Source organism: Triturus cristatus, chromosome 2_1, assembly GCF_964204655.1.
Source record: "Triturus cristatus chromosome 2_1, aTriCri1.1, whole genome shotgun sequence".
NCBI classification, from domain to species: domain Eukaryota; kingdom Metazoa; phylum Chordata; class Amphibia; order Caudata; family Salamandridae; genus Triturus; species Triturus cristatus.
Genome location: NC_140581.1, coordinates 1,140,469,565 through 1,140,757,922, shown reverse-complemented (window position 1 = coordinate 1,140,757,922; position 288,358 = coordinate 1,140,469,565).

Sequence of the window (288,358 nt, the reverse complement as noted above, 5' to 3'; positions counted from 1 at the left end):
GAGTATTATTATTTCAGAAAACAAGAGCAACCCATATGTCCTTGTGAACTGGGTAAGCACTATTGCTAAAGCAACAAATGTTCACAAGGAACTCATTCATTCATTATTGAAAAATATCTGCAAAATTCAAATTTTTTGCTTTGATTTAATCTTAATCAAACTAGAAAAAGGCCCATCACAATAATAATAGTCACCTATTACTTACTTCAGCCGAAGTAAGTGACATTTATTTAATTTTGTCAATTATACCACAAAAACATTTAATTATATATTAAACATAGAAACATTTTTTATATACATATTGTGAGTGATTTGTGAGTCCCAGTGAAATAACCATAACCAAGCTCAGTGAAAAATTAAAAAATAAAAAAGGGGGTGAAAATAGGTTATTGGGGGAATATTAGAAGGAGAGCTATCTACAATAACCAATGCATTATTTTAGGCTCTCTCTTCTTATAGTCGACGGCGTTTCGACCCACTCTTGATACGGGGTCTCTTCAGGACAACGATTCTAGGGACGGTACACCACAAGGCATCTATTTCATGTGGATTCTTGAAAATATAGGATATAGCGTGTTACTGGCAAGAGATCGACGGACAGGACAGTGTAATAGCTGTACTTTTATACGCTTCTATGAAGACCAGGAGCGTTATTGTTTTTGTGGTATAATTGACAAAAAGCAAAAAATTTGAATTTTGCAGATATTTTTCAATAATGAATGAATGAGTTCCTTGTGAACATTTGTCACTTGAAAGAGTGGCTCGCCCATGTACAGGAATTAGCCAGTGAACCGGTGAGCACATTAATTAAACTCCTGACGCTCCACACTGTAACTGCCTAGGGAAGCAAGGGCCTAAAAGCAAAGGTGGAGCTCACACAGTAGCACTATACGCGCCCTGTAACAAGAGGGCTGCACTCATACTGGACAGTGCCTCTCACGCTTTCCGTATCCTTCCCTGACCACCGCCTAAAGACTCCAGACACGTCAACGCGCCTCCAACATCACGTGCTTCGGAGTGCGCTAGAGAGCTTGGCAGTAAGATAGCCTCTGCCCAGCAGTGCTTTGCCAGTTGATGACATAATCCAACATAAATCTGGGGTACCAGCCTGGACAGATCCGAGGTCTCCCCAAATAATATGAATCAATGAAACGGAGAGGAAGCCAGCAGAGCTGGAATTTGGGCTATTTTGAGTGCAACAGCCATAAAAAAAACCCTCAGCTGATGTGGAGGCCTGAACTGCTACCTGCCACTTGGGTGGCTGTGCGGGGACCCTACATGTGTGGCTCCTGTCGGCCCACAGAGCTGAAGATGCCGAGGTGCGCCTGACAGTAGGCCGCCCCCCCCCACGAACCCTGGAGCCTTACTTAGCTAGCTGCTGGGTGTCCCCAAGGCACGGCTTATGTAGGGGTAGTGCAGAGAGGTGAGCCGGGCTTCCGGGTTAGGCACAGAGTACCTTGGACCATCTGGCGGCCAGCACCTAGCTGGGGGCGAAAGAGAGGCTCGAGCATCGCCCTTGCCATGGAGGAGAGGTTTACCGATAGACCTGCTGGCTGGTGTCACCTCTAAGCTCCCACACTCTCTGTGGTGGGCCTGCTCTCCAACAGCTGGGGCCTGGGATTGAAGCCTGCCTGAGGGCTGCGGGGAGTGCGGGGCTTGGCCTGCACCTCATTTGGGCACTCTGTGTCTCCCATGTGAACCACAGTCTGTTCCTGCGGTCGGGTGGCCACAGGCCACACACCACAAAGTGTGGTCCTTGCTGGTGTGGTGGGGTTGGCCCTGAATAGCCGTGGGTGACTGAGTGGATCCCGCTGTTCCAATTGTTTTTCACTGTGAACTTCTTGTGATCCATTGCCCCATTCTCAAGTGACTTTGGGCTGCTGGTGCCCCCTGTTTGGCCATAGTAGGTGGGGCTGAGAAGACCTACTGCACACCCTCACATTGCACTGCTGGACCCGGCCTGCCATCCTTGTATGTTGGGCACAGCGTGGATACCTGGGCTCGTTGCCTATTGGCCCCAACTCCATACCAGCCTGTGGCCTCCACCTCCTGGCTGCACCGGCCTCCTCGTGCTGCCCTCCGGATCTCGCCTACGGTGGAAGTGTGGCAGGGCCTGTGTGGGCTGCTTGGTTACTTTCGAGGGCCAGCTCTCTATCTCCATCTGCCTGAGGGGTGAGCAGTGGTTTCTGATGTCTTGATTGGGGTGCCCTGGTTGCCTGTGTGCCCCTAGTACCCTGCTCCTCCTCTGTGGGGGTGGCCCTGGTGGGGCACTGGATGTTGCTGTTCGTCTGCCTAGACAGCTGAGCCATGGGGAAGTCAGAGCCGCACCAGTCCAAATTGGACTTCGAGGGGAAACGATAGACCTACCACACCAAACCAAATAACGTTACTGAAGACCCCCTAGGCCACCCCCACAAGATCTATCTGAAAGATCCCGACCTCAAAGAGATTCTCATTGAAGTTAAAACCAGCCTGCGCACCATCGATGCCAAGACTGATCTCCTCACCCGCCACCTGGACCAGAAAAAGGAGAGAGCTGATAAACATGATGACTGCCTGGACCACCTCGAAGCATGCATCTGTAATGCAGATGATGCCAAAGCGGCAGAAGGATGGAAAAAGTTCTCAAAATCTTCAAAATAAAGGAGGAAGACTTTGAAGCACGGTCCCTGTGCAATAACTTCTGCATCATTGGGCAGGATCGACCTGTGCAGGTAAGAGCAGTGGGGCGGGATAGGGTGATTCGGTAGATGATGAGGGAAAACTAAATAAATAATTAATTTTCCCTTGTCATCGTCTGTCGAATCCCCCCCACGCCACCTTACCGCTTTTACCTGCTTGGGCTGCTCCTGTCACGGGTTCTAGAATCTACAGCGATTGATAGGATGGAAGACTATGCGGAGAAAATTTTGAAGTTTCTATTCCCGGACACCCTTTCACGAGTCGTTATAGTGAAACGAGCTCACAGATTGCTGGGACTGAGGCCCCCACCTGGCGTGCCGGCTAGACCCATTATCGCCAAACTGCTTAATTACTGTGACTGGGACATGGTACTACGACTTGCCCGTGAGCGCTTCCTCCTTTTAGAGCTATTATACATACTGCTTTCAGACTTGCAACAGGCATCGCACCTAGTACCATATCACATCCATTCTGAAAATAACTCAATTTATTTCCTGTCGAAGGGACGAGTAGTTTCAAGACTGGATGTATGATTCAACAAAACTATCTACAATGGCTTGCAGTGCTGCTTCTGGTAAAAAACTGCAACTCACATGAGGCAAGTGAATATAAGTAACATGGACTGAATGATCATCAGCATCGTTAACAACCCCCCAAAACAAGCATTGGAAAAGCCAATAGATCTTGTCTATATAAGAGCTATTGGCTTTGGCAGTGTGTTTTTACCATGTTGAACACCAGTGCGGTTGCTGTTCAGCATGCTAAAAGTTAATGCCGTGGAGTGTCGTAGAGTGGAGTAGGGGGAGTAGAGTGTCATAGAGTTGAGTAGAGTTTGAGGTGTAGTAGAGATCAGTTGTTCAGTTGCAGAGGGTGTTGTAGAGGGCAGTGTTATAGAGTGGATTAGCGTAGAGTGGATGGAATAGGGTGGAGTTGGTTGGAGTGGATTGAGGTAGTGGGTGGATTGGATTGGAGTACAGTGGAGTGGATTGAATTGGGATAGAGTGGTGTGGATTGAGTGGAGTGCGATGGATTGGAGTGAGTGGACTGGATGGGGTGTATTTGGTTGGACTGAAATGGGGTGAACGGGATTGGGCTGGGGTGGATTGTAGTGGGTAGATTGAAGTGGGGTGGATTAGATTAGATTGAAGTCAGTGGATTGAAGAGATAGGACTGGGGTAGGGTGGATTGGATAAGAGTGGGATGGGGGATTAGACTGGACTGGAGTAGGGTGTATTGGACTGGAGAGGAGGGTTGGATTGGGGGTAGAGTGACTGCATTGGAGTGGGGTGAATTGGAGTGGGGTGGGTGGGGTGAATTGGGTTGGGTTGGTTTGGGGTGGGGTGGTTTGGAGTGTGGTGGATTTGAGTGGAGTGATGTGGATTAGAGTGGGCTGGATTGAATTAAGTGGGGTGTGGTGTATTGGATTACGTTTGGGTGGATTTGATTGAGGTGGTTTGGAGTAAGGTGGATTGGATGGGATTGGGTTGAAATGGAGATGGGTGGATTGGATTGGAGTGGCGTGACTGCATTGGAGTGGGGTGGGGTGGGGTGGATTGGACTGGAGTGGGGTGGGTTAGGTTGGCCTGGAGTGATATGCATCAGAGTGAGGTGAATTGGTTTAGGGTGGGTGGATTAGAGTGAGGTGGATTTGAGCTGGTGACTGGAAGTGGGGTGGGTTGGATTGGGGTGGGGTAGGCAGGAATGGAGTTTGATAGGATTTGGATGAGGTGTATTTGAGTGAGGTAGATTGCTGTGAGGTACATTGGAGTGGGGTAGATTAGATTGAAGTCGGTGGATTGGCTTGAGGGGGTAGATTGAAGTGATGTGAAATACCAACCAATTTCAGCACTTAATGGTTCAGTGCCGTAGTGGAGAAATTGCTTCATGTCCTGTCATGAGACTGGGTGCCTAGCATTAAATGATAATCTACTAGTATAGAGAGTAAGTCACTTGGAAGTGAAAGAATGTGATTTTTACCAGTAACCTGGGCAGCTTTCATGTACTTTAACAATAGTACATCAGGTGTCTGTTTCCACAGATTATGCGAGCTGTAATCCCCTCATAAAGTGCAGCTAACACGGGTGACAGAACTTCAACTAATAAAACTTGTTACATCAGAGATTCAGTTAAAGCCCTTTGTCAGCAGACCACAGCACTGTAAACTAACAGATACATAAAGTGTGGAACCACAGGCAGCAGGTACCTGCTCTAGAAAGCCCTCTCTTAAGTAACAGCGGAAAGTTTCCGTGCAGCACTGCCATGCACAGCCATTTCGACAGACGCGGCCGCTGCAGGTAAGAACGGTGGGGCCGGCTGGGAAGAGGGGGATTTCGAGGGACGACCATAAAGGAAAATGAAATAAATATTTAATTGTCCCTCTTTGTCGTCTCTCGAAATCTCCCCCAGCCAGCCCCACCACCCCACTGCACTTACCTGCAGCGGCCGCGGCTGCATTTTGAGCTGGAGGTCTCAGCTCGTTACACAATACACTTAACACAACTGTGCATCTCTCGTTAGCACTATTGACAAGAACTGCTCACAGCTGTATTAGTTCCCTTGTATTACTTTCCTTAGGTACAGACGCCCAGCCACATTTGTGGCAGTGCTCATGTAATATAGACAGTTTAATGCCTGCTTCCATTGCTTGGGCATGGCACAGCAATCAATTATAAGGTAGAAACACAAACTAAACAGTAAACTAAAACAACGATTATATTAAAGAGATTGAAGCAACACAAAAATGAATTGGGGCAGTCACAAGGCAACAGAGTGTAGCTCCTCCACCATTATACACTGTTGATACTCACTGTGCACAAGCGCTGCTTTACACTATTAATTTAATTGCAACGTCAAGGCAGACCGGTCTCTGAGGACGAACAAGTAAACAAACACACTGCAAGATTTTAATCAACGTTACCACAGTGTGGTCCACAGTGTGTTCTAGGAGCATCCTCTTCAATAGGTTTAAAAACAAGCAGCGATGAGGGTGGGATAGGGGGGTGGGTCAAGCAGTGAGAGGATGTGGCCTAAGGGCTAGGGCGGTCGACCTAGATAATGAGGAACTGGCTTCGAGTCTCGGCAGGGATGCCCAACATCTTGTGATTCTAGGCAAATCCCTTAATCTCCCCATGCCTAACAAAAATTAATGTGTCCGTCTGTAACTCAACTGGAGCTCATGTAAAGCGCTCTGACACCTTCAAGTCTAGTTTGTGCTATATAAAACTCCACACCAAAAAAAGCAGTGAAGCACAGGGAGTTTGGGGGATGGGCAAACAACACCCAGGCACATCCTTAAAAAAGAATGAAGGCGACCATGTAAAGAGACTGTCAGGAGCCGCATTAACTGTACACCGCAAAGGGGTGGTATGCAGGCATTGCCCCTCCAACAGCGCCCATTGGGAACTGGGGATCATTTAGCATGGACAGCTAGAAAAACAGCATACATCATAAAAACCAAGGGAAGAGGACAAAGGGAGACCACAATGGAAGGAATGAAAATAAGGTTTTTTGTAATTGCAGGTAGTTATAACAGCACTACTGTACAATTGAAGTGTATGGTGACCATAACACACAAGTGGGCACTGGGCGTGCTAGTGACAAGTGATGACGCGGTGACACAAAGTGGAAAAACAGCGTGAACGGCAGGAAAATATAACAAATAGTGGTCAATAAAGAGACAAGTATGTACAAAATTGTTTGTAAATTGGGTAAAGTAAATTGACCACTACAGCGCCAAGGTTCTGTGCTGGGTAGTCGACGGCGTTTCAACCTGATTAATTTCAGGTCATCATCGGGACAAATGGTCACGTTATTTACAATGATAGTGCTGGAAGCCGCATGAAAGGCAACCAATTTAGGCGGCCAGAGGTCCAGTCAAGGGAGGGGGTCCATAAGGTAAGTCAGCGCAGAAATCAATCGCGGGACAACTGAGCGTTCAAAGGAGGGTGGGTGAATCCAGGAGCGTAATCAGGAGTGGCAATCTGTTTAAAGCCACGGAAGCTAGATTGTAGAAATGCGGTCCGCGTGTAGAAGCATCACGGGCCGGCCGGTAATTTGGGCATGAAACTGAGGCAATCCGGTGAATAATGCCGGTGGATGAGTGAAGCGTCCTGAACCAAAGGGGGACCGGCAGCTTCTACGAGCTTGTTTGTCTTTCATGAATGTACTCTTCCCAGTGCAGCCGGGATAGCACCTGCAATGGGAGACAGCGCAATTGTTGAAATGTGGTGCACTGTTCTGGTCTGATCCCACCATACCTAGGTAAAGGTGAGCCACAGTGCACAGTGGGGCAGTATGCCCTATATGTAATACGGTAACAGATAGCACATTGCTCTTTTGATTTCTGGTTATACTGCAATATCCAGATGTTGCAATGAGCAAATTTATTGATACTGGATGGGCAACATGAAAAACATCTGCACGGGAATCTCTTGCTTCTGCTGATCATTTACCACAAACATTTAATAAACCTGTATTTTTACAATTTACAATTTATTATCTTCCAACCAAGATAATTCTTAGAAATGTGCTTTCTGCCCTGACCATCAGGCACGCGAGCCACTCAGCGATGTCTTGATGTATACCAGTAATAATATGGATGAGATGGTTTTTAGAGTTAGAAGGCCACAGATTTATTATCAGTTTTTAATTTCCGCACTCGCAAGTGGGTCATCAATCATGCACAATGCAAATAGCCATCTATTTTATTCACAATAACCATCAATAACGTCGGCGACCGTTGTTGTTGTAATTACTTGATTTTGCTGACTATCCAGCCTTTTGTAGGATGGGTATGAGGAGGTGGTGTGACCATTTGCTGTGTTAAAAGCTTATCTTGCACCTTTGCAGCTGTCCTTTATTGGGCTTCTGCCTCACCTAGGCTGGTCACGAGTGTCATACCCGTAACCTCGGTCTCCCCAATTCTGGTATGTCATGTCCACCGGGTGGTCCTACATAGACATGCAAGGCCTGCCAGGAAAGGACAACTGCACCATTTGTTCATTGTTGCACCCCTGACCATAGCCTTTCGGGGCTGACTGACATTTTTACTGCTACACTGCTTTACCTTTGCTGCTCCCCGCCGTGCTGCTGCCACATATCACCCCTGCTCTTGATGGCTTCTTTGGGGTGGGTGGGAACTCTCCTCTTTTCGTTGGCTTTCCTATTGGTGCCCTTCTCTACAACCAACTGTCAAGGAGGGGTGAGTCACCATCACCTGAAGAGAGACTGGCTAGGCTCGTCCTCCATAAGTGCTCTAGCCCCTGTAAGCCCATGTTGCTGGTCTATGCCTTTACTCATCTGTTTACTCCATCGCAGATTTTTTTTCTGCAATAGATGAAGGTACATTTTTCAATGCCCTACGTTGGTAAATAAAATACCTCACAATTCTTTAATGTGTATAAGTAAATCTGTTGTAACCCAATGCTGGATGTGCCATCAGTGGCCACTAGGATTACTCTGCCTCTTCAATGGCACATACAAGCTAACAAGTCACCTATACAAGCAAAACCTTTCAAACTGGATCCACTTCGGACAAGGTCCAACTTAAGAGGGAAGGCAATTACAAATCCGTGGTTCCTGGTAACATTATGGGGCAAGTCTGTTCGCCTAGTTACAAGTTGATGTGTTGGATCCCATTGGGGTTGTGATCTTTTAAATATTTACACCCTGGGGAAAAGCAATGGAAAATCCACTGGTTAAATGGGGCAGTTTATGAACTAAATCAATTTCAAGATCCAGCTGGAATTAACTGGAAATTTCGCAAAACACTTCAGTAGATGTCCATTTCCTCCATGTCCGTCTCCTTCGTGGCAGTCCTTATGTATGTAAGGACTGGGATGAGGAAGGCCAGGACTCGGAGTAAAGAAGTTTACCAGTAAGTAACCGGAACAGAAACCACAGGCCAGCCTCCCCATTCAGCAGAAACCACCTGGATCAGTTCAATTGGAATTTCCAAAAGTGTGCTTGCCACCCCTGGCTCAAGCTACAGGTCCTGTTAATTTGTTGCCAACAAGAGTCTTTCCATGCTCTATCTTTAGTTATTTTCCCAGCCTACACTCTTCTCTGAAAGGCCAATCGCCCGGTAGGCACCTTTTAGCTGTTTTTATTGAAGTGATGCATTAGAAGTGAAACTTGAGCAAACAGGTGCAGCTTGGAACCTACGCGGCTTGCACGGTTCCTTCATGCCTTGTTCGCCTTAGTGAAAAATCACTTTCATTATTGCCATTCTCCGCTTGGACTCGCGCCTTTTTGTCCCTCGTCCGCGCCGAGCGCACTCTCGCGATAACCATCAGCCCCAGCCATTGTGTGCACAGCACAAGCGACGCAAGTGACAAATCTCCCAGCACAGGAAGGTAACAAGAGGCTGATCAGAGCCTGTAGTTATCTCCCCTTCGTGTTTATTGCAATCTGCCACCGTTATTTCAATGGCCCAGACATTGATCGACAGCTTCTATTAGGGCCTGGCCAAGGCAGCTGGATAGGACAGATACATTAAATAAAGCAGTTATTGCTTTTCATTGCCTGCCCGTAAAATATCACTGCTAAATAGCTTCTGCCATCAGATGCAGTTAGGTACATGGTTTTAATTTGAGAGACTGCTTTATAACACTGCGCAATTGACACCGGCCTTTGTTTCCTCTACAATAATGACTGTGTACATCCCAGAGAATTGATGGGCTGTCTCGAGCGGCGGGGAGCGGGAGGGAGAGCGCGCGCCGGAGAGAGATGGCTTACTGCTCCGTTGTCTCTTTTTACACACGGCATGCTTGTCAGTTCTCGCAGCCCAGGCAGCAATAATGTCAGCCTCTTATCTTGGTCTGTTGTAATGTAACCGCTGTAAGCTCTCGCCTGGAGGAAAGATAAGAGCAACCTTACAAGCATGGCGGGGAGTAATAGGGGGGAACCGACGGGGGAGGGCGTGGGGAGTTATTAAGACAACAATGGAGGAGCTGTCAGCCCTACATTACAGCTCTTTCTAGAAGGAGCAGGATATATGCGCACCGAGTGGAGAACAAGAAGCGTAACACGCAGGCCGCGAATACGCATCTAATAATGATGTATTCCTAACAGGATTGTTCTGCCCGGCCATGGCTTCCCTTTATCTCGGTGCTAAACGGTGGGGCAGCTGTGTGCCTTGGCATGGCGCAGCGGCCTTCCTTTTGTGGACTGCATATTAATCCTTTATTTAAGCAATTAAATGCTTGCTTAATGGAGGCAAGCTGACAGGATAAACGTACAATTGAATTAGCAGTTATGATTGGGAGCATGATACAAGATGAACTAAATGCAATTACTGTTGGCATTTCTACACGGCTTAATTGCAGGGTGCTGGTCGACTGTGCTCTTTGATCCTACCTTTTAACACATGGGGTCTATGATAGAAGGGGCCCAGGTGCGACTGCAGTATGTGTACTTTTTGGGCCCCTGATGCACTTTCACGTTATAGAATGGCAGCAGTCGCTTCCTCGGACCTTGCGTACTACACACAGAGGTGACACTATGGGGCTGAATAAGTCCGCCGCCACCCTAGCGGTGCAGGGACCGGCCGCCAGTGGTGCGGCGGTCCCGCACCTGGAATTAGGATGCCACCGCCACCATGGCATCCTCTATTCCCAGCATTGTGGCGGGTGGTGCTCACAGCACCGCCCACCACAATGCTGGGAATGCACTGTGTGCATTGTCATGCACAAGGTGACAGGCACCGCGAGGTGCCTGCCACCATGCCCATGACACTGCAGGGGGGGTACTATAGGTACCCCCCATGTGCACCCCCACCCCCCCAATACCCTGGGGGCCGGCAAAGGGCCCCCAAAAGCAGACTCCGCATGGCTTTCCATGGCGGGGTCTCCGCCATGGAAAGCCATGCACCGCTGCCCATGCTAATGTGGATGGCGGTGTCTAGCAACACCGCCACCATATATAGCCCCTTTTCCGCCCAGTCACCTGTGTGACCGGCAGAAAAACGGCAGACGGTCTTTTCGTCTGCCGGGGTCCCCCCGCCATACTAATATGGTGGGGGGAAATGGGTGGCGGGCGGAGAAAGATGTAGGCCGGATCGCCACCGCCATGCAGGCGGTGGCGATCTGCCCTATATCCTAATCGACCCCTAAATGTGTGCTACCCCCACCCCGAGGGGGCGTTCTCTCACTTGCATTAGTGTGGAGCAGCATGCAAATGAGGGGATCTTCTGCCTTTGCACCTGAACCATATTACAGACCTAGGTATGGAAAAAAAGAGGCAATCAGGACCTGCACTGAGTGAAGGCCACACAGAGGTAGTGTACAGCTAATGCACCCTCCGAGGCCGCACTGTGGGGAAAGGGGTCTTATGGACCTCCAGCCATCTGATCAAACTGCAAGTGGGTACAGCCACACACTGCACTGGCCTGCAGGACTCTCTGCTCCCCTTTCAAATGCAGGCCATGCTTCCCCATGATCAGTGAAAGGCAGACTGGAAGATTAAGCAGCACTAATATGCTAATCCCAGGACAGTGGTTGGTTCGCACCAGCACTGGAAACAGCCCATTTGCTGGGATATAAAGCTCTTGATCCAGAGCACACAGTTAAGAGTGTGCCATGGTGAACAGTGAGTTATGTCTGTAATATAGCCCCTAGTTGTTGCTTGACAGTGTCTATGTGGCACACAGAGTTAACTACTAAAAGGCACATGCACACTCACACACTTTTGAAATATCCAGGCAAACACTTAAGCTGACAGAAACAAGCAAAATGAGACCCACCAATGCAAAGGCAAAGACCCTGATTCTGAAGAGGGCACAACTAAGGGGATTGCTTACTGCACCCGGCACATACAGATTTCCTGGTCTGAGGAATTTGACAGATGCAAGAAAATACCCTTGACTCTGAGTTTTCCAGGCAAAAAAGAGGAATCACGTACGAAGTGGTACTTGCTACACCCTATTCTGCATGTATATGCGTCAGGTGTGGTAATATCCTGAGTGAAATGAAGCAGAAAAAAAGCATAGGTTCTGCAAAAATCACAAGCCCAAACAAGTATTCATGATGAAGACTCTGGATTCGAAATCCGTGTGAACTTCACAGAGTACAATGATAGTCTATTATTCAAGGAAACGTCCAGAGAGCTGTCACAATTTCTTCAAGGAGTATTTTACCTTTCTCATAATTCTTGGAACAGCATCTGCCTTGTGGCAAGATATCTCAGTTGACTAGCTGCATTTCAGTAGCGGCTGCTACTAGACACAGGTGGCGAGGCGTGGGTAGGGGGACAAAAAAAGAAAGCATAAAAAAGCACTTACCTGAAACGGCCACAACCGCTCCTTCATCCTCCGTCCCTCCGCCATCTTTCTGCACTCCCGGCCAGCAGCAGGAAGCACCAGTCCTCCCAGTCTCCCCATAGCCAATCACAACGCTGCAATGCAGTGTTGTGATTGGTCTGAGCGCCATGGGTACCATATACTAGGGACCTTTAAGTAAGTCAACTTATGTCAATTGGGGTAGCCAATTTAGCATTCATTTTGTAAGGGGTTAGAACACATGCACTTAGGTCTGGTTAGCATCCTTGGGGGTGATCATGCAAAAACATGAATTTCCCCACACTAACACTTTACAATGGTATAACATCTTTAACTAACCTTCTCAGTACAGGTTAATTGCATAGTTCCCTAGTCTGTAGATGGAATCACACGCTTAGATGACTGATGTTTTTTAGCCTTGTCTATTAATTGGGACACATTTATTATGGCCAGTGTAACCCAGTTCGGCCATTTCAATTTTTTATCATCATCTTTGATATAAAGATTGTACCAAAATAATGATGAACTTTTCATGTTGATTTTTTGACCATACATTTTTAGAAAATTTCCGAAGGGCATTTTTGTCAACTTAATGTTGACTTCATTTCTGTTTTATCCCTGTTATTTTTCACATTTGAATTCCCTGTAGATTGTTTCAATACCAGTAGAGTCAGAGCCTAATTGTATTCAGTTCTGCATTCCTTGTTCCATATTGGAATTTAACTTTTAAGGTTACTGGGAAAAAGTGGAAGATGAAGGATTTTGAAATTGTTTCATTGACATTTTCATCTTTTTATATCCTCACACAAAGTTAGTGAGGAGTTATCCAAGCCTTGCAATTATGCTTTATTGAAAGCTTCATGCATCTTGTACAGCACATTAACCTTTTTCCTCAACACAACCATTTCAGTTATGTTAAGATTCGCCCTACGGCCTTGAACCACACTGGACAATTTAACAAAGCCTACTTCAGTTGATATTACCTTAGATCGATGCCCAACTTTTTTTCATATATGGCATCCACCGGGTGCGAAACTTGGTTATTCCCTGTTCTGACAACAGAGTACGAAAAGCACATTGAGGCTGTCCTTGGTTTTACACGAGAGCAACAAAAAATGGGGTTCCAAGTCTCTGTTCTTTCATTGGTAGTGACCCACTGCCTTCCACTGATCTCTAAAGACTCCAAGGAGGGAGAGGAATGCAAATAGCACTGCTGCACTACGACCCACTGTTTCACCTTTCAGAACGGGTCTCTGCAGACCTACACTGAAAGGTAAATGGAGTTATCACCATAAAAGTGTGCTCTCAACAAAGACAGTTCCCTGGAGGCACAGTGGTTTTTTGCACCCACTTTCTGAATTACAAGTGGGGCCGCAGATGCTTGTGTGGCCCCTTATGTAATATAGATCACACTGGTGCACATACAAGGATGGCACAATTCTAAGGGGGGCTGTCTTTCATTAGAATGGGGGCATGACCCCATGCGATTGAGGGAAACACTTGACCTCTGCACCCACGCTGTATTATGAACCAATGCAGTGCAAAGAGGCCATCACAAGGGTGTAGGAAAGTGCCTCTTTTGGACATGGTTAGCCCCAACTTGGGTGCCGATTAGGATCCTGGTAAAAATTTCCCCATACGACTCGTATCCGGTCTTTTTACCGTACGAATCGTGTAAAGCAAAAGGTGCTGTGAAGCGTGCTGTATAACGCGCGTGATAAAAGAACATTCTTTTGGACTGACTTCACCGGAGAAGCCGATGGTATTTATACATGAAGCCAATTGTTTAAAAAAATAGTGCCGATATGCGCCCCTTAAAAAACAATAAAGCCTAAAAGTCCAAAAGAATGTTCTTTACACACCCTATTCCGTCTTTCAATGGCATGTTACAGACGCTTTATTGCATGTTTTTGCACAATTTGGCGCTCACATTCAGTTCGCGTTTTTTCTTTCAAAACGGCAGGTAGTGGGTTCACTTTCCTAATTTCAAATTCAATGTGTGATTTCATGGATTTAACACCACATAGAACTACCATTAATGAGATCATGCAGTGGAATCATTGCACAAACCAGACCTACGTTTTTCAATGACTTCTTGATCAACTGCATTGATATACTGTTTTCACTGGTCATTATTCCTACTAACCTATTTAGGTTTGTTGTACATAATGTTTTTTCGTTATGGCATGATCCCTCATTGTGACACTTAGCTATATAATTTTTGTTATTCAGATTCCACTGATGAAGGGCCCAGTGTGCCCGGAATGCATTGGGATCACTCTTAAAGAGCGGGGATCAAGTTTAAAAGCAATCTAATTGCATTTGGATTCTGCATACAATTTATGGAATGCTAATAAAGTTTTGTCAAAGAACTTTGAAAAAAAGATAACATCAATTTCATTGATTCAACTTTCATCAACATTTCAAATTCGCCATTGCGAAGACTCAACGTAGCGCCCAGAGGGATGTTATCTGATGGCAGACAGCGCATGAGGAATTCTTGATAACACACACTCCTTGGGTTCAGAGAGTGATACCTCTGTGGCACACGGCAGCAGCTCAACTTTTGGACACACAAGCGGTTAGTGCACGTCCCAAACCTCTATTGACATGTCCTTGTGTGCCATGCCCACAGACACTGCATGGGATATAGGCAAGACACCCCAATAGCAGACCTTATAGTCATAAGGAATCAATCAGTCAATATTTGTTATGTGCAACTACTCACCCGCGAGGGTCTCAAGGTGCTGAGGGGGTGGGGGGCAGCAGGTCCTAATGGGTGCTGAGGTCTTGAGATCCTTCCTGAATTAGTTCAGTGACGGGGATAGCCTGAGGTGGAGAGGATGGGTATTCTAGGTTTTGGCGGCGAGGTAGGAAAAGGATCTGCATCCGGTCCTGTTCTTGCAGATCCAAGGGTCGGTGGCAAGGGCCAGTTTGGGCGGAGCAGAGGTGTCTTGTGGGTACGTGGAATGAGAGGCGGTAGTTTAGGGATGCTGGTCGGGCATAGTGGAGGGCTTTGTAGGCGTGTGTGAGGAGCTTGAATGTCACTTTTCTGTTGACTGGGTCATTGCTCGGGGAAACGCCCTGCTACTTACCCCTGATTCTGTTCGCTGCTGCTGCTCCTCTCGCTGGTCTCCCCTCGCCGCTGCTGCACCATCGACACCAACGCGGCTGACGAGAGGGGGGGGCCACAGGCCCCAGGAGTCTTTGTGGCGCAAAGCCGACATCGGGATTTTCGCGCCAGGCGGCGCTTGAAATTGAGGAGAGTCCCGGCAGAGCGGGTGCTCTGGTCATTGCTCGGGGAAACGCCCTGCTACTTACCCCTGATTCTGTTCGCTGCTGCTGCTCCTCTCGCTGGTCTCCCCTCGCCGCTGCTGCACCATCGACACCAACGCGGCTGACGAGAGGGGGGGACCACAGGCCCCAGGAGTCTTTGCGGCGCAAAGCCGACATCGGGATTTTCGCGCCAGGCGGCGCTTGAAATTGAGGAGAGTCCCGGCAGAGCGGGTGCTCTGGTCACTGCTCGGGGAAACGCCCTGCTACTTACCCCTGATTCTGTTCGCTGCTGCTGCTCCTCTCGCTGGTCTCCCCTCGCCGCTGCTGCACCATCGACACCAACGCGGCTGACGAGAGGGGGGGACCACAGGCCCCAGGAGTCTTTGCGGCGCAAAGCCGACATCGGGATTTTCGTGCCAGGCGGCGCTTGAAATTGAGGAGAGTCCCCGCGTCGCGGGCACCGCCGGGCTAAGCCCGGGCAAAGGGCGGGCCGTCTGTGGCCGTCCGGGGCAGGTCGAGGCAGGGCAGGTCTTGGTTGTAGTACTGGACATAAGTAAATCTCTTATTCAGAGTGATCGTTAGGGATTGGTTCACTTGTTTTTATCGTTTTGTATATTTCTGTTTCTTTACGTATTATTATCCTAAGATATGGGAAAGCATACGTCTGTTCAAATTCATAATGATCCCAAATCTAAAACCACTGTCAATACTCCTCTTCCTAGTTTGACAGCAATCGATCGTATGCTACAAAAAACAATCGGGGTGGTTTCATCAGCTATCGAAAGTACTGAAAGGCGCCTCTCACTCCCAGTAGGTATGCTTCCCCCTCTTTCTGCCACCAATGCATCAATTCTTACAACCAACTTACAGGAGTCACTAATAGTTCCATCTTTTATTGGCCTTCCTGAAGTTCGATCACTACAAGTAACTGGGGACAATATAAATCCTCTTCAACAGGTACAATTAGATCATATTCCTATTGAATCTAGATTATCTTTGTCCCCTGTTATCTTTTCTAGTAACCAACTACCTGAGCACTCTCTGCATGAGAGTCCTATAGTTGAGGTGGGAGTAGCTCCACTTTTAAGTCCAATTATAATTTCTGGATCTGTACAAAATACCAATAATGACACTCCACGAATGACAACTAGAGGCCAGAAGGCGAAGTGTAAGCAAAACCATTGTAATAAGGAAGAGTCACACTTGATAAATGCTAAGGGAAAGGGACCTCATAAATCACGTAAAACTACCAGTAAACCTACTGTGGAAAAAGGGAAAAAGGTTAATAACAATTTATTAGTTACCCCTCCTAATACCAGTATGAGTGACCCGTCAATAGGGGAGGGTTTCTGGGAGAAAATGGAGAACCTGTTAATGGCTCTCGTGGAACCCATCATGGTAAAACTATCAAATATCGAAGCTAGGGTCACCAATATGGAAGCACAAGTCATGGGCAAATTACAGGTTACGCAGGGAAATGGTTTTGTACCACAAAAACCGCCGCCTGTGACGAAAGGCAATCTTAAAAAAGTACATCAGGTGACTGAAAGTATTGTGCAGGAGAAATCCACCAGGTCAAAAGGTACCAATTTGGTTGGCTTAGAAGTACCAGGACCTTCTAAAGCTGTCCAAAATAACTCTCCAACTGTCATAAGAACAGCTGTTGACGTTAGGGAGGTTATTCTCACACCCAGTTTACCTACCATAAACTTGCCCCCGGAGGCCTTACCATATACCGTGGTGTTAGCTAACGTTCCACCCCTTCCTCCAAATGTTCATGAACACTGGTCAACTCTGAGGAATAAATCCCTTCATTTCCTATCAGTTAAATTTGGGTCAAATAGTGCTTTATTTTCGAATTTTAAGATGGCTAGAAGAGTTGGTTGGATTGGTTCATCTCCTAAATCACTGAGAGGGGACTGCGTGATTCTCTCATTCCGGTCCCCTCCTTTGGTTAACGATATTCTTGAGAGATGTTATTCTGGCCAACTTCTTACAGACTATGTTAACATTGTTCCTCTTGACTTCTTTTATTCGTCCCCATGGCAGGAAAGGATGCGGGGCTATTGTCCTCAATTACCCACCTGGGGGCGTTTTGAGGGTGGGAGATTCGGTATTCCAACATCCAACCGATTTGACATTCTCAGTGGGTTAGACAACAATGATTGACCGCAAACCTATCCTCTCCAAAGCACTTTGACTACTGCTATGGATGCTATGTTGCCTTTTGACCCACTGGATAATATTAGTGGTGGAACAAGTGTAGTTAGTTCTCGATCTGAAATTGATGGTTACATGGGGGGGATGTGGTGGTGGCCGATGGAATAGAGGAGATGAGTGAGAGTGGATTATTGCCTCTGAAAGTAGGTCCTACCCTGGTTCCCTTTACTTGTCCTCCGTCTGGTACTCTGGCATGTAATATATGCTCATGGAACATTGCTGGAATTAAATCCAAAATTGGTAACCCTTTTTGGCAAGATTTTATCTACCAGCAAGATCTCATCTGCCTACAAGAAACATGGACTAGGGATCCAGTCCATATTAATGGGTTTAAAACGTTTCATACCCCAGCAGTGGACACTATACATGGAAGAGCCAAAGGAGGCCTGACAATTTATGTATCAAATAAATTACATTTATTAAAGATAATGGAGCCAGTTAAGGATTCTTACTTTCAACTTTTGATACTGGTTTTTAATTCAGCTACGCCGATTGCTTTGCTCAATCTATGTAATAATTTTCCCCTAGGGGAAGCTTCTATTACGCTCAATAAAATGGTTAAATCAGTGTCCCTACAAGAAAAATCCTTTGGGTATAATATGATGACTCTTCTCTTGGGAGACTTTAATTGTACTTTGTGCAATATGACGATTGACAAAAGATGTATTATAGGGCGAGAAGATGGAGTGAGTCGGTTACATTTTAATCACTCTCCCTTGGGAGAACATTTTAATGAATTATTGGGACAACTAGATTTGGGTTTTTTAAATGAAATTTGTACAAACCCTTTCTCTCTTCCTCCAACATTCAATGGTCGAGGTTGTTCTTCGACCATTGATTTTGCATTAATTACAATTAGACATGCTGAAAGCATTGTTAAATTTAATGTATCTGATATTGCTTTAAGTGATCATTTTCCATTATGTTTAGCTATTTTAATCTCAAAGACGTCTGCCCCCAAAAATACTATAGACAGAGACAAACTGTGGGAAAACCTGGCCATTGGAAGAACCAATGGCTATATGCTTAAATGGGATAAGGTGGACAAAATTAACGTACTAAATACCGTAACTAATAAATGTGCTTTGGAGTTTTTAACTTGTCTATCGGAGGAAGCTATTCCAGAAAAAATACTCGCATCATTTTCGATAATCTGTAATGAAATTAGAACCGCCTTAACGAGAAACTGCAAGAATAATATTGCACTGAAGGGTGGCTGGTTCAACTCTAGATGCACCAGAGCATATTCTTATTTAAAGAAAATATTGCATAATCATCCTAGGTGTGCGGAAGACGTACGTAGAGCTAGGAAAGAATATAAATTAGCCGTAAAAGATAGAAAAGATGAGCTAAGAAAAGAATCCTGGGAAGCGTTGCATCAGGCATCGGTTAGTAATGATTGCGCAAGGTTCTGGAAGATCATCAGAAATCCTCTTCTTAGTGAAGAAGTTTGTCCCTCCATAGAGATAGCTATTCCTGAGGATAAATGGATTGATCACTTTTCTAAAGTGTATGAGGGAGATAGTATGCTTTGTTCCTCTTGTAATCCTATGGATTACTCTTCCTTAGGAAATATGCAGTTTTCCATGAAAGAGGTTGAAAAGGCTATACTTGCGAGTAAGGGCGGGAAGGCCCCTGGCCCAGATGGTGTGCCTATAGATGTATTTAAGACAATCATGAATCTGTGGGCCCCCATTCTGGTCCAGGTGCTAAATGCCAGTTGTAAAACGGACTTATTGCCCACTTGGGTGGAGTCCATAATAGTTCCAATTTACAAAAAGGGAGATAGACATGACCCGGGTTGTTACAGACCCATCTCCCTTTTAGACTCTTATACTAAAATAGCTGGACGAGTTATCCTGGATCGTCTACTCTCGTGGGCTTAGAATAATTCTATTTTGTCTGACCTGCAATATGGTTTCCGCTCTGGATTAGGAACAGTGGAACAGGGCCTAAACTTTCTGATGTTGACCGGGAAGTACACCAGGGCTAAGAGGGAGAACTTGTTTGTGGCCTTTGTTGACCTCTCAGCCGCTTTCGACTGTGTGATTCACTCCAAACTATGGATATTATTTGAACAAATTGGGGTTGAAGCAAACATTATTTATTTTCTTAAATGTTTTTATAGTGATGCATCTGCTCGCATTCGTTATGGACGCAAGGGAGAATGCACGGGCAAAATTCCAATCAGGAGTCGGGTCAGGCAGGGTTGTGTCCTGGCCCCACTCCTTTTTAATTTGTATATAAACGGGTTGGAGAAAGCCCTGTGCAATAAGAGTTTTGATCCCCCATACGCAGCTGGTCGTCCAATTCCGCTTTTAATGTACGCGGATGATGCCGTACTAATGTCCCGTACTCAAGTGGGTCTACAGCGCGTGGTGGATTGTTTCGCCCTCTTTATGAAAGACCTGGGCTTACGAGTTAATATTGCAAAAACTTTCATCATGCACTGTGGTAGAAGGGTTAAAACTAAGGGGACTATCTTTATTGAGGGTCAGCAGTTAACCGATACCAAGCAATTCTCCTATCTGGGTATTTTGTTTACCTGGAAGGATGTATGGGGTGAGTTAATATTAGCAAAAAAACAAGTAATGAACCGTTCGATTGCTGCCCTCAGATCCTTCACGAGGAAGTTAGGCACCAGACCACCAACGGAACTAATTAAGATCTATAAGGCCAAATGTGTTTCTGGTGCAATGTATGGTAGTGGGATTTGGGGCTTTGCTGACACCACCCAGCTCCAGGTACTTGAGAACTCTTTCCTGAAATGTATCCTCGCAGTCCCTAAGAGTTCCTCTAACTACAATTGCCATGCAGAATTGGGACTCTCTTTTATATCAGACCTCATTAAGTTGGAACCTGTATTATTATGGCATAGGGTATGGACAAAAGATGAACCCAAACTTAATAGAGACATATTGCTAGAAGTTTTAAAACTGGATGGACACATGAGGATACCGTGGCTGAACTATGTACGAAAGTTTTTAACTGATATTGGTAAGTTGGATTATTTTTTAAATCCTCTTACTATCTCAGCAATTTCACGGAAAGAGCTCAAAAAAGAGGGTCTGATCTTTTTAGAATCATTAAGAAATGCTGCTGAGGCCTCAAAACCCACTGTTTTAAAACATCAATTAATCTTAACATCTTTTAATATTCAACCCTATTTGCTTCATGTTCCGGGTAACTATGATAGATTTTTATTAACCCGTTTTAGGTTTGGACTGTTTCATAGATTGGTCAGCTTTCCAACAGTTAATATTTGGTCTCATGTACTGTCTCCCTGTCCCTGTGATGAAATTTCCCCCCAAAGTACAATGCATGTTGTTCTATTTTGTAAATTTTATCATCAAATCAGGCGTGTTCTTTTTTTGCCGTTTTTAAGGGAGATTGGGCATCGGCAATGCCTCCCGACTATGTATGATATTCAACGCTTGGATAATCATCTCTGTGTTGCAACAATTACATTGTACTTGAAGAAAGTGATACTTATTAGAAATAGGATAACTGTATAAATGTATTTCTTTTAATCAACCTATGGAAATGATCTGTTATATGATATGATATTATTTAATGAATTGTAATGACTTTTTATATGTACACTTTTATGATTGTTCTTTTACAATCGAATAAAGTTTTTTCTGATTCTGATTCTGACTGGGAGCCAGAGGAGTTCTTGCAGGTGTTCAGAGATGTGGCTGTAGCGGGGGATGTTGAGAACCAGTCTGGCTGCGGCTTTCTGAAGTTTCCTGAGGGGTTTGAAGGTTACACCTGTGTAGACTTCGTTGCTATAGTCGAGTCTGCAGCTGATGAGTGCGTGGGGGACTGTCTTTCTGGCCTCAGTGGGGATCCATCTGAAGGTCTTTCGAAGTAGATGAAGAGTGTGGAAGCATGATGAGGAGACTGCATTGATCTAGAGGTTCATGGTGAGCAAGGAGTTCAGTATGATGCAGAGGTTTCATGCGTGGTCCGTGGGGCGGATTTCTTGCGCATTGTACCACCAGCAGTTTTCCCATGTGGAGGTGTTGGGTCCCAGGATGAAGACTTTGGTCTTATCTAGTTGAGCTTGAGGCAGCTATCTCTCATCCAGGTAGCAAAGGCCTTCATCCCATCGTGGACGTTGTTTCTAGCGATTGTGGGTTCATTGGTGAGGGAGCTAATCAGCTGGGTGTCATCGGCATAGGAGATGATGTTGAGTCCATGGTTTCTTTCTATGGCTGTTAGCGGGCCCATGTAGATGTTAAAGAGGGTGGGGCTCAGGGAGGAGCCCTGGGGGACTCTGCAGCCGATATCCATGGGTTCTGAGAGGAACGGTGGTAGTCTCACTCGCTTTTTTCTACTGGTGAGGAAGGAATGGATCCAGTCCAGGGCTTTGTCATGGATGCTGGTGTCGTGAAGTCTCGTGCTTAGGGTTCGGTGGGAGTCAAATGACGACTGAGAGGTCCAAAAGGTTGAGGGCCACTGTTTCTACCTGGTCGAGGAGGGAGCAGATGTCATCGGTGGCGGCGAGGAGGGCGGTCTCTGTGTTGTGGTTGCTTCAGAAGCTGGATTGAGAGTAGTCCAGGATGTGGTTGGCTTCGATGAACTCGGAGAGTTGGGTGTTGATGGCCTTCTCAACAACCTTAGCTGGGAAGGTGATCATGGAGAGGGGTCTGAAATTCTTGAGGTCTGTAGTGTCGGCGGACGGTTTCTTCAGAAGGGAGTTGATCTTGGTCTGTTTCCAGTCATCAGGGAAAGTGGCACTCTCAATAGAGCAGTTGATGGTGCGGCGTAATGGAGCGATGGGGGTGGCAGCTTACTGGAAGATGTGGTACGAGCAGGGATCCGAGGGTGCTCCGGAGTGAATGCTCTTCATGGTCTTGAGAGTGTTGTCCATGGAGAGAGGGGTCCAGTTGAGCAGGATATGTTGGGGGGCTTCATCATCGCATGTGATGGTGGCGTAAGTGATGGGCGGGTCTTGGGTATTGAAGCTGTCATAGATCTGCTTGATCTTTTGGTGGAAGTAGGTGGCGAGCTTGTTGCAGAGGTCTTGGGAGGGTGGGACTTCTATGGTCTCGCTATTGGGTGCACTGAAAGGTGCACTATATCTCTGGTAAGGACATATCTGCTTGAATATACATGTCAATTCTTGGATATTGTAAGTGAACAGGAAAGCCATAGAGAGTGCATGGGCTGGACACTCATCATTACGAATTCCCCAGCTCCATGATGACTTCACTGTGTTTTGGGATGTTTGGTACAGAGAGGATCCCTTAGAGAGGTCCCCTGAAACCTACCGAACCTTAGTGTGGTTACCAACTGGCCTAAGCCAGCCTGTCGCCACCAGGCAGAATTCTGACACCATGGGATGAGTGCCTGCACGCTCAGAAGTTGAAAACAATGCATGTCCTGGGTAGAGATTTTGACACCTCCCTTGATCAAGAAGAGCCATCTGTAGGGGGAAGCTTCAACAGCCTTGCTGCCATTTGAAACATGAATCCAGCCTTGCCTAATAGAAAGAGCAGGGGATCCCCTCCTGTCCTCACCCACTTTTAGCAGGAAGACAGGTGGGAAAATTAAGAAACAATAGGAGGTGTGCCCCCCTCTGCCAATTCCACCTGTCAGGTGCTGGAGGTGAGGTGAAGCACATTTTTCAGTGCCCACCATCTTGAACCAATCTAGGGTTAGGGCTATGTTCCCCTCCCACAGGAGGTGGGCATAATAGAAGGTGTAGACACCGAAGGTAAGGAGCCCATTGGCCACTGCTGGTCACTCACTGGAAATGCCCCTAAATGTAATATTTAGGTGGCATCCCCAGACTCTGAAGCTAGTATCCACACATACAGAAAGAAGACAAATGAAGAAACGCTGTTGGACTGAGATCTACAGACCTCATGGTGGACTTTGGGCGCAAACGCCTACCTGCCGCCACAGCGCTCAACAATCACTATCCTCCAGCTCGTCTCATCACTATGTGGCCTCCAAGAACCCCGGAGGGTCATCATCACTTTGAAAATCACCACAGAACTCCATTGAGATATAGAAGATATCTCCCTGCAGCCACAGGTCTCAAAAACAGCAAAGTCCGATCCATCATCGTTCAGCTTCCCAGCCCGACCAACGTTTCAGAGAGCCAGCCAAAAGTACACCTGCTCTGGAGGGTCAGTTCAACATCTGCACTAAGTCTTGAGTCCCCAGGACGTACCTGAGCTGAAAGACACGAATATCTGGGGTACCACGCACCCTGCTGCAAACACCTACAAAACCGAGTCCAGGCGGACTCCAACTTTACAGAGAGCCAGCTCCTGAAAAGGGACATCAGGACTCCAGAGACCCACTTCAGCAGTGGTCTAGGAGCACCAGGATTGTTGCTCCAAGGGGCCAGCCCCTGACCACCAGTTGCATCTTTGCGGGCCATTGCCCAGCTGTACATCTTCACTGCACCCAGGCAACCCAACCGGGGCAGCTTCAAACCAGCTGCGGACCCACAGTCCTAGAGCCCTTGTGACCTCGACTTTCCCTTGAGAGTCCTAGGACTTGCCTACAAGTCCCCCTTTGCAGTACTTTTACAGGTGGCCCCCTTCCTTCGTAGCACGCCAGCTACAAAGTCCCCTTTCTCTTTGCTTCCCGACAAACCCAGCAGCTCCCGAGAACTTGGCCGTGGGACTTTGGACCTTGGCCCCCGAACCTTTCGATTCCAAAAGGTGAACACCAAACGCTACCTATATTGAATTGATTTTCTGACTGCCTTTTTCCTACCATAGTAAATGTACTGTGAGTAATTGCGCTTTACTGTAAATATTACATTTACTGTGATTTTCTCATATTGCGAAAAGCATTTACCTTGTACTCGAAGGTCTAAATATTTATATAAAAAGAAGTCCTATTTTCCTAGTTCAGACTCGACTGCATTCATTGAGTGTGTGTATCATTTATTGCCTCTGTGAGTACAACAAATTCTTAGCACTACCCTCTGATAAACCTAACTGCTCGCCCACACTACCACAAAAATATAGCATTAGTATTATCTACTTTTACCTCTGTAAACCAATAAGGGTCTCCTTGACCTCTCTGCACAGTGTACCCCATTGTGTTGCACTATATAGGGAGGGGGGTGTCCAACAAAGGGGCACTGCCTGTTTGCCATACTCAAGGGGCAGACAGTCTGTGCATCCCCCAGGGCAACTCTGCACGGAAAAGCGGTCCATCAGACTCTCCCCAGACATGCCCCTGCAGCTTGGTGCAGTCACTCACTCCACCTGCCTGAAGGGCCATCTCTGTTCCTCTTTGCATAGCAGACTGGATGTCAGCTGAACTGTGGAAGACAGAGCGGATGCTTCAAAGAGCTGTTACACCCTTCACTAAAGTGGTAATCCCAAGGTATCTGCGAGTTTGCAGCTGTGCTGGGGGCAGTGCAATACCTTTATTTGGGATCACTGTCCCTGCTTACATCTGCCACAGCTAATTAAATGTGCTTCACAGTGCAAAGAGAGACAATGCATCCTTTATATAATATTGCCCCATGTAGTAGCTTTTTGTATGTGGAAAAAGGATGAGTGAAGTATATTACAGATGGTGAATGGGTAAGGTGCAGGATGCCAGGTATCTGTTTTGAAAAAAATCTGTTTCAGTGATGAATGTGTAATATTCAGTGCTGGATCAGGTCTTGAAAAATCATTATTTTAGACCTGCAGGTCTAGTAACTTATATACTCTATTTAACCTAACTGTAATTTACTTGACCAGTAAAATGGTCTCACATTGTGTGATCCTAGGCAAATTTTTTTTTTTACAGTGTTGCCTTTTTCTTCATTATCACATTTGAGAACACCTTCAAATATGTGAGTTCAGCACTTCAGATGTACAAATAAGAACTTATTGTTTGACTAAATAGACTAAACATTTGCTCCATGCATAATTAGGATCTAGCCCACATAGAGGGTACACATGATCCCTAACTTGACTCTTAGTTCACTAACATCATTACAATCAGGACAGGGGCAGGAGTGTTACTCAGTTCATGTTTAAAAACTCACTGTCAATAAATATGAGGCCATATGAAGTGAATTTAGGGATTGTGGTTTCCTAATTGCGATTCTTTGCAAATTGCAATTAGGAAATTGCAATTCCTGATGCACAAACACCTAGAAGTTGGAAATAGCGATTCATGATGTGGTCGCAATAGACCTACCTCATGAACATTAATAAGGTATGTTGCAGTTTGCAACCTATAATAAAAATTGCAGCCATCGCAGGGATAGTGGACTGCTGGGGTCAGCAGACCACCATGTCTGTGATTACTTTAATACAGCCAGCTTCTTTTTATGCAGCACATTTGTCTTAAAGGAAAACGGGAAAAAAATCTTTACGTTTTATTTTGTAAGAGCAGACAGTGGTCTGTGGGATCACTGCCTCCTCTTAAAAAATATTTTTATTAACATTCACAAAAGGGAAGGGTTCCATGGTTATCCCTTCCCGTATGCAATTGGTTACCATCACCCTTGAGGTGTCCTTAAATAATGAATGCTTTGCAACTGTAATTCGGTTGCAAAACATTCATACATACCAATGTGAATCGGTATTAGGTATGGCCACCCTAAACACGCCATGTCCAAATACCGATTCCCAAACCCAAATTGTGATTCGATAACAGGTTACCGAATTGCAATTTACCTTTTGTACATTTTGAAAGCCTTCTATGCGGTCGCAAATGACCAGCTTCTGCTAATTGGGCCATTTGCGACCTCATAAAAGATATTGTACATATGGCCCTAGATTACTAAAGCATGATGTGGTAGCACACTGGTATTTGCAGACAATAAATTTACCATCGAAATGGCTAAAACGTTTCCATTAACATGCAGTTTTACTGATAAAACTATATAGTGTATAAACAATAATTTGTGAAAACTGGGTTACAGCAAAACAAATGTATCTTTTGCACATCATCAAGTAAAGTGTTCTGATTTGTTTCCATACCATTAATATATTTTTTCATCTCATTAAATTACAAAACATGGGCTTTCTTAACTATTGAAATATATATATATATATATATTTTTTTAAGTTTCAGTTTATTGAAAAGATAAAGAAAGGAAAAGAGGGGGGAGGGAAAGGGGTAAAGACATTGTGATAAGCATGTACAAAGAATAAGCAGTTCAATAAAAACTCTCATTAAAAGCAAACATAACAAGCATGAAGTCTACAGAACCAAAATTCCGTATAGTAACAAAAAATACCAAACAATATAGTAGAACGCAATATCATATCAAAAAGGCAATAAAGAACAAGGAAATCGTGGTGGTTTACGCACCTCAACTGTGTCGGGGTCTGGAGGGACATGTGCTGGAGCAAAGGAGGAGAGATAAGATACCAAAGGAAGCCAAATCAGGTCGCGCTTAATTGCTAGGGAAATAGGGGATACGTAATTAGTATCCAGGCGATGATGGAAGCAGACTGCATTCCACCAAGATTGATAGGAGACATTTGCAGCCTGCTTCCAGTTAGAAGTAATGGTATGAAAAGCCACAGCAATTAAAAGGTCAAGTAATAAGTAATGGGAAGGAGATCGTGGGAGGGATGGTGATAGGGAACCTAGAAAAACTTGCGGAGGGGAAAAGGGGGATTTGAAATTGGAATATCTTTTGTATTTGCGTCCAAACTAGGTGCCAGAAGTTGGAGATATGAGGGCATTCAAACAACATGTGTTTAAGATCTGCAGTAGGACAAGAACAGGACCAACAAATAGGGGAAGGGTTTGATGAAAAACGGGATAAAGCAAGTGGAGTGCATAAAGTTCTATTATAAATGAAATATAAGGTTTGGGTAGTGTTAGCAGCTCTAGAGGTCTTGCGAAGCTTAGCCCATAATTTGTCCCAGAGGGGTATTGGCCAATCCCGAGAAAGATCCCGTTCCCAAGTACTCTCAATTTTAGATTTTGGTCTGTCGGGGGAGTGACGGAAAGAGTTATAAATGGCAGAAGCTGAGGGAGACACCTCCAATAATAAAGAAGTAGCTTTGCGGTCCGAAGGAATATCGGTAAGAGGCACTAAGGAATGAAGGTATGAGATGAGAACTGGGAGAAGAGCAAGATATTGCGGACGAGCAGAAGAGGGCAGTGAGAAACCGGATTGAAGTTTCTGGAAAGAAAGTGGGGTATCCTGGGAAAGTAATTGAGAGATCCAAGATAGTCCTCGAGAATGCCATGACTTCCAAAATATGGTGCGATTACGGATTTTGAGAAGGGAGTTGTGCCATATCGGTTGGTTGCGAATAGAAAGGAGAGAGGGGTAGGATGATGCTATGTAAGGAAGAAAAAGAGTACAGGAGTGAGAGATAACAGGAGTACGAAAGCGAACTAAAGAAGATGAGAAGGATAAGAACTCGCAGAAGGTAAAGGGGGATAAAAAGGAAGATTCCATATTTAACCAAACCGGTGGATAGCGCGGGAGGTCAGAAGAGAGCCAACGGGCCGATTGTTTTAAGGTGAAAGCCCGATGATATTCTCTGAAGTCTGGAAAACGCACACCAGATTGGGCCTTATCCCTACGCAATGAAACCAAAGCTATCCGAAATCGCCTGCCATACCATAAGAATTTCAGCAGCAAAGAATCAATCCTTTTAAAAAAAGAAACTGGAATGTGTACTGGAAGCATGGAAATGGTATACAGCAGAAGGGGAGATAACATCATTTTAATAGAATTGAGCCGACCCCACCAGGACAGAAAAAGCGGGTTCCAACGTTGAATAGACGTGTCCATTTTTTTGAAGACATAATCAAAATTTAATTTGAGCGTATCGGACAAGAGAGGAGCGAACCAAACACCCAGATATTTGACCTTTGATGGTTGCCGTGAGAAACCTGTTTGGGAAAAAAGGTGTTTTTGACAAATGGAATTGAAAGGTAGAATCTCACACTTATCCGCATTTAGGCGATAACCAGAGACCGCGGAGAAAGAAGATACCTGTTGGAGAAAAGAGGGAATAGAGGAGGCAGGATCAGAGCAATAAAGAAGAATATCATCAGCATAAACCGAGAGTTTAACCTGATGAGAACCAAATTTAAAACCAGAAATACTGTTATCCAGACGAATTTTGGTAAGAAAGGGTTCCAAGGCTAAAACAAAAAGTAGAGGGGAAAGGGGGCAGCCTTGTCGCACTCCTCTATGTAACGAGAAATAATCCAAGGCCATCCCGTTGACAAAAATGGAAGCCTGGGGGTTAGAATAGAGTAAAGAAATAATAGAGATAAATTTGGAAGAAAAGCCAATCCAACGCAAAGCTTGAAACATAAAATCCCACCCAATCCTGTCAAAGGCTTTCTCCGCGTCCAAAGAAATAGCCACGAAGGGAAGCGACATAGAGGAAGACCTACTAAGAATATTAAGAAAAACACGGGAATTGTCAGACGAGAGACGCCCCTTGATAAAACCCGATTGTTCAGGGCCAATAAGATCAGGTAAGAGGGGATCCATGCGTAATGCCAGAATTTTAGCCAAAATGTTATAATCCGTGTTGACCAGGGAAATTGGTCTGTAATTTTTGCATAACGAGTGGTCCTTATCTTAAACAAATTAAAGCTTGTTGGAAGGAACCACTTGAAGAACCCGCTGCAGAGAAGGATTGAAATAATAGCAATAGTTTAGGGAGGAGTAGAGAAGCAAAATGGCTATAAAACTCAATAGTGAAGCCATCAGGACCTGGAGATTTACCAAGACGCAATTTAGAAACAGCATGGGAGATCTCAGAAAGCGAAATGTCCCGTTCTAGAGTAGTAAAATCAACGTGAGAGGCCGGGGGGGGAGGGAAGCGCGTAAAAATATGAGAGGAGATCCGTAGCCTCCGGGACATGTTCGGGGGTATAAAGATTGTCATAGAATTTAACAACAAAGAATGTCTTTATCTTTAAAGCAAGAGATCCCAGTAGTAGTCTTAATGGATTCAATCTTTGTGCGCTCCTTCCTTATCTTTAAGTAGTTGGCCAAAAGTTTCCCCATCTTGTTCTTACCTCCATAGTACATAGAGTTACATTTTAGCAAAAGGTTAGAAGCTGCATCCGTTGTAAATTTATTAAAGGAAAGTTTCGCATCGATAAGTTTTTTAAGAGAAATCTCAGATTTAGAAGCATGATAATCAAGCTCTAGGGTCTTAATAGTAGCTAAAATGCGTTCGGACTCGGCTACTCGGAGTTTCTTCCGTCGGGCTACAAAATTAATAATAAAACCCCTCGAGGCTGCTTTAAAAGAATCCCAGACAGTGACAAAAGAGGAATCAGGGGTATTGTTAAGAAGGAAAAACTCAGTGGCAAAGGCATTAAATTCAGAACAGAAAATTGGTTCTAAAAGTAAAGCATTGTTGAAACGCCATCTGCCAGAGTGAGGGGAAAAAGGAAGGAGGTCCAGATCTACATGGATTGGAGCATGGTCTGAGATTAGGATGGAGCCAATATCAGAGCGAATGGCGTGTTGTGAAAGGGATTTGCTAAGAAAGATATGATTAATGCGGGATTGTGATTGATGGGGGGGGAATAAAAACTGTATTCTCTCAGAACAGGATTACATAATCTCCAAATATCTACCAAGGCATTGTTTTGAAAGGTGTTAACAAATTGGGAGTGCATCTTAGAGGGGACATATTTAACATTGGAATGACGGTCGAGGAAGGGATCAACAACTTGGTTACAATCTCCCCTGAGGAGAATGTAATCTCCAGAAAGGGAGGACAGCTTAGTTGAAATAGAGGGCCAAAATAATCTGTCAATTCCAGTTGGGGCATACACGTTAAAAAGAGTGATAGGAATATTATCTATAAGCAGTGTAACAATAACCCATCGGCCATCATCATCACATTCATAGGAAATTGAAGAAACATTCAACTTTTTATGCAATAAAATCACAACACCGTTTTTCTTGGAAACTGTGGGGGAACAGAAAACATGACCCACCCAACAACGCTTGAGTTTCAGAGCCTCCGTGTCCGAGAGATGAGTCTCCTGAAGGAGGGCCACATCGGATTTAGGTCTCGCTAAATGAGATAAAACCCTTTGCCTTTTAATGGGGTTGTTTAAACCCTTAACGTTCCACGATGTAACACGGAATGGAATAACCAAGAAAAACAACTATTAGCGACATGCTTATTATGTCATAAAACTAACTTGAGGAAACTAAGGAAATTGTAACAAATTGATGAAGGAGAGAGGGCAAAAGGAGAAAGAATAAAGAGGAAAAAAGGGAAAGGAAAAGAAGGGAGGAACCGCTATGGATATAATACTGAATCCAAGGAAAGGTAGGAGCAAGAGAAAGAAAGAGAATGTGAAAGAAAGTGAAAAAAGGTGGAAGAAGGGAGGAAAAGGCAAAGGGGAAGGGATCAGGTGTAGAAAGAAGGACAGAAACAAAAATCAACAAAGAGACAGTACACGTTCGAAACGAACGACTGAAGGACATACTTACAGAACGAAAGAACTCAAGAACGATGGGGTTGGGACGCCAGGAGACAACGACGACGACATCCAGAGTAGACATCAAACCTCAAATACCAGGGATCCAAAAACGCAGCAGAAAGAAAAAGTGGCAGATCACATCGGGATATGAGGGAGGGAGAAAATGTCTGTAAAGACAAAAGAGATTAACAATTAAAAGGGAAATATGTGCCACAAAGAAACAGAAAAATGAGAGTGAGACCTGTTGCCAAAAGAAAAGACAGCAGGAGATTCTCAGCAACAACTATAACGGAGAGAACAACAAAATCATAACACAACGAAATCCAGGAAGAAATAGTAAGTCTTGTCAACCAGGTCTGGATACATCTATGCCATCTGGGCCATGTCGTTGGAGAAACGCCTGCAGGGCTGCCGGGTCTTCATACGTAGTTGTTCTGTCTTTATAAGTGACCTTAAAGAGACAAGGATGTAGTAGACCATATCTAGCATTCAGGGCCCGTAGTTGGGGCCGCATGTCCAAGAACTTCTTCCTTCGATCCGCAGTGGCTTTGGAGATATCTTGTGAAAGAAAGAGGCGATGACCTTCCCACATAATTTGCTTCTTGAGCTTGGCAGCTGAAAGGACCTGTAGGAGGTCTGTGAATTGCAGGAATAACATAATGACACCTCTGGGTTTACTGGCAACCTTCGGGCCAAGACGATGGGCTCTTTGAATGTTAATAGAAGATAAGGCTGGAGCATCTAAGATCTTGGCAAGAAAGGATTGGAAGAAGACGGTGGGGTTTGACCCTTCTGTGAGTTGCGGAAGGCCATAAAGGCGAAGATTGTTCCTACGGTTCCTATTTTCCAAATCCTCTGTCTGACGTTTAAGTAGATGTATCTCCGCCTCCATTGACGGAATATGGGAGCAAGAGGATTGCAAAGAATCAGCGGAAATTTCCAAAGTCTGAACACGGGACTCCAAGGATGACCATTTTTCCTGCATAGCCTGCATGCTCTTTGTTGTAGCTTCCATAAAAGGTTTGAGCGCACGAATTTCCGCCAGAATGAGATCCATGGAAGCTGATGAGGAGTTACTTCCTGGAGAAGGAGGATCCTTTTTCAGGCGTTTAGAGGAGGCTGTAGAGGATGGTAGCTTCTCTTTGTTGCGTGCTTTTGGGATGGCTCCTCGTATTAAATCTGATTTTGGTGCCGTGGCATCCACCATGGCCTGACGAGAAGGATCCGAATCTGAGTCCACAGGCAATTGAGAGGAAGCAGCCAATCCTGAATTCCAGAGTTTCCCCATGAGGAGCCAGGAAACCGTTGGACGAAGCAATAGGACAATACGGAAAAATATAGGAGATCCGGAATCAGAGAGAACAGGCAAACGCAGAAGGTAGATTGAAGTCACTCTAAGGTGAAGCAATGCTAAGCCGAAGCAAAGCAAGCCTGGTCATGCAAAAATAGGCTAAATAATAAGAGGTGTGAGAGGGGACCCAGTTATAGCCCTGAAAGGGAAGTTCTCCTCACAAAGTGCCCGAATGTGAAAGCTCTCTCCAAAATGGTGGTTACGCCCTGCAAAAACGACACATTATTGTCTCGAGGGGCATCCAACTATGATTCTTGAGGGTGCGTGAAACCTCAGCGAAGTACAACCCCGATGATCTACATATCAAAAACAGCTCATAGACTCAAGCTCGTTACGGCAGCTCCAACTTCGGGAATGTCGCTCCGCCATACTCCTCGGATGCCAATAACGGCTTCTTAGTGCCACTAAAATAATGCTTCAAAAGTTACAGGCACACACATCAGCTTCTGCAAGACTCAACCATAGTTCATAATGACAATTCCTCAGTAAAGTGGAGAGTCAGGCAATATTCAAAAGTAATATTTGTTATGTTCGCCTTGTGTTGAAATAGTGCCTGATATAGATAGAAAAATTGAGAAGCAAAACAAACTGTTTCAAATAGGCTAAGAGAGGTTGAGGAGAATTCACGGCATGACAGGCAAGAAATAAGCACAGTTATTCACCAGAAGAGCAGTTGATTAATAAAATAATGTTCACAGTGCATAAATCCCAGAAGAAACCAAATATCCGCATGAAATTACTTCGTTTAAAGAGTGTTGGTGGCACATAAACCCTTGAAAGTCAGACAGTTCCTCACAAAAAGAAAATGCTGACAGGAAAACAAAATTTCCGTTTCAAAGCCAAAGCAATCAGGAAAGAGTAGTTCGTCACCCATTAGCTCCTATTTCAGACATCACGTGTATGTCAAGTGACTGCCGGTACGGATAAAGCATTTACCGGTGGTTTTCGGTTGCACGCCGAAATGCGTCAGGCGCGATGTAAGATGGCGGGTGCTGTTGTTGCAGAAGCGCGTTACAGCGCGACGAGAAGGCAGACGTTGTCATGGGGCACCACGGGCGATAAAAACTAGCTCCGGTGAAGCTACAATGGTTACGACTGCAGAACCGCTACTCTGGGAATCCAAATGCAGGCATTAGCTATGTCATGCTCGTCTTTCTCTCCGCCGTCTCGGGAGAGTCACGGTCGAGCCGCCATCTTCTCGGGCGCTAGCCACGCCCCCCCCACTGAAATATATTTTGAAATGGTTGTACTGTTCATTTGTTAGCTATTGCAATGTTGTGTGTTAAAAAAAAAACCCTGACACTCTAAAGCCTTTCATTTCACACTCTTTTTACAGCAGGCCAGACAATTTACTTTACAAAATACTTGAACTCTGTAGTCAGAGAAATAAATGTAATTATAAAAAGATGTAAACTGACTTCTGACCTTTGTTTCTGAACATAGATCAAACGTGACAAGATAAAAACAAGTTTCAATGGCATCTTTATTGCTTCTTCACTTTCTGAGTGAACAGACCAACTGTTCTTTATCAGCACGCCAGAACAGGCAAGCAGGCTCTAGATATATCTCACCCTGATAAAATATGACTTGCCACAGTAAGTGGGCCAGTAGATTTCTCAAGGTCTGTGATGTGTCTGGAAGCCAAGTTATATTTTAGATTTGGGTGGGTGAGGCTCGCGTAAAGTAGAGGATGTTGGTTTGGGTGGAATAATACCATGTATTTAATAATATTGGGGTGGGATGCTAATGCAAAGAGTGGTGGAGTGGGTGACATGACACGAGGCTGTCCATGGCTCCTCCATGGCTCTTTCACTCCTGCAGTGCCTGTCTGAGAAGGAGGAGAAGGTTGTGATTGAAGTAACACCTCAGATAACTCAATGTATGAACTCTCTAAGGGCCTGATTATGAGTCTGGTGATCACACAGTGGATGGTACATCTCGCAGTCCGCTGTGGGTCTGCCAAACTCGTTGTGGGACCGCCTGCCAGAATAGATGTCAAGTCCTGGTCTGGTGGGGGGTCCTGCAGCAGTCGGTTAGGCTCATTGATGAGCCTGACATGCAGACCGCCGCTCTCAGAGTACTGACTGCACCTTTCTGCATGGTGTGGTATACATGCCACACTGTGCAGGAACTGGGGTGCAAATACAGGTGGCACTACATGTGCCTCCCGCATGCACCCCCTGGGCCTAAAGGTGGCAGGAGGCCCTGTTATGGCACCCTTAGTTGCCTCACTGCCACCCTCTTCCTGGTGGGCTCACCGCCATGTCAAGACTGATGATGAGCCAACTCGTAATATGCTCGGCACTGCCGCAGTGGCACCAACTCCATATTGGGGCCTCAACCCGCACCGCCACTTGGGATCCTTAATCCTGGCGGTGCTAGCAGTCTTGCAGCAGTCTGAATGTCACAGTCAAATACTGTGGGCGGGCCTGCAGTGCAGCGGTGACCGGACTGCCACCTTGGGTTCGTTGCTCCTAGGGACCGCCAAACTTGTAATCTGACCCTAAGTGTTGACATGGAAAACCTCACAGTGACAAATACCCCTGTTGTTCACAGTCACCCATCTCTATTAATTCCACTTACCTTGGAAAGTTTTACCAAGACACTTAACATATGTATCCATCCATGTAATGTCATACATAGGAAAGTCATATTTGGTAATGCACTATTACGTTAGTGCCAATATGGACTTTTGTTGATGAATCCCACAGCCAGAGAAGACAGTAAATTGTGATATTGTAGGCTAGATTACCGAGAAGGTTGTTACAGGCTTAGCCCTCATCTGCAGCATGTAATCAGAAAATAACATGGCCTAACATTCACATCTGAAAAGAGAGATGCTGTTATATGCGGTGGGCTACTCCTTAGAACAGGTCAGATTAACCTTTTTTATTGAGAGCTACTTCTGATAGTTGAAAAGAGTCCTGTGCTATTAATGACTTTGACATATGTTGCAGCAGTGACCACATCAGAAACAATCACAATAGTGGTTACAACTTGCATAATTACTAGAAATAGCAATTCAGATGTATGCCACGGTAACAAAGTGGATTATAAATTTGATTGGATGGTAGTCCATAACAAGTAATAAACTCTCTACCCTATTAGGTACAGGCAATTGTTTCAGTAATTTAAACCTGAGCTCAACTTCTGGTAGGTATGGCACAGAAAAGACAGGCTTAACTTAAGCATTAAGTAGTGCCAAAACAGTTAAAAGGTAAAAAACACAATACAGTAAAAATCCCACTCCAATTTCTAAAAATAGGGAAATATATTTAATAAATAAATGACACCAAAGCAACAATAATCCAATAACATGAAATATGCATTTTGAAAGATTTAAGAATAAAAGCACCAAGAAACAGTAAGGTGCCAATGTAAATCACTATTCCCATGTGAACAGGACTTAGGCCTAATTTCAGGCTGACCACGATGGAGCTCTGATGAGATACACCAAGCAGGCTCATCCCAGTCAAATATTTTACTTTATGACTTAGAGCCTGATTTAGATCTTGGCAGATCTGGTCCTGACGTCACTTTTTGGTGGTTTCACCGCCCGCCTACTTGGCAGTCCGCCCACTCAATTTAGATGTTGGTGGGTCCATGCAAGAAAGACCATCTGTGGGCCGCTGACTCCCCCAGGATTTCCCTCCTACATCGACCGCACCATAGGCAAAAGCAGCTGTTGTAGCGAGTGAAGCCAGGATTCCTGCGGCCTAATCACGATGTGCCTTTCCATTGGAACAGCTGTGGCTGGGATACCTCCATACTTGAGTTGGCAGATTCAATGGAAATGAGGTAAAAACGTACCTTTTATACTGTTTCCCACTTCCTTTTCTATCTTGAACTCCATTGTCCAGGTCTGTCTTTGCTGCTACAACTTGACCACAACACTAATCAACTCCGTTGCTGCCAGGATCAAAAGTAAGCTTTTACACATCTTACTATGAATAGCGTGTTAACATTTCCTTTAGCCGCATGTATTTTTACATGCCCTTAACATGCAATTTTATTCTCATGTGTAATGAATTAGTGTGCATTTTACAACTTATCATTGTAAATTGAACATACCTTTATTGTTATGGTGGTTGTGGTGGTTGTAAGTGTTGTATTTATTGTAGTGCATGTAGGTGTACATTTAATAGCGTGTGTATGTTGTATGTGTGCTATATTATATGTAAAGAAAGGAGAATGACACATTACCTGCGTATATTATTAACCCAAACATAATTCATATGTGTAGTGACACATTATAAAAGTGGTACTTACGAGTCCTCCACTCCACCAGGGACTGTCAGGAAACCACCTCTAGGACAACGCCAGCACAACGGGGAAATTTAAATCGTCTTGGAGCAAACTTGCTGGCTTAATGGCGATGGAGTACTGTTAGCCAGCAATGGAGCCCACTGCTTCAATGGATGTGTACCACTTATGCAACTGTAAACAGTCTGTCGATGCAGATGGTGTTTCAGCCAGTACACATCCAAATACGGCGGGCGGTACTCCATCAGCTCAATGGAATACTTGTAACTGTAGTCACAGAGGATCTGAATTTTGCCCTTAGTCTTTAAAATGGAAGTCAAAATCCTGCTTGCAAGGTTGTAGACTGTATCCAAGGGAGTCCTCTCTAAGCTAGAGAGCCAAGGAACCAGTGAAACCACGGGAAACACTCTGAGGGGGAAAAGTATACATTTTGTGCAGAGATACGTTTTTGTGTGCTTTTGCCTTGTTAAAACATTTTCATTTGGAGTTAGTCTCTATTTTGGAGCTCTGAATTATGCAGTGTGCCAAGCCTGCAGGCTGTATCCGGTACAGTCACACTGAAGTCAAAGAGGCTTGCTGCAAGGGTTTGCTGAATATGTGTTTTAAGTAACAAAAAGCATAGAGCAGGACCCAATTTTTTCTTGCCCAAAGAGGGCATGCCTTGGGTGGATTGACTGTCGGTCCTAGTTCTCCAGAGGGTCTGGAAATCCAAATGTTTTCAAAGGAACAACTTTTGAGAGGCTGTTGGAAAAGTCCATCTGGACAAGAGCTAATAGCTCCAGGACCTCAGGGACAGCACTTAGGGGTCAGACCTTACTGCAGAAGAGGCAATTAGCAAGGTCAAGTCCAGATCCAGGTGCAACTAGTCAGAGGAGCACTTTAGGAAAAAGTCCTTTTGCAGCTTGTGCTGTCCATGAAGTCACACAGGAGGTCATCCAACTGTACCTTAGAGACCATCTATTTGTCCTGGGTGCAAGTGGGAGTAGGCCCAACCCTTCAGGTCTCCTCACAGGTCTAAAACAGCAGGTACAGTCCTTCTGTTCTTCAACATGTCCAGAAAGTGTTCTGAGGAGCTGTGAGTGAGGAGCCAGCTTTGTTGGTTTCACTAGCCAGGGGGTGAGGATGACTCGTGGGTACTCTCTAACCAATGAGAATAATCTGCCTCCACATTCCTACCCACTTTTAAAGCAAACCCCATTTTTTATAGCACACTGGCCCAGAGTGTACTATTCTTAAGGGAATCTAAGATGCCACAGGCTTTTTTCCCAAAGAGGGAGCTTGTGCTCCAGGAAGGTGTTTGTTTAGGAGGATGAGCAGCCCCTCCTCCTAAGCAACAACAAAATGGTTCTAAGACCAGCTCCTCCACCACCTGGGACCAGGGCCAAACTAGCTAACTTGATCCTAGAGAACAAAGACTTCTCCTTCTTCAGGTCTCCCCTTAAAATAAACTATGAAAAGGCAGCTTCCTCTCTGTCCTTTTCAAGTTAATGAGGTTTCTAGAACCTCCTCAATTGCCCTTCCTGAGCTGATAGGGATCGCCTTTCCCATACCTAGCTCATCCTGTCACTAGGCCTAAGTCATTGCCCTGCTCTGGGAGAACGTTTTTCTCCTCACTAAGGTCAAGCCCAGACAGGGCACCTTCTAGCAACCTAATGCAAATTAGCCTCCCGGAACTTAAAGTAGGCAAAAGGTAACTTTCTAAAAATGAGGTTTCCTAAAAATCTATTAAAATTAGGGCTCCTGGTTTTATGGTATACATTTTTTTTACGTTTCTGTCTGTATTTATCTATATTTATTTTTGGCTCATTTTATCTGCATTTATCCATATTTTTGGGGTGTTTTGTTGAAAAATGAAGCTGAAATTAGTATACTTCCACCTTACTTAACCGACAAATATGCACTCATGCTCAAGTCAAATGCTTTTGCATTTGACTCATGAGGGACACCTAATAACGGCTAGTGGAACTGCAGCTTCAAGAAAGGGTTTCAATGCTTTTGCATTTGACTTGTGAGGGACACCTAGTAACGACTAGCGGAACTGCAGCTTGATGTAATAATTTCAATGCTTTTGCATTTGACTCGTGAGGGACACCTAGTAACGACTAGTTGAACTGCTGCCCTTTGTAGAATTATTTTGATATTGGATACTATAATATTCACTGCCCACTGCTAATCTCGTCCCATAATGCTTTGCAGGGCCTTTGGTTGGGAGCGTATTTTTGCCCATAACTGTGCTTGGGGTGGTCCTAAGAGGATGGGACCACCACCAAATCGTTCAGTAAGATGTGCTCTTTGTTTTCAAGGCATCTGCTTGGTTCTCACCCCCCTAGGTTAGGGAGGATCCCAAAATCATCACCTCTCTCACTGCTTGCTAAATTTTCATTTTCACTTTTGTGAAATGACTATATGCATTTAAGCATGTATAGACAGAGATACTTGTTATTTTACCAAAAGTAAATGAGGTTTCTGTTTTATTAATTGGGCGTCCAACAGAATGAAGTTGCGGTATTCACGGCATTGTGTTTTGGTTCAACTTCGTGGAATTCCACGTAGTAGTACTCCGCCAATTACGCCCACCCTTAATGGTAATATTACATGTGTGCAAGTCCCACTTTTGAATACCATGAACCATGCCATGTAGCATACATAGGGGTGACTTATTAATGTTTAAATGTGAGCCTTGGCAGTCTGAAGCCATGTTTTCTTTGTCACACTATTGGATGGCACAATACATGCTGTAGGTCACAGGTGACATTTAACTTTCCATGCCATAGGTGAAGCTTTTGCACCGTATATTACGGACTTATAGTAGAATTAAAAATGCCGATAAGGAAAAAGCCAATTTTGATATGTTTTAGGGGTTAGAGCACATACACTGGTAACTGGAGAGCAGTGCTCCTGAATGCAGAGTCTAAAAACCATAAAAATGTCAGCAAAAAATGGAGGTTACCATGCAAAAAGAGACATTTTCTCATAGTCACATTATTGGGTGATATCACTTCATGATATTCCATTAGTCAATATTTTGGATTGTTCCCATGGGGAGTAGGGCCAAGACTAATTTGCATATGGCTGGGTCTAAACAGGAATGTCATGGTGTGCACACAAACAATGGATTTAGGCCCAGATCTCTGTACTGGGGTGAATGTTTGACATTGTTTCAGCATTCCATCCATCAATTGTTTTTTTCATTTGTCACCCAGACGTGGGTCCCATGCTCACCATGCCACTGGAGTGCAGCTAGCTTGGCTGGAGAGGGATGATATTCTGAAACCGGTCCCAGGATGCTTGTTTCTGGTCCAGGGAGGATCTGGCCTGGCAGTTCGGGCTGGACTGTTCCGATGGGGAGCAAGGTAAAGACTGATTTGCATATGGCTGATAAACTGGAATTGCATGGTGTGCAAAAAGACGATGGATTTAGGCCCAGATCTCTGTGCTGGGCCTAATGCCTATTTGACATTGTTTCAGCATTTTGTCTATCAATTGTTCTTTTTACTTTCTTGCATACTAGCCTCAGTTTCCTGTCAGGGGGCAGTGCTCTTTGCCACGGAGCACTTTTGAACCCCTTTCATTACATTTTGCCAGTGATAATCTCCCGCGGACTGCCGCCGGTGGGACCTTCCTTGCTGGACTACACGCCCTGGTGGGACTCGGTATCCCAGGGTACAACGCCAACAATCGCCTGCATCTGCGAGGGAGGAGGCGTGCCCATCGCACTACAAAGTGCTGCTTCGACCCCCGTGGTGCAGGACATGCTTGCATATAAGCCTCAGTTTCCTGTCAGGGGGCAGTGCTCTTTGCCACGGAGCACTTTTTAACCACTTTCAGTACATTTTGCCGGTGATAATCTCACGCGGACTGCCGCCGATGGGACCTTCCTTGCTGGACTACATGCCCTGGTGGGACTCGGTATCCCAGGGTACAACGCCGACAATCGCCTGCATCTGCGAGGGAGGAGGCATGTACATCACGCTACAAAGCGCAGCCTCGACCCCCGCGGTGCGGGACGCGCTTGCATACCAGCCTCAGTTTCCTGTCAGGGGGCAGTGCTCTTTGCCACGGAGAACTTTTGAACCACTTTCATTACATTTTGCCGGTGATAATCTCCCGCGGACTGCCGCCGGTGGGACGTTCCTTGCTGGACTACACGCCCTGGTGGGACTCGGTATCCCAGGGTACAACGCCGACAATCGCCTGCAGTTGCGAGGGAGGAGCCGTGCCCATCGCGCTACAAAGCGCAGCCTCGACCCCCACCGGTACGGGACGCGCGCAAGCAGCGCCCGGACGAAGCCTGGACCAAGGGCGGACCCGTCTCAGCCTGTCCGAGGCCGAACGATGCCATTCTCTTGGCCACAAGCTTTAGAAAAGCTGGCACTGTTTCATTTTCTATTTTTGCTTAAGGTATAATACCCTGGAAATTGGCAAGTGAGTAATCAGTGACCACAGAAAGAAATTATACTCAGAAAATATAACCCTAACGTGGTATTAGTTTCAGTCAATACTAAATGATTGAATTATGTTATTTTTAAGAACGTATTTTAATACTGACATTTTACCTCCCCATTTATGTTGTAAGTCTGATACTATTATTTTTGGTATTGTATGTGTAAGAGACTTTAAGGTAAGCTATAAATTTTAATATTGAACAATGGGGAAAAGAAAGGTGGTAACTGTACAACAGTCGGCTGCTAAGAAAAAGGTCACGTGTGATTCAAAACAAACGCTATTGAGTTATCTTACCGGGGCTATGGGGGCAATAGAGAAGCAGATTTTGTCAGTTGAGGAGACATTAGTATCGAGTATGCTGGGGTCGATTGTAGCCCCAACAAATGCACAAGCAGAAGCCCCTGGTTCTAGGGGAAGGGGGTCAAGGGAAAATGGGTGCATTCAAGATATGCCAGATCAATTATTAGTTAGGGACCCTGATTCTATCTTACAATTCCCACAGAAGAGACAGAAAAATCCCACTTACACACAGACAGATACAGACGAGTGGATTGAGGATACAGGGGTGGTTGGAGAACACTTAACGATTACAAAAGCCATTGTGTCAAACACTTCTAAAAATGCTAAACATAAGAAAAAAACTACTATAACAAAAAGAGGTATACAGAAAAAAACAGAAGACATTGCTAATGATACTAAACCAGACGGCAGAGAGTTAGGGAATCTGATTCAGGTAATTGAAAAGCTAGATTTCTTTCTGAGAGACTCATTAGACAAGATTGGAAAAAGAGTTCATCAGATAGAAATACGGTTGCCTAACTTTATAGTCGAGGAGGGAACTACTAAACAAGCAAAGAATGACCCGATAAAGGTGGTTAACGAAAGCTCTGATCCTTGTAAATGCTCCAATGTATGGAGCAAGCAGAGTCAGAATAGAGAAGATACAAGTTGTAGCTCAACTAAATTCAATCAAGCGGGACGTTCCCTTCCCCCACACTCTCTACTACATATTATCAATGGTCAATATTTAGGGGAGGTCTTGAAAGAAAGCACAAAGGGAACTGTTACACAAGAGCAGAATCTCATCAGGCGTTCTGTTAACCACTACAAAGCGCCCCCATTAACAAGGAAATCCCCGATTAAACCACACTACTTAGACTTACTGCCAGCAGTTACACCATACACGGTAATATTCGCTAATGTAGCTAAGCTGAAGAGCCAAGATAGTGAATCCTGGGAAACCCTACGAAATAAATCATTGCATTGGCTAGGCATGAAGATTGGGTGTATGGAACAACTATTCACGGAGTTTAAGATGGCCAGAAGGGTCGAGTGGCTTGGCAAAGAACAGAAAACGTTCCCAGGAGACTGCGTTGCACTTACATTCCAAACACCCCAGTTAGTGGAAAATATCCTATGGAAGGCAGGGAATAACAATACGATAGTGGGAGGTATTAACATCCTGCCCCTCGGCTACTTCTATTGTCCCCCATGTTTCTGGGACAGAGGGGTAAACAGTAGGGATTTAGAGGCGAGAGATAAATTTGTATATAATATACCAGTAGGAAATCGGTTTGCATCTCTCCATTCCCTAGAAGAGGTAGATTGACTGGCACAGCCATCCTTAACAGCACAAGATAAGCAGCCAGTCTATACCTTCCCTAGTCTAAATTCTATAGAATTGAGACCAAAGAAAGCCCTTTTAAGTGGGAACCGCTCGTCCAAGACTCAAGCTAGGACTTTGGATGATAGACTTCAAAATGCTAGATCCAAGCTTTCCCATAGCTCAGAGCTGATCAGGGAATAATAATGCCTTTGAGTTCATATGCTCCTTTACACAGTCCTATAGATCCTGTTATCCAAATAGACCAAACTGTCAAAGGGAAGAGTCTAACGGTTCTATACTGGAACATAGCAGGCCTACAGTCTAAATTAGCTAATCACTTCTGTTATGAATTTGTGGGGAAATTTGATATTTTCTGTCTCCAGGAGTCGTGGTCCGTGAGTGAAATCCACATTGAAGGTTATAAGACCTTCCACACACCTGCTATAGCATCCAGTCCGAAAGGAGGTCTGAGTTTGTACATCTCAAATTTGGTGACAATAAATAAAATTTCCTTCCAAATTTCTGAACCAAACTATCAAATTGTGACCTTGTATATGGATAAACAAAATTTGGTTGTCCTGATTAATTTTTATAATAATGTACCGATGGAACAACTGGCCGATTTATTAAAACAGTTTAGAAACACTTTACAAGAAATTCAGAATTGTGGTAAAGTGAGCATTTTAAGATAATTGTAACGTACCCCACTTTCCTCATTCCGCTTACAGGGATCTGTTAAATTAAATTTTATTTTCTTAGATCTGGTCTTCGCTAATGTTTTGTGTTCACCACCAGTCCCATTTTGCCAAACCTTTAATGGACGAGGATTGAGCACTATTATTGATTTTATAATAATTCCTAATCAATGTAGTTCTCATTTAAGGTCCTTTAAAACACACAAGAACACAATAAGTGATCATTTCCCACTGAGCGTGTCCATAGGCAATATGCAGCTCAAAGTTTGATTATCAATAAGATAAATGGCTATTCTTTGAAATGGGATAAGGTTGTACCACAGGATTTCATGAAGACAGTGGTCAAAAAAAGCCTTACACCAATTATGAAATGTCTGGATGAGTTATCATCACATGAGGAAGTATTAGAGTCCTATGTACAAATATTAGAAATAATTAGGAGCTCTCTGAAAGTTGGTTTAAAAAAGGGAATTGGGAAGAATAAGGGGAAGTTTAATAGTAAATGTACAAGAGCCTATACAGAACAAAAAATTGTGTTACATAAAAAAAACAGGGATACAAATGAAGTTAGGGTGTGTAGGAAGGCCTATAGTGAGGCCGTGAAAAAACGGAAAACAGAATTAAAAAATCAGATATGGAACTCTATACCAATGCAAGTGCGCGAGTATGTTATGGACGTATGGGAGAATACAAGTAGAGAGGGGGGTTAGACAGAGCTGTGTTCTGGCACCCTTCTTATTTACTTTATACACTAATGGCTTGGAGTAAGCTATGTTAGATGGGTGCCAGGACCCACCATTGCTGCAAAGACGGCCTATACCCGCCCTACTCTATGCATAGTCATGGCCCGCACACCAATAGGGCTACAACGGGCCCTTGACAGCTATAATAAGTTCATGGAAAACTTAGATTTAAAAATCAATATTACTAAAACTTTTATAATGAGCTGTGGGTCAGCTGGAAGAAAGCAAAAAGATATATCTATAGCTAATAAAAAGGTGGAATCAACTAAATAGTATCCCTATCTAGGAATCTTAATTGATAATAAGGGCTCATGGTGTCAGGCTGTAAAAGCAAGGAAATTACTCTTTATGAGATCTACTACGGCCTTAGTTAATTTCTGCCAAAAATTAGGAAAGAGGCCTCCGGCAGAGATGCTATAAATATACCAAGCAAAGTGTGTCACTGTAGCCACATATGGGGCTGGAATATGGGGGTATTGTGACGTAAAAGATATCCAGAAGGTGGAAAATGCATTTTTAAGGTATTTATTGGCAGTTCCACATTCTATGTCTACCTATGTTTGTCATAGCGAGTTTGGTTTGCCATACATTACTGACGTAATAAAAGCACAACCAATACTGTTATGGTATCGGATTTGGACTTCGTAAAAAACTACATTCAAACGTGAGTTCATCTACAGGAATCAGAAACATTTCCATTCCATCAACATGCAGGTGGTGTGCCAGGCAGATATGATCATCTCACACGTGTGTGCAAAATTTCTGTGCTCTGCCCATGACTCATACATCCTGCGTAACAGCATCGTGCCACAGCTGATGGCGAATCTTCTTTCGGAGTGTGCAAGGATTGTGGGTGAGTATGCAGAGTCAACTGGTGTGCTGTGTGTGTGACATGCTGTCCTCTGTCACAGTTGTTTTCAAGAGTAGGTCTGTGTATCTCACACCTAGGTGACTCTGCATATCCCAACCGTCCTTGGTTGCTGAGCCCACTGCACAATCCCCGGACACCGGCTGAAGTCCGCTACAATGATGCCCATGGGAGGACTCATCGTGTGGAGGAGCGTACTTTTGGTCTCCTGAAGTCACGTTTTCGCTGCCTGGACAAAACCGGAGGTGCCCTGATGTACTCGCCCAGGAAGGTGTGCCAGATTGTTGTTGCCTGCTGCATGCTCCACAACCTGGCCTTACGCAAGCAGATCCCACTGATTATGGATGATGATGAACAGCCGAGGCCCCGCCTGCAAACCAACCCATGTCCAGTGACGAGGGTAGTGGAGAGGAGGAAGGTGTTGACCTGCGTGGACAGCTCATCAACTGCTACTTCACATGAATGTGAGTGACAAGCTATAATGGGGTCGTTGTCTGCTGATGTTGTTGTTGGTGAAAAGGTCAATGTGACCTTTGTGACTGCAGCCTGTTATTGCCTCAGTGTTGGATGGCAATGTTTAGGGGACAAGGTAGTTATGCACAGATCTGGGAGGTCTATGCTGGTACTGTTGCTCATGGTAATGTGTGAAGTTTTGTGTACCTTGCTGACATCTGCTCTTTGTTGCCTGTGAGGCCTCCACCTGACTAGTGACTATTGTTCTGTTGGTTTTCCCTAGGTCCCTTCAGCCTCTCCTTGCCTAATGACAATCCGTGGTCCTGTGACATTGTAATCATGGTAAATTCTTTACATACTGTGAAAAACATGGAGCAGACACAACAACATTTGTGTATAAGAAGTGTTTATTTACAGGGGATAAATGTGACAAGGGAGTCAATATGTACAAATATGCGAATGGTGGAGCACTGAGTTCAGAGTGATGGAAGATGAGACAAGTCCAACAGTTGGATGCCATTAAAATGGCATTGTGGGAAAGGATAGTTGTGATAGTCAATGTCCGGGGGAAAAGGAGTGCCATCATGGGTGGCCGCGTGGGTTGTGTTTACCTGGACCCTTTCCGCGGGTTGGGCCCAGAGATTTTCTTGGCCGGCCCCTTTGTTTCTTGGCAGGGGGGGTGGACCTGCAGCACCAGTAGTGTCCGATGAATCGGCCCCCTCAGAGGCCACAGGGGAGGATGGACAACTGGCATCCTGCCATACACCGGAGGGAGGTGGAGGTGTTGGCTGGGCTGCAGGCCTTAGCCGAAGTTCAGCCACCAGCTGGCCCAGGAGGTCCACAATTTGGCCCATGCGATCGTCCATGGACCGAACCACCTGGGTGAGTTCACAAGTGTCCTGGTGGGCCAGGTCAGTTTGGCCCTGAACATGCTTGTAAGCTCCAATGACCCTGTTGATGTTGGCCAGGGCTTCAGTCCCATGGTGCTGGAGCCTCTGTGTCTCCCTGGCCCTCGCCCCTGCCCTGCTGACACGCATCTGTTGCCTCACCACTGTCTGCCCATCGGTACTTGGCCTGGCCGCAGTGGTTGTTGGGGTGGGGTGGACATCCTCAGAGGCAGGGCGGATGTTGCAGGCAGCACTGGTGGTGGTGGGCACAGGGGTCATTCCAGCAGGGCTTGGCGTAGGGTGGCTGGTGTTGCTGAGGGTGTGGTGGTGGCAGTGGTGTCCGGGGACCGGTTTGGCAGTGGCATGCCAGACGGGCCGGCTTCCTGGTCCAAGTCTGAGTCGGGGGAGTCTGCCCCAGAGAGTCCATTGCCCAACGGTGGAGGAGACTGGCTCTGCGGTTAGGTGTCCTGGTCCTCCGCGGTCAGGTCTTGGTCACCTGTGGTACAGAAGGGAGATGGTGATTGATGTGTACACCTCAAGCTTGCTGTTCACTGTCTCTAATTCAGAGGTTATGCATAGCGCAGTTGACTATTTCACACATTGTATGTCTGCACAGTGGTTAACATTTTGACATGATGTGGGGGTACATACAAATTGTTGGCCATGGGGTGACATATGGATGGATACTATTCCCCACATGCATATTTCAGTATTACAATGGAAGGTTGTCATCTAACAACTGGTGGATTCATCATTCTGTGGGGAGCATCTTTGCTGTTAGCTCTGCCTGGCAGCCGTTACATCTGGGCATGTACTGGTCATTGTCGTCTCATGCATTCCTTTGTGCTGTCCTGTGCTTTGACTTCATAGTTCAGAGGACCATGCTTACTTACTATTCCCATGGGCCTTCATGGTCAGCCCCCATGTAAGTTACAGTGCACAATCGTTTTTGTGCATGTTGTTGCCGTGATTAGCTTCGACATAGTATTTTGTGAGTCACGCTGCTGTTCCTGTGGACGTTGCATACGCTCTGTGTGTTCACACAGTATCTTGGGATAGTATCTGTGCCAATCCATGTGTGATGTAAGGCCTTGTGTTGTCATCTATGTCCATGCTTTTCTGTATCTATGATGGGGTGTTCACATGTCCTGTTGTCACATTGTTGTGGACTTTCGAGAACATGCTTCTGTGTGGGGTAGAGTGCTCCATCCTGTTCAGGGGTGGTACACGAGTGCCTGGTGGGTGTTGTAGTGCAGGACTCCCCCCGCACTCCCTGGGAAGATGGGTACCCAACTGTTAGTTTATTTGTTGTGATACAATGGCTGCCACATGCTGGAGGTGGGGGTGAGTGTTCCATCCTGCTCAGGGGTGGGACAGGAGGGCCTGGTGGGAGTTGTGGTGCAGGCCTCCCACACCCTCCTAGCCCTCCCTGGTGAGCTGGCTACCTACCTGTTAGGTGAGGGTGTACCATATGATGGCTGGGACATGCTTCTGTGTGGGGTGAAGGGCTCCATCCAGCTCAGTGGTGGTACAGGGGGACATGTTTGGAGTTGTGGTGCAGGCCTCCCACACTCTCCCAGCCCTGGTGGATGAAGGTGTCCCATACACTGGCTGACACATGCTGGGGGGGTGGGGGGTGTGTGCTCCATCCTGCTCAGGGGTGGTTCAGGGGAGCATGTTAGGAGTTGTAGTGCAGGCCTGCCACTCCCAGAGTTACCTCCCTGGTAAGATGGCTGCCTACCTGTTAGGTGAAGGTGGCCCATACACTGGCTGCCACATGCTGGGGGGTGAGTGCTCCATCTTGCTGGGCTTGAGTGCAGGGCTGCCTGGTGGGTGTTGTAGTGCAGCCTTCCCCCCACCCCCGCCCTCCCTAGGAAGATGTCTACCTACCTGTTAGGTGTCGATGAACACTGCAATGGCTGCCACATGCTGGTGGTGGGGTGAGTGCTCCATCTTGCTGGGCTTGAGTGCAGAGTTGCCTGGTGGGTGTTGGAGTGCAGCCTTCCCCCCACCCCCCACCCTCCCTGGTAAGATGTCTACCTACCTGTTAGGTGTTGATGAACACTGCAATGGCTTCCACATGCTGGTGGGGGGGTGAGTGCTCCATTTTGCTGGGCTTGAGTGCAGGGCTGCCTTGTAGGTGTTGTAGTGCAGCCTTCCCCCCACCCCCACCCTCCCTGGAGAGATGTCTACCTACCTGTTAGGTGTCGCTGCTACATGCTGGTGGGGGGGTGAGTGCTTCATCTTGCTGGGCTTGAGTGCAGAGCTGCCTGGTGGGTGTTGTACTGCAGCCTTCCCCCCTTCTCCCCTTCCCCTGCCCTCCCAGGGAAGATGGGTACCTACGTGTTAGTTTCTTTGTAGTGATACAATGCCTGCCACATGCTGGAGGTGGGGTGTAAGTGATCCATCCTGCTCAGGGGTGGGACAGGAGGGCCTGGTGGGAGTTGTGGTGCAGGCCTCCCACACACTCCCAGCCCTCCCTGGTGGATGAAGGTGTCCCATACACTGGCTGACACATGCTGGGGGGGTGGGGGGGGGGTGTGCTCCATCCTGCTCAGGGGTGGTTCAGGGGAGTATGTTAGGAGTTGTAGTGCAGGCCTGCCACTCCCAGAGTTACCTCCCTGGTAAGATGGCTGCCTACCTGTTAGGTGAAGGTGGCCCATACACTGGCTGCCACATGCTGGGGGGTGAGTGCTCCATCTTGCTGGGCTTGAGTGCAGGGCTGCCTGGTGGGTGTTGTAGTGCAGCCTTCCCCCCACCCCCGCCCTCCCTAGGAAGATGTCTACCTACCTGTTAGGTGTCGATGAACACTGCAATGGCTGCCACATGCTGGTGGTGGGGTGAGTGCTCCATCTTGCTGGGCTTGAGTGCAGAGTTGCCTGGTGGGTGTTGGAGTGCAGCCATCCCCCCACCCCCCACCCTCCCTGGTAAGATGTCTACCTACCTGTTAGGTGTCGATGAACACTGCAATGGCTTCCACATGCTGGTGGGGGGGTGAGTGCTCCATTTTGCTGGGCTTGAGTGCAGGGCTGCCTTGTAGGTGTTGTAGTGCAGCCTTCCCCCCACCCCCACCCTCCCTGGAGAGATGTCTACCTACCTGTTAGGTGTCACTGCCACATGCTGGTGGGGGGGTGAGTGCTTCATCTTGCTGGGCTTGAGTGCAGAGCTGCCTGGTGGGTGTTGTACTGCAGCCTTCCCCCCTTCTCCCCTTCCCCTGCCCTCCCAGGGAAGATGGGTACCTACGTGTTAGTTTCTTTGTAGTGATACAATGCCTGCCACATGCTGGAGGTGGGGTGTGAGTGATCCATCCTGCTCAGGGGTGGGACAGGAGGGCCTGGTGGGAGTTGTGGTGCAGGCCTCCCACACACTCCCAGCCCTCCCTGGTGGGTGAAGGTGTCCCATATACTGGCTGACACATGCTCGGGGGTGGGGTGTGTGTGCTCCATCCTGCTCAGGGGTGGTTCAGGGGAGCATGTTGGGAGTTGTAGTGCAGGCCTGCCACTCCCAGAGTTACCTCCCTGGTAAGATGGCTGCTTACCTGTTAGGTAAAGGTGTCCCATACACTGCCTGACACATGCTGGGGGGGTGAGTGCTCCATCCTGCTCAGGGGTGGGACAGGGGTGCCTGGTGGGAGTTGTGTTGCTGGTTGCCTATACACATGCCACGCTGTGAATGTTGTGTAGCTTTGGGGTGATTCGGATGGAGTGAATGTTCCATCTGTGAGATGTGTGTTGTGTGTTGTGTTGCTGGTGACTGGACTTGTGCCTAGGAGGTGTAATTTCGTAGTTGTGCAAGACAGTACATTGCCATGTGATGGGAAACATTTGATTGTACTTACCAGCCTGTACTCCCCCAGCTATTCCTGTGAGACTCTCTGGATGAAGGATGGAAAGCACCTTCTCCTCCCAATCGGTGAATCTTTTGGGTGGAAGTGGAGTGCCACCGCCAGTCCCCGTGACCAGCTCGCGGTTCTTGGCCCTCTTCTTCTTGACGAGTGTCTTGAGATCATGCCACGTCCTCATGATTTCCTGTTTGTTGCGCAGGGTGGTCTCCACTGCATTGACCTTCTCAACTATCCTTGCCCACATTTGTGATCTGGTGGCTGCTGGTGTCTGTTGGACCAGGGTGCCAAACAAATGTGGCTCAACCCTGATTATCTCATCTACCAATACCCTCAACTCAGTGTCCATGAATTTAGGCATTGTTGTGGTGCCATTGTGTGTGGTGTGCCAAGGGGTTAGAGGTGCAGGTGTGGAAGTTGTGGTTGTGGTGGTGATGTGTGTGGTGTTGTTATGTGCAAAGGTGTTAGAGGTGCAGGTGTGGTAGTGATGGTGGTGGTAGTGGTGATGTGTGTGTGCTGTATTCTTTTGCCTCTCCTCTCTGATCTGGTGTATGCTCTTCTCTTCTGGAGTGTTGCAAAGGATTGTGGTCAGGGAAGGGGCTGGTTTTATACTCAGCTATGTGGGTGTGTCAGTAGGGGTAATTTCTGTCAGGTGTGTTATGTGGGTTTTCATGGCAGTTCTAGTTTTTGGTTTTGGCATGGGTGTGTGTCTTTGGGTTGTGTTAGGTAGTTTCGGGAGCATTACTAGTTTGCTGGGTGCACTTGGTAGCCTTGGTGAGTGTTTTAAGGTCGGCCGCCATTTTTTTCATGGAGCGTCCGCGGCGGTGGCTATGCTCCAGCTCCTCCGCCGTATCTCCCATTCATCACTGTTTGCGACCACGGTGGACAGAACCACTGGAACGTACCTCTGTCGCATCGGGGGTATCCTAATTCTCCGGGCGGTGACGCCTCTGTACTGGCGGCGGGTTGGTGTGTTTCCGCCGCAAATCTGACCACTGCGGACGGATTTTCGACCGCGCCGTTCGCGTCCGGCGGTCTTTCGGTGGCTCTTACTGCCGCGGTCAGATTTTTTTGTCAGTTGATCCTAATGAGTCTGGAGGTGTTGCCGCTGTCCCGGCGGACGGTTGTTTTCCGCTATCATGGCGGTCGGGGTGGTTTTACGCCCTTCATCCTAATAGGCCCCTAACTCGGGTCCCTGAACATGTAACAGGACAATTACCTTCTACCCCAACTCTAATGTCTCATAGCCAGAACTAAAAGTTCTACTGCTCAAACACCACCCCCCTAAACTTTAGCAGAAATCAAAATTTTACAAGAATATACAGTCACACACAAAGATGAAGAATTAATTCTTTCTGACAACAACAGTCCTGAAAAAAGAATTTTCATCTTTGCCACCAACACCAACATTCAAAAGTTAAAAAAATGTGAAACATGGATGATGGATGGGACATTTAAAGTTTGCCCTAAGCCTTTTTATTAACTCTATTCCATCCATGGCGAATATGAAGAAACTACTCCAAAACAAATAAAATACTACCTACATAGAACTCCTTACATTAGTTAAACAACAAACAGAAAACTACTTCCCACCAAAAATAATAATAGATTTTGAGCAAGCAATGATTCAGGCAATTTTAAAAATATATCCACATACTGAAATACATTGTTGCTATTATCATTTCAACCAAAAGATCTGGAGACATCTTCAAAAATCTACCCTAAGTATAGATTATGCCACAAACAGCAACTTTGCTTACCAAATAAAAAAACTAATAGCCCTTTCCTATGTACCAACAACAGAAGTAGCCAACCACTATCACATACTTATTGAAAGTCCTTCCTACCAAGTAAACGAAGCAAAACTAACACTCTTGCTTGACTACTTTGAAGACACCTTGGTAGGAAAACTACAGAGGTAAGGGCACAATGACAACCCAAATTCCAAATCTCCTGGTGGAATGTCCATCAAAGCACCATAGCACAAAAAGCTAAAGCACATAACACAGTGTAAGGATGGCATAATGCCTTCCAAGCCACAATAGGAAAAGGACAATGAACTTTATACCAACTAATAGAAGCCATCAAAAAAAGAAAGCTATCAAGAATTAAGGCAAGAACATTCCATCACTAAAATAGGTCCTAAACTTAGTAAGCAAACAAAAACAATGTACGAATGCATGCTCTCATTGAAAGAGCAGGGTAGCAGTTCATTCCTGCATCCGGTGGCAGGCACCTCAAGGTGCCTGCCACTGGGTGCAGGGATCAACAGGAGGGGCACATTAGGTCCCCCCTAGGCCGCCACTTGGCGGCCTCGCACCCATGGGGGCCCTGCTGGGGGCCCCCAAAGCTGTTTCTCACTGCCTTTTTGTGCCAGAAAGACCGGCACAAAAAGGCAGTGGGAAACTGCCATCGTACTCCCTCGGCTGGAAAGAGCTGGCCGGGGGAGTACTGAAGGGTTTCCGGAGGGCGGACGGGCTCTCCAACCCTGTCGTAAGCCATCCGGAAAACCGAGTTGGATTCGGTCCGACCGAGCCTATCAGAGTGGCTCGGTCAAAAAGGAATCTGAACAGCACATTCCAATGCGGGCAGGAGGGTTCCTTCCTGCCTGCATCAGATTCGGCCTCTTTATTGTGAATAAAAATGTTAACAAAAAAATCACATACGTCTCGTTCTTAATTTTTTATTTCCGTATAAAGTCAGAGAAGATGCTATATAATAAACCATTACAGATTACTATTCCAACTCCAAACAAACTAAACTCAGGGAAAGTGCTGGATAATAAACAATACACGAATTACTATTCCAACTCCAAAACAACTAAACTGAATTGAAAGTGATGGATAATAAAATAGGAAAAATGACTATTCCAACTCCAAAACAACTAAACTCAGGGAAAGTGCTGGATAATAAAATTACAAAAAATAACTATTCCAAATCCAAAACAACTAAACTAGGGAAAGTGCTGGAAAATAAAATATTAAAAATTACTGTTCCAACTCCAAAAGAAGTAAAGTCAGGGAAAGTGCTGGATAATAAAATATAAAAAATAAACTACTCCAACTCCAAAACTACTAAACTCAGGGAAAATGAAGGATAATAACCCATAAAAATTACTATTTCAACTCCAAAACAACTAAACTCAGGGAAAGTGCTGGATAATAAAATATAAATAAATAACTATTCCAACTCAAGATCAACTAAACTCACGAAAAGTGCTGGATAATAAAATATAAAAACTTACTATTCCAACCCCAAAGCAACTAAACTCAGGGAAAGTGCTGGATAATAAAATATGAAAAAATGCTATTCCAAATCCAAACCAACTAAATTCAGGGAAAGTGAAGGATAATAACCCATAAAAATTACTATTTCAACTCCAAACCAACTAAACGTAGATAAAGTGCTGGATAATAAAGTATAAAACATTACTATTCCAACTCCAAAGCAACTCAACTCAGGGAAAATGCTGGATAAGAAACCAAATACATTTACTATTCCAACTCCAAACAAACTAAAATCAAGGAAAGTGCTGGACTAAACAAATTAAAATTACTATTCAAACTCCAAAACAACTAAATTCAGGGAAAGTGCAGGATAATAAACAAATGAAAATTACTATTCAAACTCCAAAACAAATAAACTCAAGGAATGTGCTAGGTAATGTAACATTCATAAAAAATATTAAAATTAATGATTTCCAAAAGTATGAGAACATTTTTGTTTTGAAAATATACAAAAATGTATAACATTTAGAAATGTAACACAAAAAATGTTCGTTTGTTTTTAATAACAGTAAAAAATAATCCAAATATTTATTAGAAAAAAATATATATTATAAATTAAAATCTTTCAGAATTTAAAACATTGGAAAAAAGTTTGTTTTTTCTTTTCTTTCCAAAATTAAAATAAATTAAAATTTTTAATTCTAAATTTCCGTAGTTGTTTTTGAAAATGTTAATTTAAATTTTCTTTCAATACAAAAAAACGTTATTAACATTATTTATAATAAAGTCATTTTTTAACATTTGTAAAACGAACTCAACAAAAAATAATATACAGACAAATTACCGTATAATTTTAATGATATATTTGTTGAATAATTAAAAAAATATTTAAATTGATTTAAATAGTTTTTATATTTTTTACATACAAATATTTATATTTAAAAAAAAAAAAACTTCAAAACGATTTTTACATTTTAAATTTAAAATTTTAAATGTATAATTTAGGAAATTATTCAAATTTTTCATTATTTTATTTAAAACAAAATCAGAAATTACTTTAAACAAACATGTTTAAATTACTCCCCACCCATAACCCCTATAAACTCAACATCCCTCTCCTAAAATAGTACATAAAATAAAAAATAATACTTTCAACAAATATTTTTAAATTACTCCCCACCCTTATCCCCTATAAACATAACATCCCACTACTAAAAAGTGAAAATACATTAAAAACTTAAATTTTAACATAAAAAAGTATTCATATAAAATAAATATTACTAAAATATTTTTTACAGATATAAAGATTGAACAAAAAAAGAAATAGTCAATATTATTTACAATTATATTGTTTACATCGATATTTTAAAAATTGATATTTCTAACTTACACAAAAACGATATTTTTAACAATGATAAAACTTACCTTGATATTTTACACCCTCGATATTCTTGACTCGATATTCATGCCACTCGATATTTCTCCATCGATATTCTGTCTGTTCACCCCTTTTTGCCAAATCCTGCAGCCACGTGAAAGGCAGATCAAGTCACAGAGCATAATTAAAGCTGCAGATAAACGAACAAAAATGAAACATTGCTTTTTTGTCTTCTGATCTTTTTTTATCTGTACAGTGACAAGCAGAAACAAGATATTTATGGCAACATACATATTGTTAGCCCTCCAGAGGTAATTATAGAAGAGTTAGAATCTTCTGCATGTTTCTAGACATTCTGATGGACTGTCACAGTGATTCTGCTGGTAAACAGAACTGTTTCTTGGGATGTCAGGATGTCAGAATGTAGGGACTGTGTCCCTCTACCACATCAGTACCTGGCAACCCAAACCTGGGTTAGTCCACAGTGCCTCACCTGAACTCCTAACCATCCCAGAGTCCAGGTGATTCTGGAAAACCTAGAACATGAACCTCTAGTCCCCAAGGGAACCAAGAAAACAGGTCATCATTTTTTGTATCTTACTCATGCATGCCCTTGTTAAACAAAGGAAAGACACAATGGAAGTTTACAAGATATTTATTGAAACAATTGTAGTCTATTATGAAGCAGGTGTGCTGTGATTAGCAGACAAATACAACTAAGCAAAGTAATCAACATTACTAGCAGACTGGATACAATAAACTACTCAGCCATAAAAAATTATCTATCTGTCTAGGCCTAATTTTACTGTGTAAGGAAAGGGATATATCAGTGATCTCTGGGATTAGCAATGGTCCCCATACTTGGCATGCATATGTTTCAGGACAGGTCTCTCTGCCAGAAGGAACTCAGCAACTAGCAAAATAATAAATGTCACAAGCTATGCAAATTCAGTGGAATGCTAAGTAGGAAAATAATCAAATATATAAGTATAATAGAGAATGACATTGAACGTTTCTAAAGGGCGCCCAAATTAGGTTGAGGTCAGGGCACCCAAGAGTTCTTCCACAAGATCAATGTTTAGCTAATCCAGAATGGATTCAGTCTCCACAGGCGATGATTTCTGGAGTGCCCCATTCAAAAGCTCTAAAGAGCAGACATGATCCTCATTATCAGCCGATAGCGAGGAAGTAGTCTTTAGACCTGCATCCATGTTATTAATGCTGAAGTCCGGAAATCCTGATGCTGAAGCTCCCATCTTCCCACTAGGGAGCAGCTCACATCATTCCTGAAACAGATGCATGTTCACGGAACAACTCAGAGAATGGGTTGTTATTGAACTCATCAACAGGCAAGGAACAGGCAACTGCAGTGCAAGGCAGACATCTAGTGCCCACTCAAAGGGACACCAGAGGCAATGAAACATGGGCTGTACTCGGGTAAACCAGGCAGGTCTGAATGACAATGACCAGCCAGTGCTCAGTTTCTGGAGCAGAGGGACTCCAAATAGTCTTATCATGCACTCACGGACACCTGGACCGGTGATAGCTCATTACCAGTGGGCTTCAAAATGGAACATCCATTGCGGAGTGACAAAAATAGAACCAAAATGCATCAAATGAGGAATAACAGCAAAGGTATGCCCCCACAAACACTGGAAAACAAAGAATGTAAAGGCCAGTATTACTCCCAAGATTTTCTGAAAGGTACTGACTAAGCCAGTTCCAATTGTTTTAAAAAACATGCGCAATACCGGCAGCGTTGGAACCATTAAAGATGTGATGCACAATCTCACCAAAATGCCGTGGGAAATTCATACTTAAAAGAAATTCACTGGACGTCCTTGCAACCTAAAGTTCAAAGGTTTCTCTGGTATATGTTAATGACACATCTTTTTTAAACAATTAGGCTTTGAGTCAGCTTAGCCTGTTAAAGCGTGCCTTCATAGATATAATTAAAGACCACACAAACTATCAGAAACCACATGCGTAGGTGGGAAAAGGACATTATTGTAGCAGGTCACTATCTGAAACACAGACAGGACAGGACATACGGGATCCCGGCCTTCATTGCACACCAGTCTTGATCGCTTAACATTAAATAACTTCCATTGGAAAGCATTGTGATAAATAGGAGAATGGAAGGGGCAGGTATTTGTTTTAGAAAACAGGCCAAATAAGCTACCAACGTGTTACGTGCCCAGTGAATTTTAACATCTTTGCAAACAAGTGAGTGGCCAACAGATGAGTCGCTCTACTTTCGATCAAGGAATGCCTCCCTGTCAGCTCGCTCACGTTGGTAGTCAAACGGGAGCATCCACAAGTTGGGAATAACAAGGTACAGATCTTGCTGCCTTAAACCCCGGTGTGGAATTAAAAAAACAAGCACAGCAACCATTTGTGTCCACTGGCCACAATAACCATCAATTTGAACTTGAAAGTGTGGCGTTAAATGTACCATTCTTCACCTATTGAGCTGTTCAATCCAACCGTATATAACAATTGTTGTTGGTGGTTTTTGTTAGTCCGTTTTCGCTTGGGAATCATTCATAGGTTATTAAGTTTTCCTGATCGGAACGATTGGTCTAAATCTCTATGCAAATGTCCATGTGATGATATATCGACTCAATCTACACTACATGTTGTATTTTTATGTAAATTCTACACCATTCCCAGAAAAAGATGGATTCTACCAGTCTTGAAATCCTTTGGTCTTAGGCGCTGTCGACCTGCACTTTTAGCCCTGCAAATGTTAGACTCAGCTTATGTCGTAGCTTCTGTTAACGCATTTTTAAAATTCATTTTTAAATCAAGGAATCAACTGTTAATGTAGCTATGTTCATTGTCTTCTTATGTATTGTGTATTTTTGCTTTTATGATTAATGATTTTAATCGAATAAAGCTGTATTGATTGATTGATTGATTGAGCTGTTCTACAATGTAATTTGTTAAAGGTTGACAATTAATAAATCGAGCAAAGGAAGGAAAGTTGAGAGAATTCATGTCTTTAATTTGAGTGAATCCTAGACAAGTGGTCTGTTGAACTGTGTCATTTAGAAAAAGCATTCATGTTGAAATTAAACAGGCTCACAATAACGTGCCTGTTCCCTGAACTTGCCAATGTTTGGTAGCTCAAATTGATTTCATGTCAATGGTATCCCTCCAATACTCATAACCTTGTAAGGATAACTGTATGACAAACTAATCTGTATATATTAACATAGTTTGTGTCAGCATGTATTTCTTTGCTGGTATAGGGACAAGTTTAAAATAAAAAGATCTTGGTCTAATGCTCCATGTCCAGAAAAATATGTGAATTTACCCCTTTATGACTTTGAGTTCCTGCATGCGGGGTATTCGGACAAAATATTGAGTACAAATTATTGAGATGCTGAAAAATGTAGTTTTTAATATCGTAATCCACAAATATCATGATGCAGGAATATCGTTTTTCTAAGGTAAGTAATATCGATGTCAAAAATATTTATGTTGTAAATATCATTTACTAAAATATTCATGTTCTTAATATTGATGTTACAAATATCTATGAGGCTCATTACGATGGCGGACGGACTTTAGTCTGTCCGCCATCCTCCCGGAGCTTGGGAACGTCCGCCTATATGGTGGTAGTCCCGCACATGGAATTAAAATGCGGCCGCCACTTTTGGTTGTTGCATTGTGCATGTTTAACATTGCAGAGGGTGCCGCTGGCTGCAGCACCCGCCGCAATGTTAAAAATGCATGTTGTGCATTTCACTGCACTATGTGCCTGCCACCTGGTGCAGGGAACTCCAAGTGCAAATCCAACGTGCGCCTGCACAAGGGGACCCTGCAAAGGCCCCCAAAGTACATTCCCGCCAGCCTTTCAATGGCGGGGAATGCAGCACCACAATCTGGCACCACCACCATTTTGTAGATGCGGAGTGGGTCTGCCAGGCAATTGTAACGATTGCCTGAGTCGGACCCATGGTGGACAGACTTTCCGTCCGCCAGCACACCTCCCACCATCGTAATCTGGCGGGCGGAAAAGTGCTTTGCGATGGCGGTGAATCCGCCACCGGCAGGCTGCGGTTGCGGGTTCACGGCCATCTTAATGACCCCCTATGTTTTTAATATTGTTTACAAAAATATAGTTGTTAATAATATTGTTTTTTTAAATAGTTTTATGTATTTTAGTATATGTTTTAATTTTATATGTTATAAATTGTTTGTATAATTATTGTTAATGTTTTTTAATATAGTTTCAAAATGTATAGTTGTTTTTAACCTCTTCTGTGCCCATGACGAGATAGTCTCGTCATGGAGCACGGTCGCGCTGTGCCCATGACGAAACTATCTCGTCATGAAACCCACCCGCGTGGGAGACGCCCGGCACAGGAGGGGGAAAGGGCGTGGCACCGAAGGGGTTAAATTGAATGTAATTGTTTATTGTAATTTCTGGTTTTGTAGCATGTTGTGGCATTTTTTGAGGTACAGGGTGTGAAGTAGATTCATGCTAATTTATTAATAATTATTATTTCATTATTATTAATTATTTAATTGATAATTCATTATGTAAATTGTGTAATTTATATATATTTTTAAGTTATATTTTACGTGCAGATTGTGGGGTTTGTAGGGGTATAGGGAGGGAAGTAAAATTATTATAATTAATTAATTATTAATTTTGAATGAATAATTATTTAATTGATAATTAACTATGCAAACATTGTCTTTTGTTCTTTAAGTTATGTTTTAGCTGCAGGTTGTGGTGTTTGTATGAGCAGAGGGTGGGAAGTAAATTACTTAATTATAAATAATTAATAATTCATTATTTTTATTGTCATTCTTTGCATTTTGTAAAGCGCATGGCTACCTACGAAAAGGTTTCTTAGCTCAGAGCTCAATACGGAAAATGGGATGAGCCAGAAGACTCTCAGAAACATTAAGACTATTAGGAGGGGTCAGAGGATGAGAACAACCATGTTCTTAGGAGGGTCAGAGGATGAGAACAACCACGTTCTTAGCAGTTTAAGAAACAGGGAGATTGAACTACATTCGCTCAGTGCCAGAGGCCGATCATTCCAAAGCTTTGGTCCCAAAAAGGAAAACGCTCGACCTCCCTGTTGAGATTTCCTAATTTGCAATTTTAAATTAATATTGATTATTTACTTGATAATCAAATATGTGAACTGCGTAATTAAGATATTTTTAAAATTATATTTCAGGCGTGGGTTTTTCAGGGTAGTAGGGGTAAAGTTTGGGAAATTGAAAAATTATTATTAATGAATTATTAGATATCTATTAATAATTGTTTAATTTGAAAATAATTATGTAAATTGTTTAATTATTATAATTTTTAATATATATTTTAGATGTGGGTTGGGTTTTTTAGGGTTACAGGGTGGGAAGTTAAATAAGATCTCATTTATTGATAATTAGTTATTACTTTTTTAATAATTATTTAATTGATAATTATGTTAATTGTGAAAGTATAATATTTGATAAGTTATATTTTATGTGTGTGTTGGTTACTTTGTAGAGGAACAGGGTGGGAAGTTATTGAAGAAATCATGAATTAAAAATATGTATTCATTCATTATTTGTTTGAATTATTTACTATGTTAATTGTGTTTTAGTTTGGTTATTTCCATTACATTTTAATTGTTGTCTGTTATGTTTGTGGAATATAGTGTGGTATTCTAATTATATTATTAATATTTGTTTTAATTGATAGATTTTTTAAACACTGTAATATTTCTGTTATATATCTATTTTTTGTTAAAATTGAGACATTAGGGGCCGATTTCGATGTTGGACAGAATTGCTTTCGCCCGATACCGACTCATAAATGGGACCGACCGACTGTTCAGTCGCTTTTCGACATTTCCCTATGGGACCATGCATTACTGCTGTAAACCGGCCGTAATACATGCTCCCATAGGGAAAAGGTAGGTGTTGTTCATCCCTGCACTTTGTGGCAGGCACCTCAAGGTGCCTGCCACGCTGTGCATGGATTAATAGGTGGCCCTAACTGGAGTTTGCACACTCAAGGGGGCCCTGCTGGGGCTTCACAAACATGCTTTCTGACATGGTTTACATGTCAGACAGGCCAGCATGGAAACCATGCCGGAAACCATGCATCGTAAACCCAAGGGTGGAAAGGCCCGTCCTTTGGGATTACGAGTCGGTTCCAAATGGCCAACAGGCTCCTTGGGCCCGTCGGAAGCCAGCTGGAATGATCGGCCGGTTTTAATTCCGATGAATCAGCCGGCCGGAATTACAAAATGACGATGGCGGTCGGAAAGCCTCCGACCGAGGGTCAGAAGCTTTCTCACCGTCCTCGTAATAGGTCCCTTAGTGGCTTATTACGATGTTGGTTGGAGTTGCCTCCGACCGACACCGTCTCAGACTTGGAACCGACCAAACTCAGGTCAGCGGTTCCGACTGCCTGATTACAATGTGACCGACACTGTTCAGGCACATACTCACTTTTCTCTATGGGAGCTTTGTTACGGCCATAAACCAGCCATTATACGGGCTCTTATAGAGAAATGGGGGGGGGGGTGTAAATCCATGCACACTGTGGCACGCACCCCATGGTGCTTGCCACACAGTGCAGGGTATTACGGGGGGGTATCCCAGGTACCCCCTTGACCACCAACCGTAGACCACAGGGTGATGGGGGCTCTGCTAGGGGTCCACAAAGTTGCCTTCTGACACCTTTTCTGTGTTAGAGAGGCTGGCATGGAAAGGCTGTGGGAAATCAACATCTTAATCCAAACGGCAGAAACGCAGTCCATAGAGTATTACGGTGCGGTTCCGACCGGCTGGAAGACTCCGAGAGGTGGTTGGAACCGAGTGGGAATGACCAATAGGTGTACGTTCCAACTGCCAACATCGTAATTGGGCAGTCAGACTGCAAACCGACCGTGTTGGTCGGAAAGCCTCCAACCGTGGTCTGAAAGCTTCTGACTAGTGGTCAGAGGCTTTCCGACTGACATCTTAATTGGCCCCTCAATTTGTATATTTAGAATTGTATATTATGGGTATTTAATAGAGTTGTTAAAATATGTTATTTGTTTGAAGTGATGTACTCTCTGTGTATTGTACTGTTAATGGAGTGGGAATACTACATTTTACCCCTCCTGACTCTAACGCTTTCCCTAGTGTTGCATAGTCTGGAGTTGGAATAGTAAATATAACCCCTCCAGAGTCCAACGCTTTCCCTACTGTTGCACAGACTGGAGCGGGAATAGTAAATTTAACCCCTCCTGAGTCCAACGTTTTCACTACTGTTGCACTGACTGGGATGGGTGGAAATAGTACATTTTGGCCCTCCTGAGTCCAATGTTTTCCATAATGTTGCAAAGACTGTAGTAGGATTTGGTAAATTTAAACCTTCCTACGTCCAACACTTTCCCTACTGTTGCACCTACTGGAGTGGGAATAGTACATTTTACCCTTCCTGATCCCAGCACTCTCCCTACTGTTGCACAGACTGGAGTGGCAATAGTACATTTTAAGACACACACACTAGCCCCAGTCTTACTGGGGATAGGAACTAGAGGCATGGGACCTAGGGACTAGCCAGCCTCCAATACGACATGTATACACAAAATGGGCTGCCTCTAGTTTGGGTTCCTACAGTTTCCTACAGACTTTTATTGAGGTGCATCACCTGTGGGGGCATCTCGCAAAAAGTGAATACTGGCCTCACACGCCGCCTGGTGTCAGGCTTCATCATTGGCTGTCCCCACCCTCTAAAACCTTCGTTTGATAGAGGGCAGGCATACACCTGGAGACAGGGATGCACTTCTAAAACTGGGTGGTGGCCCGTGAAGTAGTGAGAGGTGATCTAGAAACCATTACACTTGGCAATAAACTATTTTTATTCAAGAGGCCAGGGCATGGTATTAAAAGAAAGTGAACGGTGACATGGGACATTACTCTCCCTCCACCATGTTAAGTGTGGTCAACATGTTTCTGCCTTCGTGTCCCTGTAGGGTACGTGGCATTCGTCAGGACCTAAGGGTTTAAAAAAAAGTGGGCTCAGCCTCTTTGCACGTAGTGCTAAAAGGAACTGCCACTCAAGGGGTGGGGGTTGTAGGTATCTAAATCCCCGCTCTGTGTAGTACTGGAGAGAGTTAATCTGTAGGAAAAAAAGGAAACAAGAAAAACATAAGGTTAAGTAAATTTAAAAATGGCCCAGTGGCCTTTCATGCATCATCACACCTACTGCGCGCGTGGTGTGGTCTGTATGAGACACGTGACTGGCATACGTGTCATCACTCAACAGATGAAATGACAAGAGTTCATTTCTTACCCTAAATTCCTATCCTACTTGCTCCATAGGAGGTCGAGGGTGGAAGGGCCTACTGTGACTTTCTGAAATGGAGAGGTATACCATGGTCAAAGCCTGTGGATGTGACTACAGGGCTATGACTCAAAAAACATACTTGAATGCTGTTAAAAAGATTCATGCCAAGTGTAGGCAGCAAACATACACACTCAATAGAAGGTGTAATGCAGTTACACCTTCGCAAACATACGTGGCAGTCACGTACATTTTACCCATCCTGAGTCTAATTCTTTACCTACTGTTGCACTGACTGGAGTGGGTATAGTAAATTTTACGCCTCTGGTGTCTAATGCTTTCCCGTCTGTTGCATGCACTGGAGTGGGAATAGTAAATGTTACCCCTTTGGTGTCCTACACTTTCCCTACTGTAGTGGGAATAGTGAATTTATTATTATGAGAGTTTAGCAGTTTTTTTGTATTGTTTAAATATTATTATTAATATGTATTTTTGTATATAATTTGATATTTTCATGTATATGAATGTATGTGATTGTTATCATATTTTTGGGAAATCGTACTTTTATTTATTGTTTACTTTTTATGTTTAATTAAATTGTACATATTAAAAAAATGCAGTTTACTTGTTAAATTAAGGGGCCTATTAGCATTACATGGCAGGCGGATTGCCACCGCCTGACCAGCGGTGGTGATCCGCCCGCCAAAACACCCTGCCGGACGGCCATTCACCTCCGCCACATTAGCATGGCGGGGGGTACCGCAGCAGACGGAAAGACCATCCGCCTCTTTTCCACCGGTAGGCAATCATCACGATGTCTGCCGGGCGGAAAAGGCCCATAATATGGTGGCGGTACCTTGCAGGCAACGCCATCCATATCATGATGTGTGCAGTGGAATGCGTTTCCATGGCGGAGACTCTGCCATGGAAAGGCATGCAGAGTTTACTTTGGGGGCCGTTGCGGGCCACCGGGAGGGTGGGGGGCTGCACTTGGGTGTACCCATGGTACCCCCCTACATTGGCATTCACAAGGTGGCAGGCACTGCGTGGTGCCTGTCACGTTGTGCATGCCAATGCACAACATGTATTTTCAACATTGTGGCAGGTGCTGCTCACAGCACCGCCCGCCACAATGTTGAATATGCAGGATGTGACCACCAGGGTGGCAGTAGCATCCTTATTGGAAGTGCGGAACTGCCGCACCACTGGTGGCCGGTTCCAGCACCGCTCGGGTGGCGTGTGGACTGTAGTCCCCCTGCCAGCCTAATGGGGGCCTTAGTATTTATATATATTACCTACTGGCGGTCGCCAGTAGGTAGTTATAGTTAGGACCTAGTTCCATAGGAAAAGCGTTTGTTGTTTTCCTAATAACTTTGACGCCGGATGACGAATCTTCGCGAAAATTTCAAAACTTGTGAGGCGCTCCGGTCAACTCCTATCCTGAAAGTTTCGGGGTGATTCGATAAGCGGGGGCTGAGAAAAAAGGGGGGTCCCAAAACATGTTTTTTCCATGTTATTTTCTATAGGAAACTTTAGACACGGCTGCAGACCGAACTGCTGAACGGAATTACACCAAATTTGGCAAAAAGGTAGCCCTTGTTTGATAAAGAACTCTTTTTGTTAAATGGTGTAAACCGTTCAGTAGTTGCTGAGAAAATCAAAAAACGTAAAGTTCCGATATCTTTAGCCGCGGTGGATCTGCGGACCCTCCCGACCACGAGCTTTATTCCAGTTGGCTGTCAACACTCCAAACCAGGAAGTATTGGCAGCCATCTTGTGACTCGGTGGAACCGAGTCACAATAAAACAGAAAAACAAACGCATAAAACAAGAAAAGGGGGCAGGGTAGAAACACCCTAACCCCCAGGGTCAAAAAAAGCATTTAAAAAGAAAAAAAAGTCGGCAAAAGTCGTGGAGGATCCGCGGATCCTGCCGCGAAAGTAAAAAAAAGGAAGCGCGAGCTCCCGCGCTTTGTTATTATTTAGCCCCCGGATGGGCCAAGTCCTGGGGGCAATGTTTATATTGTGATTGGGGGGCCCAAGGGGGCCCGCCAGCCCTGGGGACCGCCACCCCTGGTGCTTTCTTTACGTATTTGCGTGGGGGCACATGGCCCTCCCGCAGCCCCTGGGCTTGTATTTAAAATGGGTGGGGGGCCTCCAAGGCCACCCCCAAGCCCCGGGACCGCCATCCCCAGGGCTTTTCTTAAATATTTGTGGGGGGACATGGCCACCCCGCAGCCCCGGGGACCGCCACTCCCCAGGGCTTGTTTTAAAAAAAATAAAGAACCTGTGTGGGGGGCTCGAGCCCCCCACACGCCCCAGGGACCGCCACCTCCCAGGGGCACTAACTATGTAAATTCAGGTTTCCGTTACGGACCCCCGAGCCCCGGGGACCACCACCTCCCCGGGGCTTTGCCAATGTTGGGAGGGGGCCGCGCGGCCCCCCTCCAGGAGCCCTTGATGGCCCTGGGGACCGCCACCCCCCAGGGCCGGCTCCTGCAGTGTCCTGGGGTGCCCACCCCCGGGACACTGCTGTTTGCAATGACAGGGCGGGAGCTGTGCGGCTCCCACCCTGTCATTGCAAACTGCTTTGCTTCAATGAAGCGAGAGCAGGGAAACCTGAAGCAAAGCAGATTGCTTTTCCACACGGGGAGCTGCATGTCAGCAGCTCCCCATGTGGAAAAGCAATGCCAGCTCCTACAGGCCGTGGGGAGCCGGCGGGACCGTGGGGGCATTGGGGCTCCCTCCACGGTTCCCAACAGATAGGGCCTGCCCCAGTGGATGGGGTCCCCGGGACCAAAAGTGGCCTGGTAGGGGGGCCACGCGCCCCCCTCCCCAAAATAAAAAATAATATTAATAAATAAATAAAGGCCGGCCCCGGGGGATGGGGTCCCCGGGGCCAATAGAGGCCTCAGGAGGGGGGCCAGGCAGCCCCCTCCATAAAAAAAAGAAAAATGTGGCCATGCCCCGGGGGATGGGGTCCCCAGGTCTGGAATGGCCACGGGAGGGGGGCCCACGCGGCCCCCTTCCAGTTCAGTTTTTTTTTAAAGGGCTCTGGGGATGGGGTCCCCAGGGCCCAAAACAAGGGAAAAGAAGGGGGGCCACACAGCCCCCCTTCTAGAAAAAAAAAAAAGACCGCGATCGTGCTGGAGGCCCCGCTCCCTCCCAGCAACACTCTGCAAACACACCCTGTGGCACGTTTTAAATTGGGGAATTAATTCCCCTTCAATACTGGGGGTCCCTGGGGGCCAACTAGCCCACCAGGTACCTCCAGTAAGCGCCACAGGGCTGCGTTGCAGAGAGGTGGTCCAGGTCACGCCCCTTTTTACACCTCTTTGCAACGCAGCTCTGTGGCACTTACTGGAGGTACCTGGTGGGCTAGTTGGACCCCAGGGACCCTCAGGATTCAAGGGGACTTAATCCCCGTACTCAAAACGTGCCGCGGGGCACGTTTGCACAGTGGTGAATGGAGGGGGCGGGGCCTGAGGTGACATATGTTCAAACACTCCCTGTGGCATGTTTTAAGTTAGGGAATTAATTCCCCTTCAATCCTGAGGGGCCCTGGGGGCCAACTAGACCACCAGGTACCTCCAGTAAGCGCCACAGTGCTGCGTTGCAGAGAGGTGGTCCAGTCCATGCCCCTTTTTACATCTCTCTGCAACGCAGTTCTGTGGCACTTACTGGAGGTACCTGGTGGGCTAGTTGGACCCCAGTGACCCTCAGGATTCAAGGGGACTTAATCCCCCAACTTAAAACGCACCACGGGCGCGTTTGCACAGTGGTGAAGGGAGGGGGCGGGCCTGAGGTGACATATGTGAAACATGCCCTGTGGCACGTTTTAAGTTAGGGAATTAATTCCCCTTCAATCCTAAGGGCCCCTGGGGGCCAACTAGCAAACCAGGTACCTCCAGTAAGTGCCACAGGGCTGCGTTGCAGAGAGGTGGTTCAGGCCATACCCCTTTTTACATCTCTCTGTAACGCAGCTCTGTGGTGCTTACTGGAGGTACCTGGTGGGCTAGTTGGACCCCAGGGACCCACAGGATTCAAGGGGACTTAATCCCCCAACTTAAAATGCACCACGGGGCGCGTTTGCACAGTGGTGAAGGGAGGGGGTGGGGCCTGAGGTCACATATGTGCAAACACACCCTGTGGCACGTTTTAAGTTAGGGAATTAATTCCCCTTCAGTCCTGAGGGCCCCTGGGGGCCACCTAGCCCACCGGGTGCCTCCAGTAAGCACCACAGGCCTGCGTTGCAGAGAGGTGGTCCAGGCCATGCCCCTTTTTGCACCTCTCTGCAATGGAGCTCTGTGGCGCTTACTGGAGGTACCTAGTGGGCTAGTTGGACCCCAGGGACCCTCAGGATTCAAGGGGACTTAATCCCCCAACTTTCAATGCGCCAGGGGGCGTGTTTGCAGAGTGGTGGAGAAAGGGGGCATGGCCTTTGTCTACCTCTCACCAATCCCACTGCATGGGGCTTACTGGAGGGAAAAGGTAGGCTAGTTGGCCCCTAAAGGCCCTCCAGCAGTGAAGGGGGCTTCATTCCCCATCCAAGAGTGTGCCAGGGAGCGCATTTGTAGAAGTGGTGGGCAAAGTGGGCGTGACCTGGTAGGAGTACTTACCAATGTTGGTGTGTGGGACTGACTGGAGGTAATAGTTTGGGAAGTTGGTCCCCAAGGATGTCCTTGGGGGCCAACTACCCCTCTTGTTACCTCCAGTAAGTCCCACACAGTGGGATTGCTACGACGTCTTCGGAGGCCATGACCCCCTTTCTCTACCACTCTGCAATCGTGCCTCCTGGCAGACTACGGGATGGGGGATGAAGTCCAATTTAGTCCTGAGGTAGTTTGGGGCCAAGAATCCCTGCTGGTACCTCCTGTAAGTCCGACACAGCAGAATTACTGAGCGTTGGTTGGATGCCCAGCACCCTTTCTCCACCTCTCTGCAAACGCGACTACTAGTTAAAGTAGCATATTTCTGCACCTCTGACTTAGAGGTGGTTTTAATCCCCCTGCCCTATTTTGTACTAGGGCCTTACAGAGGAGGTCGTGCTAATCACAGGGGTACCCCAACGCATAGTGTCCCCTAGTGTATGTAGGGGATTTCACTGTATTCTAAGTGTCTTTTAGCATAGGACTGGCTCTAGGCCTGGTTAGTCAGAGTCAGTTACCACCAGTACCCCTCTGAAGAAGTTGTGGGCACAGGATGATTTTGCAACAAGGCTTATTTCTGCTCCTCTGTTGGTTCTTTCTGCACATGTCTTGCTTCTTCCTGCACTTTTCTTCGCCTGTGTGGAATTCTGTTGCTTCTTTCTGCATTTCTTTTGCTTCTTTCTGTGCGTTTTTTCTTTTTTCTTCACATGTCCTACCTCTGTAGGCATAGTTAGAAACTAGCATTTAAAAAACCTTAGAAATTCACTTAAAAAACCATAGGTTTCAGGCATGTTATAGGTAGAAATTAGCATTTAAAAAACCTTTGAAATTCACTGAAAAAAACATAGGTTTCAGGCACGTTATAGTTAGAAATTAGCATTTAAAAAACCTTTGAAATTCACTGAAAAAAACATAGGTTTCAGGGGCGTTATAGTTAGTTGGACATTTCACTTGTACAAAACCATAGAAATTCCCCAGTTATAGTTAGGTCAGCTAACTATAACTCGCGGCCCCGCAATGTACTGCTGATGACATCACATATTACATCACTCATGACATGGTCAGTGACATCACTGATGACATCACTGATGACATCTCAAATGACGTCGTAGGTAGTTATAGTTAGGACCTAGTTACTATAGGAAAATGGCAACATTCGCAAAACTTTGGCAACGATTGAGGAATCTTCGTGAAATTTTCAAACCTAATTCTTTGTTGAGATCAACTCCTATGTTGAAAGTTTGGGGGTGATTCCTCAAGGGGGTTCCGAGAAAAAAGGGGGGTCCCAAAACATGTTTTTTCAATGTTAATTTCCATAGGAAATTTTAGACAAGGCTACAGGTCGAACGGGTGAACGGAATTGCCCCACATTTGGCAGGGAGAAGGATCTTGGTCTAGAAAGCACGCTTTTGTTTATTTGGTGTAAATCCGTTCAGTAGTTTTTGAGAAATATCGACATTTACAGATATCGATATTTGGGAATTCTGCCATCTGATTGGTTGAGGCGTTCGGAGCACGAGCTTGCTGCTATTTGGCTGCGAGCGCTGTGAGCGTTTGCAACTAGGAAGTGTTGGCCGCCCTTTTGTGATTCCGTTGAAGTGAATAAGGGGGAAAAAGGGGGGAAAATGTGGGAAAGAAGAGGGTAGGAGCACTGTAACCTCTGTGGGGTGTTTAGGGTGTGCTATAGAGGGGGTGCAAAGCGAACTACTCATACCTACCGGTCTGAAAGTACTGGGTATGGAAATTAAGTGAGGTATTGCGTAGTCTGATGCTGCTAAGGTGAGCTGCTGCGGGAGTAGGGGATGAAAGCGTGAGCCTAAACTGTGTGTCTTATGGTGTGAAGTCATGTGCCCTGGCCGCTGCAGCACACCTGTGGAAGTAGTGTCTGCATGTGTTTATATCTACTAGGACGAACTACTGACTCCTACTGATTTGCAAGCCCTTGGGTATGGAAAATATGTGAGGTATTGTCTAGAGTCTCATGGTGCTAAGCTGAGGTGCTGCTGGAATCGGGGATGAAAGCGTGAGTCCATACTGTGTGTCATATGCTGTGAAGTCATGTGCTCTGGCCGCTGCGCCACATCTGTCACGTAGTGTCAGCATGTAGTTATACCTACTCGGAGGAACTTTTGTTTTGAACAATGTAACTTGTGTATGGTGCTAAGGGGGTGTTATACAGGAAGTGCGAAGGTAAATTTGCATGTATCAAATCAATATGGTATTTGTAAAGCACAAACTACTCACCCCTATGGGTCTGAAGGCCCTCGAGGCCGGCGTGGCAATTATGTGAGCTATTAAGTGAGCTATTGCCCAGAGTCACATGGTGCTGAGCTGAGGTGTTCAAAGGTGTTCTTCATAAGCATTTCCAAACCTACCCCAGTCAATGTGCCTAGGTCATTTCCACCACAATGCACAATCATGAGGTCAGGGTGTGGAAGATGCAAAGAAGTTTTAACCAAAGGTAGCAATTGGTGCAACTTCAATCTTCTCTGTGTAAACCATTTAATGTCCACATTTTGTAAACCTAGGTCTAAGTCAATATGTCTGTGTTCTGCATACCTCTTGCACCTGGAAATATAGCTATGTCCTACGATCCACACTAGCATTTTGAAGGTATGGTTGGAAGGTGTGGAAAGATGTCTGTAGCTCATGCAGTTCCTTGGTAGATTAACAGATATGTTTAAAGATGGGGAAGTACTTTTTTTTGCCATACAAAACGATACGTGATTGGGAGTTGAAAAGCATTCTTTTTTAAAAGTAGGGTGCACATTCGTTTTGTGGAAAAGCATCTTGTGATTGGTTAAGAAAAAGCACTTTCAACGTGGAGTACATATCATAGGATAAAATTTGCCAAAACTGAACCACAGCTGCTACTTCCATTTGGAAGGCACTGTTCGAACTTTAAACAATCGTGAACTTTTAACCTGCACGTGCTGTTAAATGTTCGAGAAAATGTTGCAAAAAATATCATTAAGTTTAAAAAAATTGATGAACTTTTAACCTGCACGTGTTCTAGAAAGTGTGTTGATAGAATACGTTGCACTTCTGACTTCTATGTGTTAAAAAGAAACCAATAGAGAGAAGTTTTGAAACCTAAAAGAATCAAGGAACTATTCTAATATGTTCTTTACATGTGTTTATGTGTGCAGCAACAAAATTATAGACACAACAGCACCAAGAAGAGGATGAAGCAGGGAGGGGGGTGACGGGGGAGATGGGCAGAATGACACATAGGGTAATTACTAGAAGGCACTGTTCCAGGGTCGGTATGGTTGAAAGTCAACCAAGACCGTACCTCAACAAGAGGAAAGTAAAGAGGAAGGGATGGATCTATCTGTTCGTGGTCTAGGATGGGGTACTCAGGATGGGGGGGAGACAACAAAAGTGTCTCTTGTTGCCCTCACACACCCCGAAGGATGTCATGCTTCATCATCGGGCGGTGCTCCTCGTCGGGCCGGCGGTGCAATGCCCTACGGGTCCCCCGAAGGGTCTCTTTAGCGGAGATCTTTTAAGAGAGCTGCCGATTGGTGCATGCGGGTATGTGGAGGGGGAGTGCCAGGGTCAGTGGTGACGGTAGTGTGTGCAGGAATAAAAATACCTAAGGGTTACCTGGGAAGCTAATTTAATAAGAAGGTACCCTTGGTACACTAAAAAACGTGGAAAGATGTTACTAATCAAAACGTAATGTGTCAGTAGTAACTGAAGATACAGGTCAAATGGTCGACATGTTTCGCGCCTTTTAGTGGTCAGAATGATCCATGGCGCTTCATCAGGACCAGTAGAGGTAAAGAGTGTGGGGAGAGGTGCCCAGACTATGTGTAGTGGGGGGGGTAAAATATCACCCTCTCACTCGGCAATAAAGGGGGGGGAGTACAGTGTCTCCTAAACAGGTAGTGTGTGCAAAAAGGAGTCTGTTGTGCCCCCTTTGCGTTGTACCTAGACCAAAAGAAAGATAAAACAAAGAGAAATGCACACGGACCCATGTGGTACCCTCCATACAACCCACTACAACAGGGTTTTCAGCAACCATTCCTCCACAACCCTCCTCCTCCTTTTCAGAACAGAGGCAGGGGCAGAGGCAGAGGAAGAAGAAGAGGGAACAAGCAGGTACATTGGCAAGATCCGGACAACCAACAGAGAACAACGAGAAGCATGGCACAACACCAACAAAAAAACTGATCGTCAACCTGTCTTCGAGACCTTTGAACGCCGACGAGACCACAGCCTTGGAACTAGGACTTGGGTTTGTGCCCACTCCACAGGAGGACAATTTCAGAACCAATGAGGAATTACATCAACTGTTTCGCAAAGTGAGACTTAGGGCCTTCTTCAAAGACAACCAAACACAGACTGAGGACGACACTGGCTTGAGACCCCCGTCGAAATTCACCCCCACCGCTGGGATGGTCCCACACGAGGTCCTCACTTTCGAAAAAGCTGTTCTCAAGGAGGTTAATCGATTAGAACCTCCGAACGCTTACAACAACTTTCCCAAAAAACTGCGGAGAGCGGTAACCACCCTTCAGAATGATGACTCCATCGTAATAAAACCGGCGGACAAAGGGGGCGCCACTGTGATCCTCGACATACAGGACTATGAGAAGGAGTGCCTGCGCCAACTTAACAACACTGAGTACTATGAGATTCTAGAGACCGATCCAACTTCAAGGCTACTGAACCAGATCAGAACCTTGGTCAATGAAGCAGCAACAGAGGGATGGATTACATCTAAAGAAGCAGCCTTTTTGGTGAATCCATCTCCTAGGATGCCCTACTTCTATCTTCTACCTAAGATCCATAAGGGGGTAACCCCGTGCCCTGGCCGTCCGATCGTATCTGGGATAGGCTCCCTTCTGGAACCTTTGAGCCAGTTCAGTGACTTCTTTTTGCGTCCTTTGGTCCAGGCTACTCCAGCTTACCTCAAAGACACCAGAGATGTGCTCAACCTCATCCGAACCATTAATGATGAAAACACCGAGGAAATCAACTTACTGCTCACACTGGACGTGGAAGCACTCTATACGAATATTCCGCAGGAGGCAACCATCGAAGTGGTAAGCAACTTGTTACAAAACTCGGAACTTCCAACGTCTACACCGGCAAACTTCATCTCGGCCCTCATTGCCCTTGCTCTCACCAACAACTATTTTATGTACAAAACCACCATCTACCACCAGGTACAAGGCACCAGCATGGGGAGCACCTTTGCGCCGAGCTTGGCTGGATTGTACATGTCACATTTTGAGACCAACCACATCTTCACAGACGCCAACCCGTTTCACCGACACCTGGTCACTTGGAAACGGTACATAGACGATGTGCTGATCCTATGGAGAGGACAGGCATCTAAGACACTGGAATTCTTTGAGTGGATCAACAATCAGGACCCCCATTTACGCTTCACTATGACCTCCAGTGACGAGAAAATCCCTTTCCTGGATTTATCTATCCAACTAGAAAATGGGATACTTCACACCAGCACGTACAAAAAAGAGACAGACTGCAACAGCCTCCTGAGTTTTAAGAGCCACCACCCAAAAGCTCTACGGGAAAACTTACCCTACGGCCAGTTTCTCAGGATTAGGCGCAATTGCAGCAAACTACAGGATTTTGACAGACAAGCCAACACCCTATCTGAGAACCTGGCGAAGAGGCACTATCCAGCAAAAGTAATTCAACCAAGCTAAAAAACGGGCTAGGAACAACACTCGTGAGGGCCTCCTGGAAACGAGAGAGCCCGATACCAATAACGTGATCACCTGTGTCACAACCTTCACCCCCCTCTCCAACAAAATCAAAAGAATCATCAACCGTAACTGGAGAATCATAAACAGTGATGCACTAAACATCCCAGCACCTCGTTTTGCCTTTAAAAGAACCAGTAATTTAAGAGACCAACTGATTAATACACGGCCACGCCAGAAACAAGCGAGAAGAGAGAACACTCTGTGGGACCTGCCAGCAGTGAAGGGGCATTACCCGTGTGGCTCATGTAGTGCCTGCACCACAACACGACACACGAAAGTCTTGGAAATTGGTGAGCTAAAATGGGAACAAAGGAAGCACATGAACTGCAACACCACTAATTGTGTATACTTGATCTCGTGCCCATGCGAACTCTACTACGTAGGCATGACCACCAGATCCATCAAAACAAGGATCAGTGAACACAAAAGTACCATCAGGCGAGCCCGCGCAGCCACTAAATTGACGAACCATTTTCTGGAAAAAGGGCACCCCTGTGAAGCGATCCAATGGACCATCCTGGAATCCAATAATAACCGGACTAGCGAGTCGCTCTTTAGGCGCGAACAACGCTGGGTGCACCGCCTGCACACAGACACCCAGGGGCTCAACGACGATATCCCATGGACCGAGCTCTAATACTGTCATTTTTGTATGCATGTATAATGTGTAATCCATCGTACATCGTCCCTCCGGCTAGGAGCCAAACAACTGAATGATTAGACCAATGCTCGTCTCAATAGCTCTTAGGTGTATCTCCCGGGCCTTTTTTGGGCCGTACCAACTATGAGGAGATACTGCTATATCCTAAACACTATCCGGTAAAGGATGGGACATTTACACCTTCCGCACACGTTAGCGAGTTATCACTTGGCCCCGCCCATACTCCGCCACACCCTCAAACTTGGCAACATGCAGGGTAGACCGGCCATAGGCTGACAGTGACACACCTACTTGTGTGGTCTAGTTTGCTACTCCGGTATTAACACATTGTAAGCACTTCACGGCCCGCATGCGCGTAGTAACACACCTCACAGACAATACGCATGCGCCGAAACACCTAATCACGCATGCACAAGAGAACACTGGAATACTCTGTTTCACCGCGCATGCGCAGCTCCGGCCTCCCATGACTCATCGTGCCGTCGAAACCGGAAATAGGTACCTCCTTCAATCACGGGGCTCAGTCTTTAAATATCATGGGCTAGGCAAAATCAATCACCTCCGAGCAGGCGTCTGGACCGGGCAGGTTTCCAGTGCCGTCACCTGAGCAACCCGTGAGTATGACTCGAGGCGATCCAGCTACCCAGATTACAACGTAAGCATTTATCCTGCTCGACATTTGGCAACGATGTAAGTAAATCTAACGCTCCACTTTGTTTCCTTTACCCTCTGGGTATTCCCTGCTGATACGCATCATTTCCGACTTACAGCCCTAGATGGTGTGGGCCTCCTACGCCGCTTTTTAACTCAAGGAGTAATTCCAACTCTTATTATAGGTAAGACTACTCTTAGCGCACTTCATTCGTGTTGAACCTACGAATCTAGTTACACACACAACACACGTGTCTTTGTGACTGGCCTGGTAGACGACACGCCAGGTGAGCCCGCTGCACAGCCAAGTGGAGGTGTCCAGGCCCCGCGGGGTACTAGCAGTTTACCTAGCGAGTCTCCAGCTGGGTTCTGTGACCGCCTCCGGGACCCGGGACCAACCATCTTTTGACTGGCATGGGACCACACCCACGCCTGCCCGCTTCTCCAGAACTTTGAGAGTAGCCTGGGCCTCCAGGTGCATTATACTATGACTGTCTCATTGTAAATATGTGATTTCTCGAATCACTGTGTACTTATGCGGATCGACAAGGCACGTCCGCATATGTATTTTAACTTCTGCATTTCTCTTTGTTTTATCTTTCTTTTGGTCTAGGTACAACGCAAAGGGGGCACAACAGACTCCTTTTTGCACACACTACCTGTTTAGGAGACACTGTACTCCCCCCCCTTTATTGCCGAGTGAGAGGGTGATATTTTACCCCCCCACTACACATAGTCTGGGCACCTCTCCCCACACTCTTCACCTCTACTGGTCCTGATGAAGCGCCATGGATCATTCTGACCACTAAAAGGAGCGAAACATGTCGACCATTTGACCTGTATCTTCAGTTACTACTGACACATTACGTTTTGATTAGTAACATCTTTCCACGTTTTTTAGTGTACCAAGGGTACCTTCTTATTAAATTAGCTTCCCAGGTAACCCTTAGGTATTTTTATTCCTGCACACACTACCGTCACCACTGACCCTGGCACTCCCCCTCCACATACCCGCATGCACCAATCGGCAGCTCTCTTAAAAGATCTCCGCTAAAGAGACCCTTCGGGGGACCCGTAGGGCATTGCACCGCCGGCCCGACGAGGAGCACCGCCCGATGATGAAGCATGACATCCTTCGGGGTGTGTGAGGGCAACAAGAGACACTTTTGTTGTCTCCCCCCCATCCTGAGTACCCCATCCTAGACCACGAACAGATAGATCCATCCCTTCCTCTTTACTTTCCTCTTGTTGAGGTACGGTCTTGGTTGACTTTCAACCATACCGACCCTGGAACAGTGCCTTCTAGTAATTACCCTATTGACTTCTCGGAGCACAGGCACTGGACCATTAACCAGCTCCTGGTCCCCCCCTCCCCTTTTTTTGGATACAGAATGACACATATGCACAATTAAGTACAGCACAAGTATAGACAAACAATGGCCAAAATGAAACACACCAACAAGGAGCACAAGTCACACAACCCGCCAACATCACACCACTGAATGAGCATAGAAGTGAAAACCACGCTGCATTCATACAGGATGTGTACAAAGGCCGGTCGTTGGTATTGTGGGATGTCTGCGACCGTGGTCATCATGGATGAGATGCCCAGCACATGGCACATGGGCGAGTTCACTGTGTGTTACATTGCCAAACAGCTGCTTCTCCCTCCCACGAGCCCCCACACTTTTCTACGGTGCGCTGTTGTATCTCGTGCACTCGTACGGCACACCATTGTAATGCCTATTCGCGCATGTCCTGCTACATTCAAACTACACCATCACAGTGCCGTTTGGAGGTGGTGCATGGCACTTTACAACATCGAGTGCTGCGGCCTTTGTGGCAGGCCACACCAGAACACAGAGACACACTTACCACACTTCCTGTACACGAACATGTCTGAGACAACCTGTTCCCCTTGCCGGATAGGCACAACCCTGCGCTGACCTGTGTACTCCGGACCAGCACATTCCTGTTGTGCATGCAGGAGGATGCGTGCATAGCTACATGTCCAGGCTCACTGCCAACGCTAAGGTGACAGCACACTGTGATGTTGCAGGGCTCGTGCCTATCATGCTAAGACAATGACCACAGGACACACTTGCTCAGATGCGGGTTTGGGGGCGTTGGCGGTCCTGAAGTTGTTGCGATGAGTCTTGTGGCCCTCATGGGTATCCCTGCATCATTCTCATTGATTCTATGGCACCTGTGGGTGTTCTGGTGTGGCTCTTGGTTGTGTTCCGTTTCATGCTGCAATTAGTCATCCTGCTTAACACCAGCGGAAAGCAGGTGTAAAATACCTGGTGCTAACATGGCTTATCGTCGGAATTTGTTTCGCATAGCAATTGGTGTGAAAGTTATGATGTGATTTTTTTCGTGTGCAGAACAATATACGAACTGAGCAGTGTATCTCGTCAAGATCCAGCACTTGACGCACTATTCCCAATTAATATAAATACAATAAGAGTTCTTAATTGATTTTGTGTGTACACTGTAAGTGCAGCCACTACCTCAGTGCAATTCAATACAGGATCTTAGTATTTTGAATAAATCGCAAAGGTGCACCTCGTGTCTTTTTGTACGGGAACCGGTAGTCTGCATTGCATTATCAGCACTTTAATGGAAGTAAAGTTGAGATAAATCTAACACACTATTCAGAAGTTGGTGTAAACTGCAGACATCACCAGTAGTCAAAGTAAAAGTCAAACTCAGCTTTATTCGGTGTAACAAATCTCACCATAAAAGCATACTATAAAAAGACATTCCTGAATTTACATTATTATTCCAAATATTTTAAAAACAAACACAAGGAAAAAAAAGAGAACTATTTAAAACACAGTTGTGACATGTATTAACAAAGAAAGTCCCTATGACCCTCATTTGATCTTAAAGTTTATAAGGGGCTAAGGATTTGCAAGCTAGTCAGGGGTTAATACATTCAGACAAAGGAGATAAGTGCTGGTGCGAGAAATACATAATGTGACCTAGGACACAGAACAGACATTTTTGGCAATATATATCATTAATAAAAACAAAACAATATTTAAAAATGATCATCCAGACTTTCATGCAGCAATGCATTAAGATGTGAATAATCTTTTCGTTTCCTGACCGCAAGCTGTATGAAGCGGATTACAATACTTATCATTTTCATATTTTCTAAACTACATACAAAGTTAAATGCATATTTATAATTAAAAAGCATATTTGATAAAAATAGGGGTTTTACAGCAGATTTCCGGATTTCATTATAAAAACTACAAAACAGAATAAAGTGCATCGTCGATTGCTTGGATTGTCCGTCACAAGGACATTTCGGTAATATCTGACACCATTTTTCCAGTCTAGGGAAAGCAACTAAATAGTGTAACGTGCTCATCCTAAGCCTAGTGAGATAAAATTTCTGTTGTACGTTTTTCACCAGTACTAGGTACGTCTGTAGGCCCCTCACAAAAGGCCGTTCACAATATGATATGACAGTGTGTTTTTGACTAGCAGACCGATCTCTTTCATTTTCCTTTAGTTTTAAATATTTATACTTAAGATCCTGTTTACTAAATTCCAGTATAAGAAGAGGGTCTCTTCTGTCCATGTCAAAATTACAGTATTTTAAAATATTGTGAATATACTCCAGCCAAGGAATCTTCCTGCTATGATCAAGTGCTAGGCAGTCCATAATTAAATCTTTTGTGAGTTTTGTTTCATCCTTAGACCAGATGCCGTACCAAAAGGTGAAACCTCCAATATTTATTGTATCACTAATATATGGAGTTGATAATTCTGTATGGATTATATAATTTGCAGTCCCATGAGGAACTGCCAATAGTCTTTTTAGAAATGTATTTTCTTGATTCTGAAGGGAGGTGATATTAGACCTACCCCAGATAGCAGCTCCATAACAGGCCCCTGAAATACATTTGCTACGATAAAGTGTTAAAATGTTGCAGATAGGTTTATTTCCTATCTTCTCCAAAAATCTAAAGATGCTCTCTATTGATCTTAAAAATGTTATATTACATAAATCAATATGGGACTTCCATGTACCATTCTTGTTGAAAAGCAACCCCAGATAAGAGAAAGATGAGACTCTATTAATTAAAACTCCACCTACATCGTGTTGTTTATTTTTTTGATCTTTGCCCCCACATGTCATTACAAAAGTTTTCTTTAAGTTTATTTTCAGATCTTTACTTGTCATGTACAGGGCAAAATTCTCTATAAGCTTTTGAAGGCCATTCGCTGTCCTTGATATAAGGACAGCGTCATCTGCATAAAGCAGTACAGGGGTTATACTGTGGAAATATGGATTTTTATGGTCGGTTATGTCCCCTATCTTGGACCCCAACGGTTTCATGTATAAGTCACAAGTACATGTATGTTCCCTCCAGTTCCAGTTATGAAGACGCAAATACATGTGCGTCCACCGTCAACATGTCCTCTTTCAGATCCGCCATGAATGGGCCGGATATTCTATTCCTAAGTATGAAAGGCCACCGGCTTTATATGGTTCATTTATCCCATTTTACAGTCCAGGCGAGTAGGCCCTGATTCTGCCACCAAGCCTTTTCCTGCCTTCTGCCTCTGAAAGCTCCAGTCTGAGCCTGCATCTGTGACCATGAACTTTGTCCTACTCCCTGCGCGGCTAACGGTGCCTGATCCACCATATTGCCTGCCAAAAACTGTATTTCACCTTCAAGATTATCTCCTCCGCCCCTCATACGATGCATTCCTGTCTAGCAGTTTAGGTAAACATTCCTCCAGCTACCGTGCAAAAGGGCCAGGCCTCGCTGTCCTCATGCAAGTAATTCATAAACCCTGTTACCATGGAATATTCCTACCCCCTCGCATCTAGTGTAGACACTTAGACGCTTGTACACGCACTAACAGTCAGTATAGTCAGTATAGAATAAGATTCTATCCTAAGAGACCTCTCTTTTTGGATAACACAGTTCTTTAAACATAGGATATTAGATATGATTTGGGATTAGGTTGACATAACCCCAGACTTTTGTCTCCACATGTAGAGCTAAATGTCAAGCCCCTTCACCCTCTCGTTGCACGTCAATCACACGTCATGCGGCTGCGCGCGCATCTCTGCCAACTATTTCTGCTGACATTGCAGGATTCTCTTATGGATCCACCCACTCATGACATCATGTATGATGACGTTTATTAAATTACGCCCTCTATTAGCTACGTATGCACCTTTATCAGCTGTTACGCCTCTTGCATCTGCTTTACTGTAATGTATTTTCTATAAAACTGCCTATCTGTCAATAATATATGTTCCTTCCTTCCTGAACTTTCGTGGTGATGGAATAGAAGGCCCATAATTCGAATTGTGTTCCTTTGTATAGGAATAAAGCCCGTTCCGAATCTCTAATACCACGGATTCTGCCTCTTATTTTACTGAGCTATTCTTATTAATTTTCCGCATCAAATTAAGTACCGGTAATTAAATTATTTACCACATATATGGCGCCCGAACAGGGACACTTTCTCATCTCACGCGCCGGAGGTGCGTTGCAGGCCCGGTCTCCTGCCACAGCTGGACGGACAACAACGCGTACCCACAGGATTTCCTGTATCTCCCTCCTGCCGAGCGGGGGTAACTGAGGCTGCGATCAACACCCAGACGAGGCGGTGAGAAGTGCGAAGTATCCCGACCAGAGCCTAGCTGAGAGAGCAAGATCCGAGGTATACAGAGGCCCACCAGGTTCCGAAGTTCCGAAGTTTCGAGTCGAGTCCAGTCCGGTCCAAGTCCAGTTCAGTTCAGTTCCGAGGCCTTCCGTTCCGAGCTACCCGGTGAGTACCATTGCCGGGGAGGCGTTCTGACGTGCACATAGGTTGTGCCGGTCAAGACTGGTTTGGGTACACAAATCCGGTCTGCACTGTTTCAGCAGTGTATCTGTACTGTTTAGCAGTATATCTAGTATGTCTAGTATATAATTAAGAATTATCTAGTTAGTGCCGAGTATTATGCTTAGTGACTAATTCCCTAAATGGCCATCATTGTTGTTCATTATTATGTTAAATGTTAGATGTTTTAAATACGTTCTGCATATTGTGGTGTGAATGACTGTTCATTATTGTGTTTTGTTGTATTAAACGTGTTCAAAATTAGGTATCAGATCAGTTCTCAATATGCCGCTCTTTTCAAAATTAAGACAGATCAAAACTAGAAAAGGGGTACTCGAAGAAGCTGTTCCCATTCCTCCTAGGGACACTCCAGGGTACTTCATGTATCATAAACATGGCCTAGACGCCATATTATTTCTTGATTTATGGGTAGACTACACCAAGGAATTACCAGAAAGTCAGAGATGGCCCGCAGCTGGGACCTGGGATGCAGATTGCATCATGAAAGTAGAGGAAGAATTATGGAAAAAGAAAGTTAGACAATCACAGAAAGATGCCATTGAATTATGGCGTAAAGAATCATATAGACGTACAGAAAAAGCACTCAGACAGGAAGAGAAAAGTAAGGAGAATTCAAATAAAGTCCGAGAAAATCTATTAATTGAAGAAGGTACCCGAGCAAAATCAGAACAAGTAGACAGACAAAGAAATGCCCTTATGAATGGTATGTATCCTCTTCTAGCCGAAGGGTTACCTAAGGCTACTCTGGAGATACCCAAAGACTTGCCACCTCCATTGTTTCCGATAAAAGCACATCCCAAAGGGCATCCCAGAACCGCAGAAGATGTTTTCCTTTCCTCTTATTTAGACGACGCAGCTCCCGAGTATGCTAATACTGCACCACATAGACCGCCTGCCGAGGGGGTTCAACGCCAAGACCCTCCGTCTGTACCTCCGCAACAACAAACTCCGACACAAGTTCCGGCAAGCACATCTGTTTCTACAACTGTACCCACACCTATGGTTGCTATATCACGTTCAACGAATCCTTTCCCATCCAGCACCCCAGGCGGTGCTACAGGAGGTACAACAAACATTTTTTCCACGCCACCCAGAGTAAATAAACTTTCCTTTCAAGAATTAGCCCACCAACGTACGCCCAAACTAGTAACTCCCGACATGCTTAAGGAACTCCTAGTAGATTGTAGATATGACCCTGTGCCCGGCAAAGAGGACGAAATGCTGCTGGCATCATTACGTATCCGACGAGCTACAATATATTTAGGGAGGCTACCAGGAATGACTACACATTTAGAAAATATATACCACTTTGTCCAGTCAGGGCGAGATTCTGAAAGTATTAATAGAGCCATGGAGTACCAGAAAGTGGAGATACAGGGGGAACTGTTACGTTCCCTCATAAATTGTGTGATCAGAAATCAAGACCGACCAGGGGTAAATCCGGAAGAAATGCGAATTCTTACCACATGGAGTCGGAATATATCAGAGGGGAGACATGATAAACTATTAAGTATAGTAGCTATGTGCCGAAAGATCCGCAAAGAAGTAGAACGAATACACGAAGAGAGATTAGCGGTAGACCAGCCTGAACAAAACGAGGAGGAGGAAGAATTGGAACTGCCCACAGGACAGTTAGAAACCATGGCCTATGTAGGTAGAGGAAGATCTTGTAATAATACTAGATGCTTTACTGATCCGATACGTCCGATACGTCCAGTTAATAACAGAGATTTCCAAACCCCTATAATAAATATAAGGTCCCCCGAACATTCGTTCCAAGCCGCTGACAAATTACTCCGAGAACGAAGGGGTTATCATATACTCGATTCTATGGACGAACAAGAATTAGCCAGGTCAGCCGTTCACTGGGTTGACAGTCCCGGAAAATATAGTGATGATACACTAGCGCACACGTTTTTGAACCTCACCCCAGATGAACAGCGTTTAGCTGGTATCTACATGATTCAACAACTCCTTATATTATATAAAAGCCAACACTCCGATCCTGGTCCCTTACCTGATATATTGACTGAATTACTCACGAATAAATGGAGAGGTTCAGGTACTGAGTTAATTAGAGAAATACTAGAATCCAGAAAGCAGTACATTCTTTTTGTATGCCCCGAACATGTCTCACTGCCCATCAAGGAAAGAACGACGTATTATATAGATTGACAGAATCCCTTACGCGAAGTCCACCCGATAAAAGGTGATGACAATCAGTTTAAACGTGTGTTTGTATATACACCCATATCTAAAATGGAACTATTAGAAATGAAGAAAGTGGTACCCAGTCATGACAAAGACCCAGCGGGTTTCCACCGTGAAATTAAAGATATGTTGCTCATGGGAGAGTATACCTATTCCGACATTATGAAAATATTAAAGGTATTAATGCCTGCGGGCATTTACGAAAAACTCAAAGAAAAAGATTGGGAGGTGGGAGACCAAAAGATTGATTGGACAGCATTAGAAAACGAAGAAACAGCTCGAGGTCCAGGTTTAGGGCTTGGGGAAAAGACCAAAATACTACCAGGTTTATTAGTACAGGTACTGCCACGTTTATTAACTACGAAAAAGGAAGACTGGGGTGCAATCTCAGCCTGTAAACAAAAGCAAGATGAAGACACTAGTGATTTCTATGCCCGATTCGAAAAAATTTTTGGTATAAATAGTGGAATAAAAGCAAGTAGCGAATCGTATCCACATCTGTTTGTGACAAAATTAGTTGAAAATTCCTTGCCCCAAGTTAAGAATAGAGTATTGAAATTCGAGAGTACCTGGCAAGGTAACACCCCGTCACAAATGTTACAAATGCTACAGTACCATCACAATAGAATTAGAGAGGAACAAGAACATGAACAAAGACGCATGAAAGACACGAAAATGAAAATGCTAGTTTCCCAGACAGTTCCAGCTGACGGTCATAAAAAGGGTATGACACAGTCCAGTGATTCAGCAGGGTCTGTAAAAGGGACATGCAACTATTGTAAACAGTCAGGTCATTATATACACGATTGTCCAGTCTTAAAACATAATATCGCCATAGGTATTACAAAAGAAAGACCACGGCCACTTAGACAGGATCAGAACCAACAAGGAGCCCCGCAGCATGCACAGTCCATGCCAGCTCCACAACAGTCTATGCCAGCTCCACCACCGCAGCCTATTGCTGCCACACCAACAACGACACGACAGATGTACCAGACCGCACAGTATGACTACCCTGATTATCAACGATACTCATGAAACAGCCTAGAGAGGGAAGTTGGTTTACCCCTTATCGAGGTCCCTGTTGATCAAGAAGGACCTTATGTACACAGTGAACTATTAGGCCAAGATAGAAAATTTTTACTTGATACAGGGGCAAGCCGAACAACCATAAAACGTAGTGAAGTACCAGGGGCACCCCTCTCAGGCTCACAGAATATTTCCCTTGGTTTTTCAGGAAAACCTATCATTAACGAAGTATCACAGCCTCTTCCACTTACGATTGGTCCCTTGACACGAACTACAGATTTATTGCTTACTAAATCATGTCCAGAAAACCTGTTAGGTATAAAAACACTGAAAGCTCTAGGAGCTATAATATGTTGTTCTCCGGAAGGAGTAAGATTGTTTTTACGTGATTTCAAAGGGCACTATGTGTCCCGAGACATGGATCACCGACTGCAGACTTTACCCACACATTTATGGGCACAAGGCCCTACAGATGTTGGTTGCATGAACATTACACCATATCGAGTCACACTAAAGACAGGAGTGGTAATACCACGAATGCGACAATACAAGTTACCCCCAGATGCTGTAGTGGCTTTACTGCAAATCATTGACGAGCTTATTACCCAAGGAGTGGTTGTGGAAACGGACTCCAATGTATGTAATTCCCCGATAATTCCGATTCTTAAACGAACTGATCCAAAAGCCCCGCCAGTATATCGATTGGTTATTGATCTGCGCGAATTAAATAAATGTATTGTACCACAATACCCCGTAGTCCCAGACATTTCTTCATTACTGACAGCCATTGATTCCGAAGCAACATTCTTTACTGTAATTGATCTCAAGAATGCCTTTTTCAGCGTCCCAATAGATCCGGAAAGCCAATACTTGTTCGGATTTAGTTTAAATGGACGAAGCTTTAAATTCACACGCGCACCTCAAGGATTCACAGAAAGTCCCAGCATCTATAGCCAAGCACTGAAACGAGAACTTGACAGTATCCACATGCCAGTCAACACTGCCCTGCTTCAATATGTCGATGATCTGTTGATCACCGCCCGAAGCGAACTTGAATGTGAAAAAGCGTCACTGACGGTTTTAAAATTTTTGGCTGACAAGGGGCACAAGGTGTCCCCTTCTAAGCTGCAATTCTGTGTCCAGCGAGTTGTTTACCTTGGGCACTCGCTGTCCAAGGAGGGAAGGCAGCTTACGTCAGATCGCATCCAGTTAATTGCTAACATGCCAATACCCAAGACACAAAAGGAGGTACGGGCTTTTATAGGCCTCACTTCATACTGTAGGCAGTGGATCCCTCAATATGCATTTCTAGCAAAACCACTCATCCAGTTGACAACACAGGAGGCAGCCACATCGACTGTCCTCCCTTGGACTCAAGAACATACACACGCCTTTGAAAGCCTAAAGACAGCTTTATGTCAAGCACCTGTTTTAGCAACACCATGTTACAATAAACATTTTACGCTCTTTGTTACAGAACGCGAAGGTACTGCCTTGTCAGTACTCACACAGGAACAAGCAGGATCACACAAACCATGTGCTTATTTTTCTAGTACATTAGATCCAGTAGCTCAGGCTCTGCCTGCGTGCCTGAAATCAGTGGCAGCAACAGCTTTAGCAATCAGACAAAGCGATGCCATAGTGTTAGGACACCAACTGACAGTACAAGTACCACACGCAGTAGAAGTTCTCTTGAACCGCACGCAAACACAACACTTGACTATAGCAAGACTTACCGGTTACGAACTGACATTGTTTCAGCCACATATAGAAATCAGACGTTGTAATACGTTAAATCCTGCCACACTGTTACCAGTGAGCGGAACAGACCCATTGGCACATGATTGTATTGAAGTTATTACTATCACGACGAAACCCAGACAAGACTTAACAGACGTCCCATTGTCAGATCCAGACCTGACGTTGTATGTAGATGGTTCATGTATGAGAACAAGTACAGGAGAGCTAGTGGCCGCGTATGCAGTTACAACAGACACTGAAGTCATTGAAACAAATTGCATAAATACCTTGTCAGCTCAAGCAGCAGAGCTCATCGCTCTGAAACAAGCCTGTATTCAAGCCACAAATAAGAAAGTCAACATATACACCGATTCACGTTATGCATTCGGAGTCGTCCATGACTTCGGCGTGCTGTGGCGAGAGAGAGGTTATTTAACTTCTCACGGTGCCCACATTCAGCACGGACCCCTCATTCATGCCTTATTAGATGCAATACATCTACCTACTGCAATATCAATTATGAAATGTAAAGCTCATACGAAAGTTACTGATATCATTTCCCAAGGCAATGATCTAGCTGACAGAACAGCTAAACAGACTGCTCAAACTCACATGTCTGACATGACAAAGACAATAGTTCTGACACCAACACATTGCATGACAGTTAAGGATCCCGCTCTTGACGTAATTGACATACAGACACACGCTACACCAGAAGAAATAAAGAAATGGACTGAATTAGGAGGGATCCAAACAGATCAGGGATGGATGACGAAGGAAAAATCTATATGGTTTCTTCCCGACTCTATGGTTCAAGTTATCATTAATACAATACATAGTCCAGCGCACATAGGAGAAAAAGCTATGCTAGACAGCATTCAACACATTTGGTTTAACAAACACTTGCGAGCCGCAGCTAAACAAAAAGTTCGTACCTGTATGATATGTTGTCAGTTTAATCCAGGTAAAAGCATCCCCGTAGAACAGGGTGGATTTCAACCTCCTAATCATGCTTTTGAAGTCCTCCAGATGGATTATATCCAGATGGAACGATGTCGAGGATTCAAATATGTTCTCGTAGTTGTCTGTGCTCTTTCCCGTTGGACAGAAGCATACCCGGTTTCAGATTACACTGCCCCGACTACTGCCAAACAGTTAGTTCGAGAATTCTTCCCACGGTACGGTTTACCACGTGTTGTCTATTCAGATAACGGCCAGCCGTTCTCATCCGAACTAATGAAACACGTTTCCCTTCTATTAGGATATCAATGGAAATTTCACTGTGTCCGACATCCCGAGGCAGCAGGTCTCGTAGAACGCCATAATCAAACTTTGAAAATTAGATTGTCCAAAATATGTAGAGAAAAAGGAGTCGATTGGATAGTAGCCTTACCAGTTGCGCTCTTTTACATGAGAATGGTAGCACATTCTCGAACAGGGCTATCCCCGTATGAGGTGATCTTCGGTAGACCACCAAATATGTTGGGGACGCCTATACCTCGTAAAATAACTGACGTTGACTGTAATATGCTGACAGATTACCTAGCTTCCTTGATGTCTGCACTACAATCTTGTCGTTCACAGGTAGCTGCAGCCTTTCCCGACAACACCGAGGTGAAACCCCATGACGTAGTTCCCGGGGACCTGGTGTTAGTGCGGAATTTTGACCGGAAGACTCAGCTGGATCCTAGGTGGAAATCGCCTCAACTTGTACTACTCACCACGAGGACAGCCGTGAAAATCGAGGGAAGAAAAGGATGGTTGCACTCGAGTCATATCAAGAAATTTTATGGACTACCATCCAATATAGAGACTAAACCCTGTATTTCCTCAAAGACAGACTCAAAGCTCCCTTTGGTTGAGCAATCGAACTCAGAACTATATAGACTAAAATTGAGGTCCAGTCAGTCAGACAATTTGATTGTTTAAGTCCTCTCCAAGGTGAATCGGTTGAATTTGTCTCTGACATGTATCCTCTGGACCGGAATAGAGAAAGAAATAATCAAATGCTGCTCAAGAAGCAAGCGTATTGTAAATCATTTCGTAGTCATTGTACAGTAACATTATTAATTTTGTTTTTTCTAAGTCTTTTGATCATCATTGTCAGCATCCTATTGCACATGTATTACCCTATTCCTAAGCATGCTTATAATATAACTGCAGAACATTCTTTTAGTGAATTTCCTCCGCATGAGTTGTCATATAGATTTGCGCTGCGCAACAACACTTTTATTAGTTTGTTACATCATTCCCATCAAACCAGCAATGCCACAAATTGTTGGATATGTGGCCGACTCCCTCCCTATCAGAACTATAAGGGAGTTTTGCCCCTCTTTCCCTATCCGTTCACACACAATGGCTCCTGTGGAGCATGGTTTAGTTTGATCAATTCCCTAGATTCGAATTCCGCAGTTTATCAAGACAACTGGGTATGGGGAAACCTGAACTTAGTTTTGCTTAAAGTCTGCTACCCTAACAAGGAGGGACTTCCCAAAAGAACAGGAACTGATCTAGAAAATGAAGTATACGGATTAGGTAATTTTACACTTAACCTCATGATCCTGAACGTTGAATCTGAAGCTACACCAATCTTGTCCGCCATGTCCGTATTCCCAGTAAAAGGGGAACTATGTATAAGAAAGAATGGCTCCATACACATGGGCCATAGTAAATGCACCACTGTGATAAAATTCAGTGATCAAGGCAAGTCTACATTTAGAGCTTCTCGTCATTCCTACTTTATATGTGGCCAGACCGCATATATACGCCTACCTCTAGATTGGGATGGTACCTGTTATATAGCATTCCTCCTACCACCTGTTTTCCTAGCTCCTCCTGATTATCACAGAAATACCCATTTAGTACACAATAGACAGCAGAGAGATCTCCCAATTGTCGATTACACTGAAACGGCATGGGAAAAATACACAGATTTCAATAAAGGTTTCTTTCCTTATATAGGTACAGTCACTAATAGTAAGCTGATACGTAGATTAACCAGAACCCTTGAAGCAGTAGTGAACGAAACTATTTCCGCCTTAGGCAATTTAACAGAAGAACAGTCTGCTATGCGGATTGTTGTGCTTCAAAATCGTCTTGTCCTTGACGTCATCCTGGCCGATAGGGGCGGAGCTTGTAGGGTCATCGGATCAAGTTGTTGCATTTTCATACCAGAAAATTCGCCGTCAGTATATAAAGCCATAACCCGCCTTCATAAGATTGTAAGCCAGATACACCAGAGTCCAGGCACCTGGACTTGGTCCGGTTGGTTCTGGGGCGTGTTGTCAGCCTGGGGATGGAGAATCCTATCCTTCCTAGGTATTGGCTTTCTCATACTATTCAGTTGCTGCTTATGTCTACAATGTGGGCCAGCGATTTGTGGTCTGTGTGCCACCTCGTGTATCCCACATCCAAGTTTTCGTTCGAGATCCCGGAAGAAGAAAGAAGAACAAATGATGTTATATGAACAGATCGATGGATTGATGAAGATTGATATCTCCTAAGGGCCAGTAGGGGACAAGGAGGGAATGTGGAAATATGGATTTTTATGGTCGGTTATGTCCCCTATCTTGGACCCCAACGGTTTCATGTATAAGTCACAAGTACATGTATGTTCCCTCCAGTTCCAGTTATGAAGACGCAAATACATGTGCGTCCACCGTCAACATGTCCTCTTTCAGATCCGCCATGAATGGGCCGGATATTCTATTCCTAAGTATGAAAGGCCACCGGCTTTATATGGTTCATTTATCCCATTTTACAGTCCAGGCGAGTAGGCCCTGATTCTGCCACCAAGCCTTTTCCTGCCTTCTGCCTCTGAAAGCTCCAGTCTGAGCCTGCATCTGTGACCATGAACTTTGTCCTACTCCCTGCGCGGCTAACGGTGCCTGATCCACCATATTGCCTGCCAAAAACTGTATTTCACCTTCAAGATTATCTCCTCCGCCCCTCATACGATGCATTCCTGTCTAGCAGTTTAGGTAAACATTCCTCCAGCTACCGTGCAAAAGGGCCAGGCCTCGCTGTCCTCATGCAAGTAATTCATAAACCCTGTTACCATGGAATATTCCTACCCCCTCGCATCTAGTGTAGACACTTAGACGCTTGTACACGCACTAACAGTCAGTATAGTCAGTATAGAATAAGATTCTATCCTAAGAGACCTCTCTTTTTGGATAACACAGTTCTTTAAACATAGGATATTAGATATGATTTGGGATTAGGTTGACATAACCCCAGACTTTTGTCTCCACATGTAGAGCTAAATGTCAAGCCCCTTCACCCTCTCGTTGCACGTCAATCACACGTCATGCGGCTGCGCGCGCATCTCTGCCAACTATTTCTGCTGACATTGCAGGATTCTCTTATGGATCCACCCACTCATGACATCATGTATGATGACGTTTATTAAATTACGCCCTCTATTAGCTACGTATGCACCTTTATCAGCTGTTACGCCTCTTGCATCTGCTTTACTGTAATGTATTTTCTATAAAACTGCCTATCTGTCAATAATATATGTTCCTTCCTTCCTGAACTTTCGTGGTGATGGAATAGAAGGCCCATAATTCGAATTGTGTTCCTTTGTATAGGAATAAAGCCCGTTCCGAATCTCTAATACCACGGATTCTGCCTCTTATTTTACTGAGCTATTCTTATTAATTTTCCGCATCAAATTAAGTACCGGTAATTAAATTATTTACCACAATACGAGTCCCAACTTTCGGAGCATCTGCACTCAAGGTTTGTAAAAAAGGGTCTACATTGTTGACATATAGAGAGAAAAGGAGGGGCGCTAAAACACAACCCTGTTTAATGCCATTTTTTACACTAAAATCTGGTGTGCAATCCCCCCTCTTTCCATATCATAACCTAGATGTTAAATGGGTATAGATTTGTGATAAATATATAATTATATCCGGGGGGGCCCTAATCCATTTAGTGTTTGCCATAGTTTGCTGTGATTAACTAAATCAAAGGCACTAGTAAGGTCGACAAAACAAAGGTGTAGCACCCCCTCCTTTGTCAAAGTGTACTTCCCTATGATTAGTTCTAAATTTAAACACTGCTCCATCGTCCCAATTCCTCTTCTAAAACCATGCTGTACGTCAGACAGTTTTTTCTCCTTGTTGGCCCAAGTTTCGAGTCTTTCCAACAGTATACGACCCATCAGTTTTGACGTGGAGTCGAGGAGAGATATTTATTGGGCGATAACAGTTTGGCTTTCCTCTATCACCTTTTTTAAAAATTGGTACGATTATACTTTCAACCCAAGTAGTTGGTAAAAAACCCCGATGGTGGCATTAAAAACATTTGTTAAAATGGGTATCCAGAAATCTATATCATACTTAAAAACATCTATTGGTACACCGTCCAGGCCTGCAGCTTTACCATTTGCACATCTTTGTAAAGCTATTTCAATTTCATCTGGCGATATTGGCAAAGAGTTGACGGGTTCTACCATTATAACATTTCCTTTTCTAGTTTTACTTATTTTTGAACCATCTGGGTTAAAAATCCCCTCAAAGTGGGCCACCCAGTCATCCGGGGGTACCACTATATCAATATTTACAATTGTATTATCTTTAAAAAAGGGATGATTAACTGTTTTCCAGAAAAGGGCTGAGTTTTTTAGCTCCACGGCCTGGGTTTATTTCTCCCACGCCCCTTCGCGGATCTCCCTTTTTCTTTCTTGCAGTGCATTTTTATATAATTTCGTCAGAGTACAAACTTTTGTACTATCTCTGGGTGTTTGTTTTAGTGCCAGCTTCAGATCCCCATTCAGCTTAGAGCATTCATGGTTAAACCATCTCGGATTAGAATCTCGCGCCTTATACTGTTTTTTATTACTTAAATGGTCAGCAATTTTGCTTATAATTTTAGTGAAAGCAGTTATATTCTCCTGACTCTGAGCGGTGCTATCCAAACAAATTTCTATATCATCTGGTATTTTTTCTTTTAGTTTTGTCATGAATAGGGCCAGGTTTACTCCTGACCATTTTATTGATACTCCATTATTCCCCTGTGTTTCAATATCATTTTCCATTCTCTTGCCCTGTTCTTTTTGGCTGAGTTTTAATCTTAGTGAAACTATTAGTGGGTGATGGTCACTGAATTAACTGGGGTTAATCAATACATTTTCCACCAGTTCACTGCAGTTTGCTGACACAATAATGTGATCTATGATTGAAGATGACCATACTCCTACATATGTTGGTAAAATAGTTCCCCCCCCAACCGAGGGATCCAAAATCCGCAAATCTTGTTTATGCACCACATTATTAATGGATTCCCCATACTGGTCGTGGGGGAAGTGGGGTATCCTGTCTCCTAGATGATCACAATATCCACAGGGCTCACCTACCTCATAGGTACATATACCACAATTAAAATCCCCTGCCCATATTAATACATAGTCACCACCTATCCCCTCGAGGAACTAATCCAAATCTTTTTCAAGACTCCCAATTACTTTACTCTTTGATTTATCAAAAACATTATTATATAGATTAATTATAATGACAACCTGCTTTCCTACCGATTGCAGACGCAAGAGCTGATAAAATTATGATGATATATACGTTTTCATAAGCTTCAAGGGCGATGTGGTAGCAATTAGGGTGGCTAAACCTCCTTTAGCTCATCCCGCCCTCGATGGGCTGGCATTTGTACAAACAATTTGATAACCATTTATGAAAAACGGTTCCGTAGACCATATTTCTTGAAGTACAACTAATGAACACCCATCTAGCGTTCTCAGCCAGGCCTCGTCATTAATTTTATTTTTAACCCCTGCGACATTCCATATCATTAAATTTAAGGATTCGCTTTGATATTTGCCCGGGCTAGCTCTACTTGTGTTAAGGGTGGGAGTATAAGAAATATTGCAATTCATTTGTTTATCGTGATTGCATTTTTACAATGATACTGTTAAATCATCATGTTCAATAGTCTGCACTAAATTAAATGTATCAATATCTCCCTCACAGTAGTCCAGGGTGCCATTCAGGGGATTTGGTTCCCTTTGTGTGGTTATATTAGTGTTGGCTGCTCTCTCTCTCAATTTAGAGGTTTGGTCCCTTTTTTGTTTCAGAAGACCTAGGAATGCCCCCTCTAAGTCAATCTACATCGCTGCATCTTCTTAAGACTGAATATCTATTGTGCAGCGGTATAGGTTGTGTAAAGTATGGCCGTTGACTAATGGTTAAATTGGCGTTAATATAGCTAGGCCTATAGAAATATCCCAATGGAACAGCCACTATGTGATTAGCTTTTTCAGGCATATAACCAATTTCATCACTTTGCAAAACATTCAGCAAATCACCCACCAAATTTCGGTCCCGAAAATTTACAACAATGCAATCCCCCCAGGATGTTTTTCTAGAATTACCCACCCAGTTCACCCTCCTTATCATAATTATAGCTTCTTGCAATGTGTTCACCCCGACATCCGCATTAACAGAAAACCAAAACAACTTGATTTTTCAAAGAGTCATATGTTTCCTTCTGAGTTACCACTAGTTTTGGAACGTTATTTAGGATAATAACATAAGGGGTCGCCTGTGATGGAAGATTTAATGTCCCCTGGATATCATTAATGTCTTTTTTAGTTCTTTCATCCTAGTCAATTGTATATTTTGCTGTTCCCTTGTGGCCGGTGGAATGTCAGCTTTATGCGGCCTTGGGCGAGGTGAAGTTTTTGGTGTCAATACATCCCCTACAGCAAGAATGTCCTGACTTTCATTGGAAGGGTGGATGACGGTTTTATCCCTGTTTGTTCTGACATTTTCCATCAACATAGAAATGGGCTTAGTAGGTTTAGAGATGCTGGTAATTTTATTCAAAGACTTAGAAGGTAAGACTTCAGTCACCATTTCCGTTAAAAAAGCCATGTCTTTCTGTAACAATTTGATCTCCGACATTAGGGGTCTTTCTATACTGTCTAATTTGCCATGAAGTCTTTTAAATAATGACTCAAGATCTTGTGACTTTGGGTTAATAGGGATGTTGTCCCCCCTTAAGGTCCCAGGATTTTTGTCGCCCTTTTTTGCCTGGGCTTCAGTTTAGTTTTGGAATATATTGGTAGGTGCTCCACCGCATTATTTATTGGTCGCAGACCTTATTTCTTTTTTTTAGCAGGGAGAGATGTTGAGGTCGTATCATCTGTTGAAACTGAGATCTCCAGGGATGTATTTAACACACATGGGTTAGATTTTTTATGTACGATATCGTTTGCAGAAATGTTGTCTACTCTCAGTTCAGTTTCCTCCTCCATGTTCCCCAAATTAAACACATTTATGGCTGCAGACTTCCCGCCTTCATGAACAGATTCTTTTAGGGCAGCATCAAGAGCTGTTTGTGTAGCTGCCAATTGTTCCTCGACATGGACAATTTCGCTATTAATAATCTCTACTGCGTTTCTCAAGTATTTAGTGATTGGCGCGCTCTTTGGAGGCACTTTCCCCTTTAGTGGCAATTTCCTTTTTCCCATCTTTTAGTCCAGATAAGAAATTTTGGATAACAGAGGAACAAACAAAAGCTGTCTTTCTCTTACCAATTTTACGATGTATAACGTTGTACGAGGGGGGTGGCCCTGCCCTGCCTCGTCCGGCCGTGGACGTGTGCAGACGGGCCCGCCCTTGGCAGACGGACCCGCCCTTGGCCGGGGTTTCGCTCACGCGCAGCCCGGACACGCCCACGCGCGTCCCGCGCTGCGGGAGCCCGGGGATCCTTTTGTGCGCTTCTTGGCGCTGGGCGAATGCGTCAGTGGCGTATGAGCCGCGGGAGGTGCCGGGAAGTGGAGTCCAGATTCTCCGCTCCACTCCTGTAAGTCCAACAATAACGGCCCCCAAGCAACGGGCAAGAAAACTTCAGCAAGTTGGTAGCGTGCTCCCGCGCTGCGGGAGCCTGTGGATCTTTTTGTGTGCCTCAGCAAGTTGGCAGCGAGCTCACCAGTATTCCCACGATAAGTGCCCCAAAATTTAACACCATGGTGGACTCCATCAAATAAAAGCAATAAGAACAAGAAAGAGTCACACAGCAGTGAAGAGAACAACCAAAAACGTTATTCATTTTTTTTACTTTCTTTTTTTATAAATATATATGTAAACGATAAACGAAAAACTATTTGCAAAATTGATTTTTTTACTAACATATATATAAATGGTAAACTAATAAACAAAATGCAACACAAATAATAGAAAACAAGAAGGCAGTACACTCCTGTGGGGACCATGGATGTCGACGACAGAAAATGGAAAATAAAGCACAAAATAAGGACGTGTGTAATGGGCATATCAAAGGAGAGAGGCACAGAGAAGGAAAAAAAAGCCAGAGAGAAAAAGAGAGGGAAAGAAAGAAAGGGAGTGAGAAAGGAAGAAGGAAGAGAGAGAGTTAGAGAGATAGAAGGAAAAGAAGGAAGAGAGAGAGAGACAGACACATCCGCCTCTGCGCATCCATGAGCAAATAATTATCTGGTGCCACCGGAGTGTGCAGCAGTGGGCACTCCACATGCCAGTCAAAACTCCGCACATCCCAGATATGTCGCTGAGTCCTGAGTCATGAATGGCAGAGACAACATCAGCTTCTCCGCGGACCTCACAGATGTCGCAGGGTCCTGAGTCATGAATGGCGGAGACCACATCATCTACTCCACGTCCCGGCAGATCTCACACATGTCACTGAGTTCTGAGTCATCAACGGCGGAGACCACATCAGCTTTTGAGGTCGCTAAGCCTGTGGAACTGAAGTGTGTGCACGTGGTGGTAGGCCCCTGATGGCCATATGAGGTTTGGGTGGTACTAACCCTGTGCATCTGAAGTTCGTGCCAAGGGGGTGGTAGGCCCCTGATGGCTATACAGATCAGGGTGCGACTAACCTTCTGCGCAACTTTTCAAAGACTCTTTATGGTTGAGACACGTGGAGCGTCCGCCATCTAGTCAGCACCGGCAATAAAGGATGTGACGTTGTCGATCTATTATATTTGCGTGGTCACATGGCCTGTGACGCATGTGCCGGATGGGTGTGGTGTGTGTGCAAACTTGCCCTGAGGGAGTGGCCGTGCAATGTTGAGAACTAGACCACTGACCTGCACACCAACAGCGAGTACGCCTGTGACAGGTAGCTATGTGGGGCCAACGTCGGAACGTAATTGCAGTGGCGTGGCATGGCGTGGAGTGGCATCTGACGGAACAGGGCAGGGATAGCTACAATAACACGGACGGCTCGTAGTACTGTGTTTGTGAGTCGAGCGGACGGGCCGCAGCTGGCCCTCTGCGAGCCTGTGTGCGAACTGTTTAGAACTCACACTACATAAGCATTGAAAAAACATTCTGTGATTCAGTCCATCAGCTGGCATTTGTCCGAGGCATTTGTGAAAACATATCGGAGATCTTTCTGTGATAGATACCCCTTTGACGCTGCCTCTCCCCACATCAGCAGGTAAAGCACCCTCTTCCCACATTACCATCATACCCCCAACAACCTTTTGGGCCTGGAAGTGTCCCTGTGCGGTTGGACAAAGAAGAATCTTAGTCATGTATAGATTTACATATAAAAAAAAATATTTAAAGAAAAGAACAACAAATAAGACTGAAGGGAGTCTGGTGCTGTGGTCGCTGCCACGAAGTTGGGGTCACTGCCATTCAGGACACAGTTACACATGTGGGATCGGCTTGTGTTAAAGAGGGTTAGTGGGACTACGTGTCGCCGGCCTTGCATATCGAAATATACATCACTGATTGAAGGGAGTGTGGTGCTGTGGTCGGGGCCACGAACTTGGGATCACTGCCATTCAGGACTCAGGACACAGTTACACATGTGGGATCGGCTTGTGTTGAGCAGGGTTAGTGGCACCACGTGTCCAAAATTTAATTTGTGAGGTCTGCTGCCCGCAGTGTAGACTGCTGAGTGTTCATTTGTACTTGAAAATGAATTTGGTCATTGTACTAAAGCTATAACTGAAAAAAAACTAAAATTCAAGAAGAAAGGATACTAAAAGGATATTATGTAGAATTGAGGCCTGTAATAGTTACTTGCCTAGTGGACTCTGTAGTTAATGACTAAGGAAATCATTTTCATTGCGAGCCCTACTGAGTGCAGTGTAGGCGTATGATGAAAAGATGAAATAAGTATAGAATACATTGATGAAGTGTTGTATTTTCTGAGTACAATATTGTTAGAAATTAGCATTTAAAATTGGAATTACGAGCTGTACTGCCTGTAGTGTAGACTGCTATTCCATGTTAGTTTGCATTTGAAGATTAATTTGGTCATTGTAGTAAAGCTATAACTGATATAAAAAAAAATCTTGAAGCGAGGATACTAAAAGGATATTATGTAGGGTGTAGGACTGTGATAGTTAGTTGCCTACTGGAGTCTGTAGTTGCATATGGAAATACCCCTCACTGATCAAAGGGATTGTGGTGCTGTGGTCGCTGCCACAGACTTGGGGTGACTGCTATTCAGGACTCAGGACACAGTTACACATGTGGAATCGGCTTGTGTTAAAGAGGGTTAGTGGGACTATGTGTTGCCGGCCTTGCATATCGAAATATGCCCCACTGATCGAAGGGAGTGTGGTGCTGTGGTCACTGCCACAGACTTGGGATGACTGCCATTCAGGACTCGGGACACAGTTACACATGTGGGATCGGCTAGTGTTGAACAGAGTTATTGGCACCACATGTCGCCGCCGTTTCATATGGAAATATGCCTAACTAATCAGAGGGAGTATGGTGCTGTGGTCGCTGCCATGGACTTGGGGTCACTGCCATTCAGGACTCAGGACACAGTTCCACATGTGGGATTGTTCGGCTTGTGTTGAACAGAGTTATTGGCACCACGTGTCGCCGCCGTTGCATATGGAAATATGCCTCACTGATCGAAGGGAGTCTGGTGCTGTGGTTGTCTCACGGAGTTAGGGTCACTACCATTCAGGACTTAGGACACAGTTCCACATGTGGGATTGGCTTGTGTTGAAGACGGTTAGTGGCACCATTTGTCTCCGGTCTTCCACAGTGTAGGCCAGAGGTAGCGGTGAGCAAGGGCCCACAGCCACATGCATACGTTGGTGGCCCCACCAGCCTGTGTAGTGCAGGTTCAGTGGCAACATGTGTCGCCGGCCTTCCATATGGAAATACCCCTCACTGATTGAAGGGAGTCTGGTGCTGTGGTCGCTGTAATTCAGTACTCAGGACACACTTACACATGTGGGATCGGCTTGTGTTGAACAGGGTTAGTTGGCACCACGTGTCGTCGGTCTTCCACAGTGTAAGCCGGAGGCAGCGGTCAGCAAAGGCCCACAGGCAGGTGACATTGACTTGAGCTGCGCAGATTGGGAGCATATTGGTCTTCTTAACCCATTATAGTGTCTTACACAATTTGCGTCACTACTAATCTTGAATTGTGAACCGTGTAACCCCAGTGTAGGGTGGAGGCAGCGGTCAGGATGGGCGCACAGCTACGTGGCGATGATTTATGGTGCAGTGAGTTAGTAGCACCTGAAGCACACAGCGTGTGCGCACTGTGCGATGATGTGTGGTCTGGGCGGGCCGCACTGGCAGCAAAGTGTCTTGCGAACTGTACTGCGACATCTGCAATTGCCACTGCATCTGAATTATGAGAGCTGCTGTCCGCAGTGTAGATCGAAGGCAGTAGTTGGCACAGACATAAATCTGCGGTGCTGTGCCGCTGGGTTCACAGGGGGCCTGTGTCGAGGAGGCCCACGGTTATGGCGGCAGCCACGTGCCAGGGTGAGGGCTGCCGCAGTGGCAGACTTGTTGGTCTTCCCTCAAGTGAACCACGCATAGGGCCTGGCCTATTTATTCATACTGCTACGCTGGAACGGCGTACGTTGGAGCAGTCCACTCCGCTTCCGCTTCCGGAGGGGACAACAGAGCTACATGACCGAGATCTTCCCCACTGCCTGAGGTAACATGGTTGCGTCCACTGTGCACTACACTACAAGTATCAACAGTATATCTCCACATGGAGAGGTTTGTGCTTTGCATAGTGAGGTCTGTGCAGCACATCAGCGTTACACTTGGCATTGTGTGCTTTATTGTTGAAGGGTGACTTGCCTCCTTCATATATAGTTGGTTGCCACATCTCCCAACATTCAGCTATTGTGTGGCTGAGTGGCATGGTGTTTTGGGAAGGTCCATTGTCCTGTTTTGTGCTGCCTTGGTGGTAGTAGGAGGGGTGGTGCGGGGGGGAGGTTCTGGTGGTGGTGGCGCTGGGTGTTGTGGACCTCCTTACACCAGTTAAAGGTTGATGTTAATTTGTTACTGCTACCTCGGCTTATCGCCTGCTTTTTGGATCGCACTGCAGATTTGGCTGGTCGTTGAAAATATGGGGAAGTGGTGTTTTTGTGTTTTTTTTGCATGGGAACTCCTACTTTGCATTTCATTAGCGTTAGTTGTGGCTCTCATTTGTGGCGATTATGTTGCCGTAAGGTATCAATGGAAGAGTGGTGAGATTTGCAGTTTTCACCAAGTTGAGAATGGGTTGCTAATTAAAAAACACAGAAAAAAAGATAGGTTTAATGAACATTATAATTAGAAATTAGCATTTAAAAAACCTTAGAAATTCACAGAAAAAACCATAGGTTTCAAGCACGTTATAGTTAGAAATAAGCATTTAAAAAACCTTAAAAATTCACTGAAAAAACCATAGGTTTCAGGCACATTATAGTTAGAAATTAGCATTTAAAAAGCCTTTGAAATTCACTGAAAAAATCATAGGTTTCAAGGATGTTATAGTTAGTTGGACATTTCACTCATAGAAAACCATAGAAATTCCCCTGTTATATAGTTAGTTGAGCTAACTAAAACTCGTGCCCCCGCAATGCACTGCTGATGACATCACATATTACATCATTCATGACATGGTCAGTGACATCACTGATGACATCACTGATGACATCTCAAATGACATCACTGATGACATCATCCAAGTCAAAATCTTATGCACCTTATCAGACCCTAATAGAACACTTGATACACCCACTCTAAAATACAGACTATAATATTCGAAACCATGAACACACCAATACCAGTTAGTACATATCCACTCACTAATTCCTAGGTCTACACACACACAACCACTCATTCACCCATATAGTCACTCATACATACAATCAGCCATCAATACAGCATTATCATATCCAGTCACATATCTATATAGACACTCACACACCGCCTCTCATTCTTAGTTATTCACACATCTAGTCAGTAATGGAAATAATCAATCACACTTTCATTTACTCACCTGTACAGTTATACACATACCACGTCACTTATTTAAACATATACTAACACATACTTACACTCTAATACAATAACTAATACAAGCACACACTGATCCATACTACAGGCACTCTCACAATCACTCACTCTCACATATAGTCATTTATTCAGTCCAACACTCATATATACTGCCTTTCACATATGGAGTTACTCACACATGTACCACTGAGGCATCCATGTACTCACCAAGACACTCATACACACACTCACCAAGCCATACAGCCCGTCACAGATACAGACTTGAACACATATACCCAGTGAATTATCCACTCACACATCTAGGCACAGAGTCTCAACCCCCACCCACCTACACAGACACTCAGGCACCCATACAGGTACTCAGACAAGCAATCAATAGCTCATATAGATCCTCATTTAGTTGCTAACCATACCATGAAACTGCTTACACACCAACTGACAACCTAAACTGTGTGAATGTCTGTATCAGTCGCTATCACATGAATTAAGCAAGGTACAATTAATCACTCACTTATACAGTCAGTCACACACCTACTTAATCATCCACCCTGACTCTTATACACCCATTCATTCTTCAATACACCTCGGCATATATATATATATAAAACATATTTACATTTTATAGAAACACATATTCACTGGAAGATGTCATCAGTGATGTCATTTGAGATGTCATCAGTGATGTCATCAGTGATGTCACTGACCATGTCATGAAAGATGTAATATGTGACATCATCAGCAGTGCATTGCGGGGGCGCGAGTTATAGTTAGCTCAACTAACTATAACAGGGGAATTTCTATGGTTTTCTATGAGTGAAATGTCCATCTAACTATAACATCCATGAAACCTATGGCTTTTTCAGTGAATTTCAAAGGTTTTTTAAATGCTAATTTCTAACTATAACGTGCCTGAAGCCTATGGTTTTTTCAGTGAATATATATTTATATATATATTTGTTATATTGGTATATTAAAAAAAATCAGAAAATGAACATATAGACTACAGTTAATTTTTTGATATTGTTATTTAAAATGTATATATAAATAAATTCACTTTCATATATATGTGTTTGTTTAATTATGTATTTATATATCTTTAAATATTACTTAAATATATTTAATTTACATTATATTATAGTTATGTTCAAATATTTACTATTTACTGTTTTTACAGAATTCAGATATAGTTCCTCGCTTTCAAGAACAGTGTAAGATTTAAATTCTGAGAGTTTGGAGTTTACAGTATCAACATTCCATGTAACCCAGGTACAATAACAAGCCCTATAGAAACCTTAGAGACACACAGAATCTGCAGTATTACTGTAGCGCTGAAGATATGATAGGGGACCTTATCCCAAACAATTCCATCCGTTACAGGCCCAGCTGAAATGTTCACAAGGGACAGGTCTCTTTTCATTTGATGGGAAGATGAGTGAGGCATCAGTTCTGTGGAAGAGTATTCTGGAAGATAATGGCCATTTCTCAGCAAAAGAAAACAATCACACATCCAAGCCAAAGAATTAGGAAGACCAAGGAAATTGTTATCCAAACATATATCCAAGGAGGAACCAGAAAAGTGTGATTCAGCCATTTAAAGAAAACACAGGCCCGTGTGGGTAGAGTGTAGATAGAACTGTCAAAGGAATCAGCTGAAAAGTCACCCGTTCCCACATAATAACCAGAAGCAGTTTGTTGAAAAACAGGTGCTACAGGAAAAGTAATACTACTGGTGGATTCCACTAGTGGTGGATCAGTATAAATAACAGTATCTGCAGAAGACACAGTAGTAAGTACAGTGCTCACATCCATCATATGGCTGGCATATAAAGTGGTATTAGGAAATACCTGAAGTTCATTCTCCACCCCCTGCCCACCTGGGGAAAAACAACTTCAATGTTGCTCACAAGCTGTAGAGAAATTTCCTGCAGGGTAGCGGGAGGAGTTTGGGAACTACCAAGGACTCCTCATGGCCTACTAATTAGAATCAGCCACATGATGCAACTTGGTTTGATCAATGGAAACAAAACGATTATCTTTAGAACCAGCAAGCAGTGGCAAAATCACAGTTCTTATACTTTGAATGCCAAGTACTGGCACCAGTGCTCAGTATGATGGGCTAAATTTCTTCTTCACAGCAATCTTTTCATGAACAAGATGCCCAAGTCGTGGTATTCAGCCGGAAAATGCTGGCCATTCCTTGATTCCATCAGTCAGATTTCTTCAACTGCTCGTTGGATTGACCATCGTGGACGTTTTGTAAATCCTGTAAAACAGAACAACAATCATTTACCTCAAAAGGTGTGGCCATCGCCACAATGTCTGAACCGTTAAGGTCTGGAACATACATTTTGATTCCAAAAAGCACCTCAAATGGGGTCCGGTCACCCAGAGATCACTTAGGGAGATTATTAAATGCCCTTTGCACCCCATATAGTTGATGGGTCCAACTACACCCTGTACTTAATTCACCTACTGTTAAGGATTGCTTTAAGTCACAGTTCATCCTCTGCACAACTGAATTTCCCTTGGGATGGTCAGGAGAAGAATAACACATCTCTACACCCAGGGAAGCCATAGTTTCCCTATGTGTATCTGAGGCAAATTCAGGGCCCTGGTCAGAATGGAATGTTGTTCATGCATGCGATCCAATAAAGACTTCCAAATCTTTAATAACAGTGCGAGCATCAGCTTAATGTTGTGGCCACAGCCAAAGGAACCTAGAGCAGAAATTAACTGCAAGTAGGATAGGTTTGGCAGCTCTAGTTGAACAAAGAGGACTACAATGGTCCAAATTAATGCAGCCGAAATGTTTCTTTGAAATTAAAAGGTGTGTCTGCAGTGGGCGTGCCATGGTGGAACTTTTGATTTGTTGACAAATGTCACAAGAAAGAACATATTTCTTGGCCTGCTTATATAAGCCATGCCACCAATAACATTGCTGTCACAACAAAATTGTGGCCACCACACCTGTTTGTGCAGAAGCAACACCTTTATGTGCAGCTATCACTAAGGCTAGCCTGCGGTCCTGTTTGGGATCACCAACCCTTGGAATGGTAACAAAGGGAACATTTTGCTCACTGAAATGGTATGTGTATTTAGCTGTGAGTCTTAGGTAAATGGGTGACGTTACGTTTAGCAACAACGCCAGTCAATATATATTCATCTACCCTCATATGAGAATGAGTAATCACAGCAACTGTTGCAGTCGCAACTGCAGATTAGGCCACTTCATCAGCCAAGAAATTCCCTACAATGTGTGATCCCATACGCTGATGACTCAATGTATGAATAAGAGGAGTCTATGGCAACATCTCATTTTGGTCTGCCTCTTTCACCAAAAGTGTTTTATTCTTTTTGGTGTTGCCTTTTGAGTCTTTTTTTGGTACCAATGGTGCAAATTATCATTAAAAGTTTGAACACAATAATAATACAAATCACAGACTATGAGTGTGTGGTAGTCAGGATCCGTATGTTCTAGTGCAAGAAGTAACGCTCTCAGTTCAGCCAACTGTACAGTGCTGTCCCCTAATGACTGTGTTGAGTTTTTTGTTGTTGGAATTTTCCATCCATCATTACACCAAGAACAGTGGTTTACGCCGCTGAATTTTGGTGCTTAGTACCTATAGCGGTCTGGGCTGAACCATCAGTATAAATACATATTTATACTGCTCAAAGGGCAAAATTCTTGTGTTTGTAAAAATAGGTCAAGACGAAGGGCCCGATTTGGACTTTGGCGGTCCAACCGCTAGACCGCCATTGTGGCAGTTAGGAGAACGCCGCCAAGCCGGTGGCATCCCGGCGGCCACATTCAAATGTTACCGCTGGGCTGGCGGTGTTGTGGTGACACAGTGGGTGCATGCTTCGGCTCATAGAGAGCAAGCAGCACATGCTGCCGCTGTGGCACCACCACATGTACGTTGGTGCACTGTATCCCAGGCACCATGTTGTGCATGGCTCACAGTTCATACACGACAGTGCTAGCAGAGGGGGGCACAAGATGTGCCCCCATGCACACACCTGCATGGGCAAAATCATCCTGGAGCCCTGTTTGGAGCCCCTTCCTTGCATTTTTGGGACTTTTTCATGGTGGGGTCCTGCCATGAAAAGGTCATCAAAAAAGGCAGATCGTGATCAGCACAGCAGTGCAGCATTGGCACAGCTGCAATTGATCACTGCTTTTCCTACTGCTGCCGCTGCGGGATCCAAGATCCTGGCGGTGACAGCAGTCTTGCGGCGATCCATCTGCCATAGTTGTGATCGGGCGATCGGATGATTGAGGAGTTGCTGGTCGGACCCCCACCAGGGGTACAGCAGTTCTGGGACCATCATACTCGGAATCAGGTAAGAAGTCTAGATCAACAGCTGTTAAGGATGTTGCCCACTGTATCCATCTAGGATAGAGAGCTTTAGCATTTGGAACGCTTGCTTTTGTAACAGCCTTTAAGGTAGGAATGGGAGTAACGACAATGATGCGTTTTCCTTGTGCAAGTGGCCTTTCTTTTATTATAGCCATCTGCACTGCTGTCCGTATTTTTTCAGTGGATGCAAAATGCATCTCTGCATTGGAATATAAATACAATTTATATGCAATTAGCACTGTTTCATCTTGATTAAAAGTGATGTATTTACAGCCAATGGCACCTGCCACTATACAGATGACCAGGATTGTAGTATTTACATGTGGATTTAAATGATGCATTGAAAGCAGGTCAGATTGTAATGATCTGAGTATCTCTGTATGTTCCTATGTCCAATTGGAACTGGAGTAATCAGGATGAATTAATTCATATAATGAGTTAATGCATTGTGCATAATCCATATGAGTGTTCTGCCAAAATTAAGGAAGCCTAATAGGTATTGTAGTTTCCTAAGGGTTTTGGTGGTTGCAGAAAAAGCACACTTTCATAGAAGATGTGGTGCAAGACTTTTTCCCTCATGGGTAAGTTCATATCTTAGAAATAGAACACTTAGAATTGCAATATTAGATTTCTTAAAATTGAACTTGTAGTAAGATTTGGTAAATCCCAATATAATGTGATCTACACTGGCCAAATTTATGTTCAGCTCATCATTCGTCAAGTATATTTCATCTACATAGGACAACGCGTCTGGGTCAATATAATGCAGAATTGACACTATGCAGGCAGCAAACAGTCCTGGACTGTTCTTATACCACATGGGGAGTCAGGAAAAGTGACATAGAAAGCCAAGTGCTGAGATAGCAGTCCAATCTCTGCTTTCAGTCGCTATATTTTAGCAGTAATAACCACTGGAAATATCCACGGTTGTTTAGTATTTTTTACGGTAAATATTATTTATAAATGCCGTACTGTCTGTACTTCATATTGCAAATGTGTTGTATGAATATAATGTCCATAATCTAAGACAATACAATATGAAAGATCTGGTTTTAAAACAGGAAGAACGGGATTATTAATCTGCGTGACACATGGTTTAATTACTCCATGGTACTCCAATTGAGTTGGTATTTCTCTAACAGGTGCCTTAGCATTCCGTTTTATTAGGTATTGTGGTTGCACTTGTGGGCTGGACCTAATGGGTATGATATGATAAGGAGAATCGCTCCAATGTGAACAATTCATGCCAAGTCATATCTGAACCAGGACACAGACAACACATAAAATGTTTTAACTTGATTGGGGCTTTTCAGACCGATGTAGCTTGGTTCCAGTGGTACAGGAATCATAAGACCCATGCCTAGCCATACCTGTTGCACTCAGGGCATCACACTGAAGTATAAAGGAAGTGATAGGTGGAATGCCTGAATCTAGTGAAGGGGCAAATGTGCGTCAGTTTGTAGTCGACCTCTTTGTAGAAGCATTTCCTGAACTCTCTCAGTGGCAGTGGGAAGTTGAGATACAAAGAGCACATAGGTTCCCTTTTTCGCAGAGGAAGTCTAGAGATGCCTCAAAAGTGATGCCTAGAGCCATTCTAATAACTCTTAACAATTTTTTGGCACGTGAGGCTTTATATAATCTGGCTCGCCCAGATCGAAAACGTAAGGGGAAAAATTTGGATTTTTTTGTTCGACCTGATTACTGCCATGCCACAGTTCAACTACGTTGGCAGTTACACCAACTAATTCCCCTTTTTCAAGCCAAGGGTTCCCAGGCCTTTTTACTCAATCCTTCAAAGCTTAAAGTGGTCAATAAGGAGAAAATATATTTTTTGACTACCGAGAAAACTGCTAAAGACTGCCTACATTCACTCTGATGTTATTGTAAAGTCTTCATTACAACAGTCAATTATCTGGTTTATTAGGGGCATTATGGTATTATGACTATCATGGGTATCATGTATTTCATGCTTTATTTTTGAGACGAAAAGGGTAGATATTTGAAAGGATACAAGGGTTAAGTAGAAGGGAGGTAGACGTAAGGAGATGGATAGGGAAGCAAGTCTTTCCCCTTTTTTTTTTTTTTTCTCTCTTACCCTTGTAGAGAGGAGGATCCCATCTTAGATTATATATAGATTATCCTCATTTTTCCTTTTATTTTTGTTTGTTGTTTTTTTGTTGTTTTTTCTGAGATGCCCAAGGCAGATGGAAGCATACGGTGAGCTACATCTAGCTTTTCTTTTCATCATCATTATAGGGACTTGTCAGTCCCTATGCCCCGTGTGGGTGGGTGTTGGGAAGGGTGGGGGGTGGGGTTCCAGAGGGTGGTGGGTGACTGGGGTGTTAGGTGGGGGGGCAAGCAAGGACAGCTTTAGTAACTCTAAGAATTATTGCGATCATGATTTTGTAGGACTTTCTGGTCTATGCCTGTATCTATTTTTATTTTTTGATGGTTTAATATTTTCAGTACTAAATCTATACCATATGTTAAATGGCAATCTATTGTTTAGAGATATTAATTTGCCGTGATGACTAGTATCAGGGTATGTTCTTGGAATGTCTGCGGCCTTAATAATAAAAAGAAAAGGGGTATATGCGCACAAATAATTCAGAGTATGAGACCTGATTTTCTCTGTATACAGGAAACTCATCTTAAATGGTATAATAGAGCTTGGTTGGCTGACTTGGGCATGCATGTACTCGGCTGCACTAATCAAGGTACTACTACCAAGGGGGTAGCTATCCTTAGTAGAAGAAATCAGGCTGTCCTGAAACGAATCAAGACCGACCAATATGGTCGCTGGATAATAGCTGAAATTTTAATAAAGTGTACTTCGTGGACTCTTTGCTCCATGTACGGCCCAAATACAGATGATCCTGATCTGTTTAACTTTCTAAGTGTAGAACTTGCTGATTGGCCCTCCACTCTTCTTTTTTGTGGGGATCTAAATATTCATTTGGAACCTGATTTTGATATTATTCATGATTCAGTGTACACAGGCTCAAAAAGGCAGATCTTTAAAGCATTACATGGTTTGGTTTCTGAATTTAGTCTTCGGGATGTAGGCTTTGTAAAAAGAAATACTCTTCCCGGATATACTTTCTTCTCGGCACCCCACAAAAAATTTGTCCGCTTGGATTATTTTTTCATATCGTCTATTTTAATATTCAACTGTAAGTATGAGATATTTCCAAAAATAATATCGGATCATAATCCCATAGTAACAGAGTTTAAAATAGATTCTATATTATCTGGTAAAGCAACAACATGGTCATTTGAACGGAGGCTTTTAGTAGATTCATCTTACATCGCACATATGGAAAAATGGATTAAGGATTTTTTTGAACTTAATATGGGCTCAACGACTGTTCAGATGGTATGGGATGCCTTTAAATCAGGGGTGAGAGGAGAAACTCTATCTTATTCAATTAACAAGCAAAGAAAATATCAGCGTAAGTTAACTACTTATTATAATGCAATACAGGACTGTGAGGTAGCACTAGTTGATGCCATTAAGAATTCCCTAGATACCGAGAAGATTAAAGCCACTTTAGCTATATCTAAGTCTCGGTTATATGAAAATTTTGCTTCAAAACTCGCAGAACAACTTGCTGCTTTCAATACACAGGTATATGAGCTGGGCGAGCGGTCTGGACATATTTTGGCAAAGAAAATACGGCAAAAAGCAAGTTTAAATACTATAAATAAAATACAGGATGAATCTGGCCAGGTGCACGAGCAGCCAGACAAAATATTGGAGGTGTTTCGTCTGTTTTATAAACATTTGTATACGGCGGAGGTGATCGCGTATTTACCGGATTCATTTTCAAACTTTCTTGCCAATAATGATTTTTCCAGGTTGTCACCAATGCAGATAGCTTTATTAGACAAAGATATAACTTGGGAGGAGATAGAAGCAGCCATTCTTTCTCTACCTGCAGGTAAGGCCATGGGACCAGACAGAATTCCTCTCGAATTCTATAAAATTTTTAGACATGTGTTAAAGCAGGCATTAATTTCAACATGTTCGGAAGCACAGAAAGGGTTTACACCCCCTTCTTGGAGTTAATCAATCATCATGGCCTTCCTTAAAAAGGAGAAACCACCCTTACAACCATCTTCTTATAGACCTATATCTCTTTTAAATGCCGATAGTAAAATTTATTCTAAAATATTAGCAACACATCTTTCTGGGGTTATCTCTACAATAGTCTCGCACTTCCAGCATGGGTTTATTCCTAACAGAGACACCACTGATCATGTCAGACGAGTGATTGCTTTGATGGACTGGGCCCACGGCTCAAGCATAGATTTGGGTATCACCCTGTTGGATGCCGAAAAGGCATTCGACAGGGTGGCGTGGCCATATCTCTGGGATCTTCTCATCCGAAAAGGCTTTGGCCCTAAAATGGTTACAGCCTTAAAAGCACTCTATGTTGCCCCTTTCTCTTGTATTAGTATTAGTGGGAAGAAATCTCTGCCCTTTAGTATAAATCGCGGGACTCGGCAGGGTTGCCCCGTTTCACCTCTTCTCTTTGCCCTATATATTGATATCTTTTTAAACAGACTTAATAATACAGAGGACATAAAACCAGTTCAAGTGTCTGCTACAATATACAGAGCTCTCGCCTATGCAGATGACATAGTTGTATTGACAACAGATATTAAGGGGGCAATACCAATAATACAAGACCTTGCATCACAATTTGGTAATTTCTCTGGCTATAGATTAAATATACAAAAAACACAAATTTTGTTTGTAGGTTCGAATCCCCCAGAACAGCTAAATATAGTCTCAGCAGCTACCTATTTGGGTATAAAAATTACATCCCCAGTTGCCGGTATTCCAGAACTTAATTTTACACCTATGCTTAAAAAAGTGCAGTCATCTTTAGAACGCATTGATCATTTCCATCTATCTTTATTTGGCAGATGTAACGTTCTAAAAATGATGATTTGACCCAAATTCTTATATATGTTCAGAACAATCCCATTAGCGTTCCCCTTGACGTTTTTTCAACAGCTGGAAAGGATGTCGGCAAGATTTCTTTGGGGGTATAGAGGTCACCGTAGGTCATACAAAAAAATGATTCTTCCCAAATTAAGAGGAGGCTGGGGAATCCCACATTTTCTTTTTTATTATCTGGCTGCAGTGTTACAGTTTATTTCACCTTTGATAATTGGGCCTAGATTACGTTTTCTAGCTAGCCATACACCATCTATCTATGAATTTGCAATGGGTACAGATTGTCATGGAAGTTTTTTGAGAATTATAGAACCTAGTTATTTTAAAAAAACAAAGTTTAAGGTTTTGAGTGCTGCTTTCGGTACTTGGCGGCTAATTAAAAGGCAGATGGGTATTGACAAAATCTTGGTGTATACCCCATTCAAATCATCTAATATCTTTCCAGCAACTTTTCAGGATACAGTAATGACACGATGGCGTAACTTGGGTATTAATTGTATAGGCGATCTTTGGGAGGACGGTCAGTTAATCCCCTTCTCTTTGTTAGAGAGCAAATACAACTTAACCCGCAATGATTATTTTAAATATGTGCAGATACATAGCTTTTTCAATACTCTTCGTCCGCAAGTTCGATCACGGCTGACTAGGATTCCTCTTATAGACAGTCTTTTCATCAAAAAAAAGATCGGCACATATTATAATTTACTTTTGGCTTCACTTCCTGACGATATTTTGCTATGTCAAAAAAAATGGAATGAAAAATTGGGGATAACTAACACTAAAATTCAAGAATCAATAGTTTTGGCCAACACAATTCTAATAATCGGGAGATCACGTACACAGCACTATATGGCTTTATTCGATTTATACTATTCACCCGCTAAAATTAGCAAATGGTCAACTACCGTAGGTATATTATGTAGCCGATGTGGACTCTATGCAGCAGATGCTCTTCACATGTTTTTTGTATGCCCTCGTTTGTCTTCTGTATTGTCTGAAATCCAAACTTTCCTAAAAATACTGATGGGTCAGACAATTACTTTGTCAGGAGAATTAGTATTAATAGGTGTGCCATCATTTGATTTATCCGTGGGTCAGACAAATTTTCTTTTCATTTGTATGTCCACTTGGAGGGCATGCATCACTCAAGTCTGGCTGAGTCCAGACCCTCCCTCTTTCCCTACCTGGAGAGCATGTTTACTAGCTAAGTATAATCTAGAAAAGGCCATATATAGGGTTAAAGGTAGGAAAAGGAGAAGGCTGGGTGAAGAACTTTGGAGCCCTTTAGAGAATTGGATTAACGATACTATGATCTAAGTAGTTTATCTGTTTTTTTTTTTTTTTTTTTTGTTTCAAATGTATTTATTTATTATTCTTTTTTTCTTACTATTAAGTATATCATGTGTACTGTATTTCTGTTTTTTCTTTATACATTGCTGTACCTTGCTTGCATTAAATGATAAATCCTAATAAAAAATTTTTTTAAAAAAAGGAATGCTTGAATTAATCTGTGGCACTGGTAATTACTCCAGTTACTTCCCTGACCATTGTTGTTTTGCATGACATACCCCCTCAGTTTGGATCCAGCCATATGAAAATCAATCTTGATACTGCTCCAATAAGAACAGTACAGCACAAACTGAAAGGCCAAGACATCCGTGAACTGGACCACAATCAACCCAAGATTGCTTTTGCCCTGATTGGGGTTCTTCAGTCAGGTGTAGCTTGGTTTCAGTGGCATAGCGAGCATGGTGCCCACATTAGGGCATCACAGTGAAGTATGCAAAAAAGTAATGGGAGGCATGCTTGAATTAATTCCCACCACACTGCCTAAGGTTGGCCCCAGCCACATGCAAACCAGTCTGCTTTGAAAGACTATACTAGTTTACCAAATGGTGAGCCATTGCTTGTAATTCTTGTATTATGAATAGTAGAGTAGTGGAGTCTGTTCGATGGTATAGATTTCTAAGAGCAACCTAAAGATGCGGCACTACCTGGAGAAGTTATTGAACAGACAAACTCTGAACCACAAGTGTATCAGAAGTGTTGTTTACATGTGGTAGTTATATGTGGCAGCAAAGCTGCACAATGGAAGATGCTATATTTAGATTGGTACAATATATAATTCCAGCATTTTATACACTAGGACAGAAGAATATTGATTAAATTTTATATTACACCCGACTAAAATGCCCCCAACAAACTGAATTTACAACTTTTAAGGCATTTTTAGGATTAGCATCACTGAGATTTACGCAAGTGATTTTGAGAAAGGTATGTCGTCCAAGTGGTATTTTTTCAATGTTAGTGGCTAACAACCTCAATTTACGTCAGGATTTTGAATACCTCTGTATTACTTATTTAAGATAGAGCCAAAATTACTCATGCCGTTTGCTCACAGCTGAAAGGGCAAATGAAACAATGCTAATATGTGGCAACTATTTCTGAGATGTTTCAGAAATAGGCATTGAGATCACTCAGCAAAACTATAGTGAATGCAAGATACTTTTCTCTAAGAGTGTCAGCATTTTGTTGTTTACCCGCAAAGAACGCCCACTGTGTTCATAAGATTGTTCAGTCATTCATGAGCCTGAGGAAAATGCATGATGATGCTGTCACCGAAAGTTCTCTCTGGTTACCAGACTGACAATTGGATTGGGACGTAGCTTCAGGGGGTGCAAAACACCCATAATAATTTCTTATTTGGGTCACGCCTGGTAGTGACAGGTGGGTCCTGCTGCCTGTACTCACATATGTGAGATTAAGTCACTGTTGACTTGCGGGGCTGAGTGCAGCTAGGAGGGCGTGTGCGATTTACAGGCAGAGCTCAAGGTGCTTATCCATCCACAGCTTCAGAGCTTCACACCCTTGTTACTCCTTGGGGTGGCACTTGGGGACACTGCTCAGGCATTTAAAGTTAGGTCTTACATTTTGGTAGAGCTACAATTAACTCACAGTTCATTCGTTCATTAATATACAAATGATTAGCTAACATTTGCAAACGTTGTAAATAATGAATGTTCCGATTACTCAGGTCACGTGGTTAGCACGTTTGAGTCACAGTTGTGTGTATGTGTGATCTTAGAACTGGAATTTACATGTCTACTCCTGTTGATTTTAGCGCCACTCATGTTCTATCTCATTCTAAGATAGCTCACTGTTATTTTCACACACATGATCCATCTGCGTGTGTACGCACACACATGCTTATATCAACCACTCACCTTAGACATTTACCACATACACTAAGGGACCTGTTTATCCACCCAACACACACAAACTGACCATCACTCATCATTGCACAAATGTCCATCAATCCACTGATATTATCCTTTCATATGCATCCTCCATCCACAGACATTATCCATTCATCTACCTATCCATTTATCTGGCCACACAAAAACAAGCATTCATTCTAATATACATTCTTGAGCCACCTAGCTGTCCACTTACCAGTCCACCAACTCTCCCAATATTCTAGCACCAACTCCTCCATCCCTTCACCATGTATTTATATAGCCCTTCCCCCTCCAATCACACAAGCACATTTAACCATTTACCCTCTCACCCAGCAATGCTCTCACTAAGCACAACCATACTGAACATACACATCAAACAGGTAGGGGTTTTTAGGTGAGGGGGGAAGTTTCACTAATGTTCCCAGAGCTTTACATAGTCTCTGGGCCCGATTCACAAAAGTAATCTGAGACAAAATCCTAACTTTACGACTTTCGGTATTCACAAAAGGCATTTAGGAGTACTAAAGTTAGTAATCCTAACTTTACTACTCCTAAATGCCTTTTGTGAATACAGAAAGTCATAAAGTTAGGATTTTGTCTCAGTTTAGGAGTTGTAAAGTTAGGATTCTTAACTTTACTACTCCTAAATGCCTTTTGTGAATACCAAAAGTCATAAAGTTAGGATTTTGTCTCAGATTACTTTTGTGAATCGGGCCCTCTGACAATAGGAATCATGTAATGCTACATCATTTGTGTCAGGGAGGAAACCTCCTACCTCGTTATCATGCTGTAGCTGTTCAGTGAGGGGGAGGGAAGATTGCATTGTAATTGTTCATGTTATACATTTTCGGCAAGGGAGGGAAGCTTGCTCTGATGTTGCCCGTTCTATGCCTGTCATGTCAAAAGTAGAAGTCGACACTGCTGATGAACAGCTATACCCGTTTCTTTGAGAGAGAGGCTTGCACTGCTGCAGCTTTATTGTACCTACCCTAATGATGAGACGTTAACACTGCTGATGATGTATGTGCCTGTTCTATGAGAGAGGAAAGCAAGCACTGACATTGCTGTGATGTACTTGTACTTGGTCTGTGAAGTCATGAAGCATGCAGTCAACTATAATGGGATACAGTAGATGGGTTGAAAGACTGACCACAACCATCAGTCCTTTCTCGAAATGCAATGAACATTCAGGGAAATATGCAAAACCAAAGGGGATGATGGATTGAGTGTTGAACATTGCAAGCACTCACCGAGGACCTGGCTTGGCAGTTCGGGCTGGACTGTTCCCATGAAACACAGGGTCAAGACTGATTTGCATATGGCTGGGTTCAAACTGGAATGGCATGGTGAGCAAAAAACGATGGATTTAGGCCCAGATCTCTGTACTGGGGTGAATGTATGACATTGTTCTGAATTCTGTCCATCAACTGTTGTTTTTGCATACAGGGAAAGATGGCACACTATATCAGGGATTTAGCAAAGGATTTGGGACAGCTGAAAACTGCCCATAGGCTAATTCAAACCTTTCAAATATCCTTTCAAGAAAGTGTTACTCTTGCATAGGACAGTTAGGAGGCATCCTGTATAAGCAGTGATTCAGTGCCTGTGGTCTACACAGGATTGCACAACAGGATTTTCAAAATGGAGTCATGAGGGCTTGGGACAGGGTCCATGATACAAAGAGTAACGGGAAACAAAGGATGCAAAACGTAATTGAAAAATCAACTCCTTTTAACAAAATCTTTCATTACTTTATGTGGTTAGAGTTTCATATCATTGAAATGAAACACATTCCTGAGGATAAGTTTGACTTTATTTTTCAAATGTATTATTTTTTACAACAAAATTTCATTTGTAATATCTGTGAACATTGTGAAGGTGTATTTACTTTAAATCTGATGCATTTGTAACTTACCTTAGAAGTGATGTAGTTTCTTGTAATTCTGCATAACCTTCCTTCTACAGCCGTTGCTGCATCTTGTGGTTGTTATGGGAACATCATCTTCATCAGAGCTGGTGCCATCTGGAACAACAGGAAGGCCTTTTCTAGTGGCAATGTTATTTAAACTCAGACATCAGGTAACACTCTTGCATGTAGTTGTAGAATACTGTAGTGCACCACCACCTTTGAGCAAACATTGGAAAGCTGCACCTTAGGAGCGCAAAAGCAGTTTATAATACTGAATGTGTGTATCTGTGTGCAATATTATAATGGCTTTCAGAAGACGTGTAACTGCATTTAGGTATGGGATGAGGATTGGGGCATGTAGCACACACACTGTCATCAAAACATCAAGCATGAATGATGTATTTTCATCTCATTTCTTTTGTGCTCTACCTAATAAATAACTGTTGTGAATGTCTCCTCTGCCCTGGTGATTGTACAGCCCACAGTGGTGTAACATAAAGGAATTATGGGTACTCCAACAGTATTTTGCCACAAGGTCAATAATCAAGTTGCGATCAAATTGATGGCATTACAAACAACCTATGGGCATGATTCACAAAGGTACACTTACACTTTTGTGTAAGCTTACAATGTTTTGCTGTTGAAAAAGGGATTTACGAGTAGTATATGAGTGCAGAGCCTCCATGCATAAAGATAGGACTTTTCATGTGTGGAGACTCAGCACTCATAAATATACTACTCATAAATCCCTTTGTGAATAGCAAACAATTGCAAACTTACACAACCGTCTAGGTTTACCTATGTGAATCACACCATATATGTTTAAGGAGTGGTGATTCAATTCCAGTAAAAAATATCGTGTGCCCCATATGCACCTTCTATCACTTACAAGAAATGTACAGTTCTATAAAGAAAACTTCCCTTGTTTCTTGCATTTCTTGGAGTATATTTGGAAATCTAATAGGGGTATTAATCCTGTCCAAGATTGCATCCACAAAATTAATTAAAAACATCTTGAAAGTGCACTCTTCAACACGCCTCCTGCTGTAGCAACAAAAGCCTGCTATTATTGCCTGAGGCACTTATGAAAACAGGAGCTTAACATGTGAGGATATCACTTCACTTCTTCTGGGGGTTTCTATATCTGTATATGTGGGTAATGAATACCAACTCTTTGTGATGTCCTGGACCAAAGGTGATAACTGCAATAGATGCAAGTGTTATAGCTGGATTTATGTTCAAGATACATCTGAGAAAAGTGTCACATTCAGAATATACCGAGTCTTATTGTGCTGAACAGGAGGAGACCGTGCCACATGTGTTGGTTGTCTGCACGGCCTATGCCCAGATTTGCTTAGCTTGGCTGGCACCTGTGTGTAGGCTTATGAAGACTTTGTGCAATCGTACGGCCTTGAGGATACTAAGATCAGATCCTTCTGCCTTGTATGCCAGTGCTAAAGCAACATTTTTAGGGCGGATGTGGACAAAAAGAAGGCAAGCTATCAAATGATGATGTTTTACATTGATCTTATCAATTTTATGATATTGCTCATTTCAAATATATTTTAATTATATTTATTCATGTATAGAAATATATGGTGTGAAAAGGTTTTAGGTTGTATTACATGACAAGATTTTATTAGTATAGATTGATTATGAATGTTATGTATTAATTGTGTTGATGGAACACTTTTATGGCTTTGCTGAAATAAAGTATTTTTCAACTTGAACTATACTAAGTCTCAGCAACCGACTGATGGCCATCACTGTTGTCTTTTGCCTTATGTTCTAATAAATATAAACGTAAAAAATAATACAAATTGTTCAAATAAACCTTTGCATAAATATTGCCAGTTGGTAAATACTTTAATGTGCAGTCCGTTGGTTTGAATAACCTAAAGGAACTAAAGATTTAAGAAGTCACAAAGGAGTGATGGAGTACAAAGGCAATGCAAGATCATTTATGTTTTTAACTCCACAGCAGAGGAGCTGATGAAAATATTGATCAGATTGAATCTTTTGAGTACACCACTTAGGGCCCGATTCCGATCCAGGTCGGAAAGCGTTTCGACCGACAAGGACCGGGACTGAAGTCCGACCAACTCGTACAGGCGCTGTACGACCTTACAAGTATGATGCGGCCCGGTCAAAATCCAACCGACTCGCACTGAATCAATCCGGACTGACCGAAACGTACGGAAAACTGTGCCACCGCTCTGAAACTGAACCGAAACCTTCCGACCGACACGGAACGGCTACAGTTCTGACCGACACAAACACGCACCTTACAACCAGCCAAGTACGATGCAATGCGTCGTGGACAAAAGCCAGTCCCACGGAGTCCAAGCCGTGCAACCGATTCGCACAGACCAGAGATTTTGGCAATAAAAAGAGCCCATTGCAACCAGCGCATACGTCAGTGTGACCGACTCGGATCACACCGCAAGTGACGCCACAGGCGTACGACCCGGACAACTGAACGTCCCCATCAAGCCTAAAGAAATCATGGAATTTACACAGAAAAAGGCCAAACAGGCAGTTAGAAATCCCCCAAAAATCAAATTTCAAACCAAGACACACCCACAACTCCACCAATAAAAAGGCCAAAAATCTAGACCATGATCCTTTGCAAATCTCACAGACCTGCAAACAGACAACACCACCACACTGAGACATACAGCCACTACCTATACACTACACAACATTAGCACCACACAATAAGCACACTCACAGTCACCCAGCCATACACATACTCACCAACCCTCAGTACCACACACACACACCCATCCATCTCCACCACCACCCATCACCATGCCCCCAAAGAAGAATCCAAAGTTCACAGACAGTGAGTTGGAGGTCATGGTAGATTAAATCATCAGAGTAGAGCCACGGTTATTTGGTTCCTTGGTCCAACAGACCCCCCTATCCGAGAAAAAAAAGATGTGGGCGAGGACTGTTGACAAGGTGAATGCTTTAGCACCTACCATGCGCACAATGGACAACATCAGGAACCAATGGTATGACATACGCAGGAGGGTCAAGAAAGTCATCAGCAAAGACCATGCCCTGAGCCAGCCCACTGGTGGTGTTCCACCTGCAAAACCGGTGCATTTCACTTCCTAGGAGGAGAAGGTGCGGGCCATGTTCCCACCAGTTGGCCTCCATGGATTGCCTGGAGTACCAGAGCCTGGTGAGTACACAAACAACTATTCCAAACTGTGATGTCATAGGAATCAGCACCCACAGACAATAATGTCAGGTGGACAGAGAAAACATTCACTGTCATCAAGCCACATAGACCTAAACATAACTATCCTCTCAGGTGTATGCCACCTAGAGAAACACAATACCTGCAATGTCCCAGTAACATGTACCTAGGGCAATACATGTACAAACCCAATGACAAATACCCCAGGGGTTTGGCCCCATACACCACCAAACACCATCAGCCATCAAGCTACCACAGTTACACACACTCCCAGGGAAGCCGAGTCACAGGAAGGAATGTCTGGCATGCCGGACATGTGGGTGTAGCTGAAAAGCAGGGTGAGATTTGTAGTCCCAGGCCATAGTCCCCATCCCACCTGTCCCAGGAATAGGCCCATGCACCAGGCTCACCTCACAGGGAGTGTCAAAGTACAGGCAAGATTGGAGACACTGGGCTCTGGTGTGGGGAGCACAAGGCCTTTCTGGGATTGGGCACCAACAAACACCAAGACACCACTGTCAGGCAACTTGAACATGTACTCAGACTCACTGTCTTGGAAGCATGGCCCATGGGGTCCTATCCGGTCCATGGGGGAGAAAGAGTGCAACCTCAGACTGCATCAACCAGCAGGCCCTGCCACGCACACCCCTCCCAGCAACAACAAACAACACACCTGGGACAAAACACAACCTGAGACTCAAGGTAAATCGACTTCCAAGATGACTGACACTGGGCCCTGGGGGGGGGGGGGAGTTGCAATCCATGGTGGTATTTGTGTGCCAATGCAGATTGTAACTACAAACATACCTGCAATGTCTCTGGAAAGATCCCCATTCACAAAAGTCACTAAACTGAGAACAAATACACAGCAAGGCAATGGGATTTGAACACCAGTCACGTGATGCAGCCATCTTGTCTGCACACATCCTATACCAGGAAAGCTGAGTCACAGGAAGGAAGCATGGGTTTGCTGGGAAGGGGGGTAGAATCAAATGCATGATGGGAGCTGGAGTCCCAGGCCAGAGTCCCCATCCCACATGTCCCTGGAATAGGCCCATGCACCAGGCTCACCTCACAGGGAGTATCAAAGTACAGGCAAGATTGGAGACACTGGACTCTGGTGTGGGGAGCACAAGGCGTTTCAGGGACTTGGGCACCAAAAAACACCAAGACATCACTGTCAGGCAACTTGAACATGTACTCAGACGCACTGTCTTGGAAGCATGGCCCATGGGGTCCTATCCGGTCCATGGGGGAGAAGGAGTGCAACGTCAGACTACATCTTCCAGCAGGCCCTGTCACACACACCGCTCCCACCAACAACAAACAACACACCTACGTGAAGCAGGGGAGTGCACGTTTTGCAATGTACATGTAAGGCGCCTTAAACATACATGAGCTGTCCATGCACACATATCTACGTGTACATAAAACGCATCTGGAAATTGTTCAAAACCTGCATTAGCCTCTGCCTGTGATAATTGAGGACAAAGCTATGCACATACACTCATCATGAAGCATTGTACAGAAGTGAATGTGTGTGATACGTTTATGTGTGCTGAATCACAACATACATTGTGTGTCTCTTCCACCCACAGGTGCAGCTGGGGAAACTGCAAGAAGAGATGAGGAAGATTCACAGTCCCAGACTCTGGTTGACACAGAGCAGGCCGGTGTGGATGCCTCTCACTCCTCTGGCGACGACCATGAACAACCTGGCCCATCTGGTGTGGATCAGCGTGCAGCAGCAGTAACATCTGCACCCCCTGCCACCATTCCTGCTCCATCTGACAACACCCAGATGACCCCTTCTAACACGAACTGACCAAGCCAAACCAACACTGAGGGTACAGCAACACAGGGAATCCTGGAGGTGGCTGCCAATTCCACCAGTGCCATCACCGGAGGAGGCCCAGTGCCGCCTGTGCCTGCAACAGCAGAACCTGCTCATGGTGGTATGGGTGGTGGAAGTGGGGGCAGGCTGAGGCCGCCCCATGGCCATGGTGTTGCACCCCAAGCTGATCCCCAATTGGTACGCATCATAAATGCGTACCAGCAATGCACCGGAGACTTTGACCAAATTGTGGGGCACCTCAGGGACATTAAAGAACAGCAGGCTGAACATCATGCCAGATGGGACGCACACATGTTGCGGTGGAGACACACATGGTCCGCATGGAGTCAAAAATGGACAAGTTGGATGATGTTACGGCGGTGCACAGAGACATACTTGGATTCCTACGTCAGATTGCAAACAACAAGGCCTCACCTCCCTGTGTGCCCACTACATCAGTTGCCACAACAACTGCAACTGCAAATGCCACAGGTAGGGAGGTAGGCTCTGACGTAGACTCCAGAGCACCGCCACAGCCTGCACCTGAGGGACCACCCCCGAAGTAGCTGCAGGGTTGTCCAAAGAAGGACAAGTGAGAGGCAGCTGGCCCTGCACATCACCCAGGAAGTGAACGCCTGTTCCTGATGTCTACCATTGTGTGCAAACCCTTCACCTTGTCGACTGTCCCCATCTCTCCCACATGTGATGGAGGATCTGATTTGACCCAATGGATCTACTGACTGTGGACTTTACTCTGCCAATTCCATCGACCAACCCCTACCTACTCCTCTGTGAACTTTGGATTCCCATTGCACTGTACAGCACTTCATGTCAAATATATCATCCACACACATGTATGTAAATAAACACTTCAAATCACAATTGTTGAATCTGTGATAAATTTGACTGGTTTTGACACATATAGGTAATGAAATGCTAAAGTAAGACTGGGCAGGTGAACCACTAGAGCAATCTAAACACTGAAATCTGATTCATGTTGATGTGACACATTTGAGAGGTACATACTCCTAGGTCAACACAACACAAAACCACCATGCCCATCACATTTCTTGCCTCACACATTGTGAACTGCAAGTACACACAAATGCTGAATTAGAGCCAATCAGCTCACAGGTACAGCATGCCAAAGATGCACTGATGTGTGGACACAGAGGAAGCACACCACAAACTGGTGCACACCTTTATTACATATACACAACTAGTAAACAGAACATCAGATGCAAGGTACCCTCACATAACAGTGAGCAAATATACAACAAATATGGCAGACATGCCAGCACCGGGGTGTGTGGGATGAAGCTTCCGGGAACCATGGAATGTTGCACCCAGTGACCGTATAGTGCGTTTCAGAGGTTACATGTCACCAGACAACAGCCCATGGACCCTGTGAATGACAGACATTCAACAGTATTGAAATCACTAAATAACTGCATGCATCTACAATACACATTACATACACAATTCAAATGAGTTGTTAAAATATCAGAAGAATCATGGCAACACTGATTGGGAGGACACAGTAACTCAAGGGACACATAAATGCTACAATCCTGACCTGTAGCATGCAGAAACACATATGCCCACACAGTGCACAACTCAAACACATATCAGGTGAAGCAAGAATTCTTGCCAACACATCACTGTATACTCACAATTAGGAGAAGAAGTTGAGCTGAGTCCGGACATCCCCCTCACCCACATCGTCACTCGCAACATGTCCCAGGCCCGGATCCTCACATGCTGGTAGTTGCTGTCCATCATCATCTTCAATGAGCGGCACCTCCTCCCTCACTGCCATGTTGTGTAGCATGCAACACACAATAAATATCTTGCACACCTTTTCAGGTGCATATTGGAGGGCCCCTCCTATCCTGTCCAGGCAGCGGAATCAACATTTCAGGAGTCCAAATGTCCGCTCTATCACTCGAATGAAACAAAATACAGTGGTTCTGTCGGGTATGTTCAAGCAATTGCTTTGTTTTGCGATTGGATCAAAAAGAAACTAAGTACATCAATCAAAAAGGGAAAAAGAACTAATCATGAGAAAAGTTGTATTTAAGACGACCACATGAAAAAATGACAATGTACAAATCACGATGAAATCAGATTTGTTGGGTGGCAGAATATTCTTTATATATAAATTGCATCATTTATATCGACACCCATATCATTCTTTTTTGCGAAGCAAGGCTACCAAAGTTATAAAGATTAAAGTGAATTTGTGAATCAGTGACATAGTGACATAAGTGACACAGTTAGTGCATAATATATACAAAGTGAATACAAAAGTTTTTATATACAGAATAAAAAGGGCCAGTATTGGAAAGAGCACAATGACCCAGTTTCCACGGAAAATTCAAGTTCTATATGAAACCGAGTCTTAAACTGGTCCTAGGTACTGTCGACGTTTCAACCCTATATATGCGATCTTAAATCGTCATGCGGGTCTTCATCAGGACTTAGAATTGAAAATGGCAACCTACAGGAGCAAGTAAAGTGCGTGTCAAAAGGTCCTTAATACTCAAATACATATGGTCCCAATACTACAAAAATGTGGCAATGGAGATGGCCATAACTCACCTAGCCGTTGGTCTAGGATGGCCTAATATTCACACATAGTAGAGCCGATGCACTCATCCAGCGGAGTTTCTAAAAATTAATTCAAACAAATTGAAACTAGGGTGATGGTATTAGATAACGTTTGATCATCAACCCATCACCGTTAATGCGGAAAAGCTCCACCAACAATTCAGGGAACTACGAAACACGAATGACCCCTTACAAAATTAATTCGCAAGCGTGACATGCAAATTGCTCAAGGGAAAACACATATATAAACTAACTTGAGCTCTCATCGTAGTAGAGAAAGCGGGTAATGCGTGTAGATTCAGTTATTAGCAACGCAATTACCCCGATGAAATCGTCACTGACCGGGGGCTAATTAAAAGACCACTCATAGAATTAATTCAAAAACAGACCTGCAGTTTGTTCAAGAGAAAACACATATTTAGACTAACTAGAGCTCTCGTCGTAGTAAAGGAAGCGGGTAATGCGTGTAGATTCACTTATTAGCAACGCAATTACCCGGATGAAATCGTCACTGACCGGGGGCTAATTAAAAGACCACTCATAAAATTAATTCATGCAAAAACAGATCTGCAGTTTGTTCAAGAGAAAACACATATTTAGACTAAATAGAGCTCTCATTGTAGTAAAGAAAGCGGGTACTGCATATGGAATTTTAACAGCACAAACACCCCGGTTAAAACCTGTCACTAATCGGGGGCTAGTGGTGACAGGCTCAGTGTTAGATTCAAAATTTGCGAAGAATAAAATCAATCACAGAGGATACTACTTAAGGAATGCATAATTGAGGACCTGGTCATGGCTCACCTCAAAATCGACTTGTAAGCTACAAAGCTTAGTAGGTTGAATAGTAGCCGTCAAATCCAATTTGGAGCAGGAGTTGTTAGAAAAATCTAACTGCGTCTATAAGGTAAACGACAGACGCAAGCTTAGCTACATACCCTTGGCAAAGCAAACATAAGAGAAACGCTTCAACGTATTATTCGCAGACTCACTTTCAATAAAAGCAACAAATTGCTTCAAAGCGGTGTTGATTCACGCTTCTGTGCCACCTTTCGTTAATGTGGGGAAACCGCGTTAGAAACGCAATGGACGAACTGGCTGATATATGTAAGTGACCTGGTCCCTCCCTGTATGATGTGAGACGTGAAAAACGCCGAGTTGGTTGCCAAGCAACTCAGGTCGCGTCAAGGAAAACCCGGGGCAGCTGATGGAACGCAGTGGCCGTACGTCAGTTCTACGCTGACGTCAGACGTGTGATCTTCAAAGAAAACTAACGAGGAATGTGTCATGGTGGTTACTAGGCAACGGGGATTGCGGCCGAGAGCCGAAAAAGAATCAGAATACGTCCATGTAAACGTCCTAATGCTTCTATGGCACATAGTACTTTTCCACAGAAAACGAACATGAACAGAGATTGAACATTGTCATGCTGTAATTTGTAAACCCATCATATGTGCCAAACAAATTACAAAAATTTCTTTGCAAGTGGGACATAATGAACATTTTCAATCAGATGTTAAAAAACAGTTTGTTTCAATAAAGTTTCAAGAAACATTGGTGACATGTCGTACAGAGCTCTGCGCAACACAAACATCAGAATACATCCGTGTAAAAAATCCTAATACTGCTATTGAGCAAAATAATTTTTTCACATCAAGCAAACATAAACAAAAATTGGACATTGTCACGCTATGATTTGTAAACCAGTCACATGTGCAAGAACAAATTCCGAAATATCACTTTGCAAGTGGGGCACACTGAACATTTTCAATTGAATGTAAAAAACAGTTAGTTTCAATAAAGTTTCAAAAAACATTGGTGACATGTCGTACAAAGCTCTGCGCAACACACAAATCGGAGTACATCCATGTAAAAATCCTATTACCGCTATTGTGCATAGTCATTTTTCACATCAAGCAAACATGAACAGAAATTGGACATAGTCACGCTATGATTTGTCACCAGTCATATGTGCAAGAACACATTACAAAAGATCTCTCAGGAGGTGGGGCACGATGAGCATTTTCAATTAGATGTGAAAAACGTGTGTTTCAATAAAGTTTCAAAGAACATTGATGACATATCTTACAAAACTCTGTGCGGCATATAAATCTAAGAACGCAGATTGAGTTGGGTTTAAGCAAGCGTTCACATCAACCGCCTAACCTACTCTAGAAAGAAAATGTTTAAGTGATATCTGTACAGTTGAGGATATATCAAGGTGACAAGAACGAGTAGATTATAATTGACCCATCTGTCTAGATGTTTCCTCAAACTCATTCAAACCGTGTTGGACAGTATTAAGGGAATGTATCCACCTACATTCTTTTCTCTTTAGATTGAATGTAATCGAACCCCCTCTCGGTGCTAAAATCACTTTTTCCAGCACCCACCATATGATATTTTCAGGCTGATGGTTCTGCGCAACTCTGTGCAATTTATATATAAAGACACACTGGCTGGTATCGCGAGAGACGTGGAAACTGACGTGGAAACTGACCCAGCTCCCACTCACTGCTGTGGCCGGAGCCGCAAAACATTTCCTTTTTGCGCAGCGCTGCCGCGAGTGCCTCACAGCTGCGGCCGGAGCCGCAAAACATTTCCTTTTGGCGCGGTGCTGCCGCGAGTGCTTCACTGCTGCGGCCGGAGCCGCAAAACATTTCCTTTGGTGCGGTAAAGCCGTGAGTGCTTCACTGCTGCGGCCGGAGCCGCAAAACATTTCCTTTGGTGCGGTAAAGCCGTGAGTGCTTCACTGCTGCGGTTGGAGCCGCTTCCCTTTGTTCTCCACACGGCGCTGCGAGTGTGGTGCACCCGAGGATCACATCGAGGATCACGCTGAGCCAGCTCCTGGGCCACTGAATTGAACGCCGATGTACGGGGGCCCGAGGTGCCCAGCGGAAGGCCAGAGGAAGGTGCAGGCGAGGGCCGGGTGGTGAAACAGGAACTTAGGAGCTTATTGACGAAGTCTGTGAAGCCCCGCGCCGGGAGAAGAAATCTCAAATCCCAAAAAACGCGGACTTAAGGAGTGCTGACGGTACTAGCAGATTTAGACAGCACCTCATTAACTGGAGAGCAGCAAGGGGTTGGGAGAGCGAACGTGCGCAGCGGTAACCGTAAGAGAGGAGCAGCTGACTTTGTATAAATTAATCTGATGCTTGCTTGGGAACATGGAGGGTGTAGCATCCTGAGGGCAAAAGTGAAGCAGCAACAGAAATCATATTGATTAGTTAAGCGCTGCCCTTAAAGTTGGAAGCTGCCTTTAGGGCAAATTTATTTGCATTTTGTGAAGGAAATTACCACAGAGTCTCACGGAGTCCCTCGTTGCTGCATTCTGGACCTGTTGACCTGGTCCTGTGGACCTGTTAATGATAATTACCAGCTATGTACCAAGCTATAGTGAGCTGAACCACTGTCTAATGCTTTACGCTGTAGTGGGAAAATAACCACCAATTTACTGATAACCCCTAAGGCGAGACCGAGCACTCGGGTCTCAACAGAGTGAAACGCAGAATGGCGGCGGCCGCAGCGGCGAATACGGCCTGACCAGCTAAAGGCCTGCCGTCGACCAGCGGAACAGAGGAGATCAGGGAACAGTCTGAGGCGGATTAGAGTGTGAGCAGAGGACCAGAGACGCCAACGGAGCCCCAGCACCGGAGTGGCTAGAGGCGCCGGTGAGGAGCCCCGGGAACTGGTGGACTCAGAGGAAGGAGGCGGTTAGCACGAGTGGAGGCCTCCGGCAGTGAGACGGTGAGAGGGGTGCCTGGGTTTCGGGGAAGGGGGTGGTGGTGATTTGAGCGGTCAGCGCTGCCATTCCCCGCCCCAGTGCCCCCCCCAAAACGCCCTGCGCCCTCGAAAGAGAGTCCATCCAACAATTTGTCTTGCGCCAAGAGGGATTTTGACGCCTCCTCACAGCCCGCACTTCGCCTCGTAACACGTGGGGAAGCCCAAAAGAACCACCCCCCCCCCGGGAAGGCGGAATAATCTACCGCCCCAGGATAAGGATATGGCTTTTAAGAAACTGAGGTCGCGAACCATTTTTATGAAACGAATGGGAACTGAAGAGGCAATCAGGAAGTCCTCCAATAAAGCGGTGAAAAGAGGACGGATAACAAGGACTCCCGCAATAACTAAATATTTTTCCACACTTACCACCAAAGACCAAACAGAAAGTCAACTGCAAATTAAAGGAACTAAACCCGAATTTAAGGAGGGTGGTAAAGACATATCGGGATTATTACACGACCAATCAAGTGAACAAAACCTAACAAACCCTGAATTTGACCCAGAACAAAATTCTAGTCCTTCTGTTATAGAGGAATCCCCTCTGGAATCAGACTTATCTGGTCTAATTACTCCGAGTCTATTAAACATCCAACGCAGTACTGATTGTAACAACTTATGCCCAGAAATAATTGTCAAGGAGGACGATAAGAAGCTTGAACCACAAAGAAGGCCAGAGGAGATATTTACTAGTACACTACAAAAATCCCCGGACCGAGTAGTTGAACTCGAATACTCACCAGACCTTTACATGTTTAAATCCTCCAGCATAACTAATCACAACACTCCTGTGTCCAAATCACTCTTTATCTTGCAAGAAATTTTAGAATCAGTCCTCTCACTCTTAGGCCATATCCTGGAGAATTCAGACCAAACCCTTGACGCTCATATAGGAATACTAAAATTCCTAGTAGAAGAAAAAAGAAAAAAAGATTACTCCGAGTCAACAAAAAAACAAGAAAAGCCAGTAAACTCTCAAGAGGCAACAGGTAATAATAATAATATCACCAACATGCTGCAAGTCCAGGGAAAAAGCGACACCGGTACTCAAACGAAAGGTACTCAAACGAAAGGAAGACCAAATAAGGGAACCCAGAATAACCACCAGGAACCAACTATATATTCCCTAAAGAAACTCTTCAGAGAAGATACAATTGACGCTCACAACCTATATCCTATTTTCACAAACACCAAAAATAAATCATCAACGTCCGGTTCGGTGAACGACCAAGGAAAGAAGGCAAACATCATCCTCGACGGTGAACAAGCAGGAGGCACACAAGAAATCAAGAAGAACCAAGAAGGAGCTAGGAAAAAAAGAGGAAAACCGCAACGTAGAATTAAAAAGAAGAAAGCTCGTAGACTCAAATTCCAGAAAGTAATAACTCCCCCCGCATCCCAGTACGAGCACGAAGAAAGCACAAAAACACCGACTCCCACAAAGGGAATACACCGAAACGCGGCGGAAAACACAGACAATAAAATTCCTCGACAATATATCACTTTAAATCCAAGAGCCGAAGAATTTCACCTCAATCTAACAACTACAGGGTCAAGGGAGCGCTTCAAAGGGCCAGATGATCACGACAAAAAAGCCCCTTTCGGGGAAGAAACATCGTCAAAACTTTTACAAATAACAGAGCTTTTTCCTACAGACAGCATTCCCCTAAATCGAGGCAGAATAGTCAACCTTCTTCAACGCATAACTCCGTTACAAACTTTAACAAGAAATGAGATCGACTTAGTAATATTCCCAGACAAAGAAAATACCAAAATAGCGGTGGTAGCATTTCGGTCACCGGTGTTACCAGGGATCATCCTAAGAGAACAAGAGACCTTACAAAAATGTGGTTATGATCTGGTCCCTACACAGGAAACCACAGTCAACCACCCGAAAAAATCGTCCAAAGGACCCTTATGGGAAAATCCCCAAATTCAATACAAAACTACCTACAGCATTGAAGACTCAGAAACAAACCCAAATTCAGACCAAAATCTAAGGATCTCAGTAAAGAACGGAGAAAGAGAAGTTTGGAGCCATGATGCAGAAGCAAAGGAAGCAGCAAAATCGTTCCAGTCATGGTCATGGATTTCAGAGTCACTTAACGGTAGGAAAAATGCGAAGTACCCGACTCAACCCGTTTAGCAACGGCCTTTCGATAACATCCTGGAATATGGCAGGGAAAACCACAGAAAAAATGACGGAAGTCACAAAAAATCGACCAGACATACTGGCATTACAGGAAACTTGGTCCATAAAAACTTTTTACCAGGACGGATATTCCGTTTATGACACCCCTGCGCAGGAAGCTAAATGGGGACACGCTAAGGGAGGGATAGCTATCCTACTAAGGGAAGAGTATCTCTGGGCTCAAGAGATCGTTGACACCAATTCTAAGCAATTCCAGTGTATAAAAATCAGGTTGGAGATTCACTCCTCAGACCCCCAAAAAGGTTTATTACTCTTCAATGTATATGTCCCTCCCGGACCAAAGAACAATGTCCAATTTGAGGAAACCTTTGAAACCATTCAACAAATAATTGAAGCTCAATCTTACCCGCCATTCCTGATAATGGGTGATCTCAACTGAAAAATATCAAACAACGAAATCTCCAACTGGGCGAACTGGTACAAAGATGAAGCTCTAGAAATACCGGTGCCGACATTCCCGACTAGAAGCAGGGCTGATAAAAGGGGGAAAATGCTATTAGCGTCACTTCCAATACTAAATGGAATTATTTTGAATGGGAACGTGGAAGGTGACATTCCAGCATCGCATACCAGACGGGGAAATAGTACCCTCTCAATCCTAGATTATATGATCAGCAGTATGGAGTCATTTGAGTCCGCCTCACATCTCCGCATCTACTTCACTGAAGAGAGTGACCACGCAATCCTGCTATTACATACGCAATGGAAGATAAGCACCTGCTCTCCTAGTCAAATCATGTATAAACATAGCACTGTGGAGGCAAAAACAAACCAAAGGAGGCTCTACTGGAATTCATCTATGTTAGATAAAATAACTACTCTAATCGATACAAATCATCTTCTAACTACAGAATTCTCTGCTGATGTAATAACAAACTTTGAATCCATTATCGAGAACTTAAAGCAATTTTTTCTAAACAAACTGCAACAAGTCTTACCAGTAACAAATAAAAACAAAAATAAAACCTCAAATTCTGTAACTACAAAAAGACTAAACAAACTCATCAGAGCACAATATGTGGCCCGCTCAATCACAAGACAGGCAGAAATTAACAAACTGAAAAATCAACTTAAGCGAGAAAAGTGTCGCTTAAAAAGAATAACACAGGACAAAAACTGGGTCGATCTACAAATTGCGGCAAAACAGCGCAACCAACGATCATACTGGTCATTAATCGCTAAGGAAACCGGAACAAAAAAGGCCCTGCACCCCATTCCAGTTCCCCCCCAAGAATGGGAAATCTACCTGACAGCTTTGTACAGAGCAAACACGAGTAATGAAGAGGCTGTAAATACTGGGAATAACAGCGAAGGTAACAACGTTCTGATCGGAACCGCCTCCCCGTTCTCAATAGAAATGCACATCCGAAAGGCGAGATCCACAGGAGCCTCCGGCCCAGACCAAATCCCAATCAAGGTCCTGCAGGCAGATCCTAAGGGATGGAGTAAGATGCTCTCTCCCCTCTTTAACTTCATCTTTAAAACAGGATCAGTGCCAAAATCCTGGAAGGGGAGTATTATAATACCGATCTTCAAAAAAGGGTCAAGACATCAGGCTGGCAACTATCGCCAAATAGCATTACTAGATGCCACGGGGAAAATCTTCGCCACCGAAGTGTTGGACCAACTTAAAAATTGGGCATTTTCTCAGGATCTAATCCCCTTATATCAGGCCGGCTTCAGGCCTAACCATTCGGTTATCGATAACATCGCGATACTACAAACAATCCTCGACAAATACGTTGTAGGAAAATCCCAACCGGTATACGCAGCATTCATCGATTTTTCTACCGCATTTGATCGAGTAGACAGACCATCACTCTGGAAAAAACTGAGGAAGTTAAAAATCCCTGAACAATGATTACAAATTATAATTACACTGCATTCGCACACGTGGTGTCAAGTGCAAATGAGGAGTGAAAAGGGCCTGACCAATATAATTCCAACAGCAAACGGTTTTAAGCAGGGGTGTCTCCTAGCCCCCTTGTTATTCTCACTATATCTTAATGATTTGCCTCAGCTCTTGCAACAAACGCCAAGTCTGCCTCCAAAGATCGCAGCCCATAATATTCACGCCCTCTTATATGCAGACGATATCGTAATGTTAGATCTTACGCCCTTTGGCCTGCAAAGACTTCTAGACACTCTGAACAAATACAGCCAGGAAAACTTCTTAATCCCGAATCTCACCAAGACAAAAATAGTCTCCTTCTCAGGAAGAAAAAGAAGCACCAAATTCTGTTGGAGACTCGGCGCTGGAACAATAGAAGAGACAGAGGAATACACATACCTAGGTAGGATTTTCACTAAGACATTAAAAAACAATTTACAGGTTAATATTAACCTGACTAGGAAATCCGAGGTGCATGCCGGAGTCCTTCAAAGACTATACGTGGCTTCAGGTAACAGACATTTTTCATCCTTTCTCAAAGTATATAGTACAAAGATACCTCCAGTTTTATCATTTGCTTTGGAATATATTCCAATAAAACAGTGGTCATTCCTGGACCAAAAAGAAGGGAAGATACTGAGGAAAATGCTGAAGGTATCACATTCCACCCCGGTGCAAGCTCTTCGCCTCGAATTCTCTATCACGAGCTCCTACTCAAGAGCTATCGCAAACATCATCAGGTGGGCATATAATCTGCTGCACGCAAAGGCTGGAACTCTTCGTTCACTACTTAAAATCGAGACCTTTGACCGTGACGCTCCGAAACAAGTATTCTTCAGCAACATGTCCACTGTATTTAAACTAGCTGAGATTAATGTTCACCTGTTGCTCACGTGGACTCCGTCACAATTGAAACTCTTTTTAAAATGTTTCACCCCCAGACTCAGCTATGATCTTGATTTTTCACACTGTGCGAAATTGACTCTGTATAAAAGTTTCATGGAAACAATCGCACCTAAGCAAGTGCAACAATACATATACTTCAATCTCTCGCACGGAGCAAGGAGATCAATTATCCTGTTAATGCTCGGCATTTTACCAGTGCTAACCACAACATCAAGATGGCACCCAAACGGATCTTCATTATGTAACTTCTGCCACGGAGGGGAGCCGGATGTACATCTCTTCAGAGAAGATACAATTGACGCTCACAACCTATATCCTATTTTTACAAACACCAAAAATAAATCATCAACGTCCGGTTCGGTGAACGACCAAGGAAAGAAGGCAAACATCATCCTCGACGGTGAACAAGCGGGAGGCACACAAGAAATCAAGAAGAACCAAGAAGGAGCTAGGAAAAAAAGAGGAAAACCGCAACGTAGAATTAAAAAGAAGAAAGCGCGTAGACTCAAATTCCAGAAAGTAATAACTCCCCCCGCATCCCAGTACGAGCATGAAGAAAGCACAAAAACACCGACTCCCACAAAGGGAATACACCGAAACGCGGCGGAAAACACAGACAATAAAATTCCTCGACAATATATCACTTTAAATCCAAGAGCCGAAGAATTTCACCTCAATCTAACAACTACAGGGTCAAGGGACATGAACATCTTTTATTCATATGCCCTAACCCAAAAGTAGTGGCAGCTAGGACAAAACATCTGTATCCTATATACATTAACTGCCGTATCACCACCGTAAAGGATTTGATCACAGTAGGCGAATTTCCTCATAATGAACTAGTTTGTTATAACTTTTATAAATTTTTAAAACCTTTTTTAGCTTTGTATTAATATGAAATTCTAAAAGTATATGTAACTGAATGTTATCGTATAAAATTTGTGGTCCTCAGTAGAGTACCAAAACAAATAAAATAAACTGAAACTATATAAAGAATATTCTGCCACCCAACAAATCTGATTTCATCGTGATTTGTACATTGTCATTTTTTCATGTGGTCCTCTTAAATACAACTTTTCTCATGATTAGTTCTTTTTCCCTTTTTGATTGATGTACTTAGTTTCTTTTTAATGCAATCGCAAAACAAAGCAATTGCTTGAACATACCCGACAGAACCACTGTATTTTGTATCATTTATACCCAGGTTCTGAGGGACATAGGGTCACCCCATTGTTTACGTAATATCTATCACTCGAATGGTCAGCCCATGTGCCTCATTGAAATGTATCTGCGCAGGTGTGACAGGGTTCCTAAGAGGTGTCAGCAACCAAGGCATGTTGGGGTACCCAGAGTCACCTGCACACACACAGTCAAACATGTCATGGATCAGGAATGAGCGTGTAATCCAAAGATACCTAAGACACGTAAGGTAAAGCACTACTACTCACTGACAAGCCAGGCACGCTGGTTCTGCAGCTGTGACATCAAATGTGGTATCCTGCTATTCCGCATGATGTAGGCGTCGTGTGCTGAACCAGGGAAACGGACACAGAGATGTGAAATTGACATGTCCGCAAGACATACCACTAGGACATTAATAGAGTGAAAATGTTTACGGTTGCGGTAAATTTGCTCCTGTGCATGTGGTGGTACCAAAGCCACATGTATCCCATCAATTGAGCCAATGACATTTGGCATCCCTCCCAATGCATAGAAATCTCCTTTTATGCCTGGCATTTGTTGTTGGGATGGAAATCGGATGTATTTGTCCAGATACAACAACATTTCCTCCAAAACATCAGGGAGAACACGACTGAACATAGTCTGTGACATCCCACCAGAACCAGCCACTGTGTATTGGAATGTTCCGGTGGCAAAGAAATGTAGGACTGCCATCACCTTCACCTTGGGGGTCAGCGCAGTTGGATACGCACGTCCAGGTTGTAAATGTGGGGACAACTGCTCCTACAAATCCTCTATCAGCTGGCGTGTGAAGCAGTACCGTCGGATGCAGTCACGTTCAACCATGGTTGCAAGGTCTGAGAAGGATATGTGGACATTAGCTCTCCTGCAGTACATAGGGAAACAAAGAAAGTATTTCAGTTCACCCACATCTGTGACAATGACCAGGCCAAATACCACAAGCTATATCACATCAGGACACAATAGAGTCAGGTGTGGGCAATTCAGCATGGACACATATGCCACACATGTGCCCCTCACCAAACATGTCACCTCCACATGGTGACACAACAAGTGCCATGCTCTGCTGTTGACAAACTGTGGGCCCTGTCATAGTACATCAGAACATATGGTACAGGACAAATACACACCTCAATGATTAGTGAGGATAGTTGTGTTGTCAAAATGACAACGGACTGGAAGTCACACACACGAGAAAAATATATTGCGACATGGACACAGTCACCATGAAACGTCTGATGTACACGTCCCAACACAAGCAAGACACACAGGATGTGCAAACAGGCTTGTCTGCATGGCAAACGTGGATGTCTGTGACACACAGGCACAACACCAAATCACAGGACCAAGTCTGATGGAGGTTGGGGGGATTACCAACTCCCAAATACAAATATGTCCATGTCCCTATCATGGTATGCAAATACTCATGATGTACCACACACAGCAAGCCCATGGACACACATTACATATCTTATGCCATGTAGGGTTCATGTGACATGGCAATACACAATGTGCCCCAGTCACTGTTCACAGGCCACGTGTGTTGGCCAGCAAAGTCCTGAAGCACAGTAGGGAGGTGCATCAAACACAATGCCTTATGGTGACCATGTGACATGGCACATCCTGGTAGTGTGTACCATGTTGTGCACATCAAACATGACATGTGTACACATGTATACACACATGTAATTGAGCATGAATAGTGAATGCCTGTACTGTGTGACAGCCTGTCACTGTGTTGTCCAGCCCCCTCAGTCCATGTCTAAACATTTTGGTGGGCAGTCTCTGACCACTGAATGCAATGGTCACACTGGCGTGTGCGATTCCGTAGGCTGTAATGGCTTTATATGCGGGTGCGATTCTGAATGACGCGTCGGACACTTGTTTACCGAGGCGTACGCACGCCTTGCTCATAGGCTGTAATGGCTCTATATGTGGGTGCGATTCCGTAAGACGCGTCGGACACTTGTGCACCAAGGCGTACGCACACCTTGCTCATAGACTATAATGGCTCTGTGGGTGAGATTCTGAATGACGCGTCGGACACTTGTGTACCAAGGTGTACGCATACCTTGCTCATAGGCTATAATGGCTCTATATGCGGTTGCGATTCTGAATGACGCATTGGACACCTAGGATCCAAGACGTACACACCCATTGGCTATTGGCTGTCATGGAGACAAGCCTTGTGTTTTGCTATGTGTACGACTCGTGTGCTGCCAGATTCAGTTGGGCCTCTACAACAATGTTGCAAATTCAATGGTGTCATGATGCAGAAAGTTTGAACGAAGCTGAAGGCGTGTCCGATGCTTTCCAAGACATGGATTGGGCCACTTCGGGTAATGCGAACGAGTCTGACCTATCTCTTTGGCCTCATCGAACAGATACTGCCTCTGTAGCACTGATTTAATTCTGTGTGTTCCCCTGAGACAGCACTTGCTTGCACTACATGCCACAGGACTGGGTCACATCACACCACTGCTGCTGTCTCTGTATCCTCTGTCTCCTGCAATGGCACGTATTGTGGAGAGGGCCCCAGCATTCAGTGAGGAGGAGAACCAGGCCCTGCTGGACAGGCTCCTCCCACAGTACTGCAAGCTGTATGGGAAACCAGGGGAGCAGGTGAGTGTGGAGTCCACTGCCTTAGCATTTGTACATGTAGTCTGACTGGCACTACTAGCATTGTGTCCTCAAAGGGCAAGCATGCACACTGAGTAAGTTTAAGTTTGATAGTGTGGTGATGTATGTACACAGCTGTCAATGTTTCTGATTGACTTACTGTCCTATTTCCCGTATTTAAATGTGTTGATGTATGACATACAATTGACTAATAGTGACACTTCCTGACATGCAAAAGTTAGCATTGGTGAAGAGGGGAATGTGACAATGTTTGCCATTCCAGCCATCTCAGCAACCTATAACTGTTAGGGCAACTAAGAACTGCTGCAATACTCCAGACATGTAAGGGTAGCAATCTGCAGGAGGGCCTCATGTTGGTTTGGGTATGAGAAATTGCCAATTCATTGCAGTGAGATAGTTGTTGGACAGTTGCACCACAGGTGCAGACCCTAGACCCCAACTATCATCATCTGCTGTGTTGCAGATACAGAGCAGTATGTTTGGCTGTGAAAGTTAAGCAAACACCTGTAACCCTCCACCCCCGGTAGTAAATAAGGTGACTCAATTGACATGTTGTTGTTGGCAGTGTTCACTAATCAATATGGCTCATGCAATCTAGGGAGAGGCTGGTGAGGGGGTGTAAGTGGAGTGGGCCATGTGATAGGTCTACCCATGCAGGTACACATCCTGTGCAACTCTGTACCTCACAGTGTCCGGTCTGAACAGTGAGTGGGTGTCCACCCTGAGGCCATCGGTCTGCCGGCACTGCCATGTTGTTGATTTAGGCATGCACAGAGGACAACTGACCATTACCACAGTTGCAATACCTGTATACATGATATGCACTGCAAAGTTCAACATGTGTGTACAACTGTGTGTTTGTTAACACGGGGCATGTGTAGTGATGTTGTCTCACATTGTCATCCTCACAGGTCATTGCCCATGAGAAGAATGAAATTTGGCTGGCCATTGCCCGGGCAGTTAGGTCGGTGGGGGTCTACAGACGCTACATCTGCAACTGCCAAAAGAGGTGGCAGGACCTTCGTTGCTGGCCCCGGAGGATAGCAAGGGTTCTGCTGAAGCTGTCGCCTCCTCGCAGGAGGGGCAGATGCTGGAACCTGACCCCCCCATGCTACAGATCCTGGCGGTGGTCTTTCCAGACCTGGATGGGCAGTTGAAGGCCAGCCAGCAGCAAGGAGGGGGTAAGCCCATGCCTTGTAGGTGTATTTGGTTTAATCTGCAGTTTGTACTCCTTCAGCCAAGTAACACTCACACAGTTAGTCTGTCAGCTCAGACAAGTTTCATGTGGCTATATGTGGTGATGCCCCATTCACATCTGATGCCCAGGTGTGTCCCTTCCACTATTTCACATGTGTCACTTGGGTTGTGTGTATTTACTTTTGTCCAAGGGAATGTTGGCACCAACATCAGCAAAGTGTTCATTGATTTAAGCTACATGGGTGAGGCTAATCTGGGATTTGTGTCAGATCATTTATGGATTATTAACATGTGCTCTGTATTTGATCAACATCTCTGCACTAATTGCTATTGTGGGTCAGCAGAGGAGTGTGAGGTATTGACCACACACCCATGCAGCAGGCATGCACAATTGTGACACCTCAGACATTTGATGTGTATTAGTTCCAGCACAATGCATGGTCACCTGCATTGTACTCCTGATTATCAGGTCTGCTTCTCGGGTCCCATGAGACACTTTGGCCTCCTATTCTTGTGTGTCAGCCAACCCTTCGACCATTGTGAACGTTTATTAACATGTGTCTGACTCTGTGACAAGCTGGCCTGCCATAGCTTTTTGTATTTCAGAGGTTTGCTATATGTTTGACATGGACAGACATCTGACATGTAACTATTGGTTCAACACACAGGGCAATACATATGTGTGTAGTAAAAATAATGTGCATTTTGGTGTATTCAACAGATTTGTGTCATCTGCTCTACTATGTACTTGTGATGTCTTCTATGATTAGGTATACAGAGTTTTAGTCCCACAAACTGTGATGTTTCATGTTGCTTCTGTGGCTTTATCATATTCTATCAAATGTGTATATAATGTGGTGACCATGTATACATGACCACTACCAGAGTTCCATTCACAGTGCAAAAATTGGTGTGACACGTTGCTGAATGTGGATTAGCCATGCACTGAGCCTGTGACAGTAGTCAGTACTGACTGATGGGCCAGACTGGCCTGTGGCATCATGTTAGACGCTAATATCTGGGACATGCTGTATTGTGACGTGTGTCTTGTACTGCAGCACACAGTGTGCTAGCTCTACATTTTAAGTTATGAGCCGTAATGGTGTCTGCTAATGGAAGTATGTTCATCATATCAACAATGGGATCATGCCATCACAAATGCTGTTCCAAAACCTGAGTCAGTGGCCAGGAATGTGACATGTGTGTCAGAACACATGACAGTTACATTCAGAGCAGATCAGAGTCCTGGGTAGTCTGGCAATGCCTGCACATGTGCTGTCTGACATCATCCATACTATGGGCTGATGGGCCCATTGTCATCATGGGTACTGGGGCATGCTTCCCTGGCAGACTCATTGGTGCCAGGTTCACCTATGTGTGTTAGATTGTGATTTGGCGTTTATATGATGCCAGGGCTTGCTCAGTGATGTGTTGCATTTAAGGTCATTTGTCCAGTAAATACAGGTGACTGATGTGAATCTGTTTCTTCTCCTTGTTGATCAGCATCATCGGCAGACACTGGAGGGGACGGCTCCAGGGACTGGATCTGCTTTGGAGGAGTCTGAGGGAGCAATTGGCACGGAGGTTGAGGGAAGCCACACTGAGGGCGAGTCAACAGCCACTACATCTGCTGCAGATGACGAAGGCTCAAGTGATGATTCCCAGGAGGGTGCGGGTGTTTCAACATCAGAGAACACTGACAGCGAGTCTGTCCCCGCAACCTCCACCATCTCCACCCTCCCAGTTGCTCCCATCCCAGATGTCCATGGAGCTCCCCGTGTTAGGGCAAGAGTCTCCTTCAGTCCAGGCACTGCACCCTCTGAATCTGTCTCCCCTGCTGCCCTGAGTGTTGAGTCTGTGGACCTGCTGAAGCAGATCCATGTGGGGCAGACATCAATGCTGAGTGTCCTCCATGCTCACACTAATTTCTTGCCACAATTGGTGTCATTCGTGGAGGGCATGTCAGCAACCATGTCTGCCCAACAGCAGATCGTTCAGTCCATGGCCTCCTCACTGACGGCAGCAGTGTCCCTCCTCCAGCAGTCCCTCACCATACCTACCTTGGCACCATCCACAGTGACCACAACCCTCACAAAACCAACCACACTCACACCTGCACTGTCACGCACAACAACAGACCCAAGCAGCACACACACTGGGAAATCCAAGTCTAAACGTACCAACACGCACACACAGGGGACTGAAGGCACACACACAGGGCATAGGGTACCGACACACAGCCAAACATCCACAACAAGCCTGCAGTCCTCAGACACCTCTTCCACCAAGACCTCTTCCCGTGACTCCCTTGCTAAGCCCCCTTCCCAGAAGCTCTTTCTCTGTCAACTCGCAACGGGAAGAGGAAGTCACCTTGCCAGGAGGGTATACCCCCCAAACCCCGCACACCCTCACCGAAGAGCAGGGACACAAAGGCCCCCACCCAGAAATCACCAAGAACCAGGAAGACCCAACAACATTCACACACTCCCACCACACACTCTCCGTCCTCAAGCTCCCATGCCACCGCTCCTTGTGTTCTCCCGCCGCATTCTGCTCCAGGTTCACCCACCCACCGCTGGCACATCCCCAAAGTCATTAGGCCCTCCCCCCCTTCCACAGACACTTATACAACACCCGGCCCTCAGCCTGTTCCAGCAACTGCAGTGGAGCCTGTGTCACCCCCAACTGTCCTGGACACTGCTGTGGAGCCCCAGCACACTCCATCGGACATGCTCACTGCAGTGGAGACCCCACACACTGATTCTGATTTTCTTCTCATGTACCCAATGTTGCTAAGGTGTGTAATTAAGTTGCTGTTGTGCTATTGTCATTTGCCATTGTGTGATATGATGTTGTGATGTGTCTCATGTGTGCCATGGTACATGAGTCATATAGCAGTATGCCTCCAAATCATCATTGGGTGTCAATTCAGATTCTCAAGATCACAACTGATGTTGCACAGGGATTGGGACAGCCTTTGAAGTACGTCACATCTTTGTTTTCCACTGTTGCACATGTTTTGTGCTGACATGTGTGCACATCTTCCTTCTTACTGACTCGGCCCGTCAGCACCGGACATGCATTTTTATGCATGAGTGATGAACAAGTCATCTGTGTCATCGGTGCAACTTGGCAAAAAATATGTTTGAACTATGTGCTGGTGACATAAGGGACACTGCAGGACACAGGCTGATGTGACCCGAACCTTCAGTCAGAATTAATAGGTGGCTCACTGGCAGAATCCTACTCTGACTAGGGGTGGGCGGAATTTGCGAAGTTGCCTTTTGCAAAATTTCGTGAAACGGCAAAAGATCTCTGCGAAAACATGAAATTTTGCGTGCTCGCGGAGATTTTGGGCTGATTAATGCGTTACTGAATTGGAGCTCATGTGTGTCTGTAACTTTGCCACCGCGCCGACGGGCGCCGGGGTCCCTCGAGTGAGCTGTCCATCATAGTGGGAAAAGGGTGGGAAGACATTGCACACCGCTGGTGTGTGGGCTGGGGCCAAACGGGCGGGGCTTCTATGCAAGTTCACATGCCTCTTGTTTTTAAAGGGCCAGAGACCGATCAGAGCAGCAGATGAGAAGACAGAACCTCCTGGTATCAGGAACTACACGGGGATTGCGCTCGAGAAACTCATGGATGCACAGAGCTCCATCAAGGATCCCAGCTAATTTTTGACGGTAGATATGGGGAGAAAAGCACACCTGCCTAGCTTCGACCGTGCTCACGAATGTTTTGTGCTGATTAATGCGTTACTGAATTTGAGCTTCAACTCGGGCACCTGCTTTATTTATATCTGTAAGTGCTTCCTGTTGCGGTTTAATTTTTGTGACAGGAGCATCGTGCCAGAATGAATCCTGCCCTGCATATTTCCGTTCCGCAGCGGATCGCAGAAGTTTCGACATTTTTGCGTTCCACGCGGAACGCGGAAATGCTGAAATTTCGCAAGTTCCTCAAGCGGAACGGAATTTGCCGCCCACCCTTAACTCTGACATTACTTGGCCCTGCACAGACGACTGTTGGCACAGCTGAGGTTACACATGAGTGGAGTCACCTCATGGCAGTGTGTAACCCCGTGTTATTGACTTGGCCCATCTGTTGTGTTCTGTGTGCATGTCTCAGTGGGTTGCCATGCTTTTTTAAACACAGCCTACATTCCCTGCAGTTGTGCCTGACTGTGATGCTTGCTGAGTTGCCCTGTGTTTGCCATAGGTGTTAGGACTGGGTTTCCTGCGATGTGGGTAAATGGTAAATGCTGGTTATGTAGGAGTCATCGGTGTGTGTGTGTGATGTAATGGCCCTGGTATGTGTGCAAACTCACATGGTACATAACCAGGATTCAGCCCTGCACTTTGGTGTTGCCAAAATCAGGTTGTTTTCACATTGTAATGTCTTCATGTGCCTGGGTAACTTGTATGTGTGTGTCAGTGCTTCCCCTCATCAGAACCTAGCCTTCAATGTCTGTAGCTGTGAAAATGTGGGTATCCATGTGCTCTCCATTGTTCGGGGACTGTTCCAAGGATCCCAATGTGTAAGATAAGTGTCATGTCATGCACATGTACCTCATAATATACGGTGTGTGGGTCATTTGCAAAGGATGTTGCCTGGTCAAGTGTGATGTGATTGTACACCTTAGATACCCCTCCACCCCTGTGATTTTCATCGGCGCATGTGCAATGTCAGCAGTACCTGTAGGATTGGCTGCTGCTCATTGGTGCAGATCAAGGTGTGTGGCATTTGGAGTGGGCATATGTGAGTGTTCTCATGTCTATGACCCTACATACATGGAGGGCTGACATCACAGCCCATGGCCATTTATTTTTCTGAGTTAGTGTGATGGCAGTTTGGCTGTCACTACATGCCACAGTGCACACATGTGACTGTGCTCAACAGTAGAGTGTACATCCAAATTGTTAAACACAGAGGGCTCGTCATACAGGCTACTGTTGGAATAATGTGGGCTCTTTGTGGGTATTGATGGAGTGGTTCTGTCTCTTGCTATTTGTTGGTGTGCAGCCAAGCTTATGTCACATGACTGTGTTGTGTGACCATTAATGTCACAATGGCTGATTGCCCACATGGAGGTAGCCAGTTCCTGTGTGACTTCTGGATGGCAGTGTGTACACATATATCTGTTTTGAGTTAAACACCACGGGATGTGTGTCATACTAGCCTGGGTACACTGAGACACACACACACATGTGGTATTCATTTTGCAGTGTGGGGCTGGCTGGTTGTGTTTGTGCACCTGCACCCATGCGTTGATATGACTTTTCTTGACATTGCCTGCAAGTCGGGTGTAGGTATTGCTGTACTGTCCCTGGCACTCCTACATCATCATTCTGTGCATTCTTCATGGTTATTATGTTCCATTGCTGTCATGGTATGGGTCTTGATTACCAGATGGCTGCAATCTACACAGGATTCCTTGGTATGTGTGTCTGTTTGTGTGCATATGTGTGCATGCATTCTGTTGGGCACTACTTACATTGTGTAATTGGACATTGGAGGCATTGTCAGCTCCCATGTGCACTGTTACTCTGCACATGTTAGAGGGATGTTAGTCGACGCAGGTCACTTCCACTCCACATATGTGTGTTTGTTTGCAACACACCCACTACTTAGCCACTACACTGCTTGTGGTGTTACAACCAGGAGTCTGACATGCAGAGCAGCATTGTCTGTCAATTTTGGACAGGCACTCATATTTGGATCCCTGAGGCGGGGTGGGGTTTGGCACCATTGATGCTATGTTCACGATGTGCATGGATTTATGATCAGCTTTTGGTCACAGTTGCAGAGACTTCACACACAATACACAATCTTGGCATGATGGTAGGGTGAGGGGTACTTGGACTACAAGACGTATGGGTGGGACTGCTGATAGTGATAGGCATCCACCCCCATGTAGATTAGGACTGCTGAGGGTGATAGGCATCCCCTCTAAGGCTTAAGGACTGGGCATCCACCCCCTATGTGCTGGAGAATGCTGGTGGTGATAGGCACTCACCCCCATGCAGGTAGAGTATGCTGATATTGATAGGCATCCACCCCCATGTATATTGGGATTGCTGGGGGTGATAGGCATCTCTCCTTAGGCTTAAGGACTGGGCATCCACTCCCTATGTGCTGGAGAATGCTGGTGGTGATAGGCACTCAACCCCATGCAGGTGGAGTATGCTGATAGTGATAGGCATCCACCCTCATGTAGATTGGGACTGTTGGGGGTGATAGGCATCCCCCCTAAGGCTTAAGGACTGGGCATCCACCCCCTATGTGCTGGAGATTGCTGATAGTGATAGGCATCCACCCCATATGGGCTAGACACTTCTGGTAATGATGGGCACCCCTCCCCCCACCCCCTTCATTGGTTGTTCCTGCTGGTAGTTATGGCTATCTACCCCCTATGGGTGTTGTACTTGCCTTCTGTGGGGTACGCGTAGATTCCTGCTGTTGATTCGGTCATAGATGTACAGTGCAGGGATGACATGCTCGATTGGATACATGCTTGGTTTGTCTCGTACCCGCTGTCCGTGTTGTGACGCGAAACGACGCGAGGAGACTCCAGTTCCGGATGCTGAGATGTGCCGTCAGTGGCGAACCATTCAGCACGTAGGAAGTGCGCATCGTACTTGCCCGGCCGAGAGCTGCTGGTTAAATGCCGCCGGACGAGTCGAATTCAGCGGTTATGGAAATTAAAGCTGATTTCAGAGCCTCCGGCTTGGTTGGCAATCGGACACATTTGGGCATCGTACATCCTTGTACGGACGGGCGGCTCCGGGAGCGAGTTGGTCGTAAGGTATGGCTACAGACGGCTCTCGAAGGGCTGTCCGACCCGGATCGGAATCGAGCCCTTAGTGAGCAACTAAGTCATAAATACTACTAATTAGTCTAACAACTCAAATCAATGGTGTGAGGTGAAGGAGTCAAGACTGGAGACATTTATCAAAATTTTCTCCAAAGAGGTCACCCTAATCACGATCCTATTCTTTGAGCTGTGTGGTCTGCTGTTTCCTTTTTCTGTCCGTATTAACATTTATGACACATATTAACTCTATGAATAGTGCATGTGGAATTCTCTGTCAGTGCGTGTGCTGCTGACAGTAGAACTCAGAAGCACAAAGGGGCAAATACTGCTCTGTGCTTCCAAGCTCTGCTGTCTGCAACCCGTGCACCTACTCGGAAAATTCTTAGAATTAATGTGTGTGCAGAAGATGGGGAAACATGCACTGAACCCTTATGCGTTAAAGCAGGGCAGAAAAGAGGATTATGACACGACCCCTGCACCCTACATTTCTTTATGATAGTAGGAACATCGGGCTACATACAGCACGATTTCCTGGCCAAAGGTCAGAGCGAAATGCTCCGAAACCACCATCCACAACTAACATAATATGTTACAACTTACTTGAGTTAAACTTCCCTTAGATTTTAGCATCATTTACAATTGTGATTTCAATTACGTTTTGACGTTTTCCAAACGAGCTTAGTACATTCATGGTGTCTGCAGTGCTGTATTTAATGCACGCTTTGAGTTATGTAATGTGAAGATTTGCTAGATGTCTAGGCTAGAACTTGTAAGTAATTAAAAAACATATTAGTTTATAGGTTGTCATCTAATGAGAGTTCATATAACTTGAAGACTAATATGCCTATTGTATTTGATGTGACATTTTTGGATTGGAGCACCCATCAATGAATTAGACAGGCAGTAATAAGCCCGTGGAGTGCAGGGTTCCAATAGACCCCAAATTACAAACAAACGATTATCCAGCATGTGCTATATAAACAAGCAGTAGTGAAAACCTGGGTCACAATATCGGTGGTGGGTGTAGCATGCAGAATCAGGGAAACCTGAAGAAATGATTTTGCATCCACTGATTTCTGTGGTGACTCCCCATTCTGAAATCATGAACTCAGAATACTATAGAAATGTCACCCGGGAAAATACAATACCCCTGGCATTTGTCTTTCCCTTGGAAGAGGGGTTGAGTGTTTAATAATCGCATTATTTTCAAAACCACATACAGTCTGCTTCCCCGACTGTAATCTTTGTCTGCTCTCCTCAGTCTGACTAATGGTCTTGCTAAACTTTGATTTTACCTCCCATTATCATACTGAGCTGTCAGCAGAATTTGGTCCAGATGCTGCAAGGTTAGTCAAAGCAAGGTATAGGCTCACCAAAGTTATACGAGTACAGATAACCTTGCTTCCAGCCAGCTGGATCTAACGTTTCCATCCATTTCTCTGCTTAAAGTGGCAAGTTATCTGTTTTTGTGAATATAGATGATCACACCACAGAATGCTCACAAATACTATGAAATACTGAATCTACCTATTCCCTTTTCAACTTATTTGATAAACGTGAAGGGGTGCACCACCGGACTGCCTTCTCCAATGACAAAAGACTGACCAAATTTCTTTATGTATAGAATTCCTTTATTTAAATAACATCATAAACATGGGCTCCAGCCAACATGTTTCGTTCAATGGAGATTGAACTTCATCAGGGCTTAAGATTTATAAGGACAGTGGTAATCCAAAGTAGAGAATTCACAAATTCACAAATTCGCAGCGCATCACGAGATGCGAAGGTATCCTGTTGTACCGTGAGTAGGAAAAAGTGTCAGACAAAGTAATTTCGGTGCGTCATGCTTGGCCTCCCTGATAAGGGCTTGGCATTTGTACCTTAAATGAAGGTCGGTAGCGTCTCATCCCCGGATCAGAAGAAAGAACCTCTTTAATAATAAGGAGATCAGTCTCTGTGCATGGAGTCTATCTTTTCTGCCTCAGTGCACAATTACCTAATGATCCCAGGCAGGAAAGATGTGCATAGGAACGATAACCTTAAGAAGCATATCCACCAGTACTTAATTTATCTATAAAAACCCTGGTTTTCCCCAAATTTCTAAGATGGCTACTATCCACTTCCACAACTGGCATTACCTCACTTCCTATCTTCTACCTCTTTTCTGCTCTCTATCCTCAATACACTCAACAATTACTTTTGTATTGTTTTGAACCTCTATCATCATATCTACCTGGGTTTCTTGTTTGCCTTCTCTCTTTCCCCATTCTATCCCTTCCTCTCCCCTTCCATTAAGTACCTGCTCTCTCCCTTGTACCAAAGCTCTTTTTTATATCTTCTCCAGTCCTCGTCAGCCCCCTCTCCACTTTACCCCTGCTTTGCTGTTTTCTGTCTACCTCTAGTCTGCTCTTTTTTGTTTTTGTTTTCTTCTGTAAATTCCTGAGTTTTCTCCCTCGTCTCCTTGTCTTCCCCCTCCATAACTGCTTCCCCCTGCACAACTCTCCCTCAATATCTCTTATGATCTCCTCTATCATTTCTACTCTGCTGTTTCTTATTGCTTGTCTTTTCTTCCAACTATCTCCTCTTCTGTCTTGCAATATCACCTCTTCAATGATGCTCTCCGTTCCGTCTCAGGCTTGTGTCTCTCCTTTTCAGCATTTGAGGTTTTGGTGGTCTGTGATTTGCCTTTGTGCCTACCAGAAGCACAAGACTAACTATCACAGGTGGGCGTGCCTCTGCAAATTGTCCAATTGCAGGAAAACTACAACTTATTGTGACAGTATTTCATACAACAAAGGTGGCAACCTTGTTTCCTGGAAACGCATGGTAAGAGCAGCCCTCTCAGGGCTGCAGCCCTGGCCTTGGTTCATTCTCAGGTTTCGGTGCTGGGGCTGGAGTTTAACACCTTCTACGACAAGACGGATTCACTCTGATATAGGTCACTAACAGCACTGGAGGCAGGGTCACTATAGCAGAATGTCATTGTTGCTGGTTGTCCATCTGATGTATGGACATGACTCAGGAGTGGCGAAAATCCACCGGCAGAGTCTGATTCCGATAATGAACCCACAGCAGCTCCATACCACTCCAGACTCGGAGGTAGCACTCAGGTAAGTGCCATGAGCTAGTAAGACAAGAGGTTCGGGAAGGGGCACCATTGGGGCAAGTGGGCATAGTACTGAGAGGTTAGGAGGGATAGGAGTCCCATCCATTTACAGAGGAGTTACCATTCCACTAATCCTTAGCTGAGTCCCTGTGTCTACTGTACGTACCTGTATTGTCTCTGCAAGCTAGTTGGTAGTATGCTGCTTTAGTCAGTAATATCTGACTGACCTAAGAGATAACTCTTTTTTTCTATTAATAGAGTTTGTTATAACTGTGTGCCTTCATTTTCCTACTTTAAAAACATAATCATATATTGTCAAGTTTTTCAGTATCATTGTTCTATATACATGTATAAGGAAGTGTGTAGTAATATATTTTAGAAAACAAGTATCAATTAGCCACAAATATGCATGTTAAATTTTATGGCTCTAGTTGGCCTAGAAGCAATCTTATTCAGAGTTGTACATTTGCACATTTCTGCAAATTGTAACCTCATTTCCCATCCTGGCAACTGGAAACAAGATTTTGGAAGAATACTGAGCATTGTATTGTACTTACTTATGCCTACTACCTCTCCTGGAGTATAGGCCATCAATCAGGACTCTGCAGTCATCTCAAACCCGGGCATCTCTTTCAATCTGACTCCAGGTGCAACCCATCTCCTTGTAATCAGCCTCAACGCCTCATCACCAGGTACTTTTTGTCCTTTCTCTTTTCCTTTTCCCTTGAGGATTCCAGATCACGGCTTGCCAGGTGGTTTTTGATGCAGGCTTGCAGAGGGTGTGACCTATTCAGCCCCAGCATTTTTTGGTGATGGTGTTTGGCCAGCAGATTTGGAGGATTTTCCTTAAACACATATTGTTGGAAGGTCTGGACTTTGTTGGTGGTGGTCACTGTTGTTCTTCAAATTTCTGCTCCATACAGAAGGAGCAATTTTACGTTTGTGTTAAAAAGCCTAACCATGGTTTGCAGCGTTAGGTCATTGGAGCTCCAGATCTCCTTTAGCTGAATGAAGGCAGCCCTTGCTTTGCCCATTCTTACCTTGATGTTGGTGTCTGTTCCGCCCTGCTAGTCTATGACACAACCTAGGTAGGCGAAAGCCTCAACTTTTTCCAGTGTGCCACCTGCAAGAATGAATGCAGTGTTGATGGCCATGATAGCCTTCGAGATCTTGTTTTTTCCCCTGTGGATGTTGAGGACAAGTTGTGATGATGTGGCTGCCACATTGTCAGTCTTATCTTGCATCTGCATATGGTTATGGGAGAGTAGGGCTAGGTTGTCTGCAAACTACAGGCCATCGAGCTACGTCCGAGCTGTCCACTGGATCACATTTCTTCTCCTTGCTCTGGATGTCTTCATGATCCAGTCTGTGGTCAGCAGGAAGAGAAAAGGCGAGAGCAAATAATTGTGGCGGACTCCTGTTTTCACTTGGAAGTCTTCTGTCAGTTATCCTCCATGGACTATCTTGTAGGTCATTCCCTCATAAAAGTTCCTTATGATTCTTCTGAGTTTATCTGGTACATCGTAGTGGTGGGAGAGTTTTCAAAGGGTGTCTCTGCCCACGCTGCTTTCTCATAGTCAATGAAGTTGACATAGAGACAGGAGTTCCATTACATCGACTGCTCAATGATGATGCTCAGTGTTGCAATCTGGTCTTTATAGGATCGATCGTTTAGTAAGCTAGCTTGCTGATCTTGCAACTTAGCATCAGTTTGTTCCTTCAATCTGTTCAGAATGACTCTGTTGAACACTTTACCTTGGGTTGATAGAAGAGTTATCCCTCTGTAGTTTGCGCAGTTACAGTCACATTTTTGGGGATCTTGAGGCGATATGCCTCCTTCCAATCTGACGGCACCTTTTCCTATTCCCAGATGCATCCAAACATGGGCTAGAGTATGTCTACTGATGTTTCAATGTCTGCCCTCAGTGCCTCTGCAGGAATCTTGCCGGGTCCTGCTGCCTTCACATTTCTCACATGTTTGATGACCTGCTGTATTTCCTCCTTGGTTGGACTGCTGCAGTTGATTGGCAAGTCCTTGTCAGATGGCTTTCTGTCTGGTGGAAACTGTGGCATAGGCTGGTTCAACAGGTCTTCAAAGTGCTCCACCCAGCTTCATTTTTGGCCATTGATATACATTATTGTCTTCACAGCTTAGCCTTTAACAGGGCCGTTTTGTGTTATTTCGCATTCATGAATATTATATTCTCTTCAAGGATATCTTGCACTTCCTCTGGGACATGTTTTTGCTGAAAGTAACGCGTTTCTGACACATGGTTGGAATCAATTGGCTTGTATTGAGAGAAAACCTACATAAACTGTACACAATTGCATGTATTTTAGCATTATGCTCTGACTGGCCGTTTTCTAGTAAGAGCTCTGGTCAGCTGAAATGATAGTTGTCTTTTAATTATTGCTGTGCTGCTGCTATTTTGCATTAAAAGCAAGCTAGACTTTTGGCTTCCTGCCATGTTATTTCTAACACTACCCTGCCCCTTCTAAGGAGTCTCCCAGTCATAACATAAGACTGAAAGTATACTTGGAAGTGGCAGAATTGAAAAGCAACATGAGTAGAAAGCAGAAATAAAGAAAGATCCTGTATATTTTGAAACATAATAGACTATACCAGCTGGCCTAACCAGATGGTATTCACTGCCTGTAAACATATGGCTTTTACCAATTTTAGTAATATTACTCTGAACAATACATGTCTTGCCACCACTGGTCAATGTTTTCATCTGAGGTTCAGCACCCAAAACTCTTGGGGGGTGGGGAAATGTTGCTGGATTTGTTTAGCACACCATTATACTTGTGGGTTACTTTAAGAGTGCCCTGTCAGAACATATGACTTTTGATTAATTTATGGAACAAATGAACAATGTGTCTCCATTTTGTTATAAGTTGTATCAAGGAAAGATACTTACCTGCATCACTGGACCACCGGAGAAAGTCATGTTGGCACACTTCACTCACTTATTGCATGCAGCTAAGGTCAAGGATTTACCAACCAAAGTTCACCAGCTGCCACTGACTGGTACACAAAGTAATGGAAACCTTGTGACAAAAGTAAGATAACCTAAGATGACTAGTCCTCAAAGAAGGGCACCCCTGGATTTCGATGATTGTGATTAATGGGCATTAAGACTAAGAGCTGAATCTGCCCTTGTGTAAGAAGTGATTTCTTGGTTTCTATGATATGGTGGTGTACAGGGACAATATAAATGTAGTAAAATGAACGTCTGCTATTTTGTGCCCAAACATTTTTTTCATGTAAATGTAAATGTGTTTAACGAAATAATGCTTCATTTTCTTTACAATTAAACTTTTGTACTTTATGGTGTAATGTGTGCATTTCCAGAAACTAGCATGTTGATGTACATATATTGTAAAGAAAGATCGTCCATGTGAAATTACATACCTGTTTCAACTGTAAGTAATACTGCCAATTTGTTGATGAGTTGAGCTAAACAACCCACCATCTTACCATCATTTTTCAAAAAGATTTTTAGGAGGTGTGCGCATCACACACACATCTAAAGGGGGGGTCAGATTTGACTGGCACAGCACAAAATGAATGGTATTATTCTTTACTATAGGTAGGACGAAAATGGCTCGGTAGAGCCTGCACCGCTGCCCGAGTTTGTCTTGCAGAATGTCTGTGGATTTTGTTTTTATTGTTTAGCCCCGGTGCACATAACACTCATGCGTGTGTGCTGAGGGCCTTCTGGGAAAGAGCATGGGGCCTCAAGAGAGGCTTTGCAGCCTGGAGAGAGATATCAAGGGTACCCCCTCTTTATTGCGAGTGACCACTGTCTTCTCACCAGACTAAGAACAAGTGGCACAGGTGACATCAACTGGTTGTAGTAGGTGGAACTGCCCTCTATATTTCTTGCCCTCAGTGGAGGCGTTATAACAGCAGCTCCTCTTTACAAAGTTCTGCCACTAAATGGGTCAATAAATGGGTCATTCGCTCCATTTATATGGGACATGGATGGTGCAATTATGTATAGTGTGCCTGAGTGAGGCTGAGAGATGGTCATTTACTGTGAACCAGCAGGAATCAGTCTGACAACTACAGTATGAGTATGGCAGATAGAATGGAGGTTAAGTAGCAAGGTTTAATGATAAGCCTGTAAGGCAGGGATGTTATTTGAGAGTGGTTCACTGGAGGCATGCCTGTATTAAAGCGCCACAAAAAAGAGGTATTTATACTCCACTATCACAGTCAAGTGGAGCTGTGCAGAAGATACTAACATCTTCATCAACCAGCACTGTGTGGATCCCAGAAGAAGGTCAAACCTGCCAAGTACCTTGGTGAGCCGCTTTGATACTTTATCCCCTGTGCTCCTGGTTTCCCCAGTAGATCCTTGTATATGATTGACCCTCCCATCTGCTCTGAATATGCATCTGAGAGCTTGCCAGGGTGAAAAACAATCAGATTTCATTGCCTGTATGCACAGTGCTATAGCGGCCGCAGAATTCTACAAACTGAGAACATGTGCACGTTTTTGTGCTTACCAAGGCTTGGCTTTATCAGACTGTGAGTGGTGGCTGTATAATAAGTGTCCTATAATCTCTATCAGCACATTTTGCTTTCTGAGTTTAAGATCATTTTGAAAGGGGGGCTTGATTACACCTTTAATCCCCTATTATACTCATGCCACTGTGTTAAGTTGTTCCCCAGGCACTTCTCACCTATCTTCTCACGAACACTGCTGTTTTTTGGGCAGTCTCTTAGGTCTCAATTTGGCTGAGATGCTGCTTGCACCAGTTCATCTCCTGTAGGAAGCTTAGATTACCCAGATTACCCTGTGCACTCCTGTATATGCAAAAGTCTCACCCCTCCTATTCCGGCTCCTGTGCCAAGTGGACGCTCTTTGCCCTCTGCATATGCTGTTTGCACTGACCCAGCTCCCAGTGGTGCTGACCATTACATGTATAACTTGGGACAAGTGTTCACATGGAACTCATTTTCTAAAATGCAATAGAATAATACAAGAAATTCTGAATAGATTGAATCTCATCAAGAACAGTTAAATTAAACAGCCGAGTGAGTGTTGAGATGTTTTGCAAGAACCCCAAGTGAAAAGAACCAAAACCATCAAGATAAAAGTGACAATATGAGTGAACATAAATGGTGTATTGGTTATTACTTTATAAGATAGCCAAATGCATTATATCTATTTTAAACACAGTGGGTAGACTCCCAGTGTTAATTTATACGGAAATAAGGTCTGTCTTTGTTGGTGTCGACGGCGTTTCAACCCTTTACCAGATACTGGGGTCTCATCAGGACTAAAATGAACCTGGGGAACTAACGAAATATGTACAATTACTAATCGGGACACATGATATTGAAAAAGGAGGTGCAAAATAAATGACACATACTGGTGATATTATAGTTGGTGGTCTTTTTCATTAGTAAAAGACCACTTGGTCGGCCAAGCATACATGTCCGGCTGAAACACCCAGAGGTAAGATATCAATATAGTTGTCCTCGGTTGTAGGGGAAAGGGGGAGGGGGGAAGTGGGGAATTTTTACATCATGGTGCAAGGAAGCTTACCAGGAGGAAACCTCAACTGGTGTGTGATTATAGCTGGGCAGGGCAGTGATGGTGTCCCATCTTGATTTCAGCTGTAGCTTATTTGACATTATATACGCCCTTGAAGAATTTCTATAAGGATGAAAATGAGGATAACAAGGGTTGGGAAGAACCAGAAAGAGGGAGAATAAAATTATATTTATAAGATCCTTACTGATATTTTGGAAGACCAATGATGGAGTTAGAGCGGGGGCATGGATGTCAGCCTTCTGTGCTGCCTGCTGCTAAAACAAGAGGGTGGCGCCTTAAGAATAAGGAATTCTATGGAGCTAAAATGTTAGAAAAGGGATGTCTATTAGATCCTTAGCCATTCATCTGGGGTTGATGGGGGGGCCACATAGGGCGTAATCCTGGTCAGAGAACGCATTCAGGAAAATGTGTGTTAGCCTTCCCTACTGATCTCTGCACAAATTGAAAGGATGGGGCGTTAGAAATGAGAATATATGTAAAACTGATATGTGAGAACAAGGGGATGTCTAGTGGATCCTTACTCATTAATATGGGGTGGATGGAGGTCAATGGGGGCGGACTTCTGGTCGAAGAAAGCCTGCAGGATGATGACAGTGAACTGGTCTTTCATGATGGAAGATATAGGTACATATCAGTTATGAATTAAGTTATTAAAAAAGAAGGTGGGTCATTGGGATCGAACCCTGATAGGTCAGTTTTGTAGACAAATGCTCAAAAGCTAGCATTATTAAATCTCATGGGCGGCTCTGTGAAAACCAAGAATGCAAGTGGCGGAAGTCCCGTGTGACCTCCGCACTAGTACAATCAGACCATGGTCACTATAGAACAGTTGCTCAAAGGCAAGTGCTCAAAGGCTAATGTCAATTAATAGCACGGGGTAACCTGACCGAGGTATACATTTACATTAGTACAATTGAATGGTACAGATCAGGTATGAATTGAGTTATTAAAAAAGAAAAGAAAATGAGATTTAAAGAAAGGTAGAACTTCGGGGATCGAACTCTGGTAGGTCCAGGGCTTTAAGTGGGGAAAAAACTAAGGGTGCTCCAAAAGGGGCATGGCAAACCTCTTAAAGGGATGTGGCCTATCCAATAAGGGGTGTGATCTAAATCATGGCTAAAATACATTGCCAAATCCAATAGCTCTAGCATAGTTGGGAGCTATTGGCTTTGCCAGTGCTTGTTTGTTATACCACCACGTGTTTTGGACTATTCTCGCGTGTACAGCAAGCTTGCATGCTTATTTTGGACTCCTTCTTGGCAGAAATCATAGCAATCTGAGAGTTCAGCCAAATAGCACATGTTCATGTATTCATGGAAATGGCTGATATGTGTTTGCCAGGCGTTCCTCTCTGCTCTCATCTACATGAACATTTGAATTAGTAACCAGTTTTATTGCTGATAGGCAGGTTTGTCAAATAATCTTTGTAAGTGTAGTAGAGCCGATCTCAAGCTGATCCTTAACTATCCCCTGACAAAGGGCTCATTGCCTGAAATGCATCGGGAGGGATGGAGAAAAAGGAAAGAGGATTGTATCTAACAATGTATGGATGTACATATTATTGCTGAAACTGAGCAATGAATGGAAATTGAATCTACAAAGAAAGAAAAGGATTAAACATCTCATTGAAAAACATGTTGTGTTTCATTCATGTCCAACATTGAAAAACCAATCAACCCCGGAAAATGGGGATCTGGTAGTGCTAAGGTGGAGGGACCTTACTAGGGCACTCTTTTTCTACTTTTGGCTCCACACTCTTGGATCAGAGAGCGATACCCCGCGAGCACCCTACAAACTGAGCACATTGAATATCACGGAAAAAAAGTTGTGTGTTCTCCCACTTATTCTTGCTTTGCACTTTACTATAGCTCTTGATCTTAACTTCTTAATAAACAAACTTACCTAATTTACACCCGGACTACTGGACATCATTTATATTACAACATTTTGGTGATGAACCTATGTGTGTGATCTGGAGGAAAAAAGGGATTTTAAACTACAAAGAACAATGAATTAAAGCCCAAAGAAAAAAAAGAAGAAAGAAAATGTTTAAATGGAACTTACAGAGACTAAATAGTCAAAAACAGAGAAATACAGAAAGCCCTGCTGCCCCATCATTGTCTTGCCACATCAGATAGCCCATAGCAGGGCGCATATCTGTTTGCCTCTATTTTGTTCTCAAAGAGTTGGAAGGGGAGCTTGTTGCTGTCTCTGTCCAGCATATCGCACGTGGCTGGACAACAGTCCTAACAAGATGGATTAAGTGGAAGAGCAGTTATCAAGTTTGTGTACTAAAACTGAGAAATTTCAGATTGACGGCTTCTGGCATTAGTGTAAGGAGATGTCCACAGTATTGTGTTTGTTGTGGAGCCGGCAACCACGTTATTTGCAGAGGTGAGTGTTGCTTTTCTCAGCGAAATACTGTCCGTTACAGCTCAAGTAGTGGGTGGCATTTTACTTAGCTTTCACCGTTGTCGTCAGCCATGCAATGGTGTTCTGGGTGGCTGGGAGAGGTCGGCAGCGTCTTGATGGGTCCCCAGCAACGCAAGCCCAGAGCCACACAGTGCTCCTCATGTGTGTGTACCACCATCTTTGGTTTAGTACGGCTTGGTATTCAGGGATTTCAGGGGCTGTCATAGCATGCATGTGCACATGAAAACAGGGGCTGCAGGCACATAGGAGCAAATTTACAGTATTGAGGACTACAACACTAGGTTGTGGAGAGCCTCCAGAACTGCTAACTTATAGTGACATTTGGTTTTGAGGCATCTTCCCATGTATGAACTGAACTGATACTTAAAGTAAGGCACCTGTTTGTGTGTGGGACAGCCCTGACTGGGTGTAGAAACTGCTTTCCAGTTTCTGGGTGATTTGTGTCTTTCAAGGCGAACATCAGTTAAGGGGTGTTGGAATGTGGTTCCTCTTTCCTCACAGTGGCATTCAGCGTGGGATCCAGACACTGCTTGTGGTCTGGTTCTATGGTTACTCAATAATTCTTATTGGTTGTCTGACTGCAACATAACTTTGTTGCATGCTCAGCCTGCGGATTCTCCACTGTAGTTTGCTGTCCAGCCAGATGCTTCCCTAGGAGTTCTCTGATGCCTGAGGACCAGTCCCGGTCTCCTGGCCCTAGAGTGACCTGCCACATGAATGGGACAGACTTCTGGGTTTTCTTGTTCAGTGGGTAAAGTACATTAATGGACGGATGTACTGATGGATGTCATAGTAGTGCGTGTTTGGATAGTTCGGGTTGTCCTGTATACCTGTGAAAGTGGGTATCGTCAATGTGTTGTCATGATGTTGTGTCATGTGAGTTCTATGTAAGGCTCTCATGGTGACAGGTGTGTGTGGTGTTAAGTGCTCTGTGCTTACTATGATCTTGTTTGGTGGTACTAATGTATGTTGCTTTCATGTGGAGTTATTTTTGTGTGGGTATTTTATTCCTTCTGTGTGTTGAGATTGGAAGGATTGTTATAGTGTAAGTCACTTATTTGAACTGATGTGTTGGGTGTTTCTGAGGTACTTGCCCATTTCTAGGTTGTACAGTTGGGATGACTGTTGTGTTGTGAGTTTGACTGCTCGTGGTTGTCACTCAGGTCTACCACTATTGTGTGGTTGTGGGAGGATGTAGGTAACTCACTCAACGTTGGTGTTGTGTTTGAGATGGATGTTCGTGGATAACTCACTCAGGTCTACCAATATTGTGTGGTTGTGGGATGATTTTAGGTTAATCACACACACACACACACACACATATATATATATATATATATATATATATATATATATTACCTACTGGCGGTCGCCAGTAGGTAGTTATAGTTAGGACCCCTTTTCCATAGGAAATCCGCAACATTCTATTTTGAATAACTTTGGCGCCGGTCGATGAATCCTCGCGAATTTCTCAAAATAGGTGGGGCGCTACGCTCCACTCCTACCCTGAAAGTCTCGGGGGGATTCGTCAAGCGGGGGCTGAGATAAAAGGGGGGTCCCAAAACGCGTTTTTCCCATGCATTTTTCCATAGGACCTTTAGAACGAGCTACAGCCCGAACGGCTGAACAGAATTACTAGAAATTTGGCAGAGAGGTAGTCCGTAGGTCAAGGAAGTGCCTTTTGTAGGTTTGGTGTAAATCTGTTCAGTAGATTCTGAGAAAATAGCCTTTAAATCAATATATATATCTGAGCCCGCTTACGGTACGCTTACCGTACGCTTACCGTACGCGTACGGTGGCGTGCGCGAGCGCGATTCTGATTGGCTCTTAGATCTTAGTAAACATTCGAATCGGCCGAAACCAGGAAGCGGCGTCCGCCATTTTGTCTCTCGCACTGAGTGTTATTTATCAAACATGATGCCCAAAAACATGTTACGGGGCTGTTTTGACAACTCCCTCCCACATAGTCATGTTGAGGGAGTCCCCAAACATCCCCCAAGAGCAAAAACGGTTTTATTTTTTTTTCGGCAATTTCGCCGAGTACGCTTACCGTACGCTTACCGTAAGCGTACGGTAAAAAATAGAAATAAAAAAAACACTATCCACACTTACCCCACCCCCTGTGCTTTTGGTGGCCGTAGACCACCAAATGTACAGGGCTTATTACATCAGTAAAAAAACTATATTTTGGCAACATGAAATTATAAAATCGAAATAAAAAAAACACTATCCACATTGACCCCACCCCCTGTGCTTTTGGTGGCCGAAGGCCACCAAATGTACAGGGCTTATTAAAGTTGATAAAAACCGTGCACGGAACGCACTGCGTTAAGTGGGCGCGCACGCCTCGAATGGCGTAAAGTAACTTAGCATTTAAAAAACCGTACAAATTCACTGAAAAAACCATAGGTTTCACACACGTTATAGTTAGGAATTAGCATTTAAAAAACCTTGCAAATTCACTGAAAAAACCATAGGTTTCACACATGTTATAGTTAGCGGAAATTTTACTGATAAAAAACCAATGAAATTGCCCCGTTATAGTTAGTGCTGGCAACTATAACTCACGCGACCGCAATCTTCTGCTGATGACATATGTGTCTTTATAAAAAAAAATATTTGTAATATATGTATAGCTAAAAATGTATGGAAGAAGACATGGGCAAATAAGTGTCTAAATACAGTATTAGCATCAGCAGAGGATTGCGGTCGCGTGAGTTATAGTTGCCAGCACTAACTATAACGGGGCAATTTCATTGGTTTTTTATCAGTAAAATTTCCGCTAACTATAACATGTGTGAAACCTATGGTTTTTTCAGTGAATATATATATATATATATATATATATGTCCCCACAAAGTTCAATGCTGCGCTCTCAGTCACCAGTAAATGCCAGAATCCAAAATAATATCCAAAGAGGTGTTTATTCCTCACACAACGCGTTTCAACTCTGTGCAGAGTCTTGATCACGTAAGGAAAGAAAGTGAGTGAGCAAAGGATAAAGTTGTCTCGTGTATCTTTTGACCTAGGATCTCAAGACACACAGTAGGCTAGACTTGTTTAGCTCTGATCTCCAACCTCTTCCTCTATGTCTTTAACACATTAGATTATGAATAGCAATATTGTTTGATGATTTGCTGTTTCTGTGTTTTTAAGATATTAAAATTGTTTTTGTTCTGTTTCACTTACAGGAGGGAAGGAAGGAGCCCAACCAATCACGAGCACGTTCACGGGCTTCCTACCCTTTCCCCCACTCTTTCACTGCATATGGATGAAGGCTGCTGGTGTTGGGGTATGGTGATCTGTTATTTACACAATGATATCCTTGCTCATTTATGGACTTTCATATGTACCTGGATCATAGGGGCACTTGCCATGCACAGCTCCCATTGGAGGTTTATCTGTATTTGCTAGTTGAGCAACAGTGACACACTTACCTATATAGTGACATCAGCATGGTGTTTTGTTCTGTACACGGTTTTGTGAATTTCTCACACAATATGTCCGCCTGACTATGGCGTGCGATATAATATCCCCCTGTATCCTGACAATTTTTCGCACATTAGTGTATTGATTGTATCAGAATTTCAGACTGTCTGGGGGTCGAGGTTGTGTACTCTTGCCTATGATTACTATTCATCTTTTTTTAGGCTCACTGGCACTTGCCTGTACGTGTTTTACATATTGTATTGAATTAGACATATATGTACATACTGTCTACAATTCATAACAGCTGGGCATTTTACCAGTACACATGATTTACGTTTGAATTGCCATTACAAGATGTCTGCCAGGTTGACGATACGAACATGGTAACACAATTTGTTGTCCTTTGTTACTGTTTACCCCTAAAGTAAACTTTATCCTTTGCTCACTCACTTTCTTTCCTTACGTGATCAAGACTCTGCACAGAGTTGAAACGCGTTGTGTGAGGAATAAACACCTCTTTGGATATTATTTTGAATTCTGGCATTTACTGGTGACTGAGAGCGCAGCATTGAACTTTGTGGGGACATTTACAAGCCGGCGTGCTCCGCCGGCGTTTGCGCCACCTCTCTAGGGTCGAGCAATCCAGCAGGAGCGATCTGTGTGTGATATATATATATATATATTGTGAATTTAAACACCTAGGCAGTCTAAATACAAAACACTATAATATTCAATAAAAAGACATAAATATTGTTGAAGGAGACACAGCATACAATATATTATAAAAAATATATATGAAATTTATTATATCCAAATAACACAATGATGAAGGTGAATTGATAATGAAAGAATATGTAATTTGAGAATATGATTCAGACAGAAGTTAATAAAATAGACAGTACATTATACAGCATGAAACAAATCACATCTATGATCAATCAAATAACAGAGTATAAATACAAGAAAATATAAATAGGAGTGGCGAAGACCGAGATGTTCTCAACGCGCGTTTCGACGCTAGTAAAGCGTCTTCATCAGGAGAGCCACAGTATCTTTGAATCCTATAAACATACAAAATGTACAATGTAAAGCACAAAGCAAGTTTTTTTTTTTTTTTTTTTAGGTTATTATTCAAATAGTTTTTTCTTTTTGTTTATCTTCTAAATGCTTTTTTCTTAAAAATGTGGTACTCCTTCACACTAGTATAATACCAATAACAAAAAAGTGCTGTCACAAACCAATCCATAGTGAGAATATCAGATGAAAGAAAGAAATAAGTCCAAATGTCAATATGTGAAAAGAGAAAGAAGTAATAATAGATGGGGACAGTGCTATGGTGAATGTAGTTAGATCAGTAATCTGAAAAATAGAGAGTAGATGAAGAGACGTCGAAGTGATATAAAAAGAGTAATAAGACAGAAGATGTCAAGAGTAGTCATAACGAAAGAGAAAAGAAAGGGAAAGGACAGATGAAAAAGAGAGAAGAGAAAGGAAAGGATCTTACTGTTTCGACAATTGAGCAAGACGTTAAGTAAATGCGTGAGGTCCAACCAGAGTTGGCAAGCATGAAGAATACTTCCTGTTTGAGATAAGAGCAGACAAAAACACATAAAGTACTCAAACATAAAATGAATCATGAGGTACAAAGGAATACGATATGTACTGATGCAAAAACATAACAGAAAAAACTACAAGACATACCTAATGATAAAAGGCGTCGCTTATGGCGAAGACTGAGCCAAAATGGTCAAAATGCATGAAGGAAGAGATACCAGAGCGGTCCATTACAGGCTATGCAGTACATGAAGGGTTCTATGGGTAATAGGGAAGATAAACCAAACACAAAAGATGAATAAATAACTGAAAACGATGGCGAAAAAGGAACGTAATACATCACCCTAAGAAGGATGCCAAAATCTACCTGCAGCGCAGATCCAGTGGATATGTAAACTCAGGTAAGCATTCAAACGATTAGCGGAAGTACTATTTCCCAATAATAAAAGTCAAGTAGAGCTGGCAGCTTCCAAACGAATATAGGATGATTGCATATATTTAACTGGTGACCGCTAAGGAAAGAATAAGTAAAGGAAAAAGAGAAAAGAGACTAATTGTTACTTCAAAAATCCTGAGAATTCGTAAAAATGAATATTGCTTTGTTAAGGGACCGTAGAACAACTTACTTAATTGAGTCACGCATCATGATGTTATAGTTAGGTGGATATTTCACTCGTAAAAAACTAATGAAATTCCACCATTATAGTTAGTTCAGATGACTATAACTCGCGCGCCCGCAATCCTCTGCTCATGACGTCACATATTACATCACTCATGACATGGTCAGTGGCATCACTCTTGACATCACTGATGACATCATCCTTGTGATAGAGTGGCGGTCGCGCGAGTTATAGTTATCTGAACTAACTATAAGGGTGGAATTTCATTGGTCTTTTACGAGTGAAATATCCACCTAACTATAACATGTGTGAAACCTATGGTTTTTTAAGTGAATTTGTACGTTTTTTTAAATGCTAAGTTATGTATGTATTATTATTTTTTTAATATATTTATTTTTCAATAAAATACGTATTACATTTTAAAAGAACTTTTTTATGGTTTTTCACCGTGCGCGCACGGTGCACGCACCCCCACGATTTAAAAAAAAAAAAATGTAAATGTTTTTTTCTGCCTTCGGGGTCCTTCAGGGACCCCCTGACAAAGGCTAGGGGGTCAGGAACTCTCTACCCTGCCCCCTTTTCACATTTGCCACCTTCCTTTTCCACTCTCGCACTGAAAACAAACAAAATGGCAGCCGACACTTCCTGATTTCGACCGATTCAAACGTTGACCGACATGTAACAACCAATCAGAATTACGCTCGCGCACGTTAGGGTGCGCGCACGGTGCGCGCACGGTGCGCGCACGGTGCGCGGCTATAGATATTTATGTGCTTTTAATTGCAATTTTCTCAGGAACTACTGAACAGATTGACTCCACATATATGCAAAAGGCACATCCCTGACCTGAGGACTACCTCTCTGCCAAATTTCAAGTAATTCTGTTCAGCCGTTCGGGCTGTACCTTTGACTAAAGGTCCTATGGGAAAATGCATGGGGAAAATGCGTTTTGGGACCCCCCTTTTTTCTCAGCCCCCGCTTGACGAATCCCCCTGAGACTTTCAGGGTAGGAGCTGAGCGGAGCGCCCCATTAGTTTTGAAAATTTCACGAAGATTCATCAACCGGCGCCAAAGTTATTCAAAATAGAATTTTGAGATTTCCTATGGAAACACGGTCCTAACTATAAGTATCTACTGGCGACCGCCAGTAGATAATATGTGTACATATATATATATATCCCAACAGTCAAAAAGTACCCAGCTTGGAGTGCCACATACGTCGTCACCTTACTAAAATCCTCAAGGCAGTCCTACATCCACTGGGGAAATTATTGTTTTATGTGATTTTGGCGATCATTGGCAATAAAGAGAATTGTCTTACGAAAAACTTACCTGTCCAGCATGCACCATGTTTGACACGCCCACTTGGGAGGATTAGTAAGCTGACTAGGTGCGATATGCTTTGAATCACAACCGCCAGCACCCGTGAGCAAGGGCGCAGGGAAGCCCGAAACGCGTAGGGACATGTTGGTGCTCTAAACGCTGCACGTCTGGGGATCACGATGTAGGACTGCCTTGCGGATTTTAGTAAGGTGACGACGCATGTGGCTCTCCAAGCTGGGTACTTTTTGACTGTTGGGATACATATTGCGGCCTTGCCTGGGTCGCGGAGATCCCTCCTGCGGATGTGCGGGTCCGGGCGCAGCTACTCAGTTGGCGCATTTGGAACGTTGTCTCATCTTTAAGGAAATTTCAGTCTTGAAGTGCACCCCACATGTGACAGTAACCCACTGGGGAAATTATTGTTTTATGTGATTTTGGCGATCATTGGCAATAAAGAGAATTGCCTTACGAAAAACTTACCTGTCCAGCATGCACCATGTTTGACACGCCCACTTGGGAGGATTAGTAAGCTGACCAGGTGCGATATGCTTTGAATCACAACCGCCAGCACCCGTGAGCAAGGGCGCAGGGAAGCCCGAAACGCGTAGGGACATGTTGGTGCTCTAAACGCTGCACGTCTGGGGATCACGATGTAGGACTGCCTTGAGGATTTTAGTAAGGTGACGACGCATGTGGCTGTCCAAGCTGGGTACTTTTTGACTGTTGGGATATATATATATATATATATATATATATCTACATATATACATATTACCGACTGGCGGTCGCCAATAGGTAGTTATAGTTAGTACCCATTATCCATAGGAAAACCGTAACATTCTATTCCCATTAACTTTGGTGCCGGTTGATGAATCTTCGCAAAATTATCAAAACTAATGGCCCTTTCCGGTCAGCTCCTATGCTGAAAGTTTGGGGGTGATTAGTCAAGCAGGGGCCAAGAAAAAAGGGGGGTCCCTAAACACGTTTTCCTCATGTTATTTCCCATAAGAAATTTTAGACACGGCTACAGACCGAACTGCTGAACGGAATTACACCAAATTTTGCAAAAAGGTAGCCTTTGGTTCAGAAAGCGCCCTTTTTTTTAAATGGTGTAAATCTGTTCAGAAGTTCCAGAGAAATTAAAAAAATAGAGGTCAAAAAACCAATTTCCCATAGGAAAATTTAGATACAGTTACAGCAAAAACTGCTGAACGGAATTACACCAAATTTGGCAAAAAGGTACTGCTTGGCTCAGAAAGCGACCTTTTTGAAAATGGTGTAAATCTGTTCAGTAGTTTTTGAGAAATTAAGAAATAAAGATAGTGAGGCACCCTCCAGATCACGAGCTTCATGTTAATTGGCTGTCAACACTTCAAACCAGGAAGTGTTGGCAGCCATCTTGTGCCTGGGTAGAACCGAGGCACAAGAAAGCGAAAAACCAATGCGCAAAACACAAAAAGAGTGCAGGATAGAAACACCCTGACCCCTTAGGCCTGCTCAGGGGTCCCACAAGGACCCCAAGGGCCACAAAAAGCATTTTTTTTTTTAAAACCCGCGGGATGCGTGGAGGTTCCGTAAATCCAGCTGCGAAAATGTAAAAAATCAAAGCGCGGGCTCCTGCGCTTTGTTTATAATTAGCCACCGGGTGGGCCAAGTCCCGGGGGCAATGTTTAGATTAAAATGGGAGGGGCCCCCCAGCCCCGGGGACTGCCACCCCCCATGGCTTTTCAAAAGTATATGTGGGGGCTCACGGCCCCCCCGCAGCCCCGGGTACCGCCACCCCCCAGGGCTTCTATCTGAAATGGGTGGGGGGGCTTAAAGGTCCCCCAAGTCCCGGGGACCGCCACCCCCGGGGCTTTTATAAAATATTGACGGGGGCACATGGCCCCCTGCAGCCCTGGGGAGCACCACCCCCAGGGCTTGTTCTTTAAAACAAAATTAACTACCTGTGTGGGGGGGCTCGAAACCCCCCACACACCCCGGGGACCGCTATCTCCCCGGGGATCTAATTATTAAAATTGGGGGATCCGTGACGGAACCCCAAGCCCCGGGGATCACCACCCCCCAGGGCTTTGCAATTGTTGGGAGGGGGCCACGCGCCCCCCTCCTGGAGCCCTCATTGGCCCTGGGGACTGCCACCCCACAGGGCCCGCTCCTGCAGTGTCCCCGGGGTACCCACCCCCGGGACACTGCTGTTTGCTCCCGCCCTGTCATAGCAAACTCTGCTTTGGTTTTTGGTTTGTTTTGGAAACCTCCTCTCTCTTCCAAAAACCAAAGCCGATTGCTTTTCCACATGGGGGGGCTGCATCTTAGCAGCTCCCCATGTGGAAAAGCAATGCCGGCTCCCGCAGGAGGCGGGGAGCCGGCGGAACTGTGGGGGGATTGGGGACCCCTCCAGGGTCCCCAACGGAGAGAGCCAGCCCCGGGGGATGGGGTCCCCAGGGCTAGAAGTGGCCCAGGAGGGGGGCCACACGTCCCCCTCCTCAAAACTGTGGAAAAAAATAATAAATAAAACAAAGGTCGGTCCCGGGGGATGGGGTCCCCGGGGCCATAAATGGTGTAAGGAGGAGGACAATGCAGCCCCCTTCCAATTTAAAACAAGCATTGGCATAGCTAATAGGTCTCGCTTTTGGGACCTTATAAGTATTTAGTTATGCAACTGTTGCATGGCTAAGCACTTATAAGGTCCCAAAAGCGAGACCTATTGGCTTTGCCAATGCTTTTTTTTGCTTTTTGTTTGTCTCGCCATACATCTGTCCTCCACTCCCCCCACCCCTCTATCAAGCCATTGGCAGTTACTGTATAGAGTGCATTGACATGGAGTGCAGTGGTGCAGAGTAGAGTGGCATAGAGTAACTTGGGGTGGTGCAAGGTACATTGCTGTGAACTAGAGTGCAGTGACAAGAGTGCAGTGGCGTAGAATGGAGTAGGGTGGCAAGGAATAGAGTGGCGTAGAATAATTGTTTCAGAGTAGAGTCAAGTGGCATAGAGTGGAGGGTGCAGGGTAGAGTGGAGTGGCATAGAGTAGAGTGGCATAAGTGCAGTGGTGGAGTGCAGTGGCATACAGTTCTTTGGTGTAGAGTGCAGTAGAGTGGCATAGATTGGTGCAGAGTAGAGTGCAGCCGCGTAGAATACAGTAGCATAAAATGCAGGTGTGCAGGGTAGAGAGGTATTGAGTACAGTTTCGTAAAGTGCAGTGAAGCAAAGTAGAGTGCCAAAGAGTGGAGTGGTGTAAGGAACAGTAGAGAGATGCAGAGTAGAGTGGTGTACAGTGGAGTGCTGCAGGGTAGAGTGCAGTGAAACACAGTAGTGGTGAAGCATGCAGTAGCGTGGAACAGAGTTCATAGAGTGACCTGGTGCAAAGTAGATTAGAGTGGCTTTAAGTGGACTGGAAAAGAGCGTAGCGGTGTAGAGGGCAGTAGAGTGGTGCAGTGAAGAGTGCAATGGCAAAGAGTGCAGTGGCAAAGAATGAAGCGTCAAAGAGTAGAGTGGTGTATAGTTCAGTGGCGGAGACTACAGTGCTGCAAGTATAGTGTTGCAGTGGTGGATAGCAGAGTGGCGTAAAGTGCAGTGGATTAGAGTACGGTGGTGCACAGTAGAATAGAGTTCAGTAGATGCAGTGGTACAGAGAAATTGCAGTGAAGTGCCGTGACGCACAGTGCACTGGTTTGAGTAAAGTGGTATGGAGTGCATTTGCGTAGAGTGCAGTGGTGTACAGTGCACTGATGTAGAGCAAAGCGGCATAGAGTGCAGTGGTGTGGTGTCGAGTGGAGTTGTGCAGCGTAGATTGCAGTGGCGTAGAGTGCAGTAGAATAGAGTGGCAGAGAGTGCAAGGCACAGAGTGCAGTGGTATATAGTAGATTGGTTCAGAGTAGAGTGAAGTGGCAGAGAGTTGAGTTACGCAGAGTCAAGTGCAGTGACATGGAGTGGCGCAGAGTAAAGTGGCGTATGAATGGTGTGGTAGCGCACTGCCATTACAGCCAACACATCTTCAATTTAAATGACCATTACCTTTGCACAGACATACAGTTTTACTGATAAAAGTATACAGCGCACAAATGTTAATGTGTGGAAATGTCATCACTTAATGAATTGATTTTAATCATATTAAGACATCTGTTTCCACCATATTTCAGAATTACCAATAAATGTGCTTCATTTGTGCTTTCCTAATCCTATACTCTGAAATATCTGCACAGCTCATTTGCAGACATTTAAATGTTGTAGTGTGCTAGAAAGAAAAAACATCCAACAGCCTTCCTCTAGCACACCCTCAGTAGCCAGCATGATTATAATTCAAATCCTCTCACTTCTAGAAAGAAATGCAAACACTACACTTCCTCTGACGACAGTCGGACATTGGACCTCTGTCTTTGAATGCACAGCAAATGTGACAAGATAAGTACAAGATTTACAGACCTGTTTACAGAAATTGAGGACTTGAAAGAGTGCAGTAAACAATGGATCGCCCAAAGGAGACCCAAACTCAAGCTGGACAGCCTTAAACAGATAAAGCCAGCAAATATACACCAAGAACGTGTGAGTTACAAACCCCAAAGCAATTAGTAAGCAAAGGTCGGAATACATTCCCATAGAAGCCCTGCGAATGTCCCCAAGATGTCTTTATCAAACCAGACACGGCTTCGACCTAAAAACGGGTGACACGTTCAATGCAGTAGGAATATAGGGACTGCATGTAGTTTTACAAATGACTTAGATGCACAGCTCACCACATCAAGAAGCGTCTAAAGTGTACTAGGATAATGTGAAGTTGAAAATGCTAAGGGTTTTCCTTATAAAATACAGAAAAAAAGGCGGGGCAATTGAACTACCGCATCTGAAAACAACGAGTTGTAAAGCACTGTAATAGAAGCATGGTGCTCTGACGAGATAGGTAGTTCAGGCAGCGTTTCATCACCTTAACTTACTCGCCAACCGGGGCCTCCAGCCCCAGTATTCTATGGAGCACTAGGCTCGGTGGCGTCAAACACCGAAAAGCTTCAATAAACCCCAGGGCAACGGCAGCATGCCCGTGTGGTTGTGGGGAATAGCGGTGTATGAGGAGGGAATCTATCCTCCTGCCACCGTGCACTGTGATTAACTCAGACTCGTGCATCCTGTCTCCGCTCTGCGACACACGTACTCTCTCTCTCCACAGTAGTAAGCAGGGGTGGGGGCTGGGCATCCCGTCCTTGCACTCACCCTTGTCCCATTCATTCCACCATTGCTCCGCAGCTGTACCACTGGTGTGTTGAAGCGAGCAAAAACCTCACGGAAGAGCTATAAAAACATTTAAGGTAAATCAACACTCACTCGTGATTGCACCCAGATAGATGGAGCAGCGCAGAGGCAGCGTGTGAGACAGCAGTAAAGGGAAGAGTGAGCGAGAAACCAAGCAGGAGACAGACCCAAGTGAGTGAGTGAGTGAGTGCGAGCCAGACAGCCATCATCTGGTGAGACAGCGTACAAAGAGCACGAGCCAGACGAGTGGGCACACGGTTAGCTGGCAGCGAGTGGAAGCTTGCGACACATGAGCGACAAAGGGACACCTAGAGACTGAGGAATGGGAGTTTTAGAGTGAGGAGGAGGACAAAAGCAAGAAGCTAGTGATAAGAGGGAAGAAAGAAGGGGCGTGTGATTTGGAGTCTGTAGGGTCGGCGAAGAGGCCAGAGCAGCCAGGCATACTGGGAAACCGAGTTCGAGTCCCTGCCTCGGCCCAACATCCTGTGATTCTGGCCACATCGCGTAATACCCCGTGCCTAAAAAGTGAGCCTGTGTAATGTAATCTGGCGCTCATGAAAAGCGCTCCGATAAAGCTAGGCCAGGCTTGCACTATGTAAAACTGCACAGGGAGACAAGAGAACACCAGGCAAAGGAGCAGAGCGCGGGGCACTGCTAGCGCGAGACAGTGACATAAGACTAAGACCCGAAAAGAAAAGAGCGCTCGTGTAAGTAACACATAAAGAAGAGTGCAAAATGTTCGACACAGAGCTTTTGAAGGAGGTGTTACAGAAAGAAGTATTGGGGGCTGAGGGGATGGGAAAAGAAACGGGTCGGGGGAGCAGAAAGAAACAGGAAAAAGCCGGGGAAGAGAGAAAAATGGTTAACAACCCTGGAGTGATAAACCTGAAACAAGCATTGGCCGCGGGGCAGTAAAAGTAACACCGCGCGGCCGTAAAAGCGAAAGTCATCGCGATGACGCGCTAAAGCACAGCTTTCAAAGTGCTGTTGGCGGCCGGCTGCGCGCGTGCACGATCGCGTGAACGCAAGCGCTAGACCAGCCAGCAGCACTTTGAAAATCCCACTTACAAAATGTCTCTCCGAGCCAGCGCATGCGCTGGGCTCAGCGAGACCTAAAAAAAAACAAAATAGTAGTCAGGCCTTGGGGGATGGGGGACCCCAGGGCCAATAAATTAGGAAAAGAAGGGGGGCTACACAGCCCCTGCTTTTAAAAAAATAAAAAAAATAAAAAAGACCGACATCGCGCCGGAGGCCCCGCCCCCTCCCTCCAGCACTCTGCAAATGCGCCAGGAACTAATTCCCCTTGAATACTGGAGGTCCCTGGGGGCCAACTAGCCCACCAGGTACCTCCAGTATGCGCGGGGATGCCCAAGGGTAACCAGGCGCGTTATAAAACTCACTAATAATAATAATAATAATAATAATAATAAATAATAATAAAGTATGCGCCAGGGAGCTGCGTTGCAGAGAGGTGTTCAGAGGCCATGCCCCTTTTTACACCTCTCTACAACGCAGCTCTGTGGCACTTAATAGAGGTACCTGGTGAGCTAGTAGCACCCCAGGGACCCTCAGGATTCAAGGGGAGTTAATCCCCCAACTTACAACGCACCACGGGGCGCGTTTGCACAGTGGTGAAGGGAGGGGGCGGGGCCTGAGGTGACACGTGCAAACACGCCCTGTGGCGTGTTTTGAGTTGGGGATTTAATTTCTCTTCAATCCGGAGGTCCCCTGGGGGCCAACTAGCCCACCAGGTACCTCCAGTAACCACCACGGAGCTGCGTTGCAGAGTGTTGTAAAAAGAGGCGTGGCCTCTGAACACCTCTCTAGATATGCATGGAGTAGTTGCAAATGTTATTCTAGCTTTTGTAAAGAAGAGAGATATGTTACACCTGCTGCTCAGCCAGTGTTAGTGTGGACTGGAATGTTGGTGATTCATGGAATGTTGGATGTCGGTTATAGTCAGTTGGACAATGGGCTGAGCAGCAGGAAGGCTGCTCCTGGTGGTGCTCTTTGCTATAGTTCTTGATCTTAACTTCTTAATGAAAAAATCTTACCTAATCTACATCTGGACTACAGGACATCATTTATGTTACAACATTAGCAAAGTTCAATGAATATTCAAATGTATGTTCTGAAGCTAATTTTCATTTCTTTCTTTTGTTAAGGTTAAAGTCGTACTTGGGCATTGATCTATTGATAGTTATTGTTGTGCACTACAAATCTCAAATCCACAGCACTTCCCAATGCCGGATTGACATTTTGTTCCATCAGTCATTTCTCAGTTTGGAGGCCGATTTCGAAAGCTCAGGGCCACTGCGGATGCCTGTCACTTTCGCCGGCTCATTTGGGATTAATTACAGCAGAGGCAATGGTCGTAGAGGGAAAGAGAAGAAGAGGGGGAGAATGGTGTAGTGTCCTTCTGGACATGTTCTAGTGTTCTGCCTGTTTTTACCCCACACCATACACCGACCCATCACAGGCGTCACTGGTAAGGTGACCCTGCAAATAAAAAGGGCTGGGCGAACGTGCCCTGGGCCAGTTCTAGTACATAACTACTGCATGTTAGTGTGGTCATTTGCGCAGCATGTGGGCCTTGCGCCCAAGACACTACAATGGCGACGAGCGGTTTGACACCCGTGCGTGTGCTGGCTGCTCCTTCGCTCACCTGAAAGGGGGACAGTATAGCCCATGTCTAGGGCACCCCCTGCTGCCAGCAGAACATTTACTGAGTGCGGTGAAAAGGAAAAAAGTGTCGCAGCACACACCGTGTTTCGAGGAGCCCCCACACTGCAATCCTGTACCTCAAGAGGCAGACACCCGCTGCAGGACCTGCAGAGGCGTCTGCAAGCTGCCCCGCCAGCCACTGTCTGTTACAGGAGGACGGAGCACCTCCCCTATGAGACGCGGCAAGACAGCGCCAGCAGAGCAGTGACGCGGAAATTAGTGCTTTGGTCCAGACATTGAAGAACGCACATCGCAAGGTACGGCGGGGCTCACTACCTTACTACGCTCCGTACCACCCATAGGCTGCCAGAGTTAGATGACCAGAATCAATGCAGACCACTCCACACAAAGCGAGTGCAGAGTGTATAAACCCCAGCAGGCTTGCATGTACTCACGGTCCCTGCTGGCAAGAGTTTGCAAGATCAGAGTCTGCTGTGGAGAAGAAAGAGCAGCCTTTACGCCACCGGGCAGCTGCCCATGTGCACCACATGTAATGCAAGGCAGCCCAGATGAATCACACACAGAACCACATAACAAGCTGCCGATGTAAGAGCCATCTCACCTTGTTCTCACTGCTCGTGGCAGGAAGAGTGGCCGATGAGAGACTGGGAAACGGAGGCCATGACCAGAGACAGACAATGAGGAGAGGCCTGACCACCATCGCGTGCCTCTAGTGGCCACCAGCCTGCAACTGCATCGTGGAGGAGGGACCTTGAATGGCTGTGCCGCTAGCCAAGAGAGCCGACTTCCACAGGAGTCAGAAACGCAGCTCCTGCATCGTGTCAACCTTTGCGCTTCCATCTTCAGTACACCATAAGGCCCACAGCATCATGAAAGCTGCTGTGGCCTCCTGCATTGACGCCTGCACCACTCGGAAGCCGTTAGTATAGACTGCATCTACAAGCCTAAGGTGCTCATAAAAGCAAAACCACTCGGGAACCGGCATAGCTGCAATCACAGCTGGGATCACCCCTGCGAGCCGCATATCAGCATTGAGACGAACAGTAACCTTAAAGCTGCCACACAGAGCTCACAATACCCTGCCGCATTGTCCCCGCTGCACTTACAAGAGTAGTGTCACATTCTGAAGGAAGGCAGCTGATGCCTTGGTGACCGCCTGCCAGCAAGAGCTAACAGAGCGGCAGCAGGAGGAAAGCAGCCACTACATTCACCACTGCCTGACCCCAGCCAGCAAGCACGGAGACAATGCCAGACAGAAGCCCAAATGGGTGCTAGCCGACCACGCTCCTCTTAGTTGTCACCTGTTGCTACTGAAGATGTGGTGCACTTCAAGACACACCAGCTGTCCTTGGCCTGTAATAAGCTAATAGCAAGACACCATTGCAGGATGGCCCACATGTGAAGCTGACATGTGCCTGAGTAGTAACCCCGCGACCTCGCTCTGAGCAGTGACAGCAAAAGACTGACCAAAGAGTGCCAAACGCCTCTGTGGACCACCAGTCGCTCAGGAGGAGAGGGACTTTTATACCCCCCACAGAGAGAGAGCCACCAGGAAGCCCAAAGTTGCCTAGCCCAGAGAAGAGACAAATAGCCAAGAGCAGCAAAGCCTAAGAAGGCAGAGAGTCTCACACGAGGTGCAAGAAGAACGTGCAGAGAAGACACAACTCCCAGGGGAAACAGTGATCCAGACGCCGCCTACCTGCTGTGTGACTTCCCTTGTCGCCCTGTGCTGCCGGGGGTCCTATTTCGTTGCTGCCATCGCTTCTGGGTGTCCTCTTGCTTTCTCCCCCCCCGCCGCTTCTACATCTACGGCCGAGAGCGGGGGGAGACTACAGACCCCAGACTCCACAGCGCGCCCTGACGTCACCTACGCGCCCGGAGGCGCACAAAAGCCAGCGACCCATTCGGGGGAGCGGGAACCAGTGATCCAGACGCCGCCTACCTGCTGTGTGACTTCCCTTGTCGCCCTGTGCTGCCGGGGGTCCTATTTCGTTGCTGCCATCGCTTCTGGGTGTCCTCTTGCTTTCTCCCCCCCCCCGCCGCTTCTACTTCTACGGCCAAGAGCGGGGGAAGACTACAGACCCCAGACTCCACAGCGCGCCCTGACGTCACCTACGCACCCGGAGGCGCACAAAAGCCAGCGACCCATTCGGGGGAGCGGGAAACAGTGATCCAGACGCCGCCTACCTGCTGTGTGACTTCCCTTGTCGCCCTGTGCTGCCGGGGGTCCTATTTCGTTGCTGCCATCGCTTCTGGGTGTCCTCTTGCTTTCTCCCCCCCCCGCCGCTTCTACATCTACGGCCGAGAGCGGGGGGAGACCACAGACCCCAGACTCCACAGCGCGCCCTGACGTCACCTACGCGCCCGGAGGCGCACAAAAGCCAGCGACCCATTCGGGGGAGCGTGAACCAGTGATCCAGACGCCGCCTACCTGCTGTGTGACTTCCCTTGTCGCCCTGTGCTGCCGGGGGTCCTATTTCGTTGCTGCCATCGCTTCTGGGTGTCCTCTTGCTTTCTCCCCCCCCGCCACTTCTACATCTACGGCCGAGAGCGGGGGGAGACTACAGACCCCAGACTCCAGAGCGCGCCCTGACGTCACCTACGCGCCCGGAGGCGCACAAAAGCCAGTGACCCATTCCGCGTCGCGGGACGCGCGCGGGCGGCGCCGGGCTAAGCCCGGGCAAAGGGCGGGCCCTCTACGGCCCTCATCGGCAGGAGGAGGCAGGGGCTGGGCCAGAAACGCTACACGAGCCATCTCTATCATTATTTCTCAAGTAAGGCGAGCCTATACAAGACTTAATTATAGTTGTATTTATGTTCGTCTGAAATATACGTTATAATTATTACAAGCTATGCCTAAAAAATTTGGTGAAGCCCAACAAAACAAGATTAATAATTATCTTGTTCAGACTGTACAGAAAATTAATATGCAAAGGAGGGAGTCCTTGGGGTTGAGCCAATCTCCTGATTTGCTTTGTCTGTCCCCACCCATATTAGATACTACTCTGATAGATGAAACCATTACGCAAAATGCTTATAGCGCCACCACGTATGTTGATATCTCACCCCAAATTATATCTGGTTCTCCGGATAAGGTAATCCCGGCCTTTGAGGGTTTACCCGCCGAGGGCAATGCAGATAACTACAGTGAAAATGACTTTGATCAAGATACACAGACTCAGGCCTCTGCTCTTGACCAATCTCCTCTAGGTCATGTAGTCAGACACAAGCAACATTGTACAAAGGTTCCCCCTAAGCGGGGTGGTTTACGCTCAGGGACAAAGCGGAAGAAGGCTATCACCCCAAAACGCATACAAGTGACTCACGCTGAGGATCATCCTACTTGTCTTATTGAAGAAGCTCTTCTTGATAAAATTGCAGATCTTATCGAGACTAAAATCAGCATCATTGTTACACCTCTCTTATCTAAGATTGACAAACTGCAAGCTGAGGTTAAGAAGCTGGGTGCTTCTCAAAATATAGTTGCAAGTGGCATTGAAAATATAACTACGTTAGTTACCGGTCTGGGCAATAATTCTAGGGGAGTTGTCGCCGGAAGTGCTTTGGGGGCTGGAGAAGGAAGTGAATTACTTGGGGAGAACTTATTGCCACCAACCCTGTCTGCTATCAGTGATGGCCCTATACTATCATGTCCCCCAATAAACCCAACCCCCCCGGCTAAAAATCCCCCAGCGCAAACACAAGCACAAGCCCAAACTTTTACTACGGATCCCCTGCAATTCATCATTGAAGCCACACCTGTGGTTTTAGTGCTCGCAAATGTCCCTCCGCTGGAAAGAGGCTTGGCGGAAAGTTCAAATTCACTGTGTAGCAAAGCCCTACATTGGCTAACTAGTAATATGCGGTTAGCTCCCGGGGGACAGCATCATCTTGCAAACGCAATCAGATCAGCAACTAGGGTTCCTTGGTTGGGAAATCGGCCAAAAAAATTCAAAGGTGACTGTGTGGCTGTGAGCTTCTCAAACCAACACGTTCTTCCTAACATTCTCGCAAATATCCTTCCTCCCCAACGAAGACAAGGTACTGTGGTTCCCCTTACTTTGAAATTCTTTTATGGGGAACAGCAGAATGTATCTATCCCAAGGACTCCTGCCCCAGGGTAGAACACTAATTGGGTCTCGCAACCCAGATGGGGACAAGTTTCAAGGAATAACGCATCAGTTCATCGCCACCATCCTTTTATGCTTAATCCTGATACCCAGCCTCTGGAATTGTTTAACCGCTTTATGCCACTATCTTCTATGGATCATAATGACTGACTTTTGCCAAGTCACGAAAATGACGTAGAGGGACCACATCTTGCTTTTGGCTCGTCAGCACAGTCCTTTGCAGGTACCAGGACCTGCAAAATTATGAGCTGGAACATCGCTGGGCTTAGATCCAAATTCAAAGACAAGATCTGGTTGGATAAAATCAGGAACTATGATATTCTTGCTTTTCAGGAAACTTGGGTAACGCTAGATTGTTTGGCCTTAGATGGCTATGCTCATTTCTTTGTACCTGCAGACCCAAGTAAAGCAGGAAGAGCAAGGGGCGGTTTGGCTGTATATATTTCACTTGACATCAAAGGTAAACCTAGGCATATCAAGTCTAAATCTAAAAACTGTTTAGCGGTAGAACTGACTTCACCAAATTGTAACCCCATTTTACTTGTTAATTTTTATAATTCCCCGACCAGTCAATTTTTTAACGAGCACTTGTCATCCCTTGAGGACCTCTTATCCACTTATATTGAAAACAGTTCTCATGGGTATGAGGTGATCCTCATGGGAGATTTTAATATTCATCCCTGCCTGGCGGGCTGCCAGAGGGAAGCTGAGAAATTTTCTTTGTATTCCTCCTCGCCACATTTTGAACACACACCTAGCGGAGAGGCTTTGGAATTGCTCTTGGCTACCCTCAATCTTTATGAATCATGTACCTGTTCAAATGATCTGAGGATACCGACATACGTGGGTAACGATTCTGGCTCAATCATTGATTATATTTTTGTTTCTTTAAGATTTCTACCTGAAATATTTACTCATAAGGTAGAAACTTCTGTTTTTAGTGATCACAACCCTGTGATTTTAGAGGTTTTAGCTCAAGGCGTCTTGGGAACTAGGAAGATTGACACACTGTGTGCGACAGACCTTGTGCTAAGAGATCAAAATCGGAGGCTCAAATGGGAACAAGTCACCCCAATAACTTTTCTACAGGAAACTCTGCCCAAAGTCGCCGGTGAAATTGCTATCTGTCTAGATAATACAAACCCCAGTGTCACTATGGTCGAGGCCTTCAGTGTTATTTGCCACCAAGTCAACTTAGATCTAACTGTGAAGGCAAAATCTAATAAAATAAAAGGCCCTAAATGGTTTGACACAAACTGTTCTAGGGCCCATTCAACACTTCTCAAGGCCCTAAAACTTAAACCTAGAGACAGAGCGCTGATAGCGCTACTGAGGAAACAGTACAATCTAGCTATTAGGAAGAGGAAATCTGAAATAAAAGACGAGGCCTGGAATGATTTATTACTGCCCGAGACACAGAAAGATAGCGCTAAATTTTGGGCAGTTATAAATCACCCATATTTTGTGGGATTAGATAATCAGAGAGCTGATTGCATAATTCCAGACGAACAGTGGGTGACACATTTTAGTAACATCTATAGCTATACTCACACCACTACAGAACGCGAAACTCCTCTCCTAAAATCGCTAACTCACATCTCTCCTTTTACTCAGGAAGAGGTGAAACAAGCAATTAAAGACACACTCTCCAAAAAGGCACCGGGGCCAGATGGGGTTCCTGCAGACTTCTTTAAGAGCGCTCCTGAACTTAGCTCAAAAATTTTAACTAATATTTTTAATGCTACAAGGGAATTTATTTTCCCCTCTAGCTGGGCAAATTCGACCATTGTGCCAATCTTCAAGAAAGGACAAAGGACAGACCCGGCCTGCTATAGGCCAATCTCTCTTATTGACTCGAGCGTTAAAATCTTAGGGAGAGTCCTCTTAGGTAGATTGACCTTGATTTTAGAAAGTAAGGGTATTTTATCTAATGTACAATACGGTTTTAGAGCCAATAGAGGAACTTTAGACCAGTGCCTTAACCTAGAATTAATTTTAAACAAATATGTAATCGCTAAGGGGGGTTCACTATACATGGCCTTTATGGACCTCTCCTCAGCTTTTGACCTGGTCAACAGGTCAAAGCTGTGGGGGATCCTTTTGGCCGTGGGACTCGACCCCCCTTTGGTTGCATACCTAGCTGAGCTACACAAGGATCTTATGACCTCAGTTAGAGTCACTAGGGAAGGAAGATGCACTCGTCATTTTAGGTCAGAGAGGGGGGTTAGGCAAGGGTGTATACTCGCCCCCCTCCTCTTTACTTTATACATAAATGACCTTGAGGCGGTAATGTCAAAATCCCATAGTGACATCCCGCGTGCAGGTGAGACAAAGATACCCGTCCTCCTGTACGCGGACGATGCTGTTCTTTTAGCACGCTCCGGAGTTGCGTTGAACAAACTTCTTACTTCCTTTGGAGTTTTCATGTCATCTTTGGACATGAAAATTAATACAGAAAAATCACATGTAATGATTGCTGGACCTGCAGGTAGGAAAAGAAAGTCGCTAACTTTTTATTGCGCGGGGAAGGAGGTCAAGAGAGTCCCTTCTTTTCCATACCTAGGCGTGACCTTCGATGAAAAGGGCACATGGGGCCCCCAGCTTTTGGTTAAAAGCAGCGCTGTCGCTAGAGCGGCCGCAGGGCTGCTAGGTTTTGCTAAAAAACTGGGCGCCCTCCCCATGGAAAGTATCGTCAAAGTTTATAAAGCAAAATGTTTGTCAGTCGCCCACTATGGCTCTGCTATTTGGGGATATACTAGCTCTGCCAAAATACAGAACGTAGAAAATAAATTTTTGAGATCTCTGCTTTCTGTTCCCCAATCAACTCCGATTTTTTCATTGCATACAGAGTTAGGCTTGGGCTACATATCTGATACCCTAAAATTAGCCCCAGTGATTGGCTGGTTAAAAACTTGGCTCAACCAGGAGCTTACTCTAAATCATATTATTTTAAAAGATTGTTTAGCCCTGGATAGAGCCCTTAATATTCCATGGGTAAGACATGTGAAAACCCAGCTTACTTTAGCAGGTCGTCCGGAGCTTTTCTCATCTCCGGATGGAATAACCCATGAAGATTTAAAATCAGTCAAAAACACTCTGTTAAATTTATATACTCAGGAGAGGGAAGAAACAGAGCTGAAAAAAATCATGGTAAGGAAACACTGCATGCTTTCCTCTGCCCCAGGAATGGAACCATACCTTTTGTTGGTTACAAACCCTTACCACCGTTTTCTCTTAACAAGATTTCGCTTTGATTTAATTCATTTTATACTGGGCGATTTCAGAACCTGGGCTAGACCTGATGATGCTGAACCATGTGACTGCGATCATTTTTCTACGCAGGACACAATGCACTTTATTATGTTTTGCGGTCATTATATTGAGATTAGAAAAAGATACTTGTTCCCTATTTTACGTAATCAGGGCTTTATTCAGGTAAAACCAGCCCTGCTGTTTTTGCAACTTCTTCCTAACACAAAAGTAGCTTTTTCAGTTGCTAGTTTTTTAGTTGCAGGAGCACGTTTAAACAAGCATCGTATAAGGCACAGGCACTTTATCTCTGAAAAATGATTTCTCTTTTTACTCATTCACTTAAATGAGTTTGTGATTTAAGAAACCCTTCTTTTTAACTTTTTTAAATATTTATGTATATTTTATTGTAAAATTTTGTTTTTCCATAATGATTGTTTGTAATAATTTGTGATCCGATGAAATGGTGACATGCACTTTTGCTCGCTCTTTTATGATTTTTAATAATCGAATAAAGATAATTGACTGACTGACACAACTCCCAGTGGTTGTCTTACGCCACAGCAACTGAGAATAGCACGTCACCTATCCCAGTGGTGAATAGCCACCATAGCAAGCCAGGAGAGGGTGCCCAAGAAGAGGACAGAGTGCATGAGGTGCGCAGAAAACCATACCAGTGAACCCGACAGCACGGTCAGGTGCCTAGGAGATAGAGACATCTCCACAGAAAAGAAACAATGCTGAAGGCAGCAGAGAGCCTCCACATCTCCACTGCACCAGTGAAACCCCGCAGTGGGCCGAAGACAGCTGAGTATCCTCCCTCACACTGCCTCAAGACAGAGTTGCCAGTGAACCAAGACAGGCAAGAGGAGAGTCGAACATTCCACGTGGCATACTGCAACATGTGCTCTAACGACAGGCCATACGCCACATTGCACCGCAAGCAAGGAGCACATCACCTGAAGTGACCGACCCCGTCAAGCATGCCTCAATGGAGGCAGGATCAAGCGTTGCGACGGTGCAGCCTTGAGGGGCAAGCTCACAGCCCTCAAGCGAAGCGGTGACCTGACATCCTAGCAGAGAAACATCGCGAAAATCCCTGAGGAGGGGATGGGGGGGCCACGAGAGTCCCACAAGGACAAGCATGTCCTATCAACAGGACAGACTTGGAACAGGTCATTAGCAAAGTAAAGATCGTCCCAAGAACTGGACATGACCAGCAAGATGTCCATGTGGCTCAAAAATTAGACACGTGGCAGGACACTAAATCTGAGTGACGAACCTGGTCGGAAGAAGGAGAAGAGTGTGGCAGGACACCTCCGTGAAGGAAGAAAAGAGAGTGGCCCAATGCCACAGAGCAAACAACCACCACAGGCACGCAAGAAGGAAAAGGATAAGAGCCACAGGACAGAAGATTCATGCCAGCACTGGAGAAGGTGTTCAACAGCACAAGTCAGCCACCGGGGTGCAGGGACGTCACTGGAGACAGCTTAGAGGGAGGACCAACCGTAAGCCGCCAGCAAGTGCGATCTGCATCAGGGCCCCACGCTACACAGTGCGACCATCTACTCACCTGTTACCAGCTGCTTGAAATTGATGGCACCGCATCTAGCAAGTGCACCTGCCTGAAGACAACCGTTAGTGGCCACAAACTTCCTCAAGTCCTACTCACTCCATGGGGTCCCAAAAAGCAAGAGATCGCTGCCTGTTTGCCCAACTGAAAGAAAATTATCGCATCCATCATCCAGGTGCATTATCATCATCACCAAGAACATCTGAGGAGCATCGCACCACCAGAGTGGATCTAAACACTCGAGATGTCCGGAGTTCAACTAGGCACTCCTGGTGCCTTGGGAGGCTAGCCACCCAGGAACCTTCTGTGTGCCCCTGTAAACCTGAAGCCTGCCGAAGAAGAGCATACCGGACCATTGGACTATCCACCCGTGGGGTTACACAAGGCTTGGCTGTGACCCTGTTGGGAGTTCTGCAGCGACCCCTCAACGCGGACTACAAAAGGCCTGCACAGCCCACACAGTCTCGTGGCAATCCAGGGGCAAGGGTCTCAACGGACTTCCTGTGAGAGGGGAATCCGAATTGAAGCGATGCGTTGACAGCAGCTCTACAACAGGCACCGGAAAGCATGGAGGTCGCAGATGGAGACTGGTCACCCAAAGACCATCTGAGGAAGGCATAGAACCGGAGTCCTGATGGCGAGAGCACACAGGCTGAGACACCACCCTTTGCTGCTTCATGAGCGACTTGGATGTGGTCCTGTTGGCAGTTCCTCAGCAACGCCTTCGCCCAACCTATACAAGACCCGCACAGTCCACACGGTCCCATGGCAGCCGAGCAGGAAGGCCCTCCAGGAGACTCCTGTGAGAGGGGAGTCCAGGCAGGAGAGGCAAGTCTGAAGCTACTCGGGTACCAGGAACTGGAAAGCATCATCGCCTCCAAGGCAAGCCCTCACCACCAAGGTCATCCTCCAGGTTTGCAGGTTGGCTGTCCACCTAAGCCTGAGCGCCTGCAAGAAGATCTCCAAAATAGACTCCACCACCGTCCAGATGCACCACTATTTGAACTTTGTAAATAGACTCCAACACTGCGAGACCAGGTCTGTCTGAACTTCATCGCCGAGGTGGACCAAAGCTTCCTGACCGTGTGGTCCCGAGCTCCAGCACCACCCAGCAGATGGCCGGAAGAAACTCATTGGTGCTGTGTATTGTTCATTTTTCTTTATCGGGTTGGACTTTTTGTTTGTTTCTTTTTCATTAAAGTTTGGGAGGGATGTAGTGTCCTGCTGGACACATTCTAGTGTTCTGACTGTTTGTACCCCACACCATACACCCACCCATTACAGGCGTCACTGGTCAGGTGACCCTGCAAATAAAAGGGGCCAGGCGCATGTGCCCTGGGCCAGTTATAGTACATAACTACTGCGTGTTAGTGTGGTCATTTGCACAGCATGTGGGCCTATTGCCCAAGACACTACAAAAGGCATAAAGAGAGAGCCAAGGGCCAGAGTGGGAGAAGAGAGAGAAGAGTGAGAAAGCAGAAGAGGAAGGAGGTGGGGCTCTTTTGAGCATTTTTGCCTTGACTGCGTTGGTTCCCCATTTCAACCCAGTCACGTCCCTACGTAAGGCTCAGACTGCTTAGTATGGCTAGTCTGGCCTTTCTGGCTTTGAATGGCACAGTTGATCTAAAACAGGATTCGGGGCTTGGCCGTGCAAGCTAGCAGGTGCCAATGGGTCACATCGAAAGGTTGGGAATTAGTGTGCAGCTGTTCCAACACTGTCCAGAAGCAGGTTCCATGGGGCAAGTGAAACATTAACCTTCTGTCTGAGATCCGAGCCAACTTGGCATGGAGTGCATAAAGGTGAACTCAAAGGCAGGGCGGTTTCTCACAAACTCAGCTCTCTCGATAACTATGAACAACATATTGACTGCGACCCAGTTTAAAAACAAGCTAGGTTGTAGCTTCTCTGTTTTGTCCGTGCCCAATTTGTTTTGTGCCTTCAGATGTCCCTGTCTGCATAACATCCCAGATTACCTACCAACCAAGAGGTTAGAGGCCTGCCAGAGCTCTAACTTTGAGGAAATTCCTCAAAATGAACCAATAGGTTATCAGTCGCCTCTATTGCTTTTGCTGTTCCTGTTGCGACGTTTTCAAGTTGCAACGGCCCCGTGTAGTATTTTGCGAAGGAAGCATGAAGAGGACAAGCCTGGGCTACTCTGTGATAAGGCCGGTCTTTTCTTCTTAGACCTGGGGGAGGGGGTCTCCTACCTCCATGACAGAATAGGCATCCTAGGGGGAACAGAAACATGTTCAGCCCGAGAGACTCTACAACATTTATGAAGACCTGGGGTGCCTACTTTACAATTGATGCCCTTGGAGAAATTCTACCCCTTTCCTTTTAACACACCCCTCCCCTCCCCTCGCTCGCTTTCCATTTTGTCCACCAGTTTGGAGTTCTGGCCCTTTGAAGTGCAACTGATACAGCAAACTCGAGCAGCCATTTGAATCGTAATGGAATCCTCAAAAGCGATGTCGTTGGTACTACAAATAAACTTACTGGGTGAACCTACTCCCCACTTCGGTCTGCTAACGTCAGTCTGTCTCGGAGGGAAGCATTTCGGCAGCATAAGCATCGCGAAGGAAAATACAATCCTCAGCATGAAGCCCGGGAAAAAGAAAACAGCCAGATATTTAAACCCAGGCAGTTAAATGCTTGGGTGTTCTTCACGGGGGGATCTAAGACGGGCCACCCTCCCTCTTCAATGTGTTAGTCATATTATTTACAAACCTTTGAAGAAGGCACACGCAGTTTTACTTCGGCGCTCAAGAATGCGATAGACAAACGATCTTCTTTTCAGACTGCAAATATTGAAGAGAAGGCAATCCACAAAAACACTTTTTCAACCATTAATACACATCGGCAGTTTGCGGAAACTGTATTATAACGAAACTGGTTTATTTAGGCATCACATCTGAGTCTGCCGCATACAAGCATTCATGTACTAGTATTTTTCAGAATCTGCCAAAAAGTATTCGCCTTTCGACAAACATTCGAGGTATATATAGCCAGCTGCCCTTTAGAGATTCGAAATCTCACAGAATTCAGAGTCTGCCGTTTGAACCACGGGAGAGTGCCATTCTACGATGTGGGGGAACCTTAGAAACAATTGGGGCAGATTTATGAGCCCCTTGCGCCACTTTTGCGTCACTTTTCCCATGTTAAAAGTGACGCAAAAGTGGCGCAAGGGGCTCATAAATCTGCCCCAATACTTCCCCGGAGAGAAGCGCCATTTTGAGGGGGCAACTTTAGGCCACACACCTGTGAAGTCCAAGAAGATGTAAATAAATGCGCTTAGCCATGGGTGCTGCAGACTTAATGAATCTGCTGGCAGGTGTGCTAATAGCTTAAATGAAGCTCATCACAATCCTGATTATCAAAACCAGCAGCGGCCAAATTTATGCAATGAGAAAGCGTTCGTTTTGTTTCATTGGCTGGTACCCTAAAGTTGTTTCATCCTTTTCAGCAGTCAGTGAAGTACGTTTGGTTACACTGAACTCCCTCGAGCACATGGTTGAACGATTTTTATGACGCATGTAGTACTCATCTATAAGGTAGCTTGTTGTCATTAGAGGTAGGGCCACCCAGTTGAGAAGCACCAGTGATCAAGCATGTGAAAACCCACTTTTGGATTAGTTGAGGAAAATGGGGCTTTGTCGCTTAGGAGCGAAGAAATGCGTGCATAACTTGACAAAATATGCTGAAAAGAACATCCCTCTGTATGTGTTAGGTAACAATCAGGAGCTCTCGAGAATTCTGTAAATCTTTCGTTAATGTTGAATGTGTGAAACTGACGGAAGGATCCAGTGAATGAGTGAGGAGCTACCAACATTGCTGTGTAACTTGCAAGTTTCTGATTAAAATGCTGACTGGGCCGACTTGAAGTTTCATTCATTTAAAGTCGACACCTAATAATAACAACGATGATGGTGCTGATAATAATAATAATATTAACTTTTATTAAAATACTATGAAAAAAGCGAAGTGTGGCATTGAACTCTATTTAATAAAATACAAACTAGGGGCTGTATCACACAAAGTGAGCACTAAAATGCAAAATTAAGACAGGGTACTAGATCAGAAAACATTTATGTTCTAAGTGATAAGTTAAGACAGTGATTGGTGCAAGCACCTTTCAGTACCATATAATCAAATACATTTTATGGCGGTGATAATATGTGACAAGTATATTTGTCCAATATGTATTGCATGGCATTTTGTTGTGATGGTAATTTGTTCTACTGTTTTGTTTTTGCAGCTGTGTTGTTGTGATGTATTATTGCAATGTGCTCTTTTACTTTAAATATATATTATTGAATTATTTTCCAAAAAGTAGACAATGCAGACAATACTACAGAATATAAAGTAAAACAAGTTTGTACTATGTAGAAATAATCCTATTAATCAATTAATACATTATAAAAAGATAATTATCTTAATAATACATTTAATCTAACCATAAAATAAAAAAAATAGAGAATCAGATAAATAGGCAAATAAATTTGAGCTACCTTAATTCAAATAAAGCAGACTTGTTAAATAGTTGTGCATTAAAAAATACAAAACTTAAATACATGCCAAAAGAGGCAGTAGGAGTGAGACTCTGATGTTGACATGTCACATTATTGAGGCATTTAAAAAATTACATTTAACACCAGCCGCTGCACGTGCAGGTAGCGGTGGTGAGGCCAGATGGGGGGGATTTCAACAGATTGTCATTGTCCGTTAAAATCCCTTCTCCACCCGGCCCCAACGCCCCATGCTCTGACCTGCACGAGCCCTGGCTGTTTAACACTATTTAGCAATCCTCAGACAATTGATTCCAATGGTATAGGTATCTTCCTACAGTCCTGTAATTTAACTGTATTCTCTCACCTGGCAAAATACGTATAGAGCATTCCAAAATATTAGTGGTTGTTCTTGTATTATAACACATAAAGTAATTTTCAGTGGTAGATAGCTTATTATAATTTAGGGCGACATCGACAGTCATTCTCTACTAAGAGGAAAAGGATGTGAAATTATCAATCATATTGATTGAAGAAATCATAGCTTTGTCAGAAATGTCTTTTTGTCCAACTTTTGGATGTGAAATAAATGAATATAAGTTTCTTTTAAACAGTTGATAATCAATTCTAGAATGGGGTAGATAAGAACTAGAATAAAAGTAAATTCCTTATGTGTGGGAAATGAAGCCTCTAATGATCAATCTGTGTACAAATGACACAGGAACCCTATATGCCCACGGAGGTTAGAGTAATGATATATAATCAAACAAGAGCCATGTGAGAATCATTCAGTGGTTGTAGTGTTTTCTCTCCAATGACAATGTCCAGGATACAGACCTTGTTGACACGGTTGAGATCAAGATGGATGTGATTGATCTACCTGTTATTCTCCCTCTACCCAAGATGGCGAATTGGCGTTTCCGGTCTAGTAGTTGAGACACTGTTTGCTACCTAGGTGGGATGCATCTTCCTTCAGCACTGATGCAGAGTGCAATTGTGTGTATACTTGGGAATAGCAGAATTTTCTCTTGGGTGAGTGATCCTTCTGTTTTGGCTTGAAACATGGTTCTAGACATTGACCTTCAGTTTGTAAACACTGTTATTTTGACTTACAGATTTGCTTGTGAGTCTTGGCATTATGGGGGACCTCTTCTTGGTTGAAAGCTATCCAAGTTACAGGTCAGTACCTTTATATAGCAATCTGATATTCATTGGGTATTAGCAATTGCTGGTGAAGGCAGTGTGTAATTGATATATGTCTATACTTTCAGTTATTTTCCAACTCTAAGTAGGAGTCACTCTATTTAGGACACTGTATATTTGGTCCCCCTCTGTCCATTCGGGACACTGACACAGGTTTTTCTGATATCTATATCCAACCAATTTGAGGATACTTGCTTGAATAGGACCAGAGGTTGCCTGGCATTTGGGGATGCATTCTTTAGTTAATACATTTGTATGGTTACATGCTTGAAATCATGGCCAGGCTTTGGGCATTTGCACTGTATACAAACCATCTAATGTTGGCCAACGCTATGATTCACTACCAAGATTTGGACAGGTGATGACACCTGGAGTGCCATGTATCTTGATATTGTGCCCTACTTCAAGCTTGTTGACAAAGCACATTATACTAAATTATTTTTTATTTCAGTAAGGTGTGATTATTACAGATGTTTAACATTTTAATACTTAAGCTCTTAAAACTATGTTGAAATGTCTCATGCAGGATGACATTACCGGTTTTGGACTGTACATCATAAATATAATTTATTCAGATCTAGCTTCCTCCTTCCTTGTGTTGTAGGTGAATCAGATAAATGACTTCATCCTGATGAGACCCATCCAGTAATACCTGGCTGAAACATTTACACACCCTTACTTTGGTTGTTCCATGATTCATTGAATGTGAAGCATATGTTTGCATTTTTATGCACTTTCCTATGAACGTTTGTTGAAATACAATATCAACCTTGGATTATGCAGGGTCTATGTACATTCTTGTATATTTATATATGTTCGCATTTTGACTAGCACTGCAACTGCCCTATGTTTCACTTTATATATTTCACCTGTTTGTTGTTCTCATCAGATTAATAACTTAGGGCCTGATTATGATGTGGCTAGGAATGGCTCTGACCCTCAGTTGGAGCCTTCCTAACTGCATCGTATTTGCCCACTCGGATTTCTTTCTGACCAAACCATTCCGATGGGCTTGGCCGGAAGGGAATCCGACTCGGTTTTCCAGATGGCTTCCGGCGGGGTCGGAGAGCCCATCAACCATTTGGAAACTGCTGTAATCCCTTGCCAGCTCTTTCTGGCCGAGGGAACACAATGGTAGTTTCCCACTGCCTTTCTGTGCTGGGCTTCCTGACACAGAAAGGCACTGGGAAACTGTCTTATTAGTGCAAGGACATTGAATAGAGGCCTAGGGCACCGTTGATCCCTGCACCCGGTGGCAGGCATCTTGAGGTGCCTGCCACGGGGTGCAGGGATGAACTGCACCTCTGCCCTATACTATGTGAGCATGCATTCCGTTTGGAATGCATGCTCCCATTGTAAAGATTAGGCATGCAACCAAACAGGGTTCGGTCGCATCCTAATTCCTGGGCTGGAACTGATGACAGGAGGTCATTCGGTTCCAGTTCCTGACCGATGTCGGACGGACTCTGGTCTGTCTGACATTGGAATCTGGCCCTAAATCTGATATAAGGAGAAAATATGCATTGATTTACTTAATTCCTAGCTATGTACTGTATGTGATGGATCAGACATGGCATATAGATACATATGATTTATCTAATAACCTTAGGGCCACACAGTAGATAATCTTTTAGATGAGTCCCATGGGATACGTGTTTGGCTGTGTACAATAATCAATTACCATCTGGGAGGACTTTGAACACGTATATTTAACAGCGGATAATTATCTAGTAGTGGATCTTTTATTAAGTTAAACTCACCTCCTACAATTAGAGCATCATTACCAAGCTTAATCATGACTTTAGTGATGTTTTTCAGAATAAAGGGACATTTCCATTAGGACCATGTATGTTAAGCAAGTGTAAGACAGAATTATCAATATTAAACTTAGCATAAACTTTGTAAAATCTGTAAATTAAACTCCATGGTAAGAGATTGCTACTCTAGTTTTCTTTCCAACTAATGGAGATGAAACAATGTCTTCGACCCACACCTTCCTCATATACGCCAACATCTTATCATTAATATGCGTCTCACACTTAACTTTTATCACTCTTCTCTCTGGCAAAATAATATAATATTTTTCTACATTCAGCAGGATACCTTAATGGTAAAATTAGACCCAGCATAAATACATATACTATAAAAAAAAAAGCTAGAAGAAAAAGGTAGCTCATTTTGAGATAGAAAAAAGAAATAAAAACATACATATAAGGAAAACATGCAAATGAAATGTGAGGCACCAAAGCACTGATTTGTAATAACTGCACTCCAAACCCTACTGAGCATGTGACTATACATAAAAAGGGCAAAGCATCAGTAAGCTCACCAGCCAATTTATTCAGAGATCATCAGCGCTATGAGACCTCATAGATATAGGATGATGGTGATCCAGATAATTAATAAGATCAGTTGGGTGAAAAAAGATTTGGAGATATTGTATTTCCAGATCCTCATGGTAGAAGGGCCAAAAAGGCCATGCTTGTATCCACACTCTCTAATCTAGACTTCCAAGCAGTGAATATCCAGTTCAAACCATTATTTAGCAAAATACTGATAAAAGAAATGCTTTTTCCCTTCAATAAATTTGCGTGAAATTTCTCAGACTACTTTGCTAATCATAATAACATGATTTTGCCTTAAGACTTTGAGAATAGCTTGTCAAGATTTGGTTTGGTTCAGTTTCTGTTCGAACGAACATGATGAACTTTACCAAATTCAATTGTATCTTTATAATTTACATTTTGCAACTTGGGTAGCATATTCTCCAGATATAGATAACAGTATGACTCTCTCTAAATCTAAAAGTAGTTTCTTCATTGAAAGGACATTAGTAGTGACAGGAAACATCTAGTCAATATTGGTTTTAATATCTCTCATTTTTAATTCACCATCTCAAACTTTAATTGTCAGTCCAGTTATGCCTCTCTAAATGTTTTTAATGTTGGCTTTATTAGCATCAGTATTCACACACATCACATGCCTTTCCTCTAGGATTGTGCTCAATGACTGCTTTAGCTTCTAAATCTTCAGATTTGACAGGAGATGGGACCCAGCTTGATTTTATTTGTTTGAGTTCTGAGTTATTATTTTCCCTTCCATTTCAACTACAGTCTTCATTTGAAAATAATTCAGTATAATATTGTAAGCCATCAGTACAATGTAATTAATGTCAAGTCTGGAAGAAAAATGTGTGTAGCAAAGAAATATGAGGCAATACCCACCAGCATTTTTATTTTCCAGTTAAGATAGAGGCAAACAGCTCTTTTTTAAAACACTGTCCTGGTGCACCAGATTGAATAGATTGCAGAGCAATGTAGTACCAAGCTGTTCCCCATACATTTAATGTCCCACCCTTGCAGATAGGAATCTCAGCGCTCACCACACTGAGAAGTCGGTCACTACCCATGCAGAAATAAAAGGTATGAGCTGCAGCATATTGAGATAAGATTTTCTTTGCCCTGAACCATCTTTAGATGATTGTCTTTATGGCGGGTGCCAGAAGCCTAGAGTTGTCTCAAATCCTTTGAATGCACTCACACAACACCATTGAGATTTGTGAAATCACAGCCAAGTTTTGGGCATTTGCACTGTATACATGCCATCAAATGTTGGCTGACATGCTATGGCCAGCCTGTATTGCCATTAAAAAAGTGGTAACGTTTCCCTACAAACTGCACAGGAGGTTAATGCTTTCAGTCAGTTCCCTAAATTTCCTCAGTGGTAGACTTCTCACAGTTTGGAATGTGTGCCTTCAGCTGAAATTTACAATCAATAACGCACACGGAGGCACCTGGGTCTACTAGTGCAACTGGAATTGGGCCTCCTGGTGTGGTCTCAAGCACTTGTAAAAGAATATGGGCTCTATACACAATGAATTCTTAGATACTCTATTTCTTCTCCCTTGTTTGTTATTCAATGATGAGCCACTCCTTTACCTGACAGCTGTGGACACACATGAAAAAAATTGGCCATCTCTTTGCAGTAAAGGTAGAATCCAGCCTTTCTCCTTTGGTCTTTCTCGTCTGTAGAAAGAGCCTGTCGAGCTCCCCAATCTGCATTGGTTCATTTGGATCATCCAGGATCTTAATCAGTTCTGATGTATTAGGAATCAATAATTATCAAGTATAATTTCTCTTCTAGGCATGAGAGACATTTGTTGAGTGTTCATTTGGAGAGTTAGGTCTAATACCACTGTAGCGGTAGTATGTCAATTGACTACATGAGACAAAGCATTTTTTAGGACTTCCAATAGACTTTAACAGAACAGTGCTGCCCACACTGCTTCCAATACCCGTTGTTGAAAGTGGCAATATGATTAAGAACTTCCTTGTTTCCATTTTTTATGCTTAACAGCCAAGTGTGAGCCGATTGGGTTGTGTGACTTTTTTCAAAGGAAGTCATTAACTGTAAGAGAAATTGACCCCAATTAGTTAGCCAAGTACTTTGACTCAAAATCAGTGATATCACTCATGTAAGGGCCTCTTTGGTTAAATATGATAATGCAAAGGCTACTTTAGACTTATCACCAGTAGAATGTTGCAGTCAGGATTGAGAATACAGTTGATACAGTGCCCAAAAACCTGAAACTGATAGTTTCCTTCAAATTTCTGAGGGGGCACAAAAACGAATGGCCTGATTTAGAGTTTGGCGGATGAGATACTCTATCACCCTCTCAACGGATAGCCTGTCAACTGTATTACAAATGCCAAAGTATATAAAGCGCCAGTCATACTGCTGACGGTATATTTGTCACGTTATACAGAGTATCCAGCCACTAAACTCTAAATCAAACCCTGACTTTTTAACTGGCAGCATATTCCATTTGGTCCCTGTTCCCCAAATATTAATATTTTAAGTGGCATTACTATTGCCATGCGCCAGAATAATTGAATTTAGCAAGAATGCCAATTCTTTACTGGTGGTATCTAATTCTTCATGTCCCTTGGCAATGGTGTAAGCCAATTATTGAATGGGATGTTCTATCAGATCCCTGGGTGACATAGCAAACTGTCAGTTTTGTGATGAGCTGACCCACTGAAAGCCCCTACCATCCCTGAACACCTACATGTATATGAATGAGGGTTACAAACCCTAATTATGAATTGGGTGAAAACAGGGAAGGGGAGTAAAAATATTGGAATGGATTTGTCACAGGCAAGGGATGGTACAGTACAGCACTTCTGCTGGACGGATGCAAGGTCACTGAACTGGCTGTAGGGAAACAGAGGATCACAGGTAAGTATAAAGGTACTAGCCTAACAGAATTGATGCTGCCATACTTGACCCCAAGAAGAGAAACTTTACTACACAGGATGCTGGGGGCTATAGCATATGTGAAGTCTCCTGTCAGACATGGTGATGTTGAGCATGTTGTTATCTTTGCCTCACATTTTTTAAACTGGGCAGAGCTATGTTCTGTAATAGAACCCAGTTCTCATGCTTGACCGTGGTAAATCCAGTAAGTTAGAACATACATTTTTGATGTAGAATTTTTACTGGTGCGTTAATCTGAACCACTGTTAAAGATTTTCTTTTTTTTAAATTATATTTTTTTATTGAGCAGCATGGTGAACAAGGTACAGAGAACAGACACAATTACTTAATATCCAAATCTGTATTAAGATAATCAATAAATAGCATAAATTCATATACCATTTACATTATGACCATGATAAGCAAAATACATGAAAAAAAGATTAAATGTACATAATATCCAATCTCATATTTAAAAAAAGCAATAAATAGCGCAAATTCGTATATAGTTTCACATGATATACAACACCAGCCTCTCAAATAGCATCTGTGACTAACCACATTTTGACAAGTTAAAATAAAATATGCAGATTTTAAAATAGCAGTCACTAGCTTGTGGTCAAGAAATAGCCCTCCAAAGTCATACTGAATCTCCGAAGCGCCCCTTCCCTTTTTGCATAGGCCTCTTCAAATTTATGGGCCTAGTCTATCTTAAGCAGCCACTGACCCAGTGTAGGGATCTTCTGGGATTCAATACTGAATATTTAGCTACCGCTATGTCCGTGAACACAAAGTATTGCCTATGGTTTGGTAGACGACTGACTGCATAAGAAAAGCCAAATAGGGCCAACGGTATAGATGGTCGAATAGCTATTGACATGCAATCACTAATAAACCCAAACACCTCTTGCCAAAAATGATGTAGTCTAGGGCATGTAAAAAATATATGTGTCCAGTTGCCTGCCTCCGAACGATTACATCTAAAAAAATCGTTCCGGATTGACAGAAACCATTTATATAATTTGAGGGGGGGAGGGGGTTAGTAAGCCGACCATCTTGAAAGAAAAGACATCCTTTTAAAATTGGCTGCCCTCATGGCCCCATGACCAAGCTCACAAATTCATTTCCATTCCTGGATATTAAATGAGCAGTTAGTTTCTTGGGCAATTTTCGTAAGCATTGTTTCAACGAGACTCTTATTAGTGTCCTGTCTCAATAGCCTATACCAATTACCAATCCCAGTTAAATTCAGCTCAAAGGGTGCTCTTAAAATTGCTCTAGCTGCCTCATTGACTTCTATATAATTAAACGAGAGAAAGTGTGTGATCTGCCTAAAACATAACCAGAGATCACAGCTCTGAAGTTCAAATTGCGCTACAAAAACATCAAACTTTACCAAATTAATGCCATTATAGAAGTCGCCTAGCCTACAAAAGTCTAGCTTATTATATGACTGCATCACCTTTTGCGGGAGCTGAAGGCCCCATAGCTCACAGTCTTGAAGGGAGGAATATGCATGGCATGCTGGAATAATATAGCTTTTATTGCACTGCTGTACCCGGTTTAAAAACATGTTTACAACCTTATATCTTGTCTTTTTTGGTAGCTTTGTAGTGCGTAGGATTGCTGGTAGCCTAATTGCACTTTCTTTCAACATGAGACTAAATAGAAAATTATCAAAATTTGAGAAAGGGGCCACTAACTGTGTTTTTAAACGAAATAACGCAGCTTGATAATAGGTAGTTAAATGAGGTAATGCAAGCCCCCCACCCCTTCTACATCCAGTTGTAAAATGGATAGCTCAATCCAAGGTCTTTTTTTTGCCCATACAAACTCCCGGATCACCTTATCTACTTCATTAAAGTATGAGATTGTCATTTTTAAAAGGAGATTTAAAAAAACAAAAATATCAGCAAGTGGAGTATTGACATCTTTATCAAGGAGACTCAACCCATTATAGTCAGTGGTAAAAGCGACCATCTTTCTAACAGGCTTTTCATTTTAAGAAGTGTTTTAACATAGTTTAAATAAAAAGTTGAGAAAAGTCGACTGTAACATAGAGGCCCAGATAGCTAATAGGTTTTAGGGGCAAAAATGTTATTCCTTTCAGGAGATCGGTTCCCAATGCATTAAAAAGAAGAAGCTCCGTTTTGGACTGATTGACCCTATAACCTCCCAGCTCTGTAAATGCCTGAATTTCTCCAAGAGTCAGCTGGATATTCGACTTTTCTGGGTTCAAGTATAGGATCAAATCATCAGCAAAAAGGTTAATTTTTGCCATGCCTATTAGAGGAACTCAAATTAATATATTGGAGCGAATCTTTATCGCCTGTGGATCAATAAAAAAGAGAATAAAAGGGGAAAAAAGGGCATCCCTGCCTAGTGCCACACCTTATCGCCACTTCATCCGCCTGATTAGAGTTTATACTTATTTTTGCAATTTTCCCCTTATAGATTCCTTCTAACATCGTGATCAGGCGGCATGGAAAACCAAACTTCCCTAGGATAAAAATAAGGGACTGCCAATCCACCAGGTCGAATGCCTTTTCTGCGTCCATCATTAAGGTTGCCACTATATCCTTACTGGCAGAGAAGTAGTTGATGGCCTGAATCAGATAAAAGGTATTTGCAGCCATCGATCTTCCAGGTAAGAACCCTGTTTGGTCTGCATGTATCACCTGTTGCGCACAGCTCGAGATTCTATTCGCCCAGATTTTCATAAAAAGCTTGTAGTCTACGTTTAGTAGACTTATTTGCTGGTAGGCGCTCGAGTCTTTCAGTTCCTTATCCTCCTTAAAATAGAGATCACCAGTAATTCCTTAAAACAATCAGAGACAAGTAGCCCATCCGTAATTTGATTGTACAGGGATACCAAAAAAGGGGAAAGCTCGTCTAAAAATAGTTTATAAACTTCAATAGTGATCCCATCCTTACCACTTGCCTTCGCATTCTCCATTTCTTTTACAATTGCACTTAATTCTGCGGCTGAGATCAGTTTGTTCAGCATCATACAGTCCTCCTCACCGATCATAGGTAGCTGGACAGTCAAAAAATAGTCCGCAAGATCCAGGGGACTGACTAGCTGAACTTACGCATAGATCTTACTATAGCGGGATACAAACATTTCGGCAATTCTCTCCTTATCATTAACCAGACTCGCAGTGCAGGGATCTCTAATTTGTGGGAATAATTGCCTGCACTGATGCGTTTTGTGGACCAGGCTAAAGATTTACCCATGTGTTGGCTCTCTTCATAAAATTTTGTTGCGAAGCTTTACTCCCAGCAATTTCCTCAAGTATAACAAAGTGTTTCAATTCCTCTTTCACCCTTAATTATTCCTGTTGTAGAACTTCTTGTTCACCATCCCCGGAGGGTCTAGACAAAAGTTCTCTCCTAGCCCGATCTACCGCAGCCTGAAGACCTATAATCTTGTATTTCCTTAATTTGTAGAGATTTGCTCTGTAGGCAATCACCTGTCCCCTAAAAGTGGCCTTAAAAGCCTCCCATACCATGAAACCAGATGCTGTATTCATATTTTCCTTAAAAAACCATAGTATAAATTCACGGGTTTCGGTAATCCATATAGAATCCGAGAGCAATGCTTTATGAAAGTACCACCTATTATTATTTTTTCCTTAGGGGGCGGGTAGATGTACTGTCAAGGAGACCAAATCGTGGTCTGAAAATGGATTAGATAGGATCACAGATTCCCCTCTTGCGAGATGATTGCTTATTAGGAAAAAATCCAATCGAGATGCTGCTATATGTCTAGCTGAATAGCACGTAAATTCAGTAAGGCCTGGGTGATCGATCCTCCAGGGGTCTATTAAGGCAAAATCTTCTTTCATGATTCTTAATAATCTATCTGTCTTTGGTTTGGATTGTTTTTTACCCTTGTTGGAGATATCCAGGCCTAGATCTTGAATTAGATCTTGAATTAGGTTGACGTCTCCACCCATAATTAGAAAACTATGAGCATTTGCCAACAAACCATAAACCTGTTTCAGAGCCTTAGTATCATCGAAAAATTGGCCCGTAGTAATTAAGCTTGACAAAGGCTATCCCATTAGCTGAAGCTTCAATCCAAATCCATCTTGCTCCCTTGTCCCTAATCACCTTACAAACCTCCCAATCTAGTGCTGAGGAAAAAAAGTACACCCACCCCATGCACCGCAGCATGTGCCAAAGGGAAGTATGCTTGAGCATACTTTTTAGGGAGTGTTCAGTTTGACGTGTTGGACTTAAAATGTATCTCCTGTAAGAAAATCACCTGTGGGGAAAAGGATCCTAGCCATTTTAACATTGCTCCTCTTTTTTGTGCATTCAGAATTCCATTAACATTACATGAAATTACCTTCAATGGTTGTGTCATTCTTTAGAATAAATAATGCCATTTTGAGAAAACCTGGAATAGTCTCCCCTATGCATCACTACAAGTTGAATCCTCTCTGATAACAAAGTTTCATCTAGCCCCCTTATAACATAACAACTGCTGTTTATCCCTTGGCCTCTGGACTTGAACATATCACCATTTTGCCTATTCTCCCAGACTTGACCGCTATTCATCCACCCATTTTCTTTTTTGATGCTTCACCCCCCATCTCTACCACCCCTTCCCTCCCCACCCTTTCTGTGGAAGGAGGTAGCCCTTACCTCGCCCCCCAGTCCCCCTCAACAAACAAAGGTGCCTTGACTTGGCACCTGGGAGCACGTCCCACCCCCCCTTCCTCCGTGTATGATGCCAATGGTAGTTAAGCTCCAAGGTATCACTAATAGAGAGTGCTTTAAAAAGGTGCTTGTGAAGTGAGTAGTGCAATCTTAACAGTAGATCCAGTGCATGAAGTGGCCTGTGCAATATAATCCTCAGATACTGAATACTTATGACAAAAAGAATATTATATCTAGTAGAAACTGATAGTAACGACTGTACCCAAAATATCTTCTCCATGGGGGAAGAACAAAGTGCAATGGCAAAGATATAAAACATAGAAACTGCACTTAATGCCTGAGTGCCTAAGCTATAAAAGATATTAAAATGATCCAGCTTTGAATTTCCTTGCTTTGTATAAGCCCCCCCAAAAAAAGGAACTGCCGTGAGCCTTTACACACGTCAATTAAGATGGTACCATTCCCTCCACTTAGGGGGAAGGAAAAGAGAATAAAGTGTGATGGTGCAATAATGCAAATTTGGCCATAGGCACAGATAAAAAAAGTGCAAAAGTGTAGTTAAAGATTTTAGGACCACTAGTTGGGTTAGTGGGTTGCCTCCAAGAGTACCAATTGAAAGCGGAATGTATGCCTGGCTAAAGAGCTAAGAGTTGACTGTTGTTAGGGTCAACTAATTGATGGGAAGATATGACAAAATAATTGGATGTCAAATGTTATCAAGAGTGTTGTGGTGAGTACTGGCAACGTGGTGGAAGAAATAATTATTGGTTAGTGAGGAATAATGGAAAAGGTTAGTGAAAACTGTAGAGAGATGTGTAGATTGAAACGAAGGTCTGAAGTGTTAAGGCACGAGGAAACAGAAAGAAGAAATGGCAAAGTGACAAGGTAGAATGGGGAAAATAGTAGGTTTGGATGTTGTAGGGTCTGCAAATAATTTGGGTTATAAATAAAGGTTTGCTGGTGTGGTATATTTCCATTCAAAGTTGGTTCATAATAAGCCGCATAACCTGAAATAGTATGTTGAATATGGTAAGGAGAATCTGTACGAAGGATTTTGTTTTGAAGTTATTGTTACTATTTAGTATGTTTAGTCAACACTGCTGAAGTACAGATTTTCTTAAGCAGTAATGACATTAGTCTTTGTACAGTCTGCAAACCAAGAGGGAGATAAGAACAAATAAAAGAATGGCGAAGTTAGCTGTTCACATGGCTGCACCAAGATGTTAAATTGTAAAGGGGCTTGTGTAGAATACCATTTGGTAACATTGCATCAAAACCAAGAACTCTTTTATGTGGCTCACACACTTGAGGTAGAAATAAAAAAGTAATATGAAAAAGGGAATGAAGCAAGGAAACAAGGAAGAAAGGGAGAAAGAGTAAAGTGATTCAACAAAGAATTTGTGTTTAAGCAAAGTTTGTCATGCAAACATGAGATTCCTCTAAGTCCTCAAAATGATTATTGCTTAAAGATGTATGGAGAAGTTTTGGCATAGAGGGGAGCAGCACAGACCATATACTCGCTGTCTTAGCATATGAAAAGCTGCTTTACTGAAAACAGGTGCACATCATAAATGTAACACTTGGCCTTACAAAGCTAAACCTCACTATTCAACAAATCACCTACATAATTAACCCCCTCTCCAAATAATCTGCCCTTGCATCTTTTATCTTGCAACTTTGTAACTTCTATTTTATTGACCATTTCTCTCATAACACTTTAACCTACATCTATTAAAACCTAACTATCTAAGTATCCTAAACCTTAACTTTTAATTTCTTACTTCCTCTAGGTGTAACTTTATTGTCACTCCCATTGCCCTGATTAACCTATGTTCACAACAAAAATCTTACTCTAAAAATATGTCAATTTAAACTGCCAACTGCCACTTAGAAAGGCACTGACTTTCTGACCCCACCAGGAGTCCCCTCTAAAGAATTCTGCGGCATCATATTTCAATTTGGGGTGCTCCATCTGGCCAAAACCCTTGTCTCTACAAAAAACACGCATGTTCCGATTAATCTTACGCCTGGACTTATCAATGCCTGATTGCTTGTTCACACCACTCCATTGCCTCCTTTGGATAAACTCCGTCCATAGGACGAAACTGCCCACCCACTGCCTCTTAATCTCTAAGAGATCCCCTTTCATTTCCTTCAACAAAACCAGTCACTTATTCACCACTATGTTGTTTACCCCCAAGTGGAGCACCAAAATATCTGGACATGTATGCCTTCTCAGTAACATAGTCAAACATTGCAACAGTTCATGCCACCACATACCGCCTTTTCCATGCCATGAAACTTTAAATAGCAAACGATCGAGCCCAAGATTGGTGCTTGACTCTTCTGGACTTCATATCACATCACCCATTTAAAAAAAAAAAATGTCCTACTATTCAAATAGATAGCTCGACTGACTGCAGTCCAGCGGCTGCACCTGAAAAAACAGTATATGTGAGATACAAAAGAAAACGTGAAACTAATTAACATCCTCCCTTTCCCAACATCACATATTGATTAAGGTAGTTTGATGACTACTGGCCCAGTTGCTTGATACTGCCCTACCCCATCTCTGTCGTGCCTCTTCCATGGTCAGTTCGATCCTAAATAAATGGGTTCCATTATCTCCTGACGGTCCCCCCAGTGTTGTCAATGCTTTCCTCAGAACCCATAAGAATTGAAAAGACGCCACCCCATGCCATTCATGTGCCTGAAAACCGCCCCTTATGATGCCCCGCTAATCACCCTAAGTTGCATGGCCCGCCTCACTGGGCATAGGCCAAGAACTGTGAATGGCTGCAACACCACTGTCTTCCCTCTGATTGGTGTTAGAATGATGAATGTACAGCTCTGAGCTATCATCCACACCCCGAACATTCTCCCATACTAACCCTGGAACCCCTGCACCAACAGTTCGGACACCCTGAAGGCCCGAAAAACATCCAGGATATTACCGCTGAAAACAAAATTGTCTCTTCCCTGCTGCTGCATATGGCTGACAGGCTCGCCACTGTTTTGCCAAAACATTGCCTTGGCAATAGTTTTGTCAGTCAGGATTGGTGACCCCGTTCTCTCAACCACCCCTTGAGTATACTCCTCCCCAGTTCCCCGGCCTGTGGCGCATAGCCCCACAGGAGTGTGCCCATAAATGAAATTTCCACCAGCTTCCCTGTGATCTTGTTTCTAGATAAACCCTTATCAATCAACGCTAGCAAGCACTGCACTGCATTCTCTGCCCTGTTCCAAATCTCCAACTTCCAACTAGACCCACTGACTAGGAACACCTGCCAAGCCTGCACATCTGGCTTCCTAGTGGAGTCTGCCAGAGACCCTACCACCAACTTAAGTATCCTTTCTCGCCAATGCTCCACATTTCTGGCGGCATTTGTGTATTGACCTTATCCTTAGCCAGCCCATGGAAACTCTCCCAGTGTGAACGAGACAGAGCCACCGTAATCTCATTGTCTACCCCTGGCCCATGTCTAGCTCTGAAAACCACATCATGTCTCAAGCAAACCATCACAAAAACTCCCAACAGTTTGAGCACCTCAGTGGCGGCTGGCACAGGTAAGATCGGTGAGCGGGTGGGGGTTAGGGAAGTCGGCATATGACGTAATAAGTTAAATTAAAAAAATCAAACCACTTACATTGCACTCGCCATATTGCCGACTCGGCAATGTAGCGAGCGCAAGGTAAGTGGTTTTATTTTTCTTAACATTTATTTTAACTTATCCTATCATATGTCAACTTCCCTGACCCCGCCTGCCCCACCACCTCACTGCCCCACCACTCTTACCTGTGCCGGCCGCAACTGGAGTACCTGCTTGCCACATGCAGACTGTCTATTGATCATATGCCCCACAGCCATATTTTTAATTCGGAACAATACCTTCATGTGCATCAGGTCCTGACCCCAGAACGTCACAGCCACTACAAGGGGGGAAAAATTCCAGGAAAGGAATGCTCCTGCCTCCTGTTTCCATTCCACAGGCCACTTCTTTGCACACCACCTATCCAGCCAGTACAAACTGAATCTCAGACTCCCGCAGCATCATATATCTGTACATCCCACTCACAGTCCTGTGGGCCACCATCGGGATGCCATTAAAATCATTCAACAACCTGCACCACATACGTTAATCTTCTTTTGCGCCTACCAACAATCTGATATGGTGATGTGGCGGTGATAGCCCTGCTAGTGACAAGCCTATACAACCGCAAAAGTCCTCCCTGCTCTCGCTACCCTGCACACAAAGATGAGATGGCAATAGCTACATCACTGGGAGGTGCCTTCATGAATACTGAATCCAGATCATTGCCCAGAAATGAAAGCACTGTGCTGGGCCCAGCTGTCTTTTCTGGTGCCAGCAGCACCCCGATGTCACCCATGAGCTGTTGAAAACTTGCCAACTGATGCTAACAGTCTGCAGAACTGGGTTGACTCACTAAAAATACATCATCCAGGTAGTGTGTCACTGTGACCCTCCCCATCTGCTACGTGAAAACTCCTCGTCAAAAGGAACTGAAGTAATTGAAAAGCATGTGGGAGATGGAGTACTCCATGGGGAGGGTGTTGTCCACATACCAGGAACTGTCAAACTGTATCCCCAGCAACTGGAAATCCTCCGGGAGCACCGGCAACAGCCTAAAAGCTAATTTTATATTGCACATAGCCAACAGGGTCCCATGACGGACCCATTCAACCAATGTCATTGTCACATTCACCAACAAGTAAGATACAGATTAAACCTCCTCCCATATGTAATCATTGATTAAGCTCCCTTCCGGCCTTGACAAGTGATGTATTAACCTGAATTGACCCTTTTCCTTCTTTGGCCCCACACCAGTGGATGAAACTACCAAGTCATGCATCAGCCATACACTTATAGGGCCTTCCATTGTGCCCTTTTGCACCTCCTTTATGAGATTTGTCTGAACCACGTGTTTGTGTGACTGTGCTGACTTCAAATTCTCCACCCACCGACGTGACCTTGGACCCTCGTAACCCAGCGGGGAACCCTCCCAAAAGCCTTCACTCAACAATTCTGCAGCTTCTTTTTTGGGATATTGGGCCAACTAGTAATCCAAGCGCTTCCCCTTAATTGGACTATGGACTCTTGCCCATATTTCCATCGGACCCACACACTCCTCCTTTATTCACTGCAGTCTGATTACCCTGCGTCCCACTGGCAGGCCCCTGGTATTTATTCCATTGTCCTGCCTGTTGCCCCTCACCGCTGCCCCCAGCTCCATCAAAATAATACAAACGGTTCTGTCGGGTAAACAGTATTATTTCTAGAAAAAACTTTCATTTGTTTGTTTATATGAACACACATAGAGACCATAAATACTTTTCAAAACGGCTTTATGAATTGCATCATTCATAGATAACTGATTGCAAAGGCTGTCGAATGTGAAACATATTAGTGACAAAGTGACATAGTGCTCAGTGCTGTGGTGAAAAGTGCATAATATATACAATGTGACTTATGGAGGTACTGATAATTTACAGAGGCCAGTTAAGCGAATATTTGAAACAATCTGCAGATGGATTGAATGAGTCTTTTTTGCAGAGTATTTCCAACTGATCCTTGAACAAATGTCGACGTTTCAACCCAAGGTAGCGTTATTCGCTAGTCATAACGGGTCTTCATCAGGACAGGGAGTGACAGCCTATGAAATAGTAAGGAATATGGTCAGGTGCGTTCGAGAAAATGAATGCCGTGTAAATGGTTGCATGCAGGGTGAAAACTCACCAGAAGTAGGCCCAATATAACTTGTGGGGCAGTATGTGGAGGTAGGCAAACAGGAGCAGTTGTATCCTGTACAACCTGGCTAGGAATCTATTCAAGAGAATGGGATTTTGTAAGACATGGCCCCGGAATGGCTATTAAATTGATCGCATTAGTGAGGATAAACTGATAAACTCACTTGGTAGGTAAGTACGGTTAAAGTCAAATCCTTTGATAGATGAGTCAAGCAGAGCCGCATAGGGGATTAGTCCGAAGCGGCAGGTATGAGGGGATAGACAAAAGTTCTATCCTCAGAAGGAACGAATCACTGTGGAAATAAATAAATAAAACTAAGTCTAGATTAAAGTTTACAACGGGCGCGGTGTCTACATCAGGAGGGACGCGCATGATGGTATCAACTCACCATCAATATCAGCTCGGCCTTGAGTAATTACTTCATACTCGGTAGCGCGCAGGCAAGCGTCCTGTCTCTCGCGGAGTCTCTCGGCGAGTGTGTGACAGACGCTGTCAGTTAAGTAAAGGAAAGGTGCGCGTATGAGTGGCGCGTGCGGCCGCGTCATGCATCGGTTGCTAGGGGACGCTCGTGACGCCGGAAAATAACATCAGGTGCCAGATAACTGATTGGCTGATGTGAGCGATCCCGATTGGATTAAAAGAACGTTGCTTGAGCAACCACGTCAAGCGTTCGTTTCTAAGGGCCCCCGGTGTTGGCGATTGGCTAGGACAAAAACGTCAGACTTTCAGTAATCGAGGATGTCAAACCAGCGCGGATTACCTGAATGGGCGGTTTAATTGATACGGACAGCTGGGTGTTGGGAGCGGTCACATGATCGCTCGGACAGTTTTAAATTAAAGGATTTTCTGATGTGATTGTCATGTTTGGCTTCACAGAATCGGGCAGTGTGTAATCACGCAATGTCAATTATAGACGAATGCATTGTGTGTCAGTATAGAGTTCATTGAATGGTATATAGTGGTTCCATCGTATGTGTCCTGTGCCAGCAAATGCCGCAGGAGAGGATTTCTCAGTAAAATGGAACATTGCTCAATAGTACAACAAGGACTTATCTGTAAGCATTTAAATCGTGCACATAAATCATGTATTTAAAAACATTTGCAAAATAGATAAAACAAAGAATTGGAACTTTATCTGTTATTATTCCAAAGGCCTTTTAGTATCTTGCATACAGTTCATAAATTAAAAAGAAGTATTGTATTTATGTACATTAATTCAGAGATGAAGGGTCAATAAATTGCAGATGATTTCCAACACAGGACTCTATTGCAACTTAGTCTGAGACATATCTAACTCAGTCTAGTCTACGCCAAAAGGTGGCACAGCCTGGTCTGTGTCTAAATGGGCATACAAGGAAGAGGGATTCATGTAGCAGTTGATTAAGGATCCTATAGGGAAATAACACTAGAGATATAAAGAGCTAAAGTTGCCCCATCTGTCTTGCAGTCTCCTCTATTTCGTTTAACCCGGTCTGTACCGAGTTGAGCAAATGGATCCATCTACACTCTTTGTAGTTTAAGGTCCCAGAAATTGCACCTCCTCTAACATTAGGGCTAACCTTCTCTAGGATCCACCATTTGATGCTGTCTGGAGGGTGATTGTGCGTCACAAAGTGCTCGACCATGGGTGCACCTTGCACTTTGCACCTTATCCTGCTTGTGTGCTGGAGAATTCTGGCCTTTGCTTTTTGGATGGTTTGTCCTACATAGATAAGGCCACAGGGACAAAGAATGGCATAGATAACCTGCGAGCTGTTGCAGTTAGTGAAGTGGGGCAATTTATATGTTTTGTTTTCATATGTAAAGCTGTTCCCCTCATGGCAGAGGTCGCATGCCTTGCATTGTCCACATTTATGATGTCCCGAAACAGGAGGTAGTCCAAAGTAGTTCCTCAAATCAGGTTGTTTAGGTGGTTCAAGAAACGCTCGTACTACCGAGTCTTTAATATTTTTGCCCCGCTTGAATGCAAAGATGGGGTCCTGCTGGATCATCAGTTCACTCGCTACCAGGTTCCAGTACTTCTTCACGATTTTTTTGATGTCATTGCTTTTTGTATTGAATGTTGTGACACAGACGATGTTGTTGTTTTTGGTGTCTTTAGTTTTGACCTCTAACAACTGTTCTCGTGGACAATACCAAGCACGTTTTTTCGCTCTTTTGAGCAGACCCGTAGGGTAACCTCTTTCCCTCAGACGGTTTGTGAGGACATCAGATTCCTTAAAGTAATCCACTCTACGAGTACAGTTTCTTCTCAGTCTTAAGTATTGCCCATAGGGCAAGTTGTCTCTCAGATTGCGGGGATGGTGTGAGTTGTATCTTAGTAGTGTATTTCTTTCCATGGGCTTACGATAAAGATCACAATATAAAAGCCCTTCCTCCACTCGAAAAGTAAGATCCAGGAAATCTATTGACTCGTTATTACTATTCATAGTAAACTGAATGTCGTTGGACCTGGCATTGAGCCACTCGTGAAAGTTATTCAGCTCCATGCTGTCGCCGGACCACACCATAATGACATCGTCAATATAACGTTTCCATACTGCAATCTGGTTGAGAAATGGATTTTGGTGACTGTATAGATGTTCCTCTTCATAGTTGTCCATAAAGATATTCGCCAAGCTCGGCGCATATGTGGCTCCCATCGCCACTCCTTTACACTGGTAGTAGAAATGTTTCTGAAAAATGAAGTAATTCTTCTTCATCGCGATCTCTAAGAGTGTAATCAAGAAATCGGTTGGGATCCAGTGGGGTCTCTCTCGTTCATCCAAGGTGGTTCTAATAACTTCCAATGCTTTGTCTTGAGGGATTGAGGTATAGAGTGAAGAGACATCCAATGTAACGAGCAGTTGTGTATGTGGATCGAATTCCTGCCCCTCCAAAAGTTGAATGATGTGCATAGTGTCTCTCACAAATGATTTTGTCTTGGGGACCCACGGTTGCAAGAAATGGTCAATAAATTTGTTCAATGGTTCCAAGATTGACCCGCAACCAGAGACAATTGGTCTGCCTGGTGGTTTCACTAGTCGCTTGTGCACTTTAGGTAGCGTGTAGATTGTAGGGATACGAGGCTCTCTGTTATTCAGGAAATCGTGTTCATGTTTGCTTAGGAAGCCACAATCCAATCCGTGTTTAGTCATCTGTTGAATCAATGATTGTATTGTAGGTGTTGGATCTTTTCTGATCAGTTGGTAACTTTCTGAATCACCTAGTTGGAGTTCGATTTCATCCACATAATCCTTGGTGTTCTGTAATACCACAGCTCCACCCTTGTCTGCCGCTTTGATGACGATTGAGTCGTTACAGCTCAGGGAGCGCAGTGCCTGTTTTTCTTCCTTGTCGATGTTGTATTGTATGTATTTTCTCTCATCCAAGAGTTGCATGGTCTCATGAAGGACAATCTTTTCAAATGCTAGGATCTTCTCACTCATTTGGTAGGCATTAGGGGTAAAGGTGGAAGCAGGCCTAAAATTCGTCGCCGATGGTACTGGGTTAAAAGTATTTTTGCTAAAATAATATTTAAGCCTGATCTTGCGAAAGAATTGTTGGAGCTCCAGTTTTACTCGAAACGAGTCAGGTATAACAGTAGGCACAAAGGACAATCCTTTAATGAGAACATTTCTCTCAGCATCGGTCAAGTTATGTGTTGACAAGTTAATTATTGGTTCTCTGTGGTCAGTTGTAATGATCTTATTTATACCTTCAATCTGAACTATTGTGCCAGTAGTGTCAGATATAGCTCTCAGAAGTGCTGCGGTGTCTTCAGTATCCGTACTGCCAACCATAGCTGTCTGTGGTACTCCGATGTCAACGCTCTGTTCAGTGGCAGTACTCATCGTATTCTGATGTGTCCTTTCATTCTGTGTTCTCAGATTGACATTGTGAGAATTGGATGGCACAGCTTTGTTGTTCATATTGTCAGTGTTGGTCAAGACACTCAGTGTCTGAATGTTACCACTGTTTCCCTGGTTTTCAATGTTGGTCAAAGTACTCTGTTTCTGGATGTTGGAACTGATTCTCCGGTTTCCTACCATCTGTAGGTTTGTCTCCGGGTAGAGATTTCTCCGTGTGTTTCCGGTTGGTAGAAGCGGACACGCGATGTTCCCTGTTGTGTATTCCTGCCTCTGTTCCAACTCCTTGGTCTTTCCCAGTTCTGTGCTCTGCCCCCACCCCTGTTGGTTTGGCGGTAGCCTTCCCCTAAAAAATTGAGGCCCTGATTAGCTTGGTTACCTTGATAACTAGTGGAAGGTCTGTCTAAGTCTGTGTCTGAGCCACTACCAAAAGAGGAATCTGAGAATGTTTTGAATCTCCTCGGGCCCTGTCTGCTTTTATTCGAGAAAAAACCTTGACTGTCTTGCTGGTAATAGTCATCCGATAAATAAGGATATGTGTTGTTCTTATCGTAACTCCTTATATCCTTAGCTAGTTTATCCAACTTCCTGTTCAGTGTAACTGTATTGAATTCTGCCAGTGTTTTTTCTGCCCGCTCAAGAGCTTCTCTGGCGTTAGAAAGAGCTCTATCCTCAAGAATCTCCTTCTTTAAGTCAGAGATTTCTTGCGTGAGTTTTTTAACGTATTCAATCGCCGTCTCCACACCGAGAACCATCCAGTGTCTGGAGCAGTTATTGGCTACGTAGCTGAATCCTTCCCTGAACTTGGGGATATCTATGAAAATAGCTGGTTCATTGCGTACTTGTAATCCCTTGGGAATTATATTCGATGACAAGTACTTAGTTAGTACGTGCCCGTGAAGGCGAGCTCTAATCAGCTTCTTTTCCAGTCTTTCAATTTTAGCTAATTTCTCATTAAGACCTGAGTCAACTGATACTCTGTCTGAGCCTAGAAGAAAACTAGAAGCACCTTGATCTTGTATAAGCTTAGCTATATAGTCTTCCGTATATGACAGAGTTTCTTTTTCAGACATACTACAAACGTAAAAACACAGTACGACGAACAAATTATTACAAAACAATGAATGAGAGTTAGAAACCCTCGCAGGTATGAACCTGCACTCAACTTAATAATATCAAAATGGGGTAACCCAGTATCCCTCAGAACCTGGGCAGTTTATCAAAATAATACAAACGGTTCTGTCGGGTAAACAGTATTATTTCTAGAAAAAACTTTCATTTGTTTGTTTATATGAACACACATAGAGACCATAAATACTTTTCAAAACGGCTTTATGAATTGCATCATTCATAGATAACTGATTGCAAAGGCTGTCGAATGTGAATCATTGCCCAGAAATGAAAGCACTGTGCTGGGCCCAGCTGTCTTTTCTGGTGCCAGCAGCACCCCGATGTCACCCATGAGCTGTTGAAAACTTGCCAACTGATGCTAACAGTCTGCAGAACTGGGTTGACTCACTAAAAATACATCATCCAGGTAGTGTGTCACTGTGACCCTCCCCATCTGCTACGTGAAAACTCCTCGTCAAAAGGAACTGAAGTAATTGAAAAGCATGTGGGAGATGGAGTACTCCATGGGGAGGGTGTTGTCCACATACCAGAACTGTCAAACTGTATCCCCAGCAACTGGAAATCCTCCGGGAGCACCGGCAACAGCCTAAAAGCTCATTTTATATTGCACATAGCCAACAGGGTCCCATGACGGACCCATTCAACCAATGTCATTGTCACATTCACCAACAAGTAAGATATAGATTAAACCTCCTCCCATATGTAATCATTGATTAAGCTCCCTTCCGGCCTTGACAAGTGATGTATTAACCTGAATTGACCCTTTTCCTTCTTTGGCCCCACACCAGTGGATGAAACTACCAAGTCATGCATCAGCCATACACTTATAGGGCCTTCCATTGTGCCCTTTTGCACCTCCTTTATGAGATTTGTCTGAACCACGTGTTTGTGTGACTGTGCTGACTTCAAATTCTCCACCCACCGACGTGACCTTGGACCCTCGTAACCCAGCGGGGAACCCTCCCAAAAGCCTTCACTCAACAATTCTGCAGCTTCTTTTTTGGGATATTGGGCCAACTAGTAATCCAAGCGCTTCCCCTTAATTGGACTATGGACTCTTGCCCATATTTCCATCGGACCCACACACTCCTCCTTTATTCACTGCAGTCTGATTACCCTGCGTCCCACTGGCAGGACCCTGGTATTTATTCCATTGTCCTGCCTGTTGCCCCTCACCGCTGCCCCCAGCTCCATAGCACTGCACCAGTGCATATCTCCTCTCCACAATTGGAGCACTTTTGCCTGAACTTACAGTATTCTCGTATACGTAAGCCCCTGTTGAAGTTCCAGCATGTCTCAAGTGCACCCCATTGCGTCTTAGCCCCCACCTCCACTCTTCCTTGGGTGGGACACTGCTGAAAGGGTCAGTATACCAGTGGATAGACACTTGCGGTAAATATTTTTTCCCAAACTTCCCTGGGCCCATTGTCTGATGCCACAGGTCATTATCAATCTCCCCCCACTTTGCCTTGGGGTGCCGTGATAAATGCACGCAAAACTTCTCATCATATTGCGCCCATGCCTGTCACCAGAACGTGATATGAGCCCTTCTGGTCACGTTCATATATTTAAGTATGGAAACGCACCGCTCTGGGTACTTTTCACAGTACACAGAATTCTTCTGTCCAATTCTCTATGGTTGCCGTCACCTTGGGCTGCTCATACATTTACATACTCTTAGGAACCCTCTTTCGCACGCTTCAACATCTCCACAGCCTCCTCCTTCCAAATGTTCTCTTTGGTAGCCAGCATTAAATGGCCGCCAAGGTTTTTTTTACCCCCAAGTAAGGGAGCTTGTTAATCTTAAATTCTATACTCTCCTTGGCTCCCATCCTGTATTTCATTAGTCTCCAGCCCTCGGTTTCCTTCACCTACCTCTTGCCTTGCAACTAGTGTGGCCTGGGCCCCTTGATCCGATGCCCCCACTGTATTTGCCCCCACTCACTCAGCTACCTTGTTTGGCTCACCCATGGTGGGTGCCGCCGCAGTTGCTGTTACTCTCCTTGGCCCCCCCGTCCTGTGTTTCCTTAGTCTCCAGCCCTCTGATCCCTTCACCCTCCTCTTGCCTTGTAACTTGATTTAATGCCACCACCAGAGTTGCCCCCACACACTCATCTCCCTTTTTGGACTCACCCATGGTGGTTGCCACCGCAGCTGTCCCCACCCCAGCATCTTTCATGTACAAACCTTCCTAAGTCAGACGTCCCCACTGTCCCTGTCACTCCCTGTCTCCATCCCAATGGACACCTTCCCCTTGTCATCCACCTGTTCCCCCACCCTCTATTGCCCTTACTTGGTGTTAAGGTTGGCATCTGCACTGGATTCAGCCGCCTAACTAGGTGCAAAGGGTCCACATCGACCATCACCATGCGCTGGGTCTCCCCATCTGGGCTACACTCCAGTAACACACTATGTACAACATTAGCAGAACCCGGTAGCAACGCTTAGCCACCATCGGCATTCCTAACCCCTAAGGACTCATCAGTCCTCCACTATGACACCTTCTTTTAGACTCCTTTCCTCATAGTCCAACTGATGATGAGGGTCAACACCCACTCACACGCCTGTGGGTAACATGACCTTCACATCCAACTGCATTGCGTGTGAGGGAAAGTGCTCCTTCACCACAACTGAGAGGCACCAAGGGGCCATAATACACCCTTTTTAGCCATCCCCCCACTGGGCATGGTCCCACCTGGCAGCCCTCCCTCCTTGGGGTGACAACGACCCATTTGGTACCTGCACTGCGGAGGCCACAACAGACCTTTGTATGGCAGCATCGTGCGTTCCCACATCGGCATTCAGCTGACATCTCTTCCTCTTGGGGCGATGGAGACGCATACAGCTCTCTGAGTCAACATGCTCGCTATCACGATGAGCCTGTAAAATAAAGGCTAGGTCTGGGGTGCCGAGGTTGATATCCCTGCCAAGCTGTTCCGCGCCCTGATCTAGGACCCAAATCCAGTGCCCCTACTTCCCTGACCTTGTGACGCGACCACCTCCTCATCGCACTGCCCCACTAATGCCCTGCCACTGAACTCGCCTCTGCTGAGTGCCCCCTGCTGCACTGGGACTGCTTCTCTCTCTTGCCCCTGCATGAGTACACATTGACAGGGATCCTGACCCTCCATCCCTACTGTTCACCTACGTCATCACTTTTCTCTCCCACTCCTTCCTCCCCCTCTCCCTCCTCACTCCACTACATTATGGCCACCATCAAAGCTGTTGCAGGTACTGCTACATGGCCCCCATCATCCTCCTCAAACTGCCCTCATGCTCACCCTCTCTCCAGGTTGGGATCCACTCCCCCACCTTCCTCCACCTTCCCACCACTGTGGAGTTGGAACGCATACCCCATGTGGCCCTCCCTAGCCACCCCCTGTGGCTAATGACACTGAGGGCAACTGTTGCTCAAACCTGGCCTTGGCCTTTGATCTCCCCTCTAACACCTCTTCCTTCTCCCACTCCCTCCCATTTCAGTACCTGTGGCTCCTAACTCCCCCAGCAAACCTCCCCCTCTCCCCAATGCCCTCTTCATCTCCTCAAACCCTCCTATAGCCAACTGAGTCATCTTTGTGATGTTGTGATGTCTGTCATGGAAGGAGGACCCCTCCTGTGCAGCCTCCTCCACATGCTCATGCTTTGCACCGGCCACTGCCTGCCTATTGCTGCTCCTGTGGTGCTATAAATTTGAGCATTGGCCTCTGTGTGGTGCCTCTCACACTGCAAGTGCCATGTGCTGAGCCGGTGGCAGCTCTCCTTGTTCTTGAGCGACCCCCTACTGCTCACCTTAGTCTTGGATCATCAAAGCTTGTGAGGATAGTCGCCACAACTCCTTCTGTCGCATGCCTCACTGACACGATGCTACACGCGCGTTTGGGGTCATTAGATCTTTGCTTCCTGCATCTGTCAGCAGGCGCATGGCCTCCCTCACATGCTCATCTGCCATCATTTTCTTTAAGGGATTAAAAATGTTGCTAGCTAAGCACCTGCCACTGTCACTTTATCCAAAATGGTGGCTGGTGCTATAAAATGGCTGGTTATATTGTGTGCCACCAACCCAACCTGACAAGCCCAAAACTAGCCCAAATGACGCCCGGCATGTCCCATCCTCCAATATCCCCAGTGGGCACACCTCCCAAGGTCGGCTGCCCTCCAAAGCCCAATGTGTGTCTTTCAAATGGACACAAATGAAACAGGCACAGGCTAACTTTATCTGTGTCTGTGAAGAGAACACGGTAAAATGGTTTTGACAGGTGATTACTTGTGGAGCTAAGGGTAGACTTGGGAATATATTGTAATTTATTTTGTGAGGGTTGTAGATTTGGTGGAGAAAGGAAGTTGAATGGGTAATGTTTTGGACAGAGATATAGTGCGGTCGGTAGTGAGCTGCTTGAAGTAGGTGATGGTGTATGGGTACAAAGGATGCCCACAAGATTGCAGGATTATGTTATCTGTTGAGTCTTCCTTGTTTCTCTGTGTTCTGGTTGTTTCCTTTTGTTTGTGCAAAGAGTATTGTATTGAGGTGTATTTTGTCCAACTTACTGTATAAACATTGTTTTTTTTGTGGAACCGTTTTTGTGTGGGTATTTGGCATTTTGTTGTGCGAGGTCTTGTCTAGGGGTTGGCATGTGACGTTATGTCTTCCCTTCAAAAATATAGCTATGTAACTATGTTATCTTGAAATGTGTCATGGTTTAATTAAATGTTTTTTGCATTTGCAGCTTTCAGTAAACATCTCAAACCTCATCCTGCTTTCGTGTCATTCTTGGACGGCCCATTAGAAGGGGAAGAATACACAGAATCGCTCAGGCCATATTCATAATGAAAGGTTAATATCGTTGGGGTAATTTTCCATGAGGCATTACAACAGATAACAGTAATTTCTCGTGCAAAACTCCAAGGTAGCTCCAAAGGGGCAATGGTAGGAGCAACGCTGGCAGAGCCACACGTGTTCCAACATTGCAAGTGCTACCACGCTTGCCTTAACCACACATATGCAGCCGCGGTCGGTGCAGGTAGCAGCAGTAGGGCAGTGGGGCCGTGTAAGGGGGGATTCTGAGGGACGATGCAGAGGGAAAATTAAATAAATAATTAATTTCCCTCGGTATCCCCCCTTACACGGCCCCACCGCCCCACCGCTGTTACCTGCACGGACTGCGGCTGTGCACGGTCTAGCTGTTGCCTGGAATAGGCGGAAGCTGGAAGGATTGGGAGAGGAGGCAGAACGCGGTGAGGTAAGTGGGGCTGGGGCCGGGTTTTGTTTGAGGGTGTGGGGTAGTTTTTGAGGGTTGGGGTAGTTTTCATGGCAGGGGGTTGGGTTGTTTTAAGGGCTGGGGGGGTAAGGGACATTTGTAGGGTTCATTGAGGTCATGGTTGTTTTTAGGGCATAGGTTTAAGGTGGGTATTTTTTAGAGCTTGGGGGCAGAGAAGTTTTTAGGGAGAGAGGTTGATTTTCAGGAGGGAGGAGGGTAGTTTTAGGTCTCAGGGCAGGGGTTTGGGGGCTGTATTAGGGCAACGATTAGGGAGAGGGATTGGGATACTTTTAAGGGCTTAAGGGGACATGGTAGTTTTCAGGGCTCAGGGTGGTTGTGGAGTTTTTAGGGCTTAGGGGATGGTGGAGTAGCTTTTACGGCTTGGGGGTCAGGGACGTTTTTAGGGCTCGAGGGGGTTGGTTTTAAGGAGGAAGGGGGTAGTTTTAGGTCTCAAGGCTGGGGGTCGGGGGGAGCACTTGCCTGAAAAGTCTTAACCACGCATAGGTCTTTGCCATACATGCCTTAACAACGCATATTTAGTTGTAAAGGCATCTGCGTGGTTAAGACTTGTGCGGTTAAGACCGCGTGGAACAGGTATGCATGATAAACGCATGCGTGGTTCCGTCACACAACCGCTTCAAAGAAATGCGGAATATCATTGGAATTGATTTCTTCACACCAATGTCCGCATGTAGGTACGAACTCTTGGACCATTTTTCACGGGTTTAATTCCTCCAGGTCTCACTTGACAAATTGATCCTAAAAACAGAAGCAGTAATTTTGCATGCAGTAACAACAAATGTGCAATAATCGCATTTCTTTTAGCACTGGTTCGGTTAGAAACTTCTCTACCAAAAATAGGTAACAAGAGGCCACTGAACATGAGTGCCTTGCACTTCGAGAGTTTTCTTTTACTTGTACAACTTGGACTTCCAGTTGCATCAGGAGAGGAGTCTAAAGAAAGTCAAGCTGAACTCCTGCAAAATATATTTCATACCGTAAAGGGCCATTTATAGAAACTAAATTGCATTTCAATCATTTTTCATGTTAATATGACTGGAAAGGTGTCTGGACAACTGGGCGTGTGTGTACTGCAGTGGGTATTTTACAACCTACATTCCTCCTTCCCAGGACGTAAATGAAACCCTCTCAGCCCTAATGACCACTGTGACTGTCCTCGATCATGTTACTGCAGCTTTGGCACATTCATGGCTTTCACATGCACTAATGGATGAGTTTGGATATGTTAACAATGTATATATCACTGCATCCCAGGAAAGGTACCCACAGAACTAACTTAGCTTGCACGATCGAGTAGCTTTTAAGGAGTACGAAATGAATTTAATGCTTTAGAAAGAGCTTCTGTAAATTATAATCTGACACCTATTACATTAAGCTGCATTAAGCATTAATACATCTTCATTACTGGCAGACTGCCTAAGCATCCAAGGTTGAAAAGTGGCCGGAGCCACCCGAAGGGACAGCTACCTACTTCTGGATTTATGCCCGGCGTGGGTTTGAGCCATCAGATGTCACAACACGGCTGCCCCTCCGTTTTGTGGCACGGACGTCTTTGTCAGTGTCACTGTGGCAATGGTACAGCGAGTTGCACTGCACTGAGCGGCTGCCCTCTACTCAAGTGCAAGAGCATTTGGCTGACACTGAAGCTACAAAATATACAGTAAATCACAAGGAAACGCTCCTAAAAAGGTAAAATAAATAGTCATGCTAACCTTCCCGGCATCAAGCAGCAGCATGACATATCCGCCAAGGTCCTGCCAACAATTAGCTCACTTTGTATGTAATGGTAACTCTTTATTGCAAATCCTATACTCAGTACAGTCACCAATAGTTAGAACTGCTGATAGGGCATTTCTGCATGGAAAGAAAATCTCTCATAAAGTCTGTGCATCAGCTTATGCTGCGCTGTGTGGTAGAGTAAGTGGGAAAGAAAATCTATTGATTGCAGAAATTGAATGGATGGAATAAGACAGATTTAATATCAATGAAGGCTAGGAATATTCATCACTAATAGCCATTCTTTACTGTGGTCAATGCGGGTCATAATATAGCTCTCAACTGGTCCTATGACAGAAGGGTCACCTTCAGCCAGATCTTCATTTTTTTGCCTGCAGCACTTTGTTTCTGGGATTTGTAGTTTTACGTTTCCCATTATGAATATGGGCTCACTCATAGCAACAGGAACAAGCATTTGCAAGGCAATAGGTCACGCAATTGCGAGATTTCGAGCTATTGGCACTGTAAATGACAATGCCTTTTATTGATGTGTTTTTAAAAGCAACACATTTATAACAAGGATTGACATAGCCAATAGGTCTCGCTTTTGGGACCTTATGTGTTTATTTTAAAGTGTTGGCTATGTTGTAGAGTATTGTGGCTGAAATGTTTTATGTAGAAAAGTTCTAATAAAAAGTGTTATATGTGGTACTTAGTGGTATTATGTGTAGTGTATTGATGTTGCATTGAGTATAGTGTAATTATGTGGTGTGTAATTATGTGGTACTGAGTGTTGTTATGTGTAGTGTATGTATATTGTATTGAGTGTAGTTATAAATATGTGGTGTGTTAGTACGTGGCACTGAGTGATATTATGTGGATTGTCAGTCAGTCAAAGAACTTTATTTCGGCCACTCGTGCCATAAAAGTACAATAAAAGATATAAAACCACAAATTATTTACACAGACTAGTCAATATTTACATCCCATGCATTTGTATAAAAAGACTGACACCTACACAGGGATTTAAAATTCATAAAAGCAGTCATTAAAACGCATTTACCAAATTTTACAAAAGTTGTTAAAAGTTATTTTGAAGACACACAAAATATAGCTTGTAATGATTTTGGCCATTTGATCCTCTCCCTATGATTACTTTAAAAGCCCTCTCCTAATGTGCCACATAGCATTTAAAAAACGCGATACGGCAAATACTATTGGAGGATCAGTATCATATTTTAGCACTCTGTGGGCCTCTTGACAGCGGACAAACCCTAGGTTTTTACATAATTGGATAATCCAGCGTTTGCGGGGCAAAGCATATACAGGGCAGAAAAACAGTACACGGGTTTCAGTCTCAGCCGTTGATTTACATACCGGACACACACTCAAGTTCTCAGGGGCCCATAGGCTGGTGTGCACTGCCAGTGGTAAATTCCCCAATCTAAACTGTAAGTACAATTTCCTAGCCAATGGAGGGTAGATTACATCCAGAAAGAGTTCTTTTTTGTTTACCTCTTTGATTTGTAAGAACTCCATCGTCAGCCTGCCCTCTTTGGCACTTTCTTGTAGGGACAATAGGTTGGATTGCCTATATTGTTTTACGAGGTCCGACCTAGATGTCAAGGCGCAGGAACACTCTGGGGATGTCCATAGCTCTGGCCTACCAAGCCTAGCGGAAAGGTTCCTAATGTGAGTCAGCCACGGTAATTTACTAGGATTTAATCTTGGCAGAAGCTTATGTGGATTGTAATAATGTTGTATTGAGTTGAGTGTTATTATGCGGTATGTAATTATTTGTTATTGAGTGGTATTATGTGGGGTGTTAATGTTATTGGCACTTATAGAGCGCAACTGCTACCCGAAGGTGTCCTGGCGCTGTCCTGGTGTATGTTGCATTTAGTAGTCAATCCTTGTTTTCCAGCTTCTTCCACACAGACAGCATTCAGGCGGTCGTTCATTCTATCACAGCTTGTGAATGAGTCATGCACTCCGGTCTGTGCTGGCTGACCGATGAGAGCGCTAATACGGCATTACTCTTAGTACAGGCATTTTCTTGGCGAATCACTTAATCTCCCCGTGCCAACCAAAAAGGAATGTGTCCTTAACTGGTGCTCAAGCACCGTTGTTGATGATTAAGTGCCGGTTCTGAGCTCCGGAAACCACCGGCTCAAATTTTGCACTGGGATTACATGCTATTTGTCAATGACATAATTACTTATTTTATTATTCTCAAAGCAGCAGATGTTTCAAGAGAGTGTAGAATAACCCAAACATTTTACTTCTCATTGAACCCATAACTGGAGTCACATGTTAGACCATAGCTGGGATGTGCTGAATAAATGAGAAACAACTTTTATTGAAAGAAATGTGCACAATAAGGTTTTTTTTCCTCTCTGAGTGCACAATTATGTATTTTCATAAAAGGCATTTTAAAAAATAGAGTTCTTGTTCTTCCAAGCAAGATACGATTATTTAGTCTTGGTGAACTATATTTTCAATGAGATCCACCTAATTTGTGTAGTTGCATAATTTATCTTTAGTTACACAGTATGTTGTATAATTTACCTGTCCGTAGAAAAACAAAAAGTGATAGGTGGAAAGCTTAAATCAGACTCAGTCACCCAATCATTATTTGTCAGGGCCCCATTCCAATCTATATTTTTGTGCCTACTATTCCACTCTAGTGCTTGCAATGTTCAACACTCCGTCCATCATTTCCTTTGGTTTTTGCTTTGTACTATTCCACTCTATACAGAGACCAGCCATATGGAAATAACACTTGGTCCTGCTGCAACAGGAAGAGTCTGGTTTGATCTGCCAGGCCAAAATCCCTCCAGAGGGGAGCACAGCCAATCACAGACCAGTGTTGTTCTTTGGGGCGCTGTCACTGAGGTACAGTGTCAGTCTAATAGCACAATAGCACAGTGAGCATAGTACTAGGTCTGTGCATAACCATCGCTGACACACAATTTGCATTTCCTTGGCGAATAATTTAACCAACACTGCCGCACAACTCATCCTCCATTGCTGTCAGTAGGGTAAAGACGGAGCAGCCTTACTGACTTATGGAGAGAGGATGTAGCCTAACAGTTATGGCGGTCGACTTTAAATCTAGGGAACCGGCTTCGAGTCTATGCAACAACGCTCAACATCTTGTGATTCTGGGCAAATCACTTAATCTTCCTGTGCCTAACAAAAAAAAGAAAGTGTCCTCATGTAACGCAACTGGTGCTCATGTAAAGCACTCTGATACCTGATTTCGGGTCAGGTTTACGCTATATAAAACTTCGGCGAAAAAAAATGCTTGTAAAAGATTGCAGTGTATGTGGCATAGTCAGTCAGATATCAAACCTAACGTGAGACTAAAACACTGGTTCCTTGCGGCCTGTAATTGGCACTGGTCTATGGCGCAGTCTCTCGATTCCTATAAACCACAATCCACCCCTTGGTTAATATGCTCATCAGGTAAACTTTTCAATTGCAAATATTCTTGTTTGATACATTGAATACAACACCCTGGATCAGCGTTGACAGAGAGAAAACATTGTAGAACCTCTTGGTCAATCTTCAGAGAATTTAGGGACAGGCGAGCAAGGCGTTAAAAATAAAAAAGAAACCGAAAATCCCATAAATTTAAATGTTCTCTACCCTGGCGCCTTGTTCTTGGAAGTTCAAAAGAAGAAGGAGAGGGAATAAAGACGGCTGCTATAGTTAAAGTGAACCGCACTGTCATTTGAATAAATACATTACTTTTACAATAAAAGCGGGTGGATGCTGCGATGTCATGGGTGGAATAGGGGAGAACATTAAAGAAAATAGTGCTCACCGACTTATAAAGCAGACCGTGTAACAACGCCAGTAAAAGGTTCAGTCGTTATGGGAGGTTACAAATGCAGACAACGCGGTGCCCAGGAGGGACTAAAAAGCCCTTTCACAAATGAAAAGCAACCTTTTAGTAAGGACAGAAACAGGAGCCAATTAAAAAGTTGGGCACGGAAATGGGCGGAGTTTGTATGCCATACCTTAATGCAGCATGCCGCTAAGCAGCGCATGCGCTGCCCAGGCTCGACCTAAAGATGGTGTAGGCTAAAAATCAGTAGCACCCAAAGGTGATATTCAATTATATTTTTCTCTTTGGCAGTCATGGCCTGAATCTATGCCACACTGATGATAAAACACGTTGACTCTCATTATGAGATTCTTGAAAATTCGGATTTGCGCCCAAACAAGAGTTTTGACACAAATCGGAATTCCAAGTCACCCGCCAATACAGCACCTGCGGGATTTTCCTCAAACACTTTATGTAAGGTGAAACATGGTTGATTATATGGGGAAAAGCAGATAGAAACACCGATTTCTATAGTAATCCAACATTCCTTAGGTTAAATCTCCAAATAGGTTGCCAAATACAACGTCAACAGTAATGATAATTTTTGATGCTGCATTCCGGATGCAGTATTCAAACAAATGAGTCTGATATGTGTGATAATGCCCTTGATCTCTTCCTCAGCTATATCTCGCCAGGCAAAGCCTGGCAGGGTGTATCGATGGAAAGAATGCCCGGAATGTGAGAAATGCATGAGGAAATCAAGACAGAAACACTGATTTCTGCTTTATTTCCATAATTCCATATTATTACTGCTAAATCTCATAATGGTGAAGTAATACAGCACCCAAGATGTGCTGCACCCTGTTACTGGCGTAACTGAGGGCCCTGCAGCCCCTGCAGTGCTGGGAGGCCCCCGCACCGTTTACCTCAAAGGGGGCCCCCCTGGGCTGGTCAGCTGCAAACAAATAAGACACTCAGAAGCAGCACAGCAGTTAAGCAATGGGCAATGGTGGCCTAATCACCTACCTTGCACTGGGGGACCTGAGGTTTTGTTACACCACTGCACCCTGTGACATCCCCACATATACCTGAAACTGGAAATCTGAAAATCACGCTGGGCCTTGCGCAGAGAGCTCAATGGGCAAAACCAAATTTGGCACCTCGTCCCATTCATCCTCTCTAACTGCCTGTGAGATGAATAATGTGTGAGGGATAAGGGGAAGGTGAGGGAGGCGCTGGGCCTTGCGTAGAGAGCTCAATGGGCTAAACCACATTTGGCTCCTCGTCCCATTCATCCTCTCTAACTGCCTGTGTGCTGAATAATGTGTGAGGGATAAGAGGAAGGTGAGGGAGGCAAGAGAAAAGAGAGCTATGAGAAGCAAAGCATTCAAATTTCAGACATGAGCGCCAGTGGCCTCCAGAAACAATGCTTAAATGCACTTTTCTTTGGAGTGAAGCCCGAAGAAGACCGTTGCAGGCTGCTCCTGTGAACCTCTGCAGGTCTGCATCTGGGTGATGACCCATCATGCACATGCTTAAGGTCGGCCCGCCTGCAAAATGTCTTAATGAAGGCTTAACTTATTTATAGAACAAAGACATGTATTTGCTGATTTTTAGAGCAGCTTAATTTTGGCTCTACCCTTACTCATCACATATGAATGTTGACGTAGCGCAGAATCAATTTTCATTTGATGGGGTGAATTAAAATCACATGTGTAGAGTGCATCCCTATATAATCCTTTGTCATGTTAACACAAGGGGTTAGGACTTTGAAATGTAATAACATAAATGTAATGTATTTAGGCAGTTGCATGGAAAACGTGAAGAATTAATGTGGAAAATAAATGTAACTAGCAGAAAACAATAACATGAAAAATTTGTGCAGTGCAACTGACAACCATTTATTATTAAAATGTGTTTATTAATCGTGTCATTTTATATGTAGGTAGGAATATTAACTGAATGTGCCTTATTTTCTATGCAATTTTGTAAAGTTATTTCTCCGTTTCTCTTATGTTAGCTGAATCTCGTAGGCCTGGAATGCATTTCCCTGGAAGCTCTCTCTTTAGGATTAACAGTTTGAATTTCATGTGTTCTGTGGATTTCGTTCTTTCTCACGTTTGTGTTGCAGGTAAAAGAAGTGCCCTTGTTAGTTAGAATAATGTCTTTGTTTTCTTAGTCAGGTAAGGAGAGAAAGGGATACATCGTTATGTTAAGTTGATAAGAGAAATTGTTGTGTTTCACACCATAGAATGCCTGAGAATCAAGGTCATGAATGTTGCAGTTCAGGAGAATCACTGTCCAGTGGAAACCTACCTACGGGAACATGTATGGAACAGATGGCATAACTCGTCGCAAGGCCTTTTGGGAAATTTACCTGTAATAATGTGATGCAAGTAGGGAAAGAGCCCCACTCCTTTCTTCTCTGCCTTAGGAGAAAGAGCCTCTTAGAACAAGCTCTGTAGCTTCATGTCACCTGTCCCATTGGTGTGGAGAGACTTCTAAGGAAGACTTCACATGCTGACACCTTTGTCTATCCTGCCCCGAAGAAAGCTTAAGTAGGGATGTTACGTTAGCATTCTTGTAGGGATAGATTACTGCTTTATTTCCATCAACCCTCGATGAAGGGGAATTTGAACTCATGCTTTTTGAACCTCTGCATTCCTATTTCTTGAGTTAATTGTCTTGTGCATGTTGCACTGACTCAACTTTATCTGCAGATTTGGCTTTATGTTGATTCTAATGTATTTTTACACTCTCATCTTGAGGTGTCTTTGTGTTCAGTTATTCCTAGCTTTGTAATAAATTAGCTAACCTTACTTAGTGGTCTGTGATTACTAGGTGTCTAGAGTAATGGTGTTTTAATTGATTGACATGAATAACAATTTCTCTCCCTTCCATGTTTTCATGCTGAGAAAAAGAATCATCGACTTATGACTCTGGAACAGTTTTAGAACCTATTGGTCCCGGCCCCTTCAACGTTGATTTGTGCAGATTGCCACTGATTATATTTCGTTTTGTCTAACATTCTCACAAACAATGGAATTTCAATTATTTCTGAAATGTTCCATAATATAATCATTTAATGTGTGCATCATTTTTTGAAGATTTCTCTTAAAAATGTAGTTCTTGTTCACAGCTGTACAAATGTTTTAGGATGTAGCAGTTATATCTAACCATGATTTTATTTTGCATAATATTCTTAAGCTGTACTAATTATGAATTTGGGTGCACCTATATTGAAATATCAAGTGCAATTTAAATGTTGTGCTAAATTAGCATAATTGGAGGTATACGATCCTGAGTTTCAATGTTTAAACTTTCATGTGAGAATTGTTTTGCTGCATGTTCTCTCCAATGCAGGTGCAGATACAAGGCTTTGTTAGGTAGTGAAAAGGCATTGTTTATGTGTAGTGATAGTAAGGTGTGGGAGGAATATTTTGGCAAGTAGAAGAAGTGCTAACGAAGTTGGAGACGAGCTCTCATGGCAGAAAAAGGATGCTCAAGGTCGATCAAATGCAGCCAATTGAAGGTGTGAGAGAAGAGCTGAATGTTGCCAATTTCTACTAAGGAAGATTGAAATGTACTGGAGATGATGATGCTGGTTACCGTGAATACGTTGGTGCCAATTATAATGTCAGTCGAAAAACCTCCAACCGCAGGTCGGAGGCTTTCCGACTGTCATCTCCGGTTGCAATCCCGACCGCCTAATAACAATGTAGGAGGTCGGAATTCTAACCAGCCGGTTAGTCCAGCTGGATTCCAGCAAGCTCAAGGAGCTCGTCGGCCAGTCAGAGGCCCCAACGAAATCTCTGAGGATGGCATATCTGCCCTCGGGTTTACAATGTCAGTTTCCGACAGGCTTTGCATGTCGGGCTTTCCAACATGGAAAGCCTGTCAGAAGGCGACTTTGGGGGCCCCTAGCAGGGCCCCCTTGCCACAGCAGCCTCCAGTTAGAGGCCTGGGGGCACACATATGGTGCCCACTGTCAATATTTGCACAGAGTGCCAGGCAACATGTGGTGTCTGCCACCCAGTGCAGGTATTAACAAAAACTCCTATTTTCCTATGGGAGCTTGTGCTGAGGCCGGTTTACAGTTGTAGCACAAGCTCCCATAGAGACATGGGAGTATGCGACCATACCATTTGCGGTTGCATTATAATAGTGGGGTTGGAACCGCCGACCGAGGTTGGTCAGTCCCAAGACCGCAATGGTGTTGCCATCATATTGAGGCCCTTTGTGGGTTTATAGGTGTTGTATTGTTAGCTAGAAGACAGAGACCCTTAGGATTTCACGAGTTGCAAACCTCTTTTGGTACTCCTCTCACTGTGGGATTTCATGTAACACAATCTATAGACTTGTAGTACTTTATGCGAGACTCCATTATGCTAACACCTGTTCCTTGCTTACCCTTGATTAATCAGGATTACCCTCTTTTAGGATAGAGTAGAATAAGTTAAATTTTTTTAGATTTACTAATGACTAGGCAGAAGGATCAAACCTTCCAGTTTACTCTTCAGATCCTTTTCCTCATCTTTTGTATATCGGCCGCTGAGGTTTTGGTGTGCTTCTTACTGGTAAGGCTGTAATTTTGCTATGAGATTCAAATCTATTCTTCTGATATTATACTTTTATAATATGCTTCAGAGACTCATCTATATCAGTATGTTTTTGAGTTTGTAATAAAACCCTTTAACTTCATCCAGTAGTCCTGGCTTTTTTTGCATGCCTACATTTGCTCATATGTTGTGATAATTGAAAGTAATGCTAACTCCCTCTTACCTCTTTAGCAACTAATAAAAGGTCCACCAACCGAAGAGAAGAAAATCACTGGGCTCAGAGCTTTCTCATCTCCCTAGTTTTCCTGCAACGCTACAGGTCTGACATTGTTATTCCACTGCTTGCAACATCATATTTCCAGAACAATTGGTGCATCAGTCAAATTGCGAGATTACAGAGATTACAACTACAGTGCTGCAGTTTTGCACCCATGTACACTTATTGGGCTGTGCGTTTTGCACAAACGTATGTGGATTACATAGATGGTAATGTTGCTTTTGCCATTTTCCACATCACATTGAATATGAACCAACTGTTCAGTTGAACATTTTGTTCTCACATTTGGTTCACATCTTAGTTGTTGCACTGGCCACACACTGTAAAATGTATCCTGTCCAAGGATAAATGTAATCCTGTCCAAGGTGTTAGAAGAAAGTGTGCACTGGGAGCTCCATTCAGAACATGTGCAGATTTGCTTTTGTGTAAATTTACTGTTTCACCTAGGTGTAAATCTACACTTTTTTGCTAGTCACCTTTTCAGAGTGTAGACTTAAAATTAAGTATAGACTTACATTTCTCCACCTTCTAAGACTGAATTTACGAGTGTAAAGCTACCACTGATGTTTCACTCATAGGCAGAGAACTCCACCACCCGGTGGTGCTCTCGTTATGATGAAGTATTCGGAAAAATAGTGCATTTAACTAATTAAGGAAAAAATATTTTAAATATTTTAATGTGAAATACAAATTTCAATTAAATTAAATAAGTATTATTAACATACAACGGCTAAAATAACATTTACAGCACACTAATTCATGAAAACTCTAATAGGTAATTTATAAGTATTATTTTTTATCCAAAGTTAAAAAACTGCCATAGCAATTTAATATTGAATTAATATTTACTATAGAGTAAGTTAAAGTTAGAGTGCTTTACATGAGCATTGGTTACATCACACAAGATCAAATTAATTTTGGTTGTAAACATGAGTAGATTAAGTGATTTGACCAGAATCACAGAATGTTGAGCTGAAGCAGAAACTCCAACCTGGTTCCCCAGTTGCAAAGTCTGCAGCTCTGGAAGTAACACCACATCCTCTCCCCTAGGTGCAAAATTTAATCAAGTGGTCAACTGGATAAAAAAACATAAAGATTACAAATAATTTAAAAGTTCTTTGTCGCTATTTGAAAACTCAGAAAATATGTCCTCATTGTAGTTTTTTAGAGCACTAACCATAATTTTGATACAAATAAGACCCTCTCATATATGTAATTTCTAAAGGAAATACTCTAGGTATTACAGTTTTGATTACATCAAGATGACGTCAGGCGTTCCACACTTTTTTAAAAAATATAGAATGTTAGCAATCTAGTTGTTCATTGGGATACTGTTGAGAGGCAGAGGCCAGGGGCACGGACTCTGAAAATTGAAGGCAGGTAGGAGAGTGCAGAGGCAACAATTTGACCACACTGGGCAGGCAGGAAGGGCAGTGGCAGCACAACAGACTATGGAGGGCAGTGGAAAGGGGGGCAGGGGCAACAAACCAACAATACAGGACTGGCAAGAGAGGCTGGGGCAATATAATAGACCATTGTGGGCAGAAGGAAGAGGCAGTGGTAGTACAACCATACATGCCAACAGACCCGTTTCAGCCAGGAAATGTCCAATGTTTTTAAGCTCAAATGGGCTTTACTTGATCTGTATCCTGTCTACAATCTCCTCTTTTTTAATGTAACTCAAAGGGGAAAATCAATACCCCAGTTTTTTTTCAAAATCTCCCTCTTACCAAGTTCAAAATGTTTGCAAGTATGGTACATTGGATCATGGTAGGCAGGAGGAATTGGGGTAGGGACATGGACTCGGATAACAGAGGACAGGAGGGACATGGAGAGGTGCACCAAACTGACCCTACAGGGCAGGCATCAGGGAGTGCAGCACAACAATCCATGGAAAGCAATAGGGAGAGGACAGGACCATGCACATGGACAACAGAGAACAGAGAGGAAAGAGGCAATGGTAGCTAGCTGACCATAATGGACAGACAGGAGAGAAAGCTTCAGCATAACAGACCATAAAGGGCAGGAGGGACAGATCAGGGGCATTACAATGGAACAGACAAGCCAGGAGGGAGGGAATAGGGGTCTGCACATGGAAACAGAGGGCTGGGGGCAAGGGTGGGCTCTAGAAACAAGACACACCATGGAGAGCAACAATGAGACTATGATGTCATACACACAGACCATGAAGGGAAGGTGGGAGGGGGTCAGGGGCAGCTAGCTGACCACACAGGGAAGGTGAGAGGGGCCATGGCACCACAGAAGACCATGCATGGCAAGCAGGAGGGTTAGTGGCAGCACAATGGCTATGATGGGCAAGAAGGAGGGTGCAGGGGCATGCACAAAGGACCATGGAGGATAGAAGGGAGGGTCAGGACCTGGGCACAGACAAGAGAGTTCAGGGGAAGGGGCCTCACAACAGACCGCACGGGGCAGGCAGGAGGAGCAGTTGCAGCACAACAGACCAGGGAGGGCAGAAGGGTGTGGCAGTAAAATGGACCATGGAGGACAGGAGGAAGGGGATAAGGGCATGGCATGTGGACAGGCAGGGTGGAGCGGGCAGGGACAGGTTACAGTCATCTGACAATGCTAGGCAGGTGGGAGGGAAGTGGCAGCTCAACAGAACACTCAGAGAAGATAGGAGTGGCAGGTCCATGGAACATGGTGGGCAAAAAGGATGGAGCAGGGGCATGCACAAAGACATCGGAGGGCAGGGGGAAGGAGAATAGGGGCAGCAAGCTAAGCACAGAGGCTAAGCAGGAGGTCAATGACGGGCCATAGAATTGGGCAATGGAGGGCAGGAGGAGTGGACTGGTACATCATGCTAAATGGAGGGCAGTGGCAGCACATCAGACCATGCATGGCAGGAGGGAGGAGGCTAGTCCATGGATTCAGACAACAGAGGATAGGGAGGAGGTGGATGGGGCAGCAAGCTAACTGTTCAGAGAAGGTGGGTATTAGGAACGTTATTGTTTTTAAAATGTGTGTTTGTGCGAACTACTTAAAATATGAACAAGTATGAAGCATAATCTCACTTTTATTCAGGAAGAAGAGGACGTTTGTGACTGTGACTCCGGGCTCACTTGGCAGAAACACCCCCTGACCCTCCACCCCCATGGCAAAATGTAATGTCCGTGAAAAGGGTAGGTGGACGCAGTGTTATATAGAACATAGTCCTGAGAGCACGATTGAAAATGAAAACTAGATATAGTATATGGTATAAACTATGCACCAAAAAGTGTGATATAAGATGAACCGGGGCGTGAAATATAATATGCAATACATTGTGCGTAATGACAGATTCATTGGAGAGTGCGAGATAGCACAGGCACTAGCTCGTGCTTTGCGATATGCGCCTTGGAGTGTAATATGCACAGGGCAGTGTTGTGTAACCTAACTAGTCTCTAAAGTTGTAATATAAAATATGTGCTGGGGAGTGTAACATTGCATATGCACTGTGACAAAGATATGGAGCCCAGATTGTAATATGTATGGCATAGCGCTGTGCGTTATAACATAGGCATCGAGGAAGGCACATTAGATGGGGCAATATAACCCGTGTGAAGCCAAGTGTGGCAAGACATATTCACGGGGTGGTGTTACAGTGCATATGGGCTAGAGAGTGTCATAGCATACGCACTAGCTGGTGGAATACAACACAGAGGTGTGAGGCACTCGGCGGGCACTGGTGGGTGTAACACAGCATTGGGCTCAGCCAGGAGCACGCTGTGACTCTCAAGTGAAGTTCATCTCCTTTCCAGAGAGTAAAATAAAAAGTATTACACATCCGGTGGTGGATGTGTGTTTTATTAACCGTGAGGGGGGTTTCTTGCATAGTTTGGTCGAATTTTTGTTGAATCCCCTTTGTATGGCTTGGTGTGCGTGTATATTAAATGTGCCCGTCAATAGCTACCCATGTTTGTATAAATAAACAACAAGGGGGTCTACTTGGAGAGTACCCACCGGTGGGGGTGCCGGGATTAGGCACGGTAGGGCGTCAGACACGTCAGAGCTTCACTAGCGGTGTAAATACATTCCATGTGGATTCATTCTATGCATAGTTGCCTTTTAATGATTATCACGCAAATCGTCTTGGTGATAGGTACATACGGTTTGTCCAGCATGTCCTAAGTGTTTCTATAAATATATATATTTTTTAAATAATAAAAAACAAAGGCCAGCCCTTGGAGATGGGATCCCCGGGGCCATAAGTGGCCTGAGGAGGGGGGCAACGCAGCACCCTCCTAAAGAATTAAAAAAAAAAAAGGCCATGACCTGGGGTTGGGGTCCCTGGGGCCGATTAAGGCCTTGGGAGGGCCACATTTTTTTTAAACAAAAAAATTAGGGTGCAGGCCCTGGGGGATGGGGTCCCCAGGGCCACTAAATTAGAAAAAGAAGGGGGGCCACACAGCCCTCCTTCTTAAAAAAATAAAATAAATAAAAGACCGGCATCGCGCCGGAGGCCACGGCCCCTCCTAGCAGCACTCTGCAAACGCACCCCCTGGCCAGTTGTAAGTTGGGGAATTAATTCCCCTTCAATACTGAGGGTCCCTGAGGGCCAACTAGCCCAACAGGTATCTCCAGTATGCGCCAGGGAGCTGCGTTGCAGACAGGTGTTCTGAGGCATGACCCTTTTTATCATCTTTATGCAACGCAGCTCTGTGGCGCTTACTGGAGGTACCGAGTGGGCTAGTTTGATCCCAACTTAAAACGGCCTCAGGGCGTGTTTACACAGTGGGGACGTGAGGGGACGGGGCCTGAGGTGACGTGTGCAAACACGCCCTGTGGCGCGTTTTAAGAGGTAGTTTTAATCCCCTGCCCTATTATATACTAGGGGCTTACAGAGGAGGTGATGCTGATCACAGGGGGACCCCAACGCATAGTGTTCCCTAGTGTATGTAGGTGTTTTCACTGTATTCTGAGTGTCTTTTAACATAGCACTGGCTCTAGGACTGGTTAGTCAGACTCAGTTAACACCAGTATCCGTCTGAAAAAGTTGAGGGTACAGGATGATTTTCTGTTTGTTCTTTCTGCACGTTATCCTTCTTCCTGCACTTTTCTTCGTCTTTGAGGACTTCTGTTGCTTCTTTCTGCATTTCTTTTTTTTCTCTTCTGTGCGTTTTTTCTTCTTTCTTCACATGTCCTATCTCTGTAGCCATAGTTAGAAATTAGCATTTAAAAAACCTTTGAAATTCACTGAAAAAAACATAGGTTTCAGGCACGTTATAGTTAGGAATTAGCATTTAAAAAACCTTAGAAATTCACTGAAAAAACCATAGGTTTCAGGGGCGTTATAGTTAGCTGGACTTTGCACTCATACAAAGCCATTGAAATTCCCCCGTTATAGTTAGTTCAGCTTACTATAACTCGCGTGCCCGCAATGCACTGCTGATGACGTCACATATTACATCACTCATGACATGGTCAGTGACTTCACTCATGACATCACTGATGACATCTCAAATGACATCACTGATGACATCATCCAGTGAATGTGTGTTTTTCTGAAAATTACATATGTTTTATATACGTATATATCTCAAGTTCGATGGAAGAATAAATGGGTATATAAGTGTCTAAATGGATGATTTATTTTTGAAAAATAGATTGTATACCTGACTGATTAAGTGTATCTTAGTGAATACATGGCTTAGTGAGTAATGTTTAAATATGTAAATATCTGTATCAGTCTCTCACTTTGTGTATAAGTGGCTGCATGGGTTGGTGAGTAGCTACATGAGTGTCTATATAGGTTATTAGTTGGTTTTTTGAGTATAAGTATGAGTGTCTGAGTGTCTGAATGGTTCGGTGGGGGATATTACGTAGTGCATAAGTGCATGAATGAGTGACTCACTGTTTGTATGTGTTGAAGACCGCATGTGTGCAGGACTGTATGTGTGGATGAGTGTGTGCATGGGTGTGTTAGTGAGTAAATGACTGTCTCAATAGTGTCTTTATGAGTAACTACATATGTTTTAAACTAGTATATGTGACTATTGGTGTATATAAGTGAGTATATTTGAGATTGAGAGATTGAAAGAGTTCCTGTATGAATAAGTATGTGTTTCTATAAGTGATTGTTTAAAAGACTAAGTATGTGTAAGTTTCTGTAGAATTAAGTGTGGTGGTGTGTGTATAAATGTATAGGCAAGTAAATGGATGTTTGATTCTTTATTAGCATGAGTGACTATGTGTGTGAGTAACTCTATGGATGAGTGGCGTTGTGTAACAGGATGTATAGGTGTATGAGTACATATGATGAGTGAGTACATGTATGAGTGACTGTATAGGACTGTTGGTGAATGAGTGGATGTGTATGTGGATCTTAGAATTACTGAATAGGTTGTTGTAACTGATATTGGTATGTCCATTGTTTTGAAAATTTTAGTTTCTATTTTTGAATGTGTGTATCAAAGGTCATATTAGGGGGAGAGGAGGTCTGCCACTCTATCACAAAGATGATGTCATCAGTGATGTCATTTGAGATGTCATCAGTGATGTCATGAGTGATGTCACTGACCATGTAATGAGTGATGTAATATGTGACGTCATCAGCAGTGCATTGCGGGCGCACGAGTTATAGTTAGCTGAACTAACTATAACGGGGGAATTTCAATGGTTTTGCACGAGTGAAAAGTCCAGCTAACTATAACGCCCCTGAAACCTATGGTTTTTTCAGTGAACATATATATACATATATATATATATATATATATATATATATATATATATATATATATATATATATATATATATATATATACGTATATATATATATATGTATCCAATATATCCAACAAACAACCTCCGAGCATGGAGCATCCTGTGGTAAATAATTTAATTACCGGTACTTAATTTGATGCGGAAAATTTACAATAATAGCTCAGTAAAATAAGAGGCAGAATCCGTGGTATTAGAGGTTCGGAACGGGCTTTATTCCAAAATCAATTCGAATTGTGGACTCCATATTCCATCACCACGAAGGTTCAGGAAGTGAAGGACAATACTTTATTGACAGGTAATCATTTTTATAGAAGAGGCATTACAGTGAAACAGATGCAGGAGGCGTAACAGTTGATAACAGAGATAAAAACATACATGCGTAACTAAAATGGGTGTAACTAGGCGTAACTAAAGAACGTCATTAGGTATGATGTCACAAATGGGTGGTTCCATGAAAGAATTTCGCAATGTCAGCAGAAATACTTGGCAGAGATGCGCGCGCAGCAGCATGACGTGTGATTGACGTGCAACTAGGGGGCGAAGGGGACTTGACATTTAGCTCTACATGTGGAGACAGAAGTCTGGGGGGTCAAGTCAACCTAATCCCAAATCATATCTAACATCCTATGTTTAAAGAACTATGTTATCCAAAAGGAAAGGTCTCTCGAATAATATCTATTCTATACTGACTGTGAGTGCGTGTACAAGCGTCTAAGTGTCTACATGAGATGCAAGGGCAGAAATCTTCCATAGTAACAGGGCTATGAATTACTTGCATAAAGACAGAGAAGCCGGGCCCTTTGCTCGGTAGCTGGAAGAATGTTTACTTAAAGTACTAGACAGGAATGCATTGGATGGGGAGCGGAGCAGATAATCTCGAAGGTGAAATACAGTTCTTGGCAAGCAGACAGGCCGAGTCAGGCACCGTTAGCCGCGCAGGGAGTAGGACAAAGTTCATGGATACAGATGCGAGCTCAGACTGGAGCTTTCAGAGGCAGAAGGCAGGAAAAGGCTTAATGGCAGAATCAGGGCCTACTCGCCTGGACTGTAAAATGGGATAAATGAACCATATAAAGCCGGTGGCCTTTCATACTTAGGAATAGAATATCCGGCCCATTCATGGCGGATCTGAAAGAGGACATGTTGACGGTGGACGCACATGTGTTTGCGTCTTCATAACTGGAACTGGAGGAAACATACATGTACTTGTGATTTATACATGAAACCGTTGGGGTCCAAGATAGGGGACATAACTGATCATAAAAATCCATATTTCCACATTCCCTCCTTGTCCCCTACTTGCCCTTAAGAGATATCAATCTTCATCAATCCGTTGATCTGTTCATATAGCATCATTTGTTCTTCTTGTTTCTTCTGGGATGAATGAAATCTTGATGGTGGAATACACAATGTGGCACACAGACCACAAATCGCTGGTCCACATTGTAGGCATAAGCAGCAACTGAATAGTATGAGAAAGCCAATACCTAGGAAGGAGAGCATTCTCCACCCCCAGGCTGACAATACACTCCAAAACCAACCGGACCAAGTCCAGGTGCCTGGATTCTGGTGTATCTGGCTTACAATCTTATGAAGGCGAGTTATGGCTTTATATACAGATGGCGAATTTTCTGGTATGAAAATGCAACAACTTGATCCGATGACCCTACAAGCTCCGCCCCTATCGGCCAGGATGACGTCAAGGACAAGGCGATTTTGAAGCACAACAATCCGCATAGCAGACTGCTCTTCTGTTAAATTGCCTAAGGCGGAAATAGTTTCGTTCACTACTGCTTCAAGGGTTCTGGTTAATCTACGTATCAGCTTACTATTGGTAACTGTACCTATATAGGGAAAGAGACCTTTATTGAAATCTGTGTATTTTTCCCATGCTGTTTCAGTGTAATCGACTATTGGGAGATCTCTCCGTTCTCTATTGTGTACTAAATGAGTATTTCTGTGATAATCAGGAGGAGCTAGGAAAACGGGTGGCAAAAGGAATCCGATGTAGCAGGTACCATCCCAATCTAGAGGCAAACGTATATATGCAGTCTGACCACATACGAAGTAGGAATGGCGAGAAGCTCTAAATGTAGACTTGCCTTGATCACTGAATTCTATTACAGTGGTGCATCTACTATGGCCCATATGTATGGAACCATTCTTTCTTACACACAATTCACCTTTAACTGGAAATACTGACATAGCGGGCAAAATTGGTGCAGCTTCGGATTCAACATTCAGGATCATGAGATTAAGCGTGAAATTCCCTAATCCATATACTTCATTTTCTAGATCAGTTCCTGTTCTTTTGGGAAGTCCCTCCTTGTTAGGGTAGCAGACTTTGAGTAAAACTAGGTTCAGGTTTCCCCATACCCAATTGTCTTGATAAGTTACTGAGTTTGAATCTAAGGAATTAATTAAACTAAACCATGCTCCACAGGAGCCATTGTGTGTGAACGGATATGGAAAGAGAGGTAGAATTCCCTTATAGTTCTGATAGGGAGGGAGTCGGCCACATATCCAACAATTTGTAGCATTGCTAGTCTGATGGGAATGATGTAACATACTAATAAAAGTGTTATTGCGCAGCGCAAATCTATAGGACAACTCATGCGGGGGTAATTCACTAAAAGAATGTTCAGCAGTAACATTGTAAACATGTTTAGAAATAGGATAATATATGTGCAACAATATACTTGCAGCGATTATTAAAAGACTTAAGAAAAACAAAATTAATAACGTCACTGTGCAATGACTACGCAGTGATTTACAGTACGCATGTTGTTTCAACTGCATCTTTCGGTTTCTTTCTCTATTCAGGTCTAGGGGATACATGTCAGAGACAAATTCGACCGATTCACCTTGGAGAGGACTTAAACAATCAAATTGTCTGACTTATTAGACCGTAGTTTTAGTTTGTATAGTTCCTTATCACTCTGTTCAACCAAAGGAAGCTTTGAGTCAATCGGTGAAGACACGCGAGGTGTATCGTTTACATCAGACGGTAGTCCATGAAATTTCTTGATATGACTTGAATGTATCCAACCTTTGCGACCTTCGATCTTCACGGCTGTCCTCGTGGTGAGCAGTACAAGTTGAGGCGATTTCCACCTAGGATCCAGCTGAGTCTTCCGGTCAAAATTTCGCACTAACACCAGGTCCCCGGGAACTACGTCATGGGGTTTCACCTCGGTGTTGTCGGGAAAGGCTGCAGCTACCTGTGAACGACAAGATTGTAGTGCAGACATCAAGGAAGCCAAGTAATCTGTCAGCATATTACAGTCAACATCAGTTATTTTGCGTGGTACAGGCGTCCCCCACATATTTGGTGGTCTGCCAAGGATCACCTCATAAGGGGATAGCCCTGTTCGAGAGTGCGCTACCATTCTCATGTAAAAGAGTGCAACTGGTAAGGCTACTACCCAGTCGACACCTTTCTCCCTACATATTTTGGACAATCTAATTTTCAGAGTTTGATTATGTCGTTCCACGAGACCTGCTGCCTCGGGGTGTCGGACACAGTGAAATCTCCATTGATAGCCTAACAAAAGTGAAACGTGTTTCATTAGTTCGGATGAGAACGGCTGGCCGTTATCTGAGTAGACAACACGTGGTAAACCGTACCGTGGGAAGAATTCTCGAACCAACTGTTTGGCAGTAGTCGGGGCAGTGTAATCTGAAACCGGGTATGCCTCTGTCCAACGGGAAAGAGCACAGACAACTACAAGAACATATTTGAATCCTCGACATCGTTCCATCTGGATATAATCCATCTGGAGGACTTCAAAAGGGTGATCAGGAGGCTGAAATCCACCCTGTTCTACGGGAATGCTTTTACCTGGGTTAAACTGACAACAGATCATACAGGTACGAACTTTTTGTTTAGCTGCTGCTCGAAAATGTTTGTTGAACCAAATGTGTTGAATGCTGTCTAGCATAGCTTTTTCTCCTAGGTGCGCTGGACTATGTATTGTATTAATGATAACTTGAACCATAGAATCAGGAAGGAACCATACAGATTTTTCCTTCGTCATCCATCCTTGATCCGTTTGGATCCCTCCTAATTCAGTCCATTTCTTTATTTCATCTGGTGTAGCATGTGTCTGTATGTCAATTACGTCAAGAGCGGGATCCTTAACCGTCATGCAATGTGTTGGTGTCGGAACTATTGTCTTTGTCATGTCAGATGTGTGAGTTTGAGCAGTCTGTTTAGCTGTTCTGTCAGCTAGATCATTGCCTTGGGAAATGATATCAGTAACTTTCGTATGAGCTTTACATTTCATAATTGATATTGCAGTGGGTAGATGTATTGCATCTAATAAGGCATGAATGAGGGGTCCGTGCTGAATGTGGGCACCGTGAGAAGTTAAATAACCTCTCTCTCGCCACAGCACGCCGAAGTCATGTACAACTCCGAATGCATAACGTGAATCAGTGTATATGTTGACTTTTTTATTTGTGGCTTGAATACAGGCTTGTGTCAGAGCGATGAGCTCTGCTGCTTGAGCTGACAAGGTATTTATGCAATTTGTTTCAATGATTTCAGTGTCTGTTGTGACTGCATACGCGGCCACTAGCTCTCCTGTACTTGTTCTCATACATGAACCATCTACATACAACGTCAGGTCTGGATCTGACAATGGGACGTCTGTCAAGTCTTGTCTAGGTTTCGTCGTGATAGTGATAACTTCAATACAATCATGTGCTAGTGGGTCTGTTCCGTTTACTGGTAACAGTGTGGCAGGATTCAATGTACTACAACGTCTGATTTCTATGTGTGGCTGAAACAATGTTAATTCGTAACCGGTGAGTCTTGCTATAGTCAAGTGTTGTGTTTGTGTTCGGTTCAAGAGAACCTCTACTGCGTGTGGTACTTGTACTGTCAATGGATGTCCTAACACTATGGCATCGCTTTGTCGGATTGCTAAAGCTGTTGCTGCCACTGATTTTAGGCACGCAGGCAGAGCCTGAGCTACGGGATCTAATGTACTAGAAAAATAAGCACATGGTTTGTGTGATCCTGCTTGTTCCTGTGTGAGTACTGACAAGGCAGTACCTTCGCGTTCTGTAACAAAGAGTGTAAACTGTTTATTGTAACATGGTGTTGCTAAAACAGGTGCTTGACATAAAGCTTTCTTTAGGCTTTCAAAAGCTTGTGTATGTTCCTGAGTCCAAGGGAGAACAGTCGATGTGGCTGCCTCCTGTGTTGTCAACTGAATGAGTGGTTTTGCTAGAAATGCATACTGAGGGATCCACTGCCTACAATATGAAGTGAGGCCTATAAAAGCCCGTACCTCCTTTTGTGTCTTGGGTATTGACATGTTAACAATTAACTGGATGCGATCTGACGTAAGCTGCCTTCCCTCCTTGGACAGCGAGTGCCCAAGGTAAACAACTCGCTGGACACAGAATTGCAGCTTAGAAGGGGACACCTTGTGCCCCTTTTCGGCCAAAAATTGTAAAACCGTCAGTGAGGCTTTTTCACATTCAGGTTCGCTTCTAGCGGTGATCAGCAGATCATCGACATATTGAAGCAGGGCAGTGTTGACTGGCATGTGGAGACTGTCAAGTTCTCGTTTCAGTGCTTGGCTATAGATGCTGGGGCTTTCTGTGAATCCTTGAGGTGCGCGTGTGAATTTAAAGCTTCGTCCATTTAAACTAAATCCGAACAAGTATTGGCTTTCCGGATCTATTGGGACGCTGAAAAAGGCATTCTTGAGATCAATTACAGTAAAGAATGTTGCTTCGGAATCAATGGCTGTCAGTAATGAAGAAATATCTGGGACTACGGGGTATTGTGGTACAATACATTTATTTAATTCGCGCAGATCAATAACCAGTCGATATACTGGCGGGGCTTTTGGATCAGTTCGTTTAAGAATCGGAATTATCGGGGAATTACATACATTGGAGTCGGTTTCCACAACCACTCCTTGGGTAATAAGCTCGTCAATGATTTGCAGTAAAGCCACTACAGCATCTGGGGGTAACTTGTATTGTCGCATTCGTGGTAGTACCACTCCTGTCTTTAGTGTGACTCGATATGGTGTAATGTTCATGCAACCAACATCTGTAGGGCCTTGTGCCCATAAATGTGTGGGTAAAGTCTGCAGTCGGTGATCCATGTCTCGGGACACATAGTGCCCTTTGAAATCACGTAGAAACAATCTCACTCCTTCCGGAGAACAACATATTATAGCTCCTAGAGCTTTCAATGTTTTTATACCTAACAGGTTTTCTGGACATGATTTAGTAAGCAATAAATCTGTAGTTCGTGTCAAGGGACCAATCGTAAGTGGAAGAGGCTGTGATACTTCGTTAATGATAGGTTTTCCTGAAAAGCCAAGGGAAATATTCTGTGAGCCTGAGAGGGGTGCCCCTGGAACTTCACTACGTTTTATGGTTGTTCGGCTTGCCCCTGTATCAAGTAAAAATTTTCTATCTTGGCCTAATAGTTCACTGTGTACATAAGGTCCTTCTTGATCTACAGGGACCTTGATAAGGGGTAAGCCAACTTCCCTCTCTAGGCTGTTTCATGAGTATCGTTGATAATCAGGATAGTCATACTGTGCGGTCTGGTACATCTGTTGTGTCGTTGTTTGTGTGGCAGCAATAGGCTGCGGTGGTGGAGCTGGCATAGATTGTTGCGGAGCCGGCATGGACTGTGCATGCTGCGGGGCTCCTTGTTGGTTCTGATCCTGTCTAAGTGGCCTTGGTCTTTCTTTTGTATTACCTATGGCGATATTATGTTTTAAAACTGGACAATCGTGTACATAATGACCTGGCTGTTTACAATAGTTGCATGTCCCTTTTACAGAACCCACTGAAACACTGGACTGTGTCATACCCTTTTTATGACCGTCAGCTGGAACTGTCTGGGAGACTAGCATTTTCATTTTCGTGTCTTTCATGCGTCTTTGTTCATGTTCTTGTTCCTCTCTAATTCTATTGTGATGGTACTGTAGCATTTGTAACATTTGTGACGGAGTGTTACCTTGCCAGGTACTCTCGAATTTCAATACTCTATTCTTAACTTGGGGCAAGGAATTTTCAACTAATTTTGTCACAAACAGATGTGGATACGATTCGCTACTTGCTTTTATTCCACTATTTATACCAAAACATTTTTCGAATCGGGCATAGAAATCACTAGTGTCTTCATCTTGCTTTTGTTTACAGGCTGAGATTGCACCCCAGTCTTCCTTTTTCGTAGTTAATAAACGTGGCAGTACCTGTACTAGTAAACCTGGTAGTGTTTTGGTCTTTTCCCCAAGCCCTGAACCTGGACCTCGAGCTATTTCTTCGTTTTCTAATGCTGTCCAATCTATCTTTTGGTCTCCCACCTCCCAATCCTTTTCCTTGAGTTTTTCGTAAATGCCCGCAGGCATTAATACCTTCAATATTTTCATAATGTCGGGATAGGTATACTCTCCCATGAGCAACATGTCTTTAATTTCACGGTGGAAACCCGCTGGGTCTTTGTCATGACTGGGTACCACTTTCTTCATTTCTAATAGTTCTATTTTAGATATGGGTGTGTATACAAACACACGTTTAAACTGATTGTCATCACCTTTTATCGGGTGCACTTCGCGTAAGGGATTCTGTCTATCCATATAATACGTCGTTCTTTCCTTGATGGGCAGTGAGACATGTTCGGGGCATACAAAAAGAATGTACTGCTTTCTGGATTCTAGTATTTCTCTAATTAACTCAGTGCCTGAACCTCTCCATTTATTCGTGAGTAATTCAGTCAATATATCAGGTAAGGGACCAGGATCAGAGTGTTGGCTTTTATATAATATAAGGAGTTGTTGAGTCATATAGATACCAGCTAAACGCTGTTCATCTGGGGTGAGGTTCAAAAACGTGTGCGCTAGTGTATCATCACTATATTTTCCGGGACTATCAACCCAGTGAACGGCTGACCTGGCTAATTCTTGTTCGTCCATAGAATCGAGTATATGATAACCCCTTCGTTTTCGGAGTAATTTGTCAGCAGCTTGGAACGAATGTTCGGGGGACCTTATATTTATTATAGGGGTTTGGAAATTTCTGCTATTATCTGGACGTATCGGACGTATCGGATCAGTAAAGCATCTAGTATTATTGCAAGATCTTCCTCTACCTACATAGGCCATGGTTTCTAACTGTCCTGTGGGCAGTTCTAATTCTTCCTCCTCCTCAGTTTGTTCAGGCTGGTCTACTGCTAATCTTTCTTCGTGTATTCGTTCTACTTCTTTGCGGATCTTTCGGCACATAGCTACTATACTTAATCGTTTATCATGTCTCCCCTCTGATATATTCCGACTCCATGTGGTAAGAATTCGCATTTCTTCCGGATTTACCCCTGGTCGGTCTTGATTTCTGATCACACAATTTATGAGGAAACGTAACAGTTCCCCCTGTATCTCCACTTTCTGGTACTCCATGGCTCGATTAATACTTTCAGAATCTCGCCCTGACTGGACAAAGTGATATATATTTTCTAAATGTGTAGTCATTCCTGGTAGCCTCCCTAAATATATTGCAGCTCGTCGGATACGTAATGATGCCAGCAGCATTTCGTCCTCTTTGCCGGGCACAGGGTCGTATCTACAATCTACTAAAAGTTCCTTAAGCATGTCGGGAGTTACTAGTTTGGGCGTACGTTGGTGGGCTAATTCTTGAAAGGAAAGTTTATTTACTCTGGGTGGAGTGGAAAAAGTGTTTGATGTACCTCCTGTAGCACCACCTGGGGTGCTGGATGTAAAAGGATTCGTTGAACGTGATATAGCAACCATAGGTGTGGATACAGCTGTAGAAACAGATGTGCTTGCCGAAACTTGCGTCGGAGTTTGTTGCTGCGGAGGTACAGACGGAGGAGGGTCTTGGCGTTGAACCCCCTCGGCAGGCGGTCTATGTGGCGCAGTATTAGCATACTCGGGAGCTGCGTCGTCTAAATAAGAGGAAAGGAAAACATCTTCTGCGGTTCTGGGATGCCCTTTGGGATGTGCTTTTATCGGAAACAATGGGGGTGGCAAGTCTTTTGGTATCTCCGGAGTAGCCTTAGGTAACCCTTCGGCCAGAAGAGGATACATACCATTCATAAGGGCATTTCTTTGTCTGTCTACTTGTTCTGATTTTACTCGAGTACCTTCTTCAATTAATAGATTTTCTCGGACTTTATTTGAATTCTCCTTACTTTTCTCTTCCTGTCTGAGTGCTTTTTCTGTACGTCTATATGATTCTTTACGCCATAATTCAATGGCATCTTTCTGTGACTGTCTAGCTTTCTTTTTCCATAATTCTTCCTCTACTTTCATGATGCAATCTGCATCCCAGGTCCCAGCTGCGGGCCACCTCTGACTTTCGGGTAATTCCTTGGTGTAGTCTACCCATAAATCAAGAAATAATATGGCGTCTAGGCCATGTTTATGATACATGAAGTACCCTGGAGTGTCCCTAGGAGGAATGGGAACAGCTTCTTCGAGTACCCCTTTTCTAGTTTTGATCTGTCTTAATTTCGAAAAGAGCGGCATATTGAGAACTGATCTGATACCTAATTTTGAACACGTTTAATACAACAAAACACAATAATGAACAGTCATTCACACCACAATATGCAGAACGTATTTAAAACATTTAACATTTAACATTTAATGAACAACAATGATGGCCATTTAGGGAACTAGTCACTAAGCATAATACTCGGCACTAACTAGGTAATTCTGAATTACATACTAGACATACTTGATATACTGCTAAACAGTACAGATACACTGCTGAAACAGTGCAGACCGGATTTGTGTACCCAAACCCGTCTTGACCGGCACAACCTATGTGCACGTCAGAACGCCTCCCCGACAATGGTACTCACCGGGTAGCTCGAAACGGAAGGCCTCGGAACTGAACTGAACTGGACTTGAACCGGACTGGACTCGACTCGAAACTTCGGAACTTCGGAAACTGGTGGGCCTCTGTATACCTCGGATCTTGCTCTCTCAGCTAGGCTCTGGTCGGGATACTTCGCACTTCTCACCGCCTCGTCTGGGTGTTGATCGCAGCCTCAGTTACCCCCGCTCGGCAGGAGGGAGATACAGGAAAATCCTGTGGGTACGCGTTGTTGTCCGTCCAGCTGTGGCAGGAGACCGGGCCTGCAACGCACCTCCGGCGCGTGAGATGAGAAAGTGTCCCTATTCGGGCGCCATATATGTGGTAAATAATTTAATTACCGGTACTTAATTTGATGCGGAAAATTTACAATAATAGCTCAGTAAAATAAGAGGCAGAATCCGTGGTATTAGAGGTTCGGAACGGGCTTTATTCCAAAATCAATTCGAATTGTGGACTCCATATTCCATCACCACGAAGGTTCAGGAAGTGAAGGACAATACTTTATTGACAGGTAATCATTTTTATAGAAGAGGCATTACAGTGAAACAGATGCAGGAGGCGTAACAGTTGATAACAGAGATAAAAACATACATGCGTAACTAAAATGGGTGTAACTAGGCGTAACTAAAGAACGTCATTAGGTATGATGTCACAAATGGGTGGTTCCATGAAAGAATTTCGCAATGTCAGCAGAAATACTTGGCAGAGATGCGCGCGCAGCAGCATGACGTGTGATTGACGTGCAACTAGGGGGCGAAGGGGACTTGACATTTAGCTCTACATGTGGAGACAGAAGTCTGGGGGGTCAAGTCAACCTAATCCCAAATCATATCTAACATCCTATGTTTAAAGAACTATGTTATCCAAAAGGAAAGGTCTCTCGAATAATATCTATTCTATACTGACTGTGAGTGCGTGTACAAGCGTCTAAGTGTCTACATGAGATGCAAGGGCAGAAATCTTCCATAGTAACAGGGCTATGAATTACTTGCATAAAGACAGAGAAGCCGGGCCCTTTGCTCGGTAGCTGGAAGAATGTTTACTTAAACTACTAGACAGGAATGCATTGGATGGGGAGCGGAGCAGATAATCTCGAAGGTGAAATACAGTTCTTGGCAAGCAGACAGGCAGAGTCAGGCACCGTTAGCCGCGCAGGGAGTAGGACAAAGTTCATGGATACAGATGCGAGCTCAGACTGGAGCTTTCAGAGGCAGAAGGCAGGAAAAGGCTTAATGGCAGAATCAGGGCCTACTCGCCTGGACTGTAAAATGGGATAAATGAACCATATAAAGCCGGTGGCCTTTCATACTTAGGAATAGAATATCCGGCCTATTCATGGCGGATCTGAAAGAGGACATGTTGACGGTGGACGCACATGTGTTTGCGTCTTCATAACTGGAACTAGAGGAAACATACATGTACTTGTGATTTATACATGAAACCGTTGGGGTCCAAGATAGGGGACATAACTGATCATAAAAATCCATATTTCCACAATCCGACCCTGCAGGGTGGCCTCTCACAATGGGCACGGAGCAGCCCGTCAAACAATCCATTACACACCACACAGAGGCCCAATACTGGATTTGCAGGCATTTTATTCACTGGCACAGCAGCGCAAAAGTTTCCCTATGTCCTTACGCGTTTCGGCGTTGTATTGCCTTGATCACAGGTGGGGGTCATTAAGTGCAAGTGCGGTTCTGCACGCCTTTTAAACTTCAGGAATCACATGACTGACATCAAAAATACAGTTCCCAGGGTGCATTTCACTGGTAATACGAATATATTTCACAGAGTCATGATGGCGTCAGTAAACTTTAGCCACTTTAATTTTGGGTGCTTGAACTGAAAAAGGAAAATTAATTTAATTGCAAAAGAACTCGGACTCACTAAGACTCTGTGAAATATATTCGTATTACCAGTGAAATGCACCCTGGGAACTGTATTTTTGATGTCAGTCATGTGATTCATGAAGTTTAAAAGGCGCGCAGAAACGCACTTGCACTGAATGACCCCCACCTGTGATCAAGGCAATACAACGCCGAAACGCGTAAGGACATGGGGAACCTTTTGCGCTGCTGTGCCAGTGAATAAAATGCCTGCAAATCCAGTATTGGGCCTCTGTGTGGTGTGTCATATATATATATATATATATATATATATATACATATATATATATATATATATATTATCTACTTGCAGTCACCAGTAGATAGTTATTGTTACAACCTAGTTTCCCTAGGAAATCTCAAAATTCTATTTTGAATAACTTTGGCGCCGGTTGACGAATTCTCGCGAAATTTTCAAAACAAATGGGGCGCTCCTTTCAACTCCTACCCTGAAAATCTCGGGGTGATTCGTCCCCATGCATTTTTCCATAGGTCCTTTAGTCGAAGGTACAGCCCGAACGGCTGAACAGAATTACGTGAAATCTGGCAGAGAGGTAGCCATAAGGTCAAGGAAGTGCCTTTTGAAGGTCTCGTGTAAATCTGTTCAGTATTTCCTGAGAAAATAGCATTTAAAACCATATCAATATCTATACGTGCGCACCTTGTGTGCACTGTGCGCGCACCCTGCCGTGCGCGAGCGCAATTCTGATTGGTTGTTAGATGTCGGTAAACATTCGAATCGGTCGAAACCAGGAAGTGTCGGCCGCCATTTTGTCTCTCGCAGTCTGAGGGGGTGAAAAACAGGTGGAAAAGGGGGCAGAGTGGACAGTTCCTGACCCCCAATCCTTTGTCAGGGGGTCCCAGAAGGACCCCCAAGGGCCAAAAAAAGATTTTATTTTTCACACTGTGCGCGCACGCTGAAAAAACACACGTAAAAGATTTTTTTTTATTTTTAACGGAAAAAACGCTAGGTGCACGCACCGTGCGAGCGCGCTAAAAATCCCATAAAAAAAAATACATACATAAATTAGCATTTAAAAAACCTTTGAAATTCACTGAAAAAACCACAGGTTTCACACACGTTATAGTTACAAATTAGCATTTAAAAAACCTTGCAAATTCACTTAAAAACCATAGGTTTCACACATGTTATAGTTAGCTGGACATTTCACTCGTAAAAAACTGATGACGTCAGATATTACATCACTGATGACATATGTGTCTTTCTGAAAAATAAATATTTGTAATATATGTATAGCTAAAGATTAATGGAAGAAGACATGGGTAAATAAGTGTCTAAATACAGTGATGTAATATCTGACGTCATCAGCAGAGGATTGCAGTCGCGTGAGTTATAGTTGCCTGCACTAACTATAACGGGGGAATTTCATTGGTTTTTTACGAGTGAAATGTCCAGCTAACTATAACATGTGTGAAACCTATGGTTTTTAAGTGAATTTTATATATATATATATATATATATATATATATATATATATATATATATATATATATATATATATATATATATATATATATATATATATATATATATATATATATATATAGTGAGTCACTCAAAAAGTGGAATTAAAAATGCCAACAAGTCAATGAGTTGACGCTTCGTGATATTCTTCCTGTGTGTGTTTGATTACGGGCTGCTCCATGCCCATTTTGAAGCCGTCCAGCAGGTTTGGGTGCTCCCATCACTTGCAGACATATTTTCTGAGGCTATATATATATTAACTACTGGCGGTCACCAGTAGGTAGTTATAATTAGGACCTAGTTTCCATAAAAAAAGCGCTTTTTGATTTGCCAATATCTTTGGCGCCGTTTGTTGAATCTTCGCAAAAGTTTTAAAACTAATGGGGTGTTCAGGTCAGCTCCTGTTTTGAAAGTTTCGGGGTGATTTGTAAAGCGGGGGCCGAGACAAAAAGGGAGGTCCCTAACACGTTTTCTCCATGTTGATTTTCATAGGAACCTTTAGACAAGGCTACAGCCCAAACTGCTAAATGGAATTACACAAAATTTGGCAAAAATGTCGTTCTTGGTTCAGAAAGCGACCTTTTTGTTAAATGCGATAAATTAGTTCAGCAGTTCATGAGAAATGCATAAATTTAGAAATATTCATATCTGGTGGCCGCGGTGGATCCGCAAACCCTTCTGATCTCGAGCCTGACTCTGATTGGCTGCAAACAGTTCCCACTAGGAAGTGTTGGCAGCCATCTTGTGACTCGGTTCAACCAAGTCACAAGAAAAAAGGTAAACAAACAAGAAAAGGGGGCAGGGTAGAAACACCTTGACCCTCTAGGCCTGCTCAGGGGGTCCCACAGGGACCCCAAAAGCCCAAAAAAAAGCATTAAAAAAAAAGACTAATTCGGCAGGAGTCACATAGGGTCAGCAAATACTGCCAACTATTAATTTTTTTAAACGAAGCGCTGTCTACCCCGCTTCATTTTCTTGAAGCTCCCGGGTGAGCCTGGTCCCGGGGGTAAGGCTAAATTATAGTGTAGGGGCCCTTGGTGGCCCCCGCTGCCCTGGGGACCACCACCTCCCCGGGTCTAACTTTTAAAATATGGTCCGGGAGGCTGGAGCCCCCCCACACTGTCTGGGGACCACCACGTCCCCGGGGCACAGATTGATTAAATGCGGGGGTCCATTGCGGACACCTAGTCCCGGGAACCACCACCTTCCTGGGGCTTTGTAGATGTTGAAGGGGGGCCTCAGTGCCACCCTCGTGGAGATCTTTATGGCCCTGGGAACCGCCACCCCCCAGGGCCAGCTCCAGCAATGTCCCGGGGTGCCCACCCTCGGGACATTGCTGTTTGTTATGGCATGGCGGGAGCACTGCTCCCGCAAAGCCATAGCAAACGTCTGCTTCGTTTCATTGAAGCGAGAGCCAGAACACTGCTCTCACTTTGGTGAAGCAAAGCAGAATTGCTTTTGGGCAAAGCGAGGTGCATGTCAGCAGCTCCCTTTGCCCAAATCAATGCCTTTTGGGACAAGGGAGGGGCTTGTTAGCAGCTGCCATTGCCAAAATGCAATGCCGGCTTCTGCAAGAGGTGGGGAGGCAGCAGGGACCATGGGGACATTGGGGATCGCCCCACAGTCCCCAACACAGAGGCCATGCCACAGGGAATGGGGCCCTGGGCCACAAATGGCCTGGAAGCAGAGCCACTCGGTCCCCCTCCATTTTTTTTAAAATAATGAATGGTCGGGCCTCGGGGATGGGTTCCCCGGGCTGTAATCGGCCTTAGGAGGGAGTTGCATGGCCCCCCCTTAAATTTAAGTTTAAAAATAATGAAATTCTATGGTCCCAGGGGATTTGGTCCCCAGGGCCGAAATGGGCGTATGGAACAGGGCGGTATTTTTTTTCTCACATGATAGGAGTCACAACCCTCTAGCGGTGCTTAGCGCAGCCCCCGTGTAACGTCGCGGTAGATTCACAGATCCATCTTAAATAAATATTTAAATACTAACTAATTCAATAGGAAGTGTAACAGATGTGGACTATTTTATGCATGAGATTGAACTTCATAATCACGTTAAAATTGTGAGAGCTTGCTATAACATTTAAAATGGAAATTAAAAGTTAAAGTTGAAAGGTTTTATGTTGTGTAGTACATTGAATTCATCCTTTTGTGTTGTGAATTTGCGATGGGTTCGCGAATCCGAAAAAATAAATAAATAATATATATGTTAAAAAAGATATAACTTTCAGTATTGGGTTATAGGGTGGCTCTAAGAAGAGCCGCTGTGTTTATTATGACTTTGTTGCAGCTACATATAAGTGCAGATGCACATCTTAAGGTTGTTGAGAAGACTCTGTTCCCTTCGTCTGTAAAGTGAACTCCATCACTTCTGTATATTGTTGTTACAGATAGAGCTCATCCTACGGTCTCTGAAGTAAGCAGAAACAGCTTTATTGACATTCTTCCTAGCCTTTTCAATCTGTGGACAGAATTGATTTGACCATTTCCATTTCTGTTTTTGGCATATATTAGAGTATACAAAGACCTTTTGAGGGAAAAGCAACATCAGTTGTGAAAAGTTATCCTTCATTAGTATTTCCAGCCCTAGCCCAGTCAATGTGCCTTTGTCATTGCCACCACAGTGCACAATCATGAGGTCAGGGGGTTGAAGATGCAAAAAGGTTTTAACCAAAGGCATCAATTGGTGCCACTTTAATCCTCTCTGTGCAAACCATTTAATATCCACATTTTGCAAACCTAGGTCTTTGTCAATACCTCTGTGTTCAGCACACCTTTTGCCCCAGAAAACATAGCTGTGTCCTACAACCCATACTGTTAGCATTTTGAAGGGATGAGAGAAAGGAATCCAAAGATGACTGTAGCTGAGTAAGTCAGTTGGTGGAGTGAGAGGTATCTAAAATGGTGCAGATGGTGCTGTTTTAGAAAAAGCAGATAACTGATTGGTTGTTCATAAAGATTGTGGACTCAAAAATAGGATGCATGTTCCTTTGTAGAAAAAGCATCTTTGTGATTGGTTATACAAAAACATTTTGAAAGTTACAGTCCAAATGGTAAGGAAATATGTGCAATACTCAACCACACCTGCTGTTTACATTTGTAAAATATGGGAACTTGTGACCTGGCAGTACAGTTGAATGTTGCAGTAATTGTTACTATGGAAACTAGGGTTATGGAGAATGGGGGAAGGGTTGGAAATTAACTGTGGTTTTGAAATATGAAAGTTATATGTGAGTGATGTGGTTTTAAAGTTAGTTTTTCTAAATCAGTGCTATGTTTAGAAGTGGTATGTTCTGAAAAAGTAATACTAGTATTGTTGAGAATAGGTTTTCGAACTCCCATCAGGGTTTGCGAATCCTACGTGAACACACACTACGGCACCGCAGTGGAGTCGCAACTTCGGTAAGTTACAGAAGCAGATTGGGTACTTTTAGAAGGGAGTAATAAAGGGTTAATATGTGTATACAATAGAAGTGGGTTTCAGAATTTGAAAAAATGAAGGGAGGATTTTGATTTGTTATTTAGATTCATTTGTGTGGAAAAAGAGAGGGAAAGTTTGCCAATACTGGTTTAACTTTGTTGAGAGTGGTACATTACATTTATTGTGTTGGAAAGAAAAACCTTTTGGAGTTTCTGACATTTTCATATTCTGCAATAGTATTTTAGAGGTGAGTTACAAATGTGTAAGGTGTGTTATATATTGTGTAGGAATGCTTCAGTGTTTAAATTTGGTTAAGCGCAACATATTGAGCAGTTGGTGAAAAGTGAAGCTGCAAAAGAAAAGTGAGGTTTAAGACATGTTGGTAAATTGATTAGTGATTAGGCTACTTGCTATGAGTCTGTGGAAAGGTACACTTCAAGTAGGCCGTATACGTCTAGGGGTCTGCTTCAAATGAGAAATGCAGTCAGTCAAGTTTAAAGGTCTGCGTGCTCTTGTGAGTGAGGTATCTACTTCTACATCTATTGTCTGATGTGTTATGCATCTGAAGATGGTAGCTTGAAAACCTCGTCGGTTTGGCTACTGGTGGACAAATCTCTCAGTTCTGCTCTGTTATTTGGTTGCACAGACTGTTATGTCTTCTGTATGAAGGTATTGTGGAGGAATATTGTACATAACAACGCAGATTTTACACCATGATGCAGTCACAACGCGGTCGTTACAACGACCGTGTTGTTAAAGCACAGTGCCATTACAACGCAAGTCGTTACAACAACTTGCGCTAGATGACAGGCTGGACTTAGGAATAGTATGATTTACTATTTCAACTCTAGTGTGTGCAACAGTAGGGAAGGTGTTAGAATAGTAAATCATACTATTCCTTAGTCTAGAGTGCCATCTAATGCAAGTCGTTGTAACGACTTGCATTGTAATGGCACTGTGTTTTAACAACGTGGTCGTTGTAACAACCTCGTTGTGATTGTATCGCAGTGTCAAATCCATGTTGTTAAGGTTGTTTCCCATTGTGGATCCTTTCATATAGTCTGTTCAATACCCAGGTACTGTGTTTTATGAGTAGAAAGAAATATATACACTTTCTTTTACAGAAATTTAGAGAGCATGCACTGTGAAACACAGGTATTCAACCATATATATGTTTTTTTATGTATCATGCCACTAGCAAAAGGCGCTGACTGATTCATGCATGCTTAGAGAAACATGGTACCACTTATAACAGGGACATGGGAAGGGTTGCTGTTTTAAATTTGACTGGGCATCACATTCTGAGCAGTTGGTGAAAACTGAAGCTGCAAGAGAAAAGTGAGGTTTAAGACATGTTGGCAAAAGGATTAGTGATTAGGCTACTTCCTATAAGTTTGTGGAAATGCACACTTGAAGCAGGCTGTAAAAGTTTAGGTGTCTGCTTGAAATGAGAAATGCAGTCTATCAAATTTAAAGGTCTGTGTGCTCTTGTGAGTGATGTATGTGTCTACTTCTACATCTATTGTCTCATGCGTTATGCATCTGAAGATGGTAGATTGAAAACCTTGTCGGTTTTCCTACTGGTGGACAAATCTCTCGGATCTGCTCTGTCATTCGGTCGCACAGCTTGTGATGTCTTCTGTATATAGGTCTTATGGAGCCTCTCAAATAGCCTGTTCAATACCCAGGTGCCCTGTTTTATGAGCAGAAAGAAAGACATACAGTTTCTTCAACACAAAACCTAGGAGCATATCAACAACAACCGGCGATAATTATCGCAAAGCACACTTAGCGCTCGGATAATTATCACTGGCTAAGTATGAAAATTAGCAGACGTAAAAAAGCAGCGTTAACCGCAGTTAGCGCTGCTTTTTTTGTCTCTAACAGGGTTAGCGACATTCTTGATAATAGGAGAAATGTCGCTTAGCGACATTTCTCCTATTATTTTACTCTGGAACGCCCCCTTTGCATCTCATTAGAGATGCAAGGGGAAGCGTAGAGTAAAAGGGTGCTAACATGCAAATTTGCGTGTTAGCACCCTGTTGTTGATAGGGCGCTAGTTTTATCTCTGCTTTTTTGGCTTTTAAAGCCAAAAAAGCAGAGATAAAGCCCTTGTTGATATGCCTGTAAGAGAGGTTGTACTGTGAAACACAGGTATTCAACTATTTGTATTTTTTTATGTATCATGCCACTAGCAAAAGGCACACACTGATACATGCATGCTTTGAGAAAAACGGTGAGACTTATCACAGTGACATGGGAAGGGTTGCTGTTTTCAATTTGGCTTGGCTCATGATTCTGAGCAGTTGGTGAAAACTGAACCTGCAAGAAAAAAGTGAGGTTTAAGACATGTTGGCAAAATATTAATGATTAGGCTACTTGCTATGAGTCTGTCGAAAGGTACACTTGAAGTTGGCCATATACGTTTAGGTGTCTGCTTTAAATAAGAAATGCAGTCTGTCAAGTTTAAAGGTCTCTGTGCTCTTTTGAGTGAGGTATATGTCTATTTGTACATGTATTTTCTCATGTGTTATGCATTGTTGTGTGTTGCTTTAGATACCCGTATATAGGTCTATTGAATCATGTCCTTATATAGGCACAATTCGACTTGTCCTTATTTAGGGATAATATTCCAGTCCTTATTTAGGCATGTCCATGCAGATCCAAATACAGGCATGGTCACCTACATCCGTCCATCCCAAGTCACAACGAGTTCTTAGAAACCAGACCTTTAAGCCCTTGGGATTTTCCCTGCTGGGATTATTGATTTCTCCAAGAACTCATCTATTATGCATGAACTACTATTTCTTAGAGGTTCATTCATGCCGTCTTCCTCTGCCTGACTTTAAGTCAATGCTAGCATTCCTAGACACCTTCCAGGTAGAAATATACCTTCACTTGCCTTAGCAATTCACGGCATGGCACAGCTCGGCTATACAGCTCGCCATGGCAAGTCCTGAAGGATTTCGAGTCCCCGTCTGATGCACTGAACAGACGCTGTCTTCCCTGCACGCAGAGATTTCAGCTTCCAGTGTTTCAACTCCCCTTGCGGCGTGTTAGAGTTCGCGATATGGAAAGAGATTCTCACCTCTCTCATTCTAAGGTATGGAGCTGACTAGAACCTAAGGAAATTCTTGGCATCTCAAATAAAATACTAACTTAAGCTCAGACCATCTATAGCTTAAATCAGCACCTACTTCCTACCTCGCACTACATGCAAGTTAGGTACACTGGGGTAGAATTATTTAGAAGCACCAGATGAGTATCCACTTTTAGCCTGTGTATTTATGTGTATGTTCATAGATATAGGTCATAGCTAAAAGACAATGCTGTTGCAGTTTTACTTCTTCTTACTGCTGACGCTGTGCATATTATATCTTGCTTACTGTCTAATGATCGTGACAGCTCATATCTCTTACACGACAACTAAGACTGTTCAATAAATCCTTTTTTATTGAAAACGCCCATCTTCCTATTTTCTGTGTAACTCTGAAGAAAGTAAGCATGCACGATTGACTGAGTGAAACTGTTATCTCTTGTTTCCATGATTATGAGACACATTCCGATTCTGAAAGGAAACAAAGTTGTCATGTTTATGCGGTTGTCAGAAACAAATCCTTTGTTGTTCATTCGAGAAGTTTCTAGTGACCTCTAAGTTAACTGGCACACAAGTAATTAAGTTTAATATACTCAATAGGAGAATACTGACCTCAGTCCTATGCACAGAACTATATTGTATAGTATTCCAATGCGCAGAGCCTATAAGGGAAATAGGAACTACACTACAGCATCTCAAGATGGTAGCTTGAAAACCTGGTTGGTTTTCCTACTGGTGGACAAACCTCTGAACTCTGCTCTGTCACTCTGTTGCACAGCCTGTGATGTCTTCTGTATGAAGATGTTGTGGAGCCTCTCACATAGCTTGTTCAATACCTAGGTGCCTTGCTTTATGACCAGAAAGGAATACACATACTTTAGAGAACATGCGCAAAACAAGATGCCATTGTAATGAGCCCCTGTGTTTGGTAAACAATTCAAATTTGAGCTGAACTTTGATATTCTCTTGAACTTCCTTTGCTGAATTACGAAGAGTCCCTAGGGCTAAGGCTGAGGAAGAGTAGAGTTGTCACATGCATCAGTCTTTGTCTTTTACTAGTGGCATGATATATAAAAAAACAGCTCATTACAGGCGCATACATATAGTTGAATGTAAGAAACACCAAACCTCCTGCAAAATAGCTTCTCCTAGAATGATACTGACTGTTGGTAACCCCACCCTAAAGTAGAAGAAAGAGACTGGTATCTAGCAAGTTTAGTGATGACAGGATGTTTGACCAATCAAATCAAATCTCTTTTTTTGTGTCACATGCACACTGCATGTGACACAAAAATAAGAGATTCCTGGCAACTCCTACGCGTTGCCACCATGTACTGAACGTGATTCCGTTTTTTAAAAATGTTTTGCATTTCAATAATATTTGGTTGTATGTTATAATATTTCATTTACAAATAACTGTACCTCGTCATTTAAATAAAAGTAAATGAATCTATATTTATATGTAAAAATATTGATAAAAAACTTTGGATTCACGTCCCATACGCAAATCCAGAAGTTGCGATGTAAGCGGACGTACCGCGACCCCTGAAATTACTATTAAAAAAATGTTTTAACAACTTTCATTTATTACTATACAAGTATAGTAACTATCTTAACAAACCTCTAACCTTGAATGTAATATTATTATTGTCCATATGCAGGAAAAATATATATGTGAAAATCACACTGGAACCGCGTTTCGTACGCAGATCCTGAAATAAGGCCCGGCAATGTACAGGGATTATCGTCTGGTATGTGACTCCATGTTTATATTTTAAAAAAAAATAACATTTTAGTACACCTATATATTTATACATATATATGAGTATATGTTTTAAATCTAAAAAATATTCAATTTTCTTTTAATACATTTAATAAATATTTGATATATATGTATATGTATATATTTATATACATATATATATAAATATTCACAAAAAAAACTGAGGTTTCAGGGACATTATAGTTAGGAATTCGCATTTTTTTTAAACGTAGAAATTCGCAGCAAAAACCAAAGGTTACAGTGACGTTATAGTTAGGATGACATTTCACTCGCACAAAACCAGAGAAATTCAGCCGCTATAGTAAGCTGAGCTAAGTATAACTTGCGCCCCGCAATGCACTGCTGATGAGGTCACATATTACATTGCTCATGACATGGTCAGTGACATCACTGATGACATCACCGATGACATCATCCAGTGACTGTGTGTTTCTGAAAGGTTTAAATATGTTTTATATATATATATATGCCAAGGTGTATTGAAGAATGAGTGGGTGTGTGAGTGTCTGAATGGATGATTCAGTAGGTGCATGAATAACTGTATAAGTGAGTGATTACATGTGTCTTACTGTATGAATGAATTAGTGACTAATTTGTGTGAATGTCTGCATCAGTCTGTCAGTTGTTGTGTAAGCGGCTGCATGGCTTGGTGAGTAGCTACATGACTGCCTATGTGGGTTAATGATTGGTCATCTGAGTACCCGTATGGGTACCTGAGTGTGTGTGCGGGTGGGTGGGGAGGTATATATATATATATATTTGTATCTCAAACACAAAATCCCTCTATCCAAGAAGTAGATGAGGGCACACAGTGGGGGTTCCAAGATTTAATCTATTTCAGAACAGCATAAGGCGTTTCGGCAAATGTGCCTTTCTTATGTATATTTATCTTCTCCAAGCTCGCCCTCCTTTTCGCGGTTAACAGCGCACTTTAAACAAGTTGCAGGTGGTGGTGCGAGTCCTCGGCAGGGCTTGCCAAAATGTATAAAGTGCAATCCCCCAGACAATCCAGGAAAAAACGACGGCACTCCCTGTGAGCAATAATTGTGTAGAAGCCGATTCACAGAACTTACTAAAGACAAAATCCTAAACTTACTACTTTTGGTATTCACAGAAGTTAGGATTTTGTCTTAAGTTTGTCTTAAGACAAACTTAAGACAGACTTAAGACAGTCTTAAGACAGACTTAAGACAGTCTTAAGACAGACTTAAGACAGACTTAAGACAGACTTAAGACAAAATCCTAACTTAAGTCTGTCTTAAGTCTGTCTTAAGTCTGTCTTAAGTCTGTCTTAAGTTTGCGTTTCAGTCACCAGGATCTTGATAACGAGCTAACAATTCTTTGTCCTACAACTATTTTAATATTAGGGAATGTGTTTTCATTTCTACACAAACTATTGAGTCTGTGCTAATATAAATACAATTAATTGTTTAGAACAAACATAACAGTTGCACTTTCACTGTTGAATGATACAAATTAAAAATGATACTGGTGCTCTTTTCCCTCATATAGAATGAATGTCATTCACCATATCGATGTTCACAAGCAAGCACAAACAAATGCCATTCTGATACATGTGGTCCATTCTTTCTAACATGGCTCAAGTGCTGCTGTGCAATGGAGCGATGCCCAAATTTTACCCATGGTGCTTGCTGATAATTTCATGTGGAGTTGCTCGGCACATGTATCTGTGCAACCGTACTCAAAAAGCTGATTGCTCCGCTACTGGTAGTGGTGTTTAGAGTCACGAATGTTCTCATTGCAAACTACCCATATAAGCCTATTTTAACTCCACATAAAACTGGGGTCAGCTCTAGTGCCTTGCATTCTAATTTTGAACAATCAAACCTGTTTCTAATGCGCTTTCAATTTAACGCTATTAATAAAGGCTCTAGTGTCAATTCCATTTTTAAATGTATATGCTCACACTTGTTAAGAATGTGACTTCAATATCATCTTGTGAATGCCATAACTATTATAAGATGCAGGGCATTCTAAATATATTTGACAACACTACTCCACAATGGGCGCCAATGTTTTCTGACACCAATTGCAAACAAAAAGTAAATAAACATACATGATACCAAAAAGTTGTAAGGGAGTCATTCATCTGTCCTACTTCTAAATAAAGGGGTTAGTATAAACCCCCTACCCCACCAAGTCAACCATTGGAAAACAAAGTTTAGTACATTATAACCATGGTTTTGTGCTAAACAACATATTACTGTGTGTGACCACAAAAGTTATGATTACAGGTGGACATGCAGTTTCTCGTCCAGATTTAATCCTCCCAGCGTAAGAGAACGCATTGCCATATTGTGTCCAGATTCTCTCTGGTGGAGGATTTATTCCTTGTCTCCACCTCTCTCCATTTTTCTCACATGACGTATGGCATAGTATCTTAATTTCTGCCAATCACTCTTGTGTTCCTGTTCCATGTGTTTCACCACTGCATAGCTTCTGTCTTGATTTGTGGTCTCTGGGATATGTTCCAATATTCTGTTTTGGTTTCACACACTGTACTGTGGATATATTTTAAGCCACAAGGGCATTCAATTACGCTGATGGTAAAACAACTTTTGCGCATGAGGTGCTGCATTATTGTTCTGTGTTGACCATTGGCTACTGCATACTTCTTATCTCAATTTTGCAGGACTTACAATTAACACATCTCTAAAAAACAGGCTTATTTAGCCAAGTGTCTGCTTTATTGCTGAAATGGCTCCTCTCCAGATTATCTTCCAAAACTTGTGCTCTCCTACCTAAATGTGACTTGAGGGTGATCACCAGTAATGCTTCCAATAGCTTCCAATAGTGGGGTCCATTTTTTAGCCCACCCAATGTTTTGTCAGTATTTTGCAAATCTGCCCATATTCCTATGAGACTGTTGTGATGAATCTGATGACCTTATCATCTTCTTGTTTATCCTTCTTTTTGCGTAGAAGTGTTGTTCTATTCATCCCATGCACTTTCTCTTGTGAGGTGTTGGAGCAATTGCATGGATATTTTCTTATTGTGATTCTGATTACTGTAGCCAAATGTATCTTCTTAATCATTATGTACAAAACAAATCACTTAATTTTTAAAAACTCTTCAAATGGAATGCTCCATTTGAGGGTGGGTTGATGAAAACTCTCTCCATATAATACAGAACTAGTTGCAGTCACTTTCCTATATACTGTAGTTTGTAACTGTCCATTATTTATATAGATTTCCTTATCTAAACATGTCACTGTGGTGTTACTGATGTCATAAGTGAATTTTAAACATGCAATGTTGCCCTGAATTCCGTTTCGGTGCCGTCTCAGATTAAAAAAACATCGTCTATAAATGTCAACCAGGTTATCACTTTTTGTGCATGGTTCTCATTGTCAGAAGACCACGCTATTTTCAATTCAAACCAGCCCATGGTTACGTTTGCAAAATTAGGTGAAAATGAAAAGCCCATGGCGTGCCGTTGACTTGTTGATACAATTATTTGTAGAACAAAAACACATTGTTTTCAAGGCCCATTTGGATCATTTCCAGAAGCATCAGATTATGTTGATAATATTGAATGTTATGTTGCGGCAAAAAATTTGTCACATGCTTTTATGCCGATGTCATGTTCAATATTCGTATGTAGGGCAACCACATTCATGGTTATTAGTTTGTACCAATCCTGCCATGGAATGACTTCCAAGGGTTATAGTAAGTCACCAGTGTCACGTAAACAGGAGCCCAGTTCTTGTTCTAGCTAGAGGATCCAGAAAAAAGTCCATATAATTTGACACTAGTTCCAACAACGACCCTTTGGAGGAGATGATGGGGCTGCCCAGGTGATTGGTTGGGGTCTTGTCTATTTTTAGTAAGAAATATAGTGCCTGGATGATTTGATGCTCTACTGTCATGTATCTAGCATCTAGCTTCATCTAGATCGATTCATTCAAAATCTTCCCATTTTGTTAGACACTGCTGTAGAAGATCTTGTTGAGTATCTATTGGATTGGACTCAGTCAGTCAGTCAAAATTACTTTATTCGGTTAATTAAAATACTAAAAGTACACCCAATAAAATCTGATAAAAACATAAAAAATGTATACATATTTTGTTTTAAAACTAAATCTTATGCTCCAGAAACATCAGAATGAAATCATTTACTATCATGACAGTATAGAAATCAAATGTGTACCAGATCAGAGATGCCGTTTTTTCCTTTCCCTGACCGCCACGACTAAAAACTAGCAATATTAAAGCATTACCATGAGTTATTCAGCATCTGTAGATATATTAATGCAGGTCTTACTTGCAGAAAACCTTTGTCTTTAAGTATTGGAAATAAAAAACATTTACGAATACAATGATAATAGTCGCAAAACATCATAAAGTGCAAAGAATCTTGGATAGAGAAATTGTCACAAGAGCAAGGGCCCAAATCTTTTACCTTACACCATCCCTGAGGTTCTGCCAATACAGAGTGTATCAGGTTAAATATAAACCTTGTTAAAAGGAAGCAGTGATGAGTATGTGTTATCTTATTTAAATAAGGTTCTAGCTATAAAATGGTTTTCAATATTATAGAGGCTCGTAACGTGGGTTTCAAGGGCTCTCTGGCCTCTCTCCCTGCCTGCATCACACACACGAAACATTTTTTATCCCAAACTGGCCCTCTCTGACCAGCTTATTTGTAGAGTCAAATAAGGTGGGACGCCCTAATTTCTCTGCTAAGCTCCTAATGTAGCCTAGCCAGAGAATGCTACTTGCTCTATCTAGGGATAAACAATCCCAAGCGATTTTAAGGTTCAGCTCCAATTCTGCGTTGGTCCAGATCATGATCCACTGCAGGAAGGAGTGGGGCCTTGCCAGTCAGATCTGATACAAAACCACCACCCAGTTCCTGATGAATGATATCAGAAGGTACTGATTGCGGAACTGAAAGCAGATTCAAAAAATATATATTTTCCACTATTTGGAGTTCTTCAGCCTCCTTATACACCCAGATATCAGACACATGGTAAGCAATAGCAATGCACTTGGCTCTGTATATGTTTACCATAGCTTGAATAGGCTTTGACCCTAACCTGCGAATGAAGTCAAGGACCGCTATTGTCACTCTCGCCATAGCATTTCTTTTTGCCTTTTTTACAGTGCCAATGTGCCCCTTTTATCAAACAATACCCCTAAGTAGGAAAAAGTAGTCACCCTTGTTATTTCGTTTCTTTCACAGAAATGAGTTTTAAATCTTCTAGCTCTTGCACCCAGGATCATTGTATGAGATTTAAGTCAAATGATCTCATAAAATAAGCAAAAGAATTTAGAAGACACTGAACGCCAACCGCTGTCCTTGCTAATAATGCTGCTTCATCCGCATATAGAAGTGCAGGGATTAGCCAATCCCTTACATGAGGGATATCACAGGCTATACACAGAGATGAGTCTAAGTTATTAATATATAACGTGAACAATAGGGGAGCTAGAATATATCCCTTTCTAACTCCCTTGTTATCCATATATTCTGTGTGTGATTGCCCCTTTGGTCATATCTCACTGTGGCAGAGAGGTTCCTATGCAAGTCGGACAAGAAATGAACAATATTCGGATTCATTCCTATGTTAGTTAGTAATGCCAATAATTTAGAGGACAGATCCATAAAGGCAGATGTAGTGTCCCCTTCTTGGCAGTAATATATTTCCCCGCTATCAAATGTAAATTTAGGCTCTGATCTGTTGTACCCCTACCCTTCCTAAACCCGTATTGTAAATTGGACAATACCTTGCACTCATCTAACCAATCCATTAATTCCTTAAGTATCACTTTCTTTTCTCATTACTTTTACTGCTGAGTCAATCAGCGACATGGGCCTATAGCATTGTGGATTCTCTCTCCCCCCTTCTTAAAAACTGGGCTAATAATAGATTGTTGCCAAGACCTCAGCAGACCATGCACACAGACCACATTAAATACATGTGCCAGTATTTTGGACCATAGTATCACATTTAACTTGTAAAGGTTGGCCGGGACACTGTCTGGTCCGAGCCCTTTATTGCTTGACATTAGTATTATCGCCTCACTTACTTCTTCTTCGTTAAAGACCATAACATATTTTCCCTCAACCAAAATCAAGGGGGAAGAAGTTCCCGCATCTGCATGGTCACCATACATGTTTTAGAAATGGGTGAACCACTGATCTTCTGGTATGGTACAATCCATTGGGTAATTACTATCACCCGTAAAAAATACTTTATATACAATTTCCCAAAACCTAGCTCTATTTTTGATGACATCTATAGAGAATAAGTCATACCAGGCTTCATTTTTTATTTCTGCTTTGCGTATTTCAAATGTTTGCTTATACATTTTCCTGAGTATAACTATTTGGGCTTTGTCTTAAGGAGCTCGCTTCAGAGCATATAATCATTTCTGGTGGGCCTCTGTGCAATTGTGGTTAAACTACCTCTCACCACCCTCCTTAGCTTTCCTAGCAGGCTGTGAAAGCACTTTAGCCACCTGTTGGCATATCCGGTCAAAAGCCTTTAGGCTTACTTCCCCTCATTAGTGCTATCTAGGCAGGATCCAATATTATCCCTGGAGATTTCTACTAAATCATAAGGAAACTGTTCTGAAATTACCTTGCTCCAATGAAGCCTATGACCCTGATCCTTTAGCCTTATGTTGGCACTCGTAGTGCCCTCCCAGGAGTTTATATGTTCCTCAATACCTCATCCCTGCCTTAGATGTATGGGATTATGGTCACTGAATTGGGACCACTTGACTGTATAAGATACTACCTGAGGGAACAAGCATGTGGTGATAAATATATAGTCAATTGTAGAATTCACATCTCTTCCCTTAAAGGAGGGAATACTATTCTCACCCTTTTTAGTACTTGGGTATAATATGTCAAAATCAACCATGATTTCCTCTAAGAATTCTCCTTGCTGTGCACATTAAAATCCCCTAAAATTATCACTGAATAGAAAGTATTTTGCTTATCCCTATATGACTCTAAAAAGCATTTGAGGCTTATCAAATGTTCGCTCACAGAGTTTCTCTCAAAGGAGTTATAAAAATTCACAATAAGTAATTTTGGTGCATTTACAGGGGTTATTTGAACCACTAGACAGTTACAAGAACCCGAGTCAGCGTACAATGGGTACCTATGTTATTTAGGGAGATTAAGGTCAGTAAGCCATCCTTAGCTCTACCTGCCAATGAGGGTGCAAAATAGGTCACATAACCATCCACCCATAGGGTATTATCAATTTCCCAGTTTTATTGTAGTGCCATCACATCATGCTTCCTTAGAATATCTACCCATCCTATATCTTCTCTTTTATTTTTTAAGCCAGCTATATTCCAACTAAGAACATCTAAATATCTAATTGTGCTGGCTTCCATATTTTTTATGAGGCAAGATTTATCAGTTCTTAAATTATCCTTGCTCTGTGTTAGGGGAAGGAGGGGTAATATGAGCCAATCATTGTTATCCAGCTGGCTCAGTGGAGATAATCTATTTGTCATTTCTACTCTGTTTTCAAGTACCCCCAACCGCTTGAGCCTCACCTGGTCTTAGAGGGTGTATGGAAGATCCAGCCAAGAGAGGATATCCATAAGGTGTTTCTGATCTATTTTCTGGTAGCCCCCCACTCATGCGAAAGCTGGACTGTAGACATTTCTGGAAACTCCAGCCTGAGCCACTTCTCTAGGGGGATAGAAGAAGCCAAGGGCAGTGTTCGTATACCTCCTGGGCTCTGGTTAGAGCCTCCATGAAACAACCTCCCTGCTATATCGACGTGGTCAAAGTTGATTATAATGCAGTCATCGTCTCCTAGTTTAGTTCTCCAACCTACCCATCCCACCTGTCTAGCCATGATAATATGGGAGGACGCCCGTGCCCCACAATCAGACAGATCTTTGAACCAGTATTTCGTTTTACGGATAAGCTCTGAGGTAGATTCATTTGTTTAAACTTTTAACGGCGGTACCCCTGCTAATACCGCTACCAAGGGTGTAGCCTCGGAGGGTAAGTGTAATCTACACCTACTGCCAACCCTGGCTATTGGTGTATTACTGCACACTGAACGGGGTGGGTTCTCTGACTAAGAAGGAGGATCAGCTCCCGACTGAGTTAGACTAGTTTCTGACATCCTAGGACCCTTTCTAGTCTTAGCCTCATCAGGGTTAGGTACACCACAATGCAGATTACTATCTTGCTCCTCTCTAACAAGTCCCTCCTTCTGTCTACCTTGGATAGTGTTTAACAGATGATTTACAGCATGAGTATCATTATCCACACACCTTGTGTTCAAGTCAGCCAATAGAGTCTCTATTTGGGATATTTTCGCCACCAACCCTTCTCCAGTTGTCTTCACAAATTTAACTAAGTTCTCCTACAACGTCGCACGTAGTGGTTCTAAATGAGACTGGATAAAGTTACCCACAGCTGTTTTCATGGATGGATGCAGCAGATGGTCATTGTCCTTTGACGTTTCCAATTCCTGACTTGTTAATGATTCAGCCGTAACAATACCAACTTTTAAGCCCCTTTTCTTCCTTTTTTGGCAGGGGCCATTCTTAGAAGGGGAAGGTGAATCCACTACCGGATGACCTCCCTCTACTGATAATGTTTCTAGTATTCTTAGTGGAGTATTACGTTGCGTGGGATAACCCCGACCTTTTCCTTGACCAGATGCCCCACCCTGGTCTCCCTTCACTGGGGGCTCAGTAGATGGCATATTCAATACTGTTTTTGCAACCCCCTAGACCTAGCTTTTCCTCTGCACTTTGAATCTCTTCTGACAGGGCTCCTACGACTGTTGTAAGATAGAGATGATGGAAGCAGTTACAAGGAACTTTTACTTTTTCCACATCAGAGTTATTTACGCTAACCCATGGTATCTTCCAGATGATCGGTAAAAGGGTGGTGTCCCTGCCTCTGTAAGGCGCTGATGGGCGAAGAACGGGTCCGCACTTGACCCGGGCTTTGCCCGGGCGCAACCCGCACAGCGGGACTCCCTCACGCTCTAATAGCACTGCCGATTACTGCCAGGTGCCGGCCCAGCAAGGGCTTGTGGGACTTGTTGTCACCCAGCGGTCGCGCTCGTCACCGCAACGTCTCTCACTTCTTTTACAGGTAAGCAAGGCCACAACAAGCAGCTCACCCCAGAGTCCACGGCAATCCTCTACAGTGTTAGATCCCAGATGATATGCACATCCCCCACCGCAGAAGTACTCCCTCATAGTTTAATAGAGCTGTGATTACTGCCAAGTGCTGGCCCAGCAAGGGCTTGTTGGACTTGGAGTGCCCCGGAGTTCGTGCTCGTTACCGCAACGTCTCTTACTTCGTTTCCCGTTAAGCAGGGCCACAACAAGCAGCTCACTGCAGAGACCACTGCAATCCTGCATAGTGTTAGCTCCCAGATGGGTGTGACAGTCACCTTTCCAGAGACCCCTCGGGGTGCAATCCCCAGAAAGAAGGAAAAGTGGAACACAGGACCACTCCGAAGGGAGAGTCATGCTCTTCACCTCCGCCCCGGACAAAGTATCTCCAACACAGCCGGAAGAACAGTTCAGCACCAGTCCAGAAAAGCTTGTAAAACTCTGTTGCAGGGCTCCAATGGTCCAGAAGCAATGGCCAACTAGGGGCAATGCAAAAGCGAAAGGAGGTCAAATGGACAAGAGTGGCAAACGGCGGGGAAAGTGCACCAATTACTTGTCATCAAGTTCCTCACGTATTGCCCTCAAGGAAAACAAACGCCTCAGGCCCCTTCAAATCCAGGACAACAGAATGACCTTGACCCTCTGTGCCCAGCTGACCTGTCTTTTCAATAGGCGCAGGCTCTGCTAGGATGACAGGCCAGTGGCAAGAGGCAGTCAGCCTGATTAATGAAGAGCAGGTACACTAGGAAAGGTCCAGGTAAGAGCCAGTTGTGTGGCCCTGCCCTTGCTCTTTCTGGTGATGATGGACCCTGGAAGGGCCTGTGCTTTGCCCAGTCATGGTTCACGTGTGCCCACTCTGTGGGACAGCATGTATTGCTTTATGTGCTAGATCTTGCACATCTGTGGAGGTGGGCCAGGGCTATTTCTCCTGCCCGCGACGTGATCTGGTACCTGGAGTCCCTCAGCGCAGATCCCAGTCTCCGGATTGGATTGGGCTCAATCTTTTTGTAACATGTTGCATCTGAGATGTTCGTTCTGCTTCTTTCAGATAATCTGTTTATTTAGGACCCCAATGTTTCCTCCCTTAGTAGCAGGCTTTATTTCTATACTGGCATCCACTTGCAAGTTTTTCAGTGCCAATCGTTTCTCTTTAGACAGGTTATCCTTGTATCTCTTCAGGCACACTATATACAAATCATGGAGGATCAGCTCTAAATATTGATCCACTCTGTTGCCTGGTGGAAGTACTGGGTAATATAGTGGTTTAGAGTTTTTTCCAGTCAGGCCTGCTCACGTGGAACTATGAGGTCCTCTTCTCTAAATATGTCATCACTGCCTATAGGTTCATTTAAATTAACGAGAGTTAAGAGGATTTCTTTATCTCCTGCAGTTAGAGCATAGGTAGGTTTTGACCTTCATGGTTTATCTCTGTGTTGATTATTTGCCTATGCAAATACTTTTGTCGGTTTGATTTTCCTATTATATTTATACAAATGTTTGAACTACATATGTATGCACAATGGGACAAAAATGCAATCCTTTCTTCTACAGAGAGCATTCCGCTGATGTCATTTTTCTTTCAGATAGATTGATCACATTTAGTTTTGTCTTCCCACTCTAGTCTGCACCCTCAATTTTTCTGGTCTTGCCTCTTTGTCCTATTCTCGTATTACTTTTCTCACGCCTCGCTCTCTGTCCCTTCCTCTGCAGTACATCCCACTCCTGTCTTTGCTGTTGGAGTGCGAGGTGCATTTCGTTTGACAATGTTAACTTCCTGATCCCTATAGTTGTTTGGTGATTACCTTCACCTACGCTGATGTCTGCGTCCGTGGTTAACGATTCACTGCTGAATCTTTCAGAAGTGAATGTGCCCAGTTGTTCTTTCCGTCTCAAGAGATTGAATCTCCTCGTGAAGGTAAAAATGCAAACTTCTTCTTAGTCTAACCCAGAGGTCTTCAATCTGTGGGGCACGACCCCTAGGGGGGGCGTGGAGGCCTGGGAAGGGGGTCGCGCATTCCCCAACTTCACTTGTGCCTGCAATCAAAAACATTTGATTTTGTTTTGGAAAAAGACAGCAGTCTTGGGACGGCTAATTTAGATCCTTATCAGCTGAAGTTTCATCAAAATAATTATCTTGTGGTGTGAAAAGCTTGTGCCAGGGTGCCTGCTTGCCTGCATGGAGTGCAAATGTGCCTTTCAGTTAATCAGCAAGTGTAAAGGGTGCTTGAGAGCAGGTTCTGGCTTAAATTGTTCAAATCACTCCAAGCTTTGTGATGACAAAGATTTGTTTTTTTGAGTGGTAGTGCAAAGAGTTAACAAAAGAGTTAACAACTGGGCTGTGAAGTGCTTGCTTTTAATTTTAACTTCATTCACACAGCCCGTAGTACACCTAAAGAGATGTTGATCATATCAAACAAATTGCATTGCATATGCTCTGGTATTACTAAAATCTACATTTTGGAAGCACTATTTTATTGTAAAACTATTTGCACGTTTTACAGCACTCTACCTTACACTGTGTGTAATGCAAATATAAAATAATGACTTACATATTCAGAGTGCTGACTGTCATAGTCTGTGACTTCATAGCACTAAAAATACATATCACTATTCTCTACTGCACCAATCAAGATTTAACTCTGTGGCTCCCCGGTTACACATAGCCCTCTGTAGTGCATTAACTAATAGAGGATTCATAATGTACTACAGTGCATTTCCCACCGAGTAAAAACCATTTAAACGTATTTTTCATTCCACTGCCCATTATTTTATATGGAGATACCTGATTGTGAAAGACCTAAAAAACGTACAGAATATATTGGGGCTTATTTGTGAGAGGCTTGCATCACCAGAGTATCACTTTTTTTGACACTCCGGCAGCGCAAGCGTCCCAACCATACCTATGTGGCAGTGTAAAGTCACCCTGCATGGCCTCACAGATATGGAGTAAGACATATCAGCGCAAGTCACTGCATTGCCTTACTCTGCATCAAGGAGGTATTCCATGGGCTTTGCATGGGGTTCCCATGCAACACCCATGGACTTTTATGTTGCCCCATATTTACAAAATTAAGTAAACCTGGGGCAGCCACAAAAATGGGTGCCTTCCACAGCAGAGGCATAACGAGGAGAAATGTTTCCTCTTTCCATGTGTGCTGCATTCTACAGCTCACATAAGGGAAAATGCCTCTCGGGATTGTTTTTGTGAAGGAATGTGCCACTTCCTGTACAAAAACAATCCTGCCTATGTTGGTGCTATGCAGCAATTTGTGCGCCAAGGCAAGGGAAAAGGACAGGAAAGCACCGTATTTCATAAATACGGTGCCTTCCAGCCCTTTCACATAGGCATAGGACAGCTCAGCAAGAAAACTTTCAGCGCTGCTCTATGCCAATTACTCATAAATGAGGCCCTTTGTTTTTAGCTACACCCCCACGCTCACTCACCTTTGGTTTGCTAAACACAGTTTAATATTATTTCCCCACCGTAAAAATTATTTGCTGTGGGAATTTGGGGCGTTTATAGTTGTCGAGGATGAAGAGTACCAGGTTCTAGAAATTTTTGCTAGAAGGGAACCCTTACGCCTAAAAAAGTTTGACAAGGGGGTCTCGGCATCAAAAAGTTTGAAGACTTCTGGTCTAACCTGTCCCACTGCAATTTAGTTTGTTTGCGTAGTTTGACGCATTCCTCATGTTTATCATATTTAGTGCTTATTTCAACTTTGAGTTTTTGCTCATCCTCAGAAAGGGTTAGGCTGTCCAAATCATCCTCAATAGTTTTAAATTGAGCTTGTATTTTTGGCAAGCGATTTCTGCATGTTTAATCAAGATTATAACCAATTCCATTTAGGTATCCAGGATGTACTCTCCCCATTCTAGGATTAATTCACCACTTACATCCTGGTGGCTTGGCATGATTAATAAACGTAGCTCTCGTGGCACTGTTTAACTTCAACATACTTTTTTAAGGAAAGTACTTCCCACCACTTATTGCTTTCTTTGCATGAGAGCCTCTCCCACTCTCTCTGTTTCCCTGTGCCATCCAACCTCCCATGTGTTGGTGAGCCTCTCCCCTCATCTGCTGTCTCCACATTCCTCTTTTAGGGGCATATTATCAAGAGAGGCGATAAAATTATCGCCGCTATAGGGGCAGAAACCTGCCACTAAAACGGCGATAATGGGCTTGATAATATGCTCTATGGAATGCCAATTGAAGCCCATGTTAGATGTCCTTCACATCTAACATGGGCTTCAATTGGAATTCCATAGAGCATATTATCACGCCCATTATCGCCGTTGTAGCGGCAGTTTTCTGCCGCTAAAGTGGCAATAATTTTATCGCCTGTCTTGATAATATGCCCCTAAGTCTGCAAATATAATTGCTGCATTTGCATTTCGTTTCGCTTCTTGCTGGTTCATAATTAACTAGCAGACTGATTCAATTTTATTTTCTACAATTTCACCAGTTCCTAGCACAGCTGTCAATGCTGATCAAAGAGTACACTGCGTGCTCCCAATGGAGTTGGTACAGATTGTGCGCAGCCACACTGTTCACCAACACCTAGACTGTGACTTTTATGTCCCTTCTTACTTGACTAATGTTTACCTGTGACTGCAGGAATCTATGGATTGGGTCAAACATAGGGCAGAGACGCATGTTAACCGTGCAGATGAAGATAATATTTCTAACTTCCCTTCACTGTTTTTACGTCTTTCTCATGGAGGCACTGAAATAAAATTGGAATTTGGCCCATCAAGAGATAGTTTTAACTTACTTCGCACATATAAAAATAGCACTCTGTCTCTCTCACCCATACCTGATTCTCATCTAGCGTACAAAACACTTCAAGATCTACTCTTCTTCGGCGAGTTAGAGCCTGTCTCATGTAACTCTGGTCCAGGTGTGAGGAGGGGACCCAATGATAAAGCATGCCACCTTCGGGTGGGTGAGGGTTCTTGTCCTAAATAAATATTATTTTCACATACATAAATGCATTCTTCTGTTTTTGTTCTGTTTTTCACAACAGTTCAGGGATACTAGAGCCTCTATGAACTTGAGCATGCCAGGCAATATTGCTTTACATGGATTTCATGATCGAGTGATCATAACACCGAACTGTGGTGGTCATTACGACGACGGTGAAACCACCACCGACAGCCTGCCGGTGGCGGTTTCACCCCCATGTAAGCAGTATTCTGCCTGCCAAATTACAATGGAGTGCGGTGTGCTGGCAGATGTAGAGTCCGTTCGCCACGGGTCTGCCACAGGCAATCGTTACGATTGCCTGGCGGATCCACCCTGCATCTACAATATGGTGGCGGTGCCTAGCAGGCACCATCCGCCATAATATGTTGCTGTCTCCCACCAGCCGGTGTATGGCGGGGAAACCGCCATTCACAGGCTGGCGGGGATTGCATTTTGGGGCCCGTAGTGGGCCCCCTTGTGTTGGGATGAGGTGGGCGTGCACTGGGGGGTACCTATGGTACCCCCTCCATTTCCCTGCACCAGCTGGCACGTAGTGCAGGGAAACGAAAACCTGTGCATTTCTGACATTGCGGCGGGTGCTGCAGCCAGCAGCAGCCTCCGCAATGTCAGAGATACGCGATGCGACCGCCACCGTGGCGGTTGCATCATAATCTGATGTGCGGGACCACCGCATTACAGGCGGACGGACGGAAGTCCGTCCGCCATTGTAATGAGCCCCTGTGTTTGGTAAACAATTCAAATTTGAGCTAAACTTTGATATTCTCTTGAACTTCCTTTGTTGAATTACGAAGAGACCCTAGGGCCAAGGCTGCTGAGGAAGAGTAGGGTTGTCATTCTAGAGGTGGGCTCTGGAAATATCATGAAGACTGTAGTATTTCAAGAACATTTTATCGAAAAAACAATTTTAGTTTTGCCTTTTTCACACGCAGAAAAGTTGCAGATGATAAATCTGTGTGCTTCTATTTCTCCTCAATCGTCTGATTGTTGTGAACTCATGAGTACCCATAACCATAATGGACATAAGTTGCTGGTAGCAGAAATAGTAATACTTGCTATTTTAAATGCTGACTGCTTTGCTTATAGGGTTCAAATCCCCAGTGTCTAATGGTCGCATAAGTTACACCCCGTCACCCACTGAGCTTAGTACAGCGATAGGAAGCTTGCAGAATTATCACTTTGAATTGCCTACACAAGGATGCTTATAGGGGAATGTTTTCATCAAATGCATATTTTAAGTTTCTTTATGAATAGATTGACACCATGGGTAAAAAGAATTGTTACATTTGCACTCAATTGCCGGCTTCAGTAGCTGAGGGTGTTACCTATCATCATGTCCCTCTCACTCATGGTATTTCATTTAGTATTTTACTTAGCCTTTTGTTTTGACGCTGTCACTTTGGGTATGATTTTTCCATTTATGATCTGATTGTCTCAGAAGTGCCCATGTACAAACTTTTAAACCCACACCCTAATGCAAAGCAGATAGAGCTTCTTTGGGTCCATAACTAAGTTTAACACGGCTTATGCTCAGAAATGAAATTTAACCTGTTCTATGAACGCCATACAAAAGAAATGTATTGATGAGTTAGAGGACAGAAGAAGAGTGATTCAATCAATCAATCAATCAATCAATCAATCAATCAAGGGTTTGTAAAGTACAGCTACTCACCGGTGAGGGTCTCAATGCGCTAGGGGGATAGGTGGGGCTGGGACTGCTGTCTCTCCTTCTTGAATTGGGTCATCAACAGGGATTGCCTGAGATGGAGAGGAAGGGAGTTCCAGATCTTGGCATCGAGGTAGGCGAAGGATCTTCCTCCAGATCTTATCTTGTGGATCCGAGGGATGGAGGCAAGGTCCAGTTGGGTGGAGGTGTCTGGCAGGTAAGTGGAATGTGAGACGGTGGTTCAGGTACCCTGGTCTAGCACCATGGAGGGCTTTGTAGGCCTGAGTGAGGTGCTTTAAGGTGATTCTTCTGTTCAATGGGAGCCAATGTAGTTCGCGAAGGTGTTCGGTGATGTGGCTTCAGCTGGGGATGTTGAGGACCAATCTTGCTGTGGTGTTTTGAACGTTCTGTAGTTTCCTGAGGAGTTTCTGGGTGATGCCGACGTAGAGTGCATTACCGTAGTCAAGCCTGCTGGTGTTGAGTGAGTGGGTGACTGTCTCTCTTGTTTCAGTGGGGATCCATCTGAAGGTCTTCTGAAGCAGGCATAGCATGTGGAAGCATGAGGAGGATATGCGTTGATCTGGTGGTTCATTGTGAGCGAGGAGTCCATTATGATGCCAAGGTTGCGTACGTGGTCCATGTGGATGGGGGTGGGTTTCTAGTGCAGCAGGCCATCAGGAATCATCCCAGGCAGTGGGGTGCATCCTGGAATGAGTACTTCCTTCTTGTCCGAGTTAAGTTTGCGGCAGCTGTCATCCAGGAGGCAATGCCCTTCATCCCGCTGTGGAAGTTGATTCTGGTGGCTGACGGTTTGTTGGTGAGCGAGAGGATCAGCTGGGTGACATCGGCATAGGAGATAATGTTAAGTCCGTGCTTTCTTACGATGGAGGTGAGGGAAGACATGCAGATGTTGAAGTGGGTGGGGCTCAAGGAGGAGCCCTGGGGCATTCAGCAGCCAATCTGTGTAGATTCAGATCGGAACAGAGTTCGTCTGACTCGTTGAGTTCAACCGGAGAGGAAGGAGTGGATCCAGTCCACGGCATTGCCGAAGATGCCAGCGGCATGGACTCTCGTTATTAGGGTGCGGTCTGAGACTGTATCAATGGCGGACGAGAGTTCTAGCAGGATCAGGGCTGTGATTGAAGAAAGAAAAGAAATGGGATGTTGGAAAGGCTAACTGTGGTTCAGAGGAGATTAATCACAAGAAGAGGGGGAGTTTCAACCTGCCTTTACTTTGGATTGACAACATCAGGGAAAGTTGTTTGTGTATAGATGGTGAAATGTGATGCATCATAAATTTATTGGAGAAAGTAAGTGTGAAAACATTTGCATTTGGGGAAACACTGGATAGATTATAGAAGAAAAGGATCTTGTCATTTCTAGAGTCTATTACGCGTGCATCTTGCAAGCGTATTTTGCTTTAGCTAGATATTGGCCTGGTACTTGCTATGTAGTTGTAGTTTTGCCAAAGATTTATCATATAGAAAAGCTAGAAGAGCCTGAAGGGAATTTCCCTGCTATGTCAAAATGTAGTAGTAGTGTTTTTGATATAGTAGGGTATTTTTTTGTTACCATCTATGGTAATTGTTCTGTATGATTTAAAGATTAGAAAGCTTTCTACTATAGTTGATACATTAGCATTTAGTACTACTGGATCATTGTTAGCTAGTAATACCAAAATGATCGATATTAGGTCTATGGTGTTACAGAATTGCCTAGCATTAGATATCTTGCTCACAAAGGAAGGAGGAGTCTGTAAGATGTTGAAAGTTCAGCAGTCTTGAACTTACATTCCTAAAAAGAGTGAAGGGATAAGAGGATTAGTGAGAAACATTGCTGATTTAAAGCAAGATGTGAGGGAGTTGAAAGCTACTGGTGCCCGGGAGGAAATTGCAATGGAATTTTCTGCTGTAGGTAATTGGTTTACTGATTTAGGTGGTGGAATTTTAGGCGCTATTTTGCAACCTATTATAATCATTGTGATTTGTTTGATTTACTTGTTTCATATGTTTAAGAGATTCAAGTATATGAGACAAAGAAGGTGGTTGATGAGAGGGTAATTTGAGAGTAAGAGGGATGAAATAAATTTAGAGGTGAGTCAGTGTAGACTCTATGATGAGAGAAAAGAGATGGAGAACTCTAAATGCATGAAGTTGAAAACAGCTCATTTTTTAGATGGTCTCAAGGGAAGATTTATATATTTTGGGATGGCTATCTGAGCCATCAGAGAGGGGCTTGGAGCAGCATAATTTGGACTCCACCCTTTGCATATACTATATTCATTTGTTGCAGTATATAATTCATACATTCAACATGTGCCTCAACCCATTAACTTGTGTGTTTCACATTTATACATTATAGTAACTGACTTGTGTAGCGGGCGAAACGTCCATTACAACACAGGCATTACATCGTAATGCCTTTACAACGCATCCTTTACAACGCAGGTGTCATTACAACATATGCTGTTAAAACGCATGCAATTACAACTCATGTGCATTTACAATGCATGCCATTACAATGCATTGTGAAGTGAGTATTGGAGGTAAGTGTTTCTTTTTAAGGTGAGAATTTGATGTAAGTTTTTCTTTTTTATGGGTGGGGGGGCTGTATTTATTTTATATTTGGGTACTATACACGTTTTAAAATTATAGTAATTTCAAAATATTGACTAATATGTTTCACTTAAAAAGTAATGAAATAGGATTGGCACCCATCCCCTGGGACTGAATGCTTGGGAAACAGGGGTTTTGGGTGGGGGAGTGTATTAATACTCAGGTACTTGTTTTAATACTTGAGTATTAATCATTATTCCGTTTAGTTTTTAATATGTTTTGAAATTAATATATCTAAAAAGGGCTTGCCGCCCATCCCCTGGGACAGGACGATTGGGAAATGGGGTGTTTGGGTGGGGAAGAGTATTAATACTCAGGTATTCATTTAAATAGTTGAGTATTAATTATTATTTATTTTAGCTGTTAGAAATTTAAAAAAATAAAATATTTCTAAAGCTTAATTAAAAGGGCTCGACACCTATTCGCTGGGATGGGATGCATGGGAAACAGAGGTTGGGTGGGGGAGTGTATTAATACTCAGGTATTAATTTTAATAATTGAGCATTAATTATTATTTCTTTTAGCTGTTAGAACATTTTAGAAAAAAATATTTCTAAAAATTAATGAAAAGAGCTTGGTACCTATCCACTGGGATGGGATGCATGGGAAACAGGAGTTTTAGGTAAGGAAGTGCATTAATACTCAGGGATTAATTATAATACATGCATATTAATTATTACTTATTTTAGCAGTTATTTAATTGTAAAATTACTATGTATTATTAACATAAATAAAAGGGATTGACACCCATACCCAGGGATGGGATGCTAGGTAAACAGGGGTTTTGAGTGGGGGAGTGAATTAATACCCAGTTTTTAATATTAGTACACTGGCATTAATTCATAATTATTACTATTTGTAAAATAAAATTAGAAAATAAAAAAATAAGGAATAAAAATAGAGTTTGGCACTCATCCGTTGGGGTGGAATGGGGGAGGATATGGAGTTTATTGGTGGGGAAGTGATTTAATATCCAGGTGTAATTAAAAATAAACTGTAAAAACAATATTTATTTAAAAATTAACTTAAGGTAAATAACAATCCTAAAAAATTATATTAATTTAGTTAATAAAAAAATAATTATGAATATATGTGCAATATAAGTTAGCAAAAATAGACATAGACATTTTTAAAAAAGTTAGTTAATAATAAATAACATAATATTTTGCAAGCCAAAAATGGATACATTAAAAGTATTGTAGCAAACTTTATTACATTTAAAAAAATTAAAAGACAGTCTCAAAAATTTCAATTGAAAAAGAAACCACGTTTTTAAAGGTAACATTTTTTAAATATAAACATGTTTTTTTACTGTATTGTGACATATACTTTTAAATTTTTATGTAGGGTTTCCCATTAGAATGAATGAGAACAACTGTCCTTTTTACGAAAAGAGATGATGTTGCAGCTTGTACGTAAGTTTAGTCAGTGGGAGGAACGTCTGTGTCAGAATCAGAAGCAAGGAAGAGCTACATAGAGGTAATGCCAATAAATTTTTTTTAAAATATATTAAGGGTGGCATAGTTTATTGTAAGGCGAGAGGAAGGAGATAGTAAGAACTAGGGTAGTTGTTTTTTGATAGTTTAGTATGTTTTAACCCAAAAATGTATTACTATGCAGGTAGCAGTTGTAGGCCCACATTGGGTTGATTGCTTTAGTAACACTTTTGGTTTAAGAGAATCAATTTAAAAGAATGATTACCTTTTCTTTTGAACCAAAGTGTCATGAAAGTGATATTTTAAAAATATTTTTGATGGAACGGGTTTTGAAATTAAGGTATTGCGTCGTCGTGGATTTCCGTGTAGAAGGAAGGAACATGGACACAGATGGTAATTACTTTTTGGGACAATTTTAAATTTTTGATACATTGTTTTTGAAATTAGGATGGATTTCGGTTTAGAGTGGATTTCTTCTTGCAAATTTTGCCAAACATCTTTTATTTTTTAGGATTTTTTGTTTGTGATGTGTTTTTTGTAGGTGAGCACAGTACTGTTTTCAGCTCCTTTTTTGCTGCAAAATTTGGCTTTGCCGAACTGTGTCAATTTTGGTTAGTTTGACTCAGGATTTGGATTGCCTCACGGATTATGGATTATTTACTATGGATTAATGGACTGCACAAGTCTCTTGGTAAAATGTGGGATTGTACGCAAGTCCAAGAGTTGAAAAAAGAAGACAACTGAAGGTAAGAAACCCAACTTTTAATATACAATTTTAAAACATTTAGAAAAATGAGAATTGAATTAGGGAATTCATTTTCAAAACAGTCTAGTAAGGTGGTTTAGGGGTTAGTGTAGATTATTTATTTATTCTTTATTTCGGTTAAAAATAACCATAGTGTAGATTAGAAATGTAGGATGTGTGCAATATTTTCTAGGTAGTCTGAAGCCACCATCAACAAAAATTGTTGAATTGAACCCAATAGTCGCTAAAACATTTATTTTGTTCTTTTTGAAATTTGTGGAATCAGACTATTAGTCAATGATTGCACAATTCTCATTTCTTGGAGACTTTGCTCCTTTTTCAAAATTTCCCCAAAATGATAGAAGTTAGGATGTGATTTACCTATTGATTTGTTGATGGAGTTATGCCATCCCTCTATGGCATTATTTGTTTTTGCTCCTCCCTCTAAGCAGGTCGTATAGCAGTTTCACATGTAAACGTGGCTTCCTCCTGAGACCTGACCTGCTTAGATGGCCAATCCATGTGTCTTCAAAGTAATTTGGAGGGGGAGCCAATTAGTCCTCATTTGCAGTAAAATGGTCAGATTCAGTAATAGATGTGTATTATTCATCTACACTGTCAGGAGGACCAAAGCAAAGTGCTGTTAGTTTCTTCAGTTCAAATTGCAGATTACTGTCTGATATGTAATCCTCAACGAGGATGTTTTTTGAATTTTTCTTCAATAAGCCTGTGAAAAGTGAAAAAAACATCCTTGAATTTAGGTATCCGTGTACATTTTGGTAATTGTGTTAATCATAGGTAATTCAAGGTCAATTAACACTTTGGGCCCGATTCCGATCTCGCTTGGAAAGCCCTACCCCCGACTCGTGCCCGTAGAGCTTTCTGAGCGACTCGGGCCCCTGGGCTCCAAGCGACAGAGTATGATTCGCTGCAGCGCTGACAGACTCAGGTCGCTCGGAGCCCTATTGAAGTCTATTGGAGCCTGGTGTACGTTGCGTACATAGGCTCAAAAAGACAATAAAAGCACGTCTCGGACAAGGGCACACCCTGTCGTGGGGACACCTCGGTCCTGCCCGCACCATGCATGCATGTGTAGGGGGGACCCTTGGGTTTCCCTCAGTGATCGAGTCGTAGGTGCCCGGGTGAAGGAGAGCCTGCTACGGACCCCCGAAGTTGGTTCCCAGAGCTTTTTCGAGTCTGAGGCTCCGACTCAATCCAGCTGCCCACATGCGCATCATACTTGGTTGTTCGGGAATCCACCCCATTGCGCTGTGTGTGTCGGCCATGGCGGACTCGTCCGGAGGGAATCGCTGACGTGTATGAGTCGCTCGGAGCGCAAGGCGATTATCGCACCGTACTTGCTTGCATGTACAGCTGTACGAGTCGCCCAGAAATAACTCGTATGACTCAGACTCGCTACTGATGGATGCCGTTAGGAGCACTTCCGAGTGAGATCGGAATCAGCCCCTATACAGAAACTGCTCCTTCGGACAACATACAGTGCGAACTTGGTGTCGAGACTGATTCCAGGCACCCCCACTGGATATTAGGCCTGGGCAAAAATTTCGTTCCGTTCGCGGAAATTGCGATATTTTGACATTTTTGCGTTCCGCGGAGAGCGCGAAAATGTCAAAAATTCCGGTTTCCGCAGCTTGGCGATAATTTGTTTCTTGCTCGCGCTGTAAAATGATACATTCTCGCGCGCGCGCGATCGCCTTACCTGAATCCCTGCGTTCGCCGACAAGTTTTCTTGATCCGGTCGCGTTCTCCATGAGATGTTGTATTGTTTTTAGCCATTTGCGCTGTCTCGCGACAGTTCGCGCCCGCAGTGACGTCATGCGTCGCGCGATCACGTCTTTCTTCTCGCGATCATGCACCGCGAGAACAACTCAAAACAAGATGGCCGCGCCCGCAAGCAGCCACATGGGTAAGTTGGCGACCCGCAACCTTGCTGTGCCATTGTCGGACTTAGGATGACGTTGGGAAAGAACCTTGTACATAGTTAATATGCAGGAGGTGGTAGCCCTGCTGAGATTCCAAGAATTTAAGGAGCCTCATGCAGAATATATGAGGCTATTTGTTCACAGAATACACCATGTTCTGTAGACAGTACTGTAACTAGGTAAAGGGCCAGTCCTAGCCGCCTGTTATGTATGTAGTGTAGGGACGAATACAGGTGAAAGTTTGGGATATTACCCGAGCCTATGATCCAGCGCGAGATCGGAGAAAAAGGAGGAATTTATATATACACAACTATTCTCCCTGCGTCGCAGACCCAACTTCACACTAGCTCATTGACACATGCAGTCATTGGTGGGGCCCATAACACCAACACTCACACGTCTCTGACTCACGAGTCTGCACACAGGAGGGATGATGATATCATGCTGGACATGTGGGGGGGGTACCTTATAACTGTGGGGTTCTTACGTTACCGCGTTCGGGTTCTTTGCACGGAACCTGGAATGAAGGTTCCGTGCAGGGAATGTGGAGCGGTCAGGGTTGGCAGTTGCTGCCGGGGAATCCGAGTGTCTGGACTGCATTAAAGAAGCTCTTCTACTCTTACCTGCTCCGTCCTCTTCGTCTTCTTTTCATTGGCGACGGGCTGGTCCAGCTCTCAGTTCCCCTCCATTTGTCCGGTGATGTGGTTTTCCTGCCTGCACTCCTGGGTGACGAAGAATCGTCGAAGTTGAGTCTGGCCAAGCTTGGATGATCGCCGGACTTGGAATGCCTCCTGTTTTTCTCCAATCTCATCTTCGCCGGTGAGATTATTTTGTTTTTTTTCTTTGCCTCTTCTGTTTCTCGGCGCGTAGATCGGCACGCGGCGTATGTCTGAGCGTCACGCTCTGACGTCCTTCGTCTCCTTGCGTATTGTTGCCTTGACAACCTGGAGTTACGAGGCATGCGCTTTGATTAGAAGCAGCGCGTGTTGTCCTTCGTCTCCTTGTGTACTGTTGCCTTGGTAATCTGGAGTTATGTGTCATGCGCTTTGATTTGAAGCAGCGCGTGTAGCCCAGCGACTCGAAGTGTTTTGATGACACACGGAGCAATTTGAAAGCTTCACAATTTTAAGCTTTGTGCTATGTACATGAAAGCACCTTCCTTGAAATATGAAATTTACAGTTATGTGCACATGTAGTTTTTTTTTTTCCCTAAGCAGAAGAGTGCATTTCTTTGGAGGTTTCTTTGAAAGTACCGTTTTTTTTTAGTGACATTTGCAGTATTGTGTTAATCTTTGTGGCAGCAACTCACCCACGCAAGATTGATTATGGATAACATTGCTGCTCCACCCCCATTTTTACAGCTACCTGGCCCTCCTCCTATGCTATGGCCACAATGGAAGGCCACTTTTGAGGCCTATTTAGAAGCAATTGATGGTGACACCTTCACGTCCAAGAAAAAGAAGGCTTTATTAATGTACAATGTTGGTGCTGAGGCAAGGTCAATCCTTCAAACTTTACCTCTGGAGTCAGTGTGGGTGTGCACCAGCCGTGGTGAAGACGGGGATGCACTAGTTGCTGATGATTATGCTTCCTTGGTAAAAACTCTCGATAAAAGGTTCAATCCCAAGCGCAATGTAGTCTTGGAACGACACAAGTTTTTACAACGTGCACAGATGCCTGGTGAATCCATTGATGACTTTGTTGCGGCTCTCAGAATTTTAGCTCTTAAGTGTAATTACAGAGAATTTCGGGATGAAATAATTCGCGATCAGCTAATTCAGCGTACCTGTGACAAGAAAGTGCAACAAAAGCTTCTGTCTTCTGATGATCCTGACCTTGAGACTGCCCTTATCTTAGCAAAGAGTGTTGAACATTCTCAACTCTGCATGAAAGAATTAAATACTCCTGTGTCTTCATCCGAAACGACTTCTGCATCTGAGGTCAAGCTGGTCACCACAAAAGCTTCACCCAAATCGACCAAGAGTATCAATGCTTCCCGGACACCACCCTCGTCTAATCTTCCGAAAACAAGACTTGAACAACATCCTGCGTGTTATCGCTGCGGTAGCACCTCTCATCTGGGAAACTTCAAATTTTGTTATGCCATAAATCAAACTTGTTTCAAGTGCGGCAAGAAAGGACACTTAGCACGGATGTGCAAGGCAACTGTACCACAGAGGGTACCTCCTCGTACTGTGAGGGCCATAGAAGAGGACTGTGTGTATGAGGATAACGAGCGCTATGAATTATTAATGTTATCTTCATCTTCGACACATGAAGAAGGGGTTGTAGAAATAGCTTCCATCAGTGAGGGTCAAAGAAGGAAAAGTCCTGTGTGCATCATAAATGTGAATGGGAATGGCATGAAGTTTCTTGCTGATTCCGGTCCCCCTTTTACTCTAGTTAATGTCAAGGATTTTAAAACTCTGGGCAATGTTTCACTAGTTCACTCTAACATAAGAATTTTTGCGTATGGTGGTAAAAGAGTGAAAGTAGTTGGCAAATTCAAGGGGAAGTTAGAATTCAAGGATGAGTGTATCTTCTGTACTATATTTATAGTGGAGGAAGGTGCGAATTTATTAGGATGGCATGAACAAGGCGAACTTGGGATTATCCTTGATCCTAACCATGTTGACATGGTGTTATCTAAACGGGAGGCTAGACAGTACTATGCTAGTCTTCCAGAGGTTCCTCCAATACATACTATCACGTCTGATGTGTGCGTTATGAATGATTGGATTAAAAGTTATCCTGAGGTATTTAGTGGTAAGTTGGGCAAACTCAAGGGATTTCAACACCGCATAGTTCTCAAGGATGGTGCTGTTGCTGTGGCGCACAAGGTACGGAAGGTACCACTCAGTATGCGTGGGGAATTGAGGCTTGAGTTAGAACGGTTATGCGCACTGGGTGTGATCGAGGCTATTGAAGGGTCTGAGTGGTTGTCACCCATTGTTTTAGCGCGCAAGGCCGATAAGTCCCTCAGGATGTGTGTGGATTTGCGCGATCTTAATGCGTGCATCTGGGTCGATCGACAACCTCTACCCAACATCAATGAGATGTTGTCGACCTTGGAGGGTGCCAGGTATTTTACTTCTCTTGACATATCCTCCGCATACTATCAAGTCGAACTGTGCAAGGACTCCAGACATCTTACGTCATTCGTGACTCCTGATGGAGCTTTCCTTTATCTACGCATGCCGTTTGGATTGGCATCGGCTTCTGCAGTGTTCCAACGTCTCATGGGAAACTTATTCAGGAACACTGTGGGTGTGGTGTTTTTCCAGGACGACATTCTTATTCACGGGAAGACCATACAGGAGCACGATGTCCGGGTTAAGCATGTGTTGGATATAGTCAAGTCTAGTGGTCTGACATTAAGGAGGGACAAATGCAGATTTCTGCAAGAAGGGGTAGATTACCTTGGTCACCATATCTCCGCTAAGGGGGTGGAACCAAAAATGAAGTTACTGGATGCCATTAAGGATGCACCTGAACCCATAAACAAAGACCAGTTACGCTCCTTTCTAGGGCTTGTTGAATATTACGCTAAGTTTGTACCCAACTTTTCAGACAGAACTGTGTGTTTGCGTAGTCTTCTTAAGAAGAATGTGAAGTACACTTGGTCTGAGCAATGTGCGTCTGATTTTAGGTCTCTCAAGGAGGCTATTGTACAGGCACAGCCACTCAAACTTTTTGACATCAACGATAAATGCATAGTTACCACTGACGCCAGCAATGTTGGCCTTGGTGCTGTTTTAATGCAGAGGAGATCAGACAATAAGGAAGAAATCATTGCTTTTGCATCCAGAACACTTCGGGGTGCTGAAGGAACTTATTCTACCATCGAAAAGGAGGCATTGGCACTATGGTGGGGTGTACAGTATTTTCGTAATTTTCTGTGGGGTAACAATTTTGTTCTCAGAACTGATCATAAGCCTTTGGTAGATCTGTTCACCACCAAAGGAGGTGGCAGAGCTACGCCTCGTATTGCCAAATGGCAATACAGACTGAATGAATTCAATTATTGCCTGGAGTATGTTGCAGGTGTGAAGAACTGTGTGGCTGACTGTTTATCTAGGCTGCCTCTTTCTGCCAGTGTTAGTGAACCTGCCAATGACTTTGTGGAAATGGTGTGTGCAGTCAGCGCTATTGCTGATACGGGAGCTGCTCTATCCGAAGGGGATTGGAAACTGGCCATTTCTGAAGATGCGGAGCTTTCCAGGGTAATCGATTTGGTAATCCAGGGTTGGCCCAACAGTGCTGTTATTCCCGAGGAATTGATCCCCTATTCAAGAATTAGTGACGAGTTGTCTCTGGTTGATGGGATTTTACGCAGGGGTGGGTTACTGGTTGTTCCCTTGTCTTTACGGAAGAAAGTTTTAGACTTAGCTCATGAAGGTCATTTGGGCATTCGAGCAATGAAGCGGAGAGTGAGGGAAGATTTTTGGTGGCCGGGTGTTGACAGGTCCATTGAACATTGTGTCAGGGATTGTGGTGCGTGCGTGTTGAGCGACAAATCTCAGGTAACTTGTCCGTCCTCTGTCAGTCCCGTTGTAGTCAAGGAGGCACCATGGTTTAAATTGGCTTTTGATGTGGCTGGTCCATTCAGCGGTTTAGGGGCTTCTCCCAAATACGTGCTAGTCCTGATTGACTATATGTCCAAGTGGCCGGAGGTCAAATTTGTGGATGGTATTAACTCTAGTGTGGTTATTAAATTTTTGTTGGAGGTTTTTCTTCGGGAGGGATTTCCAGAGGAATTGGTGACTGACAATGGTACACAGTTGGTGTCTACTGAGATGCAAAGTTTTTTGTGCAAGCACGGCATCAAACACACACTTACCTCCCTTTACCACCCACGCAGTAATGGGTTGGTTGAGCGTTTTAATCGTGTTGTCAAGGAACAGCTACAGTTGGCCTCTGTTAATGGTCTGGATTGGAAGGTTGTGATTTCGGATGTGTTGTGGGCAATGAGGACAACTCCACACTGTAGTACGGGTGTGTCTCCATTTTCTTTGTTAAGGGGTAGGGTTGCCGGTTCGAAGCTCAACAAGGATTGGATGTCAAGGAAGGTTGTGGATCCACTGAGGTTGGGTGCGGTGGCGGATGTTAGAGCTGCCACTCAAGCCAAGTATGGCTCTAATTGTCCTAAGCAGTCTTCTGTGTGTGAAGGGGATTGGGTGAGGATTAAAAAACCTGTTTTTGTTCGTAAGGGTTCTTCTCGTTTTTCTGCTCCTATGAGGGTCAGTAAGGTGAGAGATCATGTAGTTGTCCTGGATAATGGCAAGGTCTGGAATAAGTCTGTGGTTTCTGTGGTACCTAGGTCTAAGGTGGAGTTTGTAAGAGCCAAATTTGGTGTTGGTACTCAGGGTACAATTCCACCTTCCAGCGTCAATGTGCATGGTGGTCGCATTTTGGAGAATAATCTTGCTTCTCAACAAGGCCCTTCGAGAACCAAGTTTCTTCCTGTTAGGTCTAGGTCATCCCCTGTTAAGTTGAGGGATTATATTAGATTTTGACTTTCTGTAGTTGGGGGTTAATGTGCCTATGTGTGGGTAGTTTTTGTTTTACGGAATGGAGGGTTTGTGTTTTTTTTTTGTGAAGGAAGGGGGGTGTGTGGGGTTCTTACGTTACCGCGTTCGGGTTCTTTGCACGGAACCTGGAATGAAGGTTCCGTGCAGGGAATGTGGAGCGGTCAGGGTTGGCAGTTGCTGCCGGGGAATCCGAGTGTCTGGACTGCATTAAAGAAGCTCTTCTACTCTTACCTGCTCCGTCCTCTTCGTCTTCTTTTCAATAACCTATAGGGAAGGAAAAGTTATTTTACAGAATATACATTAACGTTCGCCACCTATAGATTCCTAATCCCAAACATCAAGGTACTCCACCCACTTGGTCGAAGGACCAATTATTTGGATTGGTTGATGGTGATTTAGAACCAGCTAAAACACATTTTAAGACTCAGAATCCTTTATTCTCTTTAGCGAAGAACCACAAACTCATAATTTCTGTTAATCAATATTTGTTTATCTAAATTTTTGTTACACTTAATATTAGCATTTGTTTCATCGAAAGTTAACAATTTCTAGATCAATTAATTCAAATCATTGGACATTATATTTACCTATTCTTGCTATCTGGATTTTTTTGTAATTCATTGGCTCTGCATAACCAAATTAGCTGTTAAATTGTCCAAATAAAGCAGGCCAAAGCTCAAAGTCCGAAAGTTCTTTGCTCAGCACGTTACAGTCCCAAAGATCTCCATAGGACCAGAAATCGTGCAAGCATCTGTCATCATCAGCATAGACGTCAGGAAATTGGAACGATCCGGAACAACAACAGGAACCAGGACAAGCCAGACTCCTCCCTATTCTACTACTCTTTTTATAATAAATTTCGGGATAACATGAAACATTTTTAGGCGGAGAAAGTCTGTGATTGGCTGATCGAAAACGTCCGATTTTTGTTCATTATGGTTTCTCATGGATTTTGCTGGTTCACTTCCGTAGATGACATAGTCTTTATGTTACAATGTTTTTAGGTTTGCTTGTATGATCCAATTGTTCATTTTAACCAGGCATCGCGCTCACGAGATGGTGGCCACTTCTGAACTCAATTTTCGACTTCATTTTGTGGTAGGCCAAAATGCTAACTTAAGCGAAACAAACACAAAAGAATAATTAATACAAAGAAATGATGATTCTAATGTTATACCCTCACTAATCCCTTTATGTATTAGTATTTTCCTAGCATATAGCGACATTTAAAGCGATAATATTCACCTTTAGGATCCAATCAGGAATGCAAACAACACATAAGCAACATAAATCATGCGATATCTATTACCACATGTACTACTATTAATATTCGTACGTATTTTAATCATTAGAGTTTATTATTTATTTATTTATTTAGCGATTTGTAAAGCGCCTGGTGACCCGAGGGCATCCCCGCGCTATAATCTTGAAGGCGAACCTGAGGGCAAAAAGGGGGGGTTTTTATTTAGGAAACAATATCGTTTTCAATTTCTTCCTGAACAGCAGGTGGTTGGATTCCAGTCGGAGGGTACGGGGGAGAGCGTTCCATCTCGTGGATGCATTAATCGAGAAGCGGCGGCCACCCGAACGTGTCTTCTTATGTCTAGGGACATTGGCCAGATTCTCATTCTCCGAGCGGAGGGACCTGGAGACTTTGTAAGGAGTAACCAGGTCTCTTAAGATGTTTGGGCCGGAACCGTTAAGCAGCTTATGTGCAGTGCAGAGGGTCTTGAAATCGACCCTTTGGCGGATTGGAAGCCAGTGAAGATCCTGGATTGCTGGCCTGGCTGATGCTCTGGAGGGGAGATTCCAGAGTAGCCGGGCGGCTGCGTTCTGCGTTCGCTGGAGTTTGGACAGGGTAGATTCTGGTGCTCCGAGGTATATCATGTTACAATAGTCCAGCCTTGCGAGCACCAGGCCCTGTACTAGGAGCTTCCTGGATAGGGGCGGGAGAAGTGGGAGGATCTTCCTGATGGAGCGCATTAGGCCAAAGCAGGTCCCTGCTGTCTTGGTAGCTTGAGTCTTCATTGACAGCTCGGGCTCTAGCCATACTCCTAGGGTTTTAATTTCCTGTTTCGGGGTGGGGATTTCCCCGAAAACGGCTGGCCAGACCAAAGGAGGGATGGTGGACCACTGCTTGCCCAGAAACATGACCTCGGTCTTTGACCCGTTTAATTTGAGTGCTGACTCACACATCCAAGTGTGGATATTTTTAAGGCAGTTTTGGAGATTGTCCGGGTGTTTGTCCAATTGGGAAAGTGAGACGACTAGTTGGGTGTCGTCGGCGTAGCTTACTATTTTAATCCCGAAGGGGGTGACCACATCTTCAAGGGGGGCCATGTAGGCATTAAATAAAGTTGGGCTTAATGAGGACCCCTGGGGGACCCCGCTCGTGAGGGGGAGGGTGGCAGAGTGGAATTTGCCATCCCACACCTGGAACGAGCGCCCTGAGAGGAAAGACTCTATCCACTTGAGCGCTGAACTTGCAATCCCTGCAGCAGCTAGCCGATGAAGAAGGACACGATGGTTGACTGTGTCGAAGGCTGCGCTTAAGTCCAGGAGGATCACTGCCACTGATCCTCCTGAATCCAGGATGCATCTCGCCTCCTCGATGACGGCGAGGAGGGCGGAGTCCGTGCCATGACCTGGACGGAAACCCGTCTGGGACTGCCGTAAGATGTTGTTGGCTTCTAAGTATCGTGACAATTGGCCATTGACCAATTTCTCAGCCATCTTGCTGATACCAGGGAGGAGAGAAATGCAAATAGCAATTTCCCACGTGTAATTTGAGTATGCAAAGGTTGAATTAGAATAACACACCACGACCGTTAGTAAAATTATAATCAGTAAGTTATATAGATAGTCTTCTCATGCAAAATAGAGGCGGTATATAAAATTTTGCTCTACCTGCTCCATCACCTATATTGGGGTACCTATATGGAATATAACACCCACACCTCATCCGACTAGAAAACATAATCTAATTCTGACATACGTCCTGTCTAGGTACTGGTTTGCAAACATATGTTGCAACAACCATAGTTCTGCTGAAAAAGTAAAAAAATGTTTAAAAATTCTAAAAAGTGCTAAACAGAAAAATTGTCACTCAAGTCATAGCTCTAATATGTCTGTATATATAGTTCGAACAACTACAAGCATCGGAAAGCCATGCAGTTCATAAAAAGTGTCAATTTGTTTTGGAGTTCCAAATTTAGTTCTTCTTTCACAAAACCGATTTTTTTCCCATCACACAATGAGCCAAATGTTTATGTGTCCTGGCTGGTAGATGCAACATTACTGTTGCCTGCCTCCACAGATGACAGTCCCTGTAGAACCTCGCAGAGTACTCAATTGAGTACAGATGATCTTCTGTACTGCCTACAGCCGATGATGGGGCAGCCTGTGCTCCATCCAAGGCCTTGGTGTCAATGGAGGAGCCTGTGTCTATTCCTACAGGAGCAGAAACTTCCTGTGGAGGCTTTAGGAATGCTGCCATCACCATTGGAATGCGCTGGGGACACTGTAGAACATGGGCCATTATTGGGTCCAGTAGTGCATCAACGTCCGGTTGCGCAATCGATCGAAGTGTCAGACAGAGATCCAAACACGCATTCTTCTCCGCAGAACAGGCATTGGAGAACAGGTAAAATGCAGTTTGGGGTGTTACACGTAGGGGGTACTTGCCTGTTTTTTATGGTGCATAATTCTGCGTAGGTTGGGGATTGTGGGCATACAACTTGACAAATGGATAGGAATATGTTGTGATACCTCAGTAAAAACTGAGCCACAGGGTTCATTGGAGGTGGATGCCAGGTCTTTAATTTCATTTATATTTTCTCTTACCTCTATCTCTATTGCAGAGGCAGAGTGGTTATGTTTGGTGGTCCTTCCAACAGTGTCACCAAGAGTAACCATTCTGCCTGTCAAATGGGATGAGTAATAATGCACACACCTCCAATGACACCTGGGCTCAGTTAATCTCTCCTTACAATAAACATAGCCACTGTAACTTAACAATCTATTTCCCCTGCTTCATTTCAAATATTTGGCTTGGTTTCTTGCTGCCATTCTCTGTAGAAAGAAGAAAAAGAGAAATCATTGGTTTAGTAATTTTGTGTATGATTGCTTTTGAAAATATTTTGCCTGCAAGTGTGAAATCTGTGTACATTAATTATTTTACAGCCTTTTTTTTTTACAAAATTGAACCAGGATTTAATTGCATTGGCTTAGCAATGTTGGTTTGGATTGGTTTGCTGCCTTGATACCTTTGATAAAAAAAGGTTATTTTTTGGAAGACTTGACAGAATGAAACAGGTTGCCTTTATTAGGTTTTTCTATTGCATGGCTGGAAAGTCCTGGAATTGATGCTGGGCTTCTTTAGATTTTTCTTTCAATTTTTCTTTCTGTGGTGTTTTGTGCTTTAGCTTCTTTGGTTCTGAAAAAAGTGCAGAAATGTTCTTAGTTTTTTTCTATGAAACATCTACTTTTGCAAATAGCCTGCAAAGAAAAGGTTTTGTCATTAGTTACTAGAAAAAGTATTTTTCTTTTTGTTTGTGAGGCTCTAATATTTAATGCAATGTTACTTTTTTCCATAGAAATGTTTCTTAACTTGAAATCTGTGAAAAAAAGTTATTATTTGTGGTTTTTGATACCTGGTATAGTTTGGCTTCTTCTGTGTTGATGGGCTTCATTTGTTTTTTGTGGTAATGGATGTGTTCCTCCACACTGGTGGGGTAATATGATTTTATCTGTAGAGAATTGTTAAAAAATCATGGTTTTATTGCATGCTTAAAAAAGAACAGAAATGCAAACGTGAAATTTACTGTTAAAATATTCATTTTTAATTTAACTTCATTAAATTTGCGCCCAACACCATCCAACACTTTCCTTGAGGACAGCACCTGTCGGAGTAGGAATAGTAAATTTGCCCCCACCACCATCCAACACTTTCCCTGAGGCAAAAACTTGTCAGTATAGGAATAGTAAATTTGCCCCCTCCACCATCCAGCACTTTCCCTGAGTGTAGCATCTGTCGGAGTAGGAATAGTAAATTTGCCCCAACCACCATCCACCACTTTCCCTGAGGCTAGCACCTGTCGGAGTAGGAATAGTACATTTGCCCCCACCACCATCCAACATTTTTCCTGAGGCAAGCACCTGTCTGAGTAGGAATAGTACATTTTTCCCCACCACCATCCAGCACTTTCCCTGAGGCTAGCACTTGTCGGAGTAGGAATAGTAAATTTGTCCCCACCACCATCCAGCACTTTACCTGAGGCAAGCACCTGTCAGAGTAGAAATAGTAAATTTGCCCCACCACCATCCAGTACTTTCCCTGAGGCAAACACTTGTCAGTGTAGGAATATTAAATTTGCCTCCACCACCATCCAGCACTTTTCCTGAGGCTAGCAGCGGTCGGAGTGGGAATAGTAAATTTGCCCCTACCACCATCCAGCACTTTCCCCGAGCATCTTCCCTGAGGCAAACACACAGAGATGTTAGAATAGTAATTTTATTCCATATCACGGACCAGTGCCTGCTAATATATTTGTGAAATGAATAAAGTTTTTTTCGTTTAGTTCATATTTTACAGTTTACTAACAGTTGTTTTTGTAAAGGTTTGTTTGTCCAAGGTTGGTAATTGGTGTTGCTGTTTGTCCAATCTCTGTTAATATTTAAAGGAAAGTTTTAATGAATTCATTTTTTGCTTTTCGGCTTTATAATTTAAATACATTTTGTTCATTTATTCAGTTACTTTTCTATGGAAAGATCGTTTTAGGAATGTTTGCAGTAGACTAGGGGCTGTTTTTTAAATGCTGTAATGCTGTAAATAGGCAAAAAATATATTACTTTTGAATTAAGTGTAATCCTTTGGAAGGTGTTTACTTTTAGACGTACACTTACTTCAGTCTATAGAGGGCAGTGTTCAACTGGGACTGTGAAACAATTATCCTGCTACTCCTGCTGCGTGTGGTCACCATGGAAGTCAGTGTACCACTGAGCACAAAATGGTGGACAGTTTCTTTTAAACGTTTTTTGGGGGTAAACGATAATTTAAATGAAAATATGCCTTGTAAACATTTTTTTTGCATAATTCACAACCTGACGGAATGTATATTTATTTATTATTGTAAAAAAATGTTTGTTTATACGTTACTTACCGGAATGTCAGCCATTTTGAGTAGATGGTGGGTCAGGGGCTGTAATAAAAATAGTTGAGGGACTGCCACTTTATGTGTTTTAAGTTGATTGTATGTATAATCTCTTTTTGTCACTGACAGTAGTGTGTATTTTATGAAAAAAGCTGTAAATATAAGTTAATTTTGCGAATTTTGTAAACATATTTTTAGATTTTATTATTAATACCCAAGTATTTTAATGGTTATGTAGTATAAAAAAAACAGTGTTAAAATTAATTTCTGGGTATTAATACTTTCTCCTACCGAAACCCCTATTTCGCTTGCATCCTGTCCCAGGGGATGTATCTTAAAATTTAGACTTTTTAATGAAATGTGTTGTGATGGTAGTTTTAACATATCTCAATGAACATGTGCTGTAATGGTTTCTGTTGTAAAAACATGCGTTGTAATTGTATTTGTGTTGTTAAAACTGCAATGTAAAAGTATATGTTGTGATGGTTTGCGTTGTAACATCATATATTCATGTAGAAGCTGCCAATGATTTCCTTCTTCAATATAATCATACCTTTTCACAAAGGTTTTCATTATTTTCTTTAAGCTTTGGCACATCCAGGAGGTCTGCTGTATAACTAAAACTGCCTGGATGCTTCCATGTGTGGTCACTCATCCTTCCATGCAGGCCCTTAATGTCCTCAGGGCCACTGTGCATGTCTGCATAGTGAGTACCTTCCACTTGCTGGAAAAAGCAACTTGCATGCTATGTCACAGCAATGAAATGCCTTTGAGATCATGCCCCTTGTGTTATTACTGGCCTTGATTCTCTAACTGCCATGCTATGTACCTAATCTATAACATAATATAGCAAAGCCCTTCAATACATCTCTCTATCTGCAAACCAGATGAAAGTGATGATATTTAAAAAAACACCTCGCTGCTACTGAAGTGTAGGCCTGCATTGCCCTTAAATGCAAGTTGCTGTCATTTATAGTGATTTACAGTATGAAAAGAAGAGGTATTTATGTATGTAAGACACAAGAGAACTTTCCATTTAGAATGCCCTAAAGGCTGATGCTCAGAATGTATGAGCCACAAACAGTCATATAGCACAGTGTGGTGAGATCTTAACCCCAGCCATAGCAGGTGGATAGGACGATGGAGATGTGTAGTCCAATATGTCACATTCGCCCTCCTCGTATCTTATTATGTACCTGCTATCTAAAGGCATTAATGTAGTGCTTTATTTGCAGTGGTGTTGCAGGTGTTAGGCATTAGCATTTTGCATCATTACAGTCCATGAGAAATATTGGAAAACAGTAACAAAGGAAGACGTTGGAATGAAAAAGAATGTGAAAGTATATTTTAAAAGATAAAGAGGCAGGAAGCATAGACTGGGCGAAGAAAGAGGCACAAGTTGGAATCAAGATTTGTCAGCCTTGGTAATCGAAAACTGTAACAATTGGCAGCACCATCAGCAGGCTTCTAAGTATAATTTTGGTAGTTTGCACTATTTACGTATGTAAGCATACGTATCTGGGGTATAGGATGATAAAGGGACTTGCCCAGGATCACACCATTTGGTCAGATGGGAGACTTGGGATTAGTACTCTAAGCAATCTATCGTCACAGAAGAAATGTATCTACTAGCCCATATCAGCACTAGCAAATACTGTGGAATGACCAAGATATATTGACTCAGTGTCATGAACAACATCAACTGTGAAGTTTTAATGCAAACAGTTGGACCGGTGAATACTTCGCCTAGGTTGCTGAAAAATCAAATGTGCACAACATAAATGCCTGCCTCTGTATCATTTTCCATTGCAAAGTCAAATCTTATTGAGGAGCACATGTTAAATGTTAGTATTTTCTTTCCAGAGTGGGCAGTTTGTTAGGCTGCAACAGGCACAAGTCAAACCTATACCTGAGCCACATGTCCAGCCACTGTAATCCCTAATTTCTTACTCCTCAAAAAGATGCCCCATCCACAAATAAAGTCATATCAGCTATTTCAACGTGAACATCCTTGATATCTCATCTTAGCTTGGTACACATTCTGTTACATTTCCACAATCATGGTCAGGATTTCCATCTTCAGCTTCATCATTGTGGAAAAATAGTCAACAGCATTACAGGATTTAAGGTATTACACTTCTTGATTAAAATGCTTTCTGCCTTCAAGGTTGTCTGTTCATTTCCTGTGAGGCGGCTGTTTGTCAATTGTAGGGTTCTGGTGCAAGTCAACAATATTTGAACTGAATGGCGAGCAAGCAGTGTATGGCCTGTAACAATCGCTTCACTTTGTTCCACTGCAAGGCAAGGTAAACAGCTGCAGACAACTAAGAAGAGCTACTGCTCCTGGATCTGACATAGCAGAAAAGTAAGCAACAGGTTTCATTATTCCTCTGTGTTTTTGAGTCAGCATTGAAAGCGCATACCCGTTCTTCTTGAGTAAATAAAGATAAAACCTTGTCTTCTAATCAGGCATTCTGAGGACAAGTCCACTACACAGATTTTCAATTAATTCTCTGAAGACCTTCATGCATTTGTCATCAAATGCTACTAGAGCCCTGATATCACCACTAGGCCTGGGCTAAAATTCCGTTCCGCTTGCGGAAATTGTGATAATTTGACATTTTCGCGTTCCGCGGAGAGCGCGAAAATGACAAAATTCCCGCAATCCGCATTTTACCGGACATTTTTTGCTTGCTCGCGCTGTAAAATAATACATTCACGCGTGCGCGCGATCGCCTTACCTGAATCCCCACGTTCGCTGACAAGTTTTACCGATCCGGTCACGTTCTCCACGAGATGTTGGATTGTTGGTAGCCATTTGCGCTGTCTCGCGACAGTTCGCGCCCGCAGTAACGTCATGCGTTGCGCGATCACGTCTTTCTTCTCGCGATCATGCACCGCGAGACAAGTGAAAACAAGATGGCCGCGCCCGCGAGCAACCGCATGGGTAAGTTGGCGAGCCGCGACCACGCTGAAAATACCACTTTGCAAAAGTGAATTTCGCAAATTCCGCCCACCCCTAATCACCACCTGTAAGCGTCATGAAAGGCCTCACTGTCGGGAAAAAGATTGGAGTCCACTGACGACGGTAGCAAACTATTCCCAGAAACATTGTCACCTGCCTCTGGGTGGTTGGAGGATTCATCTTCAGGAGTGCAGAAACGCATTCATAGAAATGTTCCTTGCTCGTTTTTAAATGTGATGACCGAGATAAATCACTACTCTTTCGCAGTACTGAATCTTTGTTGGTAAAATCATGTGCCATTCTCATCAAGAGGATTCAGGAGTGCAATTGTATCCAGTTTAAAATCTTTTTTTGTTTTTGATGTTATTAATAGATCTTCAATCTACTGCTCTAGCTCTGACTTGCAGGGTAACTGTTAGTTTTCTAAATCTCTCTTTTACATGTGACTACAAATTGTGAGAATTTCTGTATACTCATGTGAAATTCATCAAACATGGACTTTATTTTAGAACTAGAATACAAAAAGGCATTGATTATCCTCATGGAGAGGAACGGAAATACATGCTTCACATAAGTCAATGACTCTATACCATTCTTCATCCACAGGGTTCTAAAACATACAGCATGATTTGGGGCCACTGGACAAAATGGGACCACATTTTGGTTAACCTTCCTTAAATCTTGCACTGTCCTCCACATATCACTTTTTTTTTAAGGCACAGGACTACCAAGCACCTCCCGTAGAATGCCCTGTTCTATAATGTTCTTGCTGCCAGGTTTAGTCCTTCTTCTTCTTCTTGTGAAAGTTTAATTGTCTAATGCTGAAGTAAATAAAATTTGACTTGACTTGTATCTTAACTGGTTTTGCACTTTTTGTCAGTCCTATGTCTGTTTCTGTAAAATACCATACCTCTTCGTTTATTGGGTGCTTTAAATCAAGAGGCAGATCGACTTTTGTAAGAACTGGAAGCAGTTAAAATCTTGATTCCTGGAATTTTATTTCTCCCATTATTTTTGCCCAGTTTACTTCCTTCTCTGGCACTTTCTGTTGCAAACACTCTATCACCACTCTGTATTTTTTCATAACTATCTCAGCTGGAGCATTGCTAGGTAGAACTCTATCACTTCAGTCGGCCAAGCACCAGCAGCCATAATGCATCAAAATTAATCCAAAGCACCTTTGAAACGCTCACCAATGCATCAAAGGTTTTCTACAGCTTGTCAGATTCTTCTCTCAGTTTTGGATTTTTTTAAAGAAAATTACCCTTTTCCAAAGCACATGCAGAAAATTCTCTTCATGTACTTCCCTTAAAGGAAATGTTGCCACTGCTTCATAATCACTTTTTCTTTCTTCTCATCTCAGGGTCTGACTCACAAAGGTGAATTTACGATTTTGTGAAAGTTTTCTATGTTATTGGTGTTCTCATACTATGAGTTTTATTTTAGTAATAGCAATTTTACAACTGTGGCGAATTTACACTTGTGGCAGACTCAGCAAGTATAATTAAAGGCTCAAGCAATATTTTTATGTGCAGAGTTGTCCACCCCACCCCAACAATGCAAAACCTGATGCAAGGGCTTTGCATAGAATATTAAAAACAATCTTGTTCAACCAATCTAAACAGGAAAGAATTAGCAGGCTAAATGGAAAGAACCATAGAATCAATCAGAATAAGACTAGTAGCGTCTCAGCAGGTGTCAAACAAAAATCACAGTAAAGCTGATTCCCTTCCAGCGGCAATTCTCCTATGATTAGCATATGTACTCATGCGCACCAAAGAGCAAGCAACACGATCCCACATTAAACATGCAAAACCTCAAAGAAAACTTGTGAATTCAGAAAAATCACTATTCTGTGTGAATGCAGCTTATCACAGATCACACAAATACTATGCAGGAAATTCCAACAATAATATATTGAGATCTTAGATGAGGACAAAATTAATTACTTTAATCAACAATTACGAAACCAATGACATTAGATACCAAATCACAAATAAGACAAGTACAACAAAATCACAGTAATCAAACCACCAACCAAACTAATATTCAATAGGACATATCTAAAATCTCAAATGCAGTGTAACAATCCATCACTTATCACAAAGCACACTCTCAACTATACATCTCACAATGCATCAGTAACATACTGAACACACTCAATCTCAAGAATCATTCTACTCAACTATGTTCATAATCCCTTTACTCAAGGACTACACTGTCAGTCTCAGGAACTCAGCAAATAATCCAAAGTTAACTTGGAAATGTAGACAGAAGCCAGTCTAAAACTATAGCAAAATAGGCCAGAGGGACTCAATCTCCCAAGGCTGGCACTTTAACTGTGTCACGCAGTACTTCATGCATGGAAAAAAGTGTTCTCCCATCTGCAGGAGCTTTGAAACCTCTCCAGCTGGGTGGGATTTCACTTCTAATTCCCTGCCCGTGCCTTTGGGGGCAGTGAAACTGTGATTGCTTCCACCAGTGAGAGCAAGCAGAAGTAGCTGGAGCAAGCAGAAATAGCTGCTTCCGCTGGGAGGGAGCAATGCCGGCTCCAGTGGAGGAGCTGGTTGGGGCTGGGGAGGCTCTGGTGATCTCCCACATTCCCCAACAATATGGGCCTAATTATGATGTCGGGCGGAACGCAACCAACAGGCTGTCGATGGTGGTCCATCTGACATCTGAGGCTGCTTTCTGACTGATGGATTAGGATACTGGCAGTTGGAGTGCATCAGTTTGAAGGACAGACCAACACCTCTGACAGGCTGAAGGAGCCTTTCAAGGCATCGGTCAGACCATAATCCCTCCAATGGGGGTGGTGCCTGCCTAGGCATAGGCATTAAAATATCCCTTTCTAACAGCCTTTTCATGGTGATCCGACAGCCAGGAAAAGGCTGTCAGAAATGGACTACAGGGGCCCCAAGCAGGGCCCCTGTCCCCCATAGGCCTCCGCTATGTGGCCTTCGGGGCACATGTGGTGCCCCCCAAACATCAAAAATTTCCCTTTCTCAATTGTGGCTCGTGCTGTGTCCTTTTTCCGTGTCGCAACACAAGCTGCAATTGAAAACGGGATGTTTACGACCACCTGTATGGCGGTTGTATCCTAATTGGGCTGTTGGGACAGCAACTCTTTGTCGGATGGTCTGGAGCCAGAAACGATGGCGGCCGTATGCTCGTCCAACCGACATCTTAATGAGGTCCTATGTTTGGTCCAGGGAATGGGTCTTCAGGGCCCCTTTGGGATTGGGGAGGGGGGCAATTTGCCCTTCTCACCTGATAGTAATGTTTTTGGCCCTGTGGGATGGGGTCACTTGGGCCTCCTAAATCTCAGGGAGTGGGCCACAACATTTAAATATTGCCTAGGGATGAGGTTCCTGGGGCCCATTTCGACTTGGGGAGAGGGGTCACATTACACCCTT